The 288,358-nt window shown below is 37.1% G+C and overlaps 1 protein-coding gene and 1 long non-coding RNA gene across 4 annotated transcripts; one reads left to right on the top strand and one right to left on the bottom strand.

Moving 5' to 3' along the window:
- The first annotated feature begins 67,495 nt into the window (after window positions 1-67,495).
- On the top strand, window positions 67,496-279,081 carry RNF180 (ring finger protein 180). 3 transcript variants are annotated; one of them, XM_086700073.1, is made up of 7 exons: window positions 67,496-67,674; window positions 94,620-94,754; window positions 119,934-120,029; window positions 121,666-122,625; window positions 213,223-213,448; window positions 223,364-223,489; window positions 278,082-279,081. In XM_086700073.1, the coding sequence occupies exons 2-7, from the start codon at window positions 94,620-94,622 to the stop codon at window positions 278,279-278,281; spliced, it is 1,743 nt and encodes a 580-aa protein (XP_086556199.1). In that variant the 5' UTR covers window positions 67,496-67,674; the 3' UTR covers window positions 278,282-279,081. The 3 variants fall into 3 exon arrangements, with proteins under 3 accessions (XP_086556199.1, XP_086556203.1, XP_086556205.1); XM_086700077.1 differs by lacking the exon at window positions 67,496-67,674 and adding an exon at window positions 67,681-67,953; XM_086700079.1 differs by lacking the exons at window positions 67,496-67,674; window positions 94,620-94,754 and adding an exon at window positions 67,681-67,953.
- On the bottom strand, window positions 267,483-283,781 carry LOC147584357 (uncharacterized). Its single transcript, XR_015248918.1, has 5 exons — window positions 283,175-283,781; window positions 282,374-282,543; window positions 277,032-277,186; window positions 273,085-273,168; window positions 267,483-269,952 (listed from the first exon to the last, which is right to left on the bottom strand). It is a non-coding gene; the product is annotated as an uncharacterized LOC147584357 (long non-coding RNA).
- Between the last annotated feature and the right edge of the window lie 4,577 nt (window positions 283,782-288,358).

Here is a 288,358-nt window from a genome sequence, read left to right as displayed (position 1 = left end):
CAAAATGGGAAGATGGAAATAGCCTGAATCTTGATCCTATCACTTAACCACCAAATTTACCAAAACTAAAACTGTCTTAGCTCCAGACTTCATTGTTTTTACTGAAGTATAATTGACATACAATGTTATAGTCTACATTTGAAATGAATATATTGATTTGATAATTCTATACATTACACATTGCTCACCACACTAAGTATAGTCACAATCTGTCACTACACATCTTTATTACAGTATTGATAATATTCCCTATACTGTACTGTACTTTTCATCACGATGACTTGTAACTAGTAGTAACTTGTTTTATAACTACCTCTTAATCCCATTCATCCTCTTAATCCCCTTGATCTATATTGCTTATGCCCCATTCACCTCCCCTCAGACAACTACGACTTTGTTCTCTGTCTTTGAGTCTGTTGGTTTTGGAGTGCCTGGGTGGCTCTGTCCATTGAGCATCAGTTGGCTCAGGTCATGATCCCATGGTTTGTGTGTTCAAGCCCTGCAGTAGGCTCTCTGCTGTCAGCACAGAGCCCACTTTGGATCCTCTTTCCCTCTCTCTCCCTGCCCCTAGCCCACTCAAGCACTTTCTCTCTCAAAAATAAATAAACATTTTTTAAAAACCAGAGTCTCTTGGGTTTTTTGTTTTGTTTTTGTTTAGTTTTGTTTTATATTCCATATATAAGTGAAATTATGTGATCATATTCTTTGTCTGACTCAGCATAATACCTTCTAGGTCCAACCATGCTGTCAGAAATAAGATTTCATTTTTTCTTATGACTGACACTGCAATAAACATAGGGGTGCATGTATCTTTTCCAATTAGTGTTTCTGTATTCTGGATCAAATGATAGCTCTGTTTTTTTAATTTTTTGAGAGAACTCCATACTATTTTCCACAGTTTGCTTTCTCACCAACAGAACACAAGGGTTCCTTTTTCTCCACATCCTCACCAACACTCGTAATTTCTTGGCCTTTTTGCTATCAGGCATTCTGTCTGGTTTAAGGTGATATCTTGGGGCACCTGGGGGCTCAGTCAGTTAAGCATTTGACTTCAGCTCATGTCATCATCTCATGGCTCATGATTTCGAGCCACACTTGGGCTCAGTGCATCAAGCTCTGTGCTTGTAACTTGGAGCCTGGACCCTGCTTCAGATTCTGCTCCCCGCCCCCCACCCTTCCCTCACTTGTGCTCACTATCTCTCTCTCTCTTTCTCAAAAATAAATAAACATTAAAAAAATTATCAAGGTGATATCTTGTTGTTTTGATTTGTATTTTCCTTGTAATTAGTGATATTGAGCATCTTTTCATGTGTCTGTTGGCTCTATGTATATTTTCTTTGGAAAAATGTCTCCTCAGGTTTTTGCCCATTTTTTAATTTGAGTGGGGCATTTTTTGTTTGTTTTTGTTTTTGTTTTGTTTTTGGTGTCTTGTAGGTTCTTTATATATTTCGGATATTGACCCCCTATCAAATATATCATTTACAAATATCTTTTCCCATTCAGTAAGTTGCCTTTTTGTTTTATTAATGGCTTCCTTTGGTATGAAAAAGCTTTTGTTTTGCTGTAGTTCCAGTAGTTTATTTTTGCTTTTGTTTATCTTGCCTGAGGAAACGTATCTATTAAAAAATGTTACTAACACTGATGTTCAGGAGATTACTACCTATATTTCCTAGTAGAAATTTTATGGGTTTTGGTCTTACATTTAGGCCTTTAATCCATTTTGAGTTTATTTTTGTGTATGATGTAAGAAAATGGCCCGGTTTAATTCTTTTGCATGTAGATACCCAGTTTTCTCTGCCTCATTTATTATTTTTTTTTTTAATTTTTTTTTTCAACGTTTATTTATTTTTGGGACAGAGAGAGACAGAGCATGAACGGGGGAGGGGCAGAGAGAGAGGGAGACACAGAATCGGAAACAGGCTCCAGGCTCTGAGCCATCAGCCCAGAGCCCGACGCGGGGCTCGAACTCCCGGAACGCGAGATCGTGACCTGGCTGAAGTCGGACGCTTAACCGACTGCGCCACCCAGGCTCCCCTTTCTCTGCCTCATTTATTGAAGAAACTGTCCTTTACCAATTATATATTCTTGCTTCCCTATAGTAATAGATTAATTTGACCATATAGGCATGGGTTTATTTCCTGTTCTGTTAATCAATGTGTCTATTTTTGTGCCAGCATGGTACTGTTTTGATTGGTTTAGCTTTGTAATGTGGATTAAATCTGGGATTATGATGTCTCCAGCATTGTTCTTTTTAAGATTCCTTTCGCCATTGAGGTTTGTTTGTTTGTTTGTTTGTTTGTGGTTCCTTGCAAATTTTAGGATTATTTGTTCCAGTTCTGTGACAAAAGCTATTGGTTTTTGATAGGGATTACACTGAATCTGTAGACTGCTTTGGGTAATATGGACATTTTAGCAATACTGGTGTTCTGAATTTTTGAGCATGGTATATCTTTGCATTGTGTAGTTTTCAATTTCTTTCATAAATACCTGATAGTTTTCAGAGTGTAAGTCTTTTACCTCCTTGGTTAAATGTATTCCTAGGTATATTATTATTTTTGGTGTAACCATGAATGAGATGGTCTTCTTAATTTCTTTTTCTGCTAGTTCATTATTAATGCACAGAAAAGCAATCGATTTCTGAATGTTAATTTGGTATCCTGAAATTTTACTGAATTTATTGATCAATTCTGACAGTTTTTTGGTTGAGTCTTTAGGGTTTTCTACATATAGTAACATGTTGTTTGCAAAGAATGACAGCTTTACTTGTGAGTTATCTTTTTGGAGAACTTTTAATTTTTAGGTGATTGCTACAGCTAGAACTTCCAGTACTATGTTAAATAAATGTGGTGAGAGTAGACATCCTTATCTTGCTCGTGATCTTAGAGGAAAATCTCTCAGTGTTCCACTATTGAGTATGATAATAGTTTTGGGTTTTTCATATATTGTCTTTATTATGTTGAGGTATATGCCTCTAAACCCACTTTGTTGAGAGTTCTTATCATGTACAGCTGTTGGATTTTTGTCCAATGAATTCTTTTTGCATCTATTGAGATGTACAGTTTTTGATTGATTGTGATGTGTTGTATTATATTGATTGACTCTTGAATATTGAACCAAGCTTACATCCCTGGAATGAATAACATGTGATCATGGTGAATGATCCTTTTAATGTATTGTTGAATTAAGTTTGCTAATATTTTGTGGAGGATCTTTTTGTCTATGTTCATCAGATATATTGACATGTAGTTTTTTTGTTTGTTGGTCATTGCCTTTATCCGGTTTTGCTACACAGCATAATGCTGGCCTTATAGAATGAATTGGGAAGTTTCCTTCCTCTTCTGTTTTTCGTAATAGTTTGAGAAGAATAGGTATTAATTCTTTCATAAGTGTTGGGTAGAATTCACCTGTGAAGCCATTTAGTCCTAGCCATTGGTTTGTTGGGGTGTTTTGATTACTAATTCAAACTGATTACCAGTAATTGGTCTGTTCAGTTTCAAAAGATTGTATGTTTCTAAGAATTTACCCATTTCCTCTAGGTTGTCCAATTTATTGGCATATAATTTTTCATAATCTTACAATCCTCTGTATTTCTGTGGTGTCCATTATGTCTCATTCATTTCTGACTTTACTTATTTGAGGGTTTTTTGTTGTTAGTGTTTAGTACAGCTAAAAGCTCATCAGTTGTGTCTGTCTTTTCAAAGAACCAGCTCTGGTTTCATTGATGTTGTCATCGTCATCTCGTCGTCCTCCTTCTTCTTTTAGTTTCTATTGCATCTATTTCTACTCTAATATTTACTATTTCCTTCTTTTTACTAGCTTTGGGCCTTGTTCCTTCTTATTTTTCTAGCTCCTTTGGTTGTAAGCTTAAGTTATTTGAGACTTTTCTCCTTTCTTGAGATAGACCTGTATGACTATAAACTTCTCTCTTAGAACTGCTTTTGCTGCATCCCAAAGATTTGGGACTCTTGCTTGCATTTTCATTTGTCTCCAGGTATTTTTAGGTTTCCTCTTTGATATCTTCAATTACCCATTGGTTATTTATTAATATGTTGTTCAGCTTCCATGTGTATGTGTTTTTTTTTCCCAGTCTTTTCTTGCAATTGATTTCTGGTTTCCATTGTGGTCAGAAAAAATGCTTGAAGTGATCTCAATTTTCTAAAATTGATTGAGACTTGTTTTGTGGCCTAATATGTGATCGATCCTGAAGAATATACCTCATGTACTTAAAAAAATGTGCATTCTACTGTTTTTCTATGGAATGTTCCATATATATTTGTTAGAGCCATATGGTCTAATGTATCCTTAAAAGGCACTGTTTTCTTAATGATTTTCTGTCTGGCTGATGTATCTATTGATGTAAGTGGGGTGTTAAAGTTTTCCAGTATTATTGCATTACTGTCCATTTGTCACTTCATGTGTGTGAATATTTGCCTTATGTATTTAGGTTCTCATATGTTGTGTGCATAGATATTCACAATTATTCAATCCTCTCATTGGATTGATATCTTTACCATTATGTAATGGTCTTCTTTTCTCTGCTTACATTATTTGTTTTAAAATCTCTTTTGTTTGATAAAAGTACTGCTACCCCAGCTTTCTTTTGCTTCCATTTGCATGGATTACCTTTTTTCATTGCTTCACTCACAGTTTATATGTGCTTTAAGGTTTGAAATCTCTTGTAGGCACCATAAATATGGGTCTTTTTTGTTTTATTCTCTCACTAACTTTTTGTCTTTTAATTGGAGTATTTAGTCCATTTACATTTAAAAGAATTGGTAGCTGTGTCAATTAATTCAGTCTTGTTCATTGTTTTCTAGTTGTTGTGTAGTTCTTCTCTTTTTTTTTTCTTTTCTTCCTTTGCTCTCTTCCCTGTGGTTAATGGCCTTTTTTTTAGTGTTAGGCTTGGATTCCTTTCTCTTTTTTTATTTTTCTTTTATTATTTTATTTTATTTATTATATTATTTTGTTTTATTTTTGTATCTATTACAAGGTTTTGATTTCTGGCTGCAGTTCAGGCAAAATGTAATATCTTATGCACATAATGGTCTGTATTAAATTGATGGTTGATTAAGTTAGAACACATTCTAGGGGCGCCTGGGTGGCGCAGTCAGTTAAGCGTCCGACTTCAGCCAGGTCACGATCTCGCGGTCCGTGAGTTCGAGCCCCGCGTCAGGCTCTGGGCTGATGGCTCAGAGCCTGGAGCCTGTTTCCGATTCTGTGTCTCCCTCTCTCTCTGCCCCTCCCCCATTCATGCTCTGTCTTTCTCTGTCCCAAAAATAAATAAACGTTGAAAAAAAAATTAAAAAAAAAAAAGAACACATTCTAAAAGCATTAAATTTCCCACACATACATTTTAAGGATATGATACCCTATTTTACATCTTTTTATTTTATGTATCCCTTGACTCACTTTTGTACGTATAATCGATTTTACTACTTTGTTCTAACCTCCATACTGGCTTTATAAATGATTAACTTACCTTTATGTTTACTTATACTTGTGAAATTTTTTTCTTGCATAATTTTCTTCTAGCTTTGGCCTTTTCTTTCCACTTAAAGAATTTCCTTTAACATATCTCATAAGGCTTGTTTAGAGGTGATAAAGTCCTTTAACTTTTGCTTGTCTGAGAAACTCGTTTTCCCTCCTGTTCTAAATTACATAACCTTGCTGGGTAGAATATTACTGGTTGTAGGGTTTTTCATTTCATTGCTTATATATCATACCACTACCTTCTGGCCTGAAGAGTTTTTGCTGAAAAATCAGTCAATAGCCTTACGGGGTTTCCTATGTATGTAACTGTTTCCTTTTCTCTTGCTGCTTTTAAAATTCTTTCTTTTTTACTACTTTTTACAATTTTTACAACTGTCTGTTCCCCTCTCTCTCTTCTCTCCTTCTGGGACCGCTATACTGTGAATGTTACTATGCTTGATAATGTTATAGATTTCTCTTAACCTACTCTCGTTTTTTTTTATTCTTTTTTTCTTTTGGCTGTTAAATTTGGTTGCTTTCTATTACCCTGTCTTCCAAATCACTTATCCATTCTTCTTCATCCTCTAATCTATTTTCTATTTCCTCTACTGTGTTTTTTTCATTTCAAATACTGAATTCTTCATCTCTTCATCATTGGTGGTTCTTTATATTTTCTATCTTTGTGGAAATTTTCACTGAATTCGTTAACTCTTTTCTCAAGTCCAGTGAGTATCTTTATGGCCATTACTTTGAACTCTTTAGAAGGTATATTTTATCTTTATTTTATTTAGTTGTATTACTTTAATTTTTTTCTTTTTTCATTTAGGACCTACTCCTCTGTCTATTCATTTGAATAACTCTCGGGTGCCTGGGTGGCGCAGTTGGTTAAGCGTCGGGCTTCAGCCAGGTCACGATCTCGCGGTCCGTGATTTCGAGCCCCGCGTCAGGCTCTGGGCTGATGGCTCGGAGCCTGGAGCCTGTTTCTGATTCTGTGTCTCCCTCTCTCTCTGCCCCTCCCCCGTTCATGCTCTGTCTCTCTCTGTCCCAAAAATAAATAAAAACGTTGAATAACTCTCTGTGTTTGTTAGGTATTAAGTAGTCAGCTATGTCTCTTGGTCTTGAAACTGGTGGCGTTAGGACACCTGGGTGGCTCAGTGAGTTGAGTGACTGACTCTTGACTTTGGCTCAGCTCATAATCCCAGGGTTTTGGGATCAAGCCCCATGTTAGGCTCCATGCTAAATGTGGAGCCTGCTTAGGATTTTCCCTTACTCTCTCTCTCTCTCTGTCCACCTGCCCATCCCTCTGCATTCCCTCTCTCTCCAAAAAAGGTAAAATAAATAAATAAAATCTTTAAAAAGAGGAAAAAAAGTAGTGGTCTTGTGTAAAAGAGGTCCTATGCTGCTCTATAGCCCAATCCTTCCCAGTCACCAGGACCAGGTGCTCCAGAGGTGTCCTTGTGTGAGCTACCTGTGCCCTCCTGCTGTAGCTGCACCATGATTGCCATCAGCCCAGCCAGCTGCAATTATCTCCTTTGCCTGCTATAAGTGTATTGGGTAGGGTTTTCTCCCTATGCTATTGAGAAGCCAGGCTGTGGTGCTATGGGTTCATTTTTGGACAGGACCAGTCAGCCTATCTAACTGCAACTAGCCTGACTGCCACACAGCAACTTCATTGAAGGGAAGGGCTTGTTCCTTATAGAACTTACTAGGAGGCTGGCCACAGGGAAGTGCTTTTAGCTTGGTATGTGCAGTTATCTCTCTCCACCTCCTTGGGAACGAGTCACTTGGAATGGTGTTGTCCTAGCTGGGATTGCCTGCTAAATGGGGCAGTAGTCACTTTGGAAGGAAACCTGCTAAGGTGGGAAGGTTGGGTTGGGTGGTCATCAGGGGATCATGGGGTAGGAGCACATGGTCCTAGCAAGGTAGACAAAGAGTATCAGAACTGGTTCCTAGAGGCATCTGAAAACCTAAACTGGAGGAGGGGAAGAAAAATACTGTCCACCAGCACTTTTGTTCCTGAAGAATTCTCCTGCCAATCCCTGCTCCTCTGGCACATACTCTGAGTTTTGTCAGTAAATCTCTTGCACATACACTCTAGAAGCTTTTCAAACTGTTGTTACTGTGCTGTGTCTCAGGCTGAGTTAGTCAGTATATGGGCCCTTAAAGGGTCGGGTCTCCATTTTCTCTCATGCTTTGGTCTTCTGAATTTAAGCTCTGCTTGTCTTCAAAGCCAGATGTTACAGGCACTCATCTTCTGCGTACAGGTCCCAGTAATGGAGGTGCCCAGTGTGGGATATGATCCTCTCAATTCTCATTACTACTAACGCCTCTCCTATTTGTGGTTAGTTGCACTGCAGTTTTGGTTCCCTCCTACCCTTTTCAATGTGGCTTTCTCTCTACAATTTGCTGTGGGAGATCACCAATATTCAGGCTGTTGACGAGTTAGTTGCATAGACTTAGAGGTTACCTCCACAATGGGGAGGGTACAAAATGATCTCAGGATCCTCCTACTCTGCCATCTTCCTGAAAACTTCAGACCTCTTTTTAGGGATAATATATCCTCTTGTTAATTGGCCATTTTAATTTGGAGTTTCTAATATCTGTCCTCAAAGGAATCCTAAACAACACTGTACAATTCAACAGTACCGAAGCTCTGAAACATTGAGGTAAAAGGACTGGAAGTAAAGATGAAGAACTGAGAAATAGCTTAATATAAGTTTGTGTGAAGAGGCCCAAGACATTCAGATGTTGTATAAGCCAACATGATGGCAAGCAACAAGAAGAGGGAGGATAAAAATTTAAAGCAATCTAGTCCTCTGTTAGTGAATATTGACTACAGGGGGCATAAACGAGGAAGGAAAATCTTGAACTGTGTTCCACTCTTGTACATTCTATTCTCATCTGGTCCACTTTGGTCCTCTTGTAGGTATCCCACTTTTCATGGAGACATTGGAAATTGAGAGCATGTATAACAAATTATGACTCAGAGATGATAATTTCTGATGATCCTGCCATAAAATTTTAGTTAAGAATAAATGACTCAAAAAATAAAATTGCATTACTCAATACTCTTTAGGGACAATTAATAGAAACACAAACTAGCTTCCACATAACTTTTTGGTTCACTCTCTAAAAGGTCAAGAAGTAACACAGCTTAATGGGCTGGCTCCATGTATTCTAACAATGTGGTCAAAGCTGTTTCTCTCAAGCCTCTTCTTTCTTTGTGTCACTCTCATTTCATCAGGCAGGGTCTCTCCACATGTTCCAAGCTCACATTCAAGCATCTTAGCAACTCCAAAAGATGGAGAATTTACGTAAAAGTGCTGGTGTAGATTCCACTGGAGCAATCTGGATCTTCAGCCTGGGACCAAAATAATCAATGTGGCCAGGGGAATGTAATATGCTGAATGAGACAGGCTCTATTATGTGCACATCCTAGAAGGGTAGGAGAGGGAAACAATTTACCCCATGGTAAACCATATCAGTGGAGAATAGGATGAAGATGATTTCCCATTGGAAAATATTATTATGAGAAGGAAGGGAAATGGACCCTAGGTAGGCAAAAATAGAGATAACGACTTAAATAATATTTGATCATCCAACAAATTAAAAATATACCTAGTTTATTTTATGAAGTCTCACTTGACATAACAAGAATTAATGGGTAGAAGTTGCTGGGAAATATATTTCTAATCATCACAAGAAAGAACTGTATAATTATTAAAGCTGCCCACAATGAATAAGTTGCACCAGAAAGGGAAGATGTATTATCACAGGAAATTTGCAAGCCAAGGTTAAATGACCACCTGCAAATGATAGAATACAGGGGAGTACCTGAATTAGTAGGGAGGAGGAACAGAAAAACTCAAAGGCCCTTTCCAATTGTAAGCCTATATATTTTATGATTTGGTATATGTGTGTAATTCTATATTGTATCCATAATATATAAAATAATATGTATGACATTCTCTATAAACATTCTAGCCAAAAATCATCTGCTGTTGTTCTTGTCATTCCTTTAAATAACTCCTTTAAAGTGATATTTCTGGAAGATCTTTGGCTTATCAGAAGACTGGGTAATGAATTTTGACCAGCTCTTCTGTTGTTATGGTAACTAGAGAAAGGCTAGGAAAAAGGATTAGCTTGTGATTAGAAAGTTTTTAAATAGCAATTGCCCCAAACAAGGAGAGTTGGTACATGTGATAAACAATACCAAAAGAGCAGTGTGGTTTACCCATCATGTGGAGAGAAAAAAATCGAGATATACAACCAGATAGCATGACAGAAATTTCTAATAGAAATACCTGAACAAAAAGGAAGGAATCTATCAAGAACGGTGAAGAGGTACCGTGTTAGAATTTATAAAAGTGCACTGAGTCAGTAAGCATGATGTTTTTTAACATATTGATTCAGAAATAGAATTGATTTCCATTGAAATAAGTATTTCAATTCGTTGTAAATTCAAGAACCATTTGGAAATACAAACATGTTGGTGCTGCATGAACAGAAATTGACCCCCTCCTATGTGTACAATGTCCTCATCCAACTGGGGGGGAAAGAAAAGGGAAAAGGGTGATCATTCTGCCTCAAACACACATACTGACCAAGAAAAAATGCAGCTAAGTCTACTCAATTGTCTATAAATGTCAAAAGTTATCTGCATGAAAAACAATATTTATTTCATGGAATTGAAAGATATTAAGCTTATCTCAACAAAATAGTGAATAAACTCCACTTTGAATCAATTTTTTCCCATATGTTTATTTTCTAAACACCTAATAAGGATTGGACCAGATTGGGAACTATTCCATGGCTAGGCAAAGGTAGCTCCAAACTTTGTAAATTTGTACACAGGATTGACATCTGTTAGCTTTTGCTAAGGAAAGATGCTCCATAATCCCACCAGATTTTCAAAAGGAGCTATGACCAACCAAGTACACTAACGGATCTTTATAACACCAGTTCACTTCAGAAATGTGTACACTGAATCCTGTGATAACTCTAATATTGCCTTAAATAAAACATATAAAAGGAAAAAGATAATTGAGGCTACATGATACAATGAAGTGCATCATTAAGGCATCAATTATCATAGGGCTTTTTCACATACTTTGAGCTGGCATAGAAAAATTAGAACAGCCTTCCATCTTGGACTCAAACGACAGAGGAGGCTTTCTATTAATAATATTTATTAATAACTCAGAAATATATTTGACATTATTTTTATTTTATTTTTTCTATAGATTTATTCAGCCCACAGGATTTCAGAAGATTAAGTAGATAAGCTACAATTAAAGACAGGATTATCTACAATACTGGAAATCAGAAACCATAAAAATTTCATAGATGGTGAAAATTTTTAGATGTCTTGCTAAGTTCTTTGAAGCTGATGTTTTAAAAATTTACATTAATGGAGTGTCTGGGGGGCTGAGTTGGTTAAGCATCTGACTGTCGATTTCAGCTCAGGTCATGGCATCATTGTTCGTGAGATCAAGCCCCTCATGAAGCTCTGTGCTGACAGCATAAAGCCTGCTTGGGATTCTCACTCCCTCTCTCTGTACCTGTCCCCTGCTTGTGCTCTCTGTTTCAAAATAAATAAACAAATTTTTTTTTAATTACACTAATACATCTCATTAGGAAAATAGCTATGAATTAAAATAAATCTTGTGTCATTAAGCAAAATAATAAAAATATTGTAAGAAAAAATGTTTCTAAGGAATGTGGATACTGAACACATGTGCTTCTGACAATAAAGTATCCATTTCTGTCTGTCTCAGCAATACAGCCATTTTATTCTTATTTTTAAAATTTATTTATTCTGAGAGAGTGTGCGAGCAAGGGAGGAGCAGATAGAGAGGGAGTGAGACTCCCAACCAGGCCCCAGGCACTGTCAGTGCAGAGCCCAACACAGGGCACAATCCCAGGAGCCATGAGAAACAGATGCTATTTTAAAAGAGTACCCTATGGAGCACCTGGGTGGCTCAGTCAGTTAAGCATCCAACTCTTGACCTCAGCTTGCGTCATGATCTTGTGGTTTGTGGGTTTAAGCCCTGAGTCAGTCTCAGTGCTGACAACGCATATCCTGCTTGGGATTCTCTCTTTCCCTCTCTTTCTGTCCCCCTCCCACTTGCTCTTTGTCTCTGTCTCTGTCTCTGTCTCTGTCTCTCTCTCAAAATAAATAAACTTAAAAAAAATTTTTTTAAAGTGTACTCTATGAACACACATGTTTCCTGTATGTCATAAGATTGCCTTCACACAAATATTTTGCAGTGCATCATAGACTAAGCATTGTCCTCATGGCTTCAGCCATGACTGAACTCAATCCCATTCTAGATGTATATTTATTACTGAAATTCCAAACTCTATTCCCCCACTAACAAGACCTTTTCTTTTTTTCTGCTGCCTCTTTTGTTCTGCGTGTTCCCCAAACCCTAAATTTCTGGCATGCTGCAGCTGCCCAAAGCCTCTGTGGTTCCCCACAATGCACCAGCCAATGATTGCCATTGACACATGTGGGCCTTCAACCCCAAGACAGGTGAAGCTGTGTTTTCTTACTCATTTAACTCTGAGGCCCCCATACTTCTTCCCGGGCCTGATCACCAGGTATAATGGAAACCTGTCTATCTCCATTCCAGAACCCCTCTGTGGTTACTCAACTAATATGTAACATCACGTTCTCTGGACTAAATATTTCCAACTACTTTCATCCTTTTTTACTTGGTTTGCTATTTTTTTTCCAAAATATTGTCCTAAAATGTTAAAAATTCTTTCAGCTGAGATTGATCAATAAAAACATGGCAGCGTGTGTTTTCATATCCTTATAGCTATACCATTACTGACATACTTGGTTTAGTAGCAAAACATGAAAATACTTAGAATTATCCAAGCTTACCAGTCTTTTGGCACCATTAGTCCCAGCAGTTATTTTTCATCTTGCAGCTTAGTATTTGTTTTTCTGATTTCTTAAGAAAAACTAATGTTTTAAATTTAAGGAAATTACACTTAATGTCTTTCTTTAACCTAGAAATTTCAGTGGGGAAGAAACAAAAAATGTTTTCTTGCCATATTTTTATCTCTCTATGAGTCTCTCTTTCCTTTTTCGATTTCCATGTTATGATACCTGTATACTTTTGCATTCTGATGGGAATATTGTACAGTTTCTTGAAATGTCTCTCATACTTTGTCATAGATCGTTTTTACTGATGATCCTTAAAACAAGACAAGTTCTATTTAACAGTAATGTTTGTCCATAGAATTTTGATGTGGCCTCTTCTCGATATACTCAGGTGATGTTTTATTTCTCTTCTCAGATTTACAGCTGGAGGGCAGAATGATGTACACCACTTCAAGCTGAATGATAAGCTTCTTGGAGGCTTTTTTTAGTTCACCTCTGCTCTCTGGAAGCAGCCTTATTACCTGTCTTTACTGCCTAAAACTGTGTTATTAATGAACCTTAACTCTAAGTCAAGCTCCTCCTGTCTGAATTATCACCAAACATACTTTACTCTTTAGTATTGTACTTCCCAAAGGCTATGTAGTGTCACAGTTGTGAACCTCTTCCCCTCCCCATTTCTTTCCCAGTTATTTTCTGGTAGAAAGACCTTTTTTAAGGTTTATTGATCTTTGAGAAAGAGAGAACAAGTAGGGGAGGGGCAGAGAGAGAGGAGGACAGAGGATCTGAAGCAGGCTCTGTGCTGAGAGTGGCTAGCCTGATGCGGGGCTAAAACCCATGAACTGCAAGATCATGACCTAGGCTGAGGTTAGACCCTTAAATGACTGAGTCATCCAGGCACTCCTAGAAATACCTTTATTAGGAGTAGTAACTTGGTAGGAAGAAATAATATATGAAGGTTGACAGTGGGACAGAAAAACAGGCATTTGAGCATCTTTGGGATAGAGCAACAGCTGCCTAATTTTCTAAGTGATTCAGATCCTGCGTCTGGATCTAGGATAGACCCAGGAATGGGAATGATAGGAAAGGTCTTTATGCAGATTTTTTAGGTGTACTCTATTTCATGAATCAGAGTCATGTTCTATTCATGATAAGCCATGGAAAGGACTCTTGGTATGATATTTATCATTGCTCTAAGTTTTTGGAAGTGATACACATTTATCCTTTTTCTTTTACTGGAAAGTGGGAGAAATAGAGGCTATAAGTGAGGCTGCTAGACAAAATCCTGTATTAAACAAGGAGTTTCCTATGGAAGCTTATCTTTTCAAAGTGCCTTTGAATTTTAATCCTTTTTACTCAAGCACAAATATTTTTTTCTAAATTTGGGGTTATTCTTGAGCCTGATTACTATGCATAGCAGATTATATTTTGCACAGATGGCCACAAAAATATTTGGCATTTTACATGCTTGTCTGCAATGTGACCTTGATATTCCCTCATCAAGAAATGGAGTTGATTTCTCCATGTCCCTGAGGCTGAGTAAGACTTCTACTTCTCAAGCAACAACATATAGCAGAATGAGCCTGACACTTTCCCATCTTGTTTTTTGGAAAACTTTGTTTTTGGAAGCTCATTTTGGGAAGGTAGCTGCTGTCTTAGGAGAAGCCCAAACTACCAAGAGAGGACACATGTAAGGTGCTCCAAGGCAGTGACCCTACGTGACCTCCCAGGGGACAACTAGAATCAATTGTCACTGTGAGAGTGGGTCATTTGAAATATCCAGCCCAGTAGAACTTTGAAATCATGCATGCCCCAGGAGCTATGTGATTTCAGTTAATATGAGTGCCCCAAAGTAAAAACCACCTAGTTGAACTCAGTCCACAGCACTGAGAGAAAATGATAGTTTTGTTTTAAGCCACTAAGTTTTGAGATGATATGTTAAGCAGTAAGAGATAATTAGAATACTATTTTAAATGGAGCCAGATGCCGTGAATCATTGTCTGTTTTACTCCCCTGAAGCTAATCTGGAACTTTCAGTAGTAATTTTTTGGAAAACATAGAGTGGATCTGAATAACTGTAAGATTAAGGCTAAATTGAACTAGTCCCAGTAATATTGGTCCAAATAGTGTATAAGAGTGTGTGTATAAGTATGTGTATTGGTTAACATACTAGCTCATTAGGGCTGCTGTGAAAAGTCACCACAAAACTAGTGGCTTAAAACAGAAATTTATCTCACAGCTCTGGAGGCCTAAGTCTGAAATCAAGGTCTGTCTTGACAGGCACATGCTTCCTCTAACCCTTCTAGGGGGGAATCCTCCCTTGCCTTTTCCAGGTTCTGGTGTCACTTGGCATTCCTTGGCTTCCTTGGTTTCCTTGGCTTGTGGCTACACTACCGCAGTCTCTGTCTTCATGTCACTTTGTCCTCTATGTGTGTGTGTCTTCTCTACATGCCTGTAGATAAGGCAGGATTATCTCCTCACTCAAGAACCTGAATTGAAATGTATCTGTAAAGACCCTCTTCTCAAGTAGGATGCCATTCTCAGGTTCAGAGGATTTGATAGGGTTATCTTCTGTGGGCCATATTTAGGCCAACCACAATTGGTGTGGGAAGGAAGCGGTGGAAGGAAGTCCCTATAACCCTAAGGTTTCAAGGAAAGTAAATACAGCTTAGAATCACCAAACAAGCAAATGAGTTCATTGCATGCAGTTTCAAAAATATAAATGCTGCAGTGTCCGTTCTTTTCCTAAGGTTGATGACCAAATGGGGGATACTCTGTGTATTTGCCTTCTGTTCAGTTGTTTAGATCACTGACACTACATATATTAGCATGAGAAAATGTAAGATGAATATTTGTAAATGTTTTTAAATGAAGCTCATTTTAGGGTTACATAGATACTAACAAGGTTAACTTCACCAAACCATAAAGAATAACTTCTGTCATAACACATTAGGATTAACCTGCCAAACTGCTTACGCTGATCACATCTTAGTTGGTTGTCACTCTTGGACTTAGCCTCATTATCCTCCCCCTCTTATAATTACCATAAATATATTGCTTATTTCCTTTACTTAAATTCTGATTATTTTCCTCTGCACTGTTCCAGCAATAATCCTGGTACTTAAAACAATCTAAGCTTCTTACTCACCTTAAATTCTCTAAAGAAGGAAATCTCCTAGGAAAAACTCACAGCTCATATTTCACTAGTTAAGTGAAATGCCAAATAAATATGCCAGTAGTGTTGGCAGGTGTACGTCTGGTGGCAAATGCACTGAAACACCCAAGTCAGTTAATGTTGGCAATTGTGTTATCAGATGTTTATGACTTGTAAATTCAGTCACTACTGATGGAAATTGTGCAATATCTGAGCCAAGATTAAACAGGTAGTTAAATTCCTCTGCTGAGCCATCCATATAATCCATTAAATACTTCTACTGGTAAACACTGATTTTGAAACAGAAGAAATAACATATTTAAACATTCTTTCTGTCTCTTTTGAACACACACACGCGTGCGCACACATAACAGTCTGAGAGAGAGAAGTAATGGCCATGATTTGATCTGCCAAAAAAAAAAAAAAAGACACAGAAAGTAAAAAATGTCAGAATTTTGAAATTCCTGCTCTTCTCTAGTCTTAGAGAATAAAGGCAAAATGGAAATACAAAGAGTGTTTCTTGTATTACATACTTTACTTACCCTAGTCCCCAATAATCAGATTTATATATTCTGAGTCAAACACTAAGCCGTAGTTTAAAAATACTAATGCCATAAAAGGAAATCAGCACTTGTTTTGGAGCATAGTTACTGATACTAGTGGTACATGTAAATATTTGTAACACAGAGGGTCCCAATATTGCATGTATAACAAGTTTATTGAATAATCTGAATAAGACGGAGTTTTATTTTCCCTCACTACTCCTTTCTGACATAATCTATGAAATCTACCTCCCATTCTCCCTAATGACCTCTCATTCCCATTTTAGTGAGTATAGTTCAACTTTAGGTATGAAAAATACCATCAGTCAAAACCAAAACCAACTTCACATTGTCTCTAATTTTGCAATTTTATTTTTATTGTTTTATTTAAATTTAAGTTAGTTAACATAAAGTGTAGTCTTGGCTTCAGGAGGAGAACCCAGTGATTCATCTCACACATGACACCCAGTGTTTATCCCAAAAAGTGTCCTCTCAATGCTCATCACCCAATTAACCCATCCGCCGACTCCCCCCACTCCAGCAACCCTCAGTTCTCTGTATTTGAGAGTCTCTGATGTTTTGTCCCCCTCCCTGTTTTATATTATTTTTGCACCCCTTTCCTTATGTTCATCTGTTTTGTATCTTAAATTCCATATATGAGTGAAGTCATATGATGCTCATCTTTCTCTGACTAATTTCACTTAGCATAATACACTCTAGTTCCATCCACGTTGTTGCAAACAGCAAGATTTCATTCTTTTTCAGCCCTGAGTAGTATTCCATTTGTATATATACCATGTCTTCTTTATCCATTCATCAGTCAATAGACATTTAGGATCTTTCTGTAATTTGGCTTTTGTTGATAGTGCTGCTGTAAACATTGGGGTGCATGTGCCCCTTCAAATCAGCATTTTTGTATCCTTTGGATAAATACCTAGTAGTGCAATTGCTGGGTCACTGGGCAGTTCTGTTTTTAAATTTTTTGAGGAACCTCCATACTGTTCTCCTGAGTGGCTGCACCAGTTTGCATTCCCACCAGCAATGCACAAGTTTTCCTCTTTGTCCACATCCTAGCAAGAGAACAATAAGGGACAATGAAACAGAGACATGGGTGCTGTTGGAGCCAAGAGTTAAAGGAACAGTTGAAAGGAGAAGTTGCAGACATAGAGGGGATCAATTTACATAGGGCTTAAAGGGTTAAACTATGTTCCTACCCTGTGGGTGAAGTCTTAAAGGGTTTAAAAAAAGGAAAAAGTATAATAAGTGGCTTTAAGTTTGGTGAACTACCAACAGTCACTAGTGAGTTACAGAAGCTCAACTTAAGACCTCAGTTTACTAACACTCTGACCAAATGTCATCCCATAAGCCTGGTATATCAATACAGCCTGAAGGCTTATTAACACACAGATTGCCAGACCCTACCACCAGAGTTTGAGACAGCAGATTTGGGGTGGGCTCAAGAATTTGTATTTCTGTTAAGTTTCCAGGTGCTATTGATACTGCTGGTCCAGGATACACTTTGAGAATCAGTGCACTGAACCATATCACTCAACAAATTAAATATAGGACCATTCAGAAGTTTGGGTGGAAAAAGAAGGAAAACTCCAGGCATAGAAACAGCAAAAAAAAAAAAAAAAAAAAGGATAACCTAAGAATCATTTATATTTAGTTGGGGAACATTTTTTTTTTTTTTTTTTTTTTGTCAGCAAACACAACCTTGGGCTGCAAATTCATTCCCATGCGTCTCATTCTGTTACCTGTAAAACAAGGTCATTGAACCAAATGAGTTCTAACATCTCCTCCAAGTATAAACTTCTTCAATTTTACAATTAAGCTTCTTAATTGTATTTTGCAAAGGTGTTTGTTACATTACTTTTTACTCTTCAAATACACGTTTGGGTAAAAATAAGGAGAGCATGGTCTAAGATTTCTGGGAAGTGGATCAGAGTTAAAACTGGGCTGTTATTCATGACTGATAAAAAGGCTGGACCATCAAATTAAGCACACATGATATGGAGCATGGTCATCAATAAAATATCAGGATAAAATCAAGTGATTTGCTAAAATTCTTGAATTTTGAAATATTTAAAAACTCAATTTTTTGAGGCATTCTTCTAAATGATTGTTTACCTGAAACATAGTCCAAATAGTATTTTCCCTTTAACAAACATATCAATATCCTTCTTCACCATCTTATTAGCTAAGGGTACCTGTGGTGAGACAAATTTTAAAGTACCACACAAATAGTAAAATGTCCAGAGTCTATGGTAATGCAAGCTGGTGCAGTCACTCTGGAAAACAGTATGGAGGTTCCTCAAAACACTAAAAATAGAACTACCCTATGACCCAGCAATTGCACTACTAGGCATTTATCCAAGGGATACAGTTGTGCTGTTTCAAAGGGACACATGCATCCCCGTGTTTATAGCAGCACTGTCAACAATAGCCAAAGAATGGAAAGAGCCCAAATGTCCATCAATGGATGAATGGATAAAGAAGATGTGGTATATATATACAATGGAGTATGACTCGGCAATCAAAAAGAATGAAATCTTGCCATTTGCAACTATGTGGATGGAACTGGAGGGTATTATGCTAAGTGAAATCAGTCAGAGAAAGACAAAAATCATATGAGTTCACTCATATGAAGTCTCTAAGAGTCAAAACAGATGAACATAAGGGAAGGGAAACAAAAATAATATAAAAACAGGGAGGGGGACAAAACAGAAGAGACTCATAAATATGGAGAACAAACTGAGGGTTACTGGAGGAGTTGTGGGAGGGCGGATGGGCTAAATGAGTAAGGGGCACTAAGGAATCTACTTCTGAAATCATTGTTGCACTATATGATAACTAATTTGAATTTAAATTCTTAAAAATAAAAAATAAATTGAAAAAAAGTCCAGAGTCTACATAATATTGCTGTCATTTTTTTTACAAAAACATCAAAAAATATTTTAAGACTTTACATATAGCACTTTGCTTATTTTTGTTTTGCTCACTATGACTCCTCTTAAATCAATTCTTTAAGAACATTGTATTTCCTTGTTAAATATTCCTTACTGATTTTGTATTAGGAATTAAACAGCATCCAATGTTTTCACTGCAGGTTTTGATTTTTCTGTCCAGTTAATGTCCTCTGCATAATTTTGTGTGTTAATCACATTAAAATGTCTCATAACTTAGGAGGAATCTACTTTTCCATCTGTGAAATAAACTTGTTAGTTTGTCTTCTCTCTGTCATGTGTACCTGTCTTTAATTTGACTCCTTTATTTAATAAGAATTAAATCTTTGGTATTCTTCAATGTTTTACCTCAGTGCACCCATGTCATTTTCCTTTTGTCATATTTCCTAAAAATAGCAGCCTTTTTCAAAATCACACACTTTTGAACGTCTCTGATGCTAAGGGTGAAATTCAAACTTTTTGTGGAAGTTCTTACAGACTGCTCAGACTGAGTAACAGAAAATAACTTACTGGAAAAAGGTCAAGATAACTCTCAGAAATACAGGAAGAGCTGCAGAACCAGGGGAAACTCAGATAATATTGAGAACAGAACCAGAGGCCCAAGCAAAATCAGTTGTCTCTCCTTCTCTTCTCTCTGTGCTCTTCTTTGTGTGACTTCATTCACTCCTGCTGCAGGAAAGCTTTCTCCAAACCATGGGAACATGGCCACAGGCTACTTGCTAACCTAATAGGAAAAAAGAGTTTTCTCCCAGCTCTCATTAAATGTGTAGGAATGGACCCAGACTGTCCTTGATCAGGTGATACTATCTCATGGTCCACTCACTTTAGCAAAGGTAACATAGGATTATGATTGGCCCAATCTATGCCACATTCCACCCTTACAGTGTCCAAAAGAGAAATGCCTTGATTGGTAGCTTCCTGATTGTATTAGAGGAAAAGTCAAAGAAGGAGGATATTTTCCCAAACAGGCAAAATGGCGTGTCCACTACTATTCCACTTATTATTGGAGTGAAAAAAACACCCCAAGGATGCATAGCCAAACAGAGCAGGTATTGGCATGAACTCTCTGTATTGAGTCAGTATTGAGAGAATAATAATCCTTAACCTCAGCAGAGCTTCCTGTGGAGACCTTGTGATAAACCCTTGGCAGCTCCTACGGTTACTGACTCCATAATGGTAACTTGGAGGTGCAGCTTCTATCAGCAGCAACAATTTTGATCCTCTCCTCCCCCAGAACAGCTTCCACTTCCCTCCACACATGCGCAGCTCAGTGAAATTCTCCCAAAAGGAACTTCAGAGGGAGCGCACCATAGAACTGTTGTGTGCAGGCAGCAGCGATGCTACAGAACTCTTCAATGAACTTGCTCAAAGTGCCCAAGGACCGCATTAGGAAAACCAGCCCATGGAATATACCTGTTGCCACACCTTAGTTGCCTCCTCAGCAGCCCCTTACTGTGTCTTGAAAAGAGGTTCAGGTTCAGCTTCCTGTGCTCAGCGCCTTCATAATCCTTAAATGAACCCAAAGGCTGGAGTGTTGGAAGTAATGTTCCACAAAGAGAATGCTATCTGCATCCATGTTTCCAGAAGACTCTCCAAAAGCCAAATTTAGGCTTCATTTGTCTCCACACTTGCAAGCAGATTGTACTTTCCCAGCCCAAGATTAGCAGTGTGTAATGTATTCCTGGAAGGGTGTATTAGAAACTAATGCCAGTCTAGAAATTCCAGAATATTTTTAAACACTGTATATCCTTTAAATTTTTTTTTTTTAACGTTTTTATTTATTTTCGGGACAGAGAGAGACAGAACATGAACGGGGGAGGGGCAGAGAGAGAGGGAGACACAGAATCGGAAACAGGCTCCAGGCTCTGAGCCGTCAGCCCAGATCCTGACGCGGGGCTCGAACTCACGGACCGCGAGATCGTGACCTGGCTGAAGTCGGACGCTTAACCGACTGCGCCACCCAGGCGCCCCGAAACACTGTATATCCTTTAATATGCAGATATATTTAATAAAGACCAAGGGTAGCAATGTATGAGAACTTGCGATGCTTCGACTTATAACCAAGGTCTTTAAATCAGAAATACAAAAGTATCTTGTTGCTATTAATAAAAATAATAAAACAATGAGAGAAACACTGAGAAAAATTGATGACTACCTTAGGAGATGTTGCTAGACTGTGTTAAACCCAAGGACAGCGAAGGCCAACTGTCCATTCATTTCTCTGACATGTTCGGCAATGAGATCAGATAAGTCAATTACTAATGGTAGTGTTGAGATGAAAGGCCTTAAGATCCTTTTATGGTTTTAAGTTTTCTTTGGTATCTTGGTATCTTGGTATCTCAAATTGATTTTGTCTTGATTGCTTATGGTCTCCTATGACTATTCTTAGTATGCTAAATATCCATGAATTTCTAAAGAACTTCTTGATCAACATAATGGAGAAAAATTTCTCCGAGTGCCTCTTTCAGTTTTATTCTAGTTTATAAAATTGGTAATAATGGATAGATTATCCTATGAAAAGACAAATGTTTCCAATCCATCTTTTGATGATGCAATATCAGGTATGCCTGTTAACCTGCTAAAGACTTGTTTCCATTTTACTGGATTTTATTTTTTTTAATTTTATATATTTTATTTTGTTTTTAGTTTCAAGTTCTTATTTAAATTCCAGTTGGTTAAAATACAATGTAATACTAGTTTCAAGAGGAGAATTTAGTGATTCATCACTTACATGAAACACCCAGTGCTCATCCCAACAAGTGCCCTCCTTAATACCCATCATCCATCTAGCCCATCCCCCATCAATCTCCCCTTCAGCAAACCTCAATTTGTTCTCTATAGTAAAGAGTCTTCTATGGTTTCCCTTCCTTTTTCTTCTCCTTATGTTTATGTTTTTAATTTCTTAAATTCCACATGAGTGAAATCATACAGTAGTTGTCTTACTTATTTTACTTAGCATAATTTTTTCTATTTCCATCCACACTATTGCAAATGGCAAGATTTCATTCTTTCTGATGGCTGAGTAATATTCCATCATATATATTTCTATATTATATTTATAATATTTATATTTTAACATATATAAAAATTATATATATATACATATATATGTATATGTGTGTGTGTGTGTGTATATATATATATATATATATATATATATATATATATACTGCATCTTCTTTATCCATTCATCAGTCGGTGGACATCTGGGCTCTTTCCATAATTTGTCTATTGTTAATAATGCTGCTGTAAAATCAGGGTGCATGTGTCCCTTTGAATCAGTATTTTTGTATCCTTTGGGTAAATACCTAGTATTACGATTGCTGGATCATAGGGTAGTTCTATTTTTAACATTTCAAGGAACCTCCATATAATTTTCCAGAGTGGCTGCACCAGTTTGCATTCTCATCAACAGTGCAGAAGTGTTCTCCTTTCTCCACATCCTCACCATCACCTGTTGTTGTTAATTTTAGCCCTTTTAACAGGTGTGAGGTAATACCTCATTTTAGTTTTGATTTGCATTTCCCCATTGGGAAATGATGATGAGCATCTTTTCATGTGTCTGTTACCCATCTGGATGTCTTCTTTGAAGAAATGTCTGTTCATGTCTTCTGTCCATTTTTTAAATCTGATTATTTGTTTTTTAGGTGTTAGGTTTTACCAGTTTTTTATGTATTTTGGATACTAACCTTTTGTCCGATATGTTACTTGCAAATGTCTTCTCCCATTCCCTAGGTTGTCTTCTAGTTTTGTTGATTGTTTTCTTTGCTGTACAGAGGCTTTTTAATTTAATGTAGTCCCAATAGTTTATTTTTGCTTTTGTTTCCCTTGCCTTAGGAGACCTATCTAGAAAAAAGTTGCTATAGTTGATGTCGAAGAGGTTACTGTCTGTGTTCTCTTTTAGGATTTTTATGGTTTCTAATCTCACATTTAGGTCTTTTTCCCCTGGTAGTCCCCATGGTCTTCCATTAAGTATCTCCAATTCCACATATGAGTGAAAACATATGATATCTGTCTTTCTATGCCTGACTTACTTCACTTAGCATAATACCCTCCTGTTCCATCCATGTTGTTGCAAATGGAAAGATTTCATTTTTTATCATTGCCAAGTAGTATTCCATTGTAAACATAAACCACATCTTCTTTATCCTTTCATCAGTTGATGGACATTTGGGCTTTTTTTCCCCATAATTTGGCTATTGTTGATAGTGCTGCTATAAACATTGGGGGTACATGTGCCCTATGAATCAGCACTCCTGTATCCTTTGGATACATTCCTAGTTGTGATATTCCTGGGTTGTAGGGTAATTCTATTTTTAATTTTTTGAGAAACCTCCACACTGGTTTCCAGAGAGGCTGCACCAGTTTGCATTCCCACAAATAGTGCAAGAGGATTCGCATTTCTTCACATCCTTGCCAACATGTGTTGTTTCCTGAGTTGTTCATTTTAGCCACTCTGACCAGTGTGAGGTGGTATCTCAGTGTGGTTTTGGTTTGTATTTCCCTGATGATGAGCTATGTTGAGCATCTTTTCATGTGTCTGTTTGCCATCTGGATGTCTTCTTTAGAAAAGTGTCTATTCATGTCTTTTGCTCATTTCTTCACTGGATCATTTGGTTTTTGAGTGTTGAGTTTGGTAAGTTCTTTATAGATTCAAATACTAACCCTTTATCTGATATGTCATTTGCAAAATTTTTCTCCCATTCCATTGATCGCCTTTTAGTTTTGTTGATTGTTTCCTTTGCAGTGCAGAAGCTTTTTATCTTGATGAGGTCCCAATTCTTCATTTTTGCTTTTATTTCCCTTGCCTTTGAAGACATGTCGAGTAAGAAGTTGCTGTGGCTGAGGTCAAAGCAGTTGTTGCCTGTTTTCTCCTTTGGGGTTTTGATGGTTTCCTATCTCACATTCAGTTCTTTCATCCATTTTGAGTTTATTTTTTGTGTATGGTGTAAGAAAGTAGTCTAGTTTCATTCTTCTGCATGTTGCTATCCAGTTCTCCCAGCATCATTTGCTAAAGAGACCGTCTTTTTTCCATTGGATATTCTTTCCTGCTTTGTAAAAGATAAGTTGGCCATACATTTGTGGGTCCAATTCTGGGTTCTCTATTCTATTCCATTTGTCTATGTGTCTGTTTTTGTGCCACTATGACACAATATGATGATTGGTGCCAATATTGATTACAGCTTTGTAGTAGAGGTGGAGGTCTGGACTTGTGATGCCTCCCACTTTGGTTTTCTTTTTCAACATTTCCTTGGCTATTCAGGGTCTTTGTGGTTCCATACGAATCTTAGGATTGTTTGCTCTAGCTCTGAGAAGGATGCCGGTAAATTTTTGATTGGGATTTCATTGAATGTGTAGATTGCTTTGGTTAGTATAGACATTTTAACAATATTTGTTTTTCTGATCAAAGAACATGGAATGTTTTTCCATTTCTTTGTGTTTTTTTTTTCAATTTCTTTCATAAGTTTTCTATAGTTTTCAGCACACAGATCTTTTACATCTTTGGTTAGATTTATTTCTAGATACGTTATGGTACTTGGTGCAGTTGTAAATGGTATCAATTTCTTGACTTCCCTTTCTGTTGCCTCATTATTGGTGTATAGAAATGCAACCAATTTCTTTACTTTGATTTTGTGTCCTGTGATTTTGCTAAATGCATGTAGCAGTTCTAGCAGTCTTTCGGGTTTTCCATGTAGAGTATTATATCATCTGCAAAAAGTGACAGGTTGACTTTTTCTTTGCCAATTTGGATGCCTTTTATTTTATTTTGTTGATTGCTGAGGCTAGGACTTCCAACACTGTGTTAAACAAGAGTGGTGAGAGTGGATATCCTTGTCATGTTCCTGATCTCAGAGGGAAAACTCACAGTTTTTCCGCATCGAGGATGATATTAGCTGTGGGCTTTTCATATATGGCTTTTATGATGGTAAGGTATATTCCTTCTATCCTAACTTTCTTGAGGATTTTCATTAAAAAAGGATGCTATATTTTGTCAAATGCTTTTTCTGCATCTATTGACAGGATCATATGGTTCTTATCTCTTCTTCTATTAATGTGATGTGATGTATCACATTGTTTTGTGAATATTGACCTAGCCCTGCAGCCCAGGAATGAATCCCATTTAATCATATTGAATTCAGTTTGCTAGTATCTCGTTGAGAATTTCTGCATCCAGTTTCATCAGGGATATTGGCCTATAATTCTCCTTTTTAGTGGGGTCTCTGTCTGGTTTGGGAATTGAGATAATGTTGGCTTCACAGAATGAGTCCAGAAGCTTCCCTTCTGTTTCTGTTTTTTTTGGAACAGCTTGAGAAGGATAGGTATTAACTCTGCTTTAAATGTCTGGTAGAATTCCCCTGGGAAGCCATCTGGCCCAGGACTCTCACTTGTTGAGAGATTTTTGATAACTAATTTAATCTCTTTGCTGGTTATGTGTCTCTTCAAATTTTCTGTTTCTTCCCCTTTGAGTTTTGGTAGTGTGTGGTGTCTAAGAATTTTTCCATTTCTTCCAGGTTGTCCAGTCTGTTGGCATATAATTTTTCATAGAATTCTATAATAATTGTTTGTATGTCTGTGATGTTGGTTGTGGTTTCTCCTCTTTGATTTGTGATTTTATCTATTTGGGTTCTCTCTTCTTTTTTAGAAGTCTGGCTAGGGGGTTATCAATTTTGTTTACTTTCTCAAAAAACCAGCTCTTAGATTCATTGATCTGTTCTAATTTTTTTTATTCTATATTGTGTATTTCTGCGCTAATCTTTATTATTTCTCTTCTGCTGCTGGCTTTGGGGTTTCTTTGCTGTTCTGCTTCTAGTTCCTTTAGGTGTTAGGTTATGTTTTCTATTTGGGATTTCTTCTTGTTTCTTGAGATAGGCCTGGGTTGCAATGTATTTTCCTTCCATGACTGCTTTTGCTGCATCCCAAAGGGATGGACTGTAATGTTTTCATTTTCATTTGCTTCCATATATTTTTAAATTTCTTCTTTAATTGCCTGGTTGACCCATTCATTCTTTAGTAGGATGTTCTTTAACCTACATGTATTTTGAGGCTTTCCAAATATTTTCTTATGGTTGATTTCAAGTTTCATAGTGTTGTGATCTGAAAGTGTGCATGTATGATCTCAATTCTTTTATATTTGTTGAGGGCTGTTTTGTGATCCAGTATGTGATCTATTTTGGAGAATGTTCCATGTGCACTCAAGAAAAATGTGCATTCTGCTTTTGGATGAAAAGTTCTGAATATGTATATTAAGTCCACCTGGTCCAGTGTTTCATTAAAGGCCATTGCTTCCTTATTGATTTTCTGCCTAGATGATCTGTCCATTGTTGTAAATGGCATATTAAAGTTCCCTCAATTACCATATTCTTATCAATAAGATTGCTTATGTTTGTGATTGACATACATTTCATTGTCACCAAGTTGGGAGCATGAACATTTACAATTGTTAGTTCTTGATGGATAGACCCTGTGATTACAATATAATGCCCTTCTTCACCTCTTGATACAGCCTTTAGTTTAAAATCTCATTTATCTGATATAAGTATGGCTACTCTAGCTTTCTTTTGACTTCCAGTAGCATGATAGATGGTTCTCCATCCCCTCACTTGAAATCTGAAGGTGACTTCAGGTCTAAAATGAGTCTCTTGTAGACAGCATATAGATGGATCTTGTTTTTTTTATCCATTCTGATACCCTATGTCTTCTGATTGGGGCATTTAGTCCATTTACATTCTGAGTTATTACTGAAAGATATGGATTTAATGTCATTGTATTATCTGTAGGTTTCAGCATATGGTGATATCTCTGGTCCTTTGTAGTCTTTGCAGCATGTCACTCACAGAGTCCCCCTTAGGATCCCTTGAAGGGCTGGTTTAGCGGTCATGAAATCCTTTGTTTGTCTGGGAATGCCTTTATCTCTCCTTCTATTCCGAATTACAGCCTTGTTGGATAAAGGATCCTTAGTTGCATATTTTCCCTATTCAACACGTTGAATATATCCTGCCACTCCCTTCTGGCCTGCCAAGTTTCACTGGACAGGTCTATGTGCCTCCCCTTGCAGGTTAATGTCCATTTGTCCCTAGCTGCTTTCAGAATTCTCTCTTTAACTTTATATTTTTCCAGTTTCACTATAATATGCTGTAGCAAAGACCTATTCTTGTTGAATCTGAAGGGAGTTCTTCTTGCTTCCTGGATTTGGATGTCTGCTTCCTTCCCCAGATTAGGGAAGTTCTCAGCTATAATTAGTTCAAGTAAACCTTCTGCCCCTTTCTATCTCTCTGCCCCAGGAAAGCCTGTTATATTTGTACTCCTGAGAGTAATGGCTTTGCAATTACTTATTGAAAATATGTTGTCTAGGGCCTTGCACTTCAGGAAGTGTTTCTGGTGTATGCTCTGTGCACCCTGATGCTGTGATTTGGCTGCTCTTTCCCTCAGGTCTGTCCTCTGCAGAGTGTCTCCTTGCCTGCAGTGGAGAGTGTTGGGACCTTGACCAGAGTGTGGCAAGTTTTAACTAGGTGTGTTCTGGTCTGCTTATTAAAAGAGACCTGATGTTATTGGCACTAGAGCTGAAGCTTTGCAGAACTCTATGTGGGTAGACCTGGTGCATGCAGGGAGCTTGTGCTAGTCATCTGGAGGAGGGGCCTGCTGCACTGGTTATCAGGCACACTTACCTGAGAAAAGCACCACCTGCAGAGCACAGGGCAAGTGGGTCTTGGTATGAGTAGTTTAGGCTCCCATTGTTGGTTCTGTGCTGCTTACTGAACTTCGTTTATACTGAGGGGTGAGGGAGAGAAATGGCACCCAGAGAGGTGTGTTCGCACCTGCTGTTATCCAGGAAGCTGTCCCAAAAGAATTGAACAATTTCACTTTATGCTTCCCGGGCATTCCTCAGATCCCTGTCATCACCCTGTTTGTGCCTTGGCCATCTGCCTGCCCAGCAGTGCACCTATGTTCTATCCCAGGCAGGCTGACTGAGTTTTAAAACTCTAAACTTTAGGGGGGCACCTGGGTGGCGCAGTCGGTTAAGCGTCCAACTTCACCCAGGTCACGATCTCGCGGTCCGGGAGTTCGAGCCCCGCGTCGGGCTCTGGGCTGATGGCTCAGAGCCTGGAGCCTGTTTCCGATTCTGTGTCTCCCTCTCTCTCTGCCCCTCCCCTGTTCATGCTCTGTCTCTCTCTGTCCCAAAAAAATAAATAAACGTTGAAAAAAAAAATAAATAAAACTCTAAACTTTAGGGACCTGGTATGGTGGGGACCCGTGCTGGTCCTCTGGGGCAGGGGGATCTTGACATACTGGGAATTATGCAGGCTTGTCCCAGAAGGACAGTTGAACCAAAGTGCAAAGGCATGGATTTTGGAGTAAGCACAGAAAAGAGTCAGTGTCCAGGTTATCCACCCATGGCAGATATCTCTGTGCCTATGTTGAGGGGCCGAGGAGGGAAGTGGCACCTGTCAGCTCTTTTGTTCCTGGGCAGGCAACGCCACACTTCCCACATATGCTCCATGAATGAGGAACTGTCTCTGCCAGTGTGTCCCAGGGGATCTTGAGATAGTGCTGTCCACTACCAGGCTATCTGCCTTCCTTCTCCGCAGGAGCGCTGCAGTGCACATCAAGTTCCAAACGGCCACATGAAAAACCTCTAAAACTCCAGTCTTTGAGCCCCCCCTTGTTGTTAAAACTCAGGAAATCAGTCTTCTCATTTTCTTGTCAATGGCTCTGGGAAAGTGTTTTCTTTGTGTAATCCCCTGTGTTCTTCTCTCTCTCTCTCTCTCTCTCTCTCTCTCTCTGTCTCTCTCTCTCCCCCCCCCCACTCTTCTGACCAAGGCTCCCTCTCCTCACAGCACCTGCAGTCCTTTTCTCTCCTAAATCATGTCTCTGCACCTCCTACTTTTCATAATGTGGTCTCTTCTCTCCCTCTAGTTATGTAGTTTGTTCTGTCAGTCCTCAGATTGATTTCTTGGGTATTTAGAATGATTTGATATTTTCTAGCTTTGTTCTAGGGACAAGGCAAGCCTAGGATCCTGCTACTGCTCCCATCAGCATTTTGTTGATGGCAATCAGATAATGTCATTAGTATTCTCTATTATTAAAATAGCTCACCATTACTAAACTTTTTATTTTGGAATGGTCCATCTTAATCTTTATTCTTTGGTACTCATTTGATATTTTTCATACCTTAATAAAGTGTCAAACAGTGCTCTGATATTTACACTTGTTGTCATTTGGTGCTATTTCATTAAGGAATACAGGACTAGAGCAAATGGAAAGCACATTGTCGCAAGTTGCAACTGACCTTCTCCAGGTCTTGGCTTAGCCATGTACTAGTTATATGCTCTAAGAATAGGAAGGGATTAGCACTAAATTAGTGGTTCCCAAACTTTGCTGTACATTACAGTCACCTGGAGAGCTCTTTAATCAAATCACATGTATATCAATTAAATCTGAATATCTGAGGGTGGGAGTTAGTGTATACCAAAGTTTGGGAAACTTAGTACCATGTTACTAGATGATCAATAAAAAGAGAATATATTTAATAAAAAGAAATTAGGGCAGTAGTGGGAAAAACTGAGCTTCTTGAGGGACTGTGAGATAGAAACCTTCAAATGAAGCTTGCCAACAGGATGGAGTCTTTTGAGAAATAACTTGCTAGAATAAATTTTACTTGTGTACAACCCTGAAGATAAGAAGTAAGAACAGAAACTTTAAGAACAAATATACATTGTACATAGCATCTATCCAATAGAGATAATGTCACAACAACAATAAGGATAATGATCATATTATGTGGAATGTGCACTAACGTCTAAGAAGAAAACAAGACTCTATTATTTTATTCTCTTGTCAACATAAACCACTCTAATTCTCTCCCCGCCCTCTCACTTCTTTTCTCTTTTTGGGCGGCAAGGAGGATGCTGTATCCAGGGTCCTGGCCTCTTGTAAATATTGTGGTCAGAGCTGTGTCTCTTCCATTGACCGAAGGAGTGTGGTTATGTTAGTCTTGCTTAAGGTAATTAGTGACTTACTGGAGGAATCTGTATGGTAGGAAGAGCTATAACAATGGTTTTGAGAGGGTTTAATTAAAGAAGAAAACAAGGCCTTTCAACTTAGGTTGGTAGAACATACAGTATTGTTTGAAGCAGTCCTTATGTAACTTTATCCACACTAGCAAGCACATTATTAGTCAACCAACTTAATAAAAGAAATATTGTGTTTCATTAGCAAAAGGAGAAATAAATGCAAGTCAAAACATTGTGGGTGTTTATTACCACCCAGCTGTTAAGGAAAGAAATGGTATCTTTTGAAAGCAGCTTGTAAAAAAGATATAAAGATAAGATACTATAATAAACTCTTGTATTTACCTCATTTATCTGGAAATGCCCTCAAAGTTTCATTTGTATGAAGCCTTACATTGCCTTAGTATATTTGTAATAACACATGCTTTTAAGTATATTTATAATAACACTCACAATGAGTAAAGTGAGTGATTTTCGTTGTTTTGTTTTGTTTCGTTTTGAAGATCTTTAACCATTCTGAATCTTCCTTTGCTAACTTGTATTTCTCTAAAGTTAGGAGTTTCAAAGCCTTGGAAATCGATCTGTACCTTTCCTTTAGTTATACATATATTTTTAACAGCTTTATTGAGTTATAATTGGCATAACAAGAAACTGCACATCTATAAAGCATACAACTTGATAAGCTTGACATAGATAAACACCTGACAAGCCATCACTACAAATTCGATAATGAATATGTCTCACATCCCCAAAAGATTTCTCATGTATCTTTGTGATTCTTCCGTCATAATTTTCTTGGAATCTGCCCCCTTCCATTCCCTGACAAATGCTAATATGTTTTCTGTCATAAAAGATTAATGTGAATATTCCAGAATTTTATTTAAGTGCAATCACATACTCTTATTCTGTCTTCCCATCAAACTATCTTGGGATTCACCCATGTTGGGATATGTATAAATGAGTCCTTTCTTTTTATTGCAGAATAGTAGTCCAATATATGGATATACCAGTTTGTTTGCCCATGCACCTGTGGATAGACATTTAGGTTGTTTTTAGTTTAGGGCTATTAAAATAAAGGTGCTAGGTACATCTGATCAAGTCTTTGTATGGATATATGTTTTCATTTCTCTTGATCTGGAAGTGGAACAGCTGGCTTGTATATAGCTCATATATGTTTAACGTTTAAGGAAACTGTAAAATTGTTTTACAAAGTGTTCATATTATTTTAGATTCCAGTTAGCAGCATGTGAGAGTTACTATACCTACTCACCAACACTTGATAGGGTCAGTATTTATAATTTGAGCCATTCAAATAGGTGTCTAGTGCTATATAATTGGGCTTATAATTGCATTTCTCCCATGACTAGAAATGTTGAAGACCTTTTCATGTGTTTGACCTTTGTATATCTTCTTTGCTGAAGCATTTGTTGAACTATTCTGTCCATTTTTTCATGTTTGTTTTCTTATTACTGAGTTTTGAGAATTCATTTCGTATCATGGATACAAGTCTTTGATCAGATATGAAGCTTACAAATATTTTCTCCCAGTCTGTGGCTTGTATTTTCACTTTCTCAACACTGCCTTTGAAGAGCAGAAGTTTTTAACTTTGATAAAATTCTATCTATATTTTCATATTGATCATACTTGTGGTGTTGTATATATGAGAGCCTTGCCTAACCCAAGGTCACAACGTTTTTTTAGCTGTTTGATTTTAAAAGTTTCAGACTATACCTTTATATGATGCAAGGTAAGAATCAAGGCTCATTTCTTACATATGGCCATCCAATTCTTCAAGCAACATTTGTTGAAAAGATAATCTTTGCTCCACCGAATTACTTTTGCACCACTGAAAATTGTTCATTCTTGGTGGTCCTATTGTGTACTCCCTATTCTGCTATATTGACCTATTTCTCTTTGTGGCAATATCACACTGCCTTCATGATTGTAACTTTATAAGTCTTGAAGTCAGGAGTATTAACCTTCAAAGTTGTTCATCTTTTTCAAAGTTGTTTTGGCTGTTTTAGTACATTTGCATTTCATATAGATTTTATTTTACTTTATTTTTAATGTTTATTTTTGAGAGAGGCAGGCAGAGAAAGGCGGACGGAGGATCTGAAGCAGGTTCCACACTGACAGCAGAGAGCCCGGTGTGGGGCTTGAACTCAGGAACTGTGAGATTGTGAACAAAGCTGAAGTCAAATTTTAGAGTCTGATTGTAAACCTGTGGAACAATTTTTGACTGAGATTGCCCAAAACGATAGAGTAATTTGGGGGAAAATGGTATAATAAAAATTTTGAGTCTTCTGTCTCATGAACACAGTATAACTCTCCATTTGTTCAAGACAATGGCAATGATGTGTGAACTTCACTGTACATGACACAGGCTGTAAGAGAAGAAAATAGAAGCATGATAAAAGTGCAAAAAAGTGTTGGGGTGGGGGGGACACTAGGAACTGGCCAGCAACATCAAGGACTTCCAGAGGCCCTGATACGGGAAATAGCAAAGTGTGGTAGGCATTGCATAACAGTGCTTGTGTTTGCCCTGGTGTTCACAGTCCTATTACTGCTACCCAGTACTTTAATTGCAATGAACAAAGAAGAAAAAGTCAGAGATAGAATTAATTCATAAAGAATGCAGTCATGCCATGTGAAGACCACATGACTACAAAGTGAGTTATATGAACTCTGGTTTCATAAAAGTTCAAATAGAGAAAAATAATAGGAGAAGAATAGAGTCATATACCCCAAAGCAAAATGGACATTTAAATCTGAAATGAAGGTGAACCACTCAAGTCAGAACCATGTTCACGTTGCAACTGATAATACAGTTTTAGAAACAACTTAAGCCACATCGAATTAATGTTCTTCATTTGTTCTCAGAGAGCTCTAACTACCATCTATAGACCATATTTCCCAAATTTTTATCACCACCTTACATTTCTACTCTCATCTCCAATTCGGTGAATGTCCAATAAGCATCTCCAATAGAACACTTCCAAATAACAACTTTTGTTCTCTTCTCTAGTTTCATCTCTCCAACCCGCCCTTCCCTAGATTTCTCCACCTCAATAAATGGCACCTGTAACCATTTGTTTGCTCAGCCATCCGGTCACCTATGAGCCTTCTCATTCACACCTGTAATTTAATCCATCAGGAAATTCTCTACCTTCAGAACATACCCAGAATTTGACCCCATCTCACTACCTTCATTCTACCATGCTGGTTCAAGTCCATATTACTCCTTACCTCTTATCAAGTCTCCTTGTCCTTTGCCACCCCTGCCGTCTTTTCACCATATAATCCCTAGAGTGATCTATTTAAATTTATCGTGTCTTATCTCGCTTCTATCCAAAACTCTCCATTAGCTTCTAGTCTGGTTCAGAGTAGTGTATGTATTTTACATATATAAATTAGATGGATGGATACATAGATAGATAGATAGAGTTGACTGCAAGGCCCTATATAATCTGCTCCCTCCTGCGCAACCATAGCTCTCTGATTATGCCCTCCTACTCCTCATTATTCACTCTGCTCTAATGCTTCAGCCACACAGTCTTCCTTAATGTTTCTCAGACATACCAAACAGGCTTCCGCCTCTCTGTTTTTTGTTCTCTTGGCTACTTCCCTCATGTCCTATGGGGCTCAAGGAGAACCTTCTTGGCCTTATCTAAAATTCAAATGCCCCACTCACTCCTATCTCCCTTCTCATCCTTATTTATTTTTGTAAAATTCCTGCAATAGCATTGGGAAAAGCATACAATTAAAATACAATTCCAGAATTCGTACCGTCTTCCGTGGGCCTCTCATCTATGCTTGGCTCCAGAGAGTCCTTCTGCTAGTCTTCTGGCGGTTTTCTGGGTTATTTAGGCAGATGTGGGTGGAATCTAAGAGATCAGCAGGACGAGGTGAGCCCAGGGTCCTCCTACACCGCCATTCCTCAACAAATACTTATCAAGGCTTGAAACCAGAAGGGGGCAGCAAAGCTGCACCAGCTCAGTAGGTAGCTACCATGTTGGGTCAGCAATTCAGAGGGCACAGCAGAAAATTAGACCCAGCTCACACTGAGAGTCTAAGCTGAAGAGAGTGAAACCAGAGAGCTGGTTCAGACGGTGTCCCCACCAAGAATTAGGGAGAGTGGCAGGAAGAGAAGAAGACAAGGCTTTTCCAGGAGAATGAAACCCACAATGGGGGTCTATGGAATGGATGGCTGGGTTGATATGGAACCAAATCAGGTGCCAGAGAATTAAGCAAATTATCCCTATAAGTCAGTCAAGCCTTTCGGTGATGACCACAAGGAGGCACAAGTCTCAAATACAAGCCAATTTATCCGCATAGCCAGAATCCAGAGTCACTGACAGTGGACCTACCTCTGAAAAGACAGATGGGGAAATGTGCAGTTATCAACATATGTGATACCTCTTCCTTGAGGGCCATGTTTCTTTTGATCATTTAAATGTTTGACATTTAATATTTTGTTAAGTAAAAACAATGGCAAGTGCTTCGGTCCAGGTTACTGCAAAAGAAAAACAGATACTGCTGCATTTGCACTAACAAAACAGTTAAAATAGTTATGGCCAAAAGTGGTCAGAAAAACACAGGCACTTTTCCCATTATTCCCTCAGACTCTTGTCATTTATTCCCTAATAGATAGTCATTCCTTGAAGTAGGAAAAAAAAAGTATACCATAGTCCTGTCAATTCTCTGTTGGCTAGTGTGACTGAGGAACTGAATTTTAAATTTTATTCCATTTTAATTAAACTGCATTTAAACGCTCATGCTTGATTCATTTAAGGGGAAAATTTTAAGTATGTTTGGAATAACTTGAGTTACATGAATCTACTTTCGACCATAAATGGTATGAAATACAAATACATGTATATTTCCAATGAAAATTTAGCATCTGAACTAAGATGTTGAATTTTGATGACTTTGTGCAAAAATATATATTTTAGTAATAATTTTTATATTGATTGGTGAAATGATAGTATTTTAAATATTTGGGTCATTTGAAATATATTATTAAATTAATTTCATCTACAATTTCTTCTTAATGTGGTTGCTAGAAAAAATTTAAATTGTACATGTGTCTTATATTTTTATTTCACCATTCTAATCTGCGGTCTTACTGCTGAAACTGTGGTCTGTGTATTAGCAATAAAGGTGTCCTGGAACTTCTAAGAAACACAGAATAAAAATCTGCCTTTAAAAAAATCCCCAAGTGATTTTTTTATCCATTAAAGCTTAAGATGCCTGGATCTACACTGCAACTCAATCCTCACCCACCCACTTTACCTCTATATCTCTGGCATATGGAAGCCCCTCAATCATTAGTATTTAATTTCCCTCAAATTCCCTTCAAATGGCCAGGGTATGAGACCATGATCAAGCTATTTACTAAACAGCACTGGTCTCAAGAAATTGTTGCCCCTATCTTTCCCTGGCCTCCCCTGCCTTTCAGCTACCATAACCTAATCCAAACTCTATGTTTACTCCACATATTATAATCATGGATTCATATAGTGCTAGAACTAGGTGATGACTATTACAGGTACATTGCCCTGAAAGCAGAGCCTGAGACAGGGATTTGTTTCCAAGTGATTTATTCATAGTGATCTCAGATAAAAGATGAGTAAGAGAAGCAGAATAGGGCAGGGGGAACAAACCACGAAGCAAGGATTTTGTGTCCCCTGGAGACTAGCTTTGTCCTGATGTACAGAGATGGTCTGAAACCCAGATTTTACTACAGTACTGTTTGCACCTTCAGACAATCATAAGCCTTTTGTACCTTTAGGCTAGTCACTCATTGGCTGAAGTTGGGGGTCAAGGGTTAGCCTCCATGTTAGGTGGTTCCTTATAGCTGAAATTTTCTGTGTAAGGGGGCAGCTATGGGCTGTTACCAGCTAACTCACAGTGGTTTGGTAAAGGATACACCAGCTTTTAAAGGAAATTGAATTGAGCAGTGACAGCACTGATTGCAGTCAAACCCCATTGCATAACAGATTTACTTGGTTTTCAAATTAAGTTCACTCCATCCAAGCATAGCTTCTCTAGGGTTCTGGCTGAACACGATTTCTGGAAAATCTTACAAAAAGAGGATTCTTAATGAAATACATTCCCAGCTGTTGTTTGGTCTTGAGGATAATACTCATACCATCTGCCTCCACCACCACGATTCTAAAATCCCTTCCGTTCAGCTAAGCCTTCTGCTGGTCTTGTTGTCTTGCCTGGAAAGTTAGCCCAAACCTTCATCCTTGAGGGGACTGAGGTCCTGGTTTCCATGCAGCTGTCAGGCCATGATTGCTGTATTGTTCATTTACAGTTATAACTGGGTATATACCAAAAGAAACCTCAGTAGATCACCTGAACACAACTATACTCCATCATGCTTTCATTTTGTAGCAGTGTTTCTACCTCCTCATGATGGTTAGGATCAATTACATTTACTAGTGTATCACATTCTTTCTTCATTTATTGCCAACTGTCATGGAGATCCTATTGTGACGTAAGCCATAAATTTAAGTTTGGTGGAACTCATACTGTGTACCCCAATAAATAGGACTGCTAAAAACCCACAGAAGCTAAAGTCAACACCCCAGGTGAGTCACTGGGAGTGACTTTCACTTTAATACGTTGGTTTCTGGACCCATGCATTCTACATAGTGGTGGCACCATTGATGCATGATAGAAACTGAATTCTGAGGACAGTGTATTCCTGACATGGTGTGATTCGCAAGCTCTTACTCAGCTGCACGTTTAAGAAGCCATTCCTTTGCTTTATCCTGAGTTACAAGGTGAAAGATCCCTAAAAATTTTTCAAAAATGGAAGTTCCTGAATCTTTGTGTAGTTCATGTCTCACCCTCTGTAGCATATGAATGTTAACAAGCTATCCAGTGTTCTTGCCTCATGTTTTTCAGATCTAATTAATCATCAATATATTATCAATAATTTCAATATAGTGGACTAATGTTAAATTTAGCAGAATAATCAGATGGTGAAGGTCTCTTCAAACTATATTAGGACAGAGAGCAAGAGGATCAACATAGCCCTGAGATAAGACCCTGTATATATTCTTGTTTTCTATCTCATGTGAATGTAAACTGCTTCTGATACTGCTTCCGATGTGGGACTGCCCAAAGGATATGTTCACTTGATGGCTTCTCCATTTTTAAAAATATCGGAACTGTTCAAGAATCTCCATTACTATAAGGGATTTTTGATCCCTTCCTCTACAGTTTGCTACAGCAGGTCTGGCATCTCTACATTATTTCGTGTAGACAACCATTCTTTCCAAATGTCCAAAGGTCATTGCAGAAATGTATTAGAATCAATGACTTAGCACTATTGCTAAGGGTTTTAATCCTTGTTACAGGAAAAAAAATTCTTATTACAGGAGAGTGCTCCCATGTCCTCAAACTGTCTCTTATCCAGCTTTATAGTCCTCCCCTCTTGATTTAATATTGGCATTCATTCTCAGGCATAATCTACTGGTTTGGATTGCTATGCATTGGCTAGGAATTGTAGCAAATTGGGCACATAATTTCTCTGCTCTCTTGGCCATACTTAGCACTTGTTCAGGATATGCTGAGGTTTTATTTTCTGGTGGCCAGTATACAATATAGGACAGATTCTCAGAAGAGTGGGGGTTCTAAAAGGCACCTACCTCCTTTGAAGTCTCTGCATAGTCTTCAAGCAAAGGGGCCTTTATCTTCTAACAGAGAGTAGGCCAGTCTTGCAGATTCAGAGCATTTAAGGGAATCCAGGAGGTCAAGGATCTCAAAGGTTCTCTTGTACATCTATGCAAATACCACCTTCCCATCCCTAGCATCACTCCTGTCAGGGCACTCACTTTAATGTAAAACACTTGACAGCATTGTGATTTCAATCTTCTCAGAATGTGTACTGCTTTTCCAATTAAGTAATGAGTAGTGTCTTGAACATGACATGACTTGTGGCTGTGGAAGATAAGAGACTCTTTCCCTGGTGCCAAGGAGGCCCTCTGATTCTCACCCTTTGCTTTGTATTGTTGATTAATAGATACGTTTTGTCATCTCTCAAACATTCATGAGCCACCCAATGTCAGTCCTTATAGTTATTTCTCCACTTTGTTCAACCCACTGAACGTTGCACCAGTAACAGATCTCTCCAGCTATATCCCATCCCAGTTCACTAAATAAAGTCTCAGTAATTATTCTGCTGCATTATGCTTGGGGCTGTCAAATTCCACCTACTGTCAGTGATAGTGTCCTTGTTGTTATCTAGCTGCAAAATAATCCAGAGTGAATGACAGAACTATAGAAACCCATCATTAGAGGCTGCATCCTAAAACCACTTCCTAGACTCATAAAATTGAAGCACTCAAAGATACCTGTTGTATTCTATTTCTCTGGAAGCAGACATGGATTCTTGTTCAAGTGATTCTTGATGAGAACTTTGAGAAAAAGAGGGAAAGAAGATAAAGCTTGCTCAAAGGTAAGAGAATTGATCCTACCTTGAGGTATGCCTATCTACCACATGCCAACTGGTCATTGGTTTAAGGGCTGCCCTGCCCTGGGTTAGACATTTGGGGTGGTGGTTTAGATAGCCTCCCAGGCGAGGTGGCTCCAATATCCCTGAGGATTCTCCTTTAGAAGAGAAGGCATCTTGAGTTTTATTAGCAGACACTGACAACAGCTGACAGGCAAGTACACAAGCCAGTAAAGGGGATCCGGGCAGGCACCCATTTATCTATCTATCTGTTTATTTATTAAATAAAAAAATAGCTAACTCAGTGATCTTTAAAGTTGTTCCGCCTTTTGCACCACATACTCCTTTAAGAAGCCATTGAATGTTGTGAATCCTCCCCACAGAAAAATCTGCATGCGTTCAGATATTTGCATATATTGAAAGGAGGTTGACAGACAAGTTAATTAAGACTCAAAGAATTTATATGACTCAGCCAAAATTTATGCTACAAGTTGGAGCAGAATGAGATGACCAGACCACCAAAGTTGTAAGCACCAAAACTTTTTGATGCAAAAAAAATTGATAATGTATTATACATACTTGAGGTATTAAAGCAATAAGATATCTGAACATTTCCCTGTTGCCTAAATTCACAGATAGGTTAAAGTCATGCTTGAGATCCTCAATTTTTTTGTATTTATATATTGCTTCCTGTAACTTTTAAATCATAAAGATGTACTCAGAAGTGGGTGTTGCCTTGGGGCACCCTGGTGGTTCAGTTGGTTAAGCGACCGACTTCAGCTCAAGTCATGATCTCATGGTCCGTGGGTTCCAGCTCCACGTCGCACTCTGTGCTGACAGCTCAGAGCCTAGAGCCTGCTTCTGATTCTGTGTCTCCCTCTCGTTGTCCCTCCTTGCTCACATGCTGTCTCTCAAAACTAAATAAACATTAAAAATAATTTAAGGGGCGCTTGGGTGGCTCAGTCGGTTAGGCGGCAACTTCGGCTCAGGTCATGATCTCGCGGTCCGTGAGTTCGAGCCCTGTGTCGGGCTCTGTGCTAACAGCTCAGAGCCTGGAGACTGTTTGAGATTCTGTGTCTCCCTCTCTCTGACCCTCCCCCGTTATGCTCTGTCTCTCTCTGTCTCAAAAATAAATGAACGTTAAAAAAATAATAATAATTTAAAAAAGAAGTGGGTGTTCTGTTAATGGGACTAGGGGAAAGGATAAACATTAAAGTACAACTAGGGCTCAAAAGTGCCTTGTTTTTACCAAAAGCACCTATCTTAATGGGGTTTTTTGTTTGTTTTTCTGCTTTCATCTTCATTTAGAATACTTAAAGTAAGAATTAAAGTTCACAAGTTCAGATGTGTTAAGAATGCCTGTTATACAATGCAAGTTTTTATAGTCCCTGTTTTCTCATTAGTGGTGTTATAGAGTGTTAAAATGTAAGTACTTTTATAAGACAAGGAAACTTTGGATTTAAAAAAATTTTTAAATAAGTTTTAGTCTGTGTTAAGAGTACTGTATGTAATGAAAGGCTATTGACTAGTCCTTTGAAAATGACTTTTGGATGCCAACTTGCTACTTGGGGAGTTAATAGGGGACAAATTGAGCCCTTTGGGAGTTTAACATCTCTGGTTTGATATTTGACCTCAAAGTAAATAATTACCTGTTATTAATAGATGATATGGTTTTAGAAGATGATGGTTGTGGTTTCAGAATGGTGATTTAAGACCCAGGAAAAATGGCTCTAGTTCTGGCATTTAACACGAGAGGCTTTGGCTGCCTAAAATAACATGCATACCTAGTGACATAGTATATTTACATACATATTATATATACACACTCAGATATTCCTGTATTCTGCAGCCTTCCATACCTCAGTCATGCCCTGAGGTCTTGAAACTTCGCCTTTGAGGATACCCAAGTGTGTAATACGGTGAAGGCTGTATTTTCTTGAATGCATTATAGAAATGACCTCAAACACAGGCCTGTCCTGCTGAAGGATGCTTTTAGGAAACTGACCATCACATCATTTTGTTTTGCAACAAATACTTAGGAATGGTCTTGCGTTATTTTCCCCTAGTTACCTCTACTTGGAAGGCAGGAAGGCCCAGAATACTAGTTTTTATGCTAGAGGAATCCCTCCTCTGTACCAGCAGCATCACGCATAGCTAAAATCTCTCTGGGGAACTCTGGTATAGAGGAAGCTGTTGGTCCATCTGGAGGGGCTCTATGTTATCTCCTAATTTTTCTAGATCCTTTGCATCGTAAGTAAATATACATCCTTTAAATGTACCCATTTTATCTTTCCACCTGTCATACCCCTTTCCCATTATGAAACTCAAATGCATAATAAGCAAGTCATACTTGCTTAGTATTGAGCTGAATAGTAAGGAGCTAAAAAATAACAGTACTGTTTTTTGAAAGGGCCTAGAACACAGTAATGTTTAATGAATACGCTCAATATGTCATTTTGTCTTCCAGCCAAGTATTCATTTTTTTCCAATACTAAAAAATAATTAAAATTATTTAATTTATATTTCAAAATTACAATTTTTAACACTTGGACCCGAGGTGGAGACTTTGCAGTGGGCACTAATTTATTTCATCAGTGTGAACTTGATCACTTCTTTTTTTTTTTTTTTTTTTTTTTTATATATGAAATTTATTGTCAAATTGGTTTCCATACAACACCCAGTGCTCATCCCAAAAGGTGCCCTCCTCAATACCCATCACCCACCCTCTCCTCCCTCCCACCCCCCTCAACCCTCAGTTTGCTCTCAGTTCTCAACAGTCTCTTATGCTTTGGCTCTCTCCCACTCTAACCTCTTTTTTTTTTCCTTCCCCTCCCCCATGGGTTCCTGTCAAGTTTCTCAGGATCCACATAAGAGTGAAACCATATGGTATCTGTCTTTCTCTGTATGGCTTATTTCACTTAGCATCACACTCTCCAGTTCCATCCACGTTGCTACAAAAGGCCATATTTCATTTTTTCTCATTGCCACATAGTATTCCATAGTGTATATAAACCACAATTTCTTTATCCATTCATCAGTTGATGGACATTTAGGCTCTTTCCATAATTTGGCTATTGTTGAGAGTGCTGCTATGAACATTGGGGTACAAGTGCCCCTATGCATCAGTACTCCTGTGTCCCTTGGATAAATTCCTAACAGTGCTATTGCTGGGTCATAGGGTAGGTCTATTTTTAATTTTCTGAGGAACCTCCACACTGCTTTCCAGAGCGGCTGCACCATTTTGCATTCCCACCATCAGTGCAAGAGGGTTCCCGTTTCTCCACATCCTCTCCAGCATCTATAGTCTCCTGATTTGTTCATTTTGGCCACTCTGACTGGCGTGAGGTGATACCTGAGTGTGGTTTTGATTTGTATTTCCCTGATAAGGAGCGACGCTGAACATCTTTTCATGTGCCTGTTGGCCATCCGGATGTCTTCTTTAGAGAAGTGTCTATTCATGTTTTCTGCCCATTTCTTCACTGGGTTATTTGCTTTTCGGGTGTGGAGTTTGGTGAGCTCTTTATAGATTTTGGATACTAGCCCTTTGTCCGATATGTCATTTGCAAATATCTTTTCCCATTCCGTTGGTTGCCTTTTAGTTTTGTTGGTTGTTTCCTTTGCTGTGCAGAAGCTTTTTATCTTCATAAGGTCCCAGGAATTCACTTTTGCTTTTAATTCCCTTGCCTTTGGGGATGTGTCGAGGAAGAGATTGCTACGGCTGAGGTCAGAGAGGTCTTTTCCTGCTTTCTCCTCTAAGGTTTTGATGGTTTCCTGTCTCACATTCAGGTCCTTTATCCATTTTGAGTTTATTTTTGTGAATGGTGTGAGAAAGTGGTCTAGTTTCAACCTTCTGCATGTTGCTGTCCAGTTCTCCCAGCACCATTTGTTAAAGAGACTGTCTTTTTTCCATTGGATGTTCTTTCCTGCTTTGTCAAAGATGAGTTGGCCATACGTTTGTGGGTCTAGTTCTGGGGTTTCTATTCTCTTCCATTGGTCTATGTATCTGTTTTTGTGCCAATACCATGCTGTCTTGATGATGACAGCTTTGTAGTAGAGGCTAAAGTCTGGGATGGTGATGCCTCCTGCTTTGGTCTTCTTCTTCAAAATTACTTTGGCTATTCAGGGCCTTTTGTGGTTCCATATGAATTTTAGGATTGCTTGTTCTAGTTTCGAGAAGAATGCTGGTGCAATTTTGATTGGGATTGCATTGAATGTGTAGATAGCTTTGGGTAGTATTGACATTTTGACAATATTTATTCTTCCAATCCATGAGCAGGGAATGTCTTTCCATTTCTTTAAATCTTCTTCAATTACCTTCATAAGCTTTCTATAGTTTTCAGCATACAGATCCTTTACATCTTTGGTTAGATTTATTCCTAGGTATTTTATGCTTCTTGGTGCAATTGTGAATGGGATCAGTTTCTTTACTTGTCTTTCTGTTGCTTCATTGTTAGTGTATAAGAATGCAACTGATTTCTGTACATTGATTTTGTATCCTGCAACTTTGCTGAATTCATGTATCAGTTCTAGCAGAGTTTTGGTGGAGTCTATCGGATTTTCCATGTATAATATCATGTCATCTGCAAAAAGCGAAAGCTTCACTTCATCTTTGCCAATTTTGATGCCTTTGATTTCCTTTTGTTGTCTGATTGCTGATGCTAGAACTTCCAGCACTATGTTAAACAACAGCGGTGAGAGTGGGCATCCCTGGCGTGTTCCTGATCTCAGGGAAAAAGCTCTCAGTTTTTCCCCGTTGAGGATGATGTTAGCTGTGGGCTTTTCATAAATGGCTTTTATGATCTTTAAGTATGTTCCTTCTGTCCCGACTTTCTCAAGGGTTTTTATTAAGAAAGGGTGCTGGATTTTGTCAAAGGCCTTTTCTGCATCGATTGACAGGATCATATGGTTCTTCTCTTTTTTTTTGTTAATGTGATGTATCACGTTGATTGATTTGCGAATGTTGAACCAGCCCTGCATCCCAGGAATGAATCCCACTTGATCATGGTGAATAATTCTTTTTATATGCCGTTGAATTCGATTTGCTAGCATCTTATTGAGAATTTTTGCATCCATATTCATCAGGGATATTGGCCTGTAGTTCTCTTTTTTTACTGGGTCTCTGTCTGGTTTAGGAATCAAAGGAATACTGGCTTCATAGAATGAGTCTGGAAGTTTTCCTTCCCTTTCTATTTCTTGGAATAGCTTGAGAAGGATAGGTATTATCTCTGCTTTAAACGTCTGGTAGAACTCCCCTGGGAAGCCATCTGGTCCTGGACTCTTATTTGTTGGGAGATTTTTGATAACCGATTCAATTTCTTCGCTGATGATGGGTCTGTTCAAGCTTTCTATTTCCTCCTGATTGAGTTTTGGAAGAGTGTGGGTGTTCAGGAATTTGTCCATTTCTTCCAGGTTGTCCAATTTGTTGGCATATAATTTTTCATAGTATTCCCTGATAATTGTTTGTATCTCTGAGGGATTGGTTGTAATCATTCCATTTTCATTCATGATTTTATCTATTTGGGTCATCTCCCTTTTCTTTTTGAGGAGCCTGGCTAGAGGTTTGTCAATTTTGTTTATTTTTTCAAAAAACCAACTCTTGGTTTCGTTGATCTGCTCTACAGTTTTTTTAGATTCTATATTGTTTATTTCTGCTCTGATCTTTATTATTTCTCTTCTTCTGCTGGGTTTAGGCTGCCTTTGCTGTTCTGCTTCTATTTCCTTTAGGTGTGCTGTTAGATTTTGTATTTGGGATTTTTCTTGTTTCTTGAGATAGGCCTGGATTGCAATGTATTTTCCTCTCAGGACTGCCTTCGCTGCGTCCCAAAGTGTTTGGATTGTTGTATTTTCATTTTCGTTTGTTTCCATATATTTTTTAATTTCTTCTCGAATTGCCTGGTTGACCCACTCATTCTTTAGTAGGGTGTTCTTTAACCTCCATGATTTTGGAGGTTTTCCAGACTTTTTTCTGTGGTTGATTTCAAGCTTCATAGCATTGTGGTCTGAAAGTATGCATGGTATGATTTCAATTCTTGTAAACTTATGAAGGGCTGTTTTGTGACCCAGTATATGATCTATCTTGGAGAATGTTCCATGTGCACTCGAGAAGAAAGTATATTCTGTTGCTTTGGGATGCAGAGTTCTAAATATATCTGTCAAGTCCATCTGATCCAATGTCTCATTCAGGGCCCTTGTTTCTTTATTGACCGTGTGTCTAGATGATCTATCCATTTCTGTAAGTGGGGTGTTAAAGTCCCCTGCAATTACCACATTCTTCTCAATAAGGTTGCTTATGTTTATGAGTAATTGTTTTATATATTTGGGCGCTCCGGTATTCGGCGCATAGACATTTATAATTGTTAGCTCTTCCTGATGGATAGACCCTGTCACTATTATATAATGTCCTTCTTCATCTCTTGTTACAGCCTTTAATTTAAAGTCTAGTTTGTCTGATATAAGTATGGCTACTCCAGCTTTCTTTTGGCTTCCAGTAGCATGATAAATAGTTCTCCATCCCTTCACTCTCAATCTAAAGGTGTCCTCAGGTCTAAAATGAGTCTCTTGTAGACAGCAAATAGATGGGTCTTGTTTTTTTATCCATTCTGATACCCTATGTCTTTTGGTTGGCGCATTTAATCCATTTACATTCAGTGTTATTATAGAAAGATATGGGTTTAGAGTCATTGTGATGTCTGTATGTTTTATGCTTGTAGTGATGTCTCTGGTACTTTGTCTCACAGGGTCCCCCTTAGGATCTCTTGTAGGGCTGGTTTAGTGGTGACAAATTCCTTCAGTCTTTGTTTGTTTGGGAAGACCTTTATCTCTCCTTCTATTCTAAATGACAGACTTGCTGGATAAAGGATTCTCGGCTGCATATTTTTTCTGTCTAGCACACTGAAAATCTCGTGCCAATTCTTTCTGGCCTGCCAAGTTTCAAACGAGAGATCAGTCACGAGTCTTATAGGTCTCCCTTTATATGTGAGGGCATGTTTACCCCTTGCTGCTTTCAGAATTTTCTCTTTATCCTTGTATTTTGCCAGTTTCACTATGATATGTCGTGCAGAAGATCGATTCAAGTTACGTCTGAAGGGAGTTCTCTGTGCCTCTTGGATTTCAATGCCTTTTTCCTTCCCCACTTCAGGGAAGTTCTCAGCTATTATTTCTTCAAGTAATAAGAAAGGTCCCTTCAGCACCTTTCCCTCTCTCTTCCTCCTCTGGGATACCTATTATGCGTATATTATTTCTTTTTAGTGTATCACTTAGTTCTCTAATTTTCCGCTCATACTCCTGGATTTTTTTATCTCTCTTTTTCTCAGCTTCCTCTTTTTCCATAACTTTATCTTCTAGTTCACCTATTCTCTCCTCTGCCTCTTCAATCCGAGCCGTGGTGGTTTCCATTTTGTTATGCATTTCGTTTAGAGCGTTTTTCAGCTCCTCGTGACTGTTCCTTAGTCCCTTGATCTCTGTAGCAAGAGATTCTCTGCTGTCAGCTATACTGTTTTCAAGCCCAGCGATTAATTTTATGACTATTATTCTAAATTCACTTTCTGTTATATTATTTAAATCCTTTTTGATCAGCTCATTAGCTGTTGTTATTTCCTGGAGATTCTTCTGAGGGGAATTCTTCCGCTTGGTCATTTTGGATAGTCCCTGGCGTGGGGAGGACCTGCAGGGCACTTCCCCTGTGCTGTGGTGTATGACTGGAGTTGGTGGGCAGAGCCGCAGTCAGACCTGATGTCTGCCCCCAGCCCACCGCTGGGGCCACAGTCAGACTGGTGCGTGCCTTCTCTTCCCCTCTCCTAGGGGCGGGATTCACTGTGGGGTGGGGTGGCCCGTCTGGGCTACTTGCACACTGCCAGGCTTGTGATGCTGGGGATCTGGCATCTTAGCTGGGGTGGGTAGGCAAGGTGCACAGGGGCAGGAGGGGCAGGCTTAGCTTGCTTCTCCTTAGGTGATCCACTTCAGGAGGGGCCCTGTGGCAGCAGGAGGGAGTCAGATCCGCTGCCGGGGGTTTGGCTCCGCAGAAGCGCAGAGTTGGGTGTTTGCGCGGAGCAAGTTCCCTGGCAGGAACTGGTTCTCTTTGGGATTTTGGCTGGGGGATGGGCGGGGGAGATGGCGCTGGCGAGAGCCTTTGTTCCCCACCAAACTGAGCTCTGTCGTCCGGGAGCTCAGCAGCTCTCCTTCCCTTTGTCCTCCAGCCTTCCCGCTTTCTGAGCAGAGCTGTTAACTTACGACCTCCCAGACGCTAAGTCGCGCTTGCTGTCGGAACACAGTCCGTCAGGCCCCTCCGCTTTTTGCAAGCCAGACTCGGGGGCTCTGCTTGGCCGGTGAGCTGCCCCTCCGCCCCGGCTCCCTCCCGCCAGTCCGAGGAGCGCGCACCGCCTCGCCGCCCTTCCTACCCTCTTTCGTGGGCCTCTCGTCTGCGCTTGGCTCCGGCGACTCCGTTCTGCTAATCCTCTGGCGGTTTTCTGGGTTATTTAGGCAGGTGTAGGTGGAATCTAAGTGATCAGCAGGACGCGCGGTGAGCCCAGCGTCCTCCTACGCCGCCATCTTCCTCTGGATCTGATCACTTCTTTTGTCTTCAGTTCCTATCATGTTTGCTTCCTTTGGGCAACATTTTCTGTTTGATTTCTTTTAATTCCTTCTCTTTGTTCTCCTTGACTTCTCCTTGGGCTCTTTCTCAATTGCAATAATAATGGAGATATGAAAGATTTCTGTTCTAAGAACAGGCATAGCATTTGTAAAGGGATTTCTCCTTTGTGTCCCCTGCCTTAAGCAATGAGAACACCTGCAAAAAATTAACTTGAAACTAAATATCTCTGCCAGTCATATTTCTAAAGACTGAATCCAAACTCTGACTCCATTTAGAAAATCAAAATTCAAATTCTAAAAAAAATATTTAGAATTATTTTATTTAGTAAATAGCTTTCAAATAAATGAATACAAATAATCAGATAATAAGAATTCAATGCTGTCAACTTGCCTACTTTACTGTAACACAACTATTCCTTAAATATGGCTATATTTTTTTCTAAGAATTGGTTTATAATCTTGAGATTTAATAAATAAGGACTTAAGATTCTACACTAAGTACTGATAACTGACCTAAGCCAATTTGATCATTCCTAATTGTTAGATATTTTTGGTAAATAGCAATAGTCTGGTTCAAAAGAGATAAGTAAGTATTATAAGTCTCTTCCCCTAATGTCTTGTTACCAGATGGAATAATACAATGAAAACAAGTCTCACACCAAAATTTGCCCAGCTATAAATTCTAGAGAAAAAGTAGGCCAAAAAAAAAAAAAAAAGGTGAGAAATGGAATAATATTCAGCCTTATAAAGGAAGGAAATTATGACATATACAAGGTAATATAGCAGTCAAAATTATAGAGAGAGAAATTTGAATGGTGATTGCAAGGGGCTGGGTGGAGGAATGTATAATAGGGAGTTTATTTAATGTGTACGGAGTTTCAGAATGGAAAAATGTGAAAGTTCTGAAGATGGATGGTGATGATGGTGGCACAGCATTAATGTTTTTAATAACATTGAACTGTACACTTAAAAATCATTCAGGTGGTAAGTTTCGTTATGCATGTTTTACCACAATACAAAAAAATGGGGAAGAGAAAAAGGTCATTAGCCTATCATGTAAGCTCAGCGACATCCTATCCTTCGTACTTTAAAGCACTTAGCCAGAAAGCTTCACCCAAAGCAGAGGCAGTAACATTCTAGTTGTAGGGTTCTGTCCACCTTCTGGTAAGATCAAATAACAGACACATCCCAAAGTGTCTATCCACATCACCCAGTGGAGTTCGTATGCTTAGCGTTAGGCTATTCTAAATGCAAGGGCACAATCTCCTGGGATTAGTGAATTTGGATTACCTTTTCATGCAAGCATGGAGGTAACTGTGAAGTTTGTGGTTTTTTTGTTTGTTTGTTTTGTTTTGGCCAGTCTGTATACTTTGAAAACCACTGACAACATGAATAATCATTTCTAAGAGCTATGTACTAATGATCAAAACTTTGGGCGTGCCTCACTTGATAAAGCTAGTCATTCTGACTAGTCTTTCAAACATCTCAGTGATATGAATGCATTTAAAAGCCATTAACTAATTGTCCTACAGTATAGATTAAAAGTAGTATGCATATTTATCACATTATTTTTCTAATTAGAGATTAATGGCCCTTAGTAGGTACTGGCTTGCCCTATTAACTCTTTTCAAATCTTTTGTTATTAATGAAGCATTTTCTAGGCAGAAAATTTCTACCTTCCTGACAACCTCTCCAAATAGTTCATCCACTCCCCCTTTTAATTTCCCAGCTTTCTTTTTTTTTAATTTAATATTTTATTTTTTAAAATTTACATCCAAATTAGTTAGCATATAGTGCGACAATGATTTCAGGAGTAGATTCCTTACTGTCCCTTACCCATTTAACCCATCCCCCTTCCCACAACCTCTCCAGTAACCCTCAGTTTGTTCTCCATATTTATGAGTCTCTTCTGTTTTTTCCCTCTCCCTGTTTTTATATTATTTTTGTTTCCCTTCCCTTATGTCCATCTGTTTTGTCTCTTAAAGTCCTCATATGAGTGAAGTCATATGATAGTTGTTATTCTCAGACTGATTTCACTTAGCATAATACCCTCCAGTTCCATCCATGTAGTTACAAATGGCAAGATTACATTCTTTCTGATTGCCGAGTAATACTCCATTGTGTATATATACACCGTATTTTCTTTATCCATTCATCCATCGATGGACATTTGGGCTCTTAACATACTTTGGCTATTGTTGACAGTGCTGCTGTAAACATGGGGGTGCGTGTGTCCCTTCAAAACAGCACACCTGTATCCCGTAGATAAATGCCTGGTAGTGCAATTGCTGGGTCGTGGGGTAGTTCTATTTTTAATTTTTTGAGGACCCTCCATACTTTTTTCCAGAGTGGCTGCACCAGCTTGCATTCCCACCAACAATGCAAAAGAGATCCTCTTTCTCCACATCCTCGCCAACATCTGTTGTTGCCTGAGTGGTTAATGTTAGCCATTCTGACAGGTGTGAGGTGGTATCTCATTGTGGTTTTGATTTGTATTTCCCTGATGATGAGTGATGTTGAGCATTTTTTCACGTGTCGGTTGGCCATCTGGATGTCTTCCTTGGAGAGTGTCTATTCATGTCTTTTGCCCATTTCTTTACTGGATTATTTGTTTTTTGGGTGTTGAGTTTGATAAGTTCTTTATAGATTTTGGATACTAACCCTTAATCTGATAAGTCATTTGCAAATATCTTCTCCCATTCTGTTGGTTGCCTTTTAGTTTTGCTGATTGTTTCCTTCACTGTGCAGAATGTTTTATTTTGATGAGGTCCCAGTAGTTCATTTTTGCTTTTGTTTCTCTTGCCTCCGGAGATGTGTTGAGTAAGAAATTGCTGCAGCCAAAGCCAAAGAGGTTTTTGCCTGCTTTCTCCTCGAGGATTTTGATGGCTTCCTGTCTTATGTTTAGGCATTTCATCCATTTTGAGTTTATTTTTGTGTATGGTGTAAGAAAGTGGTCCAGGTTCATTCTGCATGTTTTCCCAGCACCACTTGCTGAAGAGACTGTCTTTATTCCATTGGATATTTTTCCTGCTTTGTTAAACATTAGTTGGCCATACGTTTGTGGGTCCCTTTCTGGATTCTCTATTCTGTTCCACTGATCTGAGTGTCTGTTCTTGTGCCAGTACCATACTGTCTTGATGATTACAGCCTTGTAGTATAGCTTGAAGTCCGGGATTGTGATGCCTCCTGCTTTGGTTTTCTCTTTCAAGATCACTTTGGCTATTTGGGGTCTTTTCTGGTTCCATACAAATTTCAGGATTGCTTGTTGTAACTCTGTGAAGAATGCTGGTGTTACTTTGATAGGGATTGCATTGAATATGTAGATTGCTTTGGGTAGTATAGACATTTTAACAATATTTGTTCTTCCTATCCAGGAGCATGGAATCTTTTTCCATTTTTTTGTGTCTTCTTCCATTTCTTTCATAAGCTTTCTATAGTTTTCAGTGTATAGATTTTTCACCTCTTTGGTTAGATTTATTCCTAGGTATTTTATGGTTTTTTGTGCAATTGTAAATGGGATCGATTCCTTGATTTCTCTGTCGCTTCATTGTTTGTGTATAGGAATGCACCCAATTTCTGTGCATTGATTTTATCTCCGGCCACTTTGCTGAATTCACGAATCAGTTCTCCCAGTTTTTTGGTGCAATCTTTTGGGTTTTTCATATAGAGTATCATGTCATTTGCAAAGAGTGAAAGTTTGACCTCCTCCTGGCCAATTTGGATGCTTTTTATTTCTTTGTGCTGTCTGATTGCTGAGGCTAAGACTTCCAGTACTATGTTGAATAACAGTAGTGAGAGTGGACATCCCTGTCTTGTTCCTGACTGTAGGGGGAAAGCTCTCAGTTTTTCCCCAGTGAGGATGATATTAGCATTGGGTCGTTCATATATGGCTTTTATGATCTCGAGGTATGATCCTTCGATCCCTACTATCTTGAGGGTTTTTATCAAGAAAGTATGCTGTATTTTCTCAAATCTTTCTCTGCATCTGTGGTTCTTGTCCTTTCTTTTATTAATGTGATGAATCACATTTATTGTTTTGTGGATATTGAACAGCCCTGCATCCCAGGTATAAATCCCACTTGGTCATGGTGAATAATTTTTTTAATGAATTTTTGGATCCAGTTGGCTAAAATCTTGTTGAGGATTTTTGCATCCATGTTAATCAGGGAAACTGGTCTATAATTCTCCTTTTAGGTGGGGTCTTTGTCTGATTTTCAATCAAGGTAATTCTGGCTTCATAGAAAGAGTTTGGAAGTTTTCCTTCCATTTCTATTTTTTGGAACAGCTTCAAGAGGATAGGTGTTACCTCTTCCTTACATGTTTGGTAGACTTCCTCTGAAAAGCCATCTGGCCCTGGACTCTTGTTTTTTGGCAGATTTTTGATTACTCATTCGATTTCCTTACTGGTTATGGGTCTGTTCAAATTTTCTATTTCTTCCTGTTTCAGTTTTGGTAGTGTATTTGTTTCTAGGAATTTGTCCATTTCTTCCAGATTGCCCATATTATTGGCATATAATTGTTCATAATATTCTCTGATTATTGTTTTTATTTCTTCTGTGTTGGTTGTGATCTCCCCTTTTCATTCTTGATTTTATTTATTTGGATCCTTTTCTTTTTCTTTTTGATCACCCTGGCTAGTGGTTTATCAATTTTGTTAATTCTTTCACAGAACCAGCTTCTGGTTTTATTGATCTGTTCTGTTTTTTTGGTTTCGATAGCATTAATTTCTGCTCTAATCTTTATTATTTCCTGTCTTCTGCTGGTTTGGGGTTTTACTTGCTCTTCTTTTTCCAGCTGCTTAAGGCGTAAGGTTAGGTTGTGTATTTGAGACCTTTCTTCCTTCTTTAGGGAGGCCTGGATTGCTATATACTTTCCTCTTATGACTGCCTTTGCTGTGTCCCAGAGGTTTTGGGTTGTCGTGTTATCATTTTCATTGATGTCCATGTACTTTTTAATTTCCTCTTTAACGGCTTGGTTAGCCCATTCATTCTTTAGTAGGATGTTCTTTAGTCTCCAAGTATTTGTTACCTTTCCCGATTTTTTCTTGTGGTTGATTTCAAGTTTCATAGCGTTGTGGTCTGAAAATATACACGGTATGATCTCGATCTTTTTGTACTTGTTGAGGGCTGATTTGTGTCCCAGTATGTGGTCTATTCTGGAGAACCTTCCATGTGCACTGGACAAGAATGCATATTCTGCTGCTTTAGGATGAAATGTTCTGAATATATCTGTTTTTCCATCTGGTCCAGTGTGTCCTTCAAAGCCATTGTTTTCTTGTTGATTTTTTGATTATTGATATGTTCATTGCTGTGAGTGGGGGGTTGAAGTTTTCTACTATTATGGTATTACTATGGATGAGTTTCTTTATGTTTGTGATTAATTGATTTATATATTTAGGTTCTTCCACATTTGGTGTATAAATGTTTACAATTGTTAGGTCTTCTTGGTCTATAGACCCCTTGATTATGATATAATGCCCTTCTGCATCTCTTGATAGAGTCTTTATTTTAAAGTCTAAATTGTTTGACATAAGTATGGCTACTCTGGCTTTCTTTTGTTGACCATTAGCATGATAGATGGTTCTCCATCCCCTTATTTTCAATCTGAAGGTGTCTTTAGGTCTAAAGTGGGTCTCTTGTAAACAGCATATAGATGGATCTTGTTTTATTACCCATTCTGTTAGCCTATGTCTTTTGATTGGAGCATTGAGTCCATTGATGTTTAGAGTGAGTACTGAAAGATATGAAATTATTGCCATTATGATGCTTGTAGAGTTGGAGTTTCTGGTGGTGTTCTCTGGTCCTTTCTAATCTTTTGTTGCTTTTAGTATATATATGTATATATATATTTATTTCATCTTTTTTCCCCTCAGGAAGTTCCCCCTTAAAATTTCTTGCAGGGCTGGTTTAGTGTTCACAAACTCCTTTAATTTTTGTTTGGCTAGGAAACTGTCTCTCCTTCTATTTTGAACAACAGGCTTGCTGGATAAAGAATTCTTGGCTGCATATTTTTCCAATTCAGCACATTGAATATATCCTGCAACTCCTTTCTGGCCTGCCAGGTTTCTGTGGATAGGTCTGCTGCAAACCTGATCTGTCTTCCCTTGTAGGTTAGGGACTTTTTTCCTTGCTGCTTTCATGATTCTCTCTTTGCCTGAGTATTTTGTGAATTTGACTATGATATGCCTTGTTGATGGTCGGTTTTTGTTGAATCTAATGGGGGTCTTCTGTGTGTCCTGCATTTTGATGTCTGTGTCTTTCCCCAAGTTAGGAAAGTTTTCCGCTATGATTTGCTCGCATAACTCTTCTACCCCTATTTCTCTCTGTTCCTCTTCTGGGACCCCTATGAGTTTGATGTTGTTCCTTTTTCGTGAGTCACTGATTTCTCTAATTCTTAAATTGTGCTCTTTTGCCTTAATCTCCCTCTTTTTTTCTGCTTCCTTATTCTCTATAAGTTTGTCTTCTATATCGCTGATGCTCTATTCTGCCTCATCCATCCTTGCTGCCGCTGCATCCGTCTGTGATTGCAGCTGAGTTATAGCATTTTTAATTTCATTCTGGCTATTTTTAACTACTTTTACCTCTGCAAAAAGGGATTCTAATCTGTTTTTGACTCCAGCTAGTATTCTTATTACCGTGATTCTAAATTCTGGTTCAGACATCTTGCTTGTATCTGTCTTGACTAAATCCCTGGCTGTCGTTTCTTCATGCTCTTTCTTTTGGGATGAATTCCTTCATTTTGTCATTTTTGAAGGGAGAAAGGGAATTAATGAGGTAGGAAAATTAAAATAAAAACAAATTAAAATTTAAAAAATATTAAAATTAAAAATTAAAAACACACACACATAAAAATCGAATAGATGATGCTAGATCCTAGGTGTGTTTTGGTCTGGGTATTGAAAGTTTTTTGACAGATGAGAGGGAAAAAAAAAGGAGGGGAAAGAAAAGAAAAGGAAATTGTTTGAGAATTTGAAACAATGAATACACTGAAGTAGACTAAAATGAGATGATGGGGGTAAAATAGGATTTGAAATAATATACGCAAAAGTAAAGAATATAGTAGAAAAAAATTAAAGAAAAATATTTTTAATAAAAATTAAAAATAAATATGAATTTTTTAGTTTTCTGTATTTACGAAAAAAGAAAAGAAATGAAAAAGAGAAAAAAGGTTAAAAAAAAGAAAAGAAAAAAAGAAATTTGAAAATTTGAAAGAGTGAATATACTGAAGTAGACTAAAATAAAATGATAGGAGTAAGATAGAATTTGAAAAATTTTACACAAAAGTAAAAAATATAGTAGTAAAAATTAAAGACAGATATTTTTCATAAAAATTGAAAATAAAAATGAATTTTTTCTCTTTCTTTTGCGGCTTCTCGTTCCCCACGTTCAGCTCGTCGTGCCACATACCTGCTGAATTCTGTGGTTCAGGTTGTGCACGTTGTTTTGTTAATCCTCCAATCAGTTTTCTAGGTGTGTAGGATGGTTTAGTGTTGGTCTGACTGTATTTCATGGACGCGAGACACACAAAAAGCTTCCATGCTGTTCCATCATCTTGGTTCCTCCCTAATTTCCCAGCTTTCTTATTTTCCCCTGCAGGCTGATCTTTAAGTGTTTTAGTGAAGAGCCTCTATATTAAACCCAGTCTTATGTTCCTCCTCATACTATTCTCTCCCCTGCAGCGTCACTGAGACGCTGAGAAAAGAGCCTGATTTCCCTTCTTTGTGGGAGAAATAAGAAAATGTTGTAAATAGCTCATGTAAAAATATTCATTATAATTTACAATATCCCACTGTCCTAGGAGAATGTGCCCTAGTACTTGGAGGGTCCTTTGTTGTCGAGTTCTGTAAGATGTGAAAGGTTAGAGCTAGAACTAAATTGCTCTGTAGAAGAAAAATCGAGAAGCAGAGACAAATTCCTGAGGAAGACAGGGCTAGCAGGGGCACCTGGGTGGCTCAGTTGGTTAACTCTCTGACTTCCACTCAGGTCATGATCTCACACTTCGTGAGTTTGAGCTCCACAGCTCTGTGCTGACAGCTCAGAGCCAGGAGCCTGCTTGGATTCTGTGTCTCCCTCTCTCTGCCCCTCCCCTGCTCACACTCTGTCTCTCTCAATTAAAAATTTAAAAAAAGGGGGGGGGGAGGGGCTAGAAGCACAGAAACCAGGGTTTCTAACCTAAGCCCAGTGAGATGTGAGGGCAGTAAGAGGAGTCCAGTGACAGTGTGGCCAGAAGCAGAGAATTGGGAACGGACAGCAAAGTGAGATTTTGAAAGAGACGTGGGGGTTGGGAGGGGCCGTGTGATCCTGTTGGGATTCACAAAACTACAAGGATTGCAATATGCTTGGTGAGGTTGGATTTCTTGTGGAAAAAGAGAAAAGAGCTGACTAAGAAGAAGATGGACAGCTGACCCCTGGGTTATGTAAAGATGCATAAGATGCCTTAGAATTCAGCTCTTTGTCTGAAGGATTGGGATTTGTAACATCATGTAGGACTATGGAAAAGATAGAGCCATGTTTGCATATACCAGGGATAATGCAATCCCTGATACCTTCATGCTAACTACAGGAGCAGACACACAATGAATCAATAACAGGAGGAGTCTAGATTTACCAAAAAGCAGTAAACACACATGGTTGCTACATAACATTCTTCCCTTAGTCATTTTTTCAAGTAAACATTTAAAAGCATTTGGTACCTTAAAAATTTATTCCGTTTTTTGTATTTTTCTTTTGCTCCCCAATTCTGTCTCTTCAGTCTATCATACCAAAAGTACACAGCAGAAATAGGGAAGAAACATACCAAGAAGAAAGAAAATAAGAAGACACAAGGGCGGCCAGAAATGTAAAATACGTGCTAATAGCCAGGAGAACAGTCACAGCTTGGAGAGTGTTGTTTCAAATCACAGTCAGTGCCCACTTATGATTCAAGATTTCCAAACTGAGCTCTTGATTAGTATTTAGCACTGCCTGATTTAATAGTCACCAAATTGGAGGGATACATGGAAAGCACATTACCAAATTTCACAGGGCTCAGAAATAAAAACATATAATAGAATCAAGATTTTTGAGATTTTGGTGCAGGTGCATCACAAAACAAAAGCAGTATGATGATCACAAGCTCCAGTGATGTGGAGACCTGTCTTGTGAGCTCGAGAACCACATTGCCATCTGCCTGCTTGCCCGTACTTCTTGGACATCTTTAGGGGCAATCTTAGGTTTCATATATCCAAAGTGATCCTCTTTCTTTGTAAAACATGTTTCTCTTACAGTATTCTACATTTATTTTGAATACAACTACCATCTAGCCAGTTATGCAAATAAGAACTATAGTGCAGTCATCATAGGCACCAACTTGGCCTTTTGTGACAATTTCACCTCAAGATCGCTCAGATAGGAAAGTTACTCTATTTCTTCCATAATGCCAACACTTCTTCCCAAGATTAGCACAATAGCCCCTATTGGTCTTAGTGAATCTATTCCTAACTCCCTCCAATTCATTCTGTACACTGTTGACAGGATGATACTTTCAAAACATGGGTCTGACACATTCATGCAGCTGCTTGAACTCTTTAACGGATTCTCACTGCTTTGGAAATAAAGAGCAAAATATTTACCGTAGCCATGAGGCTCTGCAAGATCTAGCCATTTTTTATCTTGCTAGCTGCATTTTATATTACACTTTTGCTCTGGCTCTGTGTCAGCCCCCAAGGGCTTCTTTCCAGTTTCTTGAACTGACAATTCATGGTTCATCTACAGAGCCTTTATATACTCTTTCCTTCTTCCAGAATGCTTTTAATTTCCCATTTCACCAAATTGCCCACTATTTTTTTTGCACATTTACTTTAATCATCATTTTCTCAAAGGAGCCTCCCTGAGCTCCCAGAGTTGGTCAAATCCTTCAGGTATATTCTCTCCTACTACCTTATCAATGCCTCATGTAGCATTTATCTTTTTAATTTCCTTTTACTCGTGTGATTGTTTCCTAAACTAGGCCAAAACTTTCAGAAGAGTAGAAACCATTCTGGTCATATTGACCGTTGGAGTCCCGTAGTATTTGACATAGTAGATGCCTATTAAATACCTGTTTAATGAAAAGATAAAAGTTGATAGAGGTAAATGTACAATTGTACATTCTGTTCCAAAACCTTAATGAATCAAAAGAATTGGATTTGAGTTTACAACAAACCTCTTAGTAACAAAGAAGATGGCCATAACCTTTGACTACCCTGAAGAGCATTCACTGTACTCCCACACTATGTCTGCAGCAACATGCCTTTGTACTGGCTGCTCCCGGAGTGCTCATGTCCTCAGGTAGACACATGGCTTACCTTTTTCTCTTTCATACCTGCTCAGATAGCACTGCCTCAGTCAGAGTCCCAACAGGAAGCTGGGAAGTACTTCCTTGGAAGTACATACATGGAAACAGGATACTTCAAGGGAAGTTTATGAATTGTAACCTCACCACCGCCCTCAGAAACGTTTTGTTTCTTTCACTGCTTTACTTTTCTCCCTAGCACGTTTGGCTTTGTAACATTCTGTGGACTTTATTTATTTATTTGTTGTCTTTCCTTAGGCAAATGTAAGCTCCACAGGAGAAAGATTTCGTTTTGTTCACTGCTGTATCTTCCCGCTGTAAATAGACACATGAAAGATTATCAGGAAAAATCTCCTGAATGAATGAATGCACTAAGTCCTGGGTTCTATATTTTTAAGAGGGGCATCAAATATTAGAGGAGAGCTCCAGGATGGTGAAGTATCTGGCCTGCGTGTACCATAAATAGCTGAAGAGCTTGATCACACTTAACCTAAAAGTGAAATGGCAATGGATTGCCTTCAGATCTGTAAGGAGCTAACCTTTAAAGGTTAAAACAGACATTCTATTAATATGTTCCATCAGAGGACAGAATTAAGGGCAGTGGACAAAATGTTTTTAAGCAAGAAGCTTTCAGGATAATATAATAAAGAATATTTGATTAGTTAGATCTGCCCACTAATAAGACAAGGAAAATTTTGCTTTGTTCAAAAGTAAATTGCTCATCATTGGAAAAGCCCTAACAGAACGAAATGGCTATCTTCCAGAATATTATGGAAGAAATTGCTGAATTGAATGGAAAGTTTAACTAAATTTCCCATTGCAATGCACCAAATACACATTTTGGTTGAACAACGAAAGTTTATGTCAATATTTGGCCAAAGTCAAGGCCAAAACTGAAAATTACCATCATAGATTGAGTTCTTGAGGGCCTGAATAAAGCTGAAATTTTATTTCAAAATATTACTGTGGGGAGCCTGGATGGCTCATTCAGTTGAGTGTCCAAACTTTGGCTCAGATCTTGGTCGCGTGGTACTTGGGTTCAAGCCGTGCATCGAGCTCTGAGCCTCGTGCCTGCTTTGGGATCTGTGTCTCCCTCCCTCTCTGCCCCTCTCCTGTTGGTGCTCTGTCTCTGTCTCTCTCTCAAAAATAAATAAACATTAAAAAAAATAAAATTGAACTGCAATGTTGTAATTAAATTTTATCGTTTAAAAAGCCTCATATTCTAGTCATGAATCATCACTTAGCACCACAGCTGCTAGGTGCTCATTACACTTGTGATTCTGAATGCTCATCTTCACATGAGCTTGGTGGCAAGGCAAGATAGATCTCAGCTAGCTCTGTCAGTGCAATATACTGACCTTTTTGTTATTAATCTTTCCTTCCTCTCTGACAGGAACCAACCAAGGTTATCCATTCTTAAGTCTCCTAACCTATGCCTTGTTAATGCTCTGGACCCAGAGATTCTTGGATGCACTTTCACCGACAACCCCAACAATGAAGTCTCATTCCCTGACTGAATAAAATGTTTCCTGAGGGCAATTGTGTTAACCTTTTGTTTTCTTTCTTTCATGTACTTGTTGCTTTACAGGATCACTTAGGAGAATTTTTTTTTTTTTATTTCATTAAACTTTGGATATAGTAACATATCAAAATAGAAGGTAATTGGTTTTCAAAATAAAGAAGATGTCTATGTCACCAGAAATGACCCTCGAGTCAGCGTTTGGCTTTGTGGCCCTCCAAAGACCAAGGCCGAAGCTAAGGCCAGGGAGGAGTTTGTGCCATAGTTAACAACTCTCGCTGTAGGTGGATAGACACCTCAGAAGTAGAATCTGCCTTATGACTCTGATAGGATAAGGCAGGGCTAAACGAGCATCGATATTCAGGGGGTCTTCGGTCCTAAAATTCTATGATTTTGTTACTTTATTTATCAGGAAACTGAGGGTCATGCAGATTAAGTGGTTTGGCCTGAAGCAACACAGATAGTGAATGAACCAGGCTTGGGTCTTGCATCACAGTGGCATTCATTCTGTTCCATGGTGCATATTCCAAAGGATAAAACTGTTAAATATCTAATTAAATTGCCCAATTTCATGTAGGCACTGTGTGTAGAATGCTGCTCTGTAGGTAATACTCTAAGTCTCTAAAACCATAACCTTTAAAAAAAATATTTTTTAACGTGTATTTGTCTTTGAGAGAGAGACAGAACGTGGGCAGAGGAGTGGCAGAGAGAGAAGGAGACACAGAGTCTGAAGCAGGGTCCAGGGTCTGAGCTGTCAGTTCAGAGCTCACCATGGGGCTCAAATCCACAAACCGTGAGATCATGACCTGAGCTGGAGTCAGATAGTCAGACAGTTGGACACTTAACTCACAGGAGTTGGATACTTAACCAACTGAGCTACCCACGCACCCCACGTCCTTTTTTTTTTTTTTTTTTTTTTTTTTTTAAGAATTACTGACTTGGGCATCTTTCCTTCAAATGAAACTTGTGAAAAGAGTACAAACTTGTCCGTCCTTCATTAAAGGATAGAAGTGACAGCCACTCTGAATACTAACAGTTTATGAGACCATTAGGTATATGACATGATATGCACCAGTGTAAATGATGCTCTTTTGGTAAATTTGTGAATTTCATGTCCTCACTGTCTAAGCCCATAAACTTAAATATCAGGATAGACTCAGGGTTGGGCCAAGCAGTAGTAGACTATCTGGTCCATTCAGACCCACTGCTGCCAGAGTGAGCTAGAATAAAGACTGTCATAATATTTATATGGTTATATTTACTTGAGTTACTTTGGCAAGGCAGCACGTATGAATCACAATTCTTTTTTTTTTTCTTTTTCTCTCCTCTCCCTTTTTCTTACTCCCTGATAACCATTGTTTTTGCAAACCAGTTTCATTTAAATTCTGAAACCAAAGGACTAACATTTGAAATGGGTCCCCTAACAACATTTGAAGATGGAAGGGATGTGTAACCTTTTTGAAACTAGTAATATTCTCAATTTTATCAATGAATTGGTTTCAATAAATGTACTGATGGAAAGACTACTTTGAGACATTCACTTAGAAAAGACAATGCAGGTGAGGGGCAGACTGATTAGCAAGTTATCTCAATAACCTGGAAGGAGCCACCTAAGAGTTAGTGTTTAAAACGTGTACCCTGGGGGCGCCTGGGTGGCGCAGTCGGTGAAGCGTCCGACTTCAGCCAGGTCACGATCTCGCGGTCCGTGAGTTCGAGCCCCGTGTCAGGCTCTGGGCTGATGGCTCGGAGCCTGGAGCCTGTTTCCCATTCTGTGTCTCCCTCTCTCTCTGCCCCTCCCCCATTCATGCTCTGTCTCTCTCTGTCCCAAAAATAAATAAACGTTGAAAAAAAAAAATTTAAAACGTGTACCCTGGACAGGTAGGCTAGCAATTACTGCTCAGTCCACCTAACGATTATTGTAGCAGCCCTCTAAAGAATAAATTGTTCCTACTGAAAAATTACCTATTTAAATGCTTTTGTTGTTTACAAGACACTGTCACATTTGATAATGACAACTGGATTAAGACATAGCATTTAAGAGAAATCAGTTTAATAGTTAAGTAATCTTGGAAATAAAGTTATGTGATTTGCACAAGATCATGTAGCTCATAAATCAAGAACCCAAGTTTTTTTTTGGTATTTTCACAACATCATACTTTCCTTTGAAACAAAGTTTTTCCCATTAGGTGTTTAAAAAATTCAGGACTGAACATAATTTATTCATTCTATATTTATGGTAAATATATATCACATATTTTAATTGGTATGTATAACTATGTTATATATAATTATAACTTATAATAATGTTAATAAGCTCCTGATTTAGTGTCACTGAAGTGTTTTCAATAGAATCACATTTTATTCCAATAGTAATAAAATCCATTTTTTAAAAGTATCTACTCTTGAGAGAGAGAATGCAGGTGGTATAGGGGTAGAGAGAGAGGGGGTCTGAGGATCCGAAGCAAGATCCAGGCACTGTGCTGACAGCAGGGAGCTCCCAGTGCTGGGCTTAGACTCCCAAACTGTGAGTTCATAACCTGAAGTGAAGTCGGACACTCAACCAACTGAGCCACCCACGCACTCCATAGTAAAATACAAATTAGTGTGTATTTAGTAATGGCAAATAAAAATCAGATTTATTCAGCTTTTTCAGATTTCATTTGGCCTCAGTTCCATTTTCAATGGGTCCATTTAGTCTTACATGTCCTGAAGAGAGAGAGTTAAAAGTAAAAATGCATAACCACTTTTCCTGAGGGTTTTTCCTTCTCCATGTGTGTTATCTACAAATCTCTAGGAGCTTTGCCCTCTTTAATAATTTTGGTCTTAGTTGCTTAACTTTTCTTCTGCAGGTACAATGCAGATACTTAGGGATTACTTTGCCATTGTCTTTCTGGCCTCGTTGTATCCTTGCCCAATCTGGGACCCATGTATTGACCAGCAGTTCTTTTATGAAACATTAATTCCTTTGACCTTTGTCTTTGGGCCCTGCTCACTTTTCCAAGTCTAGGCCTCCTATGAATCATATCATTGTACTGTCTTTGTTTTTCTTCCTGAGATGCTGAACATTTTGGAGGGAGTCTAAAAACCTGCATATAGACTTTTACCAACATTCCAGCTTCAGCCTGTGTCTTTTTCTGATGTCCAGTAATCTCTTATTCTGTGCTCCATTAATGACACAGTCACCACTTAAAATAGACACTTTTTGTTTTGAGAATTTGCCCACCTAAATATCCGTTTCTATATTCTGATAACAGTACCCAATATTCCTTTGGCGGATTATGCCTCTTCCACTTTCAACTTTTGTGATCTGAGTAAGGAGGCTAATTCCTCTCAAAACTCCTATCCCAACACATCCACACATGAGTTTTATGGGTGAGAAAATAACATCCAATTGGTGAAGTTGTTGGTTATGTCCTTCTAGTCACAGTGATTGATGGGAATGGGCATGCTGTCCAATTCTGTATACCGAGTATCAGTTCTAGAACTTTGCTGCAACTATTGAGAAAGAGGCATTCTTCCGCTGCACTTGCTAAACTGCTTGAATTTCAGCCTGGAACTCCTGGTGGCCAATTGTGCCACCACATAGACTGATCCTGCCTAAAATAAAGTCAACACAGAGAAAAATAAGGTCGAAAGATTGAGATATCCTGCTGATGGCATCATTTGAGCACTTAGATCCAAATATGCATAAAACTATTGTAGACTTATTCCTATGAAGTAATGACTGTTTTCCTTGAGTCAACTTGAATTTGCTTTCATGTCATTTCACTGAAATGAGTCCTAACTACAGTATTGTTCCACAGAAACTGTTTTCTTGAAAATTGTCGATAATAATAACAGCTGGTATTTGTTGAATCCTTACTATGTTAGATGTCATTTTAAGCTCTTGACATAGACAAAATCATTAACACTTCATAATAACTCCGAATTATTTCCTACTTACAGACTAAGAAATTAAGGCAAAGAGAGATGAAGAAACTTGCCCTAAGGTTTTATAAATGTAAGTGGGATTCAAACCCAGGCATTATGGTCTTACAGTCCAACACCTAAACTTTATTGCCTTGTGCGTCATCAAACTCAGTTACCTTTTCTTATCCCCCTTAACCTCTTTGCTGTATTCAGCACTATCCACTTGTGCTTCATACTCTCGTGGAAAGCCTTTGCTTTCCACAACATGGTTTTCTTATGGCTCTTTCCAGTCCTTCTAACAGGAACTTCTTTAATTCTTTTTCTGCCATGCCTCCTAAATGTAGAATTTTCCTAAGGCTTCTCTATTCTTCCCTTGGAGGTCTTACAACTTTGAGTATCATTTCCATGAAAATGATGCCATTAACTCAAGCTTTTATTTCTAACTGTCTACTGTCTCCACATCGCCTAAATGTCTTCTTAGATCTCAAGTGGCATGAGTTGCAGCATGCATTATTGGGTTTCTAGGAATAATTTATAATAATTTAATCTTGGTTGGAAATTATAACTGAAGCCAGATGTTAGAAAACTCAACTCTCAGATAATGCAAAGCCTATTGACACAGATACTTTGAGATGGCTTCCTACTAAGCTAGCCATTCTATCTGGTTGGATGACAGGAATTGTTAGTAAATTTTGAGATACCAATTATCTAATAGTTAAAATAAATTAGCACTTATCTGGGTCTTACATCATGACATTGTTATCTGTCATTTTACAAAAAAAAATGAAAGATCTTCTATGAAGTATTGACAATCATACTCTTCGTTTGTAACTTGGAGATGATGAATACTTGTTAAGATGTTTATTGTAGAAAGTTTCACCTCAGGTTGTAAACTGGTAGAGAGGTTGTTTTTAGTTCACCAAATTTGTACACATTAACTCCTCTCTAGGGTTCTGGTTTTCAACCTTGGTCATACATTGGAGTCACTGGAGGTCTCTTCGCAGGAAATTCTGATTGAATTGTACGAGGGTGATAACTGACATGGGTAGTTTGACCAGTTCTTCAAGAGATTCCAAGGTGCTGTCACGGTTGAGAAGCATCGTTTTGAGGGTTCACTTTTTAGGTTGCTATGGATCACCAGTTGAATTTTAACTTCTAACATAATAGGTTTTAGTGCTAAAATTTTAACTGGGCATCCTGGTTTTATTTGCCAAATTTGTCAACCCTGTCATTTCTCTGACTATATTCTGTGGCTTCATCGGAAATAAGAGGCTAAATTACATGCTTTATTCAGTGTTAAGACTTTCTGTTTTGTCTTTCTTCTTTCAGTACTGTTGGCAATAAACTTAATCCTTCTAAAAAATTTATTTCTATTAAAAAAAAAAAAAGAACACTGGCTTCTGCTTCCATGAGCTGCCCACATTTTTCTTTGTGGCTTCCATATTGTTTTCTTTAGCCCCACAAGACTCTGACTACAGCTGGAGAAGGTTTTCTGCTTCAAAAGGATCATGTGATTAGCTTGGGCCTACCTGGAAAATCTAGGATAATCTCTTTATTGGAATTCGTAACTCTAATTACATCTGCAAAGTCCATTTTGCTATGTAATGTAACATATTCAGAGGTTCCAGGGATTAGGATGTGGACATCTTTTAGGGGCCACTGTGCCTACCACGGTTGTCTTGGGTATAATTTTCACTTTTCTAGCACACCCCCACCTCACCCCTTTTTTGTAACAGAGCACACCCTCCAGCTGTTTTCTGAGAAAGAATGTCTGAAAAGAATATTTAAAATTTCGCATAACTGAAATCTCTTTTTTCATCCTCATGTTATTGATCTCTAGGTTAGAAATAATTTTCTCTCAGAATTTATCATTTATGTTTCTGTCAAAAAGTCCAATGTCATTTAATTTCTGAATCATAATAAATGATCGATTTTTTTTTTCCTCCCTGGAACCCATTAAAATCTTCTCTCTGACACATGTGCTTTGAAATTTCACAAGAACACACCTTTATATAGATTATTTTTATCCACTGAGCTGAAAGCTTGTGTCCTATTGCCCTTCAGTTATGAGGACTGTTGTCTTGGTTTTCCTCAACAATTCTTTTTCTTCTATTTATTGTATTCACTCTTAGGTATTTGACCTTGCCTAGTCTAATTGCCCTGGATAAAACGTGCAGTACAAAGTTGAAAAGAAGTAGCAAGAGAGGACCTATTTGTCTTATTCCTGATCTTAGGTATAAGTATCAATTCTCTCACCATTAAGTACGATCTTAACTTTGGTTTTTTTATAGATGTCTTTTATCAGGTTGAAGAACTTCAGTTAGTTGAATGTTTTTATCATGAAAAAGCGTTAGATTTTATCATGTGCTTTTTCTTCATCTATTGAGATGATCCTGTGGTCTTTACCCTCTATTCTAAGAGTACAACTTCAGGAAACCAACTTTGCATTCCTTAGATAAATCCCTGTTGATCATGTCATAAAATGTTTTTTCTTTCTTTTTTTTTTTTTTTGTATGAAAAAAAAGTTTATGGTCCCAATGAATAAATTATTTTGACTATATAAAACAGACAAATCAACATACAGAAAATGCCCTCTGAGGTACCTTTTGAAATTTGTACCTTTGTGTATAATACCTATTCAAAATATAAATTAAGAAAACTCTAAATCTAATGTAAGTTTTGTTTTTAATTATTTAATTTATTTTTTAAATTTACATCCAAGTTAGTTAGCATATAGTGCAAAGATTTCAGGAGTAGATGCCTTAATGCCCCTTACCCATTTAGCCGATCCCCCCCCCACTCCTTCCAGTAACCCTGTTTGTTCTCCATATTTAAAAGTCTCTTATGTTTTTGTCCCCCTCCTTGTTTTTATTTTCTTCTTCCTTCCCTTCCCTCATGTTCATCTGTTTTGTATCTTAAAGTCCTCATAAGAGTGAAATCATATGATACTTGTCTTTCTCTAATTTTGCTTAGCATAATACCCTCTGGTTCCATCCATGTAGTTGCACATGGCAAGATTTCATTCTTTTTGATTGCCGAGTAATCCTCCAGTGTGTGTGTGTGTGTGTATCTCTTCTTCTTTATCTATGAATCCATCGATGGACATTTGGGCTCTTACCATACTTTGGCTATTGTTGATAGTGCTGCTATAAACATTGGTGCATGTGTCCCTTTGAAACAGCACACCTGTATCCCTGGGATATCTCTGTATCTCCTGCCACTTTGCTGAATTCATGGATCAGTTCTAGCAGTTTTTTTTGGTGGAATCTTTTGGGTTTTCCATATAGAGTATCATGTCATTTGTGAAGAGTGAATGTTTGACCTCCTCCTGGCTGATTTGGATGCCTTTTATTTCTTTGTGTTGTCTGATTGCAGAGGCTAAGACTTCCAATTCTATGTTGACTAACAGTAGTGAGAGTGGACATCCCTGTCTTGTTCGTGACCTTAAGGGGAAAGCTCTTAGTTTTTGCCCAGTGAGGATGATATTAGCGTTTGGTCTTTCACATATGGCTTTTACGATCTCGAGATTTTTATCAAGAAAGGATGCCGTATTTTGTCCAATGCTTTCTCTGCATCTGTTGAGAGGATCGTGTGGTTCTTGTCCTTTCTTTCACTGATGTGATGTAAAATGTTTCTTCTGGGGGCGCCTGGGTGGAGCAGTCGGTTAAGCGTCCGACTTCAGCCAGGTCACGATCTCGCGGTCCGGGAGTTCCAGCCCCGCGTCAGGCTCTGGGCTGATGGCTCAGAGCCTGGAGCCTGTTTCCGATTCTGTGTCTCCCTCTCTCTCTGCCCCTCCCCCGTTCATGCTCTGTCTCTCTCTGTCGCAAAAATAAATAAATGTTGAAAAAAAAAATTAAAAAAAAAGTTTCTTCTGTATTGCATTTAGTTTGCCCTTTTTGGTTGTGGATTTTCTATTAATATTCATAAGGTATATTGGTCTGCAGTTTTCTGTACTCCTTGATGTCTTTGGTTTTTGTTAATGGTTTCATTGGATTCTCAGGTGGGAAATCATTACAATGCAACCGTAGCCTTGGACAAGAATCCATCTCAGCCGCTTCAAGCAAATGGAAATTTCTGCATCTAGCAGAGAAAGCTATATAGTTTTTAGACGTTCCTGTCCTTAAAACTTCCTTTCCCTTCCTCAAACCAACTAATAAAACTTGGCCTTTTATGTTCTGAAATTTAGGTATCATCTTCTGATGATCTGTTCTCATTGTTCTGATGTACTGCTGAAAAGTCAACATTTACTGCAAAAGACCCCCTCTCTGAATAAGCACTTTTGATTTACCTCTGGTTATCCACTCACTTATACCAACTGTGATTGGTCAAGAGCGAAGTCAAGAACACTTCAGTGATTAATCTCAATTGAACAAAAGTGGAACCGAAGGCACAAGAAGTAATAGGCCCTGCAGGTGGGATCAGAAGTCAGAACTCCAGGAGGGACAGGGTGAGGCCAAGATTGAACAAGGCACGGGAAACTTCAGTTGCTGTGGTAGGGGATGGCGAGAGAGAGTAAGTTCGCCCCGGTCTCCCCTAGCGGGGCATTGCTGGCGCGGCTCCGGTCTGCACGTGGTCAGGTCAGGGTGGGGCGCAGCCCACACCCGGCCTGCGGGGGCGGGACCCACGGAGGTAAGGGAGCAGGGCGATCCGCGGTGCGGAGCGCCGGGGCGCAGAGACCGAGGCGAGCTCGAGCGCTTTCCGCGGGGTTTGGCTCCTGTCGCTTCCCGTCTCCCAGACCCGGCTTCGCAGCCGCCGGAGCCGCCGGGCGGCGAGTGCTCAGAGCCGGGCTGCGAGTGGCCTGGCGCGCCGGGAGGGGGCGCGGAGCGGGCGGCTCCCGGAAGCGGACGCAGGTAAGGGCCGGCGGCTCCGGGCCCCGCAGGGCGCGCCTCGCCGAGAGGGTCCGGCCTTCACCGGCCCTGAGCGGCCGCGGCTGCTCGGGCCGCTGCTCCTCCCCGAGCTAGGACTGCTGGAGGGCTGGCCTGGCCGCGCCGCGCCGCCCCCCGCCCCGGGCCTCAGGTGATGTGGCCACGGTGGTTTAACTTTCGCACTTGAGGCTCTCCGTGGAGTCCTCGGGGCGCGACCGGAGACGGGGTGGAATTACACCGGGTCTGGAAACGTGAGCCAGGGCGGTGAGCATCGGGGCCGGGGTAGGGGGGGGGGGCGGGGAGCAGGGATCCGGCGGATGGCGGGGAGTGGGGGGTGGGCGACCGGGTGGACTGTTGGCTGCCCTCCAGGTCAGAGTTGAGGAACTGAGTCCTCCTGGGGAGAGTCGGCACACACCCCCTTCCGTGGCCCGTTGTCTCTGCACAGAGCCACTTTCTTTTGTCTGGTCCTTTTTGGTATTGGCCTTTCAGCTGCTTTTGTTGCAGCCTTGGATCCAGAGTGTACAGAATTTGCTCGGCAGAGGTTAGAAGGAAGCTTTGTGCAGCAGCGGGGCGAGGTGGGCAGAGGGTTGTTGGGGGGATGTTGTTATTAGTGCCATAATTAGCGTGCATTAACACGTATTTATCACCGTGACCTTTTCCAGATAGTACTCAATACTTTTGTAGCATCTAATAGTTTGGCTGGACCCAAGACAATATTCATTAGCTAACTTCAAAGAAACGTTGTGTGGACAGGTTACTATTAAATTGCCCCATTTTATAGGCCAGGCACCTCAGGCACCCACGCCCAAACCTGATGATAAAACTAAGCAGTCAGCCCTTGAGGAAGAACTTGTCTGGCTGAGAGTTATCCTCGGTCCAGTCAGTCACTCAACCTCGCACAAAATGTAGGGCCCACAGTGCTCATCTGACACATTGTATTTTTGTTAAGTCATTAATTACTGAAACCTTTTGCTAAAAATAGAACTGAGCCCTTTTCTGACTCTGGGAATAGCACCCATAAAAATCATTTTAGTACATCAGAATCATTTTGTTACCAGAGCCCAAGTTCAGGGCCACCTGGGTGCCTTCGGACTTCAGCTCAGGTCGTGATCTCCTGTCTGTGAGTTCAAGCCCCCCATCAGGCTCTGTGCTGACATCTTGCACTCTGTCTCTCAAAATAAATAAACATTAAAAAAAATAAAATAAAAACCCACCCAAGTTCAGCTTCCTGTTGCTGGGAAGGCTTAAGAGATGAGTTTTCAGTGGAAAAGAATATGAGCTTTATTCATGAGGCTGGCCACCTGGGGAGAAGGCGGACTCTTGTCCAAAGGCCAACTTTGAAATTTGTCTTGCCCTGATATTTTTAAAGTATGTTGATCAGTTAAGGGAATACAGTAGTCTGTGATGTTTCTTGATTAGGTGCAGACTCCACGATGCCAGATACAGAGTTAGCTTTGTACTCAGAGGTTGTGCAGAGAAGTTCCTTGGTGCCCCGGGTTGATTGTGCAAAAAGACCTGATTCCTTGGTACCCGGGGGTGGTTGTACAGGAATACTGTTGTTTCTGCAAAGGAGGGCAAGGTCTATAGATGCACAAAGGGAGGTCAGTAAAGTCATTCGTGTGACCTTAAAAAGAAAAAAAAAAAAAACATTTTGCTAAAAGAGGGCTGGTCTAATCAGCAAGCTGAGGGGCCTTCAGGTGGACTTCCTGGCCTCTGTGGCCTGGGAAAGTTCTGTTCCCATATTCCCCAGGGCCAATGGTCTGCAAATCTTGGAGAAAGCCAGTTAGTTCTGTTACAGATCAAAGGCCTTAAGTCAGCAGGCAAGGAGTGTGTTAACTTGAAGCAAGTTAACCCTTAAGACCAGCTGGAGTGCTGTTACATGTTCAGTTGGATCAGGAGAGTAGTAGTAAGGACTAAGGTTTGGGTTTTTTTTGTTGTTTTTTGTTTTTTGTTTTTTTTTTTTTTTTTTGTCTTTGGTCTGTCAAATCTTAAGCTCCTATATAAATACTGTGCCACTGGGAGCCCTAAATATTTATTTAATGAATAAGTGGAATAGAAGAAGTGAGCTCCTAGGTATCCTAGAACAGTGTGCAGAAGGTTTTCCCAAACAGAAGAATTAAGCATTTAGGAGAATAGCCATTTTAATAATTTCAATGACATTTAACTTGTAATCGGGCACATTTATGTTGTTGTACTTTTTTGACTCTCAGAACCATCGACAGTTCACCAGTTTTCCTAGGGTTTTCTCTTATGTGAATTTGCCAATAGATCTTTTACTGTCCATTTTTCTTCCTCCCTTTCATTTATGTATTTGGTTTTTCACAGTGAAGGTATTTTTTTTTCTAAAATCAAGTATTTAAAAAACAAGCATTCTTTCTTGGTAAAATAGACTCAAGTAGGACTTTTATGAGTGTATTTTAGGTTAGACACTAGCCTCTCTAATAAGTAGCTGTCAAACATCAAGCAAGAATTCTTTCAGACAAGTATGCCATGAATCTTTAATCATTTTAATGGAGCTCTGTAATATTTTATGACACATCTATTTCATATAATGCCTTTTTATCAAGCAGCATAAAGCTAAACATTTCATTACAATTTTGCCAACGACAAGATCCTTAGACTTAATTATTGACTCATGAAATAAACACAATTCTTTGCCTTACACCACCTTCATTCATCCACTTGGGGGAAAAAAAAAGAATGATAATCTGGCCTTTCTGTCATTAGTGACATTTGGAGAGTTAATGAAGTAAATATTTTTAACCACATGGAAGAAAGACGCTCTGTGACTTCAAAGTGTGACTATAGAGTCATGAAACCCTGCCCTTATCCAAACATGCTGTTATTTATTTTTTAAGGGAGAGTGTTCATTCCAAGTGGTCACTTTAGGACACTACATGCCTCCAAAAGTTGCTATTCACAATTATTTTGAATCTTTTGGAATGTCTAGTCAATTTACAAGTAACAGAAACGCTTTCAGGATCGCTTTTACAAGTACTTGTTTTTGTTTGTATTTTTTAATCAAACTATTAACTCCATTAGAACACCATTTTCATTTGCTAAATTTGAAAAATGATTTCTGCATGACTGTGAAACTCTTCCAGATTTTGCCACTGTTAAGGATATTAAAAGATTATTTGAAAGGCTATGAAAGCAATTTCAAACCACTGGTTTAAAAATAGTTTCAAACAATGGCAACATTGTTAGAATAACTTTGCATCCTTCCCAGAGTGACTACTCTAAAGGGGACAATACTTACTTGAAGGCTAAAGTTCTATGTCTATATGTGTATAGGCATAGATATACTTATTTTTTATATGTACATTTGCATGTTTGTTAAATAATTTGAAATTCATAATTTGAATTGTAACCTAACAATTTATAGTAGTCCACAATAAAATGGGGACATAAAATGCCCACATTAAAATATCTTGTTTTGGCTCTAGTATTCGATAAAGTGCATAAAAAAGGAATCATATGGATGAAAACTAAGTATTCTTGTTTCTTTAAACATCATCCACTTAATTAACAAGGTGTTTTTTTTTGCTTTCTTAGATTTTGAAAATATTGGAGGAATTGACTTGAATGGCAAATCTCTTGGAAAAGCTAGCTAAAGAAATTAGATCTGTTGCATTTTTTTATCTTGATAATTTTCTCTGTAGCAAGCAGAAATATTATAGATGGTTATATTAATAATAGAACTGACCTCATTCTGTAATCTCTTTACTTGATTATTTCACTGGTTTGATGGCTGGAAAAATTTAGAAACAGTCAGTAGATCATTAGCACACATATTTAAAGCAGTTTCAAAACATCCTTCATAAAATTGCTGAGATAAGCATGAGAGTTATTCTGAATTAGATTTGCCTGACCTATTTAGAAGCCTGTTGAAAAAATTTATCCAAGGCACCAGAACTGAAGTGTGGACACCAATTCAGGCTGCTTTTTTAACAAATAGTATAGGCAGGTTGGCCAATGATGTGATGAATAAATTGAGAACTACTTACTTAATTAATGGAGCTAGAAATTAAAACTGAAGTGTATTTTTCTGGCCATATTCTACTCAAGATTTTGGGTTTAAGGTAGAGACTGTTCTTTCTCAGACAACTTGTCTCCTGGAGAATATATAAATTGTGTAATAAATATTTATATGGCTGCACTTGGCTGATTTACAACCAACTAAGGCTTTATGGTCCTAAATAAAGCCTTCTCTCTTCTAGTCAGGCATTATTGTTTTTGCTCACCAACCATATCCTTTCCCAACTTAGTGTTTTGCCTTGTATTATTTTCCTTGCTCAAGATACCTCTTTCTCTGCACTCTCCTTAACTAATGCTGTCTACATCGTTTCTATCCTTAAGACCCAGCTGTAATACCACTGTTTTCCACAAAGCTTTCCCTGACTCCCTAGTTCTTGTTTTCAGTTTACCAGGCAGTTGTAGTTGTTGGTTACTATCTATGTTTTTTATTATTTAATTAACTTTGTCCTTGAACTTGTTCTCCACCTAGATTTTTTTTTCCTTGAAGGCACAAGTCATACCTTAAATATATGTATATTTTTTTTTCTGAATCCTATGCAGCAGCTGGAACACTGGATAATAGCAGGACATATCGGCTTATAAGGTTAGATCTATAAGGTGAATTTATTAATCAGGTACTGAGGTAAAATTTCTTAATGCTTCATAATTGTATCAGTCATTGTTCTAGCAGAAAACAGATTGCAGGCTCAGATGGGGTAATGGAGAAGAGTTTAACTTAAAAGTTGTGCCTGGATTAAAATACACCAACAATGGATGGTGAAGTATCTCACGACTATCTGTAGTGGGAGCCGTTATCATCCCTAGGCCTGAAGGGTAAGAGAAGAGAACCATTACTGAAACCCAAAGACAGTAGCTATGTGGAGGGAAAGGCTGTGTGACTATAGCTCTGGTCTTTCTGTGATCAGGCAGGGGAGCAGCTGCAGGAATACATACCCCAGCTTCACTTTCTTCCAGTCCTCTGATGTCCTGTTTCGTTCTAGTTTAATTCAGTTACTAACATGCAAGAACACTTTATTTATGAATGATGTATTTCATTTGAACCACCATCCTTTTCTCCCCCCTTGTGATGTTAGTTGGTATGGTATTGGTATACATGCCATCTCAGTGATTTGTTTGTTTCGTCATGTGTTGTCTTTTGCTTATACTGTGCACAGGTGGAGACCTAGAACTATGTGCATGGTCATTGGTAAATCTCCCTTCACCATTTCAACCATTTGATTTGGCTGAATCAATCAAGGGTGCTCATTTTTGTCTTTGTGCCATTTTCACAGATCATTGATTTTCGGTCTTGGTGTATGTGGTTCTGAGTGTCGTCATTCTGATTCAGGCAGGTTTAGGATAAGGCTTGAGCATCTGTTCTTTTACAAAGCATTCACATATTTCAGATACACAATACGTGAGAACCACTAGCAAAAATAGTCACTTTGACCCAAAGGTTATGGCTGTGGCCCCCTTTCTCCTCATTGTATACGTAGCATCGTCAAGGCTCAAGTGCAAATTTGATTGTGCTTTATGTACTCTTGAAAGCAAAATAACTGTCTTAGATTTTTCATTTTGTGAAATGCTTATGTTATAGGATGCAAAACATGTGGCTTCCATGTTAACAAATTTCAAATTTAGAAAAATCATAAAACATTTCAAATAAACAATACAGAAAATAATATAATGAACACTCATGTTCTCATCCCTTAGTCTTATAAAAAATAACCTATTACTATTATTAATGATTTTTTAAAAGCCCCTTTAAATCCCTTCTTAGAAGTTACTATTATCTTAAGCTTGGTGTCTGTTACTCCCTTTAGTATTTTTAAACTGATGCTACAGAAACATCAATAAACGAAACATAACATTGTTGCACATGCCTTAAATTTTTTTTGTGACTGTTACTAAGCTCTGTGTGTCCTTCTTGAATGAGCATATTTCTGCAGCATTTTTTCCTTGTTTAACATAATGTAGAGTTTTTTCTAGATACATGTAGCTTTAGTTTACTTTTATTATACAGTATTACATTGTATCCACGAACAGAAATTTATTTGTCACATCTATTGATGACCATTTGGTATGTTTCTAGTGTTTTGCTTCTGCAAAGTGTTGCTAAAATGAACATTCCTATATGATATATTTTTTAGGTTTTTTTTTGTGTACATAAACACTTAGATGTATAACTGTAAATCAGTAGATGCACGTTCTCTTACCAGAGTTTGCCAAATTGCTTTCCAATATGTTCGTGCCTCGTTGTGCTTTATGAGTCTCTTGATGCTGCTTCCTACCATTTTAATGTGATATTATCAGACATTTATATTTTTCCCAATGTAATGGTTATGAAATGGTGTCTTATTTTAATTTTAACTTTCGCAATTTCTGGTAGAATTGAGCACTTTTCATATGACTGCTAGCCATTTGGTTTTCCTCTTCTAAAAATGGTGTTTCTCAAAGTTTTGCTGCTTTTTACCTTACTGACCTAAATTGTTCCAAGATGAGTTATAAATAATATGAAGAAATAAATGTGGCATGCAGTTTGTCATTGGAATGTCCATAAAATTATTAATCTTTTAACCAATTGTGTAAAAGAATTTCCCAGTTCAAAAGCGATACCTGAATAGCAGCATCCAGTGTAGTTTCTTCGCATTTTTCTTTAAGTTCCTCTGAAGATGCAGAGTAACATGAAAACTCAACATAAAACCAGAAAAAAAAAAAACAAAAAAACAAAGAAAACACACACACACATACACACCCCACATAAAACACAAAAACCAGAGAAGTGACCTCAGGAAGCAGATTGTCCTCTGGTGAGAACTTCCCCACATCAGCACCTTCCTTTCCTATGCTACTCTTGCCTGTTGATGCAGACTGCCTGGTGAATATAAACTCGGAGGCTTCTTTCTGCTCCCTCAGTCACTTCCCTCAAGTATGCAGGTCTTCTGCCAACTAGCAAACTGGGAAGACATCCCTCCCACCCTCTGAGATACCGCTCAGTGAGGCAGGGACTTGTGGATATTCCTTTACTTTCTGTGTTCCATGCAAATTGCAGGACGTGCATAAGCGGAATGTAGGGGGTTTGTGGTGGGTGCCACAGAGCATTTGGAGACCTGCAGCCCAAAGAACCCTGTTGACAGTGTATGGAAGCAGTTGTACTCGGACCTGTCTTCATGGGTCCTGTCAGTTCTCTCCCGGGGAAACGGATAGGCCATAAAAGCTGGTGCATGACATCCCCTCTGAAGAACACAATAGAGAACAGAGAAACAGGTGGCTGACACCCTGCTAGAGATAGCGAAACCATGTGGAGCGCTTTGTGTTTATTAGCAAGCTCTGCCACCATAGACCCGAGCAGGTGGCCAGAAGAGTGACCGTGATAATTTTTTCACCTTGTCTGTATAACAGCAAGCCTAGGCAGATCTCCCTGGGATTAAAGGGTATAGGGAGAAAAAGAAATAAAACAAACTTAAATGGCACCCCGAAATACCGTGGAACAAAGGAAGGTTGGTTATTAAAGGGGGTTGTGATGTAACAATAATTTCAAGGTCTTGATGGGTAGTAGCACCATGTTTTTCCATATTTTTATATTTTATGCCCATATATTTTGTAGCCTTAGCCCTTGATTTGTGCCTCAAGGATTCTACAATTAGTGAAGTATCTAGCCCCTTCATTTATTTTGTCAAGTTGAAATTTTGGAAATCCTTATAAGATTTCGTAGGAGGGGAAAAGGGCAACTGCTGGTGTTCTCAAAATACTGAACTTAAAAGAAATTTTGCAAGTTGAATCAATTTCATCGGGCTGTCTTACTAATCACCGTTAAAATTGTTGTGTGTGAAATTATTGATGTTGGATTTAATCATGAGTAACTGTTCAGAATGTAGGATAAGTTAGTGCATCACATGTGCAGAAACATTTGAAGAAGGCAAGGGGAACCATACATCCAATAGCCGCTGGGGGCCTCACTGAAGGGGAAGACAGAAGAAACAACCAGTACACCATGGCTGTTTCTGGATTATTCTTTAGTCACATCTTCTTAGTACACCATATAAGAGCATCACTGAGTTTCAGAGAGACCCATGCTGAAGGCCTGTCTATGCAGAACACCTGTCTCTAGAAGCATCTGTTGCCACATAGTGAGAAACTGGAGAATGATAACCCATTACCTGTGTCCTGATGTGGATTCCATCATTCTAAAGAAGGGCGGGGGGTGGGGGGGGGAGTACACAAGGGCAGTGCAAACTTTAAAAGTGAAAAAAGTACCACTCCCCATATGGTAAGCTAGGAGTGTGTGTAGTTTTTGTGAACTCTGTTAACTCATTGGAGCCTGTTTTATTTTTAGAAGAGTTAAAGGGAAGTACTTCTGGAGTACTTCTGATGTCACCCAAAAGCTGCTCAGGACTGAAAGTAGATCTTGAAGCTTGGAACTAGTTACTACTTCCCTGTCTTACCTCTGCTTTTCTTACTGTAGTCCTCCTGGATGCCAGCAAAAGGGGCGGAGGGGGGGTGATGTTTTTGCCTCCTTTGTTCCAATAAATGGCTTAAGAGAGAGCACTTTCCCCCAACTTTGAACTGTCTGTAAGGACTTCAATCCGCTTCACTCCTCATATCCTTACAAATCTTAAGGCTCTAGAAAATAAGAACCTTTTCCTCACAAAGTAGTGAGAACAGTTTAAGAAGTTACTTGACTTCTCTAGGCCTCAGTTTCTTTATCCATAAAATGATCTTAACAATCCTTACCTCATGGGAATGTTCTGATGATTAAAGGAGCTAATGCCACTTTATAAGTACTGTGCTCAAAATAGTATCTAGTATTTAAAATAATACTAACCTTTGACTTCATGTTTTATGATTAGAGATTTTAGTTTAAAAATAACAAAGTATATCTCTTTATGGCCCTTTGCTAAAGAGAAAGATGGGGCGCCTGGGTGGCTCGGATGGTTGGACATCCGACTTTGACTCAGGTCATGATCTCTTGGTTTGTGAGTTTGAGCCCCGCATTGGGCTCTGCACTGGTGGCGTGGAGCCTGCTTGGTATTCTCTGTCTCTTCCTCTCTCTCTGTCCCTTCCTCACTTGCGCTCTTTCTCTCAAAATAAATAAATAAAACTTAAAAAAAAAGAAACTTAAAAAGAGTAAGGTTTTCTGATGGATTCCTTCATAGATGTTTATAAATAATTTGAATACATCCAGTAATCTATAGTTGTCAAACTACATCTGATGTCCTGAATCTCAGACTGTGTTCTAAGATGGAGTCTCTAAAAAGTGAATCTTTGTAAGCTTTATGAGGCGGAGACCAGCTTCCTTCGGTGGTGTTTGCTAAACTACCCTGGTGATGCCAGTAAATTGTGCCTTGACTTTAAGCAGAGTGAGGAAGTAATTTTTTTTTTTTTGTCTTACCTTTGCTTACTTATTCACTCAACTGATTGGTGCCCAACACTGTGTCAGCACCGCAATAAATTACACTGTCAAGGAGCTTGCAACTCAGCAGCGAAGACAGATATGGAACAAGTAATGAAAAGTGTGATGAATGTTCTGAAGGAGAACTAGAAAGGTATTTAGTAGAAAATAATCGTTTCAGGATGATCCCCACCTGCACCCCCTTCGGAAAGGGGTATTTATGCTGACTTGAGGGATATGGGAGTACTGTCTAGAGGGTGGAGGTAAACTTTCTAGTGATCCAGCAGTAGGAGGCAGAGGAGGGAGCCAGTGGAGTGGAGGATATGAAAAAAGGGGGGACTGCTGGACTGTAGAGCCGCGTGGGGTGGAGTGTAGACAGCAGTCTGGTCAGCAGAGCACAAGGAAGCCTCTGAAAGAAGCAGCAGAATAATGATTTGTTTTGCATTAACATCTTCAGTGTGGAGAATAAAATGTTTCAGGTTTTCATGGAGTAAAATTTTGGTGACTAGAACCATCATTTCTGGCCTGGAGTTTTTGAAGGCACACACACATTTGCTTATTGTTTAGAGAGTACATGGGATGAAATATTTTTCTTTCCCCACATTTCTTCCTTGGTCTATTAGAGAGATTCTCTTCCACTCTCCCTTTTCGAAGGAACTGGCGAGGAAGCTTCTTCAGTCCACCTTAATCCTCTTCCCTCCCATTGCCCCTCCCTTTTGGACTGTGAAGTTCTCCAAACATATTCTAAGAATCATGACTTGAACTCTCAGTGACCTTACCAAATGACAGGAATAAGTTTTTCTTGCAGTAGTTAACAGAATGGGAAGCTTTCAGTTATAACCTGAAAACCTCTGCTACAAATAGCTTGAACTTGTCTAGAAACGTTTGATTATGTATCATGTACATTCATGAATGACATTTGAACAAAGTAAAAGAAAGCTCTGGAGCCAGAAAGAACAAAGGTGGGCAGAGCTTGGAAAGTAGACACACAGAAACTATCCTTGCTGTTAGAGTGAGGTCACCTAGGTTCACTAATGGAGGGGCTTCTTGTTTTGTTCTGGTTTTGGTTTTTTCCCCCAGGGGCTTGGGTTTTAATACTCAGACTCATCCAGGAGGCCAGAATCCTCAGGTATACATGAGGGCAGGCAGTTGGCAACTGAAACTTCCCACACAGCCAAGATTTTGAAAGGCCAACATTCTCAGTGTAATAAGAGATTAGAAACAAAAAAACAAAAAAACAAAACAAAACAAAAAAAAAAACCAAAAAAAAACAACGTCCACAGACACAGAGAGATTATACAGAAGTCTGTATCGGTCTAGTTTGAGCAGATTATGGAGAAAAGTCTCATCTGAAAATTTGCTTTATGAAATTTTTTAAATGTGAAAAATTTGAAACATACTCAGAAATAGAATTGTATAATGAATCCTCATGTATCCATCAGCTTCAATAGTTATTATTCTTTCATTCTTTTTTCTACATTATGAAATTTGTTTCTATATTATATAGTTGGACCTGTGAATGACCAAAGCTACAATATTGAACTCTAGCTCAGGACCTTTAAAAAAGATAACAGCATTATATAGCACATCCACATTGAACTTAGTTCATGTATAATTTTGCTCATTTGTCTCAAAAATCTGTATTTTTAAAGTTGATTTCTTGGATTTAAGATTTAGTCATTGTCTACACATTGCTTTTCATTGATATCTGATATCTCTTAAGTTTTTTCCTTCCTCTTAAAAATTCATTTATTTGTTGAAAAAACCCAAGTTATTCTGTAGAATTTTTCATATTTTGTATTTGGCCAGTCATATCCATATGGTGTTATTTAACATGTTCCTTTATTCTTCATTTAGTAATTAAAATGGCTCTTAGATTTAGATGCTTGCTTGATTCAGTTTAGGTTGTTTTTTTTTTTTAAAGAATACTTTATAGATGGTGTTGACTACTTTTATTTAAAAAAATTTTTTCTTTAACATTTTTATTTATTTTTGAGAGACAGAGCACGAGGAGGGGAGGGACAGAGAGAGAGGGAGACACAGAATCCACAGCAGGCTCCAGGCTCTGAGCTGGCAGCACAGATCCCAACATGGGGCTTGAACCCACAAACTGAGATCATGACCTGAGTGGAAGTTGGACGCTCAACTGACTGACCCACCCAGGCACCCTGGTGCTATTTTTAATTGCACTGCATCAGGAGGCACTTGATGTTTGGTTGTTGTTATGGGCTGAATTGTGTCCTTGCAAATTCATTTTTTTTTTCAACGTTTATTTATTTTTGGGACAGAGAGAGACAGAGCATGAACGGGGGAGGGGCAGAGAGAGAGAGGGAGACACAGAATCGGAAACAGGCTCCAGGCTCTGAGCCATCAGCCCAGAGCCTGACGCGGGGCTCAAACTCCCGGACCGCGAGATCGTGACCTGGCTGAAGTCAGACGCTTAACCGACTGCGCCACCCAGGCGCCCCTCAAATTCATTTTTTTTTAACACTTATTTATTTAATTCAAGAGGGGAGGGAGGGTCACAGAGAGAGAGGAAGAGAGAGAATCCGGAGTAGGCTCTGTGCTGTCCGTCCTGCTATGGGGCTCAGTCCCACGAACGGTGAGATCATGACCTGAGCTGAAATCAGGATTTGGACCCTCAACCAATTGAGCTACGCAGGTGCCCCACAAATTTGTATATTGAAGAGTTAATTCTCAGTACCTCAGGATGTGACTGTTTTTGGAGATAAAGCCTTTAAAGTTACAGTGAGGCTGTTTGGGTGAGCCCTAATCCAATCTGACTGGTGTCCTTATAAGCAGAGAAATTTCGGATTCACACAGAGACATCAGGATGGGTGCCTACAGAGGAAAGACCATGTGAGGACACATGAGAAGGCAGCCATCTAAAACCCAAGCAGAGAGACAGCAGAAGAAACAGTCGTGATGGTCCCTTGATCTTAGACTTCTACCTTCCAGAACTATGAGAAAAAACTTCTTTTGTTAAAGCCCCCCAGTGCCACAGGGTGCTTTGTTATGGTAGCCCTAGCAAACTAATACAGTTGTTCTCTATTTAGTTATGATTTGCTTAGTTAAGATATTAGGCTTGATCTTTGAGTTCATGTGGTACAGCCTTGTACCTACATTATAAAATGCTCCATCCTTTTTTTTTCCCCTAATGTTTTTAGTATCTACTGATGGTGTTTTTTTCCTAAATCTATCATTTTATTAAGGGGTGAAAAATGGTGATTATATTGATAATCCTACATTTATGTAGGATCATTTGAGCATGATGCCTCAAAATAGCATGATGTCTCGTGAGTTTTTCCCCATCAACTATTTAGTTACTGTAAAAATAGTATGTATAGCAAAGGTAGACTTGATTCTTTCTATAATTCATCTGTTTTCAGATTAAGACATCCTTTAAATAACCTGAGAATCCTTAACTTCAGATTTTAGGGCTTGAATTTATACTACCAGGATGACCCAAGGATCCCCAAACTGGGAAACTTAACTACAAAGCATTCTTTCGTTGGTGATACCCCTTCAGCACCTGGCAGATAGAAGGTGAAACTTTTTCCTGGAGGAACAGGTCCTCTAACAAGGCCCCACACTTGTCTCATGGTAAAGATGAGTTTATATTCTGAGATTATGAAACCAAAGAGGGGGGCGCCTGGGTGGTGCAGTCGGTTAAGCGTCCGACTTCAGCCAGGTCACGATCTCGCGGTCCGTGAGTTCGAGCCCCGCGTCGGGCTCTGGGCTGAATGCTCAGAGCCTGGAGCCTGTTTCCGATTCTGTGTCTCCCTCTCTCTCTGCCCCTTCCCCGTTCATGCTCTGTCTCTTTCTGTCCCAAAAAATAAATAAAAAACGTTGAAAAAAAATAAAAATAAAAAAATAAAAAAAAAGAAACCAAAGAGGAAGTGAGTGAGAATTAATAGACATAACTGAAAAAAATTTAGATCCCCAGAGAATTTAAGTGGGCCCAGGGCTTATTAGTTTGTTCTTTTCTGTTTCCATACTCACAGCCTTGTAGATCTCCTCTGTTTTGTGGCTTTAGAGAACATCCTCATTTAAATCTCCTCCTCATATACTGTAATTTACAAGTCCAGATTCTGGAATCCAGCCGTGTCCTTAATAGTGATACTTGAAAGTCGAATAGACACCTCAGATTTCATACATCCAAAACTGAGCTCCTGACCTGCCCCTCCTTTGTGTCTGCATCCTTGCCCATATCAGTTGATAGCAATTCCATCTTTAAAGTCGCTCATTCTAAAAAATTTCGAGCTATCTTTGATTCTTCTCTTAGACCCCGCATGCAGTCTCTCTGGAGACCTTGTTTCCTCTATTTACACTGTATGTCCAGAAGTTGACCATTACTTATCACCACCGCTGCTACCACCGTGATCTGAGTCCTGTCTTTTGGCTAGATTACTGCAGCAGTGTTTTCCCATTCAAACAGAGTTTATCTGGTAATTGATAGTTTTAGTAACTGTATTTCTACTTTATACTTAGAATTTTTATTTACAACTAAATCTTGGGGCACCTGGATGGCTCAGTCTCTTGAGCATCTGACTCTTGATTTTGGCTCAGGTCATGATCTCAGGGTCATGGGATTGAGCAACGCCCCCCCCCCCCCCCCATCAGGCTCCACACTGTGGAACCTGCTTGGGATTCTGTCTCCATCTACCCCTCTCCCCTCCTTGCTCTCTCTCTCTCTCTCAAATAAAAAAACAACAAGAAAACACACACAAAATATAAAATGAAACAAAATCTTATGCCCTGTCTCTGGGAGCTTACAATTTATAGGAAGAAACAGATGTACCCATTAATATAATACCTGGTGGTACAGTGACATGAGTACTGATCAGAGGCTTATGTAACACATGAACTACTCAAAGGTAAAGGCTGCTCAGGAAAGATAAAGCAAACAGTAATAGCACCAGGAGCTTTAAACCCTTTTGGAGGGAAAATGATAGGATAATTACCTAAATGAACAGGCTCAGGGATTTTGACTCTTCTAGGTCAGTGCTTTCTCCACTGGCACATACCCTTTTTCTTTCTTTTCTTTCTTTTTTTTTTTTTTTTTGTCTCTGCTATCAGTCTTTTGCAGTAAGCTAGTATGGCTGCCTCCATAGTCAACAAAAAGCCTTTCTGTGTAACTGTTCTTTTGGCCCAAAAGAAAAATGGATTTTGAAGCCAAATCAGTGTGCTTTTCTGTGGTGCCACTTTCTCCTCTGAATCCTTTCTTGATAGTTGATACTTGACCCATCAAAAAGAATATAGCTGTCCAGTAAAAGCATGGCAAGTTAGCTACTTATTATCACCTTTCAGTTAAGACCATGTGTCGTATCATGTTAATGTATTTCACATAAAGTAAAGATATTTCAGCCCATTTTTACCTTTCTGAGAAATCAGCATGAGAAGCATCTGGGGAAGTAAGACTGTTTAATCTCAGGACCAACTGGTTATTGGGATGTTTCCCTCCACAAATCATGTCAATTTTGTGTCTTCTCTCTCACCCAATTGGCTTAGAATCCCTGTCACCCTCCCATATGTTTTCATAGTCCATGTATTCGTTATTCATTGTGTTCTGTCACAAAATAGTAGTAGGGCCTTGGCAAGTACTTACTGAATGAACATCTGTAGCTTCAAAGCACAATTTAAAATTCATTTTAAAGTATCACCTGATTTTATTTTCTTCTTGCTACTGTCTCTTCTTGGTCCAGTCAGGAATATTGGTGGTACTTTTATTTAAAATATGGTAGGCCTACTTTAGATTGCTCAAAAATCTCCAAAATGACTAAACCTATTCCTTGGAACAAAAAATTGCAGACATCATCTGGTGGTTTCTGGTATTTACATATGAATACAAATATACACACAGCGTTTTTGTAAAGTGTATTTTGCTTTCCTCACAATTCTGTTAATTCTGTATGTAATTTCTACCCTTTCTTAAATTTTCCCCCTAAGAAAGTAGTGTCTGAGGAATAAGTATATGTATGGGTACTCCACACTCTTACTTTGATTCATCTTTAGAATTTATTCCTTCTTTTACCAAAGAATGGTAGCCGTTAAAATGGGCGACATTAATCAAATACAGAAGTTAGAAAATGTGCCTCTTCAGTACCTTTTTTTTTTTTTTTTTTTTTTTTTTACAATTCTTAAAAGTGTCACTTGTATTGAAAAGCTGCAGTGACCGTTCAAGACTGAACATCTGACGTAGGTTTGGGAGAGAAAGAAAAGGAAAAAGGAAAAATTTAAAAGAATAAAGAGGTGGTGTTGCTTTATAGTATGTAGCTTAAGAAGTTCCTGGAGAAGGTAGGAAATAACTGGTAGATACTACAACATCAAATGCATATTATCTTTTCTCCTTAAAGTTGAATATGCACTGCATCCTGCCTGAGAGTTCAGCAGTTCCAGGGCAAGTAGGAGAGAAGGGGGAAGAGGGGTGAAAGGTAACTAGATGGGGATTATGTAGTTGGAATTATTCAGTACTTGGTTATCATCAGAAGTTGGGTGCTTTTCAAGAAAATGGTTTCTGGATATGAATACCAAAGTGTATGCAGAACCATTTAAGCAGTTCAAGTTGTTGCAGTTGACTTCATCATGTTTGAATCCTGAAGTGTATAACATAAGCAGTTATTGAAGAAGATGGAGCTCTCTCTCTGTAATTTATGACAGTTTTAGAAATAATAATTTGCTGACTTTAATTACCATTTTAAACACCCTAGCCACCAAGTCTAGATTGGCAGAACTGACAGTTTAGAAATCACCCGATTCAGTCTCTTACTTGTTTTCATAAAGCATCTCATACATACCGTTGAGAAATTCTGAAAACTAATGGAAAAGGAATCTTTTTTTTTTTAAATTTTTTAACATTTATTTATTTTTGAGACAGAGAGAGACAGAGCATGAACAGGGGAGGGTCAGAGAGAGGGAGACACAGAATCGGAAACAGGCTCCAGGCTCTGAGCTGTCAGCACAGAGCCCGACGCGGGGCTTGAACTCATGGACTGCGAAATCATGACCTGAGCCGAAGTCGGCCGCCTAACCGACTGAGCCACCCAGGACCCCCTGAAAAAGGAATCTTGAATTGTAAGCCAGCTTTCACTAAATTATATGTGTTCTAGAGATATCTATTGAACCACAGAAGGCATGTACATTCCACTGGAATCTGGTCATATCTGTAAGACCCCTTTTTAATTTCTACTTAACTTAAGATTACTTTTTGGGTCCTGTTTGTGTTCTTACGTAGGTCACAAACAATTGTAATGACTGTTAGTTTAAAAACTCATTTACATTTTTGCAACTTTTCATTGACAATTGATTGCAGTATTTATTAGTACTTCTTTTCTTTGGCCTACTTGGGTTTGGCACATTTTATTCTTCTGTGTTCACAACACATTAAGATTCACTATCAGCAAGGGGAAGTGGCATGGCCTCAGTTTACGAAGTAACATCTGTGCCACTGACTCTCCTTAGAGTTATTACATATAACGTTGTACTCATGTGAACAGTCATGGTTCCAAAGCCCACTTTGGAACATTGGTGGATTACTTCCAGGGTAACTGTGTCCTATGTAAAAATGAGATTTCTCTTTCGTTAAGAACATTCTATTTTTTTTAATATTATAAAATACATATATTCTCATTTCGTGAAATATATATCAAAATATACTATATATATGTATATACACACGCGTATATATGCGTATACATTATATAGTTACATAAAACTATATAAAATGTTCTCATTTCATGGAGACAGAATTCCAGTATACAATTCCTGTATAAAACTTTTAGATGATGAGTTATGCCTTAGTCTACTGTCTAAAAATAGACCATGATGCTTTTAAGCCAGAAAATCTTATACACATTTGTAATTTAAGCCCCCATAGGGTATGGCGAGTGTATTTCTCAATCAGTAATGGAATATTTTCTTTCTGATTTTTGTAGTCATTATCTAAAAAACCAATATCCTATCTCATCAGCATCAAATATGCTCCCATGGGCATATTTATCTGTAGACCTACTGCTTCTGAGCCAATCTTCAGCAGATATAGGAGGTATAGATGCGTCCTCATTTAGGTAACATGATAGCAACATGATACTGAGTTAACATGGTATTGAGTATTGAGGTTAATATCACCTCTTACTCTAGTGTGGTTTGATTAGATTTTTCTTAATATTTCTAACTTTTTTTTTATTTGCTCTGAGATGGTCTAAATTGGCTAAAATAGTGTAGTGTTTTAGTTTCTAATTTGGTATGCATTACTCATTCCATATTTTTATCAATTTCACCTCCTTTGGTTCTAATTTTTAAGAAATTCATAGATAATAATTGATAAGGGACCTCTAAATTCTTTGTCCATTTTACTCTTTGGTATTTCTTCCTTATTCACTAACAGATGACTTTTAGACCAAGGAAATTATTATTGAGTCTTAATATCTAATGAAATTTGACTTGCTAGGTTTGGACTTGCTTGGGACCTCTCTCTCCTTTTCTGTAAGATTTCTCTTTATATTGATTTTTTTTAAGTTTAACACATCAGACAATAAAAAAGACATTTTGTATTTCATGCATAGAACCGTGTCTGTCCTCAGCCTTTCCCACCGTTTTATTTTAGAAGCACACAATTTCTCCGATTTCACAGGTTCACAGCTATAGAGAAATTTCGCCTCAGGAATAATTAAAGGGTCACCCATACTTGATTTAGATGCTAGTTGGGAATTAGAGCTGATTTGTGAATGGGTTAAGATTTGGGGGCTATTAGGATAGGGTGGATGTATTCTGCATCTGAAAGGACATGTAATTTGGGGGGCCAGAGGAAGAAATGTTAAGGACTGAGCTCTGTCTCCCATCCGCCCCCACCAGTTCCATGTGTTTAAGTCCTAACCCCAGTATGATGGTATTTGGAGATATGGCCTTTAAAGATGTCATTATGCTTAAATGAGGTCATAAGGGTAAGTCCCTAATCCTATAGGACTGTTATCCTTATAAGAATGGGAAGAGGCACCAGAAAAGTACATGCACGGAAGAAAGGTCATGTGAGGATAAAGCAGCTGTCTGGAAGCTAGAAAGAGACACCCAAATTCCTGGCACCCTGATACTGGATTTCTGGTCTCCAGAACTGCGAGAAAAGAAATTTGTATTGTTTAAGCCACCTAGTCTATGGTCTTCTGTTATGGCATCCCAAGTAACAGGTAACATATTGACAAGGTAGAAATTTTTCCTATATTTAGAAAACCAATGTTGATATCAAGTTTCAGAGGAAAAGCTATTTTGAATTGCATAACTACCAAGGAAGTAAATGAATCCTACTTTGTTAATGAATAATAACTCTGAGTAAATAGTGCTATGTTACATCAAAATAATTATGTACTTTTTTTTAAGAGAGTGAGCACTAGCAGGAGAGAGGGGCAGGGAGGGTGGGGGACAGGTGAGAGAGAGAAAATCTCAAGTAGGCTGCACACTGTGCTTGATCCCATGACCTTGGGATCATGACCTGAGCTGAAATCAAGTTAGATGCTCAACTGACTGAGCCACCCAGGTGCCCCTTGATGTATTATTTTTAGCTAAAGTCTTTTGTTTACATTGGGGTTCACTCTTTGTGTTGTATATATTTCTATAGGTTTTAGACAAAAATAGTACCTTGTATCCTCTGTTATAGCATCCTACACCATGGTTTCACTGCCCTCAAATCCTCCTGTGTACCACCTACTTATCCCTCCCTCTCTCTGCCCAAATATTAGATGATAATATAAAAAGATGATGGAATTGCTTGAAATCACTAATTTACAATTGTCTTTCTTTACTGTTCTGATAGAAAAGTTAGAATTCTTTTCTAATGAAATACAAAAATGCTTTTATTGATGTTGTTGTCTGACTGATGTGTTGAACTTGAAAGTTGTCCCTGTGTGAGAGTTCTTTGCATTAGTTTTTTCTGTCTTGACCCATTCCCAATTGTTCAGGATTTGGATTACAAAAGGCTCCTTTAGCATTTAAACTATTCTTTGGTGGTGAAAGGGATCAGGACTCTTTATCTGCTCCCTTATAAACTGATTTTTGACACATCAGTATTCTAATGAGCAAGCCCCAGGGGCACATTGCTACATATTCCCCTGTTTTCTCCCATTTTTCCTTGGTGATAGGTAAGTAACCGCTCTCTAGGCAGAGGTAGGAATATGCATCTCTGACTCCTTGTCCCATTGGAATTCCCTGACTTCCACCTGTCATAAAAACTGGCCTTGTATCCATCCAGGACTAGATGAGGAAAGTTGCCACTGTAGACATGGCACCATATTGAGCATTATTTATCTACTGTTTTCAATCAGAGGCAAGCATGGGGTCATATGGTGGTGGGAACAGAAGCAAGGACTGACTTTGAAGTCCCTGCAAGTTTTTAAAGTAGTTCCTATATTGAAATATGATACAGTATGAATATGAAAAGTAAATGGATCACAAGTGTATAGCAATGAATCTCCACACTGGGAAACTAATATTGCATTAGAATTACTATATTACTAGTCCTGCATCACCTTAGTTTTTAATTTCGCATTGTGTCCCAGCAGATTTCTTTGAGCAGCACACTCTTTGAATAAGGAAAACAGTGTGGGAAAATATTTTCCAGGATCTTATTCTGACCATATAAACTGGTGAGAAATGTTCTCATGGGGTGGGGGAGGTGTCTTTCTGCTCATTAGTAATACTGGAAGTATTGAATATAAATCTAAAAGTTGAATTTAAACATTTAGACTGCATATATATATATATGAATACGTGAAAAATTTAAATATGGTACCAAGTAAATGAAAGTGGTGCAGTTGAGATGAAAATCAAGAGAATGAACAATGTGGTAATGGAACAAAGAAACGTGCATGTGTGTGCACGACAGAAGTATTGTTTATATGTGTTTTCTCCTCAGTTATCAAGGAACAAACCTGCTAACCAGTGTGATTTATATAGTTCTAAGAAGGTGGAAACATCTTCAGCCCCAAAGAAGAAAAATGATGCCATGTGTTATAACAGGAACTTAGTTTCCTTTTAACTTATTCCTTTCAATCCTTGAACCTTTAATTTACTTTCTTTTTATTGTGTTTGCTAGTAGTTCTGCTACAAAGTTGAATAGTGTGGCAAATATGAGTATCGTTGTCTTTTTTCCCTGATTTTCAGGGAGTGCTTTTAAAGTTTCATGATCAAGTATTAAACTGCTAAAGATTTCAGTAAACTCTTCGTTTTGCCAGGTTGCGGAAATTTTCTTCTATGATGCAGAGGATTTTCATGTTTTAATTATGACTAAGTATTGAATTTCACCAGAAGTTTTTATTTTGCATCTTTTAAAATGGTCATGTGTTTTTTTTTTTTTTTTTCTTAAAATCCTTTAGTTTGTTGAATATATTGTATAGATTTTTTTTTCCCATTTTGTACCTTCTTTGAATCTCTGAAAATAATCCTGTTTGGTCAAAATGTTTGTTTTTTTTTTTTTTTTTTCTTTTAATTGATGGATTCTGTTGGCTAATATTTTATTTAGGATTTTAGCATTTATGTTCATAAATAAATTGGTATATATTTTTCTATACTCGCCTTGTCTGGTTTATGTATTCTTACAGATGTAAGGATATCCTTATGTATCCTTGGTATGTCAAGGTTATATTATTTTTTTGAAGCTAGTCTTCCTTTTATATAAGTTACATAGTTATAAAGTCATGTAAGTTACAAAGATTACCCATTTCTGAAACTTTTGGATAATTTTCCAACTAGATCATTTTTGTCTGGACCTCCCTCCCTTTTTTATATCGGTTTTGGAGGAGATATTTTGAGTTCTATTTTAATTTTTGAAGTTGTGGTTTATTCATGTTTTCTAATTTTAGGTCAATTTTCAAAATTGATACATGTCCAGTTTAAATTCATGAGTAACAAAGAAGGTGAGCAAACCTTAGAGACCCAGGAGTGTGGAATTAGTCCTGTGCAAAATGCTGATATTTAACCATGAAAAAGTTGCAAAGGTAGACGAGAGAATGAAACTTCTTTATGGAGGTTATAATTCAGTTGTTAGCTTTAGAGAAAATTTCAACTTAATTAATTATAAATATGTTTCTGCATAGGGACTCATTAATACTTCTGAAATATTTTAAAGGATATGGTGAAAAATAAGACTTTCATAGGCAACGTTTTGGGGATCACTGTTTTGCATAAAGTAACAATTCTCAAAACGTGGTCCACAGTCCCTTATGTCTCTAAGACCTTTGAGAAAATCAGGTCAAACTGTTCTCTTGGTAATATTAAGATATCATTTGACTTTTTAATTTACAATTTTTTAGAGTGTGCTAGTCGGGGAGAGGGCCAGAGGGAGAGAGAGAATTTTAAGCAGGCTCCATGCTGCTCAGCACAGATCCCAATGCAAGGCTGGATCCCACAACCCTAGCCGAAATCAAGAGCCAGATGCTCAACTGACTGAGGCACCCACGTGCCCCTTATTTACCTTTTTTAAATGTGTTAACATGTTCATTAATAATGCAAAAGCAGTAGTGAGTATAACTGCTGATCCCTTAGTAGAATCAAGGCATTGGTGACAAACTGTGCTAGTACTCATTTTATTCTTCACTGCCCTCACATGCTGTTAAAAAACTGTTGATTGAAGCAGTACATATTATTGATTTTATTAAATCTTTCCTCTGAAATCCATACTCTTTAAATATTCTGCGTGAATAAAAAAATAAAGAATGCATAAAGCATTTCTGCAGTACACTGAAAGCTGATGGCAGTCCAGAGGAGAAGCCCTTTCACATGTTTTAGTTGAGAGCTGCTCTGTACACCTTTCCCTACTACACCGTGTTTCCTTGAATGATTGACAGAATGTAGTTGTTCCCACTCGGGTATCTTGTAGTATTTGTTGCAAGTGATCGAATTTTAACTTTAAACAAAAATTAGTGCTTTGGAAAAGTTGTATCCAACACTGTGAGCTTGACTACGGTGCCATAATTAAATAACTTTTTTGCTGATGTTGATGGTGATATTAACACACATGGCCTTTTTGAAATTCTGTAATGAAATGTGTTGATATTTGAGAGATATGCATAACTCAGGAAACCTTTATTTCCCAAATCCCCAGTGCATTGAGGAAATGCCACAAAGTGTCAAGAGTATCAGGATGGATAATGAAGTACAGCAAAGGGAAACCTATGAACCGGCAATGTGGAGATTAAGTAGGTATTACGAGCTAGCTTGGTCCAAGAGACAAGTGTGGGACAGGAGATGAGGTCAACATGACCAAGACTGTGACAGGTAGGAAGAACTAGGGTCCAAGGAGAGCACTCCATGTTAGAAAAATGTATATATCTGATCTGATCAGAACCGGAATAAGAGATGAGGAATAGGATTTGTGAGAAAAGCAGCCAAAGACTACTCTACCTGAATTCCTTAGGCCTTACCCACTTGTAAGTTGCATGGCAATTCTATGAACAGTTAATACCAGGATTCTACACATTGTTATCCGCATCTGTTGACTCAGAACCCAGCCCCTCTGCACAGTCCCTGCATGTATTTCTGAGCATTAGGAGATGGCCCCTATGTACTCAGGAATGAGTTCATTTTTGTGTTGGACCATATCCCAAGATCACCTGTCTCTGTTGCTTTTCTCTTTGTTTCGATAGTACTCTCTAGTCGTTACCTCCAAGTCCTCACAGTGTTAAAGCCATGTGGTGTTAGGTGTGTGCTGCCCCAAATTTAGACTCGAGTGTATCACAGAGTTCAGAAAACAGTTTCCAGTAGTTTACTTCTACATTCCCCTCTTCCTATTACCATTACTAGTATCCAGGGTGCTGAGGTGAGGATGAGTTTGAGTTAGCAGCCAATAACTATGGTGTGTTCAGATTTATTCAGAGATGACCATTTTGGTAATAAGTTCATTTACCGTATTTGGCTGTTTCCTTGAGCATAGATTCTTTGACCGAAGCCACCTCAGCTCTCTTAGAAATACATCACTGTTGGGTAGCTTCCGCTTCTCCTTTTAAGCTTAGGTACGTGTAAACATAGCTTTATTTCTTGGGCTCCTCACATCACTGGCAAAAGGATTTCTGTCCACTCTGCCCCTCTAATAGTTGTCTAGACATATTTAACACTTGGTATTGGAAAAAGACAATTTGTAAGCTGAGCTGTCTCCCAGATCTTGTTCATCTGATTTCAGCAAATGTTTGTTGGGTGTCTTTTTTGGTACCAGGTACCATGTTTGATTGTAAGAATATGGAGTTGAAAAGAATACTGTGCTCTTTAGGAGTAAGTTGATAGGACACACATACACAGAGGTAAGTGTAATGCAGCGTGACTAGTGCTGCTGTAGAGGTGTGTGCAAAGTACATTGGGAACATGGAAGAGGGAATGGTTGTATTTTCCTGGGGGCACTTCTGTAAAAGAACGCTTTGAGCTCAGCCTTAAAGGGTGAAAAGCATTTCTTAATGTAAAGTCAGCGGTAAGAGAAATGACATTACAGAAGAGAGAACAGCAAATTTCCAAGTATGAAAGCAGAAAAAGTAATTTGGGGGAACTGCACAAAGATAAGCATTAGTGTTGATGTGGAGTATTCATGGAGGGGATACCAACCTTGACAAACATCTTTGAGTCCGATTTTAAAGGGTGTAAAAAGGCTTTGTTTTTTGTTTTGAAGAGGAAAAACTAAATGATATTCCTATTCTCCTTGAAGAAAATAGTCTTAGTCATATGAAGAGGCAATCAAAAAGTATGCAAAAATATAGAGAAAAGGCATTATAGAGGATTATACAAATATGTTAGGACACTGAATTGGTAAAAATACTATGAAGTTTTAAAATTTGGACTTTTTACTGTATGTGGTAAACATTGTTTTAACTTTTTACTCTGTGATAGTTGTAGATTCAAGTGTGAATTGTTAATTATAGATTCACGGAGAGATCCTGAATATCCTTCACACCATTTACTTAATTGACATCTCACCAGTTACATGCACTCCGTTGTGTGTATTTAGTTCTGTGCACTTTTATTGCGTGTATAGATTCATGTGAGCACCATTGCAGTCAGATTGAGAGCACTTCCCCCACAGAGATCCCTTGTGCTACCTAAAGGGCCTTTTTTTTGACACAATAGGGAGCTTTGACTGCATTCTGTGGGTTGGTGTCTCTCAAACTGTGGCCTTTGGGTCACTCTAACAATAACCTAGTGTTCTTTTTAAATATCCCAATTCCTACCATAGAAACAGTTTTCTAACCACATTCTCTGGGAATGTGGCCCTGTGACCTACATTTAAATAACACCCCCAGGTGCTCCTTGTGATGAGAACATGATGCAAACACCTGCAAGGAGGAGGTCTGGACGAGTGTCATCTAACTGGAGCATGACAGAAGGCATACATGCAATTTAAAAATTCTGGTAGCCAAATCAAAGTAAAAAGAAACAAGTGAAATGTTACAAACATGAAATTAATCTAAAATGATTGGTATTTAATGATTGGTATTAGCTTTTTTTTTCCTTCAGAGTATTCCAAATCCAGTGTGTACTTTGTACTTCACATCTCAGTTGAAATTAGCCATATTTGAAGTGCTCAGTAATACACCTGATTAGTGGCTACCGTATGGGGTAGCGCAGACCTAGACAACAAACAGTCACTACAAAGGCCGTGAGAGAGATTCATACAGAGATGTGCAGTTGACATCTGGAAATTGAAGTTACTGCTCTAGAGCTTTGGAATAAGATAAAAATTAGATATATAGATTTATAAATCATTGATGGAAGAGTTGTGACACTGTAATTTTCAGTAATTCTCAACAAAGACTTATTAGACTCACCTACAGGGTTTTTTCTAACTGCATACTTGCACCCCAAGAAAGCATGGAAAATCTTGACACTTGGAGAAAAGGATGGAAAAATAGGGAGGCATGTGCATCTCAAGGAGAGGAGGAACATAGATAGGGAGTTTCTCCATCGTTGATTCTGATAGGGCCCCTCCCTGCTGTCTCCACTCCTGGCTGAGAACCACTGGTGTTTAAAAAGGGAGATGAGGATTTAAGACACTGAGAAGGATCTAGAGTGAAGAAAGGAGTGCCAAAGAAGTAAAGGAGAGGGTTTCAACAACGAAAAAGGCAGGAGGAGATGAGACATTTGCAAATACCGTATTCTTAAGATTGTTGAGGACCTAGAGTAGTCAACTGGACTAAGATGGTCTGTGCGGTTGTTGGTGGAGACAGAACTGGATCTAGCTACCTGAAGGTTGGAGGAGCTAGATTGGCTGTAAGAGGGTCATGCTGTGCCCTCCCAGGCAGTTCCTTAAATCCTTTCAGTTTGGTGAAAGTGTATCGGAATTCTCTCTTTTATAGTCCTTAAGTCTTGCAGTTTAGCTAATTGTTTGTATAATACGTGTCTATCTTCACCCTGACCATAGGATCTGACCGTAGGATCACCCTGACCATAGGACCACCCTGACTGTAGGATCCCTTGGGGAACTTTACCCACTCCTAACTCCCTCCCCATGTCCTAATAAGTCAAAATTTCTATGACTGGGGCGTAGGCATCATTTTTTAAAGTTTCCCAAGTGATTATAATGAGCTATAGTAGAAAACTGTTCGTTACTTTGATCAGTTTTCTACCCAGTGAGTACATTTGTGACAGAAAATAAGTTTTACTCAACTTCTTGTCCCCAGAGTTTGTGTGGCATTTGGTTAGCTGTCAGGAAATGTTGAAGAATGAATGAAAAATGAAAGAGCTAACAAATGAGGAAATGTGGCCAGGGAACTAGACAGTCCCTTGTGGATACCTTAATAAATAACATTTCCTTTCTTTCTAATGAATAGTTACCAGGCCCGTTATTAAATATACTGCACATATTTTGGAATTATTAGTGTGAAATTGTTCTGCCGAATTGCTCTAATTTACAGTATTTACATAAAATCTCAGGTATAAAAATAAGACTACAAAGTTGGTTAGGGTGATTCTCCCAAGTTTTTTTGTTTGACTACATATACCACAAGATGTAGTATAATAACTGTTCCACTGAGTACAATATTTAAGAGAAATTACTGCATTTAGGATAAAGAATTTTTGCCATCAATTTAAAGAAAGTACTTACTATTACCATATAATTAACTACAACTCAAATTCTATTATGTTTAAAAATTAATGCTGTGGTTATTTAAACTTCCTATTTAGAAGAATATTTGTAGTTCTTTGTTATGGCTCTTCTAAGGCCACTGCAGTAACTTATTTAATTGACCCTTTAGCAGTTGCTTTTTATGACTTTTAGTGAGAGAAAGATGGAAAGAAAAAGACATAAAATGTTCTGCAAAAATAAAATAAGCTGGTAGTCACTAACAAAATTCATCATCATCATAATTGAATTTTCAATCCAGGACATAGTTTATAGAGTGTCCCTAGCCCAAGACCTGGTAGTAGGTACCTCAGTAAATAAGAATTATTTTTCTTCTGCTCCACATGTAGCTGATGTGGTGGTAAGGGTTTAGAAACTCAAGTTTATTCTGACACAGTTCAGCATTGAAAAAATGCATTCATTTTCCCACAGATGAAAAGAAATGAAGAATTGATAACTAAAAATCACAATCAAGAAGACATAAGTATTCTTCGTTGTTGGAAATGTAGAAAATGTATAGCAAGTTCTGGTTGTTTAATGAGATATCTTGAGAATCAAGTGATTACGGTGAGTACTCCAAACTTCAAACTATTTCCTAGTATACAAATGCCGTGAGCACGCCCACAGGTGCACACCTATCCCTTAACACCTGGCTTAACTTCTTTTATGTTCTTTTACCTCACCACTGAAAACATTTTCAAAGTGCTATTCAGAAGGCTTCCCATCTTCCACAGTTAAAATTAATTTTATTTTTAGCTGCTGACATTAACATGCCCTTAATATTTTAAGTGCAGTATCATAGATGTAAGTTGAAGATAATAGTCAGTGTTTTTCTTATTCCCACTATGAATGAACCTTAGTCATCAACACAAAATTAAATTCAAGATCCTAGTGAGAAATGGAAAACTTATTTTATTGTGTGTGTATATATATAGTGTGTATATAAAATAAAATAAGTTTTATATATACATAACTGTGTATATAGTGTGTATATAGTGTATATGTACACACATACACACATGCATACACACACGCATACACACGTGTGTGTGTGTATGCGTGTGTGTATGTATTTAATATTCAGTATGGGCCTAGGAAGTTCATGTATAATTCAGAGTCAGTAGGAAAACCTGAATAATATTTAAAAGCATTTAACTGGTCGTCCTGGCAAAAATAAAGGCTTTTTAAGCAACAAAACTAAAAGCCCTAGACTTCTCTAAGAGCATTATGAAAGAAGTGCAAACTAGATCATAATCCATAGACTTTATAGGAAGTTCTCCTTTCAACAAAGAGAGTAGCTGTAATCACCTGTCATTGTCATTATTCACTTCTCCTTCTTCAAGAGATACTCAGGTTTTGGTTTTTGTTAGTTTGTTTTCTTTTTTCTTTCTTTCTTCTTCTTTTTTTTTTTTTTTTTTTGCCTCAGCCATGTGTAATTATGATTATTTCCTCATAAGTCTAACAAATTAGCCAACTGGAACTGATAATAGTAGATCATTTTGGTTTACATACTTAACTACATAACAGATCCTTTTTAAAAACTGACAAAGCATTTTAATTGGGAAAGAAAAACTGGTCATGCCAAGAGTATTCTGTTGGGTATAATTTACCTAGAGTAAAAAAAAATTAAGTATGCAACTTCATAAATTTTTTCAGTCCTGCCATGAATCAGATCAAGGTCTACATTTCCATCATTCCAGAAAGTTCTCTTGCCCTTTTCCAGCCAATTCTCTCCTCTCCTTCTCACAGTACAATTACTATTTTGATGTTTATCACCATAGTTTTGCTTGTTCTTAACCTTGATTCATTCACATACAATCAGACAGTATGTATTCTTTTGTACCTGACTTGTTTTGTTCAGCATAATGTTTTAGACATTCATTCGTGTTTTGTGTTTGTAGTTTGTTGTTATTGTTTTTTACTGAGTATATGCTATTGATGAATATACCACAATTTATTATTTTTTTCTGTGAATGGGCATTTGAATTTTTAGTTTTGGGTTATGAATAAAACTGTCAGTATTTTTGTAAAAAACTTTCTGTGCTTGTGTTTGATGTATTTTCTGGTGTATATGTAGGAATGAATTCTGGGGGGCACAGATTAGGTATTTTTTTTTTAAATCTATTTAGCAGACACTAGTATAACATGCTATGTCAGGTATTGTTTCCAAATGCTTTACAAATATTAATTCACTTTACAGGCTTACAGATCTCAACTGTAATCCTGAAAGGCAGTAACTAGGCTTTCTCATGCCTGCTTTTTTTCATCATTCAGAATCTAAATTAGGGAGCTTTCTAGGGTTCTGCTGAAAAGTTAGTTACATCTCCCTTCACTCATGTTCCAGGCTGCATCTTCCCAAACTTCATTGGTCAGTATTCCTTCCTGAATCATTAGAGTGGGTATGTTTTAATATTTTTTTTTCAGAAACTGCTACTAGTTTTCTAGGGTGAATATTAATTTCCAACAACAATGATGACAATTCCAGTTCTACATCTTTGTCAACACTTGGTATTTTCAGATTGTAATTTTAGCCATTCTGCTAGATGTATATTGGTATATCATTATAATTTTAATTTGCATTTTTGCATTTCCTTACTGATTACTGATGTCAAGTACCTTTTTTGTGTTTTTTGGTCAGGCATTGTTATAAATGTTTTGTATTATTTATTGTTTATAGTTTATAAGAATAGGTTGTCTTGAGGAAGATAATTTCCATTTCATAGATAAGGAAACTGAGGCACAGACAATTAAATAATTTGCTCCAGTTTGTACTTTTTCTAAGTAGTGCAGCTACACTTGGACCTGACATTGAGGGTCCAAAGGGAGTACACTAAACTCCACACTCACTTTGCTGCTTTGGCTCCTCCCTCAGGGTATCATGCAGTCTTACACTTTGTCAATAGAGTGGCTGCTACTTCCATTTACCTGCAGAACTCCCAGTCATTAATTCCTTTAACAGTTTTTTAATGAGCGAGAAAATTCTAGGTGCTACTTTAGGATGTATTGGGATGGGTTGTAGAAGAAACTGGTACGGAATACAAAAGATATTCTTGTCCTCTAGGAGCTTTGTTTCATTTTATTATTATTTTTTAGGAGCTTTAAACTCTAGTTCAAAACAGGTCAAGGTGTAGACTGATTTGATAAGTACAGTAACAGAGAGATGTGAACAAACTGCTGCCTGGGCTAGTCATGGAAGGCTTCCCAGAAGGAGAAAAAAAACTACACCCACACATGCTTGTAAACCATAAAGTTCACCCATTGTAAGAATATGACTAAATGATTTTCAGTAAATATTTGTGTTGGGCAACCACCAACTACAGTACAGTTTTAAAACCTTGCCATTACCCCGGAAAGTTTCCTCAGGCCTATTTGCCTGCACCCATGCCCAGCCCCAGGCAACTACCGATCTGTTTTTCGTCTCTGTAGCTTTATATTTAAAATAAAATGTATATGTATACATATATATATATATACACACACACACACACACACATATGTATATATAAATATATATACACACACATAAAACTATTGAAACTGTCATATATTTATATAAAATAATTTATATTCAATACATATTTATAAAAATATATATTCATTGTTTATGTATAATAAAATATATTAAAATATCTAATATGCATGTAAAATAACACCTTCATATGTAACATCTATTAAGAACTAGGCTTAGGAATAAGTCAGTATCATTGTTAAGTCTGGAGAAAGGACGTGTATGTAATCAGGGGTCCTGATGGGGCTTCTAAAGTGGTAATCGTGTTTGTCTTTACTAAACTGGGTAGTGGGTATATTGGTATTAGCTTCTTTTTCAGTCTTTCTTTAAATTATAGAAACACTTTACATTTTTAAATGGAAACATTTCATAAAAATACTGAAGGTGAATAAAAGGTCTGTTTTAATTAAAGTAAATTATAAAATAAAATACTGGAATCTGAACATAATTTTATCAGTTGCTATGCTGAAAGAATGCTAAATTTGTTACCTATTATCTTTATTGCCTATTAAACTACAATTAAAAACATGGGTATAAAATAAATTGTGTTAATTTCTGGAAGTGTTGTGTTGTTTTAATTTCTGTAAATGAAATCACACTGTAAGTAGGTGTTCTTCCAGAAATTGTTGATTTTACTTAAATTATCACGTTCAGTATCACTACCACTTATGTTCACTTTTGTGTAATGCAGTATTCTGGTATAATTCATTCCACCTTTGATAATTTGAGTTTTATCTTGTTTTGTTTTTAAAAACAGTGCTGTTATGAGCTTTCTTCTACATGTCTTGACACAGATATTTTCTGTTGTAAATATCTTTTGCCAGTTTGCAGGAGTGTATTTCTAAGAATAAAGTCACAGCATCCTAGGGTATGTGCATATTCCAACCTCACTGGGAGGCGCTAAACTTTTTTCAGATGACAGTGCCATGAGCAATGGTTTAGCATTGCTGTCACTCCACATCCTTGCCAGCATTTAACATGTCATCTCCAAGACCATTTGTCTTTTCTGTAAAATGTCTTCTTTTCTGCCTGTTTTTAGGTGGTTTTGCTTTGGTTTTTGAAAGTTCTATGTGTATTCTAAATACGAATACTCGGTTTTTTTATTCTAAATATCTTTTGCCAGTTTGTAGAAGTTGTATTTCACTCTTGGTGGTATCTTTTCATGAACAGAAATTCATAATATACTGTAGTTGAACTTACTAATCATCTCCTTTATGTTTTGTACTTTTTGTTTAAGAAATACTTCTCTGCCCTCAGGAGAAGATTTTTTTTTTCCCTTTCCTTTCACATTGACATTAGCAAGTTTTCTTCTGTGTTCCTGTGAGCAACAGATTTATTGCTTGTTCACTCTTAAACTGAGGTTATAGCCCAACTTTATGTAGGCATTCCCCTTTAGAATCTCCTCACCCTGAGCAAACCTCAGATTCTGTCTCCTGTCTTCATCACCCCACACAGATGTGAAATGGCCTTCAGAACAACCTAGAAGATTAAGAATCTAGGGAGACAGAACCTAAAGTCCATAGCTTTTGGCTTGAGAACCACACTTCTTTAGCCCTGTCCAATGCCAGGAAATGGAGGTTACGCTCTGCCTCTCAGCCCCCACAAAACTAAAAACTGGATACTGGGATCACAGTAACTTGTGCTGCAGAATAGTCAAATACCTTCAAAACAAAGCACAAATGCAGTCATCACGTATCTTTCCTAATAGTGATTGGGTATATCAGCTTGGTGGAAGCTAGGTATTTGTGGAACTTGAGCTGTAAGGGAATCTGGGACATTTGAACGTTAGTTTTCCAGCCACCAGCACGTAGGAAGGCATGCACCAGGGAATTTAGAGTGGAATTTGGAGGCAGTCTGCAATGCCCACATGGAGAAAAGGGGCTCCCACCCTACTCTTTAGGGCTGCAGCACATGAAATATAAGTAAGAACCAAAAGCAAAATAACAAAAACCCTAAAAACATAAAAATAAAATGACAGAAATGCCCTCCATTTGTGAAGTCTTTGCCAGTGGCTAGGGATGGTGTCCTCAGTTTTAGTTTTTTAGCCAGCTTTGATGATACAGTTTGGACATGTTGAGTTTATATGGTCTATAGAACATTCCAATAGAGATGTCTAGGAGGCTACTGATTCTGAGGATGTGGGATTGAGAACATCTGCATAAAAATGTGGATTTGGCAGTCATTAGCATACAAGTGGAGAGTGCAGCTATGACAGTAGGTGAGCTCACCATGCTGAGTGTGAATGGAGTAAGAAAGAAGAGGGTCTAAGGGTATTTAAAGGATGGATGGAAAAAATGAAGCTCACGGAGTAGAAAAATAGAGTAGCAAGAAAGGTAGGACTGAAAATCAGGATATAGTGTTAACAGAATTCAAAGGACGGATGTTTTCTAGGAAGAGAGATTGGCTAATAGCACTGGGTGGAGATATCGAAGAACAGACACTGGCTTCAAAGTACAGGTTGTACACTGCACGATTCCAGAGGGTGCTGGTCTGTAAAAGGTGCCCCCAAGATTTGTGTAGAGGTGGCAGACACACTGGTCATGTGTAGAGACCCTGCATGACAATTAACAGTGTACATTGGCTTTAGCAAAGAGGAGATCATTGGTCAGTGTTCATTATAGTTGAGAGAGTTGTGGCGACAAGTACCAGCTTCTAGTGAGTTGAGGAAAATGGGGACTGAGGAATAATCCAACACTTAAAAGCATTATAACTGAAAAAGTCTGACTCTTTTTGAGCTACATTCTGTGAAGTGTTTCAGCTTTAAAACACCGTCCCAGCACCAAGGTGGCAATAATGTAATCGCTGAGTGTTGAATTGATTATTGGATTACACAACTCTTCCACCTTTTTTTGGCTACATATTTTGCTCATTTTCCCTCTGAGTTTATTAATCTTAGGATATCTTTCCTTCAATGGCTATCATATTGAAATAAATCATATTTATATTGTTTATTACATTTTAAATATTTTTATGTTCCCTTAGTGGCAGCAGATATTTCATACTCAGTTTCCACATGCTACAGACTTCATGGAGTCCTCTGTACAAGCTCATTTTGAAGTTCTATTACCCAGTGTGACTATCTGGAGATACGTCTTCAGGAGACAATTAGGATTTAAATGAGATCTTAAGGATGGGGCCCTAGCCTGAAAAGACTGTGGCCTTATAAGAAGAGGATTTCTTTATGTCCACCATGTGAGGCCACAGTTAGAAGGCAGTCATCTATCTACAAGCTGAGAAGAGAGTTCTTACTCCTATCTGAGCATGCTGCCTGCCAGTTTGATCTCAGATTTCTAGCCGCCAGAAGTGTGAGGAATAAATGTCTTCTGTTTAGGCCACATGAGCTGTGTGGTATTTTGCTGTGGCAACTCAAACCGAGTAAGACACAACAAATAGTTCATGTAATATACACTGGAAATTCAAACAAGAAGAGAGAGATGCCTTGTCCTTGTGAAGCTTTCAGGATAGTGGTCAATCATAAATATTTATTGGCCATGTAAGTGGCAAGAAGAAAAAGTATTGGGAACCATAAGAACAGTATGTAGACAGAAATGAAACTGCTTTTAACAGGAAGGTAGAACATTCTAAACTTTGAGACCAGCATGTTCAAAGACCTATGTTGGAGAGAATGTGGTGTATCCATGAAACTAGAAGATTTCCATGATTGGAGTTGAGAGAGCAAGAGGAAGTTTTGGCAAGATTTGAGGCAAGAAAAACAAGTTACCAGTTAGATCATTTATGGTCTTGTAAGCCAAATTAAGGAGTTTGATTTTTATTGTAAGAGCTGGAAAGTTACTGAAAAGAAGTGATATGACCACTGAATTTTAAAAAGATCATTTTGGCTATTGTGTGAAGAGTGAATTTTTAGAAAGTTAGGCAACAACAGATGTGGGGAGACTGCCCTTAAGTGAGTCTTTTAATATTTTTTTTCATTCATTCCGACCTTTTGAGTTAAAAAAAAATGTTTTTTTCACCCTGAAGTATCTTCTCAGAGTCCAAATAAGAAACAAAGGGCAGTGTAATAGAATTTGGTTCTTTTACTTTTTTAACACTTTAAATATTCAGTTAATAATGTTAATGTAAGTGACATGTTTGTTACTCTGTCTTTTCCTTGTGTTTATAGCAGTAATAGTTAAGTGTATAGTTGGCTCACTTTTAATAAATTAGCTGAGGGAATATTACAGCTAACATTGGAAATGCCAAATGTTGAACATTTTTCAAAACATCTTGGAATATTAAATTGTCTATGTCAACTTTTTACATTTAACCTGTTCTGCTTGATTAGCATCGTAAAGATCATTAAATGATAAAAAGATAACACATATAATTTATAATTTTAAAATTAAATGAAGTTCTCTGTATATACAGCAACAAGAAACATTCCCTACCCTTAAAGCACAAATTAACAATGCCTTAGCTCCCCCTGCTGCTTGAAACTAATTATTTCATTTATGAAATATTTTGTCAACATTTTTCTGACAGCATTAAGTGAAATTAGCTGTTAACTTTTCATTCTTTCCTCATGTATAAATTTGAGACATGAGAAAACTGTCTAGTAAGGTTTTATTAAGTCCTAGTAATACAGTTTTTCTAATATTCAGTTTGATTTTTTTTCTAGGAGATAACATCTCATGCCATTACTTGAAAGGCATTAAATTCCTGAAATTGGAATCCTTCCATTTTGTCATTTGTCTTAAAACACGTTCATTAGAACTTGTCTTATCATATAAACTTGTATGATTATTAAAAAATTAGATGATTGTAGATTTATAAACTAAACATAATATTTTATGATATGTCCTACTTTACCGATAAGTCTATATTGGAAGTAAATATCATGAATAATATATATATTTTCTAGGACTGTGTGTATAAGTACAGGTGAAGTAGTTGGCAGTCTCATTATTTATAATTGAGGCTTCTTTGTTTACATTGGCTTTCTTGGTCCTTTCTAAGTTTTCTGAAGAGGAAACAGAACACTATATAGTCTTTATCCAGCCTTTACATTCCTCTCACCTGTATCAGTTGCTGTAACCAATTTTCCTTTTGTTTCTCTTGGCATGAAACTGTGGTTTAACTCAACTATTTAGAGAAAAATGTGTGCTTGGTTTATACTAATAGTTCTCAAATAAAGGTCAGGTTGGGGGGGTCCCATATCAGAAGAAACTAGAATTTTTTCTAAATCTACCTTTCCTCTTATATAAATTAGTGTAATGGTTTTTGGTTAACTTAAAAATAAATTATGCGTCAGGTTTTTTTTGTTTTGTTTTTTTCTAAGGCTCAGGAAAAGCAGTATCACCTTAAAACAAACTTATGCTAAAGATAACGGAAAGTTGATTGCCCTGAAAACAATAGTATTTATTACATGCAGGAAGTAACAGTGAAAACTTAGTGTCTCAGGACGGGAGTATTGAAGCCTGCCTGCCTGATGGAAATCCTTGCTTTACGACTTAATATGTGACCTTGGACAAGTTACATAAAGTCACTTAATTTCTCTTGTCTCAATTTCCTTATCTGTAAAGTAGTAAAAATCCTTAAAACAATGCCTGGGCATAGTAAACACAGTATAAATGTTAGTGAGCCAGTAAACATAAGTAACTTTTAAAATATCTTTTACCTACCTAGAATTATGACTCCCAATTTATTCTCACAAAAATATTCATAAAGCATCTCTACAGTTTTCAGTCGACGGTGGTTTCTTAGTTATCGTGGTCAATCTTAGGGGATTAAATATCATAATAACTTTATGATTAAATTAATGGAATACTCACAATGAAATAAACAAACAAGACAATAAATTTAAAGTACCTAGCATAGTCCCTGGCATGCATATATATATATATAAATATTTATGTATGTATATATATGCATTTATATATTACATATAAATTTTTACTCCCTTTTTATGGTCAACACTGGGTCTAGTAATCATGAAATAAATATTGATAGGTTCATTGCCATTTCTTACTTTGACATTAATATCCTACTGTTTATTGTACCAATGTAGAATTATTTACTTAGTTCATATATAGACAGAAGCTTGAAAAGTCAGAAGTAGTTCTGGATCTAATAACAAAGTAAAGATGACTTTGTCTATTCGAATTTGTATTCTTGATAACAGCTTTTTAAATGATTCATTGCATTTAGACTACTCTGAAAGATCTCTCAGCTCCTAATGTAAGGGGCTAATGTGTTTGAGTATGGATGTTTGTGAGATTAATTATATTCTACAAAAATGTCATCCTTAATTTCATTTTGTTTCTAAGGCAAAAATATTTAGGTAAAGCTAGACTGCTTATTTTTATGGAGTCACTTCCAAATAGTTTCCCAAAGTTCTTTAATAAAGAGATTTGTATAGTCCGCTTAAATTTGTTATGATGAGCCTTGGCTCATATATGATCAAATTGTTAAGAATTCAGGTTCTTAAATGTATTTTCTTTAAGAATACAGAAAGGGAAAATGGGCACACTATCTTTGCACATTTGTGTCAGTCTTCAGTAGTTTGAAGGAAATACTTTAAAAACTATAGGGCTCGGAAAGGTAAAGGTAATAACTGCAGTGAAAATTCTAAAAAATTGAGCACAGAATAGGCTTTCTTTCGTTCATCAAGCATTTAGTAAGTGCGTGTTGTATTTCAGGGGCTGTCTTTTTATCTGAAGATACAGAGAGGACTAGGGTAGTATATGTCCTATGAAGCTTACCAACAAAATTGTATGATTCACAAGTGTTGCTTAATAACTTTTCTTAAGGATACTTTCATATTTTTTAAAATCAGTTTTATTTGGGTGTAACTTACATGTAATTAAATGCACACTTGAATGAGTTTTGACAAATGTATATGTATTCATGTACCTGCAGCCAACGTGTACAGTATTCAGTCTTTTCCAGAGTTTCTATATATAGAAATTATATGTGTAGAGAGAAACTATATATAATATATATATATATATATATATATATATATATATTATACACACACACACACACGGAAGCTATATGTGTAGAAAGTACACATATATACACATATACAAATATATATGTATATATATTTAGAGAGAGAATATAAGTATATTCTTTCATATATAGTTTTTTTATGCTCAGGATAAGTTTTTGAGGTTGATTTATGTTACCACATCTATCAGTAGTTGATTTCTTTTTATTACTGAATATTCTCTGTTATATGGATCCTATAGTTGTTTACTGTAGGGATGCCATAGTTGTTTTGGGACGTTTAGGAGGTTTGCAGTTTTGAGCTATAATAAAGTTGCTATGAACATCTATATGCAAATCTTTACGTAGACATATATTTTCATATTTCTTGATTATTGCTAGGAATTGCTAGGTCTTGTGGTAAGTGTAGGCATAGCTTTTTAAGAAACTGACAAATGGTTTTCTAAAATGACTTTGCCATTTGCCATTCCCACTGGCAATGTATAAGATTTTCATTTGCTCTTTGTCAGTACTGATATTGCTGGTTCCTTTTTTCCTTCTCCTCTTCTTCATCCTTCTCCTCTTTTTGTTCTTTTTTAGCTTTTTTAGTAAATGTGCAGTGGTATCATTGTGCTTTGAATTTGCATTTTTCCAGGAGCTAATGATGTTCTGCCTTTTTCATGTGGTTTTGAGCACTAGTATATCTCCCTCTGTGAAGTGTCTGTTAAAATCTGCACTCATTTAGTATGGAAACCAATTTGACAATAAATTTCATATATTGAAAAAAAAATCTGCACTCATTTATTTTTTAATTATGTTTTCTTCTTACTTGGTTGTAAGAGGTTTTTTTTTTTACACACATATTCTGGCTAAAAAGTTCTTGTCAGGTATAGGTTTATGTTTTCATTTTCTTAGTGACACCTTCAAACAGTAGATTGTTTTCATTTTGATGAAATCCAGTTTATCATATCCTCTTCTCTATGGTTTGTGTTTTTGTGTTCTCAGAATCCTTTTCCTATCACAGGGTTTCAAAGGTTTTCTCCTCTGTTTTCTTCTAGACACTTTACAGTTACAGCTTTTACTTTTTAGAACTCTGATCCATTTTGAGTTATTTTTGTGTGTGGTGTATGGTAAGCATCAAGGTTTTTTGTTTTGGTTTTTTGGTTTTCTTTTAACCTCAGTTGTTCCGTCACCAATTATTTAAAAATAGATCTTTTCATGGGGCGCCTGGGTGGCGCAGTCGGTTAGGCATCCGACTTCAGCCAGGTCACGATCTCGCGGTCCGTGAGTTCGAGCCCCGCATCAGGCTCTGGGCTGATGGCTCAGAGCCTGGAGCCTGTTTCCGATTCTGTGTCTCCCTCTCTCTCTGCTCCTCCCCCGTTCATGCTCTGTCTCTCTCTGTCCCAAAAATAAATAAACGTTGAAAAAAAAAATTAAAAAAAAAAAAAAGAAAAATAGATCTTTTCTCATTACATTGAAATATTTACTAAAAATTAATTGACTCTGTATACAGGTCTATTTTTGGACTCCATTCCATTGATCTAATAACTGGTGAGATTAGATAGTGTATGGCCTTTACCTTTCTTCTTCTGTTGCAGAATTTGTTGGGGTGTTTTAGTTCAATTTTCATTTTCACATAAATTTTGTAATCCATCAATTTTAATAAATAGATCTTCTGGGATTTTGAGTATGATTGTGGTGAATCTGTGGATTAATCTGGGAAGAATTGAGATCTTGAAAACATTGAGCCTTCATGGTATATTCCTTAGTTTAATTAGGTCTTCTTTAATTTCTTTGTATAGTATTTTGTAGTTTTCAGCGGACAGGTCTTAATTATGTTTTGTCAAATTTATACTTACGTAGTTCATGTTTTTTTATGCTATTGTAAGTGATACTTTAAACATTTTCACTTTTTATGTGTTGTTAATATACAGAAATGTGATATACAGAAATTTGTATGTTGATGTTGTATACTGAAATTATGCAGATTTTTAGGCAGCTTTTTTGGTGAATTCCTTAGTATTTTTCATAGTATACTGACTGTGAATAAAAAAGTTACTATGTTCTTTTTTAGAAATTGTACTAAAATATACATAACATAAAATTTACCACGAGGGATATTTAGTACATTTGCAGTGTTGTGCATCCATCATCACTGTCTAATTCTAGAACATTTTCATCTTCCCAAGAGGAAAGCCCATACTCATTAAGCTGTCACTCTCCATTTCCCCTTCCCCCAAAGCCCAGGCAACTACTAATCTGATTTATGTCTGTAGATATGAATATTACATGCAAATGGAATCAGACACTATGTAGCTTTTTGTGTCTGGCGTCTTTTACCAGCATTATGTTATCAAGATTTATCCACATAATAGCATGTATAACTATTTTATTTCTCTTGAAGCTGAACAATATTTCATTTTATGGATATACCTCATTTTGCTTATACATTAATCAGTTGATCGATACACAGGTTGCGTCCACCTTTTGATTATTGTTATTAGTTCTGGTAAGAACATATGTGTACAAGTTTTTGTTTAAACACCTATTTTCAATTATTGTGGGTATACACCCAGGAGTAGACTCGATAAGTAAATTGGTAATTCTGTTTAACTTACTGAGAAACAGTATTATTTACACAGTGGCTGCACCATTTTACATTCCCACTGCAAATGTTTGAGGGTTCCATTTTTCCATGTCCTCACCTACGCTTATGTACTTTTTATTTTAATATTTTTTTTTATTAGCCATCGTAGTGTGTGTGAAGTTGTATTTTGTTATTTTGTTTATTTTTAATCTGTGTGTCTCTTTTCTTTTTCTTGCCATACTCCACTAACTTGGAACATCAATACAATGTGGCATAGAAAAGAGTGAATTGTATATGTACACCACATCTTTATCCAGTCATTTATCATTCAACACTTAGATGGCTTCCATATCTTGGCTATTGTAAATAAGGCTGCAGTAAACACAAATGTGCATCTGTCTGCTCAGATTAGTGTTTTCATTGTTTTTGGAGGGAGGGAAGGGGAAAATGTCCGTTAGTGGAATTATTGAATATATGGTATTTCTATTTTTAATTTTTTGAAGAACCTCCATACTGTTTTTCATAGTGGCTGTGCCAATTTAGTGCACAGTGCACTAACAGTGCACCAGAGTTCTTTTTTCTGCAACATCTTTGTCAACACCTGTTATTTCTTGAGTTTCTGATTTTAGCCATTCTGACAGGTGTAAGGTGATATCTCATTGTGGTTTTGATTTGCATTATTGATAGATGTCAAGCATCTTTTCATGTGTCTGTTGGCCATCTGGGTGTCTTCTTTGGAAAAATGTCCATTTGTCCTCTGCCCGTTTTTTAATTGGATCATTTTGGAGGTTTTTGGTGTTGAGTTATGTAAGTTTTTTTTATATATTTTTGATATTAGCTCCTTATTGGATATACCATTTGAAAATCTCTTCTCCCATTCAGTAGGTTGCCTTTGGGTTTCATTGATGGTTTCCTTCACTGTGCAAAATAGTTTTATTTTGATGCAGTCTCAATAGGTTTTTTTGTTTGTTTTTTTGCTTTGTTTCCCTTACCTTGGTAGACACATCTAGAAAAAAGTTGCTGTGGCCAATGTCAAATTATTACCTGTGTTCTTTTCTAGGATTTTTAGGGGTTTAGGTGTCATATTTAGGTCTTCCATCCATTTTGAGCTTATTTTTGTATATGGTGTTACAATGTGGTCAAGTTTCATTCTTTTGCATGTAGTGTCCAGTTTTCCCAGCACCATTTATTGAAGTGACTGATGAGATCTTGCCATTTGCCAAAGCATGAATGGACCTAAAGGGTATTATGCTAAATAAAATAAGTTGGACTGATAAAGCCTAATACCATATGATTTCTCTCATATGTGCAATTAAAAAAAATGAATAAATAAAAGTCAGAATCAGACCCATAAATACACAGAACAAACAAATGGTTGCCAGAGGGAAGGGTTAGTGGGACAGCAAAATGGGTGAAGGGTAGTGGAAGATACAGGCTTCCAATTATGAAATGAATAAGTCACAGGGATAAAAAGGTACAACATAAGGAATATAATCAATGATATTGTAATAGTGTACCAGTGACACATGGTAGCTACACTTTTGGTAGCATAGCATAATGCATTTTGAATCTCTGTGTTGTACACCTGAAATTAGTATAGCATTATGTGTTGTCTATACTGAAATGAAAACATAAAAAATGCTAGGCCCAGAACTGTAACTAGAAGGAACAGGAGCACTGACATAGCTAAACCCCTAAGACACCAGGACATAGTGTGTGCTAAGACTGACAGAGCTAGGAAAGGAAGATAAATGTGAAGTAGGGTATAGCAAGGAAAAGCTGGCAACCTAGAAGATGAATAGAAACCTAGGCCGCTTTCATTATCTCTGTTCTTGATATTGTGAATATGTGTCAGAAACTATACCCCTTCATCAAAGAGTTAGATACACGTCTGTCTGGTCGAGGAGGGGAGGTGGAGAAGCTGAACTGGGATTCAGGGGAAGATGGGGAAGTTTTAGGTTTGTTGAACTGACTATCCCACTTGAACAGGGTGAGCCAGCATGATAAAATCATGGGAATGGAGAACAGATTGGGAAGTGGGGAGGAAAGTATTGACTATGAAGGGCCAGCATGAAAGAATTTGAGGAAGATAGTGGAACTGTTTTTGTATCTTGATCATAGTTATGTATAATCTACCCTATGCATTTCACAAAATCCAGGGGACTGTATACTACAGAGTAATTTTACGGTACATAAAACGTTTCAAATGAAGGTGAAATGAAAACTTTTTCATAGAAACATGTCCTCAAAGTACCCATCACCAGTAAATTTGAACTATCAGAGGAAGTTCTTCAGGTATTAGGAAAATGTCATCAAATGGGATTTGTATCAGTACAACTGAATAGGGTGATCTTGAAACGGTAAATGTGTTGGTAAATGTACAGATCCCTTTAATTTTCCTTAAAGGACAATTGTTAAAGCAGAATGTTAGCAGTTTATCGTGTAATTGATCAATGCAAAAATAAAATGTGTGAAAACAATAATACAAAGAATAGGAAGCAAAAAATCAAAGTATGCTGCATAAGTTTCCAATCTGCACATACTGTCATATATTATAATCTAAAGGAAGACTATGATAAATTAAAGATGAGTGTAAACAAAAGAACAACCACTGAGGAGGAGAGGAGAAATAATTAGCTCTAAAGAGCCAACAGTAAAAGACAGTAAAAGAAGAAAAACAGAAGAGAGATCATGAGACAAATAGGAAATAAGATACTGAATTTAAACTTGAACATATTGGTATTAACATTAAATGCAAGTGATATACATGCTTCAATTACAAATTTCAAACTATATGTTTTTATAAGAAATTCACTGAAATATAAAATGAAATAATAACACATTTTTATCATCCCAATATAAATCAAAGGAGAACTGGAATTGCTATATTAATATCAGGCAAAGTAGATTTCAAAATTACAAATACTATTAAAAATAAAGAGATAATTTTCATAATTATGAAGTAATACGCCAGAAATGCATAACAATTTGAAGTATGTATGTAACTAATATCAGAACTTTAAAATACTTGAAGCAAAAGCTGACAGAATTTAAAGAGTAAATGTATAAACCCATAATTATAATTGGAAATTTCAGGGTTTGTTTCATAAACAAATATTCTTCATATTCTGTAGAGTAAGAATATTCTACGTATTCTGTAGAATAAGAAGACAGAAATTCAGTAAGAAAACATTACATTTAGACAACACAACTGACATTTATGAAACATATCCAACAACAGCAGAACAGGTATTTGTTTAAAGTGCAAATGTAGTATTCTTCAAGATATACCATTTGTTGGACCATTATTTACATTTTAAAGAAAGTAAGTAATACCACATATGTTCTCTGAGGTACAATGAAATTAAATCAGAAAACAATAGCAGAAAGTTATCTGAAACATCCTCAAATATTTGCACATTAAAAAACACACTTTAAAACTTATAGTCAAAGAAGAAATCACAAGAAAAATTAGAAAATACTTGAAATTGAGTGAAAAGGAAAATGCATAAGCCATATATTGTAGGATGCAGATAAGGCAGCGGTCACAGGAAACTTTAGAGTGTAAGTACTTCTATTTGAAGAAAGGTCTAAAATCAATAATGTAAGCTTCCAGCTTGGTAAGAAACCAAGAATAGCAAATTAAATCTTACGTAAGCAACAGGAGGGGTGTCTGGGTGGCTCAGTCAGTTAAGTGTCTGACTTCAGCTCAGGTTGTGATCTGGTGGTTCATGAGTTCAAGTCCCGCTTCGGGCTGCGTGCTCACAGCTTGGAGCCTGGAGCCTGCTTTGGATTCTGTGTCTCCCTCTCTCTTTGCTCCTCCCCTCCTTGTACTCTGTCTCTCTCTCAAAAATAAATAAACATTAAAAGAAAAAAACCTGAAAAATTTTTTTTAAAAAGTAAGCAACAGGAAGAAACTAACACCTGTCAGAAGTTAATAAAAAGGAAAATAGAATGAAATCAAAAGATATATTTTTAGACAATGAAATTAATATGTCACTAACTAGAGTGAACAAGAAAATACAGATAAAACACAAATGACTAATATTAGGGAAGAAGAGAGACATCATTATAGAGGCACTGACCTTAAAAGAATAATAACAATGTAGTGAAAAATTTTATGAAAAAATTTGATAACCTAGATGGAATAAAACTTGAAAGAGATACAAATTATTTAAATGAATCAAGAGAAAATAGACTTTACGCACAGACCTACATCAATTAAAGGAGATGAATTTGAGATGAAAACCTGTACCCTCCAAAAACAAACAAGTATTCTTTTTTTCCCCATTCTTATTTATTTTTGAGAGAGAGAGAAGCAGGGAAGGGGCAGAGAGAGAGGGGGACAGAGGAAAAAAATAGATACTATTAGAAAAGATATCCGCACATCAACACCTCTTATGAAGATAGTCTCAAAAATATTTGATAAAACATTAGTGCAATTTAGTAATATATTATCATATATTTAGTAAATGCTAAGGAATTTACAAAAAACAAGCAAGGAGTGAGTTTAGTACGTTTGTAGACTATAAGGTCAGTATGGTAATTCAACTCTATTTAAACTAGCCACAGAAGACTGCAGTAAGCAACTGGTAAAACACCAGTTATGGCAGCATCAAAAAACATGAACAATTTAGGAATAAATTTACACATTATGTAATAAAAATTAGTTTAGCATTCATAAATCAATCAATATTATTCAGTGTATCAATAGAATGGAGAAGAAAAAAATGAACATTTTGATACATGTGGCAAAATTATTTGATAAAACTCAATACCCATTCATGATAGAAACTCAGAAAATGAAGAAGGAAAATTTCTCAACTTGATAAAAGGCATCTGTGAAAAACCTACAGCTAAACTCAGTCATTGGTCAAAGAAACTTACTTTACTCTCTGATTGAGAGCTACAGGGCTTCATTCTCACTGTTTTTTTTTTTTTTTTTTTTTATTATTAAAATTTTTGGGGCGCCTGGGTGGCGCAGTCGGTTAAGCGTCCGACTTCAGCCAGGTCACGATCTCGCGGTCCGTGAGTTCGAGCCCCGCGTCAGGCTCTGGGCTGATGGCTCAGAGCCTGGAGCCTGTTTCCGATTCTGTGTCTCCCTCTCTCTCTCTGCCCCTCCCCCATTCATGCTCTGTCTCTCTCTGTCCCAAAAATAAATAAACGTTGAAAAAAAATTTTTTTTTAATTATTAAAATTTTTAAATTTACTTTTAAGTTTTTATTTGAGTATAGTTGACACACAGTGTTACATTTTTAATTTGGATAGAATTTTTATCTCTAGATATACCATTTGTTGTTACTTTAAGACTTTTCTCTTTTTGTTTTATTCATGTTTTACTTTTAATGCTTGAACATATTTATAATAGCTGGTTTAATGTCTTTATCTGCTTATGCAGTCATTTCCACTTTTTTCTGGGTTTATCTCTGTTGCTCGATTTTTTCTGTTCGTTATGGGTCATTTTTGCTTTGCACATATCTAGTAATTTTTTTGTGTAAGTTGGACATTTAGTTTTAATATTGAGTGTCTGAATATTATTATCTTCCTTTAAAGAGGTTTTTAGCAGGCATATAAATTACTAGTGATTGACTTTGATTCTTTGCAGGCCTATTTTTAAATTTTTGTAGGTTGATTTCTAATAGGCTTTATTCTAGGGCTAATTTAGCTCTGCTCTTATGGCAGGACTCTTTAGAATCTACTAAATACCCAAGATGTTCATTGAGATCTTGCTACTCTGGCTAATTGGAACATGAATATCTTCCCAGCTTGCTGGGATCCCTGTGTGAATAGTTAAATTTACAGTTCACTAGCAGATGCCTTTTCCTTGGTAAATTTTCTTTATCTGGTTCTCTGGTATTTCACCCAACATGTGTTCATATTGGTATTCAACCAAAGATTTAAAGGAATCCCTACAGTTCTCTGGAATTTTTTTCTATTTGTAGGCTTCTCCTTGCCAGTACATTGTCTATAAACTCTAGCTATTTAGCCTCTGTACACTTAGATCTTCATTTATCAGCAAGACTTCTATGTTCTTGGCTTCCTCCTCCCTACATCAAGATTCTAGAATTTCCCCAGGGCAGAAATCAAGGGTGATTTTTAGGCTCCCCTCATTTATGTTTCTCTTCTCAGTGTTCGCAGTCCTGCCATTTATTTTGTGCAAGGTCTTATACAATTTTTTTAAAAATATATTTCCCTAGTATTATCTATTATAATGCTGAGAGCATATCTAATTCCACTTACTTTAGGATTGCCAGAATCAGAAATAATCAATTTATTTCCTTTTCACTTGAACCAATTTTTAAATAAAATTGTAATCGTGTAAGTGTAATTTAATATATTCTCCCATTAAAACAATTATGAGAAAGTTAAAGTTTCCTTTTAGTAACTCCTACCCTTGGTCTTTCTTCCTTAAAATCTAACCAATATTGGGGCACCTGGGTGGCTTAGTCAGTTAAGCGGCCGACTTCAGCTCAGGTCATGATCTTGCAGTCTGTGAGTTCGAGCCCCGCGTCGGGCTCTGTGCTGACAGCTCAGAGCCTGGAGCCTGTTTCAGATTCTGTGTCTCCCTCTCTCTGACCCTCCCCCTCTGTCTCTTTCTGTCTCAAAAATAAATAAATGTTTTAAAAAAATTAAAAAAAAATCTAACCAATGTTAGCAACTTACTACATGGCCTTTTAGGGACTTTTTCCATCCATTTTTGTTTGTTTCCACAGAAAAGCCATAATACTGCTCATCTAATTTTAGGTTATATATGCTTTTAATATCATAGTTCAGAGTGCATTTATTTCTTTCACCTGCCTTTTTTTTAAAAGAACAAAGAGTATATAGCAGTGATGCATGTTATTAGTACAAACAAATCTAGTTCACTTTCTTCATATGCTGTAGTACTATTTTTAGCAAGAATAGACATTGGTCCTCAGTAGCTCATCTTCTAAACTTGCTGCAAATGCTTTCCATCTTTTAGGCATCTCTAGCTACCCTGGAATGTTGCCCCATGTTTCCCTTGTCCAAGTACTCCTCTTGCCTGGAGACACACAGACTTACTCACCGCCCGTGATAGTTACCCAGGACCTTTTCTGTTAATGGTTTTCACCTGTTTGACATGGACCATTCTTTGTGTTGTTCTCATCTATTATGTACTTGGAACTTAGATACATTGTGCTTTTATTTCTTCACTAATCTTTCACAGGTTCCTCATAATTTCTGATTCATTGAAATCTCCCCATCTGTATTTCCTAATTCAGCGGTTGGGTTCTTTTTGTAAATGTCTTGTATTGGTTTTTTGTTTTGAGAGAGAGGATCAACTGGAATATGCACTCACTTTACCACCTTGAAACCAGTAATTTCTTCGCTCTGCCTGAATTTTTCCATCTTCTGTTTTATGAGAATCTAGAATAAAATAAACCTTTGTGTGTCGTAGTATCTCCTCCTCTCTTCCTCACTTTGTTTCCATTCAGTAATACGTTCTTCATTTTGGCATGGGCCTGCCTGGCTATTTCTCATTATTCTCACTGTTGACATGGTAAGTTGCATTTTGTTAGCCAGAATTAAAGTTCAGGCATCATTAATAGAACTGTAAAGTAACTCTTTGGCCCACTATAAATCCTTTTCAACAGACTTTGTATTGGTCAGTGAAGCATTTTCTACTTGTGTTGTAGATTTTTGAAACATTAGAATTAGAAAATTTTGAAACCTTTTAACAAGAGTATTTTTTCTCCATTATAAATAAATAAATATATATAAAATACAATTGTGTACGGTGTACAAAATAGTGAAATGTGGTCTAACATACAACATATCTCCTGTCCTTTCCTCTTTTAATTTACTTCATGATTTTTTTTCTTAAGTTTGTTTGTTTATTTATTTATTTTTTAATTTTTTTTTAATATATGAAATTTATTGTCAAATTGGTTTCCATACAACACCCAGTGCTCATCCCAAAAGGTGCCCTCCTCAATACCCATCAGCACCCTCTCCTCCCTCCCACCCCCCATCAACCCTCAGTTTGTTCTCAGTTTTTAACAGTCTCTTATGCTTTGGCTCTCTCCCACTCTAACCTCTTTTTTTTTTTTTTCCTTCCCCTCCCCCATGGGTTTCTCTTAAGTTTCTCAGGATCCACATAAGAGTGAAACCATATGGTATCTGTCTTTCTCTGTATGACTTATTTCACTTAGCATCACACTCTCCAGTTCCATCCACGTTGCTACAAAAGGCCATATTTCATTTTTTCTCATTGCCACGTAGTATTCCATTGTGTATATAAACCACAATTTCTTTATCCATTCATCAGTTGATGACCATTTAGGCTCTTTCCACAATTTGGCTATTGTTGAGAGTGCTGCTATGAACATTGGGGTACAAGTGCCCCTATGCATCAGTACTCCTGTATCCCTTGGATAAATTCCTAGCAGTGCTATTGGTGGGTCATAGGGTAGGTCTAATTTTAATTTTCTGAGGAACCTCCACACTGCTTTCCAGAGCGGCTGCACCAATTTGCATTCCCACCAACAGTGCAAGAGGGTTCCCGTTTCTCCACATCCTCTCCAGCATCGATAGTCTCCTGATTTGTTCATTTTGGCCACTCTGACTGGCGTGAGGTGATATCTGAGTGTGGTTTTGATTTGTATTTCCCTGATAAGGAGCGACGTTGAACATCTTTTCATGTGCCTGTTGGCCATCCGGATGTCTTCTTTAGAGAAGTGTCTGTTCATGTTTTCTGCCCATTTCTTCACTGGGTTATTTGTTTTTCAGGTGTGGAGTTTGGTGAGCTCTTTATAGATTTTGGATACTAGCCCTTTGTCCGACATGTCATTTGCAAACATCTTTCCCCATTCCGTTGGTTGCCTTTTAGTTTTGTTGGTTGTTTCCTTTGCTGTGCAGAAGCTTTTTATCTTCATAAGGTCCCAGTAATTCACTTTTGCTTTTAATTCCCTTGCCTTTGGGGATGTGTCGAGTAAGAGATTGCTACGGCTGAGGTCAGAGAGGTCTTTTCCTGCTTTCTCCTCTAAGGTTTTGATGGTTTCCTGTCTCACATTCAGGTCCTTTATCCATTTTGAGTTTATTTTTGTGAATGGTGTGATAAGGTGGTCTAGTTTCAACCTTCTGCATGTTGCTGTCCAGTTCTCCCAGCACCATTTGTTAAAGAGACTGTCTTTTTTCCATTGGATGTTCTTTCCTGCTTTGTCAAAGATGAGTTGGCCATACGTTTGTGGGTCTAGTTCTGGGGTTTCTATTCTCTTCCATTGGTCTATGTGTCTGTTTTTGTGCCAATACCATGCTGTCTTGATGATGACAGCTTTGTAGTAGAGGCTAAAGTCTGGGATTGTGATGCCTCCTGCTTTGGTCTTCTTCAAAATTACTTTGGCTATTCGGGGCCTTTTGTGGTTCCATATGAATTTTAGGATTGCTTGTTCTAGTTTCGAGAAGAATGCTGGTGCAATTTTGATTGGGATTGCATTGAATGTGTAGATAGCTTTGGGTAGTATTGACATTTTGACAATATTTATTCTTCCAATCCATGAGCAGGGAATGTCTTTCCATTTCTTTAAATCTTCTTCAGTTACCTTCATAAGCTTTCTATAGTTTTCAGCATACAGATCCTTTACATCTTTGGTTAGATTTATTCCTAGGTATTTTATGCTTCTTGGTGCAATTGTGAATGGGATCAGTTTCTTTATTTGTCTTTCTGTTGCTTCATTGTTAGTGTATAAGAATGCAACTGATTTCAATTATAAATGTCTATGCGCCGAATACCGGAGCCCCCAAATATATAAAACAGTTACTCATAAACATAAGCAACCTTATTGAGAAGAATGTGGTAATTGCAGGGGACTTTAACACCCCACTTACAGAAAGGGATAGATCATCTAGACACACGGTCAATAAAGAAACAAGGGCCCTGAATGAGACATTGGATCAGATGGACTTGACAGATATATTTAGAACTCTGCATCCCAAAGCAACAGAATATACTTTCTTCTCGAGTGCACATGGAACATTCTCCAAGATAGATCATATACTGGGTCACAAAACAGCCCTTCATAAGTTTACAAGAATTGAAATCATACCATGCATACTTTCAGACCACAATGCTATGAAGCTTGAAATCAACCACAGAAAAAAGTCTGGAAAACCTCCAAAAGCATGGAGGTTAAAGAACACCCTACTAACGAATGAGTGGGTCAACCAGGCAATTAGAGAAGAAATTAAAAAATATATGGAAACAAACGAAAATGAAAATACAACAATCCAAACGCTTTGGGACGCAGCGAAGGCAGTCCTGAGAGGAAAATACATTGCAATCCAGGCCTATCTCAAGAAACAAGAAAAATCCCAAATACAAAATCTAACAGCACACCTAAAGGAACTAGAAGCAGAACAGCAAAGGCAGCCTAAACCCAGCAGAAGAAGAGAAATAATAAAGATCAGAGCAGAAATAAACAATATAGAATCTAAAAAAACTGTAGAGCAGATCAACGAAGCCAAGAGTTGGTTTTTTGAAAAAATAAACAAAATTGAGAAACCTCTAGCCAGGCTTCTCAAAAAGAAAAGGGAGAGGACCCAAATAGATAAAATCATGAATGAAAATGGAATTATTACAACCAATCCCTCAGAGATACAAACAATTATCAGGGAATACTATGAAAAATTATATGCCAACAAATTGGACAACCTGGAAGAAATGGACAAATTCCTGAACACCCACACTCTTCCAAAACTCAATCAGGAGGAAATAGAAAGCTTGAACAGACCCATAACCAGCGAAGAAATTGAATCGGTTATCAAAAATCTCCCAACAAATAAGAGTCCAGGACCAGATGGCTTCCCAGGGGAGTTCTACCAGACATTTAAAGCAGAGATAATACCTATCCTTCTCAAGCTATTCCAAGAAATAGAAAGGGAAGGAAAACTTCCAGAGTCATTCTATGAAGCCTGTATTCCTTTGATTCCTAAACCAGACAGAGACCCAGTAAAAAAAGAGAACTACAGGCCAATATCCCTGATGAATATGGATGCAAAAATTCTCAATAAGATACTAGCAAATCGAATTCAACGGCATATAAAAAGAATTATTCACCATGATCAAGTGGGATTCATTCCTGGGATGCAGGGCTGGTTCAACATTCGCAAATCAATCAACGTGATACATCACATTAACAAAAAAAAAGAGAAGAACCATATGATCCTGTCAATCAATGCAGAAAAGGCCTTTGACAAAATCCAGCACCCTTTCTTAATAAAAACCCTTGAGAAAGTCGGGATAGAAGGAACATACTTAAAGATCATAAAAGCCATTTATGAAAAGCCCACAGCTAACATCATCCTCAACAGGGAAAAACAGAGCTTTTTCCCTGAGATCAGGAACACGACAGGGATGCCCACTCTCACCACTGTTGTTTAACATAGTGCTGGAAGTTCTAGCATCAGCAATCAGACAACAAAAGGAAATCAAAGGCATCAAAATTGGCAAAGAGGAAGTCAAGCTTTCGCTTTTTACTTCATGATTTTTTAAGAGCCTGACAGAAATTAGATTAAGATGGCTTCTTTATAGATCTTTCTGATATATAAATACATCATACTGAAACTTTTCTTGTATATGGGGCCACCATTTAGTATCTTAATACGTATGAATGGAAGAGAAAAGTGATATAGGGCCCAGAGGAACCAGCTTGGGAGATTAAACCTAGAAATTGAGGGTGATCTTGGTTCCAAGTCACAATGTAAATTATTCATTGAAAGGTTCTTAAAGACATTCAGTCTTCTTTCATTCGTGTCACTATGAATACAAACTTAGAAAGGATGTTTAGTAATTTCCTTGTTTATTTTGTTAATACAATTATAGTATCTAGTTGTGTAACTGCTTGGGAAATTTAAAAAGAATTATGCAACTTGGAAACACTATATCTATGTAAAATCTCACCTTGGAAATGGTCCGTGGGCAGAAGCCTTATTTTTCCCTGTTATTCTCAAGCAACTCTTTTTTGTCATCATAGAATATCATTCTGTATACTCAGAAGGGACCTTAGCAACTATCTAGAAGTATTTTACAGGTGAAGAAACTGAAACCCAGAGAGGTAAAATAATTGGCCTAAGGTTCACTAAGGTCATAAACAGTCATACATCTCCATGCTGCTCTGTCCTGCATTTTTTTGATACGTGTATCGCTTCACCTATATATCACAGTTATTTTTACATATCTATTTCAGAAAGCCAAAAGTATCTCTCTTTGAAATATTTTTTGTTCTAACACAGCTGAAATTTAGTTGGGGCTTTTCCAGCTGCCTACACAATTCTTCTTCTCCCTCATCCTCTTGTACTTTTCTTGAGCATCTTGATAGATTATATAGCAACTCCTTTATTCTGTCATTAGTAGAGTACAGATGGAATAAGAGATGAAAGGCCCAGGAAAGTTGTCATGAATGGCGCTGTTTTTTCTTACACCCAGGAAAAAAGAATAGGGTGCCAGATTTTTCTATTGAGTGACTTATTGCTAAATTTTAAATTTAATTTGATGCTTTTTTTTTTTAATTCCCAAATGGTTATTCCCTGAAAAAAAATTTTTTTGTCTTTGTGGGTTTAAGGAGGGAGTGAGGAGAGGAGAGCAGTGTATATTTTCTTCCTAGCTAAAACTAGATGTATATTTTTGTGTTTTACTCAAACATGAAATTCGTTAAATAAATCCAGAACCTGGTAATGACTAATATCATGCATTTTTATACAACAGGATAGACATGATTCAGCTGATGATCAAAATATTTGTCATGTGTGGCACATGGATATAGAAGCTCTTCCAGAATGGATAAACTGCCTAATACAAAAAGTAAGTTCCTTAGTTTCTGAGTACAATTAGGAATGTAATCCTTTCAAGTTTTTTTATCCTCATTCTAGACCTATTTTTTATTGAATACATGTTTTCAAGAGATAAGAAAGGGTGTGTAACACTTGATTGCATTTACTGGCTTCATTATTACTGGAGTGTTATAGGTACTTTTCACCCTCAGACTTCGAACTTGGTATTTCCCCTTCCTTGATTGCTCTTCCCACAATTAATCCCCTCGTCCTTCATTTCCATATGTCTTAATCACAATGAGGCATTGCCTGTGCAAGCTATCAATTGCCCTTCCCCACTATTACCACTCTTCACACTTCCTTTCTCCCTTTTCTGTTTTATATACCTATTTATATTTTACATATGCACACACACACACAATAAGTAATATATAGTACTGGTAAATATGCATACGTGTATATGACATGTATAAATGTAAACATTACTGCGTGCACGCGCACACACACACACACACACACACACTTTCCCACATACACATATGGCTTACTGACCCTGTTAATTGCCTAGCTCCCCTATTAGAATATAAGTTCCATGAAGTCAGAAGTTTTTCTCTGTGGTTTATTAGTGTATCTTTTAGATACACCTAGAATAGTGCCCAATGACTGAATGAAATATCCTGCATCATTCGTGTATGTACACACATATAAAATAAACTAGATAAGTAATGACCGTCAGTGGTACAATCAAAATCAAATTACCACATTTTTAAGTCTCCTTGATGAAATATTATAAGAGCAGGAACTCATTTTGTTGACATTATAGTATCATTATTTCTCGCAATTCAAAACACCTATGTATTAGAAAACTATAAGTAATATGATTTTGGAAAAGTATAGCTGCCATTCTCCAATGACTTTCTTTGTTGTTGTTAAAAAATAACATCTGATAGGTATCCCTTGCATTCATTTTCACATTGTAATGATTTCCTGGGAACATGCCAATACACTGGTTTTAAGTGTCCTGAACTTTACAAAATGTATCAGGATGCTACAGATGTTCCACTACCTCTGTTGAAAAACTAATTTTTAGCTAGTTTATTGTTAATTTCCCATTTGAATATAGAAACTGTACTCTGATGTACGCAACCAATATCTTTTGGTTGTATGTAAAAAGGCAGGAAGAGCTTTATTCTGTTGGTTGGGTAAAGTTCCCTCCCACAGTGTTTGGTATGCAAGAAGTGTATCAAAACAGACACTTTTCTGTGAGATTTTACTTGCAAATTAAGCTCTGTAGACTGATTTGCTTCCTGGTTCCATAGTGTATTTTTCTTTTCATTAATTCACACTGCATCCATATTCAACCTATTGTTTGAGAGAGTCTTTTAGAATTCTTAGGAGTATTGTTGAGATGGGCATAACGTATAATATGTTATCATTCTAGAACTTTGGAGTTGCTTATCTCTGTTTATTAAAAGGCTTATTTCCATTTATTGGTCTGTCTACTAATCAGAAAACAGAAAGCTAGCCTTTTCTGTGGCATAGAAAACTTTCATGTGGTTGGCTTAAAAAAAAAAAAAAAAAAAACAAAACACAAAACAAAACAACTCACATTCTCTTTGGTTACTTTACAATGAAAGCATTGTCTTATTTTCCTTTATTACCTGTAGGCCCAGTGGACAGTTGGAAAACTGAATTGCCCTTTCTGTGGGGCCCGTTTAGGGGGCTTTAATTTTGTCAGCACTCCAAAATGTTCCTGTGGCCAGCTTGCAGCTGTACATCTCTCTAAGAGCCGGACCGATTATCAGCCAACACAGGCAGGCCGACTAATGAGACCATCGCTGAAATACTTGTCACATCCTAGAGTTCAGTCAGGTTGTGACAAGGAAACTCTGCTGACAGGTGGCACCTCCAAAAACAGAAATCACAGGCTTTTAAATATGGCCCAAAATAATAATGGCCCTGGAAGATTAACAGAAGCACTCTGCCTGGAGGTACGGTCAACATATTTTCAGATGAAGAATGAAAAACTGCTCTTCAAAGCATCAGATCCAAAATACCAGCTTTTTGTTCCTCAGCTTGTGACGGGCAGATGCACTACAAGAGCTTTTCATAGGAAATCACATAGTTTGGATCTGAACATCAGTGAGAAACTGACATTATTACCCACTTTATATAAAATACATAGTAAGACTGCTGCCTGTCCCGGGCTAAATGAAACACAGCCTATTCACCTTTCAGGCTTGCCTTTAGAATCTAGTAAAAATAACTGTTCCTTTCAGATTTCATCCAATTTTGATCCTAATATGCTGCTGCAAAGATTTTCAGTGACTCCCCGTGAGACCCAGACACAAAGAGGAGGAGAATTTCAGTGTGGTCTAGAAGCTTCCGCAGTGTACACTGACCATGCTAGTTCTAACAACCTGACTTTCCTGATGGACCTGCCCTCAGCTGGTCGGAACATGATAGAGGCCTCGGACCAGGAAGAACACCTCTCTCCACTGGACTTCCTGCGCTCGGGCACTTTCTCATTGGGTGCCATTAATCAGAGGCTCAATAAAAGAGAAAGGGGCAAGTTGAAAAATCTGAGAAGGAAACAACGAAGGCATGAAAGATGGCTACAGAAGCAGGTAATTTTTTTGAGAGTTTACTAAAAATTCTGTATTACTAATATTGTGCTCTGGGGAAAGGAGCTAACTTTGGATACCTATATTATAAAAACATGGTTTTAATGAGTATTGAAAGGACATTTCTGTCTAGGTAAACTTAATAATCATGTACCTCTCTTATGATTGACAGATATAAGCCTGTCTCTGTGCTCACCTATGTTTAGAAAATGTCCTTTTGTGAGGTTTTCCCAATTCTAATATTTTACGCAAATATTAATCATGATATTGAGATGAGATTGTCATATTATTTTAAATTTATTCATGTTAGGATTGTTTACGGCAATTTTATTTCAGTTTAAGTTGAAACAAAACAGTTTTTCTAATTAAATCCAATCTAGTGCCAAATTCATTGACTTTCATCACTTTTAGCTTAAATGGATATTTTCAAGGAGCCTTATGTAATTATGTGCTCACATGATCCAGATATAGTTTACTGTGCTAAGTTATGAAATTCGTTTTGATAATAATTGACCCTTACTGTAATTTTATAGGCAAGTGTGCTGCTCTATGGTTTAAACTTCTGTCCCTATAATGATTTGTTCAAAAGCCGTTATGTGAAGGCACTGAACAATACATTGCAGGTGCTGAGGAGACCAATGGAAGCCAATGGATGAGGTGCTCATGAAAATTTGAAAGTTTGAGGACCAGTATTTTCTATGTAAACTTTTTTCAAAAATTGCCTTTGTTATTTACTTGTTCATAATAAATAGCAATCCTTATTAATCAGTATGTTGAATATCAACAATGTCCTTAGAGCTTAAATATAGAAAGCTGCAACTGTGCATAATAATTCATTATTTTAAACAAGCGAACTTGTTGTTTGTGATTCTAGTCATAGATTGAATACAATAAAATTACTGTGAGTGCTTCAATCAGGTTAATTATTTTTCATTGTCTGGTTGGATAGTGTAATTATAGGTAATTACTACATTTTTGACTGGATGCTGACAAGAGGATTGCAGTTTGATTTATTTGCAAGTGATGGTGTAATGTGGCATCAAGGCATATATTGTAGATTGTAAAAAAATGAATATATTTTAGCACCATTATAATATACTTCACAGCTTAATTTATCGAAGCTGTAAAATACAATATTTTTAATTGAAAATTTGACTTAAACCCATAGATACATTGGAGATGATAATATGTTAATATTCAGAAATAATACCTGAAAAATAAGGTAGAGAGCTCTAAAATAATAATTTAACAAATAGAAATTTAAAAGAAGTATAATTATACTTGCTCTGTACTGTAAATATATGCAGACAACATCCTTGCAATTTAAAAAATGTGTTTAGTTTTTAGGCTGGGTACTTCTGAAAAGTTGATCTATATTACCGATTCCTTTCAGCATAGGAACACTCTACTTCATACAGTTTAGAGCAAAGCAAGACCAACATCAGTGGGTTTTTGTTTGTTTGTTCGTTTGTTTTTATGAAGTTACTTTTATTCCTTCACATACGTGTATTTTAGCCAGCCTGCCTGGCTAATGGATCAGAATGAATGAATTCTAGTCAGATCTGTGACACTTCAGGATAGGGGGTAATATGGCAGGACCCTAAGAGGTTTGGTTGGTTGCACAGGAGCTATAGGCAAACAAATGCCGATAGATCGTCCGCTTAGCTGTAGCAGCGTGGAAATGACAGTTAGTGATGCGAGCACACACCATGGTTAGAGCCAGAAAGAAGAAAAATTTTCAACTGTTTTGCTAAGTGAAACAAAAGGATAAATCTTAGAAAGATTTAGTATTTGAGATAAATTAATGGGTTAGCTATTCAGTTCATTCCGTGTTTAGTAAAGAGTAGTTAGTTCTGTAAACATTTATCAAATATGTGTTTCATATACCATGCCTTTGAGTAATGACTTCATCATGGATCCTGCCCTTTTTTAAATAAGGAAGATAAGCATACAAGATATAAAGGCAAAGTTATCCGTTAATGATAAATTTTTTTAAGTTTAAAATAATTCATTGGGAAATCTAGATTTCTGACTTTTATTTGATATTTTTAATGATTTTTTTCACAAGCTAGGCATCTTTATGTGGCATTTACCTAGTGTTAATGACACTAGAAAAAGTTATTTAAATTTTTGAAGCTTTGGGGTATAAATGAGACTAACATTGAAACAGAGACTATAGCCAACTTACAGTGTTTTATTCAACAGATGTTAATTAAACATCTACTTTGGGAGAAGATAGTGCTGAGCGAACTTGGTTTTTTTATTCATCATAGTCTTTTTGAGTGTTTTGTTTTAGTTTTTGTAATTATTATGCAATAAAATTGATTTATTCTTGGCATATAGCTCTATGATCTAAATACACAGGTTCATATAACAGCCACCATGATGGGGATACAGGATAGTTCCATCAACCTCAGAATCTCTCTTCTGCCTCTGTAATTGTGCGTTGGTTATATGTTTATAATCATATCTTTGCCCTACCTCTAATCTCTGAAAAACACTGATTTGTTCTCTATTACTTTAGCTTGTCTCTTTGATGATGTTATAAAATAATAATGTAGTGTTATAAAAAATTAGAATCATGGGGCGCCTGGGTGGCGCAGTCGGTTGGGCGTCCGACTTCAGCCAGGTCACGATCTCGCGGTCCGGGAGTTCGAGCCCCGCGTCAGGCTCTGGGCTGATGGCTCGGAGCCTGGAGCCTGTTTCCGATTCTGTGTCTCCCTCTCTCTCTGCCCCTCCCCCGCTCATGCTCTGTCTCTCTCTGTCCCAAAAATAAATAAATACATTGAGAAAAAAAAAAAATTAAAAAAAAAAAAAATTAGAATCATATATAACCTCTAGAGACTGGCTTCTTTTACTCAGTACAGTTGCCTGTGAGAGCCGTCTAAGTTATTTCATATATCTACTGTTTGTTCTTTTTTATTGTTCAGTAATATTCCATCATTATTAATAAACCAGTTTGTTCACCTGTGATGGCAGGTGAGTTGTTCCAGTTGTTTTGGCAATTCTGAGTAGAGCTGCTAGAAGCATTTCTGTTCTTTTTGTGTGTGTGAACCTCAGTTTTTTCATTTCTCTAGGGTAAATACTCAGTAAGATTACTGGATCGTATGGTAAGCATGTATTTAACTTTATTGGAAACTGTCAAATTGTTTTCCATTTTGGAAATGGCTGTACTCTTTTGTATTCCAAGACAGGATGTATGGGAATTTGCTTTGCTGTCCCTCCTCACTAACACCTGGTAGTCTCACTATTTTTTATATTGTCATAAGTAGATAGGTAGTTGTATCACATTGTGGTTTCACTTTGGAATTCCCTAATGGCATTTTCCTAATGATGTTGAACATTTTTCATGTGCTTATTTGTCCATTTGTATATATTGTTTAGTGAAGTGTCTGTTTATTTTATTTTATTTTTTTTTTAATTTTTTTTTCAACGTTTATTTATTTTTGGGACAGAGAGAGACAGAGCATGAACGGAGGAGGGGCAGAGTGAGAGGGAGACACAGAATCGGAAACAGGCTCCAGGCTCTGAGCCATCAGCCCAGAGCCTGACGCGGGGCTCGAACTCACAGACTGTGAGATCGTGACCTGGCTGAAGTCGGACGCTTAACCGACTGCGCCACCCAGGCGCCCCGTGAGGTGTCTGTTTAAATCTTTTAGTTATTTTTATTTGGGTTGTGTTCTTTGTGTTGAGTTGTAAAAGTTCTTTGTATAGTTTGGATGTGAGTTTTTCATTGCTTGTGTGATGTGTAAAGATTTTCTCTGAGTTTGTAGCTTGTCTTTTCATTCTCAATATTTTTTTCCTGTAAAAACATATTTAATTTTGATGAAATCTAATTTCTCATTTTTTAAAATCAGTTATGCCATTGGTGTCGTATCTAAGATCTCTTTTGCTTAACTCTAGGTTATAAAGATTTTCTCCTTTGGTTTTGTCTAAAAGTTCTATAATTTTAAGTTCCCCATTAAGAACTAGGATTCATTTTGAGTGTATTTTCTTAATACGGTGTAAGGTTAGGTCAAGATTTATTGTTTTGCATAGAGATGCTCGATTGCTCCAGCACCATTTGTTGAAGACACTGTCCTGTGTCCATTGAAATGTTTCTGCAGCTTTATCGAAGATCATTCGGCTGTGTATGCGTGGGTCTATTTCTGGATTCTCTTACCTTCAGTTCATTTTGGGGTCTCTCTCATTGCCAGTAGTTTTTTGTCTTAGTTATCATAGCTTTATAATAAGGCATAAAATAGGATTCTAGAATTCCTCTAGCTTGTTATTTTTCAAACTTGTTTTACTTATTATAGTTCCTTTGACTTCACATATAAAATTTAGAATTAGCCTGTTTATGTTTACAAAAAAACCTTGTTGGTATTTTAATTGTATTATATGAAATCTACAGATCAACTTCAGAAAACTGAAATCATTACTATGTTGATTTTCTTAATCCTTGAACGTGGTATGTCTCTCCTTTTATTTAGGTCTTTGATTTCTCTCATCCACATGTTTGTACTTTTTATCATTCAGAACTTGTGCATGTTTTGTCAGATTTATACCTACTTACTTTTTGGTGTTATTCATTTTTAAAAATTGTTGAAAATTGTGTATTACTAGTGTACACAAACACAATTGTTTTGACTTTGTGTCTTCTTATGTTGAAGGTACAGATCTCTGACATCTTTTATCAGATTTATCTCTCAGTATTCATATTTTTTATACTGTTGTTAAATGATATTGTTTTCTTAAATTTCAATTTCCAGTTGTTCATTGATAATATGTAGAAATAAAATTGAGTTTATATGTTGATCTTGTGTCTTAGAACTTTTCTAATCTTACCTAGTAGGAATAGTAGTCATTTTATGGATCCCATTGTGTTTTCTACTTAAATGATTATATCTGCAAAGAAAGACAGCATTACTTCTTCCTTTCCAATCTGGAATTTGTTTCTGTTTTTTTGTGTTACTAAAGCAGCTAGAACATCCAGCACAGTACTGAGTAAAGATGAGGAGAACAGACATCCTTGTCTTTTTCCTCGTATTAGGATGAAAGCATTCAGTCTCTCGTCATTAAGTAACATGTCAGTTTTAGGTGTTGTGTAGATGTGCTTTATAAGGTGGAGGAAGTTTCCTTATATTCCAAGTTTGCTAAAAGTTTTAAATGGATGTTGAATTTTGTCAGGTGTTTTTTCTGCATCAATTGATATGATTATGCATTTTCAGTATTAGTACCGATTAATCAATCAGTCCCACAGTAAGCACCACTTAATTATGTTGTATTCTAGTCCTGTATATAGCTGGATACTACTTGCGATATTTATTTGTGAGATTTTTTTTTTTAACCTCTGTACAGGAAGGATATTGACCTGAAGTTTTCTCTCTTTTTGTACTGTCTTTGTGTGTTTTGGTATCATGACAGTACTAGCCATGTAAAAAGAGTTAGGAGATAATCTTTCCTCTTCTATTTCCTAGAAAATATTATGAAGAATTGATGTCATTTTTTCTTAAATATTTGGCAAGGAAACTTTCTGGACCTGAAGATTTCTTTTTTGGAAGGTTTTTGACTAGTAATTCAATTTCTTCAGTAGTTATAGGACAATTTATGTTACCTGTTTCATTTTGACTACATTTCAGTAGTTGTTTTCAATTAATTATCTAAGTTTGTATTGTTGAAATTATGTGTTTAGTATTGTTCATAATATTCCTTTATAATTATTTTAATCTCTCTTGGGTCTGTAATGACATCTTCTTTTTAATCCTTACCATGCCAGTTTGTTTCTTTTTCTTTTTCCTTTTTTTAAATTTTATTTTAGTTTTGCTAGAGGTTTATCGATTTTATTGATCTTTTCAAAGAACCAGCCTTGGGTTTCAATTATTTTTTCTATTGTTTGCTATTTTTAAGTTCTTAATTTCTACTCTTACCTTTAATATTGTCTTCATTTTCCTTGCTTTGACTTCATTTTCTTTTCTCTTAGAAAAAAATACTTTGTGATAGAAACTTACCAAGTGGAAAATTTTTTTTCTCATCTAAGCATTTAATTCTGTAAACTTCCTTTTAGTTACTGCGTTACCTACATCCTGTGACTTTTATGTTGTATTTTTATTATAATTCAGTTCAAACCATTTTCTAATTTCCTTTGAGACTTCTTTTTTGGCCCACCTTGTTGGTCTAAGTGGTTAGTATGATCATGAAAAGACTGAAATACTAGCATTTTGAGGAAATTAATAAAAAATTTCTTCCTTGGGAAAATAGTTCTTCCTGTCGGTTAAGGGAAGGTAAAGCTGTCTCTCGTATAGTTGCATAATATTTTTTTTTTTTAATTTTTTTTTCAATGTTTATTTATTTTTGGGACAGAGAGAGACAGAGCATGAACGGGGGAAGGGCAGAGAGAGAGGGAGACACAGAATCGGACACAGGCTCCAGGCTCTGAGCCGTCAGCCCAGAGCCTGACGCGGGGCTCGAACTCACGCACCGCGAGATCGTGACCTGGCTGAAGTCGGACGCTTAACCGACTGCGCCACCCAGGCGCCCCAATATTTTTTAATTTAAGTCTATGTAATATGAATAAAAGAAAATATCTCTTAAAGAGATGTCTTTAAGACCCCAGGAAGTTATTGTGAAAAGAGAATTTACCTTACCTTTCTGTGGAGTGTTGTGCATGAGAATATAAAATAATTTACCAAATATCATGGTTTGTAATAAATCATTGAACTTCTACAATGACTATGATATATTGTAGTCATACAACATAATTATTTTAAATGAGTTCAGACTCATTTAATAGAATTAAATTAATTAAATGAGTTAAGACTACTTGTATTATTACAAAGGTATGATTTAGACACTTGGGAGAATAGAAGCCAATAAATTATATTAAGGACCTGCTTATAGTTTATCTAGAAAAGATATTTTCCACAAGGTACTAAATTTCATTTTCATGGATTTGTCACAGTGATCATTTTGAACTTTGCATAAATTTCAAAGGAGTTCATTTAATCATTTACACTTCATTTGTCATCTTCAAATTATTCACAAATCATATTCCAAATACATATTTGGTTGTCTCTTTAAAAGAGGAATTTTTGCATATCTGAATTACAATAGTAATCCACCTATTGAACAATTATTCCCAATTTTTTCTCTTTGTCCAGCAGAAAATTAATGGTTTATTGACAGAAAAAGCCTTAGTAATGAAAATCTGACATTTAGAATTACATGCCACAGATCTTATTGGTTTCATTAAACATAGAAACATAGTCACGAAATGGTCTTTTAGGAAAGAACATCATGACTTTTAGTTATAGGAAGACAAAGTAGTATTTATTTCTCTGTCTACTTTGTGCAAATTTATTTTTTCAGTTTAAGTTTGTCACTCTTCTTTTTCTTTTTTTATTGAGTTATAATTAACTTACAGTGTTAATTTCAGGTGTACAATATATGATGCAACAATTCTATACATTACTCAGTGCTCATCAAGATTAGTCTACTCTTAATCCCATTCACCTATTTCACCCATTCCCCACCTACCTCCCCTCTGGCAAACATCAGTTTGTTGTTTGCATTTAAGAGTTAGTTTTTGTTTGTCTCTTTTTTCCTTTGTTTATTCATTTGTTTTGTGTCTTAAATTTCACATATGAGTGAAATCATACAGCATTTGTCTTTCTCTGTCTGACTCATTTCACTTAGTATTATACCTTGTCCATCCATGTTGTTGCAAATGGCAAGATCTCATTCTTTTTTATGGCTGAGTAATATTCCACCATGTCTGTCTGTATGTCTGGATACATATACATACACACCACATTTTACTTATTTATCCATTTATGGATGGATGTATACTTGGGTTGTTTCTCTGTCTTGGTTCTCATAAATAGTGCTGTAGTAAACATAAGGGTACATATATCTTTTTAAATTAATGTTTTCATTTTCCTTGGGTAAATATCCAGTAGTGGAATTACTGAATCATATGCTAATTCTTTTTTTGATTTGCTGGGGAGCATCCATAATGTTCTCCATAGTGGCGGCACCAATTTGCATTCCCAGCAACAGTACATGAGGATGCCTTTTCCTACATATTTTCATCAGCACTTGTTATTTCTTGTCTTTTTTACTTTAGCTGTTCTGACAGATAGGAAGCGATAACTCTTTGCAAATTTTATTTGCATTTCCTTAATGATTAATAACATTAGACATCTTTTTTTCTTTTTTTTTACATTTATTTTTATTTTTGAGAAACAGAGTGAGACAAAGCGTGAGTGGGGGAGGGGCAGAGAGAGAAGGAGACACAGAATCTGAAGCAGGCTCCAGGCTCTGAGCAAGCGGTCAGCACGAATCCATGAACCGTGAGATAATGACCTGAGCCAAAGTCGGATGCTTAACCAACTGAGCCACCCAGGCGCCCCATATTAAACATCTTTTTATGTTGCCTGTTGACCAACTCTCTTCATTTTATTAGTGTAACAACATTTAGGGCTTGCTCAATAAGTTGATACTTCTACATTTGTTCTACCTTCCAGGAAGTCACCCTCAACTGAGAAAATAAGATACAAATAAGTTGTCAAATAGGCATTAGCAAATACGTTAACTTTGTTTTCTTGCCATTTCAATTGATTTCAAAATACAGGTAAATGAATAACTGTAGATAGAGCAAAAGTATGTAGAATTGATAATTCCCTTATCTTAAGATCTAAATTTTCTAATGCTTAGCACAATACTCTATGCACAGTAGGTAATCAGGGATTTTTTTAATAAAAACTTTTTTTTTATTTTAGCATAGTTTTTGGATTTTTTATATAAGTTGTGAAACTAGTACAGAGAGTTCCCCTATGCCAACACCTAGTTAACCCTATTATTAGTAACTTACATTAGTATGGTACATTTACAATTTAATCAGTATTGATATATTATTATTAACTAAATTTTATATTTTATTCACAATTCTGTAGTTTTTATCTAAAGTTCTTTTTTCTGTTCTAGGATCCTATCCAGGGTACCACATTTTATTACATTTAGATACCATGTCTCATTAGGCTCCTCTTGCCTTTGCCAGTTTCTCAGACTTTCCCTGTTTTTGATGACCTTGACAGTTTTGAGGAATGCTGATTAGCTGTTTTGTAGAATGTCCCTCAAATAAGATTGCCTCATGGTTTTTTCATGATTAGACTGGAATTATTTTTAAACAATTTTTTAAAGTTTATTTATTTTGAGAGAGACAGAGCATGAGCAGGGGAGGGGCAGGGAGAAAGAGAGAGAGGGAGAATCCCAAACAGGCTCCATGTGGTCAATGTGCAGAGCTCAACATGGAACTGGGACTCATGAAACCATGAGATCATGACCTGAGCTGAAATGAAGAGGCGGATGGTCAACCAACTGAACCACCCAGGTGCCCCTAGACTGGGATTATACATTTTGTCATGGGTCCCCAACACTACCTCGACATTCAGTGATTCACTAAAAGTACTCACAGCACTCACCCTATAGTCACACCCACATGTGTGTGTTATTACAGTATAAGGATACAAACCAACATCAGCAAAGGGAAAGGTGCATGGGTCAAATTCGGGAACAAACCAGATAGAGCTTCCAGGAGTCCACTGAGAGATGTAAAATGAATCTAGTTCTTCCATCAACAAGTTGTGACAACGTGTTCAATGTTGTATGCCAGGAAATCTTATTATAGAGTCAATGCCCAGGGTTTTTATTGGAGGCTGGCCATGTGGACACCTTCTGCCTGGAACATACCAAAATTCTGGACTCCAGAAAGAAAGCAGATAATCAGCATAAACCATATGTTTTTGTTTAGACATTTGAAGCACAGTGAGCCAGTCTTATCAGTTAAGGTGATGAGCCCTCCAGAAATTGAAATACTCAGATGTCAATCAAGGGCCAACCTTTTAAGTGTAGATAGATATGCTACATTAGCACTTTTCTGTACATGGGTTTTGGGGAAGAAGACCACAGAGATAAAATGCTGTTTTCATGACATAACACATCTTATCAAGGATATATACTACTGACATGACATCAGTACTGATGCTAGCCCAGGAATGGGGGAGGGGGAATAATAATTATCACACTTACATATCCCTTATGTATTGCTGCTTGTAACAAATAACCAAAAACATAGTAGCTGTAAACAATATAGTTTATCATCTTATAGTTCTGGAGGCCACATTCTGAAAATGGATGTTATGGGGCTAAAATCAGTATGTTGAAAGGGTTGCCTTCCCCCTAGAGGCCCTGGGGTGGAATCTGTTACTTGGCCTGTCTCTGTTTCTTGGTTTGTGTCTTCCTTCCAGCAGCAGCATCATTCCAACCTCTGTTTCTTCTGTCACTTCTTCTCGTTGGCCTATTTAGGGGCCCTCGTAATTATACTGGCCCACATGGAATATGCAAAGTAATCTCCCCATTTTAAGGCATAAGTTGATCACAACTCCAAGAGTCCCTTTTGCCATGTAAGATAACATACTCAGAAGTTCAGGGATTAGGACATGGACATCTTTCGGGAGCCATTATTTTGCCTACCTCATGAAGCTTACTATAGGCTGGGTATTTTTCTGAGCTCTTGATTTCATCTAATTTTACACCATTTTATGAGATAAGTTCTATTGTCAACATTTTATGGATGCAGTAACTAAGTATTGGAGAGGTTAAATAACTTCCCTAGGCCCACAAACCTAGTATGTGGCAGATGCAGATCCCAAACTCCATGCTGAAAAGTGACCTCTCAAGAAAGATTTCCCATATGTTTTATCATTCTTAGATGATTAAGAAAACATTTTATCATATACCTTAATTTTTCTTTCATCCTTTTGTTCATTTAACTGGTATCTGTTGGGTAGATGACTCTTGGCCAGAAGCTATACTAAATATTGAGGTTACAACAATGAATGAAATATGATTCTTCAACTCAGGGACCTTTGAGTGAAGGGGGAAGGCACATATGAGTATCAGTGATCTTTTTCTTATGCATTTGCAGAAATGTCATATCATCGTGATATTTGGACAACAGCTTTTTAAATCCAGGATTGTTTTGGATTTAACAAATGTTGGATTTAACAAACAGACCTTGAGATACACTGAGAATCCCAGAGCAGTCCCAAAGAAAGTAAGCTTGGTTGGGGAAGGGTAGGAAGATTATGCAGAAGTGAGAAGATTGATGGCATAGAAGAAAAGAGAAATGATTAACTGAGGAACAGTTATGAGGGAGTGGTAAGAAACATATGTTTGATTCTGAAGATGCCATGTGGTTGCTGAGTAATTTTAGGTTAGGTCCACAGTAAGAGCTGAGTAAGTAATTGCTGAGTACATGAATTGAACAAATAAATAATGTAGCCAACACTTTACGCATGGAAAATAATTTAAGGGTCCTGGCTAACATTGGTTCCTTAACCCTAATCGCAAGTTGGAATCCTCTGAGGAGCTTTGAAAAACTGCCAGTGCCTGGGCTCTATCAGGTTATACTTCAGTTGGTCTAGACTGGACATCACTATGTGTGTTTTTGTATGTTAAAATGTATATACATACAGTATATTTTAATTTTCAAGTGATCATGATGTATAGCCAGAGTTGAGAACTATTGGAAAGAAGGGAGATCAATAAAGAATTTATTAACAAGAGCGACGAGAATTTATTCTGATGGATATTTCAGAGGAGAGGCAGCTGGCTAGAACCAGACTGAGGAGGAATTAGATCGAGAAGCATATTGGAAAGGACAAGATACTTTGATCTTATACCTTCTAACACCTAATATAGCTCCTTGCATATAGTAAAAGACAGTACAAATACTTATGTCCAAGTGACATTTAATATCTTCACATAGCTTTTCTTAGCCTAGTAATGAGAATGAGAGTTCTAAGAGCAACCTGAAGGGAGGGAGTGGAATGAAGAGTTTCTGGCTGTGAGAGTGATGGTAGCAGCAGTTAGAAGTTACTGAGCCTGGGGCGCCTGGGTGGCGCAGTCGGTTAAGCGTCCGACTTCAACCAGGTCACGATCTCACGGTCCGTGAGTTCGAGCCCCGCGTCAGGCTCTGGGCTGATGGCTCGGAGCCTGGAGCCTGTTTCCCATTCTGTGTCTCCCTCTCTCTCTGCCCCTCCCCCGTTCATGCTCTGTCTCTCTCTGTCCCAAAAATAAATAAACATTGAAAAAAAAAAAATTAAAAAAAAAAAAAAAAAAAAAAAAAAAAAAGAAGTTACTGAGCCTGAGTGTATGCTAGGTACATTACAAGGTGTTTTACTTGTATCGCCTCTTTCCCATGAGCTGGTAGCTTGCCGGAGCAGGAGGAAGCTCTGAGGGAGGCAGGCTTTGGACACTAGAGAGGAGCATGAAGGCACTGACTTCCCCAGGCACTGATGGGAAAAGGCAGTGGGGTATAAGAGAATGGCAAGGAGGCATGCTATCCTTTCCCAAATTTTGTGTAAGACCATTTGGAAAAAGGAGAAAACAGAATCATCAGTAACCTAGTCCCAGAGTGACACTTAAGGAAAATTGGAGCTTATCACGTAGGACTGAGCTTAGTCTAGGTGTGTCGGGTGAATAGATCTAGACTGTGTCTTCAGTTCTTCTGACCTCTTGTGCTCTGGGAAGATTGTGCCTGGTTTTCATTCTAAAGCTCCACATTTGGCTTCATTTACCACATTAACCAAAGTGGTTTATACACAGTCCACCTGTTGTCCCTTATTCCATTTCTGTACTAACCTATTTTTTTTTTGAGATGACAATTTAAGAATTTAAGTACCAGTGTATTCATAGATATATACTGATTTTTCTTTTAATATGCCAGGACCTGGATGAGACACATGAAATAAAGATTGTGTGTGTGTGTGTGTGTGTGTGTGTGTGTGTGTGTGTGTGTGTGCACGCGCACGTGCGGTCTAGGCCTTGGGTGTAAAGACTAGAACTTTTCAACTCATTATAAAGATAACTGATGGTCATTTTACAATAGAGCTCTCCATGGAGTTTGCTGGGGCTGTCGTCAGGCATTCTACCTCAAGTTTGACTTCTACTAAATCTTGCTTTCTTTCCCTCCACAAGGATATTCCCTAATAAATATCCTGCAAATTCCATCTCAGGATCTGATTCTCAGAAAACTCACTCTAGAGCAACTGGTCACACAGGTCTATGAAGCTTACTTCTCTAAGGAAGGGGGGAAATAGGTCCTACAGTACCTTTGATTTTACACAAAGAGAAACTTGGGCTGAGACATGAGAGGAGGCTCCCCTCCATTAACAAAGCCTAAAGTAGTCAATCCATGTACTAACCTATTTTTTAAAACCATAGGGCCTTCTTGTCCTGCTCAAACTTCCTTGGAACTGCACAGTGCTGAGACATGTGTCACCCAATCTTCTCATATTTGAGAACGTCACAATGTCAGCTTCTCCTTGTCCCCAAACTGGGGATGTAGCTGGAATCCTCTCCCTGGCTCTGCATGACCAGTTTGAACTGCTGTCACCTGGGCTTTCTTTTACAAAGTAATATTTTAAAGGTAATTTTCAGTTTCAGAAGCAGCATAACATTGTTAGAGAAAATGCATAAAACTAAAAATTACATTGACATATCAATCGTTTAAATATCAAATTGAATAGAGTGGTTGCCTAAGAAGGGAAGGGAGAATATGATCCAGGGTGCTGTATAGGGAGCTCCAGCTCTATTAATTATGTTCCTAAGATGGATAATATTTTTCACAGGTGTTATCATTTGTTTTATTTTTTTTAATGTCTCTAACATTGTGTAATACAATTGAAGCATCAATTATAAATCATAGCATCCTAATGATGTCATGCCCTTTTTATTCATTTTTTTTTTTTTTTTGCCTCAAAATCTTAAACCATTCATCTTTGTTCTTGTTTTAAGGCTAGAGGCTACAACAGATAATATAGGCAAGTAGTCTTACCTAATAGGCTTAATTTTTTATAGTGCTTGTCTAATATTCTATCAATAAACATTGATTAACCAAAAGCAAAACTTTCTGCAAAAAAATAACTCTATATCTGTATTGAATTAAAATAAGCTTTTCCACTCTAATAATTGTGCTTTTATGACCCTCTCTGGAATGCTAGTTTGTAAAGGCTATATGGATCATCTAGTTTTCCAACACCAGAGGGCACCAAATTTCCTCTTGGAGCGAAACAATCAGCCATTTCTTTCCATCAAAGAATTTCATCTACTTGGGTAGAGTATGGAATGGCATAAATTTTAGCTTCTTGTCAAATCAAAACAGTAGAGAATTTGTGCTTTGTGAGAAGGAGTTTACAAAATAATAGGAATGCTTTCTCTTTTTGCCATCAGCTAAGAACCTGTCACTGTTTGTAGTAAGCTGCTTTTCAGTGGTATTTATTATGTTTATTAGAGGGAGTAACACAGGCACTCTGCAATAATATTTAGGATAAAGTATTTTGAAGGAGCTATGGATACTCCATATATTTTGGTTTAAGTTTCAGGTGGCATGTCTAGTTTTCTGGAAATGTACATGGCCCTAAATGCAGGATAAAATCAGTGGCAAATGTTGTGCTTCAGTGTGGAAGGGGATGCTGGCTCAGGGAAGTGAAATGATATAAGCTAGTAGATGACAGTGAACTGTTTACACCTTAATGTTTGGCAGGGTTTTGTTAACTTGAATCTGATAAATCATCTTTCCCCTATTCTTGAATGAAAGAAAATTCAGAACAGGGCCATACTAGCCAGTGAGTTCTTTTGACTAAATTTTTTGGCCAGTTGAACATTTAAATCTATTTTGCAGTGTAAGTTAAATTACTTAAAATTACTGGATCTTTCTTTTTCCCTTGTATCTTCAGGCACAGCAATTAATCATCTATGTTGTCTAATCACTAACAATTACAAATGAGGCAATTTCCGCTATCAAGCAGCAGCACAATCCAGTAGGAAAAATACCAAGCATGTATTTTAAGGAAATCAGGGTTTGAGCTCCTTCTGTGTACTTTGATGGTGTATTAGTTTCCTAATGTTACTCTAACAAATTTCCACACATTTAGTAACTTCCAACAACGCTAATTTATTGTAGCTCTGGAGATTAAAAGTCTGAAATGGATCTCACTGGGCTAAAATCAAGGTGTTGGTGGGTTTTATTACCTTCTGGAGGCTCTAGAAGAGAAACTATTTTGTTTGTTTGCCTTTTCTAGCTTCTAGAGTCCACATTTCTTGGTTCATGCCTACCTTCCATCTTCAAAGCCAACAGTGGCTGGTTAAGTCTCTCTTAAGATGCCATCTCTTTCCTTTTGACTCTTCTGTTGCCCTTTTCCCATTTAATGACTCTTTTAATTTACATCGGGCCCACCCAGTTAATTCAGGCTAAACTCCTTATTTTAAGGCCATCTGATGGGAACTTTAATTCCATCTGAAGTCAGCCTTTTGCCGTTTAACATAACCACAGGATCCAGGGATTAGGCTATTGGCACCTTTGGTTGGAGGAGGAGATTATTCTGCCTACCACAGATGGTTTTAGTAGAGTTTAGGAGTTAAGCCAATCTTGAGAGAAAAGGAGTAGCTGCTTATAGGTCTTGAAAGCTTGGGGGGAAAATTAGTGTTTTCTCTGACCTTCCCTGGAGTTTTCCACATTACTCTCTTCTGTAGTTTTCTTGTGTTTCTGAAGATTAATGTGTTTTCGTGGCATAATTAATTAATACAGTATTAGACATTACTACCATAATTTGGCTAAAGTGATTATTAGTCCTTCAGGTCTTCCCTAAGTTGGGTGAAGGGTCATCAATTTAGATGGAGAAGCAGGATCAGAAAAAGTAAGAGGCGCAAGGCATTTTTAAAAAAGGTTGAGTGGCCCTGAACATGGAAAGCAGTTTGAGAGCAAGAGCTAGTTAGGTAAAAGGTATGGTACTGAAGACAGCATTAATCTACCTTACAGCATTGCCTGAAGCCAGGAACATCCAACAATAAACCAGATCTTCTTGGCACATAAATAACACCCAAGTAGTAAGAGACTATAGCAATATCTCAGGCTACTAGAGTCCATTTCAGTCCATAGAAACATACCACAGGTGTATTGATGATAGAGACAACAGCTTTCCTGTAGGATGTCCATTTTAGTTTCTTGTACTTAGTAGCCTCCTAAGTACCCTAAAAGACCAGTTTTCCTAATGTTTTTTATTTTTTTTTTTAAATTTTTTTTTTTTTCAACGTTTATTTATTTTTGGGACAGAGAGGGACAGAGCACGAACGGGCGAGGGGCAGAGAGAGAGGGAGACACAGAATCGGAAACAGGCTCCAGACTCTGAGCCATCAGCCCAGAGCCTGACGCGGGGCTCGAACTCACAGACCGCGAGATCGTGACCTGGCTGAAGTCGGACGCTTAACCGACTGCGCCACCCAGGCGCCCCTTTCCTAATGTTTTTTATACTACTTTGAAACAACTAAGTGCCATGTGAAAAGAAAGACAGTCATGATTTCTTCTCAGATAGTGTAAATCAGAAGGAGACTGCACAAATGTGCTTAGTTTGATAAGGAAGAGTAAGTTCTCTTTCAGTTAATTCATTAGTTATCTAGGTCTCTAATCATTATGCTAAATATAGAAGCTAGAACTTTGAGTTAGCCTTTAAACTAATTAGTAATAGTTTGGGGGAATAGTGCATGTTGTGATATGATCAAGAGTTTCGGCTTACTCAGAAGTGAATTGCTGAATTCTCCTCTTCTAGGAGGTTCTGAAGCATTCTCTGCAGTCCCTAACTTTCATGCAGTGCCATCATCTAACCTAGAGTAAATGAATGTGTTTACTATTGGGGTTAAACTGAAAGAGGAAAGAAAGAAAACAATGTGCCAGCTCATCCAAGAGAGCAAAAAGCCTTTGTAGCCACTATAGGTATGTGTGAGCCAAAGAGTGCTAAGTGACTACTTTCAGTTTTACAATATTTTTCTATTTCGCAATGCTTAGATTTTATCAAAGTTCAGGGCTGCATACTTTAGAAGGAAAAAGTCTTCGTACACATTTTGTACGGCACCTGGTAGGTGATTGTTGTCATACTGAATGCCAAAACTTTCCTTTCCACTAAGGAATAATAAATATGGAGAATATAATGGTTTCCTTTTCACAAGGATCCCAAAGCATGAATGTTTATACTTTTAGCTTTATTTAATGTTTTTATTTTTGAGAGCCAGTGAGAGAGAGAGAGAGAGAGAGAGGGAGGGAATGAATGAGCTGAGCAGGGGAGGGGCAGAGAGAGGGAGACACAGAATCCAAAGCAGGCTCCAGGCTCTGAGCTGTCGGCACAGAGTCTGACGCAGGGCTCGAGCTCACAAACGGTAAGATCGTGACCTGAGCTGAAGTCGGACGTTTAAACAACTGAGCCACCCAGGTGCCTCTATATTTTTAGCTTTTGATACAACTTGATCTCAGTAACATGTTTAGGGAAGAGAGAGAGAGATTTTAATCTCTCTAAATAGGTTTTCTTTATGCCTGAAAGAATTACAGTATTGTGGTTGTCAGATGCTCTGGACCAGCTGCATCAAAATCACTAGGGGAGCTTTTTATAATTCCTTCGACACTCTAGTGTCCTAAGTCTGGGACAGGTCCTAGACAGTTTTCTAAAAGCACCCTAGGTAATTCCAGTACACCAACTTGCTAACTCTTAGACACTTGTTCTAAAGTTGACTGAAGTTGAAGTTCACACATCTCCCCTGATATCAGTAGACTACATCTATAAAAAGTCATAAAATTGATATTGGTGGGAAAAAAGCTAACAAACCTTCTTAAATGGTATGTCACATTTAAAGGATTGATTTCAAAGGTAATATTTTTACTTTGGAGTCAAACAATGGTAATGATAATGATAAAGCAGCAACAGTGAACGCTTACATAGCACTGTCTCTGTGCCAGGCACTGCTTCATTCCCTTTAGTTATATTATTCACTTAATCTTCATGGCAGCCCTCTGAGGTACTTACTTCATTATTGCCATTTTACCAGGAAAGGTTAGATATCTTGTGCAATGTCAGCCAGCTAGTAAGTGGTAGAGCTGGGATTCGCACCCAGGCCTCGAGGCTTAGGAATCTGTGCTCTTAATCACTGTGTTCCATCCACTGCTCTCCATTTTATCTCATGATTCCTTTAGGCCTTGGAGCGCCATGTGCGCAAGGCAAAGTAGTGTAGTAGGGCGGTTTAAAACCATGGGCCTGTGGGCACCCTCTACAGCACTGGCTAGGTAATCACTTAGGTGAATGCCTTACCCTTTCTGAGCCTGGATTTTCTCATGCAAAAAATAAACTTTAAAACACGTTCTTTGTAATATATTGGTGAGACTAAATTTGGAAATATTTACCAAATATTGAACACGTGCATTTTACTTAAGGAACACCCAATAATTGGTAGCGGTCATTATCATTATCATTATTGTATTTGGTTTTGAGGTATCAAACAGTCAAGAAGCCTAAAAAGTAAAATATTTTGGCTAACGTGACTGGAATTCATTGACCGGTTAGATTTTAGCAGTTTTAGAGCTCTATGGATAATCTAGGAAAGAGACCCAAAAAGTCTGTAGTTTGTTGTGCAGAGATAATCTAGATGGACCAATATAAAGCATCACTATTTTTAAAGACTTGTGTTTTCTATATTCAGCAAAGATGGTGTGTTGTAAAAGCTAAAAACAGAGATGTAAGCACCAGGACACAGGTGATTTATCCTTAGGCACTGTCTACTTCAGGGGATCACCGAAAAACCCTGGGGGGATTCAGTGGGCGTTCCACTATTATGTCTCCTGAGAAGATTTTGGTAACCAATGCTAAGGACTCCCAAGGAGCAGAGGATGTAACTGAGAAATATAGCCTTTGGGCATTTCTTGGTATCCTTGGTGATAAGCTGCATGATTTCCTTTATGTGAAGTCATCTTGCTCCGGAGCAGTAGGGAGGGAAAAAAAAAAAAAAAACTGCCAGGACTTAACATCTTACTTAAAAGTTATTTTTCTGAATGCTGGTGCATCTGAGGAGTTAACACAGCATTGTCACACCACTACCTGTAGAAAGACCTAATGTCCTTAGGATTTCCTTTTGCTTTTATCCACCTTCTATACCTTTTATACCTTCTATATCTACTTTCTCTTGTAACTCCCAGGACTACCGTTTATTACAGCAATACGTAAGTTTCTTCTAATTTGGACTATTTCACTGGCCTCCCAGCTATTCTCTCTTCTTTTTGAATTTACATTAATTTGTTTGTAGCTCCATATTTGTTGCTTTTACTGTCATATTCCCAAACCTCTTTGAATCAGACTGCCTACAGCATAAATGAATATCGGGGGTGCCATTCCCTGCCTTTGCAGATCTACCGTCAGTTGTATCTGACTTTCCGTCCATGTACCCTATGTTCTAGCCAAGCTAGACTGCTTACTGTACTCTGAAATTTTCTCACCTCTTAGCTTTATTTTGTCGTTTTGCCTATTTAGACTGTCCTCCTGGAACCAGAGCATCCCTTTGAAATGCTAACCATCTCTTAAGGCACAATTAAAAGAACACTTTTTTCCCCCTCCTCAGTCTTTCTTAGTTATTTAGGCAGAAATGATTTTTCCTTTAGCTGGAACTCCCCAAATTTGTCTCATTCCCTCTCTTATGTCCCAGGTTCCTGAAAGTCAGTGAAAAAAATGACTAAACTAAACTTCTTTGGGTCTTCCTTGTATAACATCTAACACTGTGCTTTGCATACAGACACTCAATAAATAATTATTGAATGAATGGATTAATCTAAGAGCCATTTAGCGAATTCTTGTGAAAAGGAAATATACTGAAAACTTGACATCATTTTGAGTAATTTCATCAATGCACCCACATACTGTATATTTTGTGTTAGGTGACCTTCAAAAAGTTTTGAGACTTAAGAGCTTTCTTATATCCACACACTTTTTAATCCTGAATATACATGAAATGATATAAAATTATTGTTACAGTAGTTTGTTGTATGTTATAAAAAGCCTTTTCTTATATTTTGATCTTGTATTTCAAGTTCCAACCTAAATATATGTTACTGAATTATTAACAGAGAAAACAAAGACTGTGTTTGCTACATTCTGGGTTTTTTCCTTGTCTTTTTAAAATACATGAGCAAGTATTTAGAGCACATAAATACTACTTTTGGAGAAGTAGGAAATAATGTATTGCTTTGTCTTTAACATTTATTATGTTCATTAAGACTACTTTACTAGTTCTCTCTTGCTATAATGCTGCCTCAAAACTCACTGACTTAAAATCACATCTTTTTATTTGTCCCCAAGTCTGTTGACTCGCAGTTTAGGCTAGGATCAGCTGGTCTCTACTGACACCAGTTTTGCCCATAGCATTTGGCACTTAACTTGGCCTAAAAGGACCAAGATGGCCTAATATGTATCAGGAGGTTGAGGGTTTTTGAGGTTTTCCTCTTTGTCCGTGTCGTCTTTTATCCTTAAGGATTTTCATATGGCAGCATCGCCTTCCACGATGGCTAAAGTGAAAGCTGTAGACCACTTGAAATCTAGGCTTGGAAGTCACAGAATGTCCCTTCTATATACTATCGGTCAAAGCAGATCATGAGGGTAGATCAGATTCACAGGTGGACAAACAGATTCTTCCTCTTGATAAGAGGAGCAAAAAAGTAATATTGAGAAGGAACATACGGCCACGAAAGCAGTTATTAGGGCCACCTTTGCGGACAATCTGTATTACATGTATTGTGCACTTCAGAATGTTGAAAGTTAATCCACACTTGTCTTTTGTTTCCTCTAGAAGACTCCACTGAAAACTGGTTGCATCCTAAGTATGTACCCTCTTATGACTTTTGCCTTTTGGCTTACATGGATTTTTCTAGAGAGATTTTGAAATAGTACTTATATTCAACTCCCCTTCCCCAGAGTCCTATTAAATTCATCAGGAGTTGTCCTAGTCATTAGAATTTTTAAAGAGCTTTCTATGTCTATGTTATTTTAAAAATGTGCAGCCAGGATTTTGAGCCACTATCTTAGTGTTCACTGTATACTGCTCATTATCTCATTTTTCTTTTAAAGTGGGCAGTGCCTGTGCTGGTAGGTCAGAAATTAGGTGAAACAACTGACAAAGAGCAGTTTGTTGACTTATTGATTTTCAAATTATGCTTCTAGTTTAAAGTGATGTGAAGTACTAAAATAGGAAATAAGACAGCCAACACAGATAATCTGTTTAAAGAAACTGGAAATGAAAGACATTTAAAAAATTGAGGAGCGTTATAGTTGTAAATAGCACAGTGGGCCACGTTTCGCTTATGGGCTCTTGTACGCACTGTCCATGAACTGATAGACGAATTGCATGCAAGCCTCTGAGAGGAGACTTTAGATATTCTCTCTCACCCAATATACATTGGGTGAAAGCACCAAAATCTCTGAAAGAAAACTAATAGCATTGGGAACTGAAAGAAAAAATGGTTCAGGAGCCCTAATGAAGAGTGCAGAGTCACAGATGTTATCGCTGAAAAGGCCCACTGGAATTATGTAGTCTACCACTCCACCTGCCTGGTTCTTCTTCGCCACCACTAGAATTGAGACTGACTGTCCTAAATAATCTCCTTACATTCTAAATGAATATCCTAGGCCCTTTCAGAAACCTTATCATTCGTTGTGGTTTGTATTGAGGGGAGGCAGCATAGCATACTGGAAAGAGAACCAAAAGTCCTAACAGACTGAGATTTGAATCCTGGCTCCACTGACAATAGCAGTGTGGTCGTACAAGTTCAAACACTTGTATGCGTGACCCTGGGTTTCTTTTACGTGTTTAGAGTCTCATCCACAAAAAGTAAAAAATTAGATGGGTAGATGCTGCTAACATGTCTCTGTCTCCCCATTTGTTAATCAGCTAGTAAGGAGGGTTTTTTCCCCCGTTTAATTAGAGATTAATAGCATGGTCATTGGCAGTACTATGATCTTAAGCTTTCTAACTTTATGGTCTTATATGCCTTTCTAAATAGCAGTAACCCTTTGTCATTTTACTATAACTCTACAAGTATTTTTGTTTAAGTTATTCCTTTCAAATGTTATGTCAAAATGATAAATGGGGAAAAAGCAGGGTATAAAGGTATGTTTGTAGAGAATTTCATCATAATTATGAAAATTGTTGGAAGAAAACATACCAAAACATTCCAAGTCTTTACAAAGATCTTTCTCTTTTTTTCTTCCAAATATTTAAAATACACATAGGGGCGCCTGGGTGGCGCAGTCGGTTAAGCGTCCGACTTCAGCCAGGTCACGATCTCGCGGTCCGTGAGTTCGAGCCCCGCGTCGGGCTCTGGGCTGATGGCTCAGAGCCTGGAGCCTGTTTCTGATTCTGTCTCCCTCTCTCTCTGCCCCTCCCCCGTTCATGCTCTGTCTCTCTCTGTCCCAAAAATAAATAAACGTTGAAAAAAAAAAATTAAAAAAAAAATAATAAAATAAAATAAAATAAAATACACATAGATTCGGGGTGCCTGGGTGGCTCAGTTGGTTAAGCGTCCAACTTCGACTCAGGTCGTGATCTCACGGTTCATGGGTTCAAGCCCCACATCGGGCTCTGTGCTGATGGCTCAGAGCCTGGAGCCTGCTTTGGATTCTGTGTCTTCCTCTCTCTCTGCCCCTCCCCGATTCGTGCTCCCTTGCTCTCTCTCTCTCAAAAATAAATAAACATTTAAAAAAATTTAAAAAAGTAAATTAATAAAATAAACATGGATTGCTTCTTTAACAAGAAATAAACAGTACACACACACCCTCCTTAATGTTCATATATATTTTGCCGAAAGTAGCCACACTTTGAAACAGGTTTATGCACTTATTTTGTGAAAGAGGTATTTTTTAAAAAAAAATTTTTTTAACATTTATTTATTTTTGAGAGAGAGAGCATGAACATGGAAGGGGCAGAGAGAGAGGGAGACACAGAATTGGAAGCAGGCTCCAGGCTCTGAGCTGTCAGCCCAGAGTCCGATGCGGGGCTCGAACTCACGGACCCTGAGATCGTGACCTGAGCTGAAGTCGGATGCTTAACCGACTGAGCCACCCAGGCACCCCTGAAAGAGCTATTTTTTAAAAAAAATTTTAGCATTTATTTATTATGGAGAGACAGAGAGACACAAAGTGTGAGCAGGGGAGGGGGCAGAGAGAGGGAGAGACGCAGAATCCAAAGCCGGCCCCAGGCTCTGAGCTGTCAATGCAGAGCCTGACACAGGGCTCGAACTCACAAACTCAGATATCATGACCTGAGTCCAAGTTGGTCGCCTAACCAAGTGAGCCACCCAGGCACCCCGAGAAAGAGCTATTTTTATAGTGACTGAAGCCACGTACAATTCTGAAGTTTTCTAAGATAGACAACCCCAGAGTTCTTACCAATTTTCATGGATTTTCTATCTAAATTTATAGCTTCATTTAACCATTTGCCAAAACTAAAAACATGGGAATTTTTCATGATTCCATTTCCTTCATTACACATGTATTATTGGTTATCACACTCATAATTGGTTATTTGATTCCTTCTTCCTTTAAACTTTTTCTTCTACTCCCACTGTGTGAGGCCCTGTTTCAAGCCCTTATTACCTTCTTCATGAATGATAGCTAAAACATACCTGGTCATGACATTCTCTTACCTAAAAATCTGTGAATCCTTGTTTATGAAGATAATGTCCAAACTCACTCACAGTTTGCTCCCACTCTACGGTTCTTTTTTCATCCTACTCATGCTTCAAAGCTCCTTTCAAATATGAACCTTTCATCAGTTTGCCCCAGCAAACTTAGTTGCTTCCCTACCTCCTAGGCTTTTTAAAAGCACCTCACTTATAACATGTAGCATGCTGTAAGATTTGCATATATGCTCAGACTAGACTGTGAGCCTTTAATAGGCAAGGCCTTTGTGCCTTTCATCTTGATGCTTATTAGTAGGTTCAACCATTGGATAGTCAGATACTAATTGTTTGGTGAATGTGATATAAAGTGGATATAAAAGTAGATATAAAATTTCCTCCTTCTCCTCTTCTTTCATGACTGAATCAGAATAGTTGGTTAAAGATCAGTCACAAATCTTAAATGTTCAAATAATGAAAAATAACAACTGAGAACAAGGGTAGTTGAGAGTATGCATATTGAAGTGGAGGGGAGAGCTTTCTTAAATGGAATATATTCTCTTAGTTCTATCACATAAAAAATTCCACCTTGTAAAGTTCTGTATTTCAAAACCAGTATTAAGACTTAGAATAGTACTGTACTTGTACTAATGGTAATAATTTTGCTTTTGACTACATTCAAACCCCTAAATTCTGAAATTAGTGATTATAAGCTATGTGATTAAAAAGAGAAGAGTGTGAGGCAAGTCATGTAACAAGTATTTGGTAGTACTGAGATACAAAAGAACTGTTAATATTTTAAAATAATCACAAAAAAGTAATGTTTAATTTAACAGTATGATGCAGTTGAATAATGCTTTAACTATGACATATTAAAACTATTATTATTGACATAATCTACATAATCTAAATGAGCAGTCAACATTTTTCCCAAACACTAGTGTATAAAAGTAGATTCTTATCTATAAGTTCATTATCAATTTTTTTAATCCAGCCACCATTCCCCCCCACCCCCCCACCCCCTGCCCCTCCAGACACGCACACAGATTGACCCTTACCAATGCACTTAGTGCCAGTAGGCTGACACTTAGCAGGGGTCCGTCTTTCATCTACTAACTGCTAGTATGTGTCCTCCTTTGCGTTGCTTATATTTGGACTCAAAGAAGATGCTTATATATTACATGTTTTTAAAGATACTTTCTTGTATCTGCATATCTTTATTTATGGATCAGCAATGTATATGTAAGAGTTTCTGACCATTCCCATTTTTCTGATGTTCTGATTTTATAAAGTATTTTCTTTTTAGGTCACTGTGTGTCATGTAAATAATAATTTACTTTGTTCACATCTCATCAAATACATTTATTTTTACTGCTAAAGAAGCAAAAAACATACTGAAGAACAAGTACTCTTCCAAATTCTACTTTCACGTAATTCTTTTTTCATAGTTCCAGAATTTATTAAGATAAGTGCCATTATTAGGCTTGTTTCCATATTTTGTCATTTCCTCGGGAACGAGGGAACGAGTTTGTTCTTTCTTAAAAGCAGCTAAGACTGTGTTGAAAGTAGCAAGGTGACTTTGATTGTGAAAGGTAACATTTGGATGACTGAGTAATGTGAGCTTTTTGTTATTGCTGTTAAAATGGCAATCAGTGCTTCTACTCATTAAAATAAAAATATTCAGTGATGTATAAAATTAAGACTGTCTCAGGAAGGTGCAGTTTGCATAAAAATTAATTGTTCAGAAAGGAAAGCTTGAAAGCACTATTAAGGGGCAGCTAAAGGTTACAAAATTAAAGGCATCAAATATATATGTGTATTGTATGCATGTCTATGTAAACATACTTCTTATGCAAGCAGCAAATAGGGGCATTTTCTATGAAGTGTTTACCAGGTACTGTCCGTACAGCATAAAATTCAAACTACTATCAACTACTCACTTTTATAAAGAAAATCAGGTTCATCATAGGTTTTAGTGTATAGCTTTATTCTATTTTGCAACTAAATTAATTGTAATATTTGGAACAGTTGCAGATCTTTTGTTAGTTCTAGAGGACCAAAATTAATAAATACTCATCCTTTATACTGGTGGAATGTAATAGAAAAAGGTTAGAAAGTACTTGAAGCAAAGTGCATCCAATGAGTAGACTGGCATAGCTGGGGCTTATACCCCGTGCCCCACACCAGGGCATGGCAGAATCCATGTGAAGTGCCTGGCTGTCTAGACAGTCTCTTCAACAGGCGAGACTGGGTTGAAGGCCAGAAGTAATCCAACCTGGCATGTGATCCACTAATGACAAAGGTCCAGAAAAATAGTTACAAGGGGGTAGGGATGGAACTTGGGGGAAAAAGCTGGGTTGCAGAGGAGTGAGTGAGGTTAAGGTCAGGGAAGGAACCAGAGTCCAACAGGAAGGACTCAGGTTTTAGTCCTAGGACTCCCTTTCCCAAGAAGATTGTGAAGAACAAGGCAACATCTCATATGTCCAACAAGTTCAGTAAGGATGCTGACAGATAGCAGTGGGAGGAAAATGGATCATGGCCCCACTTACAACTGGAGTACATGTAAGAGCCCAGCCTGTTGATTTAAGTGATTTTTTTTATTGTAGTCATAAATTAGTATGGCTCTTAGCTCAGGGCTTGAAGGTATTCTTGTATCCCACATGCATAAAAATGTCTAAAATAAAAAGAACAGTTTTTTTAACGCCTTGAGGATACATGATCACTGTCAGCATTGTTTTTCAGAACACTCCAAACTGTTTTGACCCACTAAATTGAGTTCTTGACTCCCTAATGAGTCAAAACCCACAGTTTGAAAAACACTGCTTTTGAAGGTGATGGATAGTCACTTTGCCTCTTCATCTTGGAGCCTGTACCCCCTGTTCAAAATGAGACAGTTTGTGAGTGTTGAGAGCCCTCTGATTTGTCTACTGCTACTGCTGCTTTTCCTCAGCCTTGCACAGCAACCTTTCTCAGTGGAATCGTCACAAAGAACAAAGAAGAGAAAAATAAACATAGTTGAAGCGAGGGATTCAGTTCAACACAGGTTTGTTGAGCTATCTCCTGCCATTTGTCAGGCACTATACTAGGCAGAGAGGATATGGGAAGAAGTTACGTATGACCTTTTTCTTGGAGAACCTAGGTTAATGAAGGGAGAAGAATGGAAATAAAATAATGATGGGCGTTTTATCGGCTGTATTGTGCGTACAGAGGAGAAAGTATAATCTGTTCTACCTGAAAAAATCTGAAAATATTTCACAGGAGATATGGCGCCCGAGCTGTCTAGTAAGATGAGTAGATATTAAGTTATCTTGGAAGATGAAAGGTTTTTGCTGGTTATTGAAGGTGGTAAAGAACAGTCTAGGCAGTAAGAGTAATTTAAAGAAAAGTACAGAGAAATGAATTAGCCTAGCTCTTTCTCTGAACCTCCATAGTTCAGTGTGACTAGAAAAAGACTGATAAGGTTGATGGTGGGAGGTTGGGGGGGGGGGGGTGGGGATTCAATGACAGACTTCCAGATGACGCTGAGGAGACCTTTCTGCAATAGGAGGCAGTGACAACAGTTTACATTTTAGTGAGATTACTCTTCAGGTTACATTGTGGAGACTGACACAAGTTGTCTGGAAACCAGGAGCTCAGAAAGAGGAATAGTCAAATAATCTGGTGAGGGCTTTAAATAAGACAGTATCGGTAGGGATGAGGAGAAATGTAAAAGAAATGGCAGAGAAAAAAAAAAAAAAGGTAGAATTTAAGAAATATCCTACTGAAGACACATATTTCAAACTTGAATTATCCAAATGCATACTAATTGAGTATACTAGGAACTGAAAATTGATCATCCTTAGCACCCATTCAAGCACCATGTTACCAGGGTAATTGTCTCAGCCACACATTATTATAATTTTCTCTGAGTTTGATATTACTAATATGTTTGTATCATCTGATTTGTTCCTAGAAAGATTTAAGGCATACAAAATATATTTTTAAGTAAGGAAAGATAGAGAATGACAAGCACAAATAACTAAAATAACATGAAGCTGTGGGTGAAGTTAGTACATAAAATTGACCCAGCTGGTACAAAGAGGGAAATGACTAGGTACACAATATATAGTGTCCATGAAGTAAAAACTGCTTGGAAAACTAATATTTTTGGCACTGGTGCAAAATCATCTCCCTTAAGCTCCTCACAAAGAGAATATTTGAAGTGGTGAACCGTGTTCTCAGTAGCTCTCCTTGTAGTAAGTAGAAAAATAAATTTGGGAGAGATGTTTTATAATGAGCCTTAATAAAAGTCCATAGCCTCATGCCAGATCAACAAGGAACCAAAGTGCTATCAACATATATAGCTCCCATCCACTCATTCACATAGTGTTTGAGTCCCTGCATTACGTCCGGTTATGTAGTAAACACTGGGAATACAACAGAGCACAGATCAGACATGCTCCCTGCCCTTGATGGAGCTCACAGTCGATTAGTAAAGGTAGTAAACAGGCACGTATTATATGGCATGAAGAATGCTATAATGAGGGAGGGTGGGGTGCCTGTTTACATATAGCAATGGAGTTTAGGGGTCCCAGCAGATCCCTGAGGAAGCGCTGTTGTCCTGAAGGATGCGGTGTTAACCAGTAGAGAAGAAAAAATGTTGCGAGCAGAAAGTGCCAGGGAGTTCAAGATTACACACTCTTGCTGATATTCTAGTTACCAATTAAACTTAAAAGTCTATGGGCTTTAATGTTTAATAGTCAGCCAAGCTGGAGGTAGGACCCCAGTACGATAATTAATTTTGATTAGTTTAAAATGTGATAAATAGTAATGGCGATGTGTGATCAAGTAATCTCATCTTTTAAGGTACCTTTCAATGTTTTCATCTATTCTCAGAATACATTCTCTACCAGTCCTTATTTTATAGAAGGGAAATTTAAGGCTCTCCTAGTATCAGAACAGTGTGCCTTGTTTCATTTGTTCTAAAGACCATAACTATTTAAAGGGCAGATCTAGCGAGGCAGGCATATCTAAATGGCAGTTAACCAGGAACAGGCAACATGAAGCAGCACAGATGGTACTAGTTGTATGTTGTTTACCTCATCATACTTTTCTGCCTTGGTTTACTGTTAACTGCTTTTCTCCTCCTTCCTTCTCCCATTCTTTTCTTAACACCAGTTTGCGCTTAAACTTCCTACGTGGGTGCCTTTAGAGTATATGCATACCTTTTCTCTCTTAGGCTTTCTCCCTAATATCTATATAATAGCTATCAATTCAATTTTGTATTTCTCTGTAACTAGCTTTATATAGATAAACGTAACTATTTGGTTTTTATTACAATACAGCAAAAACGTGGGCTTATTGTTAAAGAGATAGCAAAAAAAATAGAAATCAACTGTGTTCACACTGGTAATAGCTGCTATTAACATATTTTAAGTTTTTGTTTTAATTCCAATTAGTTAACATACACTGTACCATTAGATCCTGATGTACAATGTAGTGATTTAACATTTCCATACAACAGCCAGTACTCACCACAGCAAGTGCACTCCTTAATCCTCATCACCTTTTCAACCCACCCCCCACTCCACCTCCTTCTGGTGACCATCAGTTTGTTCTCTATAGGTAAGAGTCTGTTGCTTGGTTTGCCTCTCTGTTTCTTTTTTTCTTTCCATTTGCTTGTTTTTTTGTTTTGTTTTGTTTTTAAATTCCACACAGGAGTGAAATCAAATGGTATTTGTCTTTCTCCGACTGGCTTATTTCGCTTAGAATCACACTCTCTAGCTCCATCCATGTCTTTGCAAATGGCAAGATTTTGATCTATATTTTTTTATGGCTGAATAATATTCATATATATACTGAAATATTATGTATGTATAGCAAATCTTTTTTCCATCAGATCTAGGATTAGGGTTTGGTTTAGGGCTAGGATAAGGGTTAATTTTAGGATTAGGGCCAGGCTGAGGCTATATGCCTATTGTCCTGAAGTTCAGAGATCTCTCCAGAGGGTAAGTTTAGGGTTAGGCTTACAGTTAGGGTTAGAGAGTAGTCATTAACAGTTAGGAGTTTGGGTAGGATTAGGTTTAAAGCTAGGGTTAGAGTTATGGTGAGGATATATGCCTCATATCCTGCAGTTCAGAGACGTCTCCAGAAGTTAGGTTTCAGTTTAGAGTTAGAATTAGGGGTAGAGCTTAATTGAGGGTTTCTGGTTAGGGATAGTGTTAGGTTTAGGTTCAGAGTTAAGATTAGGGTTAGGGTTAAGTGTTTATGCTTGGCATCCTGTACTTCAGAGACCTGCCCAGGGAATAAAACCTCAGATTTCTGTCGGGGTGAGAATATACATAGTAAGTAGACAGTATCCTGTAGTAAAGAGGGGTTTTGGTGTGTAAATGCTCTTTAATTTTTTTTTTTCAACGTTTATTTATATTTGGGACAGAGAGACAGAGCATGAACGGGGGAGGGGCAGAGAGAGAGGGAGACACAGAATCGGAAACAGGCTCCAGGCTCTGAGCCATGAGCCCAGAGCCTGACGCGGGGCTCGAACCCACGGACCGCGAGATCGTGACCTGGCCGAAGTCAGACGCTTAACCGACTGCGCCACCCAGGTGCCCCTGTAAATGCTCTTTAAATAGATACTCCATCAGTCTGTTTTGATCTCTGTTTTCACATCCATTTTCAGAAATATAACAAATACTTTTTTTGTTAAGTATTTAATTCCAGTTAGTTAATATACATTGTAATATTGGATTCTGATGTACAGCATAGTGATATAACACTTCCATACAACACCCGGTGCTCATCACAGCAAGTGCATTCCTTAATCCCCATCACCTATTTACATCACTATTAACTCATTCTTCCCCCCCCCCCCCCCCCCATCCTGGTGACCATCAGTTTGTTTTCTATAGTTAAGAGTCTATTTCTTGGTTTGCCTCTCTGTTTTTTTTTTTTTCTTTCCATTTGCTCTTTTCTTTTGATTTTTAAATTCCACATAAGAGTGAAATCTTATGGTATTTATCTTTTTCTGACTTACTTTACTTTGAATGATACTCTCTAGCTCCATCCATGTAGTTGCAAATGGCAAGATTTCAGTCTGTTTTTTGTGGCTGAGTAGCATTCTGCTGTATGTGTGTATGTATGTGTATATATATATATATATATATATATATATATATATATATATATATATCACACACACACACACTAGGATTAGGGTTTGGTTTATGGCTAGAAGAAGGTTTAGGGTTAGGACCAGGGTAAGGGTATGTGCCTATTATCCTTCAATCAGAGACCTCTCCAGAGGGATAAGCTGAGGATTATGGTTAGGTAAGGAGTTTGTGGTTAGTGGTTAGGGTTAGGGTTTGTGTTAGGATAAGGGTTAGAGCCAGGGTTATGGTGAGTGTATATCCCTCATATCCTACTGCTGTTAACATCTTTATACATTTCCTATCACTTCACATTTTTGTACATTTTCTGTCACTCCTTTGTACAAAATGAAGTTAAATTCATGTTATTTTTAAAACTGTTTTTCTTTTGGTAATTATAACATATCTTTTCATGTTGGTAAATATACTCTATAACGTTTTTTAAATAACTGAATAGTATTAAAATGTCAAAGCATATCAAAATATATTTAATTGTTGGGCAATATTTGAGCATATTTAAATGACATACTTCTACCTCAAGTTACTCTGTGTGTCAAGGATTGTTTCCTTAGATTACATTGTAGAAGTAAAATGATGCCTCAGAAATCTGCAGAATTTTGTGGTGCCTGGGTGGCTCAGTCAGTTAAGCATCTGACTCTTGATTTCAACTCAGGTCGTTATCTCACAGTTTGTGAGGTCAAGCCCCACTTGGGACTCTCTCTATAAATAATCTCCCTCTTCCTTTCCCCCTCTACCTCTCCCCACTCCCCTGTTCATGAGCATATTTTCTGTCTCTCAAAATTGTAAGGCTGTTGATACTTATCACTGAATTGCCTTGTGGAAAGATTGTCATATGCTGTCTAACTACATGAAGTATCTTATAGACTATGAACTATTAAAACATTTTAAGTCTTCCCATTTGGTGAAGCAATGCCATTTTAAGATAATACTAGAAAGTAAAGCTAACTAGGGTTCAGTGATCAAAAATCATTAAAATGACATTCACAGAAATCAGAATTCTTGGAAGTATAAAAACTGTGTGGCATAAGCTTATTTATACAATGCCTATCCTATAAATGGTATTTCTAATTTTGTAGTATTCTGCGTTTATTCCTCATTTACATATGAAACAACTGGAATACAAAGAGGTTTAAAATGTGCTCAATGTCCTACTATTGCTATATGGTAAAGCTATGATTGCAAACCAAATTTGTGCAATTTCAGGGTCTGTGTCTCTTCAATAGATAAGTGCAGAGTAACTGCCTCACAGCATTGTTCAAGTGATTAAATGATACATGCCCTGTACAGTCAAGGCCTTCAGTAGTTACTGTTGAAAAAGCGAAAATAACACATTTTTAGTAAGCCCCAGACAGTTGAGAGGGGTATAGAATACTAGGGATTGAGTTTGAAAGGCAAGTGTTGGGGCTCCTGGGTGGCTCATTTGGTTTAGCGTCTAACTCTGGATTTCAGCTCACGTTGTGACCTCACAGGTTCATGAGTTTGAGCCCGATGTAGGGCTCTGTTCTTGGGATTTTCTCTGTCTCACTCTTTCTGCCCCTCCCCTGCTCGTACTCTCTCTCTTTCTCTCTCTCTTTCTCTCTCTCAAAATAAATAAACTTTTTTTTAAACATCTTAAAAAAAATTTAAAAGAAAGGCAAATGTTACCAGTTTTCTTTGGTTTTGCCCCCCCCCCTTTTTTTCCCATCTCCCAAGTAACACCAAACAGTGTAAATTGCTGTTACAACCTTTGCATCCAGACATATTGATTTGAAGACTTTGGAAACACAATCTAATTCACTAGACCCAAAAAACGGGAAAATTCACAGATCTCTTTCACTTGGTTCGCACAAAAATACCACTAAGAGTATAGATAGAATCCCTAGAGAAGCAAAAGTGGTCCTTGTGCAATTGGTGTTAAATGCTTTATGTATACCATAACATTAGTAGTATATGTAAATGGCAATAATGATGATAATTGTTAGATCTCCTGTGCCCTTCTGTGCTGGGTCCTGCTCTGATTTTTTATAGGTACTGTCATTTCATTGGATCTGCCTTTGGCTCAGACTAGTTGGTGTAGCATTGGTAATAGACATTGTGGGAACTACAGTGGGTGGGAGCTGCTTGTTCAGTAAAGGTCAGTATTTGGCCCCAGGAAAAGGAATTGATGACTCTCTTTAGTTCATTCTCAATAGATTGAGGCCGTACTTTGTTCAGTACATCCTAGTTTTCCTAACAGTTCGTTTTTGAACAAACATCTATTTACCTAAATATTTTAAGCTTACATTTTTGGCTCCTGATGGTTCCATATGCTTGTTATACTTTAAGTATGTTAATTTATTCATACTTCAATTTATGTCTTTCAAATTTTAAAGAATGACCTCTAGTTCTAGTTTTTGGAGGTCAGAATAAGGTAATGGTGATAAGCATGGGATCTGGACCTGACTTTGGCTTTTAATCTTACCTTATCATCTATTGTTTAACCAGCTTCTCTGCGTGACTCCCTTTCTTTGCTAAAATGGGGTTATTAATACTACCCCTCTTATACAGTGGCTGTGAGGATTTCATGAGCTAATAAATGTGAAGCAGTTGGATCAAACACTTAAAGAAAAAAAGAAACAACAATAGGGGCATCTTGGTGACTCAGTTGGTTAAGCGTCTGGCTTCAGCTCAGGTCATGATTTCACAGTTGGTGAGTTCAAGCCCCGGGTCGGGCTCCACACTGAGAATGTGGAGCTTGCTTGGGATTCTCTCTTTCCCTCTTTCTCTCTCTCTCTGTTCCTCCCCCACTGTGTACATGCTTTCTCCCTCTCTCAAAATAAAAAAACTTACAAAAAAACAACAACACATAAAGTTAGCTGTAATAGCAATAGGTAACCAATATAATATAATCAGTATAATACAATAATGGAGAACCAATAATAATCCTTAATGATAAGTAGCTCCCAATATTCTTGCTTTAAGACTTTTTACTTTTTAAGTAAATGTTTGTTTTTATTGTCTGAGAGAAAGCATTTATAGGGAATTTGCCCTTAACCACTATCTTGAGCAATGTGATAATACTTCAGAAGGAGTCTAACCAAGAGAGGGACTCTTGAGGGAGGAAATGCCTAAATATACTCCTTCTCCCTAATATGAAAAAAAAAAGTGAAGTGATTAGAGTAATTAATTTGAGATCATGAAGTCTACTATTCACATTTAAATTATTTAATATATATGTGTTCTAAATTATGTTTTGAAATTTACATGTAGATGGTAAACTTAAGGGGCGCCTGGTGGCTCAGTCAGTTAAGTGTCTAACTCTTGATTTTGGCTCAGATCATGACCTCACAGTTAGTGGGGTCGAACCCCATGTCAAGCTTCTGCACTGACTGTATTTGGAGCCTGCTTGGGATTCTGTCTCTCCTTCTCTCTGCCCCTCTCCTGGTCATGCTCTCTCGCCTGCGCTCTCTCAAAATAAATAAACTTAAAAAAAAAAACCAGAAAGTAAACTTAATTTGTATCATTGTAGAGTGTACATAACAAAAATTTGGTTTCATTTTATAAAAACAAACAGAAGAATTACTTGGCGTCTTCTCCATTTCCTGTATATAAATGCCTGGTCTGAGCCACCATGGAGTGGCATCATTTATTATGATATGCATGACAGCTCCTTGCAGCCAGTGACTATTTTTTCATTCATGTTTTTACCTGGCCTCTATTAGGACCTAAATAAATATTTTTTTTAATTTTTTTTTAATGTTTATTTATTTTTGAGACAGAGAGAGACAGAGCATGAATGGGGGAGGGGCAGAGAGAGAGGGAGACACAGAATTGGAAGCAGGCTCCAGGCTCCCAGCCATCAGCCCAGAGCCCGATGCGGGGCTCGAACTCACGGACCGCGAGATCGTGACCTGAGCTGAAGTCGGACCCTTAACCAACTGAGCCACCCAGGCGCCCCAGGACCTAAATAAATATTAATCACATATGGTAAAGGAGAAGAATACTTGAAAGACAGTGGAATGTCACTTTTGAGAAAAGTAAAATGCATTATTGCTTTTCAAGTATAGGAAATAGTACAGCATGTGTCACTGTAAGGAAATCTAACAGCTTGATTTTTAGATGTTTTCTTACAGTTGCTGTATATATATCCTGAATGAGCCTGAGTAAAGACCCAGATAAATACAGCTTCATTTATACCTTTATTTGAGGGTATAAACTGTTTCCTAGATACTCAGATACAGGGAATATAACTGACAGGAAATTTTCTTTTTAAATATTAAATCTTTATTTTTCTTTAAAATATCAAGTTCCTCCAGACTGGTCTATGCATATTATATTCAAAACCTTTAAAATAACATTGAGTTTCTAGTCTGTCTTGAGTTCTTATTCAGATACATTAAATGTTTTTTCAGCCATGTCCCATTGTTGAAAACTTAGATTGTTTACACATTTTCTTGGGGCGCCTGGGTGGCTGAGTTGGTTAAGCATCCAACTTCAGCTGAGGTCATGGTCTTACGGTTTGTGAATTAGAGACCTGCGTTGGGCTCTGTGCTGACAGCTCAGAGCCTGGAGCCTGCTTCGGATTCTGTGTCTCCCTCTTTCTCTGCCTCTCCCCAGCTTACACTAATGTCTGTCTGTCTGTCTCTCTCAAAAATAAACAAATGTTTTTTTAAAAATTAAAAAAAAAAGAATTTACTATTGCTTCTCCTGACAGTTAAATGTAACAGTATGTTTTTTTTTTTTTTTCGACGTTTATTTATTTTTGGGACAGAGAGAGACAGAGCATGAATGGGGGAGGGGCAGAGAGAGAGGGAGACACAGAATCGGAAACAGGCTCCAGGCTCTGAGCCATCAGCCCAGAGCCCGACGCGGGGCTCGAACCCACGGACCGCGAGATCGTGACCTGGCTGAAGTCGGACGCTTAACCGACTGCGCCACCCAGGCGCCCCAACAGTATGTTTTAAAAAAAATTTTTTTTAGTGTATTTCTTTTGAGAGAGAGTGAGCGAACATGAGTGGTGGAGGGGCAGAGAAAGAGGGAGAGGCAGAATCCTAAGCAGGCTTCATGCTGTCAGTGCAGAGCCCCAATGCGTGGCTCGATCTCACGAACTGTGACATCATGACCTGCGCTGAAACCAAGAGTCGGACACTCAAGCGACTGAGCCATCCAGGTGCCCCAACAGTATGTTTTACGGAAAATATTTGAGTACTCTTCTGACCCTTGTAGTGTAGTTCTCATAACAGCATTGTAGGGGTAGGGAATTTATAAAATGATGTATGTTAGGGTTTGCCATAGAAGTGGGATCTACGAACAAGTAGCATCAGCCTCACCTGAGAACTTGTTAAAAGTATACTATCCTAGACCCCACTCTTCCTACTCAGTCGGAATCTGCATTTTAATTAGTTCCCCCAGGTGATTCTTGTGTTCAAGCCACGTAGGTTTGAGATTCTTTGCTTTAGGCTGTTTTGTTCGCAGCTCTCACTTGTCACTTATAGAGAACTCACTTTGCTCCTCATACTAATTGCTTTTGCTGTATGTTGCATTTTCCTGTCTGCTAGAAAATACTGCCCTTTCTTTTTTATGTGTCTGGCTCAAAACAAGAATAGAATCTATTTTATAAGGCAATTGTCTTTTAAAGTATTGTTCCTCACTTGAGTTAGAAGCTATTGTATTGATTGTGGCGTTTTAGAGCAAACTGAATTATTAATTTGGCTTCATTTGGCTAACAGAAACATTTTAAAATCTGAGATCTTATGAAACATGGTGCCCTCTGTCATAGAACTGTTATCTTTCTCTTAAAGATATGCTAGTGCTAATGAATATTTTATAATGTATCTGCCTGGATATAAATAAATAACAGTCATCTTAAAAACAAGCATTATATTTATCTGGGCTTACTTTGCAAATTCACTGTTTCAAGGACAACAAATGTACATTTAAAATAAGAAACGTGATAAAAGTTTTACTTGAGATTATAATTTCCTGCTGAGTATAATAAAATGTTTTTAGATGTTATCTTTTCAAACCTTAGATGAAACTCCTAAGGTACTATTCATCCATCAGAACATACAGGTATTCCTCACTGTTTAACCTCAGGAAACAAATAGCTTTGAACACATTTTTTGGAGATCTATATTTTCTTTGTGTATTTTCTTTCATTCCTCACTATCTGAACTCAGGAGCCACATAGGTTTGAATAGCAAGTGATTCTTGTATCCTTCTTACACATTAAATGCACATAGGATTATAATATTTAGAAGTCTTTGACAGTTAGCTTTCCACAAAATGTTAACCTCTGTTTCTATAGTATATTAAATATAGAAATACTCTAAATTGTGCCCTCTTTTTGGACGCTCAAAATATAGATCAGTCTGGATGGATCCTCTATGAAATAAGTGTGTGTTAAATCTTGCTTAAGCCAATATTGCTAACATGCTAAATGACAAGGACCAACAGGCCATATGCCAAAATGATGAGGCCATATTGTGTTTAGATTAGAGACTGTGAGAGCCTTAACCAGTAGGAGCCTCAGATCCCTCCTTTGTAAACTCAGTTTTGAGTTAAAAATACTGACGTGTATTGGAGTGCCTGATGTACTGTCACTGGTTTTATATTTCCAGTGGAAACTTGGTGACAGGGCTACCTCAGCCAGTGATTATTCACTAAAAGTGAGATCTACTCTAACACCCCACCCTGATACTCTGCCTTCTCTCTGATGGCATCACTGATCACTTGTGCCCTCGTTCACTCAGCTATAGCCACACTGTTCGCTTTATTGTCTCTTGTGCACACCAAGTGCTTGTTCCTTCTGCCTGGAAGAGTCTGCCCTCAGGTAACCACATGAGTCTGTGATCTCTTTCATAACTCTACTCAAATGTCACTTCCTGAGAGAGACCTATTTGATTACCCTAAGCGACCTGCCTACACCACATATACATAACTCTATTTTCTTAAAGTTGATTTTTCTTTGTGGTACTTACCGTCACCTGATATATATTTATTTTATTGTTTCAGTTACCCCACTAGATTATAAGCTCCACAAGAAAAAGGTCTTTTTAGGTTGCGTTTATTGTTGTACGCATAGGAATTCAATAAGAATGAACAAATGCATGATATTTTACCAAGTATGTAGAAATAGATTTCTATTTGGGCCTCTCCCAGTTTATTTTTAACATCAGACATATAATTTTGGAACTATATCAAATGCAATTGTGGCAGACGTTGTTAGTTCGCTAATTTAGCACCTGTTTCCAGCCACCTTCTTCCTTGCCTGCCTTTCGTATGGAGGACCCCCAAAATAAAACAAACCCTAGAAACAAACTGCCATTCTCCCCTGTAACTAGGACTGCGTGGCATAATTCAGATCAATGGAAAATAAGCAGATTCTTCCAAGACCTCTAGGAAAAGCACTTTTTTGTGTCCACAAGGGACCAATGTGTCTGCTCTAGACACTTCTCCTTCCTGTCTTAAGAACACAGTGCCTAGAGCTGTGGAAACCATCTTGCAAACCACACTTTTGGACTTCTTAGTGTTTGTTAAACAGTTTTTCTGTTTATTACGTATGATAAGGTTGCTTAACTCATACAACATCTGCATGAAGAAGGTAAGGAAGTTCATTGCCTGACACACATACGTGATTCTGAAGCAACTTTTATTACATTAATTTATGCCTTTGAATATTAAGGCTGAGGAACAGTCACACTCTAAATATTTTTAACCACCTAATGAATTTGATATTCTTATTTTCAGTGTTATACTACATTGTAAATTAAGGTTGTAAAAAAAATTAGTGTTTCTTTCCTAGAGCTGTAGTTATCGGTTACATAATTTAAGAAGTACAGAAGTCTCACTGCAACAGGTAATCTTATGAACTGTTTACTGAGCCTCTCCTCCTCTGTGCCCCTCCTTGTTTTTCCAGCACTGTTCAGCTGGCTGCTTTCTGTCGATGCATTGTCCACAACTAGAGGGCAAACAATTCAGAAAAAAAAAAATCAATGAAGTAGATTTTCTGGGTTTTTTGCTTGTTTATTTGTTTTATTGTTTATAGTGATACATTGCTTTTAATTCTTTGAAAAAACCGTAGTTTTGAAAGCAAATGATCTTGAATTGTAAGAACTAGGGTTCTTTTTTTTAAATTTTTTTTTTTTCCAACGTTTATTTATTTTTGGGACAGAGAGAGACAGAGCATGAACGGGGGAGGGGCAGAGAGAGAGGGAGACACAGAATTGGAAACAGGCTCCAGGCTCCGAGCCATCAGCCCAGAGCCCGACGCGGGGCTCGAACTCACGGACCGCGAGATCGTGACCTGGCTGAAATCGGACGCTTAACCGACTGCGCCACCCAGGCGCCCCAGAACTAGGCTTCTTGACAGAAAAAGAGTTTTGAGAGAATCCAAAGAATAGTCTTAAAGGAGTTAAACATCAACTTTATGCCATAAACAATTGATTGAAAAGGAAACTGATATAGAAGCTTTTCTTATACTTAGCAGATAAAAATCTTCCTTATATTAGGGGAAGGAGACCTGCCCTCCCCACCCGGAGCCAGTATTGGCTCCCCTCCCACTAAGATTCCCTGATTCACGTGAGCTCTGAGACTCCCTAAGTCCTCTGAAAGATCAAGACTGAAAGAAGAGAAAGACATGATATAAGGACAGAATCCTGACTCTTGGCCACAAGAAACTGAGCCTTAAACTGGAGATGAATGATTTGCCCTGATCATTGTCCTAATCTACACAGAGGAAATGAGAGCTAAATAGGTTAGATTCACTTGCTTCGAAAGCACTGTGTTTTTTGTCCATATGAATTCGGTGACCTTGAAATTTATACTTGCTAGACTATAAACATGAAGCTCTACACTTCTATTCTAGAAGTTTTTCTTTCTTAATGCCAAGAGTTTAAGGTATGTCAGTGGATTTTAAGTGTCCTGTAGCATTTTTTATGATAAATTTGCATTTGAACTTTCACTTCGTATAAATTTTTCACATCATTTATATCCGCCTTGTCATTTAGCTATCATAACTGAAGCTATCATTCTCTGTTAAATTACTGGAATACTAATATTTCTTTTTCTTCAAGAAAAAAGTTAAAAACTTGACATTTTCGCAGGTAACTCTTGTACTTTTGAGGAAATAAGGTAAAATTTGATCCCCTAGGGTTTAACATTTTTGTTACTAAGATATTACTCAGGGTGCAGTTTTTCAATCTGTAAAAAATACTCTCTGACTGAGGAGTCTAATGTGTTTTATTTCTTCCATGAACCTGGCAAATGCAGTTGAGTCCTAGAAGTTACATAGACAGGGTAAAATGAAAATCTTTAAGATCGTAGAGTAAAAGTTGTAGTTAGTACTGGCGGATCTTTCACTTTTCTCTCCTTTCTGTATCTTCAAAGTGCTTTTATTAAGAGAAGCTTTCCTCATAACCCCTGTGGCACTTATAAAATGAGGGAGAAACCCCGAGTTACAATAATACAGACATGTTTGACTTTTAAACAAATTTGATATATCAGAATCTGAATTTATATTATGACGGAAATAAGGGCAATTTTTTTCTTTTGCTTAAGTATTTCCTATAGGTTTCCTTGAAATAGCAAATGTCTGTAACCTAACAAAAATAGACGTTTTCTGTCAACCAAGTATAGTTGTCTTCATCTTACCAAGTATAGTTGTCTTTATATGTCCTGAATCCATTCTTTTTCATCTTCCAGAAGTAATGAAACATCATTGTCACTTGCCTCGTCCACCGCGCCAACTCACTTTATCTTCTTGCTACTGTTCTTGCTGCCCTTCCCTGCTATCCACTCCCTGCCCAACATCATAGTAGCCAGATGACTCAGATCATGTTTCTCCCCTGTATCAAAATGTCCTATGGCTTCCCATTGCCATATAATGGCAATGCCATAGAAGAAAATAAGAATTCCTCATCACAGTGTGAGGACTCTAGTGATTTGCCCCTACTTTAGCTTGAGTTCTTTACTCCCCCAAAGCTTGCTTACTTCATTTTGACTACCCTAGCCTTCTCGATGTTTCCTAGTTATGTTCAAACATAGCCCCACCTTCAGACTTTTCCTCTGCCCTTTATCGTTCTCTACCTGGCTGGCTCTGCTTGTTTTTGTCAACTGCTGCATTCTCAGAGAGGCCTTTTCTAACCACTCATAGCTCTCAACTCTCGGTTTTCTTTTCTTGATAGTACCTATCTTTACTTGCAAGTATCTTACTTTTTCATTTGTTTACTTGTATATTACCTCTCCTTTCCATTAGAAGGTAAGCTTTGTGGCAGAGAATTATTATATTTTTTGCTCCTGTAACCCTAGTGCATAGAACTTTGCCTGACTCATTATAGTGCCCGGCCTAATAAATATTAATTGAATGAGTAAGTTCTGGGTATGTAGCTGAAAAGAGAAAAAATATGTCAAGTACTGATTATAAATCAAACCATTGAAAAAGCATTAAGCATAAAGTCTATTGGTTATTTAATGGGGTGCCTGGGTGGCTCAGTCGGTTAAGCATCCGACTTCAGCTCAGTTCATGATCTCACTGTTTGTAGGTTCAGGCCCTGCATCAGAGCCTGGAGACTGCTTCAGATTCTGTGTCTCCCTTTCTGCCTGCCCCCTCCCACTCATGCTCTGTCTCTCTCTCTCTCTCAAAAATAAATAAACATTAAAAAAAATTGAGTGCTATTTACTTTATAAATATCTTTTTCTTTTTTTCACATTGAGTAATACATTAGTGAGCATAGCATGCTTACCTGGGAAACCTCTTGGCCTGCCAGTCTCCATGCTGCCAGGCTCCATGCTGCAGCCAGGGTGATCTTTACAAAACAGAGAAACCTACTCCCTTAGAAACCTTCCATAGATTTATTTCTCTTAGGATGAATATCTAACATGGCTAGAGAAGCACAGCCTGGTAAACATCCATGTGCCTCTCTAGCATCACCCTGTTGCACTCTCCACTAGATCCCTGTTCCTTCCCCTGGGCCTTTTTAACCTCTGCCTGGACCCCTTACCACCTCCTTCCCCATTTTGCCTTTTGAATCCTGCTCATCCTTCATAAGTCAGCTAAAGGATCCCTTCCTTGGAAATCTTTCTGCCTCCACTAAATTAGATCAGGTTCCTTTGTAATTTGCCTCAGGGATCATATTTCTTTCAGAGCGTTTATCTCAATATTCATCACTATGTATAGTTAAAACTTACTTTTTTGTGATGAGAACTTTCAAGATACATTCTCTCAGCAACTTTCAAACATACAGTCAATGTTATTAACTGTAGCCAATGCTGTACATTATGTCCCCAGCACTTATTTATTTTGTAACTGGAAGTTTGTGCCGTTTTACTACCTTCACCCATTTTTTTAAAATTATGTATCACATGGTTAGGAATCTAAGAGGTTAATCAGCTTAGCATAGTGCCAGCCCAGAACCTGGGCTCTGGAATCAGAACAGTTTTGCTAAGTCCTGGTTCTTCCTGTTAATAGCTGTCAAGTAACTCAACAGTCTCTGGGCTTCAGTGCCCTTGTCTATAAATTAGAGATAATAGTACCCACCTCCTCAGGTTATTGTGGGGATTAAATGAGATAATACATTTGAATGTACCATATTTAAATGTGTTTTGCATATAGTAAGCATTTGATAAATGTCAGGTATTATTATTTAAAGTTATTTTTTATAGTAAATTTGCCCTTACCATTAGGGGTGGATCTTCTCTTCTTGGACTTTATCATATTCTTATTACTTACACCAATGTTATTCTAAAAAGTCAAATTAACATTTGGTCTTTCTGAGCTTGAAAACAGCCCAAATTTTATCACTTCACTTTGATAAATGGAAACATTTAAAAATTCTGTTCAGTTAAATGAAATATATAAATATAGACAGGTTATGTATGTTTATAGATCTCTTTATAGATCTATAGATATGTTTTATATATCGATTTTCTATAAAAATCAAGATTATGAAGGTAGTCACTTCTAAGCTTAAGGAGAGGTAATACCTTAAGCAGCTAAAACCTTTGGAGAACCAAACCCTTTTGAAGTCCATCTTTAGCTATTTTCTAGGAAGTTGCTATTTAAGAGGCAGGATCAGAATGGCGATAAATAGGGCCTGATGACGAGATGAAGATGGAAATTGTAGAGACGGTGTTTCATCTAATGATTCCTTTTCCTCAGGGACTGACAGACCCCTATTGCTGTCTTGTTTCTGGTAATGTACAGCTCTGCAAACTGGAATTGTTTACTTTATTTCTTCTTTTTTTTAAAAAGCAATAAGGAATTTTATACCTTGGGGACATCAGAAAATCTCTGGCATTTTGCATTGTGCCTTTATAACGTGTCATGTTACAGAAAGCATTTAGGAGAGTTTGAGCTGGAGGAAAATGAATTTATAAATAAACTTATTAAATAAAACTGGGTTTTGGAATGATGCAGTCATGAAGAAAGCCATAAGTAAAAATACAGGACAGTCTCTTGTGATCATCCATCCTTCTTATATAATCTCTTTGTTTGGATATTGAACACCGTAATGGACTTAGCTAACTATAGAATATGGCAAGCTTCAAGCATATTGCATACAACAAAATGCCTAAGAAAATGTAGAGAACATTAGTGAAGAAAATTTAATTCCTATGTTTTCCCCAGACATTAATTCATTTTCTACCCTGGATTCATACAAGGAAACTTAGAAAGTCATTCGGTAAGTATATCTGAACCATCTGAAATGATATCTGATATCTTGATATTTAGGGAAAAAGAACCCACACTATCAGAAGTCAGCTGCTACTGTTCTTTACTACATTTTTTCCCACAAATAAATCATGCTTTCCATATTTCTAAAGAAAGATCACAATTGTTTGAACTAAGTTAAAAACAGAAAAAAATTTTTTTTTCTCAAAAAAATTAAGCAGCCACTAGATGAATTATGGATCTTTATTGAAAAAAAAAATCTTAAACCATTCATCTAAAAAGTAAAACAGGTTGACAAGTCCCAAATGTTTTGATACATTTATTCACTAATACTGAACCCTTTCTGTGTGCAGAATACTCTCTTAGGGCTAGGAAAATAGTTAAGGAAAAGACATAGCGCTTGCCCTCTAGGAACTCACAGTCTAATAGCTGAGATGGATATAAGGCAGTGATGACATTATAACGTTGTCAAGTGCCGTACAAGAAATATAAACAGAATGTTGGAAAAACACGCAACTCTGCACAGGAAAGATAAAGAGTCAGAAGATAGTTTCATCTAGAGGGGCGTCTGGGTGGCTCAGTTACTTAAGTGTCTTGATCTTAGGGTCATGAGTTCAAGCCCCGAGTTGGGCTCCATGCTGGGCATGGAACCTTCTTAAAAAAAAAAAAAAAAAAAGATATTTTCACCTGGGAATCCTTGCATGAAGTTTTGTAGGACAGTCATTTAGGAGTTGAGTAGGAGGTGAAGCAGAGAAGAGCGAAAGGAGAGCACATGGCCTATTCAGAAACTAAGACGAGAAAACGGCAATGTTGGAAGAAGGGTGTAAATGGGAACATTTCTGTGTAGGGTCCAACATGGAAAAGTGTGTAGAGGCCAGCATAAAAAGACAGCTTTATGCCTTGGTGGGAACTTGAAAACAAGATTAAAAATGACCTCATAAGGTTATGTTTTAGACATCAGTATAACAGAAGTGTAGAGAGCAATTGGGAGACTAAAGGTAGATAAGATTTAGAAAGGGTAATAATCAGAGAAAATAGTTAGGAGGTTATTACAGAAATCCTGGTAAGGGAGTTTAAATGACATTGGATATCAACAGATTTTAGAGAGACTGAGTGCCAATAGGACTTGAGAACTAACTTGAGAACTTGGTGAAAGAGGAAGAATAAAGGTTTGGTGGTGGATGAATTGAAGATGCAATTTCCTTGAACCATAAATGAAGGTTAAGGGGCAAGTTTAGAAAGGGGAGTGAGGTAGAATAGGTAGACACGTGGAGACTGATGTGTGTGGAATATATATAGGCAGATGAATTCAGTAGTTGATTTTATATATATATATATGGTGATACATGTTTGAGTTTAAAAAATATCTTTGGGCTGAGATAGTTTCAAAAACATCATTTTAGGTAATTGATTATATCTGGGAGACTGGTTTCACTAAAAGTGGGTAAAATATCAGGGAAAAGCATACGTGCAACTAGAAAAACATCTTCATTAAGGGATATGGTGCTTGTCAGAATGGGCTTTTTGAATGTGAAAGAACAGAGGTAGGTATTCGTAAGTGAGGGAGCAAAGAGGACAGCAGTGAGTAGAAGAAGCTTCTGTAGCCACATGTGAGTGTTATTAGCAGGAGTTTTGTTTGCTTGTTTGTTCTTCTCAGAAGTAGAAGAGCAATAATCTAAAAGAGGAATTCTTCTTCCTGGGAGGAATGTGCTATAGGAAGAGCAGGCCATCATGAGAAAGCTGTAGAAGTGATGTGCTGGCGAAGAAAAGTTCAGGCAAGGAAGGAGGTATCTGTAAATTTGTGAAGAGGCTGAGAAGCCCTTAGTCCCTGTGTGATGGGGAGGACATATTAGGAGCATTCTATGGGAGAACCACAGTAAAGGAATGTACTGGAGACAGAGCACACAGGATGAGGGTGTTTGCAAGAGATCGATATCTAGAGGAGCAGAATACTTTTCTTGAAGCCTACTTTGATTTAGAGAGATTTTCTTGGTCCTAAGAAAACTTAAACTAGTCCACTCAGGTATCCATCTTGTGATGTTTAACATCGCAGATACTCACCTTGGCTCATACACTCACCAAAGCTTCTTAGAGATCTAGTCCTATTGTTTGGCTTTTGAACATAGCTATAATTTGTTTCTTTAAAGTTAAATGTCTGCGGCTCCTGGGTAGGTCAGTCGGTTGAGTGTCCAACTTCTGCTCAGGTCATGATCTCGTGGTTTGTAAGTTCAAGCCTCGCATCAGGCTTGCTGCTGGCAGCAAGGAGCCCACTTCAGATCCTCTGTCCCCCTCTCTCTCTGCCCCTCACCCTATCATTCCCTGTCTCTCCCTCTCTCTTCTTCTGTCTCTTTCAAAAAATAATTAAAAAGATTAAATAAATTTTTAATTAAATTTCTATTTTCCTTCATTTATGATTATAAGGGTTCTCTGTGCTCATTGTAAAAATTCAGGCACTGGGAAAAGAATAAAAATCTCTTATAATCCTATCTCTACAACCAAAAAACAATTACTCGTAACATTTTAAGATTATGCTTACCTCTTATGGAGTTTACACATGTACAGTTTAATAAACACAATAAATAAATACATGAATATAGTATTGTGTCTGTATGCACATATTATGAAATATGTATATTTACACATGTAGACTTTATGTATATAGACATTTTGCCAAAAAGGCTAACTCTGCATAGAGTCTTTAAACTGCTTTTTCCCTCACTTAACTTCATGGCAGTTTTTCTGGGTCTGGGACCTACATTCTCATTTTTAGTGGCTACAAAATATTCCATTGAACAGTCATGCCATAATTTCTTTAGTCATTCCCCTGTCCATGAAGTTTTATTGCTTTCTTGTGTTTTATTGTAACTGATTTGAGAGGTGGTTTTTTTTGGGGGGGGGGGATATAGTTGACATACAATATTACATTAATTTTATGTATACAACATAGTGATTCAACTTGTCTGTATTATGCTGTGCTCACCACAAGTGTAACTACCACCTGTCACCACACAACACTATTATTATGATTGACTATAGTCCCTATGCTGTCCCTTTTATTCCTATGACTTATTTTTTCTATAACTGGAAGCCTGTATCTCCCATACCCCTTCACCACTTTGGGCCATTCCCCCCCTCCCCCCGCCCCAACACCCTTTTCTCTGGGAACCGTCAGCTTATTCTCTGATCCTGCTTTTTGTTTGCTCATTTGTTTTATTAGATTCTATATATGGGTGAAATCATATGGTATTTATCGTTCTCAGTATGACTTAATTGATTTTGAAGAGTTATTTATGAAAGAATAGTCTTTCTTTTGAAGTGAATTACTTTGTATTTAAGTAAGAAAAAAATTAATTTCTGCAATGTTTGGTTAAGAGCCTTGGGTTCTATTAACGTTATCGGAGTAGGTCATAACACTTCTCTGGCTTCATTTATCTCATTTGTAAAATTATCTATTAATTTAATTATCTATTAATTTAATTCTTCAGTGTCTTCCTTTGGAATCATATCATTTTAAGATTGAGCCCTGGTTCCACAAGCGAGTAGCTGTAGGACTAAGTCATGTTTGTTTATCATCTCATCTCTGAACCTTAGTTTCCTCATACATTAAAAAATATATACATATATATGGTTTCATAATGGTTTTATTTAGGTACATTCAGAAATAGCAGATTTAACAGTTTTGGCTTTCTAGTGGTTCTGTTGTAAGCCCAGAAATCATTTCATCACTTAGCATACCATGCTTCTGCCCACAAGAGCAACTTTGGATAGAAGGGACTTTATTTTTTAATTGTGTTCTTATACATACTTCTAATACCAATATTCTTTATTCATTGGTTCTCAAAATATAGTACTTATATGAGATTATAGGGTTTTTCCCTTTTTTCTGAAAACAAAACAAAACAAAACAAAACACCTTTCTACGCACAGTAACCTCATTGAGTGTCCTTCCCTGCCCCCCTCTCCTGTTTGGTTTCTTTCTTAAAGTGCCATTATCTGATTATATATTATAAACTTATGCTTTAAATAGCAATTTCTTTTGGGTTTCTTGTTAATGAATACCACATGGAAATAACCAAAGATTATCTAAATGTGAATAAGTAAAGGCTATTTATTCTAAACTTGCTACAGTCCAGGGGTTGGCCATCATTACTTGTATTTGGCAGACTCAAAGGCAGACAGGTGAATGGGAAATCTTTATAGTGGAAAAAATTGAAGACTTCAGCTCTATCCTGATTGGAATTTGTTGGCATGGAGAAGCTGTAGGTGGGCTTGCTAAAAGCAGTGTATCTCAAATATATTGGTTAGAAGTGAATATTTGGCTTTCTTCAGTTTGTCCTAAATTAGAAGTGGAGGTTGGGGCGCCTGGGTGGTGCAGTCGGTTAAGCGTCCGACTTCAGCCAGGTCACGATCTCGTGGTCCGTGAGTTCGAGCCCCGCGTCGGGCTCTGGGCTGATGGCTCAGAGCCTGGAGCCTGTTTCCGATTCTGTGTCTCCCTCTCTCTCTGCCCCTCGCCCGTTCATGCTCTGTCTCTCTCTGTCCCAAAAATAAATAAATAAATAAAAAAAAAAAAAAAAAAAAAAAAAAGAAGTGGAGGCAAAAATTAGGGAATCTGTTATTAATCAAGCTCTGGCCGTTTGGGGCCAATTGTTTCAAGGGTTCTTGCTTCACTTTCTGGACTGGTTCATATAGATAATTGTCTGATTTCAAGGACTGATACTGTAGATGGTGGGTTGCTACTTCATACTGTAACTAGTACTTTTAGATATGTTTTGATATCACTTAATATAGTGAAAATATAAATTAGCAAGATATGTATTCCATTATTATCAATGTTAAATATTAAAATAAATTCTTCATATTTTTCAGAGAGATTGGTAGCTGGGTACATATAGTGAACAATAAAAAGTAAAGGACATTGTGATTTAAGCACATAATGATTAACATTCATATTCTTGCTAAGTTTAAGGCATTATCCATAAATATGAATATTGCAATATCGTGAAGTAAAAATAACAGCACATGCAGCTTTTTCTGACTTCTGGGCAGTCATCTAAACACCATATGAATATTAGCTAATTTAACCTCGAAACCTTCCTATAGGGAAGGTCCTTTTATGTTTCTTCTTTTGCAGGTACAAAACATAGGCATAAAGAAGTTAAGTCATTGTTCAGAGTTACTCATTTGGTAGTGGTGGAACCAAAACTTGAACTCTGGAAGCTTGGCTCTTTTCCGCTTGATGTGTTTATACTGCTTGACAATATGATTACATTACTTAATTGATGCAATTTGAGAGTCTTACTGCAAAACCATATTGTTATTGACCTCATAGCCAGTTTTGTTGGTATTCTCAAGAACATCTTTTGAATTGTCATTTTATTATTATTCTTAAAAATGTACTGCACTTAGGTTACATTAGCAGCTATTAGATCCCCCTGCAATCTTCCTTAACTTGCAGTAGTGTCACCAAGGTGACAGAAACTATTTGAATCTAATAAATAGAAAGATAAAGGGAAAACTGATACATTTATTTCAAAGCTAAATATAAGGTTGTTGAATAATGTATTCTTTTTTTCAACGTTTATTTTTTTATTTTTTTTTGGGACAGAGAGAGACAGGAGCATGAACGGGGGAGGGGCAGAGAGAGAGGGAGACACAGAATCAGAAACAGGCTCCAGGCTCTGAGCCATCAGCCCAGAGCCTGACGCGGGGCTCGAACTCCCGGACCGCGAGATCATGACCTAGCTGAAGCCGGACCTTTTCCCCTTTGTTTTATACATAAATAAGTAAAATCAGTCTGGGGGGAATGAAAACAGGACCATCATTTACTGAGTGCCACCTGTGTGCTGGGCACTGTGCTGTATGCCCAAATAAACCAACTTACTTATATATTGCTCTTTTCAGGTTTCAAAATTGAATGGCCAAACTAGCACCCCCACTCTGAGGTAGTAGTAGAAATTGATGACCCATTCCTATTACCATGCCAGAAAGCCCAAACAAGCAATGAATGTGAATTTTAATTTTTTTAATGTTTATTTTTTATTTTTTGAGAGAGAGACACGCACATTGCAAGCGGAGCAGAGAGAGAGCGAGGTACAGAATCTGAAGCAGGCTCCAGGCTCTGCACTGTCAGCACAGACCCCGATATGGGGTTCACACCCAGGAACCGTGAGATTATGTCCTGAGCTGAAGTCAGATGCTTAAACGACTGAGCCATGCAGGCACCCCCAGTGAATGTGAATTTTAAATACATAGTTTACCAGTAACAAAGTCTCAGTTAATTGCGTCATATTTCTTAAATAGGGAAATACTTAAATAGCATTGATTTTTAGAAACACAACGGCATTGAGAAACATGAACTCTTTTCAGAGGCCTTTTCATGAGTAGCAAAGGATTTTTGTTTATTTCTTACCTGTCATATAGAAAGTTCATTTTAGCCTTGAGTGATTTATTTTTAGCATCAAAGCCCTTAAAAATGGTCCTGTAACATTTTTGTGAACAGCAGTTATTTTTTTAACCTCTAACCTTTTTTAGGTTCTCCAAAGGAGTATTTGTGATCCACTTACAATGATGTCTCTGCCCAACCAAAACTCCCACTGCAAAATAAGTGCTTCTGTATCAGCTGCTGCTTCAAATATCCTATGCTATGGGAGTCCTAACAAGATGTAAAACTGGAAAATAGATATCAAGGCAATGACAGTGACATTGTGTAAGAGCACTATAGTTAAGTCCTGGCTTTGAAACTTCCTCTCTCTGTGACTTTGGATAAGTTACCTGCTTGAGAATCAATTTTCTGGGAGGAAGCATGAGAGGTATTTCAGGGTGTTAGTAATGTTCTTTTTCTTCACCTCGACAGTGGTTTATACGGGTGTTTTCAGTTTGTTAGAATTCATGGTGCTTTTATGAATTTTCTCTATGCGAGTTAAGTTAAAGTAAAATTTTAATACTGTGCTGTTAAATACTTTTCTGGGCCGTGAGTGGGGGATGGAGGAGCCCTGACTTGTACCATTTGTCAATTTCCATGGTATAAATACTCTTACCATGGCTGATTTCAAGCAACCTATGTGAAATCAGTGAATGAAGAATTGGAAAGAGATCTGAACATTTGGCCCTTTGAGCTGATTCTAGTATATCATGTATTTGGACTAGGTAGAGAACCTTTTAACCACTGACCTTTCCTAATTTATCTTGTATATTTTTATTTTTGTCATATTTTTAACAGCTTTGAAGTGAAAAATCAATTGATAGAGTAGCTTCAAGAAGACCTGTTAACTTTTTTTTGATGTAAAACATTTCTTCTCAGTTGCTCAAAATTGGATTTTGTTTATAGAATATGACAAACCATCATCGATTTATGCACAACATTTAGTTGCTTTATTTTACTTCTTTGGGGTTTTTTTAGGTATTAATGATTTGATGAATTTTCATGAACCCACTGCCCAACCCACAACTAGAATGTCCTCTGTTACATATAAAACATAGGTTTGTTTTAGTTTTATCACACACACGTGCACGCACGTGTATACACACAGATGTGCAATCAGTATCTTATTTAGTTTTATTTATTTTTGAGTTTTATATAAAGATCTTAATGTTCTGAAATTAATGTTTTGATTTAACCTTGCATTACTAAGATTCACCTTTATTTTTTTCTAATATAGTTTATTCATTTTTATGGTATAAATCTACATACCTTTTACTCAGAGTTTGCCATACGTAGTTAACATCATTATTAGTATAGTAGTTTAATTTCCCAGCAGAGCAAGCACATCATGCTTTGTTTGTTTTACATGCCTCTTTTCACAAATTGATGAGTTGTGAAATGTCTTCTCTTTTCTATTCTCGTTTCTTCTTTCCAATATCTGTATTTTTTGGTAAGTGAATGTGTTTTCCCCAAAATGGGTCACACATCACTAGAGCAACTTAATGTGTTAGTGCCACACAGAAGAAAAATGTTCTGAAGATTCTATCATGGTTCCAAAAAAAGTTCTATTAATAGCTATACTTAGAGTTCAGATTTCAGCCTCAAGTTGGTTAAGAATTATTATAACTAGAATAGTTATAATAGACTAGCTCCTCCTCCTTTATAAAGTTATGATTATGATTATAATGTGTATGTATGATGTGTAACTGAATGAATACTTTGTTGCCGAGGGAACGTGCCCAGAATATTAGAGGTGACCAGTAGCCAGAAACACCACAGTCCTCACTAAAGACAGTGTTCCTCTCTCAGAGCAATTATCTGTTGTCAAAATTTCACCACCTGATTTCTCTGAATTGTAGAGAAAGATCTAAAATGGTTTTCTACTACAAGTTTAACTGTTATAACCAAACCTCTAAGACAACACTAACAATCAAAACTTAAGAGTAAAAGAAAAAAGTTATTAATTCAAAATCACGGAGTGGAGGAATAGGTGTACATACGGAGAAAGACAGAGCAGATAAATATTTATCCATACAAAAATAGGACCGCAATTCCTGATCACAATTCCAGATTCAAAAAACTCTGGAAACCAAAATTTTTTATTTTGTTTTCATAATTCATTTGGTCACAAAACCTGTCCTGATTAGAATGCATTTGACAGTAGAATCTGGCTTGAAGTAGTGGAGAACCATTTATTGCTTTTATTTGTTCCACTTGGTGTAAATTTTCATCTGTTTTGCTGGAGAAATATTAGTATTTTGATTCCAAGATGACCTGGACCATGCTGGCACATTACATGTGGTTTCTCCACCTTTTTAGGAGTCTGAGTTCTTAATCGTATCTTTCCCAAAGGATTCTATTAATGGATTGTGAGCTGTGGTAAAATGAATTGCTTTACTTTATATTTAGACCATGGGTAAGATCTTAACCTTTCTTGTGCCATGGACCTGTTTGGTAAACTGGTAAAGCCTGTAGACACTTTCTCTAAAAGAATGTTCCAGATTCATAAAGCACATGGACAACAAAGTAGATATATTTAAAAAGTTATCAAAATGATAAAAATTTGTGATATAGTAATATATATGCTTCTTTATTAAGGCATTAAATAACAGAATCTGACAGTGTGCCTAAATGTTAATGTAAAGTCATCACAGTAATAAGTATAAATGATATTTGGGGACATTTGTAATAACTGTAATGTCATGTCAAAATATCTTTGATTTCTCTTGGTGACAATGACACAGGTACTACTAATACTGCTGATATTTGTCTTCTACGTTCGTTGAAGGAAATGACAAATTTAAAATACAGGTTAGAGAAAATAGGTATTTAATTCATGCCCCATCCTACTTCATGTTGTCAACCCCCATCATTCTATCCATGGATCACAGTTTGAGAAACCTTGATTACAAGTACTATTCACCATTAATTTTACTGTCTTCCTTATTTGTTTTCCATGTCAATTCATTTAGGTTCCCGAGATGATGAGGCTGGAATTTACATCGTGTCTTTACCTTCAGCTGGCATTATTTATTTTTTTACTGTCTATAATTTATTTTTTATAATTTACATCCAAGTTAGCACATGGTGCAACAATGATTTCAGGAGTAGATTCCTTAAGCCCCTTACCCATTTAACCCATCCTCCCTCCCACAACCCCTCCAGCAACCCTGTTTGTTCACTGTATTTAAGAGTCTCTTATGTTTTGCCCCCCACCCCCCATCGTGTTTGTATTATTTTTGCTTCTTCTCTCTTAGGTTCATCTGTTTTGTATCTTAAATTTCTCATATGAGTGAAGTCATATGATATTTGTCTCTCTCTGGCTGACTAATTTCACTTAGCATAATACCCTCTAGTTCCATCCATGTAGTTGCTAATGGCAAGATTTCATTCTTTTTGATTGCTGAGTGATACTCCATTGTATGTATGTATGTGTGTGTGTATATGTATATATATGTGTATGTATATATATATGTATATATATATATACACCATGTCTTTATCCATTCATCCATCGATAGACATTTGGGCTCTTTCCATACTTTCGCTATTGTTGATATTGCTGCTATAAACATAGGGGTGCATGTGTCCCTTCGAAACAGCACACCTGTATCCCTGGGATGAATTCCTAGTAGTGTCATTGCTGGGTCATAGGATAGTTCTATTTTTAATTTTTTGAGGAACCTCCATACTGTTTTCCAGAGTGGCTACACCAGTTTGCATTCCCACCAGCTGTGCCAAAGAGATCCTCTCTCTCCTCATCCTCAGCTGGCATTATGTTTTAAAGTTCATACTTTATTTTGAGGAGGTTTTTTTTTTTTTACACACAAGACAAAACATCTGAGTGTTTGTTATTTAGAGGTTTAATTCTAACTATAGTACTAGTTCTTAGAATTTTTCCTCCTCCAGGCACGTTGTAAATTAGGAAGCAATGCAATATTTGTATTAAAGACTGTCCTTTTTTCTTAGTGTACAGGACATTGCGCTATTTTTCCTTTTCTGTTATAAACTTCCAAATGTCTTAGATAGAGAGAATCTTCATGGGTGGGGAAAAAACAATTTGTATATCCTGTGCTGACATTTCAACTTTGACATTTCTAGTACTACCATCTCAGTGACTTTTTAGCTTTTAAAATCAAAGAGCATCTTATACATGACGGAGAAGAGCATACCAAAGTAAGATTTTGTAATTTTCAACTTCAGAGAAGCATCTGATTAATTCCAAAAGAACTAATGTATTCTGATTTACTGGCTAAGAAAAATTTATCATCTGCTGTTGCCCATTTGTCTGTAACGCTACAGCCAAAAACTTGGTCCAGCCTGTTGTCATCTTATATTTGGACTGCAGCAACAGCCTTGGGGAAAGTGCCCTGCCTTTAGTCCCTCTTAGCTTCTGTCACTTACATGCAGAGCTGCTCCCTCTTCCTTAAGCACTCCTCTCTGTCACAAGAACCATTCCTCCAAACCTGTCCTGATTCACAGCACAGCCTCAAAATCCTCTATCAGGAAACCGCCAACCCACAGCCATCTCGTGTTGCTTCCTCTAATATCTTTACCTGTTGTTGCATACCTGCATCCAGATTACTCATTCCCAGGCCCATAGTCTGCTCATGGCCATTCTTTATCTCTCATGTGCCCTTTCTCACCTTTCTTCAGTAGGTGATACCTTTCAGATCCTTTGAGGGATGATTTCAAACAACCCATCCAGTGAAACACTGTTAAATTAACTCCATCCTACTCTAGTCATTTTCTGGACATGCTTTATTTACTCTTTTCATACTGTCTTTATTTGTATATCACTACTTCTTATTGAAAATATCATACCCCTCTGTCACAATTTTTAAGAGGAAATGTATGGTGGTTTTGTTTTTCCCAAAATTTTCCCTCTGATAGTCTGTCATAGCTGGCAGCAGCCCACACTTAACAAATCGGAGATACCTTTTCTGTGTTTTTTGTGCCTCAGAGCACGCTACAGTCTGTCTTTAGTATTCTTATGTGCCCAGGTAGGGGCCTGAAAATTTTTGTGTGTTCCTTTCTAAGTAAAATTGAAAATGATTTTGAAAAATTCTTACTAAAGGCCCTGATGTGTTTGTCTGAGATAAATTGCTCTTCTAAATTGCTACTGTCCAACTAAGCCGTGGGGTATCAGAGTACATCACATGTGCCTTTGGAAATTGTGATTAGTGTCACAGTTGTTCACCTCTGACTTATTTTCTAACTTCTAAATCTATTTTTGAAATTAAGCTGATTTTCCAACGGAGCATGAATGGTTTTTGTCATATATGTGAAGTAATGACCTACTTTTAAAACTTGACTTTGGAACTTAGAGGCACCTATCACTCTTCACTTCTTACATGCATTCACATGGGTCATAAGCCCTGCCCGCCACAGTGACGTGCTGACCTGAGTTTCTTCCTCTCTCCTCTCCCGTTTAGAATACAGGCACAAAAACAAAAGACTTCTCTAGTGTTGTTTTTTGTGTTTTGTTTTAAGGAAGCAATATATTTCACAGAGTTTTAAAAAGATGTCTGAAATAAATGGGTAAACTACTACATTTGTCTTACCTGTATTTATCACATTTTAGCTAGTATTGGTAACCAGCCCTGCCCAACTGAGGAGAAAATAAACCAGTGTTATAGCACCAAATCAGCATATGCTTCTCTCTTCAATTCGACAGTAAATAGCTGGGCAAGGAAAAGGGAACTTGACCAAGTAAATGCACTCTTCATTTCCGTGTACACCCATCTAACTAGTAAGCAAATTATAGCAAAATCTTCTTTTCTTTCTTGCCTAAGAATTTGAGGTCAAATTCTGACTTGTATTTGCTGAGTGTGCCAATGGCTGTAAAGGGGTCATTTATTTAATGTGCTCATGTATTAGGGTCTTTATTGGGTACTTTATGTGTAAGAGCTCACTTAATGTTTACAACAAATCTGTGAGGTAAGAGTCATTATTTTCACTGTGCAAATGAGTAAACTGAGCCTCAGAGAACTTAAGTAATTTATCTGTGATCACAAAATACATCAAGTGGCAAAATTAAATAATTAAATAATTATTAATAATTATATTTAATTATTTATATATTTATATAAATATATATTTATAAATATTTAATTATAAATAATTAAACTTATGCTTTTCTGAAGCACAGCTTTTTCAATTTAAAAAATGCTATATATTAGCTGTAATCAGTTTCCTTTTCAGCTCTTTGTCTTTTTTGCTTCCCCAAATTCAATTTTGAGCTACTGGGGAAAGGATATAATTTAGAAGTCTTGTTCATGCAAAAAGATCATGTGAAGGTAAATTCAGATGATTTTGATTAATATAAGGAAGAGCTTAAGATGTGACCACAAAATAACTGATGTATTTTTTGGTTGATCTTGTCCCATTGAGATCTCAACTAATAGTCTTGTGGATACTTTCAATTGACTTCTTTAAATTTAATTTCTGATCTTTGATCCCTACTGGAGTTGAAAGAGACAGAATCAAATTAAGCAATAAAATGCTTAATTTGAAGAACTATGATATTTCATGTGCTTGGCTTTCTACACTTATGTAATAATCTGAAATAAAAGGCAAATAATTTTAAAAAGCGGGGGGGAGGGGCGCCTGGGTGGCGCAGTCGGTTAAGCGTCCGACTTCAGCCAGGTCACGATCTCGCGGTCCGTGGGTTCGAGCCCCGCGTCGGGCTCTGGGCTGATGGCTCAGAGCCTGGAGCCTGTTTCCGATTCTGTGTCTCCCTCTCTCTCTGCCCCTCCCCCGTTCATGCTCTAAACGTTCATAAACGTTGAAAAAAAATTTTTTTTAAATATATATTAAAAAAACTGCGGGGGGGAGTGTTGCCTGGGTGACTCAGTTGAACACCCAACTCTTGATTTTGACTCAGGTCATGATCTCAAGATCATGGGATTGAGTCCTATGTTGGGCTCTGTCCTAAGCATGGAGCCTGCTTAGGATATTTTCTCTCTCTCTCTCTCTCTCTGCCCCTCCGGCCCCCCCCCCCCCTCCCTCCTCCTTCCCTCTCTGTCCTTTTCCCCCCACTCACATGCTCTCTCTCTCTTAAAAAAAAAAAAGAGGGCCGCCTGGGTGGCTCAGTCAGTTAAGCATGCGACTTCAGCTCAGGTCATGATCTCTCAGTCCATGAGTTCAAGCCTCGCATCGGGCTCTGTGCTGACAGCTCGGAGCATGGAGCCTGCTTCGGATTCTGTGTTTCCCTCTCTGTCTAGCCCTTCCCCTCTCAAGCTCTGTCTCTCTCTCTCTCTCTCAAAAATAAATAAACATTAAAAAATATTTAAAAATTTAAAAAAAGAGTAAATAGTTGGATTAGTGAAAGGAGAAATTAAACTATTATTGGGTATGAACTAGATTATTGTGTGGTATCTTTCATAAAAAAAAATCACAAAGTATAAGGTGTATGAATACATACTATTGGTGTTTTCTGCCATTTTAACTATGTATAACCCTGCTTTTAATATTGAACATCTGATATAATGAATGTGTATGCTGCTTTTGAATATTAATTGCAATTGATACACATGACTTTCATTTTAGTTATATTTATAGTTTCTTTTTGTAACCAAGTATAAAAAGTAATTACTTCACTGGTAACTACTGCTATTCATTCATTAAATCAACATTTAAGTTTACTATGTGCAAGGCCTTGTGCTAGGTAATATAACATAATGATAAGACAGACAGGGTCCTTGACTTTGTGGAAGTTATAATTTAGTGGAGGAGATACATAAATTGATGTAAAATTACATTGTAATAAATTCTAAGAAGAAGAGATTCAGAGTGCTGTGAGAACTGTAATTGCTGAGTTAAGAATTTATATTTCTGTGACTGAATGTTTAAGCATTGTGTGAAAGATTTTTCTTTGCTTTTCAAAAGCTACCCAATGGGAATAAATCACAAAGAACTTTAGGAATATTAAAAGAGACCTTATGTATCCCACAGACAAAATACAATGGAGATTTGGTAATATTTCTTCAGAAATTAATGACAATGTAATGTAAGATTTGATTTCACTTTCCATTGATGGCAGCATTTAAAATGCACTGTGCACTAAAATAGGGTTTCTCAACCTTCTCGCTTGACATTTTGGGCTGGATGATTTTGTTAAGGTGGCTGCCTGTACATTCTTGGATATTTAGCAGCGTTCCTACACTCTCCACACCAGATTCACAGGCACTAGTAGCACTCACATGTCCCCAGTCATCCAGTTATGACAATAAAAACTATTTGCAGACATTGCCCAGTGTCCCAAAAAATTATGCCAGTTAATAACTACTGCCCTGGAGTGTTTTGCATCCATTATGAAGGTTAGAAAAGAATCCAAGTTTGCAAAATGTCCACCATGGGAAAATATGTATATCATGATCTTATTTTTGTGAAAAACCATACATAACCCACACCAAAGCCAAAATTCAAATAATAAAATATTACCCATATTTATCCTGGTTATCAAGAAAAAAGTGTTATTTGAGGTTGTATTTCCTTTGTGTTTTTCTTTCATTTATTAACCTTATTTTTGTGTTCGTTTGTTTTTGTTTTTGTTGTTTTGAGGGAGAGAGAGAATACACACAAGGTGGAGAGAGAGAATCTTTGACAGGCTCCACACTGGGTCCACCAAAGTGGGACTCGATCTCACAAGTGTGAGATCATGACCTGAGCCGAAATCAAGAGTCAGACACTTAACCAACTGAGCCACCCAGGCACCCCTCATTTATTGCCCTTTTAATTAGAACAATAATTTACTTTATATTGAATTCAGCCTTTAAATGGATGATATGATGTCTTAGTCTGCTCGCACTGCTACAACAAAAATACCGTAGACAGATGGATGAGACCAGCATTTATTTCTCACAGTTCTGGAGGCTGGGAGGTCCAAGACCAAGGCACAAGCAGATGCTGTGTCTGTTGAGAGCCCACTTCCTGTTGATAGAAGGCCATCTTCTCATTGTGTTCTCATGTGTGGGAAAGGGCAAGGGAGCTCTCTGGGTTCTTTATATAGAGACAGTAATCCCATTCATGAGGGCTCCACCCTCATGGGTTAAGCACCTCCCACTGGTCTCCCCTCCAAATACCATCACGTTGATTAGGATTAAGATTCAACATATGAATTTGAGGAGTATACAAACATTCTATAATATATAGTAGTTTCCATAGATAGGCCAACATTTGAAAATTTAACTTAGAATATTATACACAGCATCATGCTTGAAGAGCTGAAGTAAATATTGTATGTGACCTGGATTTTTATTGATGTCCGTGCAACTGGAATAACGCAAGTGACTGATAATTTCTTCTTTTGTGTAACCGTCGGGATAAGGAACATAATATCCTGTAAACTTGAAGCACTGTTTTGGAGAACTGGATTGTTCTACTTTCTGCCTCTTATAGTTACTTATCAGAAAAACTTGCTTATTCCCAGAGGGGAGGTTAAAAGTAGGACACCACACAGTGGACACAACAGAGTAAATAAAATGAGACTTTCCTTAGTCACATGTTGCTGACTAGCCTAGAGGCATGCCCTAAGATGTCTTAAGATTATTTCTATTCTTTATAGACCTTTAAGTTTTATTTTGAAAAGCAAACAGTTTATTAAATGGGAGTCTAGAACAGCAGTTCTTTTTTTTTTTTTAATTTTTTTTTCAACGTTTTTTTTATTTATTTATGGGACAGACAGAGACAGAGCATGAACGGGGGAGGGGCAGAGACAGAGGGAGACACAGAATCGGAAACAGGCTCCAGGCTCCGAGCCATCAGCCCAGAGCCTGACGCGGGGCTCGAACTCACGGACCGTGAGATCGTGACCTGGCTGAAGTCGGACGCTTAACCGACTGCGCCACCCAGGCGCCCCTAGAACAGCAGTTCTAAGGTGTGTGTGTGTGTGTGTGTGTGTGTGTGTGTGTGTGCGCGCGCGCACGCGCACGCACGTGTGTGTTCCCCCTTACTGGGACACAAATGAAGGAGAATTTCACACGTATTCTAAAGAACATTTCCAGGTTTATACATAGCTCTCAACTCCCCACCTATAATCATTCCTCTTTTTCCCCAGTCAAGAAAGAAAACCAGAATGCACATAGATTTAGAGTGCAGGGATAATGAAATGCAATAGATGAGAAATAAGGAATTTAAAAACTAAACTATTTAAAAACACTGATAATTTATTACAGATGTAATATTCAACAGATATTGATTGATTGGTTGGTACATAACAGGCAATATATTAGGCACAGAGGTGAAAGTCTAGTGGCAGTGGCACACCTTAATCAAACTCTCATACACAAATACGTGTGATATGAGAGTATGTATTTGGGGAACCTGTTTTAGATTAAGGAGCCAGAAGAAGCTTTCCTGAAAAAAAGTATCTTTTTAGCCAAGATCTAATAAGTGAATAGGAATTAACTAGGTAAAAAGATAAGGGGACACAACATTCCAAATAAACAAACCAACTTGTGCCAAGATTTGTTTCTCGAAGGAGGAGGTCCATTTAAGGAAGTAAAAGGAGAGACTAGATAGAACTCAGAGAGCAATAACCTGAATGGTGAGGGTTGAAGTTGGTGAGGTGGGATGGAGTAGGAGGGACCAAGGTATAGATGTTGGTTCTGTAGCCTTAAAGTAAAAGGAAACCATTGGAAGTTTTCAAACCATAGTGTGGTGTGATAAGAATGGCAATCTGAAAAATCATTTTGGCAAAGTATGCAAAACTTGTTAAGATGAAAGAAAAAAAAGGATGTAAGGACCAGTTAGTAGTTTATTGAAGTAGTCCAGCTGAAGAGTTGTAAAGAATTCTATCTTTATCTTTCTGAAATAGAAATGGATTCAAGAGAAATTCAAGGACTAGAATCAATAGGATTTACTGATAAATTAGGAAGAAATATCAAGGATAACAGCTACAGTACTAATGAAGCTGGATGGATTCAGCAGGTTAAAGAAAATTAGAATTGGCTTGATTACAGAGAAAAGTGTGTGAATTTGAGGCATATTGAATTGAGGTGCTTTAAGACATCACAACAAAAATACCAGATGGACAGTAGATATATAGATTAGAACTCAAAAGAGAGGCTAGGACAGAGCTATGAATCTGAAAATCATCTATATACAGATATTAGCAGAGACTTTAGGTCCATTGCCTAGGGAAATTATATAGATTGAAAAGAAAAACAGAAGGCAGTTTAGGACTAAACATTAAGGAACTCCCAACTTTGTGGGAGTAAAGAGGAAGATGCTCTTGAAGAACAAACAGGTAAGAAAAAGAATGTTGTATTATATTTTTTATTTTATTTTATTTTATTTTTTGTTTTTATTTTACTTCATTCCAGTTAACATACAGTGTTCTATTAGTTTCAGGTGTAAGAATGTTGTTTTATAAAAATCAAGAGAAGTGATAGATATTTCAAGGCATTTAAAAATGTTTAAGAACAGGGGTGCCTGGGTGCTTAGTTGGTTAAGCCTCCAACTCATGATTTCAGCTCAGGTCATGATCTCATGTCTCTTTGTGGGATCAAACCCTGCATCAGGCTCTGCACTGTCATCACAGAGCCTGCCTGGAATTCTTTCTCTCCCTCTCTCTGCCACTCTCCTGCTCTTGCGTGCATGCCCTCTCTCTGTCTCTCAAAATAAATGAACAAACTCTGTTTTAAAAAACGCTTAAGAAGAGAATAATCAATACTGTCAAATGTAGCTGAGAGATCAAGAAAGATGAAAAGTGAAAAATATTTATTGGATCTAGTAACAGTAACCCAACAGAAATGGGTTGAAGAGTATTGCAGAAAATTTAGAAAACAAACAGGCAGCTTTTTAAGGTTGTGCTGTGACCAGAAGAAGAGAGGGAGGGTGGTAGCTAGAAAAAAATGGAGGACTAAGGGAAATCTGTAGTGTGTGTGTGTCAGTGTATGTGTGTGTTTAATGTGAGAAGCCATTAGAGAAAGAGAAATGGTAGATCCAGGAAGAGTTGAAAGGAATGGTGAAGGTTTTAGAAGAGTCACATGAGAGAGCCTATCTGTGACTTAGTCTAAGTTAGCTAGGAAAAAATAATACATATATTAGAACTGTTCCCACAGATTTGACAGTGGCATTGGACACTGCCAAACTGAAGAGTATAATGCAGTTTAATTACTTGAAAAAGGTATGGAGGATTATTTAAAAGAAATTTCTAGAAGAGCCTTGATTCTAGTATTGAATTAGGTTATTTTCTAAAATTCCTTATAGCCCTCTCTTCTGCTTGGAGGAGTTCAAGGAAGTCTCTGTCTTCTCCAAAATAAGCTGAGAGTCTTAAATATTAATTGTTCTGTAGGTTTCTTTTAGCAATGTTTTATCACTTTACTAATTTTATCTTTTTTTTTTTTTTTTTTTTTTTTTTTTATAGATTTAGCCAGTCCTCAGATTATGGATTTTCATCATCAGTGTTCTCTAAGAAATTGCTTCAGCTCTGCCTCAGTTTCTCATTTTCTTATAAAGGATGAATAATGCATGTCTTAGTAACAGTTTTTATTTTTTATTTTTTTTTTTCAACGTTTATTTATTTTTGGGACAGAGAGAGACAGAGCATGAACGGGGGAGGGGCAGAGAGAGAGGGAGACACAGAATCGGAAACAGGCTCCAGGCTCTGAGCCATCAGCCCAGAGCCCGACGCGGGGCTCGAACTCACGGACCGTGAGATCGTGACCTGGTTGAAGTCGGACGCTTAACCGACTGCGCCACCCAGGCGCCCCAATCTTTTTTTAAATGTTTATTTATTTATTTTGAGAGTGAGAGAGAGAGAGCATATGAGTGGGAGAGGGGCGGGGTGGGGGGGTGGTGGGGAGAGAGAATCCTAAGCAGGCTCCATGCTCAATATGGAGCCTGATACGGGGCTCAGTCTCACGACTGTGAGATCATGACCTGAGCCAGAATTCAAGAGTGAGATGCTCAACTAACTGAGCCACCAAGGTGCCCCCTAATTTTATCTTTTTTAACCTTACCTTTTCATATATACTATCTCCATTTAGGTTCAATTTCAGATTTGCTTTTCCTGTTCTTGGCCTTTTTGATTATATTCTACTTTTGAAATCTCTTTTGAATGCACTTATTTTCTTATATATTTCTCGGTGATATGTAGTTGATCCAGTTAATTCTTCCATTAATACATCTACTTATACTTTTAGTTAGCAGTTTGTTTTATGGCATACTTAGTAATTTTTGACTGTAGACGGCCCTCAGTAGCGGTGGGTTCTTTGTGAATCTCAGGTGCTCTGAATTGTGGAAGAAGCCCCTTGAGGCTAGTTTTGTGTTTGGCTTTGTTGTGATCTTACAGTTTTCACTAGTATAGGACTTAATATTATTTGATCTATTCACGGTTTTCAAGCTTCTTGGGAAGTGCTGATTGAGACCTCCGAACAACCAATAATGCAGGCTTGAATATCCTCTGGTCTCCTTCTGCTGACTCTTTGTCCAGAGTAGCTGGCTTTGTACCACATTCCACAGACCAGACAGCCATTCTAGCTTGCTTGCTATATATAGAGCCTAGGGTTTTGACTCCTAACCTATATCCTCAACATATAGATTAGGTTTTTGAACATTTTATCTAGCTTTTTAAATTTAATTAGCACTAGAGGGAGGCTTTACTGCCTTGGCTTGGTTCCCCATGTTGACCAAAAATCTTTTTTGGCAATATAAAAATCTTTTCCAGTTGTTTCTTAAAATATATTTTTGATGACTGATATGGAAGCTAGCATATGTTAGAAATTCAAAACTGTCAAATTTGGAATATGTATTTATGCAAATTTGAAGTCATATTTTGAGACTAGACATACAGATTCCTATGACACAACAGTGACATTTATAAAAGTTTGTATTTCCTTAAGAATCAGAAAAAGGGTCTGTAATATATGTGTCCGTATATTTAAAGTAACTTCCATGTTTCATTTCTTAATCACTATTTTCTGGATAACCTTAATAACTAAAATTTTTCAGTAATATAGCATGGACTTTGTGTCAGGCATAAGAAAAATGCAAGAGAATAAGATTTAGAGAAAGTTAGGCATACTTCAATTTTATGAGAAGAGATTAAATGATATAATGAAAAGAAGAGAGAGGGAAGAATTTATTCTAGGATTGAATCATAATCTACAAAGTCAAATATTCAGGAAATTTAATTTTCCTTATTTTTAAATAAAAGTTGTTCGTATATGATAAGTACAGTGGGTATTTATTGAATAGATGAATGTATGAATGAATTTAATTTCTATTTTGAGCCTTTTTCTCTTGGAAGCTACAAACCCTTTTTTTTAATTTTTATTTAATTTAGTTTTTTTCATTTACATCCAACTTAGCATATAGTTCAACAATGATTTCAGGAGTAGATTCCTTAATGCCCCTTACCGATTTAGCCCATCCCCCCTCCCACAACCCCTCCAGTAACCCTCAGTTCTCCATATTTATGAGTCTCTTCTGTTCTATCCCCCTCCCTGTTTTTATATTAGTTTTGCTTTCCTTCCCTGATGTTAATTTGTTCTGTGTTTTAAAGTCCTCATATGAGTGAAGTCATATGATATTTGTCTTTCTCTGACTAATTTCGCTTAGCATAATACACTCTAGTTCTATCCACGTAGTTGCGAATGGCAAGATTTCATTCTTTTTGATTGCTGAGTAACTAAATCCTAATCAATACAGGATTGTCTCCCCTCCTATCCCCCTAGGTCTGCATCCTAAATTTCTAGTCTTCCAAGTCTCAGCATGCTGGCAGATGGGATGGATATTTGGCCTGGTTGGTACCTATTGAGCTGTCTACCTGCTCCCTTCGTATTGACTGAAAAATCTTCACTACCCACTCTGCCAAATAAATGCCAACCATTTCTGCTCCCTTACCATGCTAACCAGGAAAGAATTCTGAGACCTTACTTCCTCCTCAGACTCTTTTCTGGAGATTGGGGATTGTAGGCTTCCCTGTAAGCAAAACCCTAAACCTGATGGGATTTTCTTTCCTGTCCATCATCCTCCCACCAGTTTTAAGCCTGGGCAAATATGTTGCAAAGTACCTTCTCAGAGACCCACCACATTCTTGGCCCAGTCTCTTAGAATCTTTGTCTAGTATATCTTGAGCACAAGGGAAAAGGGATAGGAGGAGCAGAAAAAAAAAAAAAAAAATCTTCCAAATCTATCATTTACACTTAGGATACTAGTCTTTTATAGATCAAATGCCAAAAATTTAATAATTAAATTTATTTGTTGTGTACATCCTGCTGTGTCATCCATTCCTTGAAGCAGGGAAGGAACAGTTTCTCCCTGAATGGAGAAGAAGGGTCATGGATAAAGAGAACTGAGAACAAAAAATATGGTTAATACATAAATTTTTTTTCTGCTACAAAGAAACAAAATAAGGGAGAACAAAATAAGACAGAAAAAGAAGCCCAGGTGGCTTAGTAGAGAGAAGACTGAAAGACCTCTTTACTCTGTAAAGTAAAATGTGAGATGCTGTGATTTAGGATTAGCTGGATTCAGTGGATCTGGACCTGACTGGCAGGTGTCAGGATTGTTGCTGGAGGCTGAAAAATGGCTTTTGTTACAGAGCTGTGTTCTCTCTCAGTGGTAGCTTAATGGGACTTCTCACATGCCTGAAAGTCAGAAAATAATATCCTGGACCTCTTTTTAAAAATGTTCAAAGGAAATAGGGAATGCAAATCAAAATAAGAATGTGAACTCAAAAGATAGGATTATTTTAAGGTTTTCAAGGAAAAATAAATCAGACTTGTTCATTATCAAACCAATGTATATTCCTCCACTCAAATGAAAATTAGGTCTTAAATTTTAAAAAAATGTCTTAAATTTCCGGTGCACCTACTCTAGTTCAGGTCCTTGATACCTCATTCCTTAACTATTCCCTCTTTCTGCCACTTAGCACTCATGTTCTTGAAAATACCTCCTCTTGACACTTCTGTTTTAAAGAATTACTTACTAGGTCTTGCTTAGTAATTTCACAGCAGCATCTCTAGTGTCTTGTGTACCCCTACTGTGGGCTAAATTTTGCCCCTCCCCCATCCATATGTTGAAACCCTAACCGCCAATGTGACTATATTTGGAGATTGGTTTTTTGGATGTGTGTAAGGCTAAATGGTTATAAAGGTGGATTTCTGATCCAATAAGATTGGTGGCCTTATATGTAAAGGAGGAGAGAGATTTTGTTCCACACACACATAAAGGAAAGGTCTTATGAGCACAAGGCAAGAAGGCAACCATCTGCAAGGCAGGGAAAGAGCCGTCACCTGAACCTAACTATGCTGGTACCCTGACCTTGGATTCCCAGCCTCCAGAACTGTGATAAACAAATAGCTGTATTTAAGCCGTCCAGTTAATGCTATTTTATCATAGCCCAAGCTGACTAAGAAAATCTCCAGAGCTCAGCTGACTCAACAAATATTTTTTGGTTTTTGTGGATATTAGTATATTACATTCAGAAACATGATGAGACTTCTTAGCCTGTCAGGTAATGGCCTGGACTGTAGACTTTGCTGAGCAAACAGTCTCTGTCACAACTACTTAGCAGCCCTACACAGTACCTAGACAAATGACCATGGTTGTGTTCCAGAGAAATTTTATTTATAAAAACAGGCAGCACAGGCCATATTTGGCCCGTAGGTTGTAGTTGGCCCATTCCTGTCCAGTAGCAGTGGTCCATGTCAACAAGGGTCTTAGAAATGTCATAGAGGGAGACATGTAGACAGTCAATATAGGTATTATGGAAGGTATAAAGAGAATAGTAAGGACACAAAGGAATGGGAACATTTTACAAAGGGTAGAGTAGTAAAATGACAATGATCAGGCCTCACAGAGGAAATGATGAGGTACAAGATGGAATGCTGCAGGAAATGAGATGGGCAGATGGGACAGAGGATCAAGACTACAGAGGGCAGGGAGTGGGAAGGCAAGCAAAAAAGGAGCAGAACAAGTCTGAAATATAAAAAGCAGTCAGGGGATCATAGTATTTATGTAAAATATGTATGTATTTAGGTTAAAAACTAAGAGGAAAATAAAAATCATGATGTACTAACATGATATGTTGGTAAGTGAAAAAAAGTGCCAGCAGAGTATTTATATGTACGTGTGCTTTTATATTTTGTGTGAGCCAACATAAGTCCTGAAAGGATTCACCAGTGTTGCCTTGGGGGTGGTTGCATCTGGAAGACAGGGAGTAGGCAGGCAGAATAGAGATGGTTATTGAGATTATGTCTGTAAATAAAATAAACTTGACAGCAGCTTGACAGGTCACTGTTTGTTTGTTTTCTCATATAAAAAATCTAAATATAGTTTCTGCAATCAAGGATATAGATTGTAATTTTGCTCCACTTCTGTTTCCATGCATGTTGCCTCATGTTGTAAGAGAGCTGACAAGATCCAAATCCTAGGATCATCATGTTCAAGGAAAGGAAACAGATAGTATCAGCTATTTCTGCCCTTTTCATCCAGAAATGCAAAGCTTTACTGGGAATTTTCAGCATACTTTCCTTATGTCTCATTGGCCAAAGCTGGGCCAACTTGAGTTATAAGAAAGCCTAGATAAACAACTATTTAAGCTTTCTGGCTCCTATAATGGAGAACAGCACTTAAAAAGGAGAAGAGGTTTGAGAAAAGTATTGGGTTATCCAACCAGTAGTATCTTCCCTAATTTGCTTTGCCTGCATGAGTTATTATATTGTCTTGTTTCATTTGTTAACCATAAGCATGTATTCCTTTTATAATTAGAATATAAAGCTCCAAATTCATACTTGCCACCAGCCACCAAGCTGGCCTCTCAACCTAAAAGTGTCATATTTCTGAGCATTGTAGTATCCTCTGAAAATGGAAAAGATGGTGGCAGGGCTTGTATTCTTAACATAGTAACCTTATCCACCAGTTCTGATCATGGTTTGATCAGTTATCTCTAAAGTGATTTACCTGATTTGTGTATTCTTTACCTGAAGCTAGATGTAGGTTCCTCTGGACTGAAAAGGATGGTGAAAATTTCTCTTCCCTGTAAGGAACACAGATAGCAATGTATTCTAGATTCCATTTAGAAAGATCTGTCTGGCAGCAGTATAGCGCATGGAACTGTAGCGGTCATGAAAGAGGGGTAGACTCTAAGTCCAGGCAAAAGATTATGAGACCTGAACTGAGACATTAACAATGGGAAAAGAAAAGGGGAATAAAATATAAAGTTTTGAAGCAACCTATATAAATTGATTGATATTATTTGATTGAAAGATGTAGAAGATGAAGATAAAGGAAGAATCTAAAATGCTAAATTTCGTTTTTGGATAAATAACAATTGGATTATGGTAACAGTCACTAAGATTTTGAGTGAGGTACAGGTTTAAGGAAAGAGTTAAATCGCCTTTGAACACAACATGTTTTCCTATGCCTACAAATCCACAGAGAGATGGATGTCTGATAGACTAGTGGATATCCATAGACTAACAGATTTGGCATCCAGGAGAGTGATCTAGGCTAAAGCTAGAGATGATTGAGTCAATATACCAGTAGCTAAAACTGTAAAAATGAAAGATGAGATTGCTTAAGAGGAAAAGGTACTGTTAAAAAAGAAAAAATCCAAGCCTGGAAACTACTGAATACCAATATTTAGTGGGTGGGCCAATGGAAGAAAAGCCAGAAAAGGAACTAGGGTGAGAAATTTGAACCTCCATTCAAGTGGCATTCTTGAAAATGACAATTTTTAAGGGAAGGAATTGGCTGAGAATGTGAAATGCTGTGGAATTATCGTGTGTAATGAGAACTAAAAATAATCTATTGGATGTCATAATTGGGTCTTAGATGACCTTTGGTTACAGCAGTTCTAATCTAATAGTGGGTTAGTGAGAGAGAATAGACAGAACCGATATTCTTTTCTTTCCAAGAACTTGACTCTGAAGGGAAAGAGAGAAGTGATTGTAGCCAGATGGAAATGTAGCATCAAAGAAGAGGTTTTTTGGTTGTTTTTAATGGAAGAGATTTCTGTATGTGTATCTCCTTTAGGAAAGAACACGTGGAGAGAGGATAATCTTACTTTTTAAAATAAAATTTATTTATTTTGTGAGAAAGAAAATGGGGGGACGGGGAGGGAGAGAGGGTGAGAGAGAGAATTCCAACCAGGCTCCACACCATCAGAGCAGAGCCCAATGCAGGGTCTGAACTCATGAACTCTGAGATCATTACCTGAACTTAAATTGAGTCAGATGCCTAAATGACTGAGTCACCGAAGTGCCCTAATCTTATTTTTTTAAGAAAAATGTAAAGGTATGTTTATACATAGGAAAAAATACTAGTTATATCTATAGTATTAGTAATTATTATGGCTAATAGTTGGTTTTCATTTTTACTATGTGTTTTTATTTTCCACAACATTTTTCTTGATTTTCCACAATAAATATTGAGACTTCAAACATATTTGAGAACATTTAGAATTATCTAAACTCCTAAACTCTTACTTCTACATTCTGTTGGTAAATTAATGAGGAGTTGACTGAGTCTGTTGTTAGTATCTCATCTAAAATATAGTCTGTCCCCTAGTGATGAGTAATCTTTCACAGTTCATTCATTCAACCAATATTTATTGTGTCCTGCTACATGTGAAGCACTGTTTTGGGTACGCGGGGTTATATTAGTAAAACAGACAAAGGTTCTTGCTCTCTCGGATCTTACATTCTAGCATAGACGTCAAACAATAAACGTAGTAGATAAAATTGTGTGTATATTTGAAGTTGATAAATGTCATGGAAAAAGTAGAGCAAAATAGGGATGTCAGAAGATGGGGGTCATGCTGTGGTATTAAAAAGTGTTAGTTAAGGTAGATTGTATTGAGAACATGAGAATTGATCAGAGACTTGAAGGAGGTGAGAAAACTATCTGAAAAAAGCATTCTGGACATAAGAGTAAATGTAGAAATCATAACGCAAGAGTGTTCTAAGAGTGATCCAAGATAGTAATAGGACCAACAAGCAGGTCACTGTGGCTGGAGCGTGGTGAGAGGAAGATACTGGTAGAAGATGAGATCAGAGAAGTAAGCGTTATTGGGAAGGTTCATGCAGGACCTATAGGCCATTGTAAAGACTGTAGTTTTTATTCCAAGTGGTTTTATAACGTTGTCAATTTGAACAGTCTTGTAACATGGTGTGACATTTTAAAATGACCCCCTAGTTTCTGTGTTAAGAATAAACTATAGGAAATAAAGAGGGAAGAAAGAGAAAATGTGTGTATCAAGCAGAAGGAGGGAGAACTAGTAGGAGGCTGTTACAGCAATCCAGGCAAAAGATGATTGTGCCTCAGACCAGGATGAAGAACGTGTATTGTATGAAAACTATAGGAAAAACTTCTAGAGAAAAAAAATTGTGATTCAATGCACAGTATTCAACTTCGTGCGTTGCAATATAAAGAAGTGGTTCGGAGTTGGAGTTTGTAGGCTAAACAGAGCTGTGGCTGACATAAGTCTTCTTAACCTTAGCCTTAGTCAGTCTCTCTGAGCCTCAGTTTCCCAATCTCTGCAGTGGGGATTATCTCAGTCTGCCTGGGCGTCAGTAACAAAATACCATACATAGACTTGGTAGTTTGAACAGCAGACATTGCTTTCTCACAGTTTGGGTGGCTAGGAAGTCCTAGATCAAAGTGCCAGCAGATTTGATTCCTGGTGAATTCCCCCTTCCTTGGTTGTAGACAGTCACCTTCTTGCTGTGTGTCGACATGGTGTTTCATCGGTGCTTCTGCATAGAGAGATAAATTCTGTCTCAGTCTTCCTCTTCTTATAGGGATACTAAGCCCATCATGAGAAGTTCCCACCCTCATGATGTCACCTAAACTTCTCAAAGGGCCCATCTCCAAATGTTATCATATTGAGGGTTAAAGCTTCAACATATGAATACTGGGGGGACACTACCATTCAGACCATAACATGGAAGATAATCATTGTTTTGAGCATTAAGTACGGTATTATATGTATATAAAAGCACTAAGCACTATGCCTAGCACATAGTAAATACAAAATGAATGTTATTATTCCATAACAGCTGATTAGTTTATTATTATTATTATTATTATTATTATTATTATTATTATTATTTTACTTAGAGGTAAATTTGACTTTTTTCTTGAATTTTTAAGACACCATGGATTGACAGTCAGTTTAATTAATAAACCTTTGGAGAGAGGTGGGAAGATTTTCAAATTAAAGACCTGTGTGTATCTGGATAAAATTACATATGAATTTCAGAAATGTTAAAATGCCAAGAGAAACCAAATCACAATAAAAGATATACATAGTCACACATAGATCCTGTAAATCATTGCCTGCCCCAGCTTTGCCAAACTCATTCTCACATGTCATCTGAACCAATCTTACCTACTTGTTAATTTAGGAGGTACCACAGGATAGGTCAGAAATTGTCCTGCTACCAAGTATGGCCTGTGGCCTTCCTTGTTTCCAGTCATGTTTCAGCTTGGACTGGGGCTCTGATTCACTTAGCTGGTGCTGAAATAACTTCATAGCTCTCTTTTCTCCCTTCCTTCTGGCTGTCAGATGCTTTCACCTTGTCCCTACCTTGTCTTGAGGCTTACCTCAAATATGTGAAATCTCTGAAATGCCACAACTGCCTTTTTTTTTTTTTTTATCAGAAATGCCTTTTATTTAGAAAGTAGAAATTTGAAAAGTTGAGATATAAGGGACTTATTATAATCCTGAATGGTGGAAAATTTCATAAGATAATCTATTAATATATTTTCTAGTTCCCAGAAAGCAGGATACATGTCCTCTATTTTTTTTAATTTTTTTTTAATGTTACTTATTTTTGAGAGAGACAGAGTGTGAGCAGGGGAGGGGCAGAGAGAGAAGACGACACAGAATCCAAAGCAGGCTCTGAGCTGATAGGTCAGAGCCTGATGTGGGCTTGAACTCGCAAACCACGAGATCATGACCTTAGCCGAAGCCGGATGCTTAACTGACTGAGCCACCCAGGCGCCACCTGTCTACTATTTTTTGAAGGGTCCATCTGATTTAAAAATAATTATAACATTTTATTTACATTTCACTGATTCATGTAATGTCTTTCTAATGCTACTTTCTATTAAAACGAGATAACTTCTTTTCACCTGGATAGTAAAGATGTAAATAATGAGAGTAGTAAGTGCATTATTCATTCTGTACACAGTCAACAATTACAGAAATGTTTCATATCCATATAAAATAGAATGATAGATATTTCCAGATGAGAAGTCTGATTGCAAACATCACAAAACAAGTGCAGAAGCAGAAACCAAGATGGAAACACCCAAAAAAAGAAACTGCTCATGTTCATAAAAATGTTTAAATATTAAAATATATTTGAAAATCATCTTGGCTAACCATGGCTTTAAAATGTTGAACTGGCTTCAGAAACATAATTTTATGTGAAATAAGATTCGGAGACACTAATAGATGATTAAATCTTAAAATACCAGAATGCAAATACTGCTTAAGTGTTACTTAGTTCTTATCCCACATTTTGCAAATGAAGACATTTGTGAAGTAGGTATAAATTTTATAGTACTTGCTAGAAACTGTAGGAAAATTTAATTTTGAATGTATTTAAATTATAATAATTGCTCCATGATATTTACACTAAAAAGCTAAATTACCAGCCAAACTATTGAGCACATGAATATGATTTTTAAATCATAATACAAAAAGTTCTTTGTTGGTAGAGATTGTTTTTTGAAGTAGACATACAGTGTTTCATTGGTTTTAGGTGTACAATACAGTAATTCCACAACTCTGTACATTATGCTGTGTTTACCACAGATGTAACAGGGTAACTTCTGTCCCCCTACAATGCTTTTACAGTACCATTGACTGCATTTCCTGTGCTGTACTTTTCATCCCTGTGACTTACTCATTCCATAACTGGAAGACTATACCTCCCACTTGACTTCACCCATTTTACCCACCCCCAAATCCACTTCCCCTCTGGCAACTCTCAGTTTGTATTCTGTAGATATGGGTCTGTTTCTGCCTTTTTTGTGTGTTTGCTTATTTTTTAGATTCCACATGTTCAGTGAAATTATTTGGAATTTATCTTTTAAGTCTGACTTATTTCACTTAGCATAATATCCTCTACTTCCATCCCTATTGTCTCAAATGGCAAGATCCCTTTCTTGTTTCTTGCTGAGTTATACTGTGTTGTATACAATGTATATATTATATGCTACGTCTTCTTTATCCGTCCATCTAGCGATGGACATTTAGATTGCTTCCATATCTTGGCTCTTGTAAATAATGCAGCAGTAAACATAGGTTGCATATATCTTTTTATTTTCTTGGGTAAATACCTAATAGTGGAATTACTATCATGCATTATTTCTATTTTTAATTTTTTAAGGAACATCCATCCTTTTCCACAGTGGCTGTATCAGTTTACGTTCCTGCCAAAGTGCACAGGGTTCCTTTTTCTCCACATCCTCATCGACACTTACTTCCTTTTGCTTCTAGATTCTAGTCATTCCAAGTGCTGTGAGTATCTCATTGTGGTTGTGATTTGCATTTCCTTGATGATTACTGATGTTGAGCTTCTTTTCATATGTCTGTTGGCAATGTGTATATCCTCTTTGGAAGAATGTCTGTCCAGGTCCTCTTGTCCATTTGTAATCTGATTATTTTGTTTTTTATTGTTGAATTATGTAAGTTCTTTATGTATTTTAGCTACTGACCCCTTATCAGATACATCATTTATAAATATCTTCTCCCATTTAGTAAGTTGCCTTTTCATTGTGTGGGTGGTTTCCTTCACTGCACAAATGCTTTTTTTTTTTTAATATTGTTATAGTCCCAATAGTTTATTTTTTTATTTCCCTTGCCTCAGGAGGCATATGTAGAAAACTGTTGATAAAGCCAATGTATAAGAGATTACTACATATGTTTTCTTCTAAGGGTTTTACATTACATATCTTACATTTAGGTATTTAATAATTTTGAGGGTTTTTTTAAGTTTATTTATTTATTTTGAGAGAGAGAGAGAAAGAGAAGATCACAAGCAAGGGAGGGGCAGAGAGAGAGAATCCAAAGTAGGCTCTGTGTTGTCATCTCAGAGCCTGATGCAGGGTTTCAACTCAGGAACCAGGAGACCATGACCTGAGCTGAAATCAAGAGTCAGATGCTTAACTGACTGAGCCACCCAGGCACTCCAGATTTTGAGTTTATTTTTGTGTATGGTGTAAGAAACTGGACCAGTTTCATTCTTTTGTGTCTAGCTGTCCAGTTTTCCCATTACCACTTATTGAAGAGATTATCTTTTCCCACTCTTGCCTCCTTTGTCATAAATTAATTGACCGTATAAGCATGAGCTTATTTCTGGGCTCTCTATTTTGTTCCAGTGATCTCCCTGTCTGTTTTTTGTGCCAGTACCATTCTGATTTGACTGTTATAGCTTTGTAGTACATCCTGAAATCTGAGATTGTGATACCTCCAGCTTTGTTCTTGTTCAAGATTAGTTTAGCTATTTGGGATCTTTTGTGGTTTCATACTAACATTAGGATTATTCTATCTGTGAAAAATGCTGTTGATCTTTTTTTTTTTTTCATTTTCAAATTTTTATTTAAATTCTAGTTAGTTAACATACAGTGTAATATTGCTTCCATGAGTAGAAATCAGTGATTCATGTTGATATTCTTCTCATCTATGATCATGGTAGGTCTTTCCATCATCTTCAGTTTCTTTTGTTACTGTTTTACAGTTGTCAGAGTACTAGTCTTTCACCTCCTTGGTTACATTTATTGCTAAGTATTTTCTTCTCTTTGGCACAGTTTTAACTGATATTGTTGAGGGTGCCTGGGTGGCTCAGTCAGTTAGGCATACAACTTCAGCTCAGGTCATGATCTCATGGTTCGTGAGTTTGAGTCCCACGTTGGGCTCTGTGCTGACAGCTCAGAGCATGGAGCTGCTTCAGATTCTGTGTCTCCCTCTCTCTCTGCCCCTTCCCTGCTCGCACTTTGTCTCTCTCTCAAAAGTAAATAAACTTTTAAATTATTAAGTGAAAAAGTAAGTTAAATTGGTTTTTTTAGTTTCTTTTTCTGTTACTTTTTTGTTAGTGTTAGAACTGCAACCAATTTCTATATATTGATTTTGTATCCTACAACTTTATTCAGTTCAGTAGTACTTCTCTAGCTTTTTGGTGGGAATCTTGAGGACTTTATACATAGTCTCATGACCTGCACATACTGAGAGTGTTACTTCTTTATGGCCAATTTATAGGCCTTCTATTTATTTTTCTTATCTGCTTCTTATGGCTAGGTCTTCCAATACCATGTTGAATAAAAGTGGTGAATGTAGACAATTTTGTTTTGCTCTGGATCTCAGAGGAAAAGTTCTCAGTTTTTATCAATGAATATATTAGCTGTGGGTTTGTCATCTATGGACTTTATTATGTTGAGGTATGTTCCTCTAAACCCACTTTGTTGATACTTATTTTTTTTCACAAAGGGAATGTTGAATTTTGTTGAATGCTTTTTATGCGTCTACTGAAATGATCATATGATTTTTACTTCTTGTTTTTTTGATGTGGTGTATCATGCTGATTGATTTGCACGTATTGAGCCATCCTTGTATCCCTGGAATAAATCCAACTTGATTATGGTGAATGATCCTTTCAGTGTGTTGTTGAATGTAGTTTGTTAATATTTTTTTAAGATATATGCATCTGTATTTATTATGGATATTGGCCTGTAGGTTTTTGTTTTTTCTTGTAGTGTCTTTGTCTGGTTTTGGTACAAGAGTAATGCTAGTATTGTAGAATGCATTTGGAAGCTTCCCTTCCTCATCTAGTTTTTGGAATACATTGAGAAGAATAGGTATTCTTCTTTAAGTGTTCGGTAGAATTCACCATTGTGGGTCTGGACTTGGTTTGTTGGAAGTGTTCTGATTACTGATTCAGTATTGTTATTAGTAATTGGTCTATTCAGATTTTCTTTGTCTTCCTAATTCAGTTTCAAAAGATTGTATGTTTCTAGGAAGTTATTGATTTCTTCTGGGTTGTCCAGTTTGTCAGTATATAATTGTTCCTAGTTGTCTCATAATCCTTTGTATTTCTATTAAGTGTTAGTTGCTACTTCTCTTTCACTTCTCTTTTACCTATTTTGGTCCTCTCTTTTTCCTGATGACTCAGGCTCAAGGTTTATCAATTTTCTTTATCTTTTTGAAGAACCAGGTCCTGGTTTTCTTGGTCTGTTCTATTGTTTTTTATCTCTAATTTATTTATTTCTGCTCTAATCTGTATTATTTTCTTCCTTCTACTAGCTTTGGGCTTTGTTCTTGTTTTTCTAGCTCCTTTAGGTATAAGTTTAAGTTGTTTATTTGATATTTTTCTTGTTGCTTGGGATAAGTCTGTATTGCTCTAATCTTCCTTCTTAATACAGCTTTTGCTGCATCCCAGAGATTTTGGGCTGTTGTGTTCTCATTTTCATTTGTCTCCATGTTTTGTTTTGTTTTTTTTTTAATTTCCTCTTTGATTCCTTGGTTGACCTGTTTGTTATTTAGTAGCATGTTTTTAGCCTCCATGTATTGATGTTCTATCCTGTTTTTTTTCCTATAATTAATGTCTAGTTTTATACCGTCATGGTCAGAAAAGATGCATGATATGATTTTAGTCTTTCTGAATTTATTGATACTTGTTTTGTGATCTAACATGGGGTCTATTCTAGAGAACGTTCCATGTGCAGTTGAAAAGAATGTATATTCTACTTTTTTGGATGGAATGCTCTAAATACATATTTTAAGCTTATCTGTTGCCTTAAAGCCACTGTGACTGATTTTCTGTCTGGATGATCTATCCATTGATGTAAGTGGGGTGTTAAAGTTTCCTACCATTATTAACTACCTTTGTTAATAGTTACTTTATGTATTTAGGTGCACTTATGTTGGGTGCATAGATATGTACAATTATTATATCATTGTGTTGCATCCATCCCTTTATCATTATGTAATGCCCTTTTTTCACTCTTCTTACAGTCCTTTTTGTAGTCTATTTTGTCTAATAGAATTATTGCTCTCCCAGCTATTGGTTTTGGATTTTTGGTTTTTTGTTGTTTTTTTGTTTGTTTGTTTGTTTGCTTGTGTGTTTGGCTTTGGCTTTGGTTTGCTTGATGAACGTTTTTCCATCCCTTCACTTTCAGTCTATTTGCAACTTTAAGTCTGAAGTGAGTCTGTTGTGGGCAGCATATAAATTTTTTTTTTATTCATTTCATCTACTGGTACAACTTTCCATGGAGATAAAGGCTGGACCAAGCTGTTGACCTCATATCTTTTAATGATGAATCTCAGACTGTTCTGATTGTCAGGAGCAGGAATTTACTTAGAAGTTAAAGTATAAAGAACAAGCAAAGCTGGGTTAGAGATGTTTTTGTCCTCAACCCTGCTGGACAAAAACGGTGTGTGTGTGTGTGTGTGTGTGTGTGTGTGTGTGTGTGTGTGTGTGTGTTACCTTCCATAAAAACATTATAATAACATGCTATACTAATACAAATATTTTTAGGTCACCAAACCTTTTTAGGTATTATATATAATGTTATAATAGCTATGAGCACATTGAGAAGCAGATTAGGGGAAAAAAAAACTATTACTTATTTATACAAACGGAAGATGAAACTTAAGTGGTTAGCCTATTATTTTCTAAAGTCATTGATAAAGTGTTACATTTGGTGTGTGCATTGGGAAACGCTTTCATTTAGATAGCATCTTCTGGGAAGGACTCTGGGAAGTAATATGTGAGCTGAGACATAAAGAAATAAGAGAACACCAGCCATTCACAGAGACAAGAGAAGAGAGCACTTGAGGAAGAGCAAATAGCAAGCATGAGATTACGTGAAACAGTTAAAAAGAGAAAGGCAACAGCTCTAAATAGCTAATAACTGGAGCTTATGTAAACAAAACATATAGTTGCATTACTTACAGCCTTTTAATATATTGTTTATTGTGAGATTTAGTATTGTGGGAATTTTTAATCTATCATAGCACATGAGAATGTACAATCATAATTTTAATACCATATAATTAGAAATATTATTTTAAATTAAAAGAAAAATATAAAAGAAAGCATATATAATATCAGAATTTTATTTGAGAAGTGGAGTCATCGGTGATTTATTGCTGATCTACTTGCCATTATTTTACACATTTTCTGCATGTTATTTCCCAACTTCATTTCAAAGAAAGTTCTCAAACATCTTTCATCGAAAACAGCATTATCCTGAATATTGAAATTCAGTTAAATATTGGTGTGTCATGAATATAGTTTCTGAAAAGTGACTATATTAGAAAGGTTAAGTATCATATTGCTACCAAAGAATCATCCCTTGCATATTTTGTAAAAACTTCTAATATTAAACATACTCATACTGGTTTTATAAATACATTTAAGGGGCACCTGGATGGCTCAGTTGGTTAAGCATCCAGCTCTTGATTTCGGCTGAGGTCATGATCTCACAGGTTCATGAGATCAAGCCCCACTTGGGATTCTCTCTCTCCATCTCTTTCTGCTCCACTCATGCTCTCTGTCCCTCTGTCTCTCAAAAATAAACAAATAAACATTTAAAAAATAAATACATTTAAGAAAATAAGATGGTAGCTATATGTCCATCATGTATGCATCTCCATACTTCATACCACCTGGAGGTGTTAAGTGGAGAGAGTTCCAAAATTTATAGACCTCTCATAACCACCTGCCAACAGTTTCAAAATTGTTTTGTTTGTTTATTCCTAACCAGTGACATTTTTTAAAATTTTGTGTTTCAGACAAAAAAGTAAAAATAGTTTGGGACATACATTGCCACATTGAATTTGGATCTTTTTACGATTTAATCTCATTTTTATATTTTCTATAGGAAGCTTATATTGCTTTTATGTTTGTTTTTGAATGATTAATGTAAATACTGCCTTAGTTCATTTTTTAACTTAAAAAAATTAAAACATTTTTTAAAAACCATAAAAAGCTAAAGACCTTTTAGCCAGTACTCCCAGTCTAAATCATTTTCCATTGCCCACAGAAGGGATCATCCTTAGGAGTTTCTTTTATAAACTTGACCTTGGCCTTTTAAAGAAAAAATATATATATTTATATGTGTGTGTGTGTGTGTGTGTATACACACACACACAGATATGCACATCATACTTATACATGTGTGTATGTACATATACAGAGTAATACATATATAGACATATATATCTAGAAAGATAAATGTCTAGAAATATATATAGAAAGATACATATCTAGAAATATATATCCATATAAAATATGTGGCATTGTTCTGCCTGTGTTATTTCTGTAAAAGTGGTATTATGCTGTATTAAATTGTGCCACATTAGTTTGTTCCTGTTGAATCATATTCCATTTCCACATTTTTGTTTGTAATTTTTCTTCTCATACGAATTTTGTATACGGTAAAATATACAAATCTTAGATGTTCATTTACTATTTTAACAGATGCACACACCTGTGTTTACAATCTGCACTAAGATGTAGGATATTACATCATTCTGAAACACTTCCTTGTTCCCCTTCCCCACTAATTTCTCTCTTATGTGCCAGAGGCAAGTAGTATTCTGATTTTTTTCAATCATAGTGTAATTACACTTGTTCTAGAATTGTACAAAAATAGAATTATGTGCTGTGCACTCTTTGATGTAAGGCTTTTTTTATTAGACAGTATTCTAATAAACATGAACAGTTGTATTCATGATGTTTTATATATAGGTAATTTATTTCTTTTTATTGCTGAATGGTATTCCATTTTAGTATATGAATATACTAACGTACATTTACTTGTGCCACCAACGACTCCAGCAAGAAGATTAATAGCATTTTCTCATGGGGCTTTTCTATTGTCACTGAAGCATCAGATGCAGTGAAGCCCACTTGGTTCTCATGTGTGAACCTGGAAGTGAGAGGGTGTTAATGCCCAATGGGGCACATTTTGGATCAATAGGAGATGGGCACCAGCAGATAGATTTTTCTCCCTTCATCCTTCAGCAGACTATAGATCACACTATATGTAGTTGGGACACTGTATGCAGTTCAGAGCCCTCTCCTAAGACCGTACTCAATACTAGTTCAAGGCCTACTCAGAAATCTGTCCTCTGATATTTTTTCTTCCTCTTTATCTTATTTGCTCTCTTTTTCTCTCACAACTGCAGTCTCTAATAAAGTAATAGAAAATAAACTTCTGCCATAGTTTGGATTCTGGATAATCCCAGTTAATGCATCCTGTATGTAGAGGTTGGTGTTATTTTTAATCTTTTTCCTTGTGTTGACCTGAAGTGTTTCTCTGGTGTCTTTCTAGTATGGCAAGTACATTTTCTCTTTTACCAATCTTCCTATTCTCTCACTTAAGTCATATTTACTGACCATCTTCTACATGCCAAGCCTTCTTCTAAGTAATGGAATACAGTGGTTAAACATAATGTTATTGATTCCTTTTTGATGGCCAGAAGTTCTTCTGTTCTTCAAACATAGAAATGGTTTGAAGGCTATTCATTAGCCATTTCTAGTCACCTCTGTTACCTTGCTTCCATTGTTTTGCTCTGACAATAGCAGAAATAATAGTATTTTTAGAAACATGAATATTGGTATATTTGTAATAATTTTAGATTCAAAGACCTTTATACCTAATGTGACCACAGGCTATTTTAGATTCCTACGACAAGGACTTGGAAGTGGATAATAGATGTTCTGTAGAGAGAATCTGGAGGACACTTTGGTTCCCAGGAAGTGCAGTCTCTCAAGTTGGCCGAGTGACATATCAGGATTAGCCCCCTGGTACTCATCCCATACTGTTTCCCTTGAATCACTTAAACCCCATTGGAATACATAGTTATGTCTACAAGTGGACGATGGGTGAATTTCCCAATTAAAAATCAGTAAGTTGTTGGCAGAAGATAGGAGTGGATGCTGGAGAGGTTTCCCCAGAAGTGTCCACTAAACCAGACCATATCAGATCTGAATGGTGTGTAGGTATTAGGGGAAGAACAGAGGTAAAGGGATATGTTAGGCAGAAGGAACAGGTTATGCAAAAGTTCCAAAACCAGTGAGGAATTTGGTATAATTGAGAAAGAGAAAGGATAGGTTTTAGAGGTGTCGTTTAGGGTACTGAGTCAGCAAGCTAGATGTTCTTCTAGATTTTTCAACTACTGATACCAGCAGATTTCATTTTAATTTTTGAGACACTTTGAATTGGGTTTTCTTTCACTTGTAACAAAAAGGTTTCTTACAAGATCTTGACTTAAATGCCGCTGCCTCAAAGAAGCCTTTCTGTACCCCAGACTAATTTGAGTTCCTCTGTTTTATGCTTTCTTAGCAACCTTTTATTCTCTTCCACAAGACCAAAAGCTCCATACTGTATCCTCAGAGCCTGGGAAAGCGACTGGTACATAGTAGGTGCTCAATAAATATTTGTTGATTGAACACAGAGGTAAAAACCTGAATGAGGAAGTAGCAACAAAAATAAAAGGAATCATGGCTAAGGAAGTACAGGGGAACATTGGAACAGTTGAAGAGCTAAACTTGGCAAGGATTAGATGTGGGAGGTGAGGAGAAGGAATCAGATCTGGGGGAGAAGTGAATTCAAGTTAGAATATATTAAGATTGGAGTCCTAGTATGGTGATTTACAAAAGGCAGTTATAAATTTGTATTTGGAGATTAGAAGAAGGATAATAAGATTAAACCAAGATTTTGGTGGCATCAGCATGAAGGGAATAGATACCGAGGACAGTAAGAAAGGGTAAGTACACCTAGGGAAGTAGAAAGTGCAGAAGACAATCTCTGTAAACACCATTACTGAAAGGACATTAGACAGAGAAATGCATATATAAGAAGTAAGTAGCAATAAACAAAATGTGATATATCCATACAATCAACTGTTATTCTGTTATAAAAAGGAATGAAGTGCTGATACATACTGTAACAGAGATAATCTTTGAAAACAGTAAGAGAAAGAAGCCAGATACAACAGGCCATGTATGATTTTGTTTATATGAAATGTTCAGAACAGGCAAATCTGTAGAGACAGAAAGTAGATTTGTTGTTGCCAAGGGTGGGGTGTGGAAGGAGGGAAGAGGGAAATGGGAAGTGACTGACAATGGGAATGAAATTTCTTTTTGGAGTGATGGAATTTTTTTAATATTAGATGGTGGTAATAGCTGTACCACCTTATGAATATCCCAAAACCACTGAATTGTATACTTTAAAATGGTGAATTTTAGGGTATGTGAATTATATGTCAAAAAAAGTCAGTAATAGGTGGAAAATATACACAAGACATACTTAGAGAAAAAGGTAGATAAGTCAGATGGACAGTTACAGTGAAGCCAGAAAAGACAAAGGGAAGTTCATTCTCCCCCCCACCTTTCTGTCTTTCCAACAAAGCATAATGTCTTCCATAGAATAATTGCATTTTGTAGTCTTTAAGAACATGGTGACTAGTGCCTTTTAACAATGTGGTCGTGTATAAGCAACATAAGCATAAATAAAGATATTATGTCTTAATATTTTCCTTTTGGAGCTAACCATTGAATTGGAATTCCCATTTTTCCTCCCTTAAGTAAACATGGCAGAAGCTTTTACAAATAAAGTGAAAATTTCCCAGAATTACTAATGTGTTAGAAGTATTACAAAGCAAGACAGTCTTCCTTTCAGACAGAATAGTAATATTTTTAGTGTATGTGATTATTAAATTTAAATGTTTGTACAAAAATATGCTGCATCATTTATCATTTTATAGAGATCTAATAACTTGTGTAGAACATGTAAAATTTTTAAAATAAGTGCTAGCACATCCTTGGTTTTCAAACCAAAACCAGAAGATATTCTCAAAAAATGACCATCACTACAAAATATTGCAAACATTTTATTTCAAATGCCAAAAATGGGGGTGGTGAGCAATACAACTTATGTAAAGCAAAAGTCATAAGATTTTCTATAAAAAACGGTAAATTTTAGAGCTCATATGTACTCTAAAGATAGCCAGAAATGGCAGAAATATACTCTTTAAATTTTGCTGAGGAAAGGTTTTCATTCTAATTAATTGCTTTTAGCCAAAACCAAACTTATTTGCAAAAATTTATAAATTCTAGCCTGAGCATTTGGAATTATTCGCTGTGAATGTGGATCATTTTCAGTTCTTTCAGGGTAAGGACTGTTTCCTTAATTTTTTACTTTATTTATTTTATTTATTTACTTTATTTAACTTGATTTTTGTATTTTAGAAGTAAACTGATTATCATTTTGGTTTAATATTCGTATTGATTAGGAAAGCAAATAAGTTGTGGAAAGTTGCATTCCCCAGAGCTTTTAATGGGATAAATAGAATTCTTCCAATGGTCAGTATAGAGAAAATGATATTATGTACTTTTTGAGAATTTTTCATTTCACACATTCATCAATAAATACAGTGGAGCCCTGAAGGGATTTTATTTATCAAGCAACATAGTGAATCAATGGTTTCTGAATAACTCTGTATCTGATGGCCTGGGCAATACTGAGTATTATATTAACCTGCAAACATACAGAGAAGGATGATGATGAGTGGAAAAAAATATTCTCAGCAGTTTTGGTTACCTCCTAGAGGCATGTAAAATCTTCCTTTAGTCTCTTCCTTTCTCTGAATATGTTAGTAAATTATAGGAATAAATATTGGGAAGTTTCCCCTCAAATTTTTGAATTTCACGACCCCAGTCTTTGTTTGAGACCCCATGAATTATGTTTTTTCCTTTACCATGGGTTGTAGGGATTTAGTGTGTTTCTTCTTACATTTTTTTTTAATGTCTTGTAATCTTTATTTTTGAGAGAGAGAGAGAGACAGAGTGCGAGCGGGGGAGGGGCAGAGAGGGAGACAGAGAATACAAAACAGGCTACAGGCTCTGAGCTGTCAGCACAGGGCTCGAAATCAGACTGTGAGATCTTGACCTTAAGCTGAAGTCAGATGCTTAACCGACTGAGCCACCCAGGTGCCCTGTAGTGTGTTTCTCCTTTGATAGCTACTAACTACTGACACATGTACTCAAGACCTTGGGGTGTTATTTTAGATTTTTTTTTAAGTAAAACAAACACTCAGGCCAGGACAGCTAGATCATTTTGGCATAGATCCTAGAGCTAACTCTAATCTAAAGCTGTATTTCTGTCTTGAAAAGTGATTGATGAATTGTAAATTCATGAATTGTAAATTCTGTCTTGAAAAGTGATTGATGAATTGTAAATTCATGAATTGTAAAATTCATGAATTTACAATTGATGAATTGTAAAAAACAATTCAGATATAGTAATTATCAGTCTATCTAGAATAGCTTATTAATGAGATGTTTTAATTAGTTGAATATTTGTATTAAAGAACCCCATATGAATCACCAACTATCAAATAATTTTAATGTAGAAAATACACCTGTAGCTCTATTGAAGATCTTTAATCTTTAATCTTTCCTTGATGCTTTAGAGGTCACCTCAGAGTATTATAGTAGCTCTTGCTTTCATTTAAAAAAATTTTTTTTAATGTTTATTTAGTTTTTTGGAGAGAAAGACACGAGTAGCGGAGGGGCAAAGAGAGAGGGAGACACAGAATCCGAAGCAGTTTCCAGGCTCTGAGCTGTCAGTGGGGCTCGAACTCAAGAGCCATGAGATCGTGACCTGAGCCAAAGTCAGACACTCAACCAACTGAGTCACCCAGGCGCCCCTCTTGCTTTTCATTTTAAATAAAGTTAGTTATTATCTAATAGAACTTTAAATATTAAGCTGATTGATTTTTATATTGATACTATGATGTATCTAGATGTGGCTTTTTGAAAGAAATGTTAATCTCCCTCTCTCCTTCTTTATAGTGTGCCTTTTTTTTTTTTTTTTTTTTTTTTAGTAGTCCTTAGAGCTTTTATTTCTTTGGATCCCAAGTAGATGAGAACTTGCCATAATTTAGACGCTTCTCATTATTTTTGCCCTAAATTGTCTTGCTTAGTATAATCACTGATGAGATTATTGTCAATATTGCCAATTTACTAAATACTTGCATACTTCAATATAGTATCTACTATAGGCCTACGGCCCAAATCACCTTTGCTTTCTATCTCCTACTATATTAATTCTCATACTTCTGGTCTCAAAATCCCTGTAAAATATTAAAAGTTATTGAGAACCCTAAAGAGCTTTTGTGTATGTGGATTATAAATATTTACCATATTATAAATTAAACAGAAAAAATTTAAATATTAATTCATACAAAGATAATGATAAACCATTATATGTAATCATGACATATATTATGAAAATAATCAAAACAAAAATTGAGATGAATGGCATTTGTTTCATTCTTTCAAATATCTTTAATATTTGGCCTAATAATCAAAAGATGTATTCTCACGTCTGCTTCTGCATACAATCTGTTGCCATATGCTGTTTTGACTGAAGTATGTGAAGAAAATCCAGCCAGACACATAGTCAGAAAAGGGAATAGTATTATAATAGCTTTTCAAGATGATTTTGGATGGTTGTCTTTGATACTATACCAAAACTTGACAAGTGCTAGATTATTAAAGTCTATTACAATATGAAATCTGACACTTGATGTGAATGTTAAATACTCTGTTACATTAAAATCCGTTAGTCTGTTTTTACACTTTGAGTGGTTCATTTACTCATGCATAATTTTGTAATATCATGTATGCATCATTTTATAATATCCTGCATTAGACATTTGGAAACTCCTGGTTCACTGAATTACCTAGCTCTCCTAACTGTTGTCATATTTCATTAAGCACTAGCAAAAAAACTGCTAATACCATCTTTTCAGAAAAGTCTGTAAATACTGGGAAGCTATAAGTATATAGAAGTTTTACAAAATTTTGATTTTGTTGCTTGAAAGCTAAAATTTTTCATTTTATTTGGTGACAGACACTATTTGTTTGCCTTGAAGTGACAGATTTGCTTTGTTCATTTTTGTGAAAATGTCTGCCAAATAACCAATTCTGAATACTCAGTTTTCCTGGCCATTGTTCATTACATAAAGATGATATTTTTCCATGGAAAAACCAGCTAGTTCAGCTCACAACTAAAACATTAACAAAGGTTCTTTTTCTTAAAATAACCATTATGCTTTGGAATGCAACAGAAATGCATTCTGTGTACTTCCTGTTTCTCTCACATGGAGTATTATAAGATAAATATTCAATTAGTCAAAGTTAATCTTTTTCCTGCTTCATCAAGGGCATTCTGTTTTTTTTTAATTTTTAATTTTTAATTTTTTTTATTTTTGAGAGAGAGAAAGCATAAGCAGGGGAGGGGCAGAGAGGAAAACAGAATCAGAAGCAGGCTCCAGACTCTAAGCTGTCAGCATAGGGCCCGATATGGGGCTCAAACCCATGGACGGCCAGACCATGACCTGAGCTGAAGTCAAATGATTAACCGAGTGAGCCACCCAGGCACCCCAAGGGCATTCTTAGCAGAAATTGACTTTTGTTTTTTTTTCTGTCTCTGCATGTGGTGGAATACACATAGACACACACACACACACACACACTAAAATTAGGTATAAATTTTAACTTACTGTAATTATATTCATTGCTTCCTTTGGAGACAATTTTAAGTAAAATAAAATTATAATATTAACGTCAACTTATACTTTTAAATAAAGTAGAATTATTAAAAAATATATCTTTAAAAAGAATAAATATGTAACACTGCTGGAAAATAAGACTGCATAACTTGAATGGGCCACAACATTTCAGGAATATCTAAGGGTAGAAGGCAATTTGAATTTATTTAGAAATGAAGCAAATTAATTGTTTTTTAAAGGCCAGGGAATAAACTGATATAGAATTAAGAACAGTTCTCATTAGAGACCTGGAGTAATTTCAAGATCAATTAGAAGGAACTTCGAATGTGTATCGGTAGGTGAAAGAAGCTAGTCTGAAAAGACTACATACTGTGTAACTCCTATTATATGACTTTCTGGAAAAGGAAAACTATATACAGACAGATCAGTAGTTGACAGGGGTTGGGGAAGAGGTAAAATAGATGAATAAGTGGAGCACAGGGGATTTCATTCAATAGTGCAATGAAACTATTCTATATGATACTGCAATTGTGGATACCTGACATTATCTATTTGTTAAAATCCATAGAATGTACAAAACCAAGAATAAACCCTAATGCAAACTATGGGACTCAGTTAATAGTAATGTATCAATATTGGTTATTAACTTAAAAAATGTACCATAATAATGGTAACAAAAGGTTAAACTGTGTGTGTGTGTGTGTGTGTGTGTGTGTGTGTGTGTGTGTATGTGTGTGTGTAAGGAGGTATGGGGGGATTGTCTATTTTCTGTACAATTTTTCTGTAAACATAAAACCACTCTCAAAAAAGCCAATATTTAATAATAAATATGATTGAATACAATGACAGCAGCAAACATTTACATTCCAGGTATTGTTCGGAATGTTTTATATACGTATTAACTCTTTCTTCAACAACTGTGAGCTCAGTACTGTTAGTATCTCCACCTTAGAAATGAGAAAAGTGATACTCCAGGGAGTTAAGTAATTTGCATAAGGTCACACAGGCAATAGTGTCAGAGCCCAAACAGGCTCTGGAGTCTTGCTCCTATTCACTGCCCTACTAGCACCTATTAAAAAATAGTAAGTTAGAGGAATAAGGCCAAATATAGCAGTAATCACAATATTGTAAATGAGCTAAATGGCACTGCTGCTTTGTTATTACTAATAAAAACTCTTGGTCTGTTAATTTTTATGCTAGTTTTTTCCTGAATTTTTTTGAAGCTTATTGCTTTATATTATTTAGCAGTTTATTTTTTCCTCTTCTGAGACTGGAAGCCCCTGGAAAGGAATGTGAGAGACTGAGTGTGTTTGTTCTTTGTAGGACAGTTTCCATGGGGTCAAAAGTAGTTGTACGTTGGGCACCTATATATTCATCTGCTAATTTTGATAACAATGCCTTGAAATTTTACTTCCCTGTAGATCCTAACTAAATTTGTCTTTTTCTTTAAACCTACGTCATAATCGTCACCAGCTAACATTTATTATTTGCTAGTATGTTTTGAAGTACAGACTCACGTAAGAGTGTGGTAGTGAAGAGCACTGCCCTAGGTCCATATACTGGCTTTTTTCAAATGCCAGCTTCACCACTAGAGTTAGCGAGCTCTCAATTTCTCAGTTTTCTTTATTCTAAAAGATGATGATAGTAATAGTACCTGCTTCATAGGGGTTTTGTGTTAAGGAAATTAGTTAATGTATACAACTTTAATTCTCTTATTTCTAAGCCTCACAGTATTTCATGGGGAGCATAAGATAAATGGTGAGCTCCATGACAGGTGTACTGTACAAGAGTGGCCATTTTAGGCTGTGCTCATGTCGTTTGGGTTTATAAATAGGTATTTCTCTTACAATCTATCGCCTCTTCACATCCATTTGCTTTTAGATCTAATCATAAAAACTCCACAGAGGAAAATCAGGATCTTTGTCATACCAATGCTTGTTTGTTTATCTCATGTCCTGTCACTATTTTTCTGAATGAATATCATGTTTTAACCGTACTTTCTAGGAGGTGGTTTCAGAACCCATGCTGCTCTGGCCTTCGGTGTTTCTGTGGATGACTCTCATTTGTCTGTGTTCCTTAGAGTAGCTACAAACGTGTTGTGATCGTTGTACAATGAGAGACGCATAAACCCACACTACACTGCACTTCAGGTTTGATTGGCTTTTTAAGTAACTACATCATACACTGAGCTTAGTTAAGTCAGTTAAAATCCAGATAAAATCCCTAGCTCTTCTTGACATAAATTGCTTTAGCTAAATTTTATTCATCGTATAGGTGTGCAGTTTCTTTTAGAGTCTTCAATTAGGAATTTATATGTATCTGTTAAATTCAATCTTGATTTCAGCCCAGCTACCTATGGAGACTTTTTAAAAATCTTGACTCTGCCAACTGGTTTAGCCTAGTGTACATTTTTATATTATTTGCTAATGGCATACCTTATTCCAGAAAGGATTTTGGTCCTTAATTAGCCAGCTATCTGTCCTGTCCCCTTCCTTACATTTCTGATAAGCATTTCTGGGGTCTTCATCTATGGCCATTGAAATATTGAGGAGACGAATATGAGTTCTTCGACATACCTATTAAAAACCTCTTTCTATGTTGGCAGTGATCCATTAATGAGTATTAATTTTTAAAATATAATTGTTCAACTAACTGGAATTTAAATAAAAACTTAAAAATGTAACTCCCCATCCAACAGCAAATTTACTATTCTACAACCCTCCATCGCTGCAATTTGGAGAAATACCCACTGGTATTCTATCCTTGAGATAATTTGTTTGTCTTTTTGTATAACAGTATTTATTACCAGACAGGTGCAGTTTTCTGGATTAATGAAAACTTTAAACCTTTTTAACTCCCTAAAACGTAGTGAATTTTATATACGTTATTTCTGTTTTGAGGATTGATTCACTTAGATCAAATAATAGATGAATAGTTCCAACCTCATTTTCTATTTTCAAACTCACATCAAGTTTATTTGCAAAATATTGTGTTTTTAAAGAGCAAAGCTTTTATTTCCTTGTGTATTTTAATGTGGTCTAGTTACTTTTGTTGGATATGTAAAGTCCTTTATAGAAATAAAATTCTGCACAAATATTTGGGTCACAATTTGAAATGCTTCAAGAGGTTCCACAAATGATGGGGTTTTTTTATGCCATGGGTTTCTTTAAGGTTAATTAGTTCAAATCTCAAGGCACAGTCCTGAGAGTATAATGCAAGCAGAATAAGCTGGCATTATGAAATAAAATTTAGGTAAGTCAGCATCTAGGTCCATAGATGTTTTTATCTGGGGTGCCCAGTTCACTACTAATCATTTACTTATACCTTTCATTTTGCAAATATCTTTTCAGTTTAGGAAAGAATATTCATGTATCAAAAATGAACAAAAAATTATGGATTCTGTTGCCTTTCCTACAGATTTTTCTTTATTATTGTGCAGGTCCTAGCTGCAAGCTTTCTTTTGGAGAGAGACTTTTACTTCATGTCCTGTTTTAAACTTTGTTTATGTTATATGGGATTTCACAGAATGCTTGATATCTAGTGGATTACCTCATTTAATCCTCACGTCATCCTCACAGATGGGGAAATCGTGAGCCTAAGTAACAGGCATTCTGTTACCAGGCCTCACGCTGCTAACCTCTGAGCTGCCTCTTTCCTAACTACATCTTTCTTAACTATTCTTTTTTGGGAGGAGGGAAGGGACTCATCCCATTTCTCAGCTACAAGGCTGATCCCCAAATTGCTACAAGTCTCTTTGCCTTGTCTATTTCCTGACATATGTTAGTCTTTGGCCGTTTCTTGGCCTTGGGGTCCACGAAGGGACAAAGTGTAGAGTAGATAGTGCATGCCTGGTCTGGGGATGAAGCATATATGGTATCCTCTTGTCCTTTTTATCATATGCAGATGCCCATATAAGGCTCTATAACCTTGTGACAATCACTTTATTTGCTGTGGTGGGAGTGGGATCAATGGGGAATCTGTAGTCCTGGGACTAGTATACCTGACACATACTTAACTAGTACTGGTTAAATAGAGATAGGGGTTACTTCAGTATGTTTGGACAGATTTTAGCATTTAGTATTATATAAAAATACGAAAAGTACTTTTTAAAAGAATAATTAAGACTTCTGGATTTTTCGTGTGCGTTTTGAGTTTCTTGTCACTTTGCAAGATAGCCTTTCTGTCACTTGAAATATGTCACAGAAAGAGATATTATGTGCTTCTCATAAATATTTTTATTCATTTTAACAAAATGTAAAGGCAGTCTCTCTTTCTCAAGGAAACCAATCTCATACTGAACTGAGAGAAATTATTTTTGTTTATGTTTTACAGACTTTGAATAATGAGATGAGTACAGATGATGACAATGAATATGCAGAAGAAAAGGAAAGTTACATCTGTGCAGTATGTCTGGATGTTTATTTCAACCCATACATGTGTTACCCTTGCCACCACATCTTCTGTGAGCCCTGCTTACGGACTCTTGCCAAAGACAATCCTGCAAGCACTCCCTGCCCGTTGTGCCGGACAATTATTTCCAGAGTCTTTTTCCAGACAGGTAATTGTTCTCTTTCACTAACACGATTGCCTGATTGTTCTGGCTACAGCTTTGTTCTCATTCTTAAGGTACTTTATAAATGATTATAGAACATTATTGAAAATCATATACAGGATGATTTCTTATTCTCTACTTTATAAAACAGTGCTTGCCCAACTCATAGAACTGTGTGAAAATCATAGAATCCTAGATGAAAAGAAGTTCTCATGTCTAATCTCCTACTTTATGCTGAGATCTTTTCTAAGATATTCTAACCAGTTGTTCAGTCTTGGCTTGGACGTTTTTTTTTTTTTTTTTTAATTTTTTTTTAATGTTTGTTTATTTCTGAGACAGAGAGAGAGCATGAGTGGGGGACGGGCAGAGAGAGAGGGAGACACAGAATCAGAAGCAGGCTCCAGGCTCTGAGCTGTCAGCACAGAGCCCGACGCGGGGCTCGAACTCACAAACCGTGAGATCATGACCTGAGCCGAAGTTGGTCGCCCAACCGACTGAGCCACCCTGGCGCCCCCTGGCTTGGACATTGCTAATGGCAAGGGCATTTCATTAAAACTTGAAGCAGCCCTGTTGATTATTTATTCCTCATATTTGCCTTTTACTGCTACTCATTCTTTGGGCCTTGTTATTTCCTCTGGAGTCTTTGAGAATAATGCTGTAAATATCTGAGGAAAACTCATGCCTTTCCCCCCACCCTCCATGTCTTTTCAACATCCTTATTCTTAAGGTTTTTCTTCTTGAATGAGAAGAAGTAAAATTGGAGCAAGGATTTGCTTAACTAATTATCAGTAAAGATGAAATATAATTTTTAAAACATACTAATGGAGGGGCGCCTGAGCGGCTCAGTCAGTTAACTGTCCAACTTCGACTCAGGGCATGATCTCTCATTTCATGAGTTCGAGCCCCGCGTCGGGCTCTGTGCTGACAGCTCGGAGCCTGGAGCCTGCTTCAGATTCTGTCTCCCTCTCTCTGTGTCCCATTCCCTGCTCGCACTCTGTGTCTCTCTTGCTCTTTGTCTCTCAAAAATAAATAAACACATTACAAAAACATACTAATGGAGACAGGAAAAACTAATGAATGTGGAACATCAAGAATTGCTAAGGAAAAAGGGAAGAAGGATAGAAGTAAGTAGAGCTAACATTTATGGAGGGCACTACTCTGTGCCACCCATCACAGGAAAAAATGCTATCTCCATGTTCTGCAGGTGAGGGTGGATGAACAGATACACAAGCCAGATGATGCTACCTAGTAACTATAATTAGGTGAAGTATTTGGTTTTAAATATTCTGCCACCTGAGTTAAAATAAAATTAAGGACACAATTAAATGATTCTCATGATTCATTAAAAGAAGTATCCCACTTCCCAAGAGTAAGCAAAGGTTTTTCTGGTGCTTGAAAGGGAATTTTTTATGTGATTTCTCTTCCAGGGCATACTAAGAAGTGGAGTAGGCAGTGTCCTCAAAAACATCTTCAGAGCAAGTGGTGTATCAGGTTTCCTGACATCTTCTAGTATACTTTGATAAAAGCTCAGGAAATAACAGAGTATAAATTAGGGAAAGTGACATTGCTAGTAGCCAAAACGTTATGGTCTAATTTTCTTATAGAAATAACTTTTTAAATTATAGAAGTAATACAATTTCATTATGGGAAAAATCAGAACATCCAGTTAAAGTTCTAAGCTCAAAAATCCTCTATAGTCCTAACATTTAAAGACCACAGTGAGTGAGTATACTTCCAGAATATTTTACATACATGTACTTAATTATTTTTCTTACAGAAAAAAATGTGACTATATTGTATGTAAGGCTTTTAACCTGCTTGGATTTACTTAAAACTCTTGTGATTATATCATGATCTACTTAAACTACCAATATTATGGGACATTTAGTTATTTGTCATTTACTTAATTGCTGATATATGGAGATAAATATTTGCACACATCTCTGAGCATTTCTTTGCGAGGGATTTCAAGAAGTAGAACTGGTAATTAAAGCTGTTGTGTGTTTTAAAGCTATGTGTATGTTGCCAAACTGTGCTCAAAAACTGTTATAAGCAGTATTATACAAAAGCTTATTTTCTCCACATTCAGGGCATTTGTTTTTCTTGGCCATGACCTTTGCTGATTTTTCTTATGGTTTGTTCATCTTTTTCTTGCTTATTAACAAGATTTTTTTTTTTAATTAGTGTCTGCTTTTGTCCTATGGGGTAAATCATTTTCCTGTTTTGTCATTTGTATTTTAGTTATGTTTGTATTTTATGGATGTGCAGAACTTTTATGTGGTCTCATGTAGCAACATAGGTCTTTAATATTTCTAATTTTAAAGTTAGGAATTAAAAGGCCTTACCTATTAACTACAGAATTATATAAAAATTCTCTTTATCCACATTTATTTTAGGTTTCCACTTTGTCCTCCTATCCCATATTTAACTCCATTTAGCATCTTGTATGATGCATGGTTTGAGTAAGAATGGAGTACTTTTGGGGCGCCTGGGTAACTCATTTGGTTGAACATCTGACTTTTTCTTTTTTGGCTCAGGTCATGATCTCATGGGATCTCAAGCCCTGCATTGGGCTCCAAGCCAACAGGGGGAGCCTGCTTGGGATTCTCTTTCTCTCCCTCCCTCTCTGCCTCTCTCCTGCTCATGCAAGCTCTCTCAAACAAACAAACAAATATTTAAAAAAAAGAACGGAGTCCATTTTCTTCCATATCCTTAGACATTTATCCTAGTATCATTTGCTGAACAATCCTTTTTTCCTATTCTAGTTGAATTGTCATTCTTTAAAAAGTAATAATAATTACTACAATGTAAATGTGTTTCTTGACACCTTTTTCTTTTCCATTCATATTTCTATCTTGCCCTATACCTCTTAAAATTATTCTAGACTGTGTTTTAATAACTCACAAGTGAATTAAAATTATAAGTTATTTGGAGATAATTCATAGTTTTTAATTGACATTTATATAATATTGGGTGATTGTTATTGGATGTCATCTTAATAAATTTCTGCAATTTCCTTCCTAAAGGCTCTGCACAATTCTTACTAGTTTTCTGCCTGTATATTTTTTGTTGTTGCTATTGTAAATGAATTTTTTTTTCCTCTTCTGGTTTCAAATGCTTTTGGTGATACTTTGGAGAAGTTAGTTTACAGTCTTAGAGTATTCTCTTAACCTTACTGAACCCTGACAGTTACTTATTAAGTGAATGAATACTCTCAGTTACTCAATGTCAGCATTCCAGTTGCGAACAAAAAGGGATAATTACTGTCAAAGGTCAGAGTGGGAAAGCTGTCATTTCCTAAAGGAACTCAAGATATTTGGCCAATGTTTCAGGGGTTGGTTCTAACATAATTCTGTTACAGTAACTCAGTGGATAGAGATAATAATGAAATTCCCCCCAGATTTATTCCATAGACTGTACCTCAGCAAAATGATTTTAAACTTGTACTGTAACATTCACTGGTTAGGCAATTGTGCTTAAATTAACAGTATTGGATGTGATCTTGATAAAGTAGTTAACACATGAGAAGTTGAGAAGAGGAAGTGGGAAAGGATAAGTAGAAGAAAGGGTAGAAGGAGTTGATACCTATTTTTTTAAGATAAGTCAAGATATACTGTTGAAAGTTGATCGAAAAAAAGTTGTAGCCGACACTTTTGGTTGCTAATTAGTACCATTACATCCTTCTTTTCTAATATAACTCTGAGTTTTATTCTCAAGTATTCAACTCTCCCAGCATAGACCAGGTGGCTCCTGGGTAGCAGACCCCATCCTTGGCTTCCTTTGCCAGTGATTGGTTTACAAATCTGCATGTGGTCCAGTTTTGACCAATGACATGAGAAGAAAGTTTGTCTTTACTCTTAAGACATGAGATAGAAAAGCCATTCTCTCTCCCATTGGACATAAACAAGAAAGTGTGTAACAGAGATAATTTTTGGCAGCCATCTTATGAATAAGTGGGGAACCCGCTTGGTACAAAGCCTTTATTTTTGAGAGCACAACGAAGGAAAGAAAAGAACATGAGGTCTTGGGGTGCCTGGGTGGCTCAGTCGGTTAGGCGTCCGACTTCATCTCAGGTCACGATCTCGCCCTCTGTGAGTTCGAGCCCCACGTCGGGCTCTGTCTGTGCTGACAGCTCAGAGCCTGGAGCCTGCTTTGGATTCTGTATCTCTCTCTCTCTCTCCCCTCCCCTGCTCATGCTCTGTCTCTGTCTCAAAAATAAATAAAAACATTAAAAAAAAGATTTGTTTTAAAAAGAAAAGAACATGAGTTCTTGATAACCTCATTTAACCACTGAGTCAGCCAGCTTTGAAGCCCACACTACCTTTGGATTTCCTGTTCCATTAAATATTAAATTTACTAATTAACTAACACAGTTTGAGTAAATTTTCTGTTAGTTTCAACCAAGAGCATCCTAACCATTCAAAGCATACTAATAAAAGGTAGTCAACAAGGAAACTAAAAATGATATGATTCACAACATTTTGAGAGGTTAAAAGATAGTTTAAAAAGACTTAAATCCTCTTGGAAGGACATCAATAATATTTAAAGATAATAAATAGTAAAGAGGTTTCTGGAATGGTTGCATGAGAGGCTCAATCTTTACTCCAGTAAAACAGCTGTTTAACTGATACCACTATACCACTATTCTTGTAAAAGGTTGTACCATCAAGACCTTGTAGCATTTGGATATCCACATGCAAAAGAAGGGTGACTTTGGAGCCACACCTTACACTGTTTACACATACACAAACATACACACACACACACACACACACACGCACACACACACACACACGCACACACGCTAATTAAAATGGAACAAAGACCTAAATGTAAGAGATAAGAATATAAACCTCTTAGAGAAAACATAGGTGTAAACTTTTTGAAGTTGGATTAGGCAATGGGTTCTTAAATGTTGCACCTAAAACACAACCAAAGAAAAAAACAGATAAATTAGACTTTATCAAAGTTGAAAGCTTGTGTGCCTCAAAGGGTATGATAATCAAAAAGACAGTAATAAATGTTGACAAGGATATGGAGAAATTGAGACTCATATATATGTTTGTTAAAATATGAAATGGATGGGGCGCCTGGGTGGCGCAGTCGGTTAAGCGTCCAACTTCAGCCAGGTCATGATCTCGCGGTCCGTGAGTTCGAGCCCCGCGTCGGGCTCTGGGCTGATGGCTCAGAGCCTGGAGCCTGTTTCCGATTCTGTGTCTCCCTCTCTCTCTGCCCCTCCCCCGTTCATGCTCTGTCTCTCTCTGTCCCAAAAATAAATAAATGTTGAAAAAAAAAATTTGAAAAAAAAAAAAAAAATAAAATAAAATATAAAATGGTGAAGTCACTTTGGGAAACAGTAGGATAAGTCCGGACATGGCAGATTCTAAGTTTGCTTAGGAGATTGGGAAAGTTCTGGTGTGTCCCAAATTAATTAGAGTCCTTTTGTCTTGAAGGTGAGAACGACACCAGTGTAAGCAGGTTTAATCCTTTCAGACCAAGAGCTCCCACATCAGCACCCCAACTCTAGGTCTCTACAGGGAGGTGCTACATGCCACATAAGAGGATCTACAGGCCACCTAAAATCAGCAGGCCAAAGACAGGAAAAGGCCATGGTATATAAGCATTATGTGAGGTAGGAGTCATCCAGGTGAGAGAGGAGAAATCCCTCAGCCAAGGATATCATGGGAAGGTGTCATATTTTCTTGAATTGACTATCTGACTGAAGCCTTCAAACCAAGCGTGTCACTTCCCCTATTGTGGACTGACACTGAATGATCTTCCTGTAGGCAGTCCTACTACAGACCCAGTATCCATTGATCCAGGATCCCAACCCATGGTTATATAGTAGATGGGAGTGTCCCAGGTATTGCAAAGGGCACCACAGAGTGAGTGTATCCTACTTCCCAACTGTGAACTGACTCACTCCTGTCCCCCCTCCCCATTCAGATGCACTCAAACCTCAACAAGAATGATTTCCACTCTTGTTCCACCATTTTCCTCCATTCAAACTCCATCTCCATTTTAACCACACACAACCCCATACCCACTACTCTTGTGCCTTTACCTGGCAGAATTAGGTGCTGATGAGCAGATATCCCAGTGAACTCCACTGGAAATAGGAAAAGGAAATACGTAAGTCTTTACCTTATGTATAGAAGTCCCTAACTAAATAAGGAAATGACATTTAAGCTAATCTAGAATTTTAAGCGTGGAAGCAGCCTATGATGTTTTCACCAGGGATATTTTGGCTGACTCAATAAATGGGGGATGTTACTGGCATCTAGTCACTAGGGACAGGGATGACAGATATCCTAGAGTGTTTGGGCCAGTCCTGCACAGTGAAGAATTATTCTGTGTTCTGTTTGATTTCCTCATGTCCTGCTGGAATTTGTCCAGGACAGATAACTCATCCCAAAGAATATCGCACTTCCTCTTTTTATCTACTGTGACAGTCTATAATTAATTGGTCATGGTCTATTATCCCTATTAAGAGCATTTCACCCTTTCTCTTATTCTCTACCACTGAGTCTGGTCTGTTAATTCTTATGCTAATAATGGTTTTGTTCTTGTGTCCATCCATGCCTCTTTTGTTTTTCTGTTCATTTTGTACAGAATAGTCACTAAGCCTGAAATCCAAACTCATTCTTTTTATCAGTAAGAGTACCTAATTTTGTCTTCCAGTGCAGTCATTCTCAAGCTTTAATTTGTGGATTATTTCTATTATAAAAAAAGAAATATCAAAGTAAGCATAATATTTAGAGCAGTGTTTCTCAAACTGTGTCAGTGAAAACCCACAAACTGTCTTAAAATCTTCAGGGATTAAAAGGCAATGCTTACTTTGCACCTGTGTAAGAGGGGCAAGAAAGTGCCATTTGTCAGGGGCCTTAACTTTCCTGGTGAAACTCATTTTGTACCCCTGTGGTACCACCTTTACAATTTTTACTGTATCTGTGTACCACCTGAATTATTTTTTTAAGAAGTTTCCTCATATCAACACACCTTTTTTCTTAAATACTTATATTAGCTTCATCCTTAGCAATGTATTTGTGAATGTATGTGTTTGATGCTCTACTTAATATACATTTTTTTTCTAATGTACATTAAATAGGTAACTTTTAAATGTTTAAACATTTTCATTCAGTATCACCCAAAATCATTTCACATGTCGCTAGTGTTTTGCAAACCAACTCTTGAACACCAATGACTTATTCTTACAGAGGTTAATCTCCAGAAAACAAAAACAAAAACAGGAATGCTTAAATAGTCCCTGGGGATTGGGAGGGGAGGTAGAAATAAGGAGTAGAACAGATCATTGTCATTTTGTTTTTTGTTTCGTTTTGCCCTTCTATGCTGTTGGATTTTTTAAACCAGAGCTATATGTGACTTTGACAGTTTTAAAAGTAATAAACCAAACTGCATCATTGGCTATGATGTGGTGCACAGGGAAGATGGAATTTCTGTCTTTCTTTCTTCCCTTTCTTTCTTTCTTTCTTTCTTTCTTTCTTTCTTTCTTTCTTTCTCTTTATTTTAAATATAATTTATTGTCAAACTGTTTTCCATACAACACCCAGTGCTCATCCCAACAAGTGCCCTCCACAGTGCCCATCACCCACTTTCCCGTCTCCCCCACCCCCCCGTCAACCCTCAGTTCTCAGTATTTAAGAGTCTTTTTTCACACAGAAGACAGTATTACAGATTCTTCGAAGGCAAGGATGGATGTTGTGATAACCTTTTGAGGATCTAGTAATATATCCCTATCCCTAGGATTTCAAAAGCCTTTTTCTAAATCTTGAAATGTAACTTTACATACAAAATAATAACAGGATGCATCATCACAGTATAAAGTATTTAACATTTTGTCTTTATCTTAGCAAGAGCTCGGTAAATATTGTGGGTAAACTGGGCTTAATTTAATAGATCACCTCTTGGTCTTATAATTCCTCTAGCAGAGGATAAACTAGCTATTCTTGGGTGATGAAACAGTTACTGAAATGATTCTTGAGTGCTCCAAAGTCACTAAAAGACATCAGTAAGTATAAAGTGATCACAACTGCTTGAGGTGAAAGCTTGGATAAATGCTCTCCCCTGAGAAAGTCATAATAGTAGCAGATTTCTCCTGGGCCTGAAGGGTTAAAAATGATGATAATTACTTTTTCATTATTCTGGTATAAAATTATGAGAACAAAATATTGTAGCAAATACTAAATGCACTCACTAAATTAAAATGGATAAGTCATTAATTATGGCTTACCTAGATATTAAAATAGGAACTCCTAAATATTAACCTCAGTTCAGCATAAATTGTATAATTATAATGATTCACATATTGTAAAATCTGTAACTCCATTTCAACAGTATCATATTTAGAATTTTGGGTTTGGTTTTGTCCCTGTTCTATATGCCTCTGTCATCATGGTGCATATTTAGCTGGAAAATGGGACTTCCTAAGCAAGATTTTTAGCTTTGAACAGCTTATGAGTAAAGAATATGAAAATGAGGTTTTCATTTATTTTCCGAGGACACACAGATAAATACTCATCAGTGCTGGATGAGGTATTCCTGGTTGGCCTCCCTTCCCCGCATGCAGAGCTTTTCTGGACCCCAAATTCTATAGGGCATGCACTTACTAGTAGACCTTACAGCCACCCAGGGTGAGAATCTGCGAGGCCTGAAGAGATTTATATTACTGTATTTCTTTGATTCAAACTAGTCCCATTCTACTGAATGCAGGCTATGATAGCAGGTTATCTTTTCCCCTAACTTGTATTGTTCCCTTTAGAGGTGAGCATTTTTTTCTCTATGTGCTTAGGCTTTCCATGGCTCATAGAGAGTTCAAGTACTTTCTAGAATTTAAAGTGAATATCATTACATCTGTTCTCTGATTGGTCTGTGTTTACTTCCAATGAATATTTTCTTTTTCACTCATAAGGAAGTCTCTGAAAGGTTGAGAATTTGATTCTGCATTTTTTTTTAACGTTTTATTTTTGAGACAGAGAGAGACAGAGTATGAACAGGGGAGGGGCAGAGAGAGAGGGAGACGCAGAATCTGAAATGGGCTCCAGGCTCTGAGCTGTCAGCACAGAGCCCAACGCGGGGCTCGAACTCACGGATCATGAGATCATGACCTGAGCCGAAGTCGGACGCTTAACCGACTGAGCCACCCAGGCACCCATGATTCTGCATTTTTTTAAACTTTCTCCAATCAGCAGCATTAGATTCAGTAAATTCTTGACCATCACATATAGAATGAACTAAAGAGATGATGCAGTAGGAAAAATTGTAAAAGATTTTTCCCTTTTATCCTCTCTCCTGAGCCAGGATTGTACTCTGGTTATTCTCTTGCTACACCTGTAACACATTTTTCCCTTTTTTGTCTACCTGTTTATTTCTACCTTTTTTTTTTTTAAGTTTATTTATTTATTTTGAGAGACACAGAGACAGTGCCAGTCAGGGAGGGGCGGGCAGAGAGAGAGGGAGACTGAGAATCCCAAGCAGGCTTCACACTGTCAGCACGGAGACTGATGCGGGGCTCAAACTCACAAAACCACCGTGTGATCATGACCTGAGACGAAACCAAGAGTCAGTCGCTTAACTGAGGCACCCAGGTGCCCCTGTTTCTGTCTTTTAATCTTGAGTCTTATTGAGGGCAAGGACTGGGTTTTTCTCTTTGCTGCCTATGGCATAATAACTGACATAGGAGATTCCCAGTAGATGTATACTGTATGTGTAGACACATCAAAGTTGCATCAAATGTGAATTTGAGGGAATTATGTTCGCTTGAATTCAAATTAAAAAGTTTACTCGTTTTCTTTCTTAAAGAGATCGAAATTTGTTGTCAAAATACTGTAACAATTTTTCATGCTCTTGCCATTTTAGTCAAATTAACGTCTAAAACTACTGTTTTCTTTTGCTTTACTCTAGAACTGAACAATGCCACAAAAACATTCTTTACTAAAGAGTATTTGAAAATAAAACAAAGCTTTCAGAAATCCAGCTCTGCAAAATGGCCGCTCCCAAGCTGCAGGAAAGCCTTCCATCTTTTTGGAGGTAAGGAAACTAATGCAAAAATGTTTGGTAACTTTGTCTAAGGTCTCTTTTTAAAGCGATTTTTTCCTAACTAAAATGTTAGGGGAAACATTTCTGCATTGGTCAGGTTTAAGTAAGGATTTTGCCAAGTATCTTCTTGCTGAAAGCATTAAATATAATAATAATAATAATAATAATAATAATAATAATAATAATATATGAAGAAAATAGAAACTGTGTAAGAGCAAAATTTGAGAAAAACACATGATTAAAGTACTTTGCCTTGCTGTCAATAACGTTTAATATGATGTTTAATAGATGAATGAAATTCACCTCAAAAGTAACAGATTTGACAAAAGCTGTATTTGACAAAAGCACTAGTATTCTTTATAAAGATCCTGAATAATTCATTATCATAGGTAAGTTGATTTAGTTTTATTATTTTACAGTTGTCCCACAAGTTTATGACAAGTAGCAAATAGCAGAGACTTGGTGTACAAAGTGTCTCACAGGTACACAATGGAATAGGAATACCAGTTTCTGGGTTCAGGTTTAACTAGCTGAGTGACCTCAGAGGTGTCATAATAACCTCTTCTTTTGTTTTGATTTTCTCGTATGTAAAATGGGAGTATATATATGTGTGCAACCGAATTAGTACAGTTGTAAGGATCAAAAGAGCGAATGGGAAAGCACATTCTAAATTATAACTAACTATACTACAGGTAGAAGGAATTAGCAAAATAAGGGCAAGGAAATTTCTGAAACCTTTTTTACCTTTGAGAATTTGTTACCGTAGAATGATAATCATACAATATGGACATAAAATATAATTTCTCCTTTAATAAAACGGTGGCCAGAGCATAAAATACTGTGTGGTTTTAGTATTTACCACTTGTGATATTATGGGATCTGTTTGGAAAGCTCCAGATATGATCGTCAGGGAATGGAGCCGGGGAGCTTCTATAATAAGACCTAAAAAATCAGTACCCCACAACATAAACCAAAAGGAGATAGAAATGGAGCCTGTATGGTTGAGGCAAAAAATAAATTGATTTATGAAATCCCTGAGGTACGAAGAAAGTAGTTTAAGGACAAATATAATTCTATAGAGCAGTCTGAATGAAGAAAATAGTTGAAGGACATTTTACACACATACGCTATTTTATAAAGTAGTAACTGTAGAAACTCATCCACAAATTTGGTATAGACACATTTAGACATATGAAAGCAAATAGAAAATGAATTTTCTTGAAAGATCTCATCCCAAAGAAGAGAAAATTTAAAGGATAACTTGTATGCTTTAAAAGATTCCTTTGGGTCCTACATACTGCTGTGCACACAAATTTTAAAAAGAATGAAGCACCTTTCTGATAACCCCACAATTTCCTTCACCTTTGTGTATCCCGAGATACTGAAGCTATAATTTAAACATAACCTTCTTTGTGATTTCATCATATTTGTCCTCCCCATAAGAGTTCCACAGAACTTAAGTTGTTAAAAGTTTTTACGGAGGAGGTTCAAAGTAGCTTTGTTATACAACCCAACTTAAGAAATATATTACTATCAAAAAAAAAAAAAAAAAAGAAATACATTACTGTCAAGGGTCTGTGGAGCTAAACAAGAGTTGAGCTGTCAGGCTCAGCCAAAATTGAAAGAGTTAAGCCTTTGATCACTTGGTGCAGTGGTATAAACAGGAGTCTAAAACTGGAGGAGATGCTGATTCTCCTTACCTCAAATCCATTTTGGAACAGTGCACTGATCCAGATTCAGGCAGATCAGCACACATGTCGAGATCATCTGACTAATGAGGGGCTCCTAAACAAAAGGCAGTGGCAGTTTTAGCCCTGAAGGTGCACGTAGGGGGAGGGTGGAGGGGTGGCAGTCAGCTAAAAGCAGAAAAGCACTGGGTGCTACTTAAGGGACGGGGGGTCGAAGTGTCTTCAAGTTTCCCTGTTCTACCCCTTTTAAAGGGGTCCCATTAGAGGCACCTGAACAAGCGTTCTGCCCAAGGCCTCATAGAAAGAACCTAGGAATGCTGGTGTTGGGCCTAGGGATGTAAATATGTAAAAGAGCATCACTGGCCAGGGAGACATAAGGGCAGTTTGTCCTGTAAGGTCTGTCAGGTAAAGCTTCTGTGTTTGCTTATGGTCAGGCCTGAAAAACCATTCATAGGATTTTAATCATAAACCAGACTCCTTATTTGTCTGTATTCCTGAATCACCTTCTGTCCTTTTTGTTTACTTCGTGTTCCTCTGAATTTTGCATTATTTCTTTATACAAGTACACACATGTATATTTAATCAATGCTATTTACTTTTGCTTGTTTTTTTAACTTTGTAGTGGTAACAGTATATATAAATTCCTCTACATTTGCTTTGTCACTCAGCATTATATTTCTTGGATCCATCCATTTCAGTCCATTATATGAATGTGGCACAATCTATCCATTTTCCTGTTGATCAACAATAGAGTTAGCCAGTTCTTTATTATAAACAGCTGCTATAAACTTTCTTTTCTTGTCTACTGGAGCATGAGAGCTCCTCTAGAATAAATGTGGGTAGAATATTTCTGGGTCGTAAAAAAAGCAACATTTTTACCTTGATTACCTAAACCAAATCATTTTCCTAAATGCCGATACTGATTTATCATCACCTTTGTCTCCCACATTCGGTGTTTTCAGTCCTTGAGATTTTACCAGTCTGATAGGTATAAAATGGTATCTCATTGGGGTTCTAATTTCAATTTCCTGATTACTAATGGGGAATAAACATAGTTTTATATGCATATTGGCAATTGAGTTTTTTCATCTGTGAAATCCTATATAAATTTTGTCCATTTTCCTATTGATGGTATTTTTCCTGTTAATTTTTGAAAGTTTTAAAATATTTTCAGAGCAGACTCCTTTTTCTCTTAATAATATGAATAGCAGCTATCATTTCCCAGTTGTGGTTTGTATGTTCTCATTATGATCTCTTTAGTAAATTGTGACTTCGCATTTGCTTCATCATCTTTCCAGTCTGTATTATCTGCCTTATGAAATTCTTCTCTATCCCCAGTGTCATACAGGTATCTTCCTGTATATTTTTCAAATAGTCTAAAGGTATTTGGAATTGACTTGTATTGTTGTTTTCTAAGTTTTGTGAGGGTTTTTGTTTGTTTTGCTATATTGTAGATAGGGATTCAATAACTTTGGCCTTTTTTCCTATTTACTTTAGCTACCATTTGTTGAAAATAATTCATCATTTCCCCACTGATGCACATTGCTACTCTGTCATATATTAAATTTCCATGTATGTGGGTCTATTTCTGAGTTCTTTATTCAGTTCTGTTGGTCTTTTTGTCTAATTCTTGGCCAAAACCATACTTTTTATTAAGTATAATTGAAATACAATGTTATGTTAGTTTCAGGTGTATAACCTATTGATTTGACAATTCTGCTCTTGGTTGTCTTTTTCCTTTGCCACTTTAAATACATCATGCTATTCTCTTTTGGCTTGTAAAGTTTTTGCTAAAAAATCAGATGATAGACTTATGGGGTTTCCCTTGTATAGAACTGTTTTCTTTTCTCTTATTGCTTTTAAAATTCTCTCTTAATCATCACTTTTTGCCATTTTTATTAATGTGTCTTGGTGTAGACCTTGTGGTTCATCTTGTTAGGGGCTCTGTGCTTTCTGGACTGAGATATCGGTTGAGAAGTTCTCAGGTATTTTTTTCTTATTCCACTTTCTCTCTCTTTTCTCCTTCTGGGATCTCTGTAGTGCAAATGTTATTATTCTTGATAAGGTCACAGTTTCTTTAATCTGTTCTCCCTCTTTCTGCCAGTCAGCTTCATTGCTTTCCAGTACCCAGTCTTCCAGATTGGTGATCCGTTCTTCTGCATTAACTAATCTGCTGTTGATGCCCTCTAGTATGTATTTTATTGAATTCATTATTGAACTCATCAGCTCTGACTGGTGTTTTCAATATTGTCTGTCTCTGTATAATTTCTCAATGATTTCATCCACTTGTGTCTCAAGTCCAGTGAGTATCTTTAAGACCATTAATTTTTTTATTAAGTATTTTATTTTAATTCCAGTGTAGTTAACATACAGTGTTATATGAGGTGCATGTGTACAATATAGTGATTCAACAATTCCCTATGTCACCCAAATGCTCATCTCAATAAGTACCCCCCTTAATACCCATCCCCCATTTCACCCATCCCCCACCCACATTCCGTCTAGTAACCATCAGTTCTCTACAGTTAAGAGTCTGTTTCTTGTCTCTATCTTCTGTTTTTTTGCTTTTGCTCATTTGTTTCCTAAATTCTACATATGAGTGAAATCATATGGTATTTGTCTTTCTCTGACTTATTTCACTTAGCATTATACTCTCTAACTGCATCCATGTTGTCGCAAATGGCAAGCTTTAATTCTTCTTTTATGGCTGAATAATATTCCATTGTATATATATATACCAACCACATCTTCTTCATTCATCTGTCGATGGACTTTTGGGCTGCTTCCCTAATTTGGCCATTGTAAATAATACTGCCATAAACATAGGGGTGCATGTATTCCTTTGAATTAGTGTTTTTGTATTTTGGGGGTTGATACCCAGTAGTGCAATTACTGGATCATAGGGGAGTTCTGTTTCTAACTTTCTGAGGAACCTCCATACTGTTTTGCACAGTAGCAGCACCAGTTGGCATTCCCACCAACAGTACAAAAGGTTCCTTTCTCTCCATATCCTTACCATTATTTTTTTCTTAAGTTTTTGGTTTTTGCCTTTCTTACAGGTGTGAGGTGATATCTCATTGTAGTTTTATTTTACCTTTCCTTGATGATGAGTGATATTGAGCATCTTTTCAGGTTTCTTTTGGCCATCTTTATGTCTTCTTTGCAGAAATGTCTGTTAATGTGTGACCATTACTTTTAATTCTTAATCAGAAGTACTGCTTATCTCTGATTAATTTAGCTCTTTTACTGTGATTTTATTTATTGTTCTCCCATTTGGGATATATTCTTCTGTCTCCTTTTGTCTCACTCGCTATGTTTGTTTCTGTGTATTAGGTAGTTCACCTGTCTCATGATATGGAAAGTAGTGGCCTTGTGTGGAAGAGGTTCCATGATGCCCTATAATGCAATTCCCCCTGGTCACCACAGCCAGGCACTCCAGGAGTGTCTATTGTGTGGGCTGCATGTGCCTTCCTATTATGTCTGAGCCTTGATTATCTTCAGCCAGCTGCAACGACCAGCTTTGCTTGCTGTAGGCACACTGGGCAGGGTTTGCTCCTTGAGTGGTTGAGAGGCCCATGTGCCGAACAGGGAGCTTATTGGGAGGTCGGTTAGCACACAGCCTAGCCATCTACAGTTAGCCTCTCTGCCATAGCTGCAGGCCTACTGGAGGGCAGGGTTTATTCCCTGTAGAGCCAGCTAAGAGGCCCAGTGGCAGACAGTGCAGGCATAGTGGCGTATGGGGTTATCTCCCTCCCTTTCCAGGGCAGGATGCCTTTCGGAGTGGCACCATTTTGGCAGGGGCTGCCTGCAGGATGTGTTAGGGCTGGAGCTGCTTTGGACGAATGCCTGCCAAGGCAGATGAGTTGGATTGGACAGGTTGGCAGGGGAACGCCACGGCAGGGCACACAGTGCCATCAAGGTAGTTCAAGAATATAACCACTGGTGTTCCACCTATCTAGGCTGGTGGAGAGGAAGAGAAATGGTGACCACCAGTACTTCTGTTCCCTGACAAATCCACAGATCCCTGCCCCTCTGGCACACATTCTAAGATTAGTCAATAAAACTTCTTCATGTATACCCCAAGCACTTTTCAAACTGCTGCTTCTGTGCTGTGTCTCAGGGTAAATGATTTAGTTTGCTGGCCCTTTAAGGGTGGGGACTCAGTTTTCTATCACCCTCTGGCTCTCTGGGGGAGTTAAGCCCACACTGATTTTTAAAGCTGCTATATTTAAGCCCTGCTAGTTTTTAAAACTAAATAGTATAGGGAGTCATCTTCTCAGTGCAGGACCCCAGTGCCTAGGTTGCCTGGCATGGGGTCTGATCCTCTTATTTCTCTGTGCTTGTGATGTCCCTTCCATGTGTGGCTGGTCATACAGGGACTTTAGTTCCCAACAATGTCCACCCCTCCTATCCTTTTCAGTGTGACCATCTTTCTAGGTTTAGCTCTGGAAGGTCTATTCTGCTAGTCCTCGGGTTGTTTTCAGGGTTAGCTGCACAGATGCAGTTGTTATCTCATCATGTCCATGGAACAAGGTGAGCTCAGGATTCTTTTTTTTTTTTTTTTTTTTTTGAAAGACAGAGAGCACTAGTGGGGGAGGGGCAAAGAGAGAGAGGGAGACCCTGAATCTGAAGCAGGCTCCAGCCTCTGAGGTGTCAGCACAGAGCCTGATGCAGGGCTTGAACCCATAAACCGTGAGATCATGACCTGAGCCGAAGCTGGACGCTTAACCAACTGAGCCACCCAGGCACCCCTGAGCTCAGGATTCTTTCTCCACCATTTTTCCAAAACCTCAGTACTGTACTGTGTTAGTTACTAAAGCTTTATAGTAAGTCCTGATATCCCCTTTCAAACTTGTTATGCTGGAAGACTGTCTTGTTTTTTGTGTGGGCTTTTTGTGGGGTTTTGTTTTGTCTTGTTTTTTGGGTTTTTTTGTTTTTTGGTTTGGTTTTTTTTTTTTTTTTTTTGGCTCTTTGAATTTTAGAATTATCTTGCCAAGTTCTATGTAAAATTACATTGGATTGAAGGAGAGATGTCTTATTCAATGTATGGGTCAATTTGTAAAGAATTGACATCTTATAGCAATAAACAGCTCTCCCTGTCTACCAACTAGTTTGTGATCTTCTTTTATTTAGATCTTCTAAATCTTTAATACCATATGATAAAACTTTATAATTTTCTTTACAAATGTCTTAGACATCTTTTGGTTAGATTTATTTCTATGTACTTGCTGTGTTGTTGTCTTCTCCTTTTCTGAACCTTGAGTACAGAGTTGGACCAGTTGTACTTCTTAATTAACAGCATACCGTCATCACTAGACCACATTCATTGGTTTCCTTTTATCCCCATATTCTACTTCCCATTAAGTTTGGTTTACCTTTTTGTTTGTATTCTTATATAATGTTATGTTATTTTTGTTCATATATTTTAATTAATGGAGATGGTATTATATATTGCATTCTATTTCTTTTTTTATACCAAGCTTTTAGATCCATCCCCGTGGCTATGTGTACCTCTAATCCATGGGTTCTAATTCATGCTCTCCTAAGGTGTGCGTCTCCCACATTTTATCTATTCACTGACTGGAATACAGAATACTTTCTACTCCCTGCCACTGCAAATAACTTTAATGAATATCCTAATGTGAACCATGTGAATATTTATTTAGTATGTAGAATTAGGAGCAGAATATCTGCATCATAGAATATAAATACACCTAACTAGAGTAAATAGTGCCAGCAGTTCTCCCAAGTGACCAACATAGATATCTGTTAACAGTGTGTGAGGGTCGGGAAAAATTAGAACTCTGGAAAATGACAAATGTTAGCAGAGTACTCTAAACTTAGGAACCCTCATTATTTTAATTTTTATTTATCTGATCTCTGATAAGTTGAAATCACTTCAAATGCTTGTCTTTTGGATGCTTGTTTTTAAAATGCTTTCCTCATTTTTCTAAGGGGGTTTATGCCTTTATCATTTTTCCCAAATTTCTTGCAGATTCTAGGTATTAATCCCTGATCAACTTTAGACATTACAGATTTTTATCCCATTTTATTATCTGTGTATTATTTATGTTGTCCTTTATTGAAAGAAATACTTTGATGCAATTAAAACCACCCTACTTTTGTCTTACTGTGTTTTGAAGTTCCCACATCACAAATGTTTTCTCTTAAGGTTTTTTTTTTTTTACATCTATATTAACTTTATAGTTTTACCTCCTCATTTAGGTCTTTATATAGAATCCACCTCTTACATTGTGTTACAGAGTGTTCTATCTTTCTTTAAATAATATCTCACTTTTCTGAATATTACACAGTGGTGCTGGGTTTTTAAAAATTATTCCATAATTATTGTTGTATAAAAATGCAATTGTGTGGGATATTGACTTCATATTTAACAACCTTCCTAAACTATGTTCACTCTCATTACAGGGTTTGGAGAGCTTTCAGTGAAGACAATCATATCTGTCTTATCTGTAAATAAACACAACTTTGTATCTTTCAGTCAATACACTTTTTTCTCTTTTATCTTTCCATACTTTCTGAGCTAGGACCTCTGTTTGATTTTTAATAGGAAAAGTGATAGCAGCATTTCTGATGTTAAAATATGCACTTTTAATATTTACCAGTAAATAAAATGTTGCTCTTTGTTTTTGGTGGATACCCTATATTAGGTTTTAAGAAATTTACCATCTATTCCAAATTTGCTAATAATTTTGTCTTGAATAGATTTTTAATTTTGTGATTTTTTTCAGCATTTCTTGAAATGATTATAATGGCTTCACTTCATCAATCTGTTAATGCATTGGATTACATTAATAGATTTTATTTTTTTTTCCTTTTTTTTTTTAATTTTGTTTTTTCAATGTTTATTTATTTTTGGGACAGAGAGAGACAGAGCATGAACGGGGGAGGGGCAGAGAGAGAGGGAGACACAGAATCGGAAACAGGCTCCAGGCTCTGAGCCATCAGCCCAGAGCCTGACGCGGGGCTCAAACTCACGGACCACGAGATCGTGACCTGGCTGAAGTCGGACGCTTAACCGACTGCGCCACCCAGGCGCCCCATATTTTAATAGGTTTTCTAATGTGAAGCTGCTGGTGTATTCCAGGGGTAACGCACTATGATTATTTTTGTGCATTGCTAGACTTCGTTTGCTAAGATTTTGGCCTGAGATTTTTACATCTATATTTATGATTGCCTCTGTTTCCATTTTACATCTATATTTATATAAATATAGATTTACATCTATATTTATGATTGCCTCTGTTTCCATTTTCAAAATATGTTTGTCAGGGCGCCTGGTTGGCTCAGTCGGTTAAGCGTCCGACTTCAGCTCATGTCATGATCTCACGGTTTGTGAGTTGGAGTCTCACATCTGGCTCTGTGCAGACAGGGTGCAGCCTGCTTGGGATTCTGTCTCTCTTCCTTTCTCTCTCTCTCTGCCCCTCCCCCACTTTTACTCTGTCTTTCTCTCTCTCAAAAATAAATACTGAAAAAGGTTTGTCAATTTCTTCTTGCGGTCATTTTATATAATTTATCTTTTTGACAGAAATTTGTCCATTTTTTGTTTTAACATTTGTTAACAAAAAGTTATTTATATCTTTTCATCTCTCCTATATCTAAAGTTGTTTTCTTTGTATTATTATTATTTGCTCATGCCCTGGGTTTTTTTTCTTTTTTTTTTTTTTCCCAATCTTGCCAGATAATTTTCAAATTTTATTATTCTTTTTAAACAACAAATTTTAAAAATTGACTCTATTGTATCTTTACTTTCCCCTTCATTAATCTTTGCTCTTTATTACATCCTTATTGCTGCTCTCTTTGGATTTATTCTTTCCTTTTTATGACATATTCAGGTGGCTTTTTAGGTCATTAATTTGTATCCTTTTTACTTTAAATTTTTTTTAATGTTTATTTTTGAAAGAGAGAGAGAGAGAGAGAGAGAGAACAAGCAGGAGGAGCAGAGAGGAAGGGAGACACATAACCCGAAGCAGGTTCCAGGCTCTGAGCTGTCAGCACAGAGCCTGATGCAGGGCTTGAACCCACAAACCATGACATCATGACTTGGGCTGAGTCAGATGCTTAAATCACCTGAGCCACCCACCTATCCTTTTTACTTTTTTTTTTTTTTTAATTTTTTTTTTTTCAACGTTTACTTATTTTTAGAACAGAGAGAGACAGAGCATGAACGGGGGAGGGGTAGAGAGAGGGAGACACAGAATCGGAAACAGGATCCAGGCTCTGAGCCATCAGCCTAGGGGCCGACGTGGGGCTCGAACTCACAGAGCGCGAGATCGTGACCTGGCTGAAGTCGGACGCTCAACCGACTGCGCCACCCAGGCGCCCCTCCTTTTTACTTTTTAAGAATTATTGTTTAAGGCCACAAATTTCCTTCTCAGTGATCCTATACATTAGGATCATATTTGAAAATTGGGGTCTGTGATTCCCATAGTTATACCACCCTCCTCAATGTACCATGCCATCCTTGCCATGTTAATGGTTTCCCTAAGACTCTTGAGCCTAGTTTTCTGAGATCAGTAAGAGGAAGTAAGGTGGGAGGGGGATCTTATGTCAAAGAATACACATTCCCAAAGATGCCTGTGGATCCACAGAATTCGTGTTGCTTCCACAAAAATAAAACATTTTAACAATTTTAGATTTACTAATCAATAAAGTTCATATAAACTCTTACTGAATTCATTCAGCCGTATCGCTCACACTTAATAGAGTAGACCCATTCCTTTTTACTCTATCAAGTAGTGTCTTGGAAATATTGATGAGTTAAGCTAACATGTTTTAAATGTTTTTTTCTTACATGTCATATTTTATACATGTATACATAAAATGGGTAACGTGGAAAGGAATGGAAGTATTCTAGATAATATAAAGCTAGCACTTTATATCTGCTGTCAGGTACCGGTTGTAGTGATGACTGTCACTCATTGTTCTCTTAGGTGAAGTGTCTACCATTTGCATGCATTGCATCCTCAGTTTATCTTATCCGGTTGGCATGATTTCCAGCCATGCCGTGTTGCCTGGTTCCCTAAGAAACCACTTTTGCATAAATATACATGTAATGCTAACTAGCTAAGAGGTTTTACCAAGATCTTTTGCCAAAAAACAAAATTTCCATGCTCATTTTTTTCTTGGTATACTCAAGTCAAAGAAATGGAAAAAAAGAAAAGTCATGACATAAAACTCTATGTCTTAATCTCTCTGGCAGTAATAAAAACATGGAGCTGAAATTCAGGTGTCTGAGATCTCTTTATGACAAATTCATCCATTTCTTTTAAAAGCCTGGGGATCTATTTATGACAAATTCATCCATTTCTTGTAAAAGCCTGGGGAATTGTTTTATTTGGTCATAATTTTATCCGATGGTGTTAGAATAATTCTGCAAGTCTACACATGCTCAATATAAATGAAGGAATATCCACATGGAAAAGAATGCTTATCTCTAATAGAAAACAAAACAATACATGCTCCAGCAGCAGGAGTTTCAATATAACCCAGAAATCTTCTTTCTCAGAAAGTTGGAGTTAAGTCAGAGAAATTTTAAAATAGGCTACAGACTTGGTGCTGCCTTTTAGCAGAAAGTGCACTAACCTTTACATTTCCTCTGAAACTGGAATAATTTTATTCACAAGGTAATTTTTTGAAAGATCTTACATCCAAAGTATCTTTTCCTTTCTGTTTATTTTCCAGTGGCAGAATCAGACCCTGTTTTTGCTGTAGATTTACTTATGAGTTTAAAATTTATTTCAGAAGCCAGCAAAGTGTCAAAGCCTGACAGTATCGTAAACTACTTTAAAAATAACTAGCTATATACATTCCCATTAAAATGTAAATTATAGATTATAAGGAGTTAGAGAGGATACATAATGTAACTGCTCCAGCCAGTACAAAATGACCTCAACAGTCACACTCAGAGATGACTTCTGTACTTTGCTTCTCATAGGCAGTGATAGGGAGCTCACTACCTGTCAAAGGAAGTTTGTACATTTTACCAACTCTATCAGACAAATTCCTTTGTTGAATAAAATCTGCCTTCTCACAGTTTTCTTTTATTGGTTCAGGTCTGTCTCAATCTTTCTTCATGGAACTGTTCTTAAACTATACAAAGACACATTTGATGTTGTTTGCTAGTCTTCATTCCACACATGAAATATTCACATTCCTTCAACTTCCTCATGGAACCTGGTTTCTAGGTCCTAGTTGCTTGTTTCAGAGATAGTAACAGAACTGGAAACTATGCCCTTTGGAAACTAGATACTAATAAAATAAACTGAGGATGAAGTATCTAGAGGTAGGAGTTTTTTCAGGGGAAGGAACTAAGATCGACAGAATCATAAGTAAAACTACTACTTGATAAGAGATGTAAAGTGCTCACTCATGATTATTTAGAATACTTCCATCCTTTTCACGTGACCCAGTATTATTCTGCTGTTGGGTCCATGAATCCATGGTCTCTATGTAAGGCAAAATAGTTCACTTTGGCATTGAAATCAAAATTAGAACATCTTTTACTTCTATATTAAATTAACAATCCAAATTAATTAAAATACAAATTGTACATTTTGTTCAAACATCACCATTTCATAGTTCTTATTTTGAAAACTACCAGCACTTTCATTCTCTCACTCTGTCTCACCTCTCTCACATGCACACACACAAATTTCATCCTGTTCATCATTTTGCATATACAGAACTTGCTTTAATTCCCTGTGAAGTTGGATGTTGGCAGACAATACTACCTTCATTTACAAACTCTTGGATATATAACATTAATGTATACATATTCACAAACATTTAAAACCTACCCCCAAAGACCACGGGACATCTTAAATTAGCACTAGAGACAAATTCTCATGGTGGTTGCTGCACCTAACCTTGGCCCTGATCTGACAGTTTTAAATGCTTTCCCTAATACCAATGCATTCCATAACTACCATGCAGAATATATGACAAGAAGTTAAACTGCTGAAACATGAACTAAGATGATTCTGGTACTGGATGGACACTAGATTTTTTGAACCTCTGATTAAGCTAGAGAGGAAGTAAAGGAACTTAGCACAGCCAAATTCAAACTGGATTGTCAATGTCCAATAAATGGTGTTATTTAATTATAAAAAAAGATTTCAGCAATGTTGAAGTGTTACAATGTTTGACCACTGGATGACTGCTTTGTTGGGGCAATGGGCAATATATGTATTGACTGTGAATCATCCTGGGAATCTGTGGTCAATTTTGGAATAAAAAATAAAGATTAAGGAGGTGGACCTTAAGAGTGGTAATGGAAAACTTAATGCCTCACTGAGATACCTAGTGATCACTTTAACCTATTCTATGATCACGGTGTGTGGCATAGTCTTGAGTGACGACAGAGGTAGGCAGAGAACTTAAAGGTACTCTGAGGATGATTCTGGGTCAGTGCAATGGCTGCAGGTTATTGTTTGTGTTTTATTACACCTTTTATCCCAAATGATCAGAAAATGTGAAAAATCTTAGTAAACCTCTCCTGTTTTATAGACCTGTCACATATTTGAGATACAGTGACAAAAGGGGATGCAGGGTTATTCTCTCTTGATTCAGCACTGGAAGAATAGCAATCTCATTTGATCATAAGCAAAAAAATGGATGTGACAGATGAGAAGACCAGATTAGAGGGGTATGTGGGACCAGATTCAGACCACCACAATGAGAAATCAGTCGTAGAACCCTGAAAAATAGCAGGAATAGATACAAGTCAAGTTTATTATTTCTGGTAATAACAGCAGTGGAGATTTCTTCTTCTAGGATACAGAAGATATAAGAAGGTATAGTAAAAAATAATAAATGATGGGAAGAATCAGCCTCACTTACAGCATCTTGGGGGGGGAGGAATGATAAATTACAAAAATCATATTAATAAATCAGAGAGCTATGGAATTTAAGAAAGCAAACAGAATTAAAATTCCACTGTGGACAAAGTCCCCCAAGAAAGCTAATATTGCCAGCTATTTGCATGACTGGGAATATTTCCTAAGTCTGGGAATTACCTCAGGATCAGTCTTGCCATAGGCAGAGGAGGGCTCTACTAGGAGTAAGAGAAATGAGCAGAGGTTTTGATAACCATATGGACTGACATGTCAGAATGGAAGAAGAGTCCAAACATATGGCCAGTTTTCCCCATGATCCATTTGCTAAGAGCTGTGGCAGTACTAGAGACAAAGTCGTTGGCCCCAAAAAGCAATTTCCTGCAGTTTTAGAGTTTAACAATCGAGTCATAATATAGAAAGGGATCTGCGGGGCGCCTGGGTGGCGCAGTCGGTTAAGCGTCCGACTTCAGCCAGGTCACGATCTCGTGGTCCGTGAGTTCGAGCCCCGCGTCAGGCTCTGGGCTGATGGCTCAGAGCCTGGAGCCTGTTTCCGATTCTGTGTCTCCCTCTCTCTCTGCCCCTCCCCCGTTCATGCTCTGTCTCTCTCTGTCCCAAAAATAAATAAACGTTGAAAAAATTAAAAAAAAAAAAAAGAAAGGGATCTGCAACAAATCCATAATAAGAATTCTCTTCTTACATTTCCCTTATTTTATTTTATTGATTTTATTTTAGTTGTAATTCCAGCCTAGTTAGCATAAGTGTTATATTAGTTTCAGGTGCACAGTATAGTAATTCTTCAGTACCGTACAGTGCTCCTCACGGTACATGCCCTACTCTTGATCCCCTTTACCTATTTCATCCACCCCCGTCTACCTCCCCTCTGGTAACCGTCAGTTCCTCATAGTTCGGAGTCTGGGTTTTTTCGCTTGTCTTTTTTTTCTTTGTTCATTCTTCTTTCTTAAATTCCACAGGAGTGAAATCATACGGTATTTGTCTTTTTCTGACTGACTTATTTCACTGAGCATTATACTCTCTAGCTCTTTGCACATTATTGTAAATGGCAAGATTTCATTCCCTTTAATGGCTGAGTAATATTCCATTGTATATGTATACTGCATCTTTATCCATTCATCTTTCCATAGACACTTGAGTTGCTTCCATAATTAAGATATTGTAAATAATTCTGCAGTAAGTATACAGATGCATATATATTTTTTCAAATGAGTGTTTTTATATTCTTTGGGTAAATACCTGGTAGTGGAATTACTGGATCAAATTGTAATCCTAGTTTTAAATTTTTGAAGAACCTCCATACTGTGTTCCACAGTGTCTGCACCAATTTGCATTTCCACCAACAGTGCACACGGGTTCCTTTTTCTCCACATTCTTGCCAACACTTGTTGTTTCTTTGTTTTTTATTTTAGCCATTCTGAGAAGTGTGAGGTGGTATCTCCTTGTGGTTTTGATTTGCATTTCCCTAATGATGAGTAATGTTAAGCATCTCTTCATGTATCTTTTAGCCATCTGTATGTCTTCTATGAAGAAATGTCTCTTCATGATTTCTGCCCATTTTTTAATTAGATTGTTTGGTCTGGGGATGTTGAGTTGTATCAGTTTTTTTATGTATTTTGGATACTAATCCTTTATCAGATATGTCACTTGCATAGAGGTTATCCCATTCAGTACGTTTTCTTTTAGTTTTGTTGACAGTTTGCTTTCTGTGCAGAAGCTTTTTATTTTGATGTAATCCCAATAGTGTATTTTGCTTTTGTTTCCCATGCCTCAGGAGACATATTCAGAAAAATGTTGCTATGGCCAATGACAGAGAAATTACTGCCTGTGCTCTTTTATAGCATTTTTATGGATTGAGGTCTCACATTTAGGTCTTCAATCCATTTGGAATTTATTTTTGGGTATGACATAAGAAAGTGGTCCAGTTTCATTCTTTTGGATATAGTTGTCCATTTTTCCCAATACCATTTGTTGAAGAGATGGTCTTTTTCCCATTCCAAGTACTATGATGAGTAAAAGTGTTTGGAGTGGAAATCCTTGTCTTGCTCCTGATTGTAAGAGAAAAGTTCTCAGTTTTTACCATTGAGTATGATGTTAGCTGTGGGTTTTTCATATATGGCCTTTATTAGGATGAGGTATATTCCCTCAAAACCTACTTTGTTAAGGTTTTTTATCATGAATGGATGTTGTAATTTGTCAGATCCTTTTTCTGCATCTGTTACACTGATCATATGGTTTGTATCCTCTGTACTATTTTTGAGGTAGACCTGTATTGCTATAAACATCTCTCTTAGGACACCATTTGCTGAAACCCAAAGACTTTGGACCACTGTGTTTTCATTTTGTCTCCATATATATGTCTGTTACTCTCTTCTCTCATGGTTTGTGGGCTTTCCTTAGTGAAATACCTGATTCCTTTTTATTTTTTGCATATCTGTTACTGGTTTTTCTTTTATGGTTACCATTAGGTTTGTATATAATATACATATAGCAGTCAATATTAAGTTGATGGTCACTTAAGTTTGAACCCATTCTGACTTTTCTCCCACGTTCTAGGTATATAGTGTCATACTTTACATCTTTTTATTTTGTGAATTCCTTGACTGATTTTTGTAAGTACCCCTAATTTTACGGTTTTTCTTCCTCCTACCCTTCTTATTCCTTCTTATGGTCTTTCATCTCTACTCAAAGAATCCCCTTTAATAGTTCTTGTAGGGCTGATTTAGTGGTGGTGAATTGTCTTAACTTTTGTTTGGGAAATTCTTTCTCTCACCTCCTATTCTGAATTATAGTCTTGGTAGATAGAATATTCTTGGTTTCAGGGTTTTTTTCTTGCAGCATTCTGAATATATCATGTCGCTCCCTTCTGACCTGCAGAGTTCTTGCTGAAAAAGTCACTAGTTGTCTCTTGTTCTTTTTAAAAATCTCTTTATCACTACTTTTTGCCATTTCAATTACTATATGTCTTGGTGTGGAACTCTTTGGGTTGATTTTGTTGAGAGCGTTCTGTGCCTGTGGGATCTGGATTTATGTTCTTTCTCCAGATTTGACATGTTTTTACCTATTATTTCTTCAAATAAGTTTTCTGACCCCTTTTCTCTCTCTTCTCCTCAAGAAATCTCTATAGAATGTGAATGTTATTATGCTTGATAGTTTCACTGAGTTCTTTAACTTACTGTTTTTTTTTTTTCTCTCTCACCTGTCAGCTTGATTGCTTTCCTTTACTGTCTTCTCCAGGTCACTTAGCCATTCTTTAGTTCCTCTAATCTATTTATTCCATCCAGTGTATTTTAAATTTCAGTTATTGAGTTCTCATCTCTAGTTCTTTTTTATTTCTTCTATGTCTTTATTATGTCTTCTATCTCATTGATATCCTCCACATTTTTCTCAAGTCCAACAAGTATCTTAATGACAACTATTTTAAATTCTCAATTGAATATATTACTTATCACTGTTTTATTTAGCTCTGTTGCTATGGTTTTATCCTGTTCTCTCATCTGAGATGCATTCCTCTGTCTTCTTATTTGTCTAATTCTCTGTATGTGTGTTCTGTGTGTTAGGAAAGTCCGCTACATCTCTTGCTGTTGAAAGTATTGAGCTTATGAAGAAGAGGTCCTGGAGTGCCCTGCTGTGCAGTGTGCCCTGTTCACCACAACCTGGTGCTTCAAGGGTGTCTCCTGTCTGTGTTCTGTGTGTCCTAGTATTGTGGCTTCGGTCTGCAATGGCTCTCTATGCCTGTTGTGGGCAGTGTCTGGTCCCTGTGTTGTTAGTGGGCCTGTCTTGGGCCACACTGGGCTTGAGTTGCGTCAGCCCAGGCATTTGCCAGAGAGCTGGTAGCAGCTAACTACAGAGTGCTTTCCCTGTGTTGGTGGGGCCTGCAGTCTGACCAGATGTCCCCAGCCCTCTGCTGGGGCCGCAGTTAAACTGGTGCATGTGCCTGTCTCCCCCACTCCCCGAGGCAGGAGTCACTTTGGAGCAGTGCTGGCTTCTGTCAGAGCTACTGGCACACTGCCAGGTTTGTAGCACTGCTTTGGGTGGGCTGTGGCCAAGGAAGTATTGAAGGGCTCAGGTCCACAGGAGACCATAAGGATAGGGCCTGTGGTGTTAGCAGGGTTTGTGTGGGTCTGCTGTGGGAGGGGACTTGGAGTAGCTTTAGTAGACTCCTAAAGTGGCAAGGCGGGAGGGGGTGAGTGTGCAGGAGAGTGTGGGGGCAGGGCACACATTGCCAACAGGGTCCACTAGGAGAGGGCACCTGCAGCTGCACAGATCTCCTGCTGAGGCCACCTGGGTTGGAGGGGTAGATCTGCAGACATGCACAGGGCAGTCCACTCTGGTAGTTAGTAAGCTACGTGGACAGTGTTTGCACTGTACCAGTTCCCGCAGGTGTCAGTGTATCGAGGCTGCAGGGAGGTAAAGAGCACCCGCCAGGTCTTTTGTTGTTGGAGAAGTCTCCCAAAGATCCCTGCCCCTTCCATACATGCTCTGAGGTTAGTAAACACACCTCCCTCCCATATAGCCCATGGGTTTTCAAAACTGCTGCTTCTATGCTGTATCTCAGCGGGGCTGTTTGTTTTGCTGTCTCTTTAGGAGTGAGGACTCCTTTTCCTCTACCCCTCCCAGCTCTCCAAGAGCTGAGCCCACTGATATTTAAAGTCCCAGGACTTAAGCCCCAATGATTGTAAGAACTCATGAAATTATGCCCCTCTGGCTTTCAGATGCAAATGTTGGGGAGATTTGCCTTCCTCATGCAAGTTCCCTGTATCTGGGGTGTCTGGTGTGAAGGTCCGTTTCTCTCCCCACTCTGGACCTGCAGCATCCCACCCTGCCAGAGATAGTCCCACAGGTCTGTTTAGCTTTCCCCCATACCTCCACCTTTCCTACCCTCTTTGATGTGGCCTCGTTTCTATGTTTAACTGTGGAGAGTCTCTTCTGCCATTTTCTGGATTATTTACTCTGAGGTGTTATTTTTAGTTGTATTTGTGCGATGAGGTGAGCTTAGGCTCCTCCTACTCCACCATCTTCCCCAGAAGTCTGACACTTCCCTTATTTTAAACATTTTAGGGAAAAAGTCTAAAGAGTTCCATTTACAACCTCTGAAAAGCAGACCTTTCAGGTTAGCAGAGATGGAGACCTACTGAACTCTTAACTAAAATACCAGAGGACCATGCTTAAGGAGGAGTGACCTGAAAAAAAAAGTACAAATCTCCTGTAATCGTGGGGCTTAGGAGATAAAGTCCCATTAACGGACTCAGCATGCAAAAAAAAAAAAAAAAAAAAAGTAGGATAGGCCTTGCCCTTAAGCCATTCGAAATCAGAGGGAGACTATATGTGAAAGCTGCAACCTAACTTCACCTCCACTCCAGCTTATTAACTATTGGGTTCCGGTGATCAGCCCCTCACCCTATCTGCCTGACAAGAGAGTCAACCGTCTTGGGATGGAAACTCTATCTACTTCAGTCTCCATGAATCATTTATACAAAAAGAATTATGAAAAAAAAAAGAAAAGAATTATGAGACATGCAAAGGTTAGGAAACTGTGACCAATGATCAAGAGAGGAAGCAGGAAAAAAGGAGTAGATCCCCAATGATCTAATGTTGGAATTAGCAGACTAGGACTTTTAAACCAATGGGCCTGGGTGGCTCAATCAGTTAAGTGTGCCACTCTTGTTTTTAGCTCAGGTCATGATCTCACAGTCATGGGATTGAGCACCATGTCAGGCTCTGAGCTGAGTGTGGAGCCTGTTTGAGATTCTCTCCCTGCCTCTCCTTTTGCTCCTCCCCCACTCACACATGCATGCTCGCTCTCTCAAAAAAAAAAAAAAAAAAAGTAGACATTTTCAGTAGAAAATGGAAGCTTTAAAAAACAATAAAAAAGACACTGTGGGAGGAGCCTGGGTGGCTCAGGTCATGGTCTCGTGGCTTGGGGGTTAGAGCCTCTCGTCGGGGTCTGTACTGACAGCTCAGAGCCTGGAGCCTGCTTTGGATTCTGTGTCTCCCTCTCTCTGCCCCTGCCCCTCCTTCCCTTTCCCTCCCCCCCCCCCCCGCCCCCGTCTCTCTCTCTCTCCCTCCCTCCCTCTCTATCTCTCAAAAATAAATAAATGTTAAAAAAAAAAAAAAAGACACTGGGAATGGACTGTCACTAAGCCATATGTTATCAGTGGCCCAGGTCTCACAGTCATTGCCTTGGATGGGCATATTCTATTTTCCTTCCACTTCTGCTTCCTGCACTCAAATATAATGGGTGCCCTTGCATTCTATCTCAGAACCCAAGGAGGACCTTTTTAACCAATCCACTATACTCATTCTTTCTAACTTTTATAGGTTTTATGATACAAACCTGGTATACTTCTTTGAGTTCTACTTCATCCATGCATCTGGGCTGATTAAGTGGCCTAAGAGATCAGTCTATAGCCTTAGTTCTGCATCTTAGTCTGTGTACAGATCCCAGATCCCAAGTTGAAGACAAGAGGAAGAAACAAGAAGCCCATTTTTCTTTAATCCAGTTTATATAGCCCCAGATTTATGAAATTGCCTGGCGATTGTATTAATGAAGCCATGTTGTATTTCTCATTTGGCTAGTGATCCATTCACCAGAATCTAGATAATATAATTTACAAAGCATAGCTTACTCATCTTCATCTTCACATACCTCCCCATAGAGGATCATCTACCTGAGTTTACCTCCTCCACACTTCTAAGTTAGGAAGGCAGTCAGAGCTTTGAAGTCAGGAATGCCACGTTGCAGAACCCCAAGAAGCACCTTTTATGTGGTTGTGTTTTGGAAGGGTGCTCCCTGGAGTTCTGCAGTGCACAGCATAAGTGGACATGTGTAGCCACTTCCTATCTTGTGTCTTTTCATGATAAACAGGGCTTATACTTACACTTATGGCTGCTTGACCCTTAGGACAGTCTCTCCAATGAGAAAGATAACTATCCACAAGAGTATTTCATGCCTGTGTATACTTAAGCCTCCAAGCATAACTTTATTAAAAGGACCATAATAACCTAGAGAAAAATAAAGTAACAAGAAAGTGCTCATTAAATACAATTAATTTAAAATGTATTAATTGCTTCAGATGGATTGAAGAGATGGAATCTATAGTCTCAACAATTCCTTAATGAATTTATGCTCACTGCTCAGCTATAAATGATTTGAAAAGTAGAATTTCTCTGTAAAATTGGGGCACATCCAACCAAGAACATTCATACCACCTGTCATGACAGATGCAAAATAGAACAAATTATAAACAGTTTGCTTTTCCTCATATACGATTGTGTAACTATCTACCATTACTCATGTTTACTGACCAAAAGCCCTCCATGGTTCTTAAGTTATTTTAAGTGTATAGAAATCTTATAAACTTTATTTCAGACTAACAAAAATTCTGAAGTTATGGAAGGAATTTTTGTGTTTTTTTCTTTTTGCAGAGTATTATATTTGCATAGACAAATATTTTTTTTTTTCAAAATGACATAAAATAACCAACTTATAGGGGATTTTGTTTGTATCATGTATTGCATGGAGAAAGTAAACTGCAAACTAGTAATACTTATTTCAGTCTGTCAAGTGAGCATTTAGCTTGATTATACTAATAAAAAAGAACTTGCAAAAGAGCTAACCATCAGCATTCGTAATCTTAACACAGAATTTCAGGAATTGGGCTATTTAAAATAGACCAACTACAAAATAAGACCATTATTATGAAACATAACTTCTCATCTAGGAAAATCCCCAGGTCGTCAATGGACTTGGACAGATGAAAAATACTTTTTTTGTGTGTGAAGGAAGAGAAGAGCTAAGGTTTTGCTTTGTTTTGGGAAGCAAAACAGTCTCTGGTATTAGTTTCTATTATATCCCACTATGACCTTGAACAAATCCTGCTGCCCTAGCCATTTCCCAGACTAATTAAATCAGAATCTCTGGAGATGGATCTTAAATATTGATATTTAAGGCTCCCCAGGAGAATCCAATGTGCAGCCAAAGCACCAAAGTTGAGGTCCATTGCTCTAGAAACTGCCAGGACTTGTAGCTATATAGCAGTACCGACTTACGGACTCAGAATGGAAAGATATCTAAAAAGGTCCTTTTATTTATTTTCTGGCTTCCAAGCAGTAACATATTCATAACATTATGAAGAGTAGATTAATTAGATGGCATACAGTGCTATAAATAAAGGAGATGAATGGTGTTTGTCTTACACTGAAATGACATTAACTCTGGCATATTGTAGTGATAGTTTAATAGCCCATGGCAGCTGTCCATTTGTTTTTGATAGCAAATACAAACAACTGAAACTACAGTGCATATTAAAGAAATCTGCAAGTAATTGCATAAATTAGAGTTTAGCCAATATGTTGAGAGCATTTCTTTGAGGAAAATGCCATGGCATTTGGGGATACCATAAAGTAGTTTAATGCTTCCATATTGTATCCAAGGCACTAAGTCTATTCGTTTGTTCATCTGTAAAAATACATATATGTACATATATATGTTTAAAAAATATACTTGTTAAAAGATGAAATTGGGTTGAATTGGCTATCAAGGTAGTCTCAAATGAGAAAACAAATTCCTGAACGAGAAAAAAAAATTTCTAGGGACGTTCTAATTTGTTCCTTTGGGGACATGATGAGTATGCTAATAATCTGAAGATAAGCTTGAAAGTTCCAGATCGCTTTTGCCAGCTGGTGAAACAACTGCCATGATTTACTATACCATAGGAGCTGTAGCTGCGTCTTTTATTTTGGCAGTGCACATGAAGTAGCAGGACTTACTTATTATGGCCTAAAATAGGTTAATATTAAATGAGAGATATACCTACAAATTTTAACAGCTATTAGAGTATTAACTCATTAAAATTAATAGGATAATATGAAAACATTGTAATGTTTCCGGATTTATAATTGGATATTGAAAACTTTCAAATGCCTGAACAGATTAAAACTTCAGATTTTTCCTTTACCACAATCAGGTTCATGTTACAATTAACCAAAGCAGCTTGAGATATTTGAAACTGAAAAACTTCACAACTGTAATGGTAGTGAAATAGTTTTTATTAGGCAAGTCCTCCTCTACATACATGCTTTAACTTTTCTAGGATTGCACTGAAATGATTCAGGGTTGGATGGAGATATTTTAGGTACTGTTTTGTGAATATTTCTCTTATCTTGGTAATACCATAGAGGTGCTTGCTGTATGATGTTATCACTTAAAATATATGCTCTCCTGCATTTCTGATGGGCTGAAATACTTGATAGGTAGAGTAAATACAATGCAAGGTTGTCTATAAATTATAGATTTTATAGTAGGATCTGATAATCTAAAAAGATTTGGTTTCTATCCTGTCATTTTTTTCATTATTACATTTAAATATCCTTTTCCCTAAAATAGAAAAGAGAGGAAATAATAATATGGCACAGGGACTGCTTTTTCTGGTCTGCGAAAATGAAAGACTCTAAGGATAATTTCTCAAAATATGCCAAAATAAATTTAAAGAGACTGATTAAATAACTAGAAACTGAGTTCACTCAGAAATAGGTATTACGCTTTCAGGTTTTTATTCTGCATTGCTTATGTGGTATGTCCTAAGAGTTCTCACAGAACAAAAAATAATAAGGTTACTAGTTCATTTTTAAGAGAGCTTATACAAACATGTAGTGGCCAAATATGAAGCTTTTCAAGCTAATTTGGTATGACTTCCTGTCAAATGGGTACTGATTTGTCAGGAATACTAGCAGAGCCATGAAAAGGTAAGATGAATCAGAAGCAATAGTGCTTTTTCTAATTCTCATAAGGAAAATAATTTCCCAAGCAGATAAAACATTTTCCCAAATTGAGTTTTCATTAAGTTAATGGAGTCTGACTTTGCTAAACATTTTCTATCAGGATGATCTTCAAAATATTTAACAACTAGTATTTCTATGTAAATCAAAAATTAGAAAATATATCCCTTTTTATTTGCTTAAGTGACCATACGTATTTATAAAACTGATTTACCAAATGATGTAACTCATAGCATAAATAACCAAGTAATTCTAATCATTTATATTTGTAGGCTTAGAAATAATAATTGTACAATATAGATAGTGCTATTTAAATCATGCCCTGTCTGAACTGTGATCTGAGAAGGTAACTTTAATAGCAAACTTTAGTTCTGAATTTAATCACCCGTGGGTCATTTTCCTAACTCCTTATTTTGTTTCAAAAAGTTAGATTGCCAAATGAGTGACCCCTCTAGTGTTTCTTACAAGGACTCCCATTGGTCATTTGGTCAGGACAGTTCCTCACTGTATAAGACTAAGTCAACACCACTGAACAGGACACCTGACCAGAAGTTGATCCTCACATTTATTATAACAGAAATGCCCTCAAATATTTCCAAATGTCCCCCAACATCACCCCATGGAGGCTACATCTAGATTCAAACAAGAAAGGTTGCTCTGTTTTCTTCAGCATTATTGACATTATTGACAAAAAACTATAAAATATTTAGGGTAAAATGTGATAATTTGATAAATATATACATTGTGAAAGGATTCACAACCCACCAACAATTTATGCAGCCATCACCTCACCGTTTTTTTTTTCCGATGAGAACATTTAAGTTCTACTCTCTTAGTAAATTTCAATTACACAATACAGTGTTAGCAACTGTAATTACCATGTTATATATTAAATCTACAGACTTAATTCATCTTATAACAGAAAGTTTGTACCCTTTTACCACTCTCTCTCTGTTTCCCACACCCCTCAGCCCAGTGCAACCACTTTTATACTCTCTGTTTCTATTTTGGTGGGGTTTTTGGTTTTGATTTTTTTTTAACTGAAGTATAGTTGACAAACAATGTAACATTTGTTTTTGTATACAGCATAGTGACTTCACAAGTTTCTATGTTATGCTGTGTTTATCACAAGTGTAACTATCGTCTGTCACTGTACAACACTATTAGAGTACCACTGACTATATTCTCTATGTTGAATCGTTTATCCCTAAGAGTTGTTCATCCGTAACTGGAAGCCTGTATCTCCCATACCGTTTCACTGATTTTGCCCATCCTCCCACCCACTTCCCCTCTGGTAACCATCATTTTGTTCTCTTTATGTTCTATTTATTCTCTCTACCTTTTATTTGATTTGTTAGATTCCACATATAAGTGCAATCATACGGGTTTTTTTGTCTTTCTCTGTCTTATTTCACTTAGAATACTACCCTCTAGGTTTGTTCATGTTGTCATAAATCACACGATCTCATTTTTTATGAATATTACCATATTCCATACACACACACACACACACACACACACACACACACACATGCATACATACATACAACATCTTCTTTATTCATTCATCTATCCGTAGACACTTGGGTTGCTTCCGTATCTTGGCTGTTGTAAACACAGGGATTCATGAATCTTCTTGAATTAGTGTTTTCCTTTTATTTGGCTAAATACCCAGTAGTTGAATTATTGGATCATATGGTATTCCCAGTTTTTAACTTTTTGAGGAAACTATACTGCTTTCAACAGTGGCTCTGACAGTTGACATTCATACCAATAGTACATGAGGTTCCTTTTTCTACACATTCTTGTCAACCCTTGCTACTTCTTGTCTTTAGCTATTCTGACACAGATGTAAGGTGATAACTCATTGTGGCTTTGATTTGCATTTCCCTAATGATTAGTGATGCTGAGCATCTTTTAATTTGTGTTTGCCACCTGTGTATCTTCGTTGAAAAAAATATCTGTTAATGTCCTCCACCCTTTTTAAAGCAAATTTTTGGATTTTTGGTGTTGAGTTGTATACGGTTTTTTATACATGTTGATATTAACCCCTCTCTGGATATATATCACTTGCACTTATCCTTTCCCATTCATTAACTTTCCTTTTTATTTTGTTGATGGTTTCCTTTGCTCTGCAAAAGCTTATTATTTTCACGTATCCCAATAGTTGATTTTTGCTATAATATACTTTACTTTTCCTATAATATAATTATCCTATTTTGTCTCCTCCTTGCCTGAAGAGACATCTAGAAAAATGTTGCTAAGGCTGATGTCAAAGAGATGCTTGTGTTTTCTTCTAGGAGTTCTATGGTTTTAGGTCATTAATCCATTTTGAGTTTATTTTTGTGTATAGTGTAAGAAAGTGGTCCAGTTTCATTCTTTTGCGTGTAGCTGTCTGGTTTTCCCAGTTCCATTTGTTGAAGAGATTGTCTTCCCTGTTGTATACTCTTGGTTCCTTTCTTGTAGATCAGTTGAGCAATAAGCATGGGTTTATTTCTTGGCTTTCCATTCTGTTTCCTTGGTTTATGTGTCTGTGTTTGTGCCAGTATCATACTGTTTTGATTACCACAGCTTTATAGTGTATTTTGAAATTGGGATTGTAATACTTTCAGCTTTGTTCCTCTTCCTCACCATTGCTTTGGCTATTCAGCATCTTTTCTGGTTCCCTTCACATTTTAACAATATTTGTTCTACTTCTATGAAAAATGCTATTGGTATTTTGATAGAGATTGCATTTTAAATTGGATTATTTTGTTTTTGGGTGTTGTACCAGTTCTTTATACATTTGGGATATTAACCCTTTACCAGCTGTGTCATTTGTAAATATCTTCTCCTATTCATTAGGTTACGTTTTAGTTTTGTTGCTTGTTTCCTTCCCTGTGCAGAAACTTTTTATATGGTCCCAATAATTTATTTTTGCTTTTATTTCCCTTACCTTAAGAGACCTATCTACAAAAATATTGCTATGGCTAACGTCAGAGAGATTACTGCCTGTACTATCTTCAAGGATTTTTATGGTTTCAAATTTCATGTTTAGGTCTTTAATCCTTTTTTTTAATACATTTTTTTAGACCTTACTTATTTATTTTGAAAGAGAGAGCATGCATGCAAGTGGGGGATCAGGGGGAGAGTGTCAACACAGAGCCCACTGCAGGGTCCAAACCCACAAACCATGAGATCATGACCTGAGCCAAAGTTAAGAGTTGGACACTTAACCAACTGAGCCACCCAGGCACCGCTAATCCATTTTTGTGTATGGTGAAAGAAAGTGGTCCAATTTCATTCTTTTTATGTGGCTCTCCAGTTTTCCCAACACCATTTGATGAAGAGATTGTCTTTACTCATTGTATATTCATTCTTCCTTTGTCAAAGATTATTGACCATGTAACTATGGGCTTATTTCTGGGTTTTCTGTTCTATTCATTGATCTATGTGTCTGTTTTTATGTCAGTACCATAATGTTTTAATTACTAGCACTTTGTAATGTAACTTGATATCTGAAATTGTGATGCCTCCAGTTTTGCTTTTTCTCTTTCAAGATTGCTTCTGCTATTCAAGGTCTTTTTGGGTTTCATACAAATGTGAGGTTTGTTCTAGTTCTGTGAAAAATGCTGTTGTTATTTTGATAAAGATTGCATTAAATGTATAGATTGCTTTGGGTAGTATACATTTTAACAGTGTTTGTTCTTCCAACCTATATGCATGAAATATCTTCCCCTTTTTTTTTTGCATACTCTTGAATTTCTTTCATCAATGTTTTATAGATTTCAGAGTATAAGTCTTTCACCTCCTTGATTAGGTCTTATGTTTTTTGTTGTTTTTGATGAAATTGTAAATGGAATTGTTTTCTTATTTTCCTTTCTGCTACTTCATTATTAGTGTATAGAAATGCAACCAAGTTCTCAGTATTAATTTTGCATCCTCCAACCTTACTGAATTCAAAATTCCTACAATTTTTGGTTGTCAAAGGGCTTTCTATGTATAATATCATTTCATCTGAAAATAGTGACAGCTTATCTTCTTTCTTAGTTATTTGGGTACCTTTTATTTTCTTGTCCAATTGTTACAGCTAGAACCCACAGTATTATGTTGAATACAAGTGGTGAAAGTGGACCTCCTTGTTTTTTCTATCTTAGAGAAAAAGGTCTCACCATTTTCACCATAACTTTTTCATCATTCAGTATAATGTTAGCTGTGGGTTTGTCATATATGGCCTTTATGATGTTGAAGTATGTTCAACTTGAAAGTTTTTATCATGAACACATGTTAAATTGTTTAAATGGTTTTTTGCATCTATTGTAATAATCATATATTTATCCTTCATTTTGTTAATGTGATATATCACATTAATTGATTTGTGAATATTGAACCATCTTTGCATTCCTCAAACAAATCCCACTTCACTCTGATGAGAGATCCTTTTAATGTATTGTTGAATGTAGTTTGCTTTTATTTTCTTGAGGATTTTTGCCATAATTTTGTTCATTGGGCATATTGGCCTGTAGTTTTCTTTTTTTGTAGAAAGTATTTTGAGGTTTTCTTTACTCTTCTATTTTTTGGAATACTTTTGGGAGAAAAGGTTTTAGGCGAATAGGTATTGATTAATCTTCTTTAAATGTGTAGTAGAATCACCTGTGAATCCATCTGGTCTTGGACTTTTGTTCCTGGGAGTTTTTTGATTACCAATTCAATTCTTTCACTTTTAATTGGTCTACTCAAATTCTCTACTTCTTGCTGACACAGGTTGTTCAATTTCCTAGCATATATTTTTATGTAGTACTCTTTTAAAATCCAGTCTATTTCTGTGGTATCAGTTGTTACTTCTCTTTCATTTTTTATTTTATTGGTGTCTTCTCCTTCTTGATGAGTCTGGCTAAGGTTTGCCAATTTTGTTTGATTCAAACAAATTATTTCTTGGTTTTATTGATCTTTTCTGTTATTTTCTTTAGTCCCTATTTTATTTCTGCTCTGATCTTTATTATTTCATTCCTTCTACTATCCTTGTCCTTTGATAGTTTGAGATTTTTCTTGTTTCTTGACATAAGCCTGTATTGCTATATATTTCCCTCTAAGAACTGCTTTCATTGCATTCCAAAGATTTTAGATCATGTGGTTTCATATTCATTTGTCCCCATTTTTTATTTCCTCTTTGATATATTCATTGACCTGTTGGCTGCTTAGTAGCATGTTGTTTCACCTCCATATATTTGTGGTTATTCCAGTTTTTTTCTTGTGATTTCTAGTTTCATACTGTTACTGTCAGAAGAGGTACATCATAAGATTTCAATAGTATTGAATTTATTAAGACTTGTTTTGTGGTGTAGCATAATCTATCCTAGAGAATGCTCCACATGCACTTGCAAAGAATACCCTGTTTTTGAATGGAATGTTTTATTTTTTTTAATTTTTTACATTTTTTTAAGTTTATTTATTTTGAGAGAGACAGAGACAGAACAAGTGGGAGAGGAGCAAAGAGAGACAGAGAGAGAGAGATGGAGAGAATCCCAAGCAGGCTCCATGCTGTCAGCACAGAACCTGATGCAGGACTCGAACTCACAAGTTTTGAGCTCGTGACCTGAACTGAAACCAAGAATTGACACTTAACCGACTGAGCCACCCAGGTGCCCCTTGAATGGAATGTCTTATATATATCTGTTAGACCAGATGAACATAATGTGTCATTCAAAAACTGTTTTCTTAATGATTTTCTGCCTGGATGGTATCCACTGATGTAAATGGCATGTCAAAGTCCCTTACTACTAACATATTACTGTCAAATTCTCCCTTTAGTCTGTTTATATTTGCTTCCTTTATTTTTGGTGCTCCAATCTTGGATACATATATATTTAAAATTGTTATGTTCCCCTAATTGATTCATTATTTTATCATTATGTAATGCCTTTGTCTCTTGTTGTAGTATTTGTTTCAAAGTCTTTTTTTGTCTGATAAAAGTTTCCTTTACTATATGTGGCTGTATGTGCCTTTAGGTCTGAAGTGAGTCTCTTGTAGGCAGCTTATAGTTGGTTGTTTTGTTTTGTTTTGTTATTTGAATTTGGTCACCTGTGACTTGATTGGAGCATTTAAGCTATTTACTCTCAAAATAATGATAGGTGTATCATTTTTTTAGTAGTTTTCTGGTTGTTTTTTTAGTCCTTCTATTCCTCCTCTTGCTCCCTTACCTTGTTGTTGATACTTTCTGGAATTTTATGATTGGCTTTCTTTCTTTATATTATTATTATTTTGGATATCTATTACCAGTTTGAGTTTGTGGTTACCATAAGGTTCATATTTAACATCCTATGTGTATAAAAATAACATTCTATGCATATAGCAGTCCATATTAAGTTGATAGTCACTTAGGTTTGAACACATTCTAAAAGAACTTTTTTACTCCCCTTTCCAAGTTTTATACATATGTTGTAATATTTTACATGTTTATATTTATAATTTTCATGTTCCTAATTAGGGCCTTCTCTAATTAAAGAAGTCCCTTTAGCATTTCTTGTAAGTCCAATTTAGTGACGAGTTTGCTCCTTTAACTTTTGTTTGTTTGGAAAACTCTTGACCTCTCCTTCATTTCTGAATGATGACCTTGCCAGGTACAGTATTCTTGGGTGTAGGTTTTTCCATCTAGCACTTTGAGTATATCATGTTTCTTCCTTCTGACTTGCAAGGTAGCTTCTGAAAAATCTGCTTATAGTCATAAGGGGCTAGTTTTTTCTCTTGCTGCTTTTAAGATTCTCTTTTTTTTTCATGAGACAGTTTTTAAAATTTTAGTTGCTATACCGTGCTATATTGGTTTTAGGAGTAGAATTCAGTGATTCATCACTTATTTACAGCACCTGGCACTCATCACAACAAATGCCCTCCTTAATAGCCATCACCCACTTAGCGTCTCTCCCACCCACCTCCTTCAGTCAACCCTCAGTTTGTTCTCTATCATTAAGAGTCTCTTGTGGTTTGTTTCCCTCTCTTCTCTTCCCCCTCCTTTCCATGTGTTCACCTGTTTTATTTCTTAAATTCCACATATGAGTGAAATTATATAGTATTTGTCTTTCTCCAGTTGGCTTATTTCGCTTAGCATAATACATTCTAGCTCTATCCACATCATTGTAAATCCCACGACTTCATTCTTTTTGATGGCTGAGTAATACTCCATTGTGTGTGTGTCATCAATTGATGGACATTTGGGCTCTCTCCATAGTTTGGCTATTGTTGATAATGCTGCTATAAACATTGCAGTACGTGTACTCCTTTGAATCTGTATTTTTGTAACCTTTGGGTAAACACCTGATAGCGCAATTGCTAGGATGCAGGGTAGCTCTATTATTTTTTTGAGGAACCTCCATACTGTTCTCCAGAGTGGCTGCACCAGTTTGCATTCCCACCAGCAGTGCAAGAGGGTTCCTCTTTCTCCACATCCTCACCATGACCTATTTCTGGGTTCAGCTTTCAACTTTATCCAGCAAAGCCAAGGGCAGCAGAAAGGATTACTCAAGACTCTATGCAAGTCAAGAGAGGTGAGAGGAAGGCTAAGGGAAGTCTCCCCAAGCTGCTGTCAAGCTCCCGTATTTATTAATACATTTAAGGAAACATTGTGCAATACGTCAGTGGGCTATATGCCAGTAAGAACGTATTGAAAGCATGCAGAAAAACAAGTTAAGGCATTCCCGAAACTACAAAAGAGCAGATGTAGAAAACAAGATGGAAAACAAGATAAAATAATCTGTATGGTAACATGGTCTAAGGAATTTATGAGCATAGGCAGGAGCCAACCCCTAGATCTACATTAACTAGATAAGCAACACAAGGTGTGCCCCCTTAGATACACATTAACTAGGTAAGCAAAACATGGCCCACTGTTTTCAGCAAGGCCAGAGAGCAGTGTTCTGCTTTGCAATGTGTACCCTATAATTTCCTAACCCAGGACATCACTATTTGATTTCTCACACCTGTTGTTTCTTGTGTTGTTAATTTAGCCATTCTGACAGATATGAGGTGCTATCATTGTGGTTTTCATTTGTATTTCCCTGATGATGAGTGGTGTTGAGCATAATATCCTCTTCTTATCTTTATCCTTTAACATTTTAAGTATTATGTATTGTGGTATGGACTGCCTGGGGTTCCTCTTGTTTGGAACTCTATCTCTTCTTCTTCTGAGACCCTATAATGTGAATTTTTGTTTGCTTGATGTTGTCCAACAGGTGCCTTAACTGATCCCACTCCCTTTTTTTTTTTTGAGTGTGTGCCATTTAAGTTTGGGTGCTTCCTATGATCCATTCGTTGGCATCCTATAATCTGTTAATTCCTTGTAGTGTATTTTTCATTTTAGTTATTGTGTGTTTCAAATATGATTTTTTAAGTATTTTTTTCTCCTTGTTGAAGTTCTGAGTCCTTGCACTCTTATCTCCAGTCCGTTGAGCATCTTCATGATCATTACTTTAAATTCTTTACCAAGCATATTGTTTATTATCCATTTCAGTTACTACTTTTTCTGAGGGGAAGAACTGAGAGGTGCCTCATTTTTTGTGTTCCCTCTGCCTCAAGCTTTGAAGGGATGGCCATGGCAGTGCTAACATGCCTATTAAAAATTGCTTCTTTACTTGGCTATCATTTGGTAGATGTCACTGATAAAAGTTCTTTGGGGTTTCTGAATTAGGTGCTTGCTTTCTACACAGAGTAAACTCACCGGCAAGTGGCATCAAGGAGCTGGATGAATTAAAAAAAAAAAAAGACCCAACATGACCTCAGATGACTCACTTCAGCTCTACATATACGTATAAATAAAAAGTGAAAAAAAAAGATGATATTCCAAGCAAGCAAAAAGCAAATGGATGTAGCCATACTTATATCAGAAAAAAAAAAATTAACAGTAACAAGAAAAAAAGGTCATTATATAATTATAAAAGGGTCAAAATACATCAAGAAGATATAACAATCATAAATACATATACTCTCAACACTAGAGCACCAAAATATATTAAGTAAATATTAACAGGTCTAAAAGGGATAAAAAGACAGCAACACAATAAAAATAGGGTACTGCAGCAGCTATCAGCAATGGATAGGTCATCTAGACAAAAAATCAACAAGGAAACATTGGTATTCAACTACACTTTTGCATTTTAAATGTAAATAGAGTAATCTATCCAGCAGCAGCAGAATATACATTTTCCAAGTGCACATGGAACATTATTCAGATAAATCTTAACAAATTTTGATTGAAATTATACTAATTGTCTATGAAACTAGAAATCAACAAGAAGAAAGTGAGAATATCTACAAATATCTGGAAACTAAACAATAAATTTCTGAACAATGAATGACCCAAGGAAGAAATCAGAAGAGAATTATAAAAATTGGGCTGTACTTGCATTTTTTCAACATATCAATCACATGAGGTACAGCAAATGCAGTTCTGAGAGAAAAGTTTATAGTAATAAACACATACAAAATTATATCTCAGACAACTTAGCTTTATACCTCAAGAAACTAGAAAAAAAAGACCAAATTAAGTGCAAACTTAGCAGAGGTAAGGAAATAAGATCAGAGTGAAATAAATGAAATAGAGACCAGAGAATCAAAACAAAGGATCATTAAAACTAAGAAATGGTTGTTCAAAATTATAAAATTGACAAGCCTTTAGCTAGACTTACCAAGAGAAAACAAACTCAAAATTAAAACTAAAACAGGAGGGGAAACTGGGTGGCTCAGTCGGTTGTGTGTCCAACTCTTGATTTCAGCTCAGGTTATGATCTCACAGTTTGTGAGTTCCAGTCCTGCATCGGGCTCTGTGCTGACAGTGTGGAATCTGCTTGTGATTCTCTTTCTCCCTCTCTCTGCTGCTTCCCCAGTTGTGTTCTCTTTCTCTCCCAAAATAAATAAAACAGGAGATGAGTGCCTAGATGGCTCAGTCAGTTAAGCATCCAACTCTTGATTTCAGCTCAAGTCATTATCTGATGGTTACATTCACAGCACAGAGCCTGCTTGGGATATTTCTTTCTCTCTCTCTCTCTCTCTTTCTTTCTCTCTCTCTCTCAGAATAAATACATAAAACAGGAGACATTACAACTGATACTACCAAAATAAATAGGTTAAGAGATTACTGTGAACAATTATATCAAAAATTATGAAACCTAAAAGAAATGGATAAATTTCTAGAAACACACAACCTCCCTAAACTGAATCAACAAAAACCTCTTAACACAGAAAACCCCATGACTAGTCGGCTCCATTGGTGACTCCTACCAAACATCAGAAGAAGAATACCAATCCTCAATCTCTTCCAAATTCATACTACAAGCTTGGCATTACCCTGATAACAAAACCAGGTAAGTATACCACAAGAAAACTATAGACCTATAATATCCCTGATGAATATAAATTTAAAAAAATTCTCAACCAAATATTAGCCAACTGAATTCAAGAACATAGCAAAAGAGTTCTACACCATGACCAAATGTGATTTATCCCTGAGATGCAAGGATGATTCAACATATGCAAATCAGTTGGTGTAATACAACATATCAGTAAGATGAAACATAAAATTCACATTACACTCAATGGATAAAAATTGAAAATTTTTCCTCTATTGTCAGGAATAAGTGACCACTCCTACTCCATATAGTCCTGGAAGTCCTAGCTAGAGCAATTAGGCCAAAGAAGTAAAAATCATCCAGGTCAGAAAGGAGGAAGTAAAACTGTTGCTCTTTACAGATGGTATGATCTTAGGTACAGAAAATCCCAAAGGATCAACCAAAAAAACTGTTGGAACTAGTCAATAATTTCAGTTTTAGATTTAGATTCTCTAAATCAACATAGAGAAATCAGTTGTGTTCCTTTTCACTAAAAGGGGAAACACCTGAAAAAAAAAAACTATCCCTTTTACAATAGCATCAAAAATAATAAAATACTTAGGAATAAATTTAACTAAGGACTTGAAATGTACAATGAAAACTACAAAATTTTGCTAAAATGGAAGAAGACTCAAACAAATGGAAAGCCATTCCATGTTCATGGATCAGAAGAATTAATATTGTTAAAAAGTCCCTGGGGCACCTGGGTGGCTCAGTTGGTTGAGCGACTGACTTCGGCTCAGGTCATTATTTCACGGTTTGTGGGTTCGAGCCCCACGTCAGGCTCTGTGCTGACAGCTCAAAGACAGCCTCAGATTCTGTGTCTCTGCCCCTCCCCCACTTGTGTGAGCTCACTCTTTCTCTCTCAAAAATAAATAAACATTAAGAAAAAAATTTTTAAGTCCATACTACCTAAAGCCATCTACAGATTCAATGCAATACCCATCAAAATACCAAAGGCATTCTTTTTTTAATGTTTATTTATTTTTGAGAGAGAAAGGGTGGGGAGGGGTAGAGAGAGAGGGAGACAGAATCCCAAGCAGGCTCCACACTATCAGCACAGAGTCTGATGTGAGGCTCAACCCCACAAACTATGAAATTCTGACCCAAGCTGAAGTTGGACACTCAACTGACTGAGGCACCCAAGCACCCCAATACCGAAGACGTTCTTAACATATAATAGAAGTAATCATAAACTTTGTGTGGAACCACAGAAGACCCCAAGTAGCCAAAACATTTCTGAGGGAAAAAAAAGAACCAACCTGGAGATATCATACTTCCTGATTTCAAACTATAATATAAAACTAGGGTAATAAAATCAGTGTGGTGCTGATCATATAGACAAATGGGATAAAATAGAAAGGCCAGAATAAAATCCCAGCATACAGAGTCAACTAATATTCATCAAGGGAGCCAGGAATACCCAATGGGGAAAGGACAGTCTCTTCAATAAATAGTGCTGAGAAGTCTAGAGAAACAAATGCAGAACAAGAAATTAGGCACCTGTCTCACACCACTCATAAAAATTAAATGGATTAAAGACTTAAATTTAAGACCTGAAATCGTAAAGCTCCTTGAAGAAAATGTAGAGAAGTACCTTCTCATCATTGGCCTAGGCAGTGATTTTTTGATAGGACACCAGAAACACAGACAACAAAAACAAAAATCAACAAAAGAGACTACATCTAACTAAAAAGCTTTTGCACACCAAATGAAAGGAGAACCTACAGAATGGGAGAAAATTTTTCAAACCATATATTGGATAAGGGGCTAATGTCCAAAATATATAAGGAACTCATACAGCAAATGGGCAGAAGAACTAAATAGTTTTCCAAAAAGACCATCAAAATGGCCAACAGACTTAAGGACAGATGCTCAACATTACTAATTATCCCAGAATAGTAAATCAAAACCACGATGAGATAGCCATTCTAACAAGAGTGAGGTAATGTCATCAAGACAAGAGACTACAAGGATGTGGTGAAAAAGAAATCCTTACATACTGTTCAAGAGAATGTAAACTGGTGTAATAACTATGGAAAGCAATGTGGAGGTTCCTCAAAAAAGTAAAAATAAGCAATTTTTCCATACAATCCAGGAATTCTTCTAGGTATATATCCAAAGGGAATGAAAACGGGAATTTGAGGAAATAATAGGCACACCCATGTTTACTGCAGCATTATTCACAGCAGCCAAGATATGAAAACAACCTAAATGCTCACCAGTGGGTGAGTGAATAAAATGAATAAAAAAAGATATATGTGTGTGTGTGTATTATTATATATCATGTACATTATATATATTATTTGGCAATGAGAAAGAAGAATATTATTCCAAGTAAGATAAGTCAGACAGAAAAAGTATTGTATGATATCACTTACATATATAGAAACTGAAAAAGTCAAATGTACCAAGAACAGTAAAAGGATGGTAACCAGGGGATGGGGGATGGATAAGGCTGAAGTTGCTTAAGAGTACAAACTTGAAATGAATAGTAAATAAGCCATACAAATCCAATACACAGCATAAGGAAAATAGTCATCATCATCAAACTCTGTTAAGCGTCTAAAAATTATCACAACCATTAAAAAAGATAATTATATAATATTATAGAGGTGCTAAATACAACTGCAATTATATTACAATATATAAACATATCAAATTAACACATTATACATCTTAAATTTACACGTTTTATATACATGTGTGTATATCAAATATATTCAATTTAAAAAAACTAAAAAAAAAAGTTGAAGATAAAAAAAGCAGTACTCAAAGGGAAATTTATAGCTATACAACTACATTTAAAAAAAAAGAAAGATCTCAAATCAGTAATACAATTTGGCATCTTGAAGAACTAGAAAACTAAGAGCAATATAAACCCAAAGCTAGCAGAAGGAAGCAAACAGTAAATATGAGAATGGAGGTAAATGAAATACAGAATAGTAAAGCAATAGAGAATCAATAAAAAAAAATGTGGTTCTAAATCAGAAATGAAAATAGAGATATTACTACCAACCTTAGAGAAATAAAAAGGATTATGAGAATTTATAAGCAAGTGTATGCTAGGAAATTAGATAACTTGCTTGAAATGGACAAATTCATAGAAACAAATTATCCAAACTCCCTCAAATATTAATAGAAGAATCTCAACGGAATTATAACAAGTAAAGAAATTGAAGCTATAATCAAAACCATCTCAACAAAGAAAAGTCTAGGACCAAATGACATTACTGTTATATCTACCAAAATTTGTAGAAGTAACATCAATCCTTCTGAAGCTGTTTTGGAAAAATGAAGAGAAGTGAACACTTTTCCATCTCATTCTGAGGCCAGCATTACCCAAATATGAAAACCAGGTAAAGACATCACAAGAAGAGTAGACCAGTATCTCATATAAATATAGATACAAAACTCCTCCAAAAAGTACTGGAAAAGTAATTACAGACTGTGACAAAATGGTACTTATCCTAGGAATGTGGTTCAGTGATTCAAAGAAAATTAATGTAACATACCATATTAACAAAATGAAGGGGGGGAAATATTAACTTGATTGATGGATAAAAAGTATTGGACATTCTACTCTATTCAAGAGTAGAACCCAGGGATTCATCACTTACATATAACAACTAGTGCTCATCCCAACAAGTGCCCTCCTTAATGCCTCCTTATATGCCATTATCCATATAGCCCATCCCCCATCCAATACCCCTCCAGCAACCCTGAGTTCTCAATTTAAGGGTCTCTTATGTTTGCCTCCTTCTCTGTTTTTATCTTATTTTTCCTTCCCTTTTCGTATGTCCATCTGTTTTGTTTCTTAAATTCCACATATGAGTGAAATCATATGGTATTTTTCTTTCTCTGGCTTACTTCACTTAGCATAATACACTCTCCTTCCATCCACAGTGTTGCAAATGGCAAGATTTCATTCTTTTTGATTGCCAAGTAATATTTCATTGTGCATATACATGTATATATATATAAATGTGTGTACACATATATATGTGTACACATATGTTTACATGTGTGTACCTGTGTACATGTATATGTGTGTATATTATATACGTATATACCACATCATATTTATCCATTCATCAGTTGATGGACATTTGGGCTCTTTGCACAATTTGGCTATTCTTGATAGCGCTGCTATAAACAGTGGAGTGTATTTTCCCCTTCAAATCAGCATTTTGAATCCTTCAGATAAATACCTAGTAGTACAGCTGCTGGGTTGTAGGGTAGTTCTATTTTTAATTCTTTGACGAACCACCATCTGTTTTCCATAGTGGCTGCACCAGCTTGCATTCCCACCAACAGTGCAAAAGGGCTCCCCTTTCTCCACATCCTTGCCAACATCTGTTTCCTGAGTTAATTTTAGCCATTCTGACAGGTATAAGGTGGTATCTCATGTCATAATCTCCAAGTCGGGGGCATAAATATTTACAATTGTTAGATCTTATTGATGAATATACCCCTTCATTATGATATAATGCCCTTCATCATCTCTTGTTACAGGCTTTGTTTTAAAATCTAGTTTGTCTATAAATAAACGTTAAAAAAAATAAATAAAAGAAAATCTAGTTTGTCTGATATAAGCATGGCTACTCTGGCTTTCTTTTGACATCCATTAGCATGATAGATGGTTCACCATCTCCTACCTTTCAATCTACAAGTGTCTTTAGGTCTAAAATGAGTCTCTTATAGGCAGCATATAGATGGATCTTATTTTTTTTATCCATTCTGATACCCTCTGTCTTTTGATAGGAGCATTTAGTCCATTTACATTCAGAGTGATTATTGAAGATAAGAATTTAGTGCCATTGTGTTACTGTAGAGTTGGTCTTGCTAGTGAATGTCTCTGGTCCTTTGTAGTCTTTGTTGCTTTGGACTTTTTTTTTTTCACTACGCAAACTGTCCTCCTTAAAATTTCTTTCAGGACTGGGGCTCCTGGGTGGCTCAGTCAAACATCCGACTCGTGACTTTGGCTCAGGTCATGATCTCAGAGTTCATGGGTTCGACCTCTGCGTCAGGCTCTGCGCTGACAGTGTGGAGCCTCCTTGGGATTCTGTCTCCTTCTCTCTCTCTGCCTCTCCATCACTCACGTACTCTCTCTCCGAAGTAAAAAACTTAAAAAAAAAATTCTTGCAGGGCTAGTTTAGTGGTCACGAATTCCTTTAGTTTTTGTTTGTCTGGGAAACACTATCTCGCCTTCTATTCTGAATGACAGCCTTGATGGATAAAGAAATCTTGGGTGCATATTTTTCCCATTCAGCACGTTGAATATTTCCTGCCACTCCCTTCTGGCCTGCCAAGTTTCAGTGGACAGGTCTGCTGCTAACCTTATGTGTGTCTACCCCTAGGTTAAGAATTTTTTTTGTCCCTGGCTGCTTTCAGAATCCTCTTTGTATTTTGAAAGTTTTACTGTGATATGTCAGGGTATTGACCTGTTTTTGTTGATTTTGATGGGAGTTCTCTGTGCTTCCTGGATTTGGATGTCTGTTTCTTTCCCCAGATTAGGGAAGTTCTCAGCTATAATCTGTTCAAATAAACCTTCTGCCTCTTTTTCCCCCGCTCTTCTTTTGGGACTCCTAGGATATGGATATTGTCTCATTTTATGGAATCATTAAATTCTCTAAGTCTCCCTCATGATCTAATAGTTTCCTTTCCCTCTTCTTTTCAACTTCGTTATTTTCTATAATTTTATCTTCTGTATCACCTCTTCTCTCCTCTCCAGTCCTCATTGTGACTGTATCTAGTCGGTTTTGCATCTCAGTTATAGCATTTTTTTTTAATTTTTTTTTAACGTTTATTTATTTTTGAGACAGAGAGAGACAGAGCATGAACAGGGGAGGGTCAGAGAGAGGGAGACACAGAATCTGAAACAGGCTCCAGGCTCTGAGCTGTCAGCACAGAGCCCGACGCGGGGCTCGAACTCACGGACCACGAGATCGTGACCTGAGCCAAAGTCGGCCGCTTAACTGACTGAGCCACCCAGGCGCCCCTAGTTATAGCATTTTTTAATCCAGCCTGACTAGTTTCCAGGTCTTTAATCTCTATAGCAAGGCTTTCTCTGGTGTTTTCTATGCTTTTTCAAGCCCAGCTAGTAGTCTTATGACTGTTACTCTAAATTCTTGTTCAGATATATTACTTACATCTATTTTGAGCAAGTCCCTGGCTGTGATTTCTTCTTGACCTTTCTTTTGGGGAGAATTCCTTGCTGTGTTTCCTGTACCTGAGAGGAATGCTGTATTAAAAAGGAGTCACAAACTGTCCAGGGTCTGGCAGTTCAGGAAGTGTTTCTTGTGTATGCTGTGTTCACTCTGCTATTGCATTTTCGCTGCTCTTTCCCACTGGTCCATCCTCTGCAGAGTTCTTCCTTGTTTGCAATGGGGAGTGTTCAGATGTTTTACTAGGTGTGCTTTGATTTGTTTGTTAAAATAAGCCTGGAAAAAAAGGGGGAAAAACTCTGATCCCAAAAAAAGAGAAAAGGATGGTAACAAAAAACAGAGAATCAAAAAACTTGAAGGCTAATTCCAAAGAAACAGAATAAAGAAGACTGATCCCCTCCAAAAAGAGAAAAGGAAATGAGAAAGACAACAAACTATGAGTCTGATTTCAGACTAAAAAAGAAAAAAAAGTCAACCCAGTCCTATTTCCACCAGAAATGCAGGTGTCGTTTTGAAGCACTTGATTCTCAGTATACTTGGTGCGTGCAGGGTTCTGGCTGTGCTGGTGTTCTAGAAGAGAGGCCTGCTGTGTTGGCTCAGAGTCAGCCTTGCCCCAGTAAATAAGCAGTTGCCAGGCATGGGGAGGGCAGGGAGGGTTTGGTGTAAATGAGTCGGGCTTCTGCATTGCTCTCTGAAGTCCCCCCATGTTGGTATTGGGAGGAAATAGCACCACCCCAATCTCTCATTCCTAGACCTCACCCCCGCTGCTGTTCGGCAGCCCTCACAGACTAACAAGGGCAGGCAGCTCACCCTGTGCCACAAGTCTGCGTTTTTTCTGTAGCATGCAGCTGGATTTTCAAAACTTGAAGTCTTAAAGGATGCACCCCCTTCTCTGACGCAGAGCCTCTTCACACTGTGTCTGAAGTCCTTTGTCCCTGAGCAACAGTCCCACACCTGCACAGTGTGCACGGTCTATGGGGTAGTAGCACTAAAAGCTGCAAAGTTTATATTTCCTCTGTGTGTGCCTATCCTCTGCTGATGAAAGGCTTTTTGCTGGTGCCTACAGGGTCTTTTGTCCTTGGGGAGGAAATAGACCCTCTTACAAAAGTACTCCAAGAAGGGGAGTGTTCTCTCCCAGTGCACCCCGGAGATCTCTACACCCTACCAATGCACTCCAGGGCCGCCAGTCCCTCCTCCCCAGGAGCACATGCCACAGCTCCACTCCTGAGAAAGTCAAAGTCACATACTTCCAAAACATCAGAGTTTGAGCTCCAAATGCTCATTGCAAAAACCCCTGCAACACTCAGTACTCCTTGCTTCCCAGTCCATGATCCAGAGAGGTTTTCCACTTGTGCAAACCCAGTGCTGCACTCTTTCAGCCCGTCTCCTCTTCTCTCCCTTTTGTCTCTCCGTGAAAGTGTTCCCTCCCCTCCACAGCACTGCTGATTTTCTCTCCCCCAGTTCACTTCCATGCACCTTGCACGTTCTCTCCCTCCAACCATGGAGCTCCTTCTCCCAGTCCACAGATCAATCTCCTGGATCTTCCAAGTGATCTTACCTCAATACAGCTGTGTTTGAGGAACTAGAAAAGCCCAGGGGTCCCCCTGCTTCTCTGCCATGTTAACGAACTCCTCCTCCTCAAACATGTTTTTTTAAAGGAACTCAGAAAACTAGGAATAGAAGGTAACTTTCTAAACATAATAAAGGGCATACATGAACTACTCATAACTAACATCAAACTGAAGGCAAAAGACTGAAAGCCTTCTCACTAAGATCAAGAACAAGACAAGGATGCCTGCTTTCACCACTGCTATTCAATATTGTGCTAGAAATTCTAGCCAGAGCAATTAGGTAAGAAAAAGAAATAAATGACTTCCAAATTGGAAAGGACAAATTATATTTATCTCTACTCAGCAATGAAATAATCCTATAGATAGAAAATCCCAAAGAATCTAAAAGAAAGTTATAGAGCTAATAAAAAATTCAACAAAGTTGCAAGTTACAGGATCAACACACAAATATCAGTTGTGTTCATCAACAGTGAACAATCTGAAAGGATATTAAGAAAGTAATTTCACGCTATTGTAAGCATCCTTTTAAAAGACTAAATATGTAAAATTTTAACCAAAGCTGTGAAAAATGTGTACACTAAAAATTACAAAACACTGGTGAAATAAAAAAAAAATGGCATAAATAGATGGAAAGCTATCTCATGCTCATGGATTAGAGAACTTAATATTAAGATATCACTACTACCCACAGCTATCTATTGATTCAGTGCAATCCCTACCAAGATTATAATAGCACTTTTTAGAGCTATTGTAGTAGGTGTGATCCTAGTGTGGTTTTCATTTGCATCCAAGGGGCCCTGAATAACAACAACAAAAAATAAAATCCTAAAAGACAAGTACAATTTGGTAGGATTCTCACTTCCCAATTCCAAAACTTATTGCAAGGTTAGAGTAATCAACACACTGTGATACTGGCATAAGGACATAGAGATCAATGGAACATAAAATCTAGAAATAAACCCTTTTGTCTGTGACCAGTTGACTCTTGACAAGGGTGCGAAACTAAGTCCATTAAATGGGGAAAGAGTAGCTTCTGCAGTGAATAGTGCAAAGACAACTAGATTTCCGTATGCAAAAGAATAAAACTGGACCTCTGCCTCATATAATATACAAAAAAAATAACTCAAAAGGGATCAAGAGCCTAAATATAAGAGCTAAAACCTTAGAGCTCTTAAAGAAAATATAGGGGTAAATCTTCATGACTATTGAATTCTTACATATGATACCAACAGCATGAACACTATAATAAAATTGAACTTCATTAAAATTAAAAATATTGTGCATCAAAGGATTATCAAGAAGGTACACAGGCAACCTAAATAGAAAATATTTGCACATCTTTTACCTCATAAGGTCTTAATACCCAGGATATATATAGAACTCAAGAAGACAACCCAGTTTAAAAAGGGGCAGCAGACTTGAATGGACATTTCTCCAAAGATGTACAAATAATCTGTAACTACATTAAAAGATGCTCAACATCATTAGTCACTAAGAGAATGAATGCAAATGAAAACCACAATGAGATCACACATACTAGACTAGCTATGATAAAAAATTTTTAACACAAAATTATAAGTGTTGAGAAGGATATAGAGAGATAAGAATCCTCATAAATTGCTAGTAGGGATGTAAAATGAAGCATCCCACTGTGAAAACACTTTGGAGTTTCCTCAAAAAGCTAAATACAGAATTACCATGACTTCAATTCCTGGATATATACCCAAAAGAAATGAAAGAAGGGATTTGAACAGATATTTGTATCTCAGTGCTTACTATTTATGATAGCCAAAACATGGAAGTAACCCAGTATCTATAAACAAATTAATGGATAAACAAAATGTGGTATATACATAAAAGGGAATATTATTTAGCCATGAAAAGAAATGAAGTTATGATACATGCTGCAATATCAGTGAACCTTGAAAACATGCTGGATGAAAGAACCAGATACAGAACATGAATATTCTATGATCTGATTCATATGAGATATTTAGGGTTGGCAAATTCATAGAGACAAAAAGCGGAATAGAGGTTAGTAGGGACTGAGAAGAATAGGAAATTGGGAGATTATTCCTCAGTGACTACAAAAAGTTTCCCTTTGTGATCATGGTTGAACAATTTTGTGAATGTAATTAATGCTATTGAGTTGTATAGTAAAAAATGGTTAAAATGGAAAATTTTATGTTCTATATATTTTTTACAATAAAAAATATTTTTAAAATGGAATCATGGTATTCATTTTTACCTGGTTAACAGAAACAAAAACTTAAATATTTTTATGATTTGGTTTGGTAGCGTTATAAACTGTAGTTGACCCTTGAACATTTGAAAATGCAGTTGAAAAATGTGTGTTTAACTTTTGACTCCTCCAGACTACTAATAACCTGTTGACTAGAAGCCTTGAGGATAACATGAACAATCTATTAACACATATTTTGTATATGTATTCTATCTTGTATTCATACTGTAAAGTAAGCAAGAGAAAATCCTAAGGAAAAGAAAATACATTTACATTATGCTACACAAAGTAAGTTAGTCAGAGAAAGATATCATATGATTTCACTCATATGTGGAATTTGAGAAACTTAACAGATGAACATAAGGGAAGGAAAAATAAGATAAAAACAGAGAGGGAGGCAAACCATAAGTGGCTCTTAAATACAGAGAATAAAATGAGGGTTGATCGGGGTGGAGGGGTGGGTTAAATGGGTGACAGGCATTAAGGAGGGCACTCTTCAGATGAGCACTGCATGTCATATGTAATAGATGAATCACTGGTTCTACTCAAGAAGCCAAGACGACACTGTATGTTAACTAACTTGAGAATTAAAAAAATATTTTAAAAAATACATGCCTATATGTATAGTTATTGGAAAAAAATCCACTTGGAAGTGGCCCTACACAGCTCACATCCATGTATATGATCAACTATATACAGGATCAACTGTATACTGAAAATGAAACCAGTGTTACAGAATTATAAGTAATCCACAATGTACTTTAACTTATTCAATAGAAAATAATTGATTCTGCAGGATTTATACATTTGAGTCTGGTATCCTAAAAAAATATAGGAGATAAAGATGACATTTGAAACCCATTGTGTATTAGCTTTTCAAGTATATTAACAGAGTAACTCTATACCTACTTTGACTATAAAAATATCACTCCACCTCTGCTAAGGCCTATTTATATCAATCAACTTGACACTACAAACGCCTTATGTAATAGGATAATACAGAGCAGTAAAATACTGTGCCTCAACCTTTTGTCTGTCCCATCACACATGAAGGATAGCACACATATCTTTTTTTTTTAAAGCATCTAACTACATTTAAGCTGTAGGATGGGTAAGATGTAAGATGGGTAAAGCTGGAAGGTATCTTATTGTCCTCATTCTTCAACTCCAGAAACTCAGTAAGAAAGGTGAAGTAACTTGCTCAGGATCACATAGTTGTTAACTAGCAGAACTGGGACTCAAGCTGTCCCCAAATGAAAGAGAAAGAACTAGGTTCAAATCTTAATATAAATTACTTTACCTCCATAAACCTTAATTTCCTTATTTGTAAAGTGTTGATGAATTCAGTGCTTACTGCAGTGAAGTAAGAACCAATAAGTCAGCATGAACTCTGAGCATTGAACTCTGAGCATGCAGTGTGTCCATCTCGCTTACCGATTTATCTGAGGGCTTAACCCAATGCTTGGCATATGACAGATGATTTTTTTTCCTTTTTAAATACTGCTCTGAGTAATAGTAATTCATGATGGCCGCACTTTTGGTTTCCTGGAGGAAAGCTTTATTAATTACAAGGGAAAGGGAATAAAAGGAATTAAACAATTATAGTAAACCTAAGAGGGAGAGAAGAACAAAGAAGGCTTTGTCTATTACATCAAATCAGGTACTCACAGCATCCAGCCTTCTGGCTGCAGAAGCCCCGTGGTGAACAGCCAGGTTGGAGTCCCCACTGAGGGTGCTTGGCAGACTGGCCTCCCCTCAGGTGAGACTTCCAACCAACTATTCCTCCAGGGCATTATATATATACTACCTATGTATGATTTGTGATTAGTCATTAAGTTTGCCTAACTGCAGTCCTGAGGGAGCTGGATTTTTTTTTTTTTTTTTTTTTTTTTTTAATTTCTCTCTGTTTCTCTTACGTATCTCACAGTCTTAGGAGCCTGGGCATGTGCACATTTCTCTTCCCTCCCTGATGCATCCCACGGGGCCAGCCTGGTCTGGCTCAAGGAGGTGATGACAAGTTAATCCCTCTTGATATCAGGAACAGAAGGGCCAGTTCTGATCCCAAGGCCAGATACAGAGTACAAACCAACCAAGTGCCCCGTGATTGTCTATGTGCAGCTCTGGGCAGAAATACATGACAAGTCACACAAACAACTTCTGTGCAGAACACATACTAATTTCAAAGCTCTCTGAAGTAACCTCTAAAGGATATTTTTTCTTAAGAACTATAAAATGTATCTCAAATACATTCCTAATAATATTCCAATCCAGCTAAAAATATATTTGGGAGTCTTGATTTGAGCCATTCTCAAAAAAATAGGCTAATTATTCATTCTATTTTCTGATGTGTTTGCTTATATACAGGCACTCACTCATCCATCCATTCAACAAACATATTTAGTGCCCAGTATAAGCACTGTGAAAGTTGCTGAAAATTGAAAAAGATGTATGAGATAATTGTTCACAGTCTTTATGTCTCTGAAAGAATCTTCAAAATAATGGAACCTACTTTATGGTCTTTGATGTTGAATGTAAATTTGAAACTTATTTGGGGGGAGGCAGGAAGTGATAGCCTTTATCTTCTAGGACATGGGAGAAATCCTTCTGGGGTAAAACTGTTTTTATAAAGTAGAGTTTATAAAGTGGCAGAAGTACCTGTTTGAGATTTAGAAATCCTGGTTCTTCTTTATACACTTGCTCAACATGATTGTGACTTGCAGATTTTCTTCACAGTCCTTTCTCACTCTTTATTTTAAACAGTTTGACATTTCTCCAAGGGGACTTTTCCATGTGTAGGAAAAAAAAAAGAAAAGAAAAGAAGTCAGATTCAACTCTTATGATTATTACCCTTTTTCTCTTTTTGGTAGCTTTAAGGGTTACTCTGTGATTTTCAATTAGAATTCATAGTGATGTTGAAATATTTTCCCCTCGAGTACTCTGCTGGACATAATCTTAAGCTTTAGGACCTAGGACAGCTGAGCAGCCTCTGTCTGGTATATTGGTGGCTGCTGTGGACGAGGAAAAAAGACTGATGCAACCTCTCAAACTGATAAATGCTGTACCCCGAAGTGATGCACAGTATTTTGTCTGAGCAATCATTTTCATTGGTAATGTTTCATGGCCATGCCTAACTTCTAAGGGGCAGGGAAGTGCACAATAAACCACGTACTCAAAAGGAGACCAGATTATTCGTGAAGAGCCCTAAATGCACCACAGTTGTGCAAATTTTAGTCCAATACATTTGAAAACTGGGATAAAATGGAAAATGTCACATAAAAGTTCCAAAACCAACTCAAGAAAAACTTAGAAAACATGAACAGACCAGCAACTAATAAATTGATCCAACTAATAAAGAATTGGTATTTAAAAATTTACCCCTACACCTAAAAAGACAGTGGACCCAAATCATTTTACAGGCTATATTTACCAAACCATCAAGATTTTAATTTTATGCATATTGTTTCAGATAGTAAAAAGGGCACAAAATTGTCAATGTTGAGAACCCTTAAGGGTCTAAGATTTACCCTATTTGCAAGCTGACAGGTTAGTCTACCAGTTTCACGGATGCCTGCAAAAAGCGTAAGATTTCTGGGTCAGAAACAAAGGATGGTCTATTACTCAGAGAAGTAGCCAAAACAGCAGAATTTGTGGTGGGCACCTGAGCCCTCTTTCTCACAGAGCATATAGGTAGGCCCAGGCGATAACTACACACAAAGTGGAGTGTGTTACATGGAGCTCCAAGCTTATAAAATTCAATTCTTTTATAACAGCATTAAATATGCTATATTCTAAGGCTACAAATCATACCTTCCCAGAGGGAGACATACTTTCTGCCAAAACTGTTTGCTATAGGAATATCTTTCAAAAAATAGTACAGAACAAAGGCAGTTATTACTTCTGTTTGCAAGATATGCAGATACACAGAGACCCATGTAAAATTGTCACCTATTTGCCATAAAATTTGGATTTTATGAAGCCAATAAAATCATGATAAACAAGGCAAACATAACATAAAACATAAAATTATACACCAATCATCCTTACAAACATACGCATGAAAACTCCATATAAAATACGTAAAGCTGAATTCATAAGTGTACAGAAACAAATATCATGGATATAAGGAATTTATCCTAGGTATGAAAGGAAGGATGAAACATTAGAAAATCTATCACTTTATCACTTCAGTAGTTTTTTTAAAATTATTCAACATTTAAAAAAATCTATGTGAATTCATCACATTAACAGATTAAAGAAGAAAACCATATGAATATCTTGAAAGATACAGGAAAGCTATTTTGACTTGACTAAACGAGTATGTTTAATATTGGCACAAGAATCCGAATTTTCTGATTTCTTGATAAGAATGACTTTCCCTGCACTGTGCTTTTTTTTTCCCGCTATAATATCGGGGTGGGGGGGAAGAGTTGAAGTTTATGTCTTTATTGTGTCTTTTTACTTTAAAATAGCATAGTTAGGGCGCGCCTGGGTGGCGCAGTCGGTTAAGCGTCCGACTTCAGCCAGGTCACGATCTCACGGTCCGTGGGTTCGAGCCCCACGTCAGGCTCTGGGCTGATGGCTCAGAGCCTGGAGCCTGTTTCCGATTCTGTGTCTCCCTCTCTCTCTGCCCCTCCCCCGTTCATGCTCTGTCTCTCTCTGTCCCAAAAATAAATAAACGTTGAAAAAAAAAATAAATAAATTTAAAATAGCATAGTTAGAAGATAGTAATATTATTAGATACTCTTTAAACCATGTCTAATACCAAACTAATCATTATTGGTTTATCACCAGTGGTAGGTTGTGGTTAAGTTCATGTAAAAGTGAATCCCTGGTGCAGAAGACTCTCAGGCTATTAATCCCAATCCAAACTTTCTTGGAATAAAGTAGCTGTCTATATTACAACATTTACATTGAGTATTGTCAAAATGGTTTTAGGTGTACTATCTTCTAGGCTATGCGTGTTAAATGAGGGCAAAAATTGGTTTGGGGGGCACCAAAAAATCCTAGATAATACATTAGTTTGTGGCCCTCAAAATCTCAACTCCACCTGACAAAACGTATTCATTCCTATTTAATTTCTCTCATTAGGGAGAAATCAGATTTAAGTTAATTTAATTTATTGATTAGATTACTTATATTTAACTTATTTTTCCCCTTATGGAGGTGATAATTTAAAAACGAAGCTTGAGAAACATTTTTAAAAAGACTCATTGTTTTTTAAAACAGGAATTATGTCTTAAAATATCTTTAAACCCTCAGCCACTAACAGATAGTAAATACACACTCTATAAATATTGACTAGATCTCAGAGTTTCAGTCTCTGATATTCTGACATTCTATTTAAAGTTAGCCACTGCCTTAAGAAAATCAACTCATACTTGAAGGAAATAGAAACCATTTTGTTCGAACCATCAGTGATTGATTCAGAAAAGATAGATGTAATATGAAGAACAAGCTCGAGCAACAAAAGGTAGCTTCTTTCTCCTAAGAATAGTAGTAGCCAGAGTAATAATAACAACCTAACAAGAAGAAAACAATCTAACAGTCATTGGACCAGGCCTTCATAGTGGACCAGGCCTATGCTTTATGTATGTTAATTCACCTAATCCTCAAAATAGCCCAATGAATTAGGTCCTCTCATTATGATCATTTTACAGTGGAATCAGTAATTAATCACTGGTTAGTATAATGGCAATTTTTCTAATGTCATAATGTACCTAATACTTACCAAGTAACGATATCTATAAGGTGATCTTCTTTTCGTCAGATTTTGATTGAGAAAATTGCAATCATCTCATCTAATTTATAGCTTTGGAAATTCCAAAATTGTTATAAAGACCTACTTACTAACTCTCCACTTAAAAAATTTTAAGAAATTAATATTAAACAAGAAATGATCATTATCCACCATACCTAAAGAACTTACTGCCCTGAGCCATCTTGGGTCACCATCACCTTCTGGTATTCAAAGCTGGAAATTAGCACAAATGAGGCTACCTGAAGAATGAAAGGGGAACTATTAGTAGTTATATCCTGACCACAAGGGTAAACAGAGACTGTCCTGGAGAATAGCATAGATGATCTCTCTACTCATCTTTCGTGCCATGTCTACTCTTAGCTCTACTTTTTTCTGTAGCTATTCCATTAATACCATTATTCCTTTGACCCAAACAAGTGAAACTTGAATCTGAAACATCTAAGGTTTATAAATAATCCTTTAGGTCAGAAAAATCACTTATTTTTTACATATAATAATAATTTCCATTAACAATGTTACCTGTTCTCCAGCCTCTATTTGTGAAGAAGTTTTTGAAAACGTATATAAACTACTTTAGGAATATTTGGGTTATGTGTTAGGATAATTTTTGAATGTGAGAAAAACTCTTCCCACTTCCCCTCTATCCTATACCAACATGTTATGATGGTATGTAATGTTAACTGAGGAAAACTGCAAGTCTGGTAACACAGAAAGATTGATTTCATTAGTTTGTTTTCTGTGTGTTACAATATGTTGAAAATTGCATATGCCCAGTTAAATGGATTTACAGTATATATATATAGTTTCAGATAAACTACTAGCACAAAGTAGACAAGAGCCTTAATTAAAAAGAATTCTATTAAGGGGTACCTAGGTGGCTCAATCGATTGGATGTCCAACTTCGGCTCAGGTCATGATCTCGCAGTTCGTGGGTTCAAGCACTGTGTCAAGTTCTGTGCTGACCGCTGACCGCTTAGAGCCTGGAGCCTGCTTTGGATTCTGTCTCTCTCTCTCTGCTCCTCTCCTGCTCATATGCTCACTCTCTCTCTCTCTGTCTCTCTCTCTCTCTCTCAAAAATAAATATTAAAAAATTCTATTAAGAAATCAGATTAGAGATAATACTAATAAGGCAAACAAAAAAGTAGAGGGGATGACACATCATCCTAGTGTAAACATTTTTTCGGCTATAAAAATTAATTATAATATAAAATATTATAGGAAGTTAGCCAAAAAACATAAATTATTAAAAATATATTTGAACTATGGCCCTCTAATTTATTCTAAAATATCATTTCACCTTTATCTCATCCTTTAAAATTTTATGTTTATAATCCACATAATACCAGTAAATATAATTTATAAATCAACACTGAAAATATTAAAAGTGACTGGAAAAGACACAACTAAATAGAAGGCTATTCCATGTTCATTGGTTAGAAAACTTAATATTAAGAAGTCCATGCTACTCAAAGCAATATAAAGATTCAACACAATCCCTATCAAAATACCAAGGGCATTTTCACAGAAATAGAAAAAAACAATCCTAAAATTCTTATGGAACCATAAAAGAATCCCAAATAGTCAAAGCAATCTTGAGAAAGAAAATTCCTGATTTCAAATTTTATCGCAAAGCTATAGTAATCAAAACAGTGTGGTACTGGCATAAAAATAGACACCTATACCACCAGCTAACTTGCAGTAAGGGTGCCGGGGATACACAATGAGGAAACAATAGTCTCTTTAATAAATGTTGCTGGGAAAACTGGATTGCCACATGCAAAAGAATGAAATTGGACCCCTATCTTGTACCATACACAAAAGCCTACTCAAAAAAAGTTAAATAGATCTGGAACCATAAAAGTCTGCAAGAAAACATTGAGGCTAAGTTCCCTGACATGAGCTGTGGCAATGATTTTTGGTTATAACCACAAAACTCAGGGAAAAAAATGAAAAATAAACAAGTGGGACTACCTCAAACTAAAAAGTTTTTCCATAGCAAAAGAAACAACAAAATGAAAAGGCAACCACTATAGTGGGAGAAAATATTTGCAGATCATACATCTGAGAAGAGACACTGGAAATTTGCCAGTAGAGTAGGCTTTTACGTGCCTTTATATGGAATATGTCTTACAACTTAAATATGTACAATTTTTATTTTAAAATGTAAAATAAAACCTATAAAGAGCAATCTAGAATTGTCCATCATCCAAGAAATTTGACTTTAAATAACTGTACTAATACCCAAGTGAGTGTAACCTTGCCATCAGAATAAGCAGCCTGATCTAGAGCCTAATTTTTAACATTTCTTCCATTGTTAAGAATGGTGAACCACAATCTGCTTCAAGCTTGAGACTAAGAAAACCTTTATCACCAGAGTTACTAGCAACTACCAAAATACTCAAGCTGTAAATAATTAGCATGCACATATTAAAAAGAAAAAGGACAACATTTCACAAGGAGATACAATAATTCTAAGATATATATTTCATTTAGTCATAAAAGAACTATCACTTTTTTAAGGTGGGTACTGGCAGTTTATTTCCTTGGTTTTTCATTCCGCCTCAAAATATTAATGTTGTACCCTGGGAGATTAGAAATTTTGGATTTCCTTATTTGAGGCCCTCCCTTGAGGTCTATTACATGTATCTCTCTGTAGATATAGATCTAGTCCTAAAATCCTTCCACATCTGCCTGCCCTACCCTGCCCTACCCTGTCCTTCTTTCAGATCTCTATAGGTACAGATCTACCCAAAGCTTCTGTAGACAGAGTGCAAGTGTCTATTACACTGCCTGAACATAGTGGGCTATAATGTCTGAAACATGCCTGGCCAGGGTGGCCTCAGAACAAATGGGACTTTAGCTTTGTCTAGGGAGCCATGTGGAAGAATGGCTCCCTTAATAAAGTAGGAGGAAGGCTGTGTCAGAGTGTTTGGAAGGTCTTTGTACCCTTGGGGACGGCACTTCTGTGTGTATTACACAGAGCTAGAAATGGGGCTGCAGCCACACTGGTGTCCACCACCAGCCACCCCAGAGGAATCTCAAGTCCAGGAGCCTGTACTGTCAATGGGTGGCCTGTGCCATACATATCTGTGAGCTTTCAGGGTCCCTGGCTTGGTTCCCTGGTGGAACTTTGCTGGATAGTGGGTTGTTGGTAGTTGCGTTTGAGGCTGAGGCCCCAGGGGCTTTGATCTACAAGGATATCCTCACCCAACTGTACAAACACCAGGCTGCCACAAAATGATCCTGTCACCCTCTCATCACCTTGACCTGAGAATTAGGAACCAGGATCCACCTGTCTACAAGACATTCTCCTGGCGCTCGTAGGGTGTTGCAGTCTTAGTGATGTTCAACCTCAGGCACTGCCTGGCAACTGCCTTCAACGGACGGACAAAAAAATCCACAAAATAAACACATCACAATGCAAATGACCATTTGGCCTGATCAGCTAAAATTGGGACTCAGCACTTGGACCATCTTGGGCGGTTTATGCTTTCCCAAAATGCTCTGCATTTAGGACCCCACCCCCGAAAGAAGGTCTAATGCACTCTGTGTCAAGTCCCTGTGCACACATGTTTCCTTATGCTGTAAGGTAGTTGTCAAACAATGCCAGCTGAAAACTGAAATCGAAAAACCACCAACTGCCTGGGAAAGATCCCATGGTGTTTCCATTAGATGGTCCCTTTATTTATACAGATGATGTTTTCTTTAGCTAAAGCCAGTGGTTTTTCAGGAACCGAAACACATAAGCACTGACAAACACACAGTCACATACAAACACGCTCACACCTACCATTATTAAATGCTAATTGACTGTATTTAATTCCTGGCATAATTAGTCCCTTTACCAAACACTTTTGTTTAGATCCAGTTGTCTTCTTATAGTGCAAATAGTTCACTTTCAGAGCCCTGGGAGGCAAAAGGATATAGTAGGGGATTTTTGGTCTGTTTGTATTTTTTTGTATGTTGGATGGTTGGTTAGTTTTATAATTTGCTAGCACTTGGAGTTCACTAAAATCACTGACTGGTTGCGTTTTTCATCCAGTCTTCCTTTCAACCACTGATGTGACTTTAACCGTATAAGGAGGTTATATTTTTAAAATACCTTTTAATGAGATGTAAAATGGTACTTCCTGTTTCCGTTGTTTTCATTTACATGATTTTCTTTATGCACTCCCATGTTATCGGAATTGTCTTTTCCTTCTCCCATGTTCTTAACCAGTGCTTTCATTTTAGAGCTCACGTCTCTCTTGACGTACCCTGCAAAGAGCAGTCAAGAGCATGAAAACCCAGCTAGAGCCAATCAATACACAAAGTAATGGAATCTAACAAAGAACCAACTATTTTCTATAAGTGAAAGTAGGGAGGCCTCACCCACTCTCAGACTGGGAAAAGAATCACGTCCACTGCACAAGTACCTGGTAGCATCTCGATTTAGCCCAGACGTTCCACATTCACGTCTCCCATGTATTTTCTTCAAGGTTGTTGCTACATTATCACTTACTTTTGAGTTTTCCTTTTTATATACCAGTTTCCCTAAGTAGGCCCACGCTTCAAAATTTATAAAAATTAAAGCTAAATTTCTTCAAAGGCCTACTGTTTTGTCTGCGCAGTTTATTCACTGCTGAAATGAGACATTTTTCTCATAGAATTTTGCTCAAATAACAATGAACTTCTTACGGTAAAAGATAAAAGGTTAAGTTAGTGACCAGAAGTTACAGAGAGCACTTGTGGAAATAAAACCTGAACAAGTTTAAACTTAGAAAATGCTCTCATGTGAAAAAAAATTAAAAATCTGTGAGGATCAAAGGTAATCAAGTTATTAGATGGTGTAGATGAGAAACTGGGAGACCCAAAGTGATCAAATCACTTGCCCAAGAAAGTGACAGAACAAGGCTTGTCTCCTGACTCCATATCCCATACTCTGCTAATTTTACTGTTCCTGCCCTAAAAACCCTTAACTAGAAGAGACTTCTCATAGTTCTTATCATTGGCGGGGGCCGGGTGGCAGGGGGGGGAATGTCAGGAATGCAACCTACCACTCAGTGGAATCAAGATACCCTCTGTTCATGGTACCAGTATTCATAATGCAGCTTCCTTTCTGAGCATTTGTCTGAATTCAGTGAGCGTTAAGATGTGTTCATACATCTTCTAGGTTTCCACAGACGTGCAGCCCCAGTTACAAGGAGGCAGTTCCCACATGGTGCACATAGAATGGATTATCTGCACTTTGAGGATGACAGCCGCGGATGGTGGTTTGACATGGATATGGTGATCATCTATATTTATTCAGTGAACTGGGTCATTGGATTCATTGTTTTTTGCTTTCTTTGCTATTTTTTCTTTCCATTTTAGGAATTTTCATACTTGACTACAGTTGAACAATCACAAATGATGTAGATAACAATTAAACATTTTTAAAATGAGATTTTATAATGTTGCATTGTATAAATTGTTGGTGTTTATAGAAAGTCTGACAACAATGGACTTATTTATTAATGTTTTTCATGTAACAAACTAAGGTTTATTCAGGAACTAGTCTGTCTAGCACTTAGCAGTGATGCACTATTGATTTCCTAGTTCCTCTTGGTTTAGGATTTATGGGCTCTAATTTTACAATACCAGTTTTATACTTAATTGTAAAGACTGAGGTTTCCCCTCCTTGTAAAAATACAAAACAAAATTATAATCTGGGTAGATAGTATCTTTATTGACAAAATATTTAGCCAATCACCACTTATTCTTAGGCAAATTATGTGCATTAAAGATAAGTTATATTTCCTGGGAACTAATCTAGCAGGGTATACTCAGTTTTGGTTTCCAATTATCTCTGCTTATTTCCCGTTCTGTTATCAGGAAAGCTGGCTGTTTTTTTACATAGACCTAATAATAGCTAGCATTAGTACAACATGTTTTATTATTGTAAGAACAGAATAGTAAATGCAAAAAATCTGAGACTGATCCCCACCAATAGAAAGAGAAATATATTAACTCTCCGAATTGCAGGATTACTCATTTGAGGATATAAAAAATGTACCAATTTTCAGTAGTCTAAAAGAGCAGTGCATGTCCAAAATGTATCTAATTTAGTAATTTAACGCAGAGATTGTCAAATATACTGTAAATGTGCAATAAAGAGTGGCTTTTAAATTTTTTTTCATTGTTTAAGGTGATTTAATATCTGGAATAAGGAACTGTTGTTAATAGGCTTATGACATATACGAAGAAAACCTGGCATTTCTTTTTATTGTTACGGTATTGTACCATAAGCCTTGGAATTAGTTTTTCCCTTAATTAAAAAAAAAAAAAAAAAAAAATCTGAACTATCCCAGTATAGAAAACAATTAGGGCAAGCATCTCAGTTTCAAAAATGAGAAAACTAAAGCACAAAGAAATAAGCTTCCTTATTTCAGTCACTCACATGGTCTTTGTGTAGCCTATGAGAACACAGGAACCACTCAGCCAGCATTCCTACGCTATGCCATCACATTTCTGATCATGCAATACGCATATTTTACACAAGGTAAGTGAACCTGTCATGGCACTTAAAAAATAATATAACCATCCAAACTGTGGCTGACAAGGCTTCGAGAGTTCAATCTAGGGAAAGTCCAAATTCGGCCTAATTACTACTGACTGTATTTGAGTAAAAACAGCTATCTGATGGTATGTGATGTTCTGGGAAATGGGATAGAATGATACAGTGAAAGAAAACAACAATGACATAAGACATTATCAAATTTAGAAAGCAGTAAACTACATACAGTTTAGAACCATCAATTTTTTGCTCATGTATTAAAATATGTAAGTTATGCTGTAGCCTAGTGACATATAACTAGTATCTTGGTAAAAGATGTCGTTGACAAAGCTCAGTATTACCTTACAGAAATAAAAATCGGTATTTATAATCACTAATGTATTGCTCAAAGTGAAGGCAAATTAACAAAACACCTATGAGGGGGGCAGTATTTTAGTATTAAAATAAATTCCAGCCATTTCCCAAGCAACTCCTGGCTTACCATCCCTAGCAAATAAGCCTTCATTTCTCCTAAACTTAAAAGTTGATTCTAATTATATCTGAAGCAAAGTAGGTAGTGTAAAAGATACAGATTTATCAGAGGAACAGATTTGATTCCCAATATGTATTTATTCATTCAGTGATAATAAGTCTATAGATCTGTATCTACAAACCAAATACAAATAAAAATAACACCCTTAAAAATAATAAATACCCTTAAAGAAAAAAGAAACCATAGTCTAGAGGAACACACTAAATGGACTGATTATATATGACTCTTATTAACTTGATCTGAGAATTACATCATTTGCCATATTAAAATTAAAAGTAAATTTAGAAAATTATAAATTGCTAATTTTACTTCAAGATATTTAAATTGTATGCAAATGGAGCTAAAAGCTGCCAAGTATTAAGTGCAGTGCTCCCTACAGCTACAGTTTATTCGAAGCCAGATAAAAGCTGAGATGAAAAGAAACCATTTTCTTTCAGTATCTATCACACAGTAGCCACCAATAGATTATTAATAAATTTATAAATAAATACATGTATGAGCTTTAGAGTGACAACAAATTTTATGTTCTTCTTGTTTGGTGTCTTTCACAGTATCAATCACACAGAAACTCATTTTCCAATAAAGAACAAAGGGAAAGAAGAAAAATCCTAAAACTAATCAAGTACAACATTTGCCCTAATTATTATTTAATAGGTTTAATTTTCTGAGTTATGTCTCTCAACAATTTCTATTTCTACTGAGCTCAATTACTGTGAAGGTTAATTTTCAATACTCTCACACATGCGTTTAAAAAAATGGCCAAACCTAAGTTACATTTTTTAATTCTTTCAGCAGGTAATTTATTGCTTGATTAAAAAAGAAAAATTCACACGCCAAGATCAGTTCATTTTATACTCATTAGAAGAGAGGGGAATCTAGACAAAATGTAAAAGGAACAGAATTTGTTATACAAAGACCCTATCACTTTGAATCACCAAATTCAAGAATAGGAAAAAAAAAAAAAAACCTAGTATTTCTCAGTCTGCTATACTACTAATACCCACTCTAGTATTAAAAGCTAAATATAGCAACAAAGCCAGTATCACTTTCGTTTCTGCCTTAGAATCTTGCTTCCAAGATACCTGGAATGGCATGACCAAAAAAAAAAGCCAATTAATGAAATTATCACTTGAATGTCCTCTGTATGTTTAAATGAAAACAGAGGTTTTTTAAAACTTAATTTTTATCTGGATCATTTGTTAAGGAATGCCTTAGAAAAGAGAATACTTTGATTACATGCAATGACAATTAGTCTTTGACTCTTCATAGAATTCTGCAGTTGAAGGCAGAGGACATTTTCATACAGCACAGTATTCCTAAGATTCTGAATATTTTATGCTCAACTTTCACTTTCTTGAAAAGTTTCTGATTTTCAGTAATTCTCAGTGTATGCACTAAGTTCTATCAGTGTATGCTTTTCTCCAGGATGCATTTATTTTCCTTTTTTTGTTGAAGACAACACCTATAGTAAGAATTGCTTTTATACATTTCAGTTTTTACATAGATCTTATGATGAACATCATTAAGAGGTACCTTTAGGCCATGGTATTAACATCCTATGAAAACAATATGTATCTATTTCAGTGTGCATTTATCTTACAGGGTCAGAAAAACAAATTCTTTCACATTCCCACTTTTGTTTAGGATCTCTCATATCATGCAATAGATATACTTTGAGAATTGTTGGTCTTATTTCAACACTTCTAAAATTAGTTTTTGGATCATTGTCACCAAGTTTATGGTTACTTCTCCTTGTATACATAACTGTAAATAAATTAAGTGCTGTTAAGACAGAGTCCTCTTAGTTTTTTTCTTCCTCTTTCACATTTTTATAAGTCTAAACCTCATCCAAAGAATATCTAGTAAGTACACAGACTGCTCAATAAAATGCATTTTTGTTATTGACAACATAGGAAGAGATGGTACTGCTCTTGAAAGAACCTGGAAAACATTTTAATTGCTCTACCTGCATCACCTTGTCTACCAACAAAACCATAAAGAGGAAAAGGCAAGTGAGAAAAGATAACATATATTTATGAAACCACTCTTAGATACTTGGCTGGTCACATTACCCTGTCTCCTCAATACTCTTTGAAAAGGATGATGTTAACCTTATATTATAGATGAGGATGAGAAGTAATGTGACCAAAGTCACACAAACTTAGAAGTGATTAATACTGCAAAAGGAGCACTGGGAATAAGAGATTATCTAAATCAAGAATGCAGGAATGAACTACCTGCTCCTTGTCTGTAACAATTTTCATTGCTTATACTAACGAAAAACTTGGTATCTGCAGGACACTATTCAATACACAGTACTATATTTGATAAGAGCTTTCATCCTGTGTGCCAACTTAGATTGATTTATGGTGCTTACCTTTACTTAGAAGGATTCTGAGGTTACATCTTGGCACCGTGAGGAAAAGAGTGCTCTGATCCACTGGCATTGTCCCTCGAATAGGGGGGAGGAAAGTGATGGGGAAGAATCGATCCAGGTCAGGTATTTGGATAAGGAGGTAGAAAGGCATTTAGGTTTTAGAAGCAGACCTTACCATTTGTTGAGGGAAAAAGAAAAATGAAACTAAGTAGCTATAATTAATAACATTATGATATATGCTGTTATATGAAATATAATAGTAAACTACAGTCCTTAACTTTTCATTTTGCCTTAAAACAGAATAGGTACCTAGCTGTGAATTACATAGATTTTTAAAACATAATGGTGTAGTCACAATGTGATTTAATTTTCTCATACAGAGAAATTTTAACCCATCATTAAAAAAAAAATAGTATATAGAGGTTCCTGGGTGGCTCAGTCAGTTAAGCATCCATCTTTGGCTCAGGTCATGATCTCACAGTTAGTGAGTTCAAACCCTACATCAGGCTCTGTGCTGACAGCTCAGATCATGGAGCCCGCTACAGATTCCGTGTCAAACCTCTCTCTCCCCCTCCCCCACTTGCATTCTCTCTCTCTCTCTCTCAAAAATAAATGCTGAAATATCAAAATATATATTTTTTAAAGTATACAGTCCTGATTCACAAGTTCCAAAGAACTAAATAGATGCTGCTGGTAATGTCTATCCTGAGCCCAATATCTAAAGGTAAGAAGTAGAGTGTAACAGTCAACCTAGGCCAAAAGTCAACCTCAACATTACTTCTTACACCTTCATACACCTACATTAAATCTTGATAAAGCGTGTATTTTTCAGGTGTGGATTAGGCTTGAGTTTCTGCATTGCTGATAAGCTGCCAGGAAGTACAGATCCGCCATGAGCCACACTTAGAAAAACAAGGAACTTAAAAAAATGCAAATGAAAAGAAGGTAATGAATCTTGCGTTTCTGTCATCTAAAAAGTGTTCCCAAAAGATAAATTTCTCATTGGTTTGGCATTTGAGAATTATACTATACCAGTTATCTGATAATATGGGAATTATAAGGAATTGTGCTGTAAATAATTTTATATAAGTACTGAATAAGCTTCTGAAATTACTTGGTGGGTTTTTAAGTCGAGGCAGCAATATGTCAGTAGTTTATTTAAAATCCACAAATCAAACTTTTCTCCTTTTTTTAGAAAAAAATCTTTCTCCTCTTTTCCCTATTTTCTCCCATTACCCCCTCTTTGACCTTCATATCTTTATCTAGAATCCACTTGAATAGAACAAATGTGAGATTATCCTTATAACTAATAATAGCATATCTGGAGATATAAAATATACTGTTACATTTCTTCTTACCTCAAATTCTTACCATTCATTATAATTGCAAGAATCAAGAGAACTCATTATCATCCTGGGTTCCACGACTAAAATTTACTTAACCTTTCTTTCCTCATTTTCATCACCTGTAAAACTATGCTGAATAAAACAGACCTTCACAGGATTCCTCTGGAATAAAATTCAGTTCACGAGAAAATTAGGAAACAGATCTAAAAGTTCTTTGAGAAACAGTTTATGCAAAGACCAATTATTTAGAAATAGGCAAGTTATTTAACCAATCTAATTTTGTTTCTTCATTTATAAAAAATAAAAAGAAAAAACATATTATGGATTAAGAGCTAATGCTAGTGAAAGCAAGCGCTCAATAAATGTGTCTTTCCCTTATTTAAAAACTTTCCCTTTCCCTTATTTAAAAACTTAACTTTGAAAAAGGCCATAGGCAAGTTTTTCTTTCTTACAGGATATTAGTAAGGTACAAATGCCTTATTGCTGTTCATGCACAATCTTTTTTTCAAAGATATTTTTTTTAATTTTTAAGTGATCTCTACACCCAATGTGGAGCTCGAACTCACAACCCCGAGATCAAGAGTTGCGTGCTCTACTGACTGAGCCAGCCAGGTGCCCCACAACTATAGTCCTTAATTGCCACGAACTAAAGCTAACATTCCCTTTTAAGCTGACAGCCACAGAACATAGTATAGAAAAAAATGAGTCATTAAGTGGGCCCTTAGGCAAAACTGAATTCTAAATCAAGTTTTCTAGCCACTGGAATGTAGGGCTGTTTCTCCTCCTTCATGGGCCCTACTTTGTTTGAACCAAAGATTTAGTAGCATCATGGCACATGGCCACACCAAGAAAAGTATTTTACTGAGAACCTAAAGCAATTAGGCTAAATATTTATCATTTTGGCATTTGTTTCTTAACACTGAAAATGATACCAGTGATATCTACCTATAAAATTTGAATCACTGTGCCACCTCTTGTAGCATTTTGTAAAAGTACTTTATTACCATAAACTCAATCCTCAAATAGTGCTCTTGTTCATTTTTTGCACCTTTTAGATACAGCAAGCCATTCCATACCAATTCAGAGGAAAGGGGGTCTCATTTTACTTACAGTTTTGTGTAACAGTACTATAAACTTAATAATCCAGCTAGTAAATCGTAACATTTACTCAGAGTACATCACTGAGCTGTATCTATGGTCATAAACCTGAGAATACCATGCCAAAGTATCCTTAATATCAAACAACCCTTACTACATTTATTTCAAAAATTTTTTCATTATTTTATTTAAAAAATATTTTAATGTTTATTTATTTTTGGGAGAGAGACAGAGTGTGAGCAGGGGAGGAGCAGAGAGAGGGAGACACAGAATCTGAGGCAGGCTCCAGGCTCTGAGCTGTCAGCACAGAGCCTGACGCGGGTCTTGAACCCATGGACCGCGAGATCATGACCTGAGCTGAAGTCGGACGCCCAACCAACCGACCAAGCCACCCAGGCATTCCTTTAATTATTTTATTTTAGAGAGGGCAAGCAGGAGATAGGGGCAGAGGGAAAGGGAGAGAGAGAATCTTACGTAGGCTCCAAGCTCTGTGCAAAGCCCCACATGGACTCAGTCTCACAACCCTGGGATCATGACCTGAGCCAAAATCCTTAGACTCTCAACTGACTGAGCCACGCAGGCATCTCTCAAAAAGATTTTATACATGCTTGGAAAAGACAATAAAGGATTTATAGACTAACATATCATTTTCGATTATAATTAAACTATTTCTTCGCATAAGGCTATTCTTGATGTAATAATAAGGTCATTTTTTTAATATTTTGTATTCAGTTCAAAGCTTATGTTTTATAGGCACTAAATATTTTACAACATATTCTACAGTGTTTTCGTTTCCTAACATAGTACCAATCTTGAACTAAGAACAAGTTGTTTTCACAAAATCTTCGAAGTTTATTTTTCTTGGAAATTGGAATAGGAAAAAAAAGAATTGTAGTACTATTTCAATTCCCATGTTAGTACACAAAGTCTCATATAAGCCTATATGAGGTACGAGAGGTACAGCACTCATACGGCTTGTCAACTCCGGCTAACCACCACAGCATGCGTTTTCCTCAGTGTGGCTCTAGACGCCTGGAAAGTATTTATGCAACATCAATGCCTGCCCAAGATGTGATAAGGTGGTGGATAAAGAAAGGAAAACCCTCCTTGTAGCCACCAGCACATAAAAAGCTTATCTATATAATATGGAAAAATGAGAAGAGACTGAGATTAGTGCTGTCAAGGAGATGTATAATGCGAGCCCTCTGTAATTGTAAATATTCTAACAGCCACACATAAAAGTGAAAAGAAACATTAATTTGAGTGCGCTTAATCTAATTACATTCCACATGGTATCATTTTAACATATAATAGATAAAAAATAATGAGAGACTTACAGTGTTTTTGGTATTAAGTCTTCAAATCCAGTGTTAGTTCCAAATAGCACATCTCAATTCAGACTAGCCTCATTTCAAGTGCTCAGCGGGCACGTGTGACTAAGAGGTGGCCGCTGTATTGGACAGCAGAGGCTTTTATCAGTGCAGCAATCAAGGTCCAGTCAGGGAAGAAAAATCAAGATCTGAGTTGCATTATGGAATAAGGAACTTATCTAGGAATTAGACCTTACACAGTTGTGGGAAGAGCCGGGGAAGTAGAGGTCTAAAAAGGAGAAATGAAAATCTGCGAAAAATCTTCCTAAAACATTAGAAAAAAAGAAGTATCCGGGAAATGAGGTAGCTAAGCCAATCCAGCCTTTAAAGTGGGCCCACAAATTCCTGTGCAGGGATTTCTTCGAAGAAAAGGTGCTGAGCCTGGAGCGCCTTCGTGGTCCAAGGACCAGCAGTCATGAAGAGCTGAAGGCAGATCAGGGGATGACAGGGCCAACCGTAACCTGCTGGCCCCTCTACATCAGCTTCCTGATGCCTCAGACCAGAAAGGTCTTCAGAGTGTAATGGCAAGCGTTTTGCTTCTCCTTTTCAAATCTCGTGAACATTTCTCTTTTTGAGGCGCCTGGGTGGCTCAGTCAGTTAAGCATGCAACTTTGGCTCACGTCATGATCTCACAGGTCCTGAGTTCAAGCCCTGAGTGGGGCTCCGTGCTGACAGCTCAGAGTCTGGAGCCTGCCTTGGATTCTGTGTCTCCCTCTTTCTCTCCCTCCCTCTCCCTCTCCCCCCCCCCACCCGATCCCTCTCTCTCAAAAATAAACATTAAAAAAAAAAATTTCTCTTTTGGCCAACTATACCTGGAACCATATAGGAAAGGAAATTCTGGGAAAGGTATTTTGAACTTGGCTAAACAGGAGTAGTACAAAACCACTAGAGCAGAAACATACAGAAAAGGGCCTTTGGGCAACATAGTTGCAGCTTAGTTGACACAGTAAAAAGCACCACAGTGATCTAGGTCCAACTGATGACAGAGTCAGCTCTAAACTGAAAATCACAGGCTCCCCAAACATTTGTGTAGGTGATTCTACATAGCAGGAGAAACTAATGTCTGTTCGATGATACCCTAGAAGACTTCTACTACAACATCCACTATACAGAAAAGACAACTAGAGCTAAAAGAGGTTCAGCAACTTTTCTCAAGTCACACAGCTACCAAGTGTAACGGCCAACAGCCGAACCTAGACAGGACTATTTCTTGAGGCTGTCTTCTTTTCCCTACAGGTAAGAAGTCCAGTTCCTAATGTAGGGACTTTAACAGTAACAAAATAAAACAATTCACAGGCATTCCTCCTCAGTGAAATTTTGAGAGGTCCAGCATTTTGTAGCATGTCAAGATACCCCTTCTAGTGTTGAGCGGTACTAGAACACGGGAAGGTTCTTCAACAAGTCCGTGCTGCCATGCAAACTGCCCTGTCATTTGAGCTGTTTGATCCAGCACATCCAAAGGTGTTTGGTCACTAGCAGATGGGATGCAGTCAAACTTCTGGCAGATGTAAATAGATAAATCCCAGAACAGACCCTTAGGAGTTTGCATGAAAGCGACACCATCCCTGTGGGTAACTATTCTCCTTTTGAGAAACAGCGTTTGGGCCTTGTGCGTGGCCGAGCATTTGACCACGGTCCATCAAGTTGCCATGATCCCCGAGCTACCCATTACGAACTGGGTGTTGTCTGGTCCATCAAGCCATAAGGTTAGGTGTACACAGCCAGCAGCATTTCATTATCAAATGGAAGTGATAGACACAAAGTTGGACTTGAGGAAGCCCTGAAGGCCCACACGACTTCCATGAGGAAGGAGACCAAATGTCCGTGGTCATTATTCCTGCTGTATTATCCCCACCCTCTCAGCCCATAACTGTCTTCCTGTCTAAGAGCAGACAACTGAGGAAGGAAAGACTCGGGGCTTATTTACAAAGGGTTCTGAGTGATTTGCAGGTACCAAAGGTGGACAGCTAGAACTACAGCCTTACTTTGGTCATCCCTGAAAGGCAATGGGAAAGGGAAATTCTCCCAGTGTGCTCAACTTCAAGCAGTGCACTAGGCTGTTTATTTTTCCTGTAAGAAGGTACAAGTCAACCCTGATTAATTGGCTCTAATATGAGATTGTTTGTAGGAATATTACCAAATATTGTTGTTTTATCTTGGCCTTACCCTGT

The sequence above is a fragment of the Puma concolor genome, chromosome A1 (genome assembly GCF_028749965.1).
Source record: "Puma concolor isolate L17-30 chromosome A1, mPumCon1.1.hap2, whole genome shotgun sequence".
Taxonomy (NCBI): domain Eukaryota; kingdom Metazoa; phylum Chordata; class Mammalia; order Carnivora; family Felidae; genus Puma; species Puma concolor.
Note: the sequence above shows the minus strand (reverse complement) of the source record. Positions and strands in the feature narration are given on the sequence as shown.

Bases quoted from the DNA above. Each gene is read 5' to 3' on its own strand.
- RNF180 (XM_086700073.1), top strand. From the start codon at position 94,620: ATGAAAAGAAATGAAGAATTGATAACTAAAAATCACAATCAAGAAGAC. The intron at 94,755-119,933 runs GTGAGTACTCCA...TTTATACAACAG, and splicing joins TTGAGAATCAAGTGATTACG to GATAGACATGATTCAGCTGA. The intron at 223,490-278,081 runs GTAAGGAAACTA...TACATCTTCTAG, and splicing joins AGCCTTCCATCTTTTTGGAG to GTTTCCACAGACGTGCAGCC.